Source organism: Medicago sativa, chromosome 8, assembly GCF_051527215.1.
Source record: "Medicago sativa cultivar Bolivia chromosome 8, Bolivia_mono, whole genome shotgun sequence".
Lineage (NCBI taxonomy): Eukaryota > Viridiplantae > Streptophyta > Magnoliopsida > Fabales > Fabaceae > Medicago > Medicago sativa.
The window spans coordinates 90,027,555-90,279,598 of NC_140756.1; the positions used below are offsets into that span (position 1 = coordinate 90,027,555).

Here is a 252,044-nt window from a genome sequence, read left to right on the forward strand (position 1 = left end):
CATATATGTGTCATCTTGCATGTGCATGTCTACAATATATATATGCTAATCATTTTGCTTGTGGGCTAGATGATGATGATGATTATTATAGATAAATAAATAAAATAATTATGGTAGAGGGAGTACAATATTGCTGCAAAGAAGAAAAAAAAACAGATAAGGAATTCAAAGATGACTCGTACCAAAATATAACAAGATGGAGGAAGTACACCAAGAGAAACTAGGAAGGAAAAAAAATTAAGGACAATATATTAGAGGATTCTTGAAAGCTTTGTAGAACCAAATTAGAAGAGTAATTAGTTTCTAACCACATGTAATTCCAATGTTTCAGAATTGTTTGCTTGCGAGATGAATAATGATAGCAACATTTTTATTAGGTGGATTTATATATTCTTTGGTTGGACCCACATGTATTTCGCTCAACAAAAGAGTGAGTACATGTTCAAAAAAATTGTGTGCTAAAATGAATGTTGCTAGCATTGATTACCATGAGATATGATTGAGCTTTTGTGCAAATAAAATTAACCACAATTTTGAAGTTTATTAACTATCAACGAAGGTTTAAAAAAAAAATCAACTAAACACAATTAACCACAATTTTGAACATCATTAATCATACTTTTTGTTGGTCAAAGACCTGGGCTTAACTTCTTAGGCCCAATTACAAACCAAGCCCAAATGCTGCATTTGACAATTTACTCGCAACACACCGCTTCTCCGCAGGGGTGGTGGTGCTCGGAGCAACTGAGACCTGTTCAAACGAACAATAACGTCTATTTTCCCACGTTCCCGCGAATATCTCACCGACGGTTACACTTCTGCTGATTTCGTAACCATCGGACACACGTGTGTCATTACAACGACTCTGCATTCACCCACCTCTATAAATATAGGAGGCTCCTCGCAGCCTCCAAGGTAGAATCTCTTTCATCCTCAAACCCCTCATTCTGAACCTCTACTTACTTGAGCGTCAGAGTGTCTACAGGTACACACCCCATTCGGTCCAACGCTCACCGGAACACTTTCACCACCGTGAACCATCGCATTGAACCAAGCACCTACAGTCACCTTCTGCTCAGGTACGATCACTTTTTTTTAGGTGTTCAAATATGCATATACAGATAAAAATTTGTCCACAAAGGCAAGTGTTTCACCTATTTAACACAGTTAAATAGACGCCCCCATTGTGAAGTGAACAAATTTGAGGTGTTTGTGGCGAATGAGGACTATCAACCCTACACTCTCTCTTTACTATTTTGTGGGTCCAAATAATTTGTATTAAAATAAGAGAGATGTTAATGTGTGTCCTTAAATATACAAGTTAGAAACTAAACATAAAAGGTTTTTTTTTTTAAATGATATATTTAATATCTTAAAAACTTAAATTTTATCTTTTTAATACAATTTTTTTATTTCTTTTTTACCTTTAAAACTTTTGCCCTTAACCCTAAAGACACAGGTTAACATAACCTCTAAAACAAATATTTTTTGTTGAAATGTACTAATTTAAAGTTATTGGTGTGATCTATTTAATAAAATAATTGAGTTATTGGGTTAGAGAAATTAAATGTTTATTGAATATTAACATTAAAAAATTATAAAAAGTTATGTGTACATGGACCCATCTAAACACTCAAAATAGATGCTCAATTGTGGATAGTCTTAAAAACATAGTTAAACTGCATTAACCATTTAAAATTGTTGTGAAATTTTGATATTAAATTTAAGTGTCAAAATGCCATTTCTCGTCTCTAAACTACTAGAGGGATGAGAGGGAGGAGTGGCCGTGGGAGTAGTACTTTTGTGAAAATAAAATATACTTTTCTCCTAGTGAGTTCATAAATTAAATTTTCTTTGTTGTCATGAACATGCTTATCCTTGGTCGTGCATACCAACCACCTCATATTATATTATTGATGGCTGGCTGCCCAAGCAACACTTAACAGATTGTAAACGCATGCAGTTTAGTTTAGATGCTTCACGCAATATATTACTTATACATACTATGTTACTAACAGTACTCTTCAATTTTTAAAGTCCTTTTTAGTACTGTGTCAATAATGTAACCCCAATCATCCTTTAGTCCATAACAATATGACACATACTCTTAATACAAATTATATGACACCAGCCAGACTGTCCATGTAACACACTTTTGTTTTGATTCTCATCAATCAATTATTCTTCAATTAGTGTAACCCTTTTTCATTTCTTATTAATTTTTTAATTACATGTCAACTATACAATATTTTGTTTTATTGCATAAGCTAGCTCAAGTTATAGTGCCATGTTAACTAACTATAAATAACTGAACATATAATAGATGTTGCAAACAACAATTGTAGCAGCAAAACAGAACATTCATTAGCAATGGAAGCTCCAAGCTTTGTCTTCTTGTCATTGCTTCTTCTACTCACAGCTACAACAAGCTCAGCTCAACTCACTCGTGGCTTCTATAACAATGTATGCCCCAATGTTGAACAATTGGTTCGTTCTGCCGTGAATCAGAAGTTTCAACAAACATTTGTTACTGCTCCTGCCACTCTCAGACTGTTCTTCCATGATTGCTTTGTCAGGGTATGTGTGTAACTTACTACTCATTTTCATCCTTTTTCCTTTTAATTAATTAAACTCTAATGAGAAGTTTATGCATGTTTATTTATGTGCTAAACAAAAATTTGCTTTTACAGGGTTGTGATGCTTCGATTTTGCTTGCAACTCCGAAGGCAGAGAGGGAACATCCTGATGATATATCACTAGCCGGGGACGGTTTTGACACTGTGGTTAAGGCCAAGGCAGCCGTTGATAGGGATCCTAAGTGCCGAAACAAAGTCTCTTGTGCTGATATTCTTGCTCTCGCAACAAGAGATGTCGTCAATTTGGTACCATTCATTTCATCACTTTCTTTAATAGATTCTTGCAATATTTGTAATTCACTTACAAGGAAAATTTTGTGCATATTTAATAAGAACATTTGTTTAAAAGAGTCTACCAAAATAGTAATACTAATCTTATTGTGCAATATTGCAGGCAGGGGGGCCATTTTATAATGTTGAATTGGGAAGGCGTGATGGGAGAGTATCTACTATAGCAAGTGTTCAAAGAAATCTACCTGGCCCTCATTTCAATTTGAATCAGCTTAATACCATGTTTAATCTCCATGGCCTCTCTCAAACAGATATGGTTGCATTATCAGGTACTACTAATTAATTTCCCTACCATATAATAGTTTATACTTCTTTTTAATTCTATACATGAAAAGTGATGTGTTATCCTATATAATATGTATGTTTAGGTGCACATACAATTGGATTCTCTCATTGCAACCGCTTCTCAAATAGAATCTACGGATTCAGCCCAAGAAGTAGAATTGACCCATCATTAAATTTACAATATGCTTTCCAACTTAGGCAAATGTGTCCTTTAAGAGTTGATCCTAGAATTGCAATAAACATGGACCCTGTCTCACCTCAAAAGTTTGACAATCAATACTTCAAGAATCTACAACAAGGAAAAGGTCTATTCACTTCTGATCAAGTGTTGTTTACTGATTCAAGGTCAAAGGCTACAGTCAACTTATTTGCATCAAATCCAAAAGCTTTTGAGAGTGCTTTTATTAATGCTATTACTAAGTTGGGAAGGGTTGGTGTTAAAACTGGTAATCAAGGTGAAATTAGGTTTGATTGTACCAGGCCCAACTAGAAAAAGTAGTACTGTTATGGCATCATCGTCGGATTCGGAAGCATGCAGTTATATGGAGTAGTCAATCTCAACCATTGATTTGAGACTGAACGGTTTAAATTACACGTTAATAAAATTTGTTTTCAATGGTCTTCACCATTGATTTTGATATGATGGTCGAGATCGGTAACTGCGTCAAGTGGTTATGCAGGGAATCTATTTCCATCATCATCTTTTCTTTTGGGGGTTTGTGAGTTTGTATATTTGATAATTCATTGTTCTTTTAATAAATGATCAAGTTCTTTGAGGTATATTCCTGGCTTCAAGTTACTACTAGGTCACATTATAAATAATATGCATCAATTTTTAGAGAACGAAGATATAAAATATTTTCTCAGGGGGAATGGAAGCATTGATAATTGATTTGGTCCATATGATTGCTTCAAATGACACCAAAAGCAAAACATAAAACAAGTTAAATTTGGAACCAATTCTATATATAAATATTTATTACATCTTGACGTGTAATAACTTTTAAGAATTGGACAAGTATATATGTGATTATAGTATATTTAAACATTTATTGGTGTAACTTCTATTAATAGTTTTCTTTAAAAAAAAAAATTCTATTAATAGTATCGTATTGGATAGGATATGATTATGACCTGCAAAGGTGTTATAAGTGATGGACATAATCCTCGCATTACAGATTAGTTTCATAAGATTTGAGTTACGCTCAACGCAAATTCTAAAACAAGCCTATCTAAAATCCATTGGACAAACCGCTATCGGATCACACTTCTGATGCCAGTCCTAGACAAGCAAGTTATATTTATACATTTTTAATGTTGAATGATGAAATTATGAAACAGAAATGAGAACACATTGTCATTCGGAGCTTCTGAATAGGCAAAACTGTGAAATTTGCGACAGTTTTGTTTGCAAGAGGAGACTCAATCTGGATAGCAATGCTTAGCCATTTATTGTAATTTAGGAAATAATGTAAGTACTGCAAATCAAGTCAACTATCTAGTAGTGTACAGAAAATGCACTTGGTTGTAGATCTGTGTGTATCAAGTTTTCATTTTATTATTATTAGAATAAAGTAGAAACTAATCTAGGAATGTGAATGCATGAACCATCAAAATTCAGTGGTCCATGTAGAGTTGAAAGGTTACAATTACAAAGAAACAAACAAGTTAATAAACTTCTATTTAAGCTGTAAACCTTGAGTAAATGTCACACTGTTGCTCCTAATGGGGTTGGTTGTGTCACTGCATTCTCCTAATTGAAGTTTCATATTAGAATTCTTAAGTTGGCTACCTCCTATGCTTAGTGTCAAATCTACTTCCAATTCTTCATTAAAATCATCAAAAGTACTTAATTTACAGCTCTGAAATGCAGCAGTGTTGGAACTGGTCCCTACCTCACCTTCATCAATGCCAAGTGATGATCCAATAAAAGTGTTTTCCACAGCTGGCTTTTCAAGATCAAAACCTCTTGAAAATTGTTTTTCTATGTCATTCATTGGATTCCAAAAATTTTGTTGTCTAATTTTATTTTTTAGCTCATTCATCAGCATCTTTTGCACACTGTATACTCTGTGAAGTTCTTTTACCTGCAAATTCCAAAAACATATGATTCCTAACTAGTAGAGATTAAAATTAATGTAGATCATAATGTCCTTTCAAAATCAATAAGGGTTAATATGTTTTAGTCACTATAAAATTACGACTTCTTAAGTTTAGTCTTGCGTAAATTTTGTCTAATTTTAATTTCTATTTTAAAACAAATTACAATTTTTTTTCGTCCTTGTAGTAAACGAAAATTTGTGAATTTTTCGTCCAATTTTAGTAAACTTGAAAATTTGTGAATTTTTTAGAAAATAGAAACATATATAAGCCTACCAATTACTATGGTTTTACTTTTCATGTAATGTAACATTTGTGGCACAGATTAAATGGCAAATTAACTTGAATTATGTATTTGGGAAGATGAGAAGTTCAGTGATATGAAATCTTCAGGATACCTGGTGTTTGAAGATGTCCTCATGCATTTGCATTGTCTTTTTGATGGATTCTATGTTGTTTCTATCCATGATGGGACCTTGCAATTTATTGATTATAGTCCTGTGATGGTTATTGGTCAGCCTCCCTTTGTTCTGATAATAATACTCCCACACATTCACTCCACCCACAGCTAACTTATTGCTCTTTACTAAGGTTGCTACAAGATTTATGGAACATTCAATTTTGGTTCCCATACCTAAATACAAAAATTAAAACCATTGCTAATCAATAATCATGTAAGGGTAAACAACTTAATTAAGCGCGCGCGCACACGTATGTATTTCTAGTCCTAATTTTTTTACTTTTTTTATTTTCATGCTGTTTATAGGTCATCCTGAAAAACTTATGAAAATAAGTTGAAAACAGTCTATAGATAGGTATAGACCTCTCAAGCTACAATGTGAAGATGGGGACAGCATTCAGTTTAAAAAAAGCAATTAAAAGAAACTAGAAACCAAAATTTAGGAACCGTTGAGATCAAACTAGGTAAACATGTATACCTGAGACCACAATCAGTACCATAGCAAGAAACTGAAACAAAAATCCAAATGGACCAGTCATGATAAGCTGACATTATTCTGCAAGATACTGTAACTGCCCTTTTTGGTGAATTGAAACAGGCAACTTTTAGGAAGGTTTCTGGCTTGCTTTGTGAGATAATTTGTCAAAACTCAAAACAATGAACTCCACTTTAATAACCAAAAGTGGAGAGAGATAGAGAGAGGGGGCCAAGAGAATTTGTATTGAATTGTTCAAAAGCAAACATTTACTGAACAAATGTTTTAAAAATCGGTCCAGGAATCGAATCGGCGAGACATTCAGTCTCCAAGTCATGTTTTAATTGGTTCAACCATGGTTGAACCGGATGACAAATAAATAAATACAATATATTAAAAAAAAAATAGAAAAAAAAACTGGTTGAACCATCTGCAGTTGAACCGGTTCAATCAACCTATAGTTCAATCGAGAGTTCTGAATCAAACCAACAACCAACCAGCGAATTGGCTGGTTTTCGGTTCAATTGGTCGAACTGGCTGATTCGGTCTGTTTTAAAACATTGACATGAAAATTGAAGTAGGATGTAACATGAACAATAGATTTAGGTAACAATGAAACCAACATGTTGGTCTGTGATTATATGATGACAGCAGCAGTGGCAGGCAGTACTGACCATAAATCCCTTAACAGTAGTACTTAATTCATCTGCAACTCTGGCCTCAGAAAATCCAACACAAGGTGAGGCCTAAATTTATGTGGGGGAATCATAGTGAAAAATTTTATGAGATGGGTCATATGTACAGATTTTGTTAAATATCAAAATGAATGTAAGTCCATAAAATTATTGAGCTATGTAGAAGGCATCACATAAACTTAGACACTATGAGGAGTTTACAATTACAAGTCAAGGACATGTGCAAGTCAACTTATTTTCACATTATTCTTAAGATTTATTTTTTATGTATCACCATGGACTAAAGAAGCATCAAATTTCAGAACTGCAACATCTTCACACATGCACCATATATGTTTGGAAACTCCACATAAACACCAAAAAATAATTATATCCATTACATTAGGATTGTATAACTAATTCAAGTTAATGGAAAGAAATATGTATCTGTGAAGTGTAGGTCTAGACTCTAGTACATACCTGTAATAAGAAGTAGCAGAATTGCAGCTTTCTCTGGTGAATGTCATTGAACATTTCTTCCTCCCTCATGCCACCATTTTTACACTCAACTCCAATATTATTAATTTACACAGTTGGTCATTTATCTCATAATTCTCCTTGAGAGACAAAAAGGAAAGATCAATCCAACAACATGGGGGATCCTGAGAAAGATATATCATAGAAAACAACAAAACTCTTGTGTTCAACCCTTCACTAAGAAACAACAAAGAAAACAGCTCAAATTTAAAACTATAATCATGGGAGATTAATAATTCATGCTTGACAGGCTGTTGCAAGAAAAAGATGGATGTAGTTTGCAATGTGTCTGTATATGTGAGTGAAACTGTGATATTTAGATTTTAGACAAAGAAAAAGATGTATGTTCCTATATATTACAGTATGAATATTTTGTATTTAACATGTGTTTATAATTTGTATACTATAGTTGATTGTATTTTGTATATATTGTTGCTTAACTGTAATAATGTGGGAGAGATAGAGAGAGAGGGACCACAAAGTTGTATATATTAAAAAGAAAACAACCAATGTAGGACCGGGAACAGGATATTCCAGACAATGTATTCAGACTTGATCAAGATATGAAAGTTACTGCTTCTTTATCTTTACACTATAGCAATAGAGTATCTTTGGTTGTTTTTGGAAATTCAGCAGCAATTGAGATTTGATTGTTTTTTCCGTACATGCAGAACAAAATCCTTTATTTTGTGCTTGAGAATAACAATGTGTTGTGTCATACTGTCATTGGGATTCCAAATAATCAAATTCACTTGGCAGCAGTAAAAATTCCAATGGCTTTTTGTTAGATAGTCACTATATTTCACTCCAAATACACTAGATGCTGATACAAATTATCGCAGTCAATATTTGAACATTAGTCCGCACGTTGTGGGAGTCTAACATTTTTATACATTTATATACTACCTCCGTCCTTTTATTAGAAGCTTGTTTAAATAATTTCACGCGATGTGCTCCGTCTAATTAATAATATGATAAACACACACTTAATATGAGAAAAAGGGAAACACTTTTTGTGTGTGTGTTTATATTGCAAAGTTGAAATAAACGTCAGTTTTGGAAAGGGATAAAAAGGGAGACAAAAAAATAAACAGAAAAGAGGGTATGCATACATAATGCATCATTAAAGAACAAGTCCTAGATTTCAACTTGCATTGTCTGCTTGTTGAGAAAATGCACGCTTTGTAGCCTTACAAAGGCACAAAACCGTAAAGAAAGTAGACCCACTCCCCACCACTTATTCCGTGCAATGCAATGCATTGCATGCCCTTTTAAATTAACTTCATTTCTACTAGTATTTTTTATTAGTATTAGTATTAATCAACAAATTATTATATTCATGATCATCCAAACCCATAAAAGATTCTTTTCTCATGATATAAATCCAAATGACCACATAGTCACTTATCATCCCCTAATTGCAGCTGTTTTATTCGTTTGTTTTTGTCTCTTCATTTACTTCATGATTCTTATAGCTGCTTTAAGTCTTGTCAGTTTCTTAAGTTAATACTTAACTAAAGGGGATCATTATCATATCCAATCCAAAGTATGTCCCTGTCTGCCCTGTACTCTTCCACACCCATCAATACTTAACTCAAATCTAATTAGTAGAACATGGTTTATAAAAATAAAAATAAAATGAACACCACCCACTAACCAAAAGGTGCACAAGATTGCACACTAATTTGATCAATTGATATAATGTTTGATAAACAAACTTCTCTCATAGTTTATAATTTTTCTTGAAATAATATTTTGGACTCATTTATTATTTAACTTTTATATACTATTATTGAGTACCAATCTTTATTTTTTCTGTCATTAATTACTATCACAAAATCTATAATTCAATTTCTATGTTGGACACAACTTTTGCATCACACACTGATTAAGGTATAAAATGTGATGTTTGTGTTTTCTTTCGAGGAGATTGATGAACCAATTATATATTTTTTATTATGAATGTATCTCTATATCTTGGGTTTTTTTTTTTTATAAAGAGGAAATTAAATTGACGAACAAAGACCAGGACAATACTGCTCTTGAGGTCATCTCCTAAAAAGACATCAAAAGGAAAAGATGGGGAAAAAAATGCAAGTATAATAAATCAACACAGTCATTGGAATCGTGATTCACTTGATTAATGGAAGCTTGTCTCAAAGTCCCAAGCCGAAAACATCACGCATATTAATAGTGTTTATAAGGTGCAGGTGAGACTCTTGGAGTGTATCTCAAGGAGTGCCTAGTTTTGTAAACAGAGAATGCACTCAAAGAAAAAGCCACACATATGCGCCCCCGTTTGATAGTGTCAAAACGCTCCCACATTACTTTGTAAATCTGCTTGACGCAATTTTGATTGAGACATTTCTTTCTCTTTCTTTTTGTCCTCTTTTTTTATTGCGAATGGTCAAGTACCTAGAGACGGACGTTGTGTGTGCGTTGTAGAATTTTGGGCAGATCGTGAAACGTCTTAGATAAGCGTTTTTTCTTCAAGAACAGTAAAATCTTCCCTGAAATCATTTCTTTTTCAATAACAGTTTACGAAATAAAAATAAAATTAAAAAATTGTATCCCGCTCTCAAAAGTGTGGACAAAATGAGAAATATATGAAGTGAGATTAGGGCCTATATATGAGGTATGACGTCTGACTCAAGCATAAATGACTCATCTTTCTAGAGAGACCAAACAAAAACACCAAAGAAAATTGACATATACTGCTCCCAGAAGACTTTAACATCCTCCCAATCTCTCAGACTATGCATCAAAGTTTTAGGAATACTGACATATTGGACAAGTAGGATCTTAGTCATTCCTCTTTTATCTCAGTTTTAATTTGTATTTTTTTTTAAACTTAATAGCAGTTTTCGCCCCCTAATTTTCACGAAGTTGCGATTTTGGCCCCCTAAGAACAAAAACTACAAAACCGCCCCATAAGTTTTGCAACTATAGCAGTTTTGGCCCCCAAGGCCAAAAAAAAATAACATGTGGTACCTCACTTAGGGTGCCACGTCAGCGTAGACCGAGTCAAAATTGGTCTTGGGGCCAAAACTGTCACAGGTGCAAAACTTATGGTTTTGTAGTTTTTTTCTTAGGGGGCCAAAATCGCAACTTTGGAAAAGTTAGGGGGTTAAAACTGCTATTAAATCTATATTTTACAACATCAAACTTGTCAAATACTTTAACTTTAATTGGCTAGCTTTTGATATAAGTTATCAAATATCATATAACATGAGTTTAAATCAGATGACAATTTGAAGACTTAGGGATAATCTATCAACATCTATGCCTATAATTTTTAGTCTAAATATCTATCTTTAAGTATGATGAGCCAGTGACACTTTTTTTTACTCAAGAGCCAATGACACCTAACTCATCAAAACTCAATTTATAAAAAAATTAAGAATTGTATTTGATTGACCTAACTAAAGACATCATCCTCTGCAATTTTTTCTATTGTAATTTTTATTCTTTTGTAAAATTTATTCGATATAAATTAAAATTAACTAGTTTTTTTTATATACTAATTTTAATTAACTGATTTGATTCAGTTTAATTTAAAGTGATTTATGTAGAGCTCATTTTCCATTTTATTTTTTGTTCATACTAATTAAAAATATATAATAAACATAAGTTTATGGCATGACAGTTTTCCATTTTATTTTTTGTTCATACTAATTAAAAATATATAATAAACATAAGTTTATGGCATGACAGTCAATTTGTCAACAAAAAGAAAGACATGGCTATAAAAAATTGAAGCAGCAAGTTTCATCGAAAAAGAAATTGAAGGAGCAAAGAAAATATTGCATCCAATTCAGCTCCCACATTCACACTAGATTAGTATACTCGTGTTGTTGAATACCCTTCCCAATCGCAACCAATAATAAGATAGTACAAAAAATAAGACAAAAGGAATCTCCCCAATCCCAATTTAATTTGTGACGAAGGCTTATCTCTTCTCTTGATCCAATGCACTCTCTTCATAAACAATATCCTCATCCATCCACACATTTTACTATAGCGTTCAACAATTTATGCAAATATTTTCTAGTACTTCTTTTATGGAAAATTGACTTAGTGCCCGTTTGGTTCAGCTTTGAATATAATTGATTCTGAGAGAATTGATTCTGATAGAATTGATTCTGGCAGAATTGATTCTGAGAGAATTGATTTATGTTTGGATACAATTATGTAGAATTGATTAAACAAAATGATTTATGTTTGGATGCAATTATGTAGAATTGCTTTTGAATGTATAATTACTAAAATAGACATAGCTAAAGGAGAATTGATAAAGAATGAGAATTGATAAAGGGCAATAAAGTAAAATAACGTGTTGTAATAGTAAAATATTCAAACCTATACACGTTGTTCAAGGAGAATTGATTCTAGAAAAGCTAGAAGCTAGGATTTATAGCTTCATGGAGAATTGCTTTTGGAGGACAAAAGCAATTCTGAAAAGCTGAACCAAACACGTTGTTTTTGGCTAGAATTGCTTTTGGCACTGTAGAGAATTGATTTTGGGCTAGAATTGCTTCTCAGAAGCCAAACCAAACAGGCCCTTATAGTGTGTTTTGTGTCTTCTTATTAGACTCGAGTTGGTCGGCTTAAATATTTTGGATGTTCTGTTCTAATCTTAAAATATGAATCCTCAAAATTTAGGCATGAATTTGAGCCCTCAAAATTATTACTAAAATTTGATGTTCCCAAAAGAGTTACTAATTGTTAGTCATAATCTACTTATTCTTAGAAAATTTTGAATTTGTTATAAGTCTGTTGTAACAAAAAATTGGATTTAGATACAAGTCACTCACTTTACTTGGAAAATTGTTGTGGCAAACCTAGTGTTGTAGGGAATGAAAGAGTGTTGAATGAATAGGCTGCATGGAAAAGTGGCCTTGCAACTTAAGTGCTCCAAATAGTCCTTGTAACACCACTCAGGTGACCTCTACTTCATATAATATTTTTTTTTGTTACTCTTCATATAATATTTGAATGAAGGTTTCTTTAAAAAAATGAAGTGTGATTTAATTGTTATATGAACATCATTCATGTTATTTTAAAAAATATATATGAAATATATACCAAATTATAGACTTTGTCTTCCAAAACTCTTAATTCAAACATACTCTTAGTTATTTTAGAGTTAGTTAATTTTTATTAAATTTAGATGGACACCGTATTTGACATTGACACCAATGTTTTTTTTTGTACAATTGACACCAATATTTTGATGTCCAAACATAATTTCTCTTGGTCTTAAGTGAACTAATCAACTAGATGAGGGTATTTTTATTGCATACATTTAAGGGTTAATTATGTTTCTAGTCCCTATAAAATAGCGACCTTGTAAGTTTAGTCCCTACTTAATTTTAATAGCATTTTTAGTCCCTAATTTTGTTTTTCTGCACTGAGTATTAGTCCCTACTCAATTCAAATTTGTTTAATTTATGCTTAAACTCTTAAATTTTTGAACAATTTTTTGCAGACATGTTTAGAACATTACTAAAAGTTCGTCCGCAAAAAATTATCGCAAAATTTGATTTCTACATCCAGATTTTATTACTTTTTATCTTTAACTTTTGTCGTTTTAAAAAATTCATATTTAATTCATTTCATGTCAGAAAATTCTAAATTTTGGTAAACGAACATTTCATAGTGTTCTAATCTTGTCTCAAAAAAATCGTTCAAAAATTTAAGAGTTTAAGGATAATTAATCAAACTTTGTTTTAGCAGGGACTAAAATTATAAGTAAATTTTTTTTTTATAGGGACTAAAAATGCTATTAAAATTAAGTAGGGACTAAACTTACAAGGTCGCTATTTTATAGGGAATAGAAACATAATTAACCCTACATTTAATGTTAACTCATATAGGTCGAGGGAAAGAATTGAAGGAGGTTGAGACGAATGTTACAAACATAACAGTTACAACGGGACATGGTAGTTTGTAAGAATTTTTAGTTATCAATAGAAAACCATTACATGAATATAGTTAATCAACACAAAATTCTTCTTTTGCAAAAAAAAAAAAAAAATACAATTCTTTTTTGATTTCTTTACTATTTCTCTTGTTGTATAAGAAAAAATTGCACATGTCTTTTTTTTTTTTGAGGGAAAAAATTGCACATGTCTAGAAGTACACTTCCGAACATAAGAATTTACATCATTTTATCTGAATTTGCTTATCCAAAAGATAAAAGAACTCTGTATTTTCCTCGCCCAAACATACACTTCCGGACAGGTGCAGTTTTTACTTATATCAGTCTTCAGGGGAATCAGAACCTTATATTTTAGTCTTCAGGGGAATGGACCCAAGAAATGTTTAAAACTTGAGACATAAGATTCTCTCGGAACAAAATTGTTTTTTGGAACACAAACATCCTCTGTTATTTTAGGACCAAAGGTATATGCATTCTGAAAATTTAATTATGGAATGCAAATATGTGTTCCAACAACTAAATTTTGATTTTTCTCAATTAGACGTAAATATGCATCAGAGGGACTATGCTTATGCTCTTAAAGCACCCTGAGACACCATTAGAAAAATGTATTCACACTCTTTAAGATTGCTTCTCTTGCAAGTATGATATATATATATATATATATATATATCTCAAAAGACCAAATATTGGTCACACATATGTTTGATCTTCCATTCCTTTAAACATCTATATTAAACACAACACTCTCTTCAATTAATCAAGTATAAGTATTGAAAAGCTTTTTGTACTGCTAGCCAACAAGCTAGTAATCATCATCATCATCAACATTTCTTGATCCTCCCAAGAATTTCCTCACAACTGCAGCAGCAGCACCAAAAAACATAAACAGAAGCAGAGTATCAAATCCACCTCCAACGCCTACTGCAACACTCGGACCTGGTGCAAAGAAAGAAAATGGAGACCATCCCCAACCACCACCATAGTATGGCACACCACCGTACCCGTATCCACCACCTAGTGGAGGCGCCACCCGTGGATTTATATAGATGTTGGTCCTGTCGACATACAGATACGAAATTTTCAGAAACAAGATTCCAACAAAATGAGACAGATAGGTGAAACATTGTCTTCTTTTAGTTGTACACAAGTGATCATATAATATATGAAGTTACTGAATTAAATTTCCTTCCAATTATGAAAGAGATTTCATTTCTTTTAATATGATCTCTAATGATATAGGACAATCATATGTTAACTGCACAAAAATAGTCCTTAAGTATATATCTCAGTTGGTGAGATAAGAGACATGGAAGCAGTTTTAAGTAGGTATAGAGTTCAAACTTCAAACTTTGAAAATTAACTAATCACTAACTTTCCAACATTGTCTGTATAAAAATAGAAACAAAAAAAATTGGAAAAGATGCACCTATTTTCAGAATAAGACTAAACATTTTTCTATTTTAGTATGCGTTAGAAATTAAGAGGTCCCACACGTGTGGGAACATGGAAAAGTAATGGAGAATTTTGAGTCCATTGGTTTGAACTATTGGACCTCCTACTCTTGAGAATGCCAACTAACAGATATATTTCTACACTCCATTGGCTCTGGTATCAGAGCCTCATTCACTGGTCCCTAAAAAAAATGAAAGCGCTAAAATTTGAAAGGTGCAGGTAGCCGCACGGCCAGGGACCTCTCACAAGCCTAGAAGAAAAAACCGAATATCTAAGTGACAAACAGGTAAATAAAAAGGAAAAAAAAGAAAGCCTCATTTGGACTTGAGGGGGGAGAGAGTTCGAAATTAAGAAGTCTCACTCGGTGAAAACAAGGAAAACTAAGGAGTTTATAAATGATGGAGAGTTTGAGTCCATTTGTTCGAACTTTTTAACCGCTGGACCTGCTACACTTAAGAACACCAACTACTCACAATGTTACCACACTCTATTGGGTCTTTGGAATAATTCATCCGAAGTATAACCAAATGTACAACCCTCTTTAGTTCAGGCCCAACTAATATCGTAAACATGAGGCCCTCTAATACTCAAGTTCAAACAAAACACAGAAGCCTAAACAACTAACAAAAATGAAGACTTGTGGCTTCTGAGTCTCAGCTTGAGTATGTACAAGCCCAAAGAAGAAAAATACAACTACTAGAGCAAGAAGACCCAGTTACGGTCAGAAGTCTTCACCAAAGCCGACAAGGAGACAAACAACAACTATAGCGACAAAAGGTGTGATACAATTATCAACAAATACAAGGTGAATGCAATATTTTCCAGTTTAATTATGATACCTACGGGCATCAATGTCGGAGGAGATAATTTCATAACAGAAACATAAGCAACTGCAACTACAAACTATGCTTAGGAATTCCAAAATTTGCATCAAGGAGGAGCGTTGGAGATGTGATGCAAATATCTAGAATAATTTAATACTACCTAGAGAAAATAGGTTAGAATGGTCTAGAATGTTGTAATAATACTAAATCAAATAAGCCTATAAGTATATAGTATAATCAAATGCAAAAATGTAATGAAAATCCTAGAAACATTTATTTTTCCTTTTTTGTTAGATACCTGGAATTGTTATTGTTGATTCTTGGTGAGGAAGGGCGAGGAGCGGATGATCTGAAGGACTGACCACCAATTCTACCACCAGTTTTGGCAGCTGATGCATCATGAACTGATCCAAACGTTAACACACCAGCAGCCACTGCAATCATTGCTAACTTTCCTAACTTGTTCTCATTCTTCTTCCTATTTATATATAATATTTAAGCACCATTCAAGTATAACAAAGCAAACAAATACTGTATGAACTAGTGTTTTGATGTAGTTACCTTAATGGAGTTGAAGATTGTTGTTGTGGCTGTGTGCAACTGCAGTAGACAACCACAGTCTTCCTCGTCCTGCTGCTCCTAAAAGTTGGGTTAAGAAGTGTTGGTGAAGAGATGAGGAAGCTTTGCTGTGACAAGGAACACATTTTTGATGTCGGATAGATGCAAAGAAAGATGATTCTTGATTGTTTCCTGTTTTTGCTTATTTGTTTATCTTCCTTCTATCTCCCTCAAATACCAACTCTTTTCCTGGTTCTTGAGTTGCCACGTGCCACAATTACCATTTTGTTTTTATTTTTGCGTCACAGAATCATATATGAGCTAAGTTCAGAATTGTTAATATAATTTTTAAACTATTATCCATGTCACAAATAAGTTTAATTTTTGTGTTGATAAAGCTTGGATTATATAACTCTAAAATGTTTTTCCATCAGTTTTTGGCACAAGAAAAATGTATATGAGATATTTGGATTCTAAAATTCGAAAAAACAAACACTTCGGATTTTATAATATAAACGCTCCTATACATGCTTCAAAGTAGGGTATATAAGGGGTGTCTGGAGGGCACATGAGAAGTTGGTTGAGTTCGAAAAGAAATTCTCAAATTCAAATGGGTTAAAATTGGGCCCTTGCTTACAAAAACTGGAATGGGCTTACCCATGGACTACTTAAAGAAGACTATTACTTTTCTCACCCTATGTCTTTCCTCGCGCGTCCTATTTTTTTCCAAAATTACCCTCGGAGCTTTCCGGATTATATAATCCGAACATGTCCGGATTGTATAATCCGGATTCAACCAGTACACAGAACTGAAACAGATTTGCATGTCATTGTGGTTTTTATCATTGTTTTTCAATAAATCATTATATATGTATGTATAAAAGGCAATTAACTTAATATTATATCAAAAAATGATTTTATATATATATATATATATATATATATATATATATATCATTATACCAAAAAAGAGTTGAATTTATATCATTACACATTTCACCTAATGATATACATTTCAACTAAATTAACGATATATATATCTAATCTATGGCGCCGAAAGATCAATGGAACTATCATCATTTTCAACCTTCACACCATGACCAGGACCAACAGGACCAACCCTCTCATCGGGATCAAGATTTTCAATAATGTACAATTCTTCATCATCTTCTACCACCTCTTGACCCGCCGCCCGACTTAGCTCATTATAATCTACCATCCGGCTGGCATATCTATCAGGCCAACTGTCTGCATCCTCTCGATGGTGTCGTCTCCATAGGTTACAAGTGGGAGGAATCGGACAATCATCCTTCAATTTCAATGCCATAAAATGGCTGTCATTCACATATGCTAGACACATCAACGAAGAGATACTTGGCGGCGGCGGTGGACCACATAGAGGGAAATAGGTTGCCGAGCGCCCTAACCCAATGGACAACACAACAACCGCTTAGTTGAATTTCTGTGCGATGAGGAAATCCATATCCGGCATTGTCATTCATGTATCCCATGGTGCATTGCCAATACAGGCGTAGGATAGAGCGTCTAAGACCTCTTTATACCGTCTATCATCATTAATCATCCTTCGATAGCGGGCATTTTCATTACCGATAAGCTCTTTGTAAAGGTTGTACCAGACTAATGTGTGATCATCAATAGTCAAGTTACGTAGGACCACAACTGCTCGGAACCCACAATGGCCATCATCGGGTACATCTGTAACCTTTTCAATAAAGCCATGCATCCAAATTGGGATTTGGTCTTTGTGTGGTATGTCGACTTTAACGGGTGTTGGCATCTTCGGATTTTTTGGAGTTGGCTTAGGAGGAGTAGGAGACATGTTGCTTTTCCGTGCACTCTTTCTACTCGTCCCTGTTGATCTTGTATGTGAACCCTATGTCTCTTGCTCCTGGGAGTCAACAATCTCCCATAGCGAAGGGGACCGCCTTGTCGATCGAATGCTTTGCTTATCTTTTTTAGGAGCTCCTTTGTTGGTGACCTTATTTGGCGGTGGACGCATAGAGGTGGTCTCTGGTAAAACAAATTGTCGGAATTATCCCTTCAAATGCAACTTCATATTGTTATCGGCGTCCTTGAACCGAGCCTGCAATGTGTAAGAAAACTGTCATTTTGGCGGTTGTTGAAAAATAGGCAGAAACATGCATTCTGGTCTGTGCACTGATACATTCCGGATTTTAAATTCCAGAACTCAATTATCGAATTCGGAATCTAAAATCCGAAACTTCCCGATACACCCTTTGCATGAGCCTTAGATGCGCTTGCATGGGGCGTAAATGCTACCTTTCGGATTTTATAATCCGGAACTCATTACCATGGTCCGGATTATAAAATCCGGATTGCACCAGTACAGGAAATTAAAACAGAAATCCTGGGCAGAACCTAAAGTAACACAGTTTTTTTAAAAAATTACCTGAAGAATATCCCATTCTGGCAATAGAGAGATGTCTTCCTTTTTTTCAGCTTCGGGTCAACCTCGTACTCGAACCTCAACCGCTTCCAGTGGGTGTGAATTTCATCCAAACGGAGGGTGGTTCTGTTCTTGATCTTCAAACCAATCATACACGCACACGGTAATCTGTAAGTGATCAAACTCAAACAACCACATTTTGATTTATCCGTACCAATTTCAAGTGCTTTATTGTACTCCACTACGAGATGATGTAAAGCTTCCCTTGAAATGTTCCGGATCAAATTAGACCACAACACCTTTCCTTTGAACATATGTTCAAGCATTATTATGATTGTCTGAAATGAAGCATGTATTGCGGTATGTTGCAACTCTAGCATGTTATGAACGGATTGCCAGTTTGTACTCAAATCACCCATACTACTGCTCAGATACTTTTTCAACCGAGCGTGTGCAGATTCAGCTCTGTTTGTTGTAGTATTCCCCATATGAAGGTTTTTGTCAACCCAAAACCTCACAAACTTCTCCTTAACCAGATCCAAAATTGTCGTTTCAACATATTCCAAAAACTTGGGAAATTTTGCGCATAGAACTTTGAACCGGGTCCAATTATCAATATATGCTTCCTCCGTGTCGGAGTCCACAATATCCATCCTTGTAGCCATCACAGTCTTCACCACCGAAGCAGGCTTAATCGCTTGCCCATTATTGCCTTTGAGATCCGTCACTTTGCAATCCAATTTACACTTTGCTCTCACATTTTGTCCAATGTGATATGAGCACAACAAAGTAGTAGCTTTAGGGAAAACCTTTTCCACAGCATTGATCAAAGCATTGTCCCGATCAGTGACAACTACTTTGGGATAGAGATCTTTGGAGTGCAATATCTCACGACACCTCTCAAGAGCCCAATAAACATTGTCTTGCCTCTCAGACATCATATAGGCAAAAGCAATAGAGAATGTTTTCATGGTAGAGGTGTTACCGACAAACTCAAACAATGGAAGACGATACTTGTTTGTCTTGTATGTTGAATACAAACAGCAACAACTGGAGGTGGTACAACAGGAGGAATAGGAGGAGGAGCATCCTCTACTTTCGAACTGCCTAGACAAATTTCAAGTTTTGGTGGTGGTGGTGGGGGATTCTCGGATTTGGCATTTCCGAAATCATGCGCATCTTCAAGTAAAAGAAGCGGCAACATAATAAGAGGTTCATTCTGTGGTGGATCACCATTTGGGGCATCAACAGGAACGACCATGACTGAAAACAGTGCGAAGCAGAGTCAGAAAATGAACACAATTTCTGCACTGGTTGTTTCCAGAATTCGAAATCCGGAACGTATGAATCCAGTTCGGATTTCATATTCCGGAATGGTACAGTACAGATCATATGACGTGATCAAAAGGAAATCGCCTAAAAAACGAATGGGGGAAGGTTTATATACACATTACCTTTGCATTCAGTCGAAAATGATGATGTTAACCTCCGTTGATGGCCAGATTGCTGCTCCAAACCATGTTTTCGCCCTAAATGGTGTGTTTTTGGAGGTGTAGTGAGTGTTTGTGATAAAGGTGGTCTACTTCAGCTAGGTTTTGGAGAACTATATATAACCTAGCTGTCCGGATTTCGTTTTCCAGAGAGAAAAAAACGATTATTTTTCCCGCTCAGTTTAAATGCAGGGTGTGCGGAATTTCTATTTCGGAATGTAACGATGGTGGCCGGATTATGTTTTCCGGATAGCCTTTCACCCTCACCAAGCCCAAGTATCAAAGGCCACATGAATCAGGGTGATTTGCTAATCATTTCGGATAATAGGATCCGAATTCGTTCCGGATTGTATAATCCGGATAAAGGATATTTTGGTCAAAATCACAGGGCGCGCGAGAAGGCATCAGGGTGGAAAAAGTAATAGTCCTTAAAGAAAGAGCATTGCTTGAAGCGTATACCCCTGCTCTTGGTGAAAAAAGAACATTGAAGCAAAATATACCTACTGTACTGTCATTGAATGATACGGTATAAAGAAAAAATTCCTTGGTGATTTTGAGTATTAATATTACCGAAAAAACTGTCCTCCTAATAATCTCTGTTTTGACGGGAAGGAAGGAAATTAAACATAGATGAGAGTACTATAAACAACTATTCCCTCTACTTTCTTTATAGTCTCTTTTTATACTTTTCTGGTTTTTTAACTATAAAGGACAAGGAGAAAGTCTATCATGGTCACAAATATAAATGTACAGTGTTTAGGCACACACACATAAAAATATTTTTTCTAATAATAAAAAAGAACTTGATAATAAAATGATTTAGTCTTTTGAGAAAAAGGTTTTTGATGTGTGTGTGACCAAATACTATGCATTTATATTTGTGTCCATGCAAGAATGCCTCAAGGAGAAGACCAATGATGGCGTCAAAAATATATATGTATGTTTACAGTATTATTATATCTTTTTCTTTATAAAATAAAACTTAATTAGGGGAGGCACATCACTATGGCGAGAACTACCAACCTTATTAAGAATTTACGATATAGGACTATAAAGACTTATATGTGTCTTTATAGTCTTTATAGGTACTTATATATACCTTTTCCCTACTTTATAGTCTTTATAGTCTTTAAATTGAGAATTCTACAAATGCTCTCCATCACCTATGAAGAACAGACACACTCCTTAAGGATCGGGGGATAGTGACCTCTTGTACGACACACGCTGATGTCCAACACTTATATAACATGTGTCTAACAACTATATTGTAAATATCGTTTGTTTCGACACACTTGAACACTCTCTAGACCCAGCTCAAACATGTCAACGAGAGTGTTGTGTTGAAGCAATGATGATCGGTGAGGACATTAAAGACATTAAATTTAATTATATCATTAATAACTTTTCGGCGGTAGGTAGAAGAATGAAGAATGAAGGTGAAACACTATCATATTTTGTTTTAATTTTATGATAGTGAGGACATTAAAGACATTAAATTTGATTATATCATTAATAACTTTTCGGCAGTAGGTGGAAGAATGGAGGTGAAACACTATCATATTTTGTTGTAATTTTTCTAAAAGAAATTATACAATTTAGATGCACATATAGTACCCGTTTGGAATCACGGTGAAAACCCCACCCACCGCCGTTTTGGCTAACGCTCTAAATTGGAGCTTCTACTTTTTTCACATTTTTTAAAGCATTGGGAAGCATGAATAGTGCATTGAGACGCAGTTTCCAGCTTCCAAACGTATTTCCAAACAAATGCATATATTTGAACGATCATTTTAAATATTTTATAATATTGTTTGTATTTTATTTTAATATTGTCTATATGTTTATATCGTGTTATTTCAGGTGTTATGTCGAAGTTTGTGTTTCATTGTTCATCGCAACATATTCCCTCTCCTCCCTCCCTTTATTTTCCTTGATGGGGGATCCAAAGTGATTAAAATAAACTAGAGGATTGAATGCGATAACTTTTTGTGCTAATTAAAAAAATAAGTATAAATTAAAAAGTTAATTTCTGTTAGTTTCTGCAGTTAGTTTAACTGACAAATCTTTGCATGTCTAAAACCAAACAACATTATACTTGATATATTCTCTTTTAAGATAAAATCTCTTCATTGCAGTGGAGATGATTAATGGAATAAATTACTACTTTTCTTTTTCTAGCCACTTCTCCCTCAAACAGGTACAAAAAAAATAAATGCAACAAATTAAAGCAGAAAAATATACTATAGGGTTTGGACAACATATCTTGAATCTACCATAGTTTATAATAGGTTTGTGAAAATGCAAGATTAAGACATAAATCAATCAACATGTCTCTGCTATTAAACATTGAAGAACATTCACCTGCATTTGTAAACATCTTATATAACTTTCTAATTCATTAACAACTTGTTCATCACAAATCTCTTCTCCACCAGGTATCAACCTTATCAAGTTCTTCATCTTCTCCTCATCTTCACTAGCTTCATTCTCAATTATGCTTCTACTGTTTGTAGCTACTTCATTGACATTACATTCCTTTTGAATCTTGAGTTTAAGGCCATCACTCCATGCAAAACCTTGTGCTGACAAAACCATTGCCATGTCCACTTCATACTTAACATTCTTAATATTTTCCTTTGAAGAAATATTATTTTCCTTTATCTTCATCAATGCTGGAACTAAATAACTTAAATAGTTTCTAGCAAATATAGTTTGCACTATTTTGTTTGGTTCCACAGAATAAACACGTCTACGTTTATTTTGTTGTGCCTCCTCCATGTTTAATCAAGATATTGAAAAATAATAGAAAAAATTGTGAGGAAAATGTTGGAGAAGAGAACAAAAGATTTGTGAGAAAAATGTTGGGAGTGGTCAATTTATTTAGATTGGCACATGGAATCACATGGACAATGAATTAATGTTGTTGATTTTTCACAAGTCTTCCATGTGCCACTAGAAAACATAAAACACTAAAACCCCACTCAGACACTATAAATGCTCTCACATGACTTCCCCTCTTTAAGTGGTAATTCTTTCACTTTTCTCTTCATGGGTTCCCTACTTATATATACCTTTTCCCCTCATTTCTAATCAACCAGCTCATCCTATACTCGTACTAGTACTACTCTGCCACTCACACAATGTGTGTCTCTCACCACACATATATGAAAGGTTCAAAAGTTAATGATCCCCCCAAATCCCTGAGCTACTATAGCTTTTCCAATGAACCAATAAGATGATGTATACTATATACTATAAGGAGAAATGGTTAAAGTAGTTCAAATATGTGGTATACGTTGAATGGAATTAATAAATATAACTAGCATTAGAACTCTTATATTCAGTCAATTTAATTTTGAACGTCTCGTAAACTATGATTTTCAAATGCACATTTGAATCTAAATTGTGGTTAATGAATATCATAGATGGTTATAGTATATTTGAACACGATTTAGATGGTTATCGTATATTTAAATACTTGAAAGTAGTGGTTAATGAATTTCCAAATCATGATCCATTAAACTTTGTATTAATCACCTACTTGAAATAATTAACCACATATTTAAATTATGTTAACTTTCTAATTTGTTTCGATATTTGATTTCAAATTATGACACTAATAACTTTCCATAAGATTGATAGTGATAGACACAAAAACTCATAGAGAAATGCTAACCGGTGCCCCCGGGGCACTGGTTAAGGATATGAAAAAAGAAATTATACAGTAGTTAATGCATTGAAATTGTGTAATTAATTTATAATAAAGTCAAAAACAGTTTCCTTTTATAGTAATAATTCCCTTTTCCCGGGCACTGGTTAGCAAGACCCAAACTCATACAAACAATACTATTGAAACTCCAAATTGAAATGCCCCTACTAGATTTAATATGGTGATTACAAAGCAGTTATGATAAAACTTGGAGTGGTGTAGTTAAAGTTAAAAGAAAAAAAGAAAGAAAAAAACGAAAATTGAAAAACGTTGGCACATGGGGTAGCTAAGTACATATACCTAGATAATCTTTGAACTTTTTTTTGACAAGATAATCTTTGACCTTCTTTATTGCTAATTTGTATTATTATTATTTTTTTGAAAGATTCTTTTTAGCTAAATTTGTATATATAAATCTCTTGTCCTATGAGAATATCTTATTCCCATTTATGCATTTATTAATCGAAAGAGGAAACATAAAAGGTGAACATAATGATAAAATTTTGGTTGATTATGCACCCTCATTCAATCATTTTATGTCATTTTATATTTTTGTTTTTATTTATTTTAGAGTTAATATTTCAAATAGACCTTAAAATTTGGGTGAGGTGTGAGAATACCTCCAATAATAAATCACATATTTTACCCCTATAATTTTAGATTCTTTATTTTTTTCTATAAATACTTTTTTAGACGTTGCCCAAATTGTAGAGATTATTTGAGATATTTTTCATTTATTTTAAAATAAATTCAAATGTTAAACAAATTTTGTCTACAATGTACCGGTATCTGACCAAACAACAAGTACTTAGAAATTTACTAACATAAAATGATACTATCAGCTTGAGTAAATCACAACAATAAAGAAAGTTTGTTGTTATTACATTTGTTGACAAAAGATACTATTATTTTTACAAGTTCATGGCTTATTAGTTGAGGTTTATATTAGAGTATTTATTACAGATTACAGAAAAAATGTAAATTAATGAAGGGTGTGTTAATAAAAAATAATTAATTGATGAAGGGTGTGTTAATAAAGAAATAATTTATTTAGTTAAAATTTCAATCTTATGAAAGGGGTTGACAAAAAATTTAAGAGAATATTATATTTAAGGACGGGGTAATACTACCTTCGTCTCAAAATGACTTGCCCGTATGCAAAATAAAATAAAAACATTGTCCATAATTTTTTTATTTTTCAATATAATATTAATTATGTTTTTTCTGATTGTATCCTTATAATTGTATATTATAATAGGAGGTTGGGCAGCTGAACTGATTTGAAGTAAGAGTTAAGAAGTTGGAAATGATAGGTTCAAATCCAAACAAAGAGAAATAAACTAACATGAGGACTCATTACGAGCATCTGTCACTAAAAAAATTGTATACTACTCCCTCCGGTCCTATTTACAAGAAACAATTTACTTTTTAGATATATTAAATAATTTATGTATTTGGTTTAGGTTCTTGACTAGACACATGCATTATAAAACTAAATGCCAACTAACCTTTGAACGTTTTGTGGGACAGGTATGCATGTGAAGGGAAATGCTCGACAAAAAACTAAATGTAAGGGTAATTTTGGAAAATTAATACAGATTGTTGACGAGTTTATTGCTGACAAAGGCTAAGAAAATATTCATGTTTTCTTTTGCAGGGATGCCATTGAAACCATACACAACCACTTTATTCACCCACCTTAAAAAATCCCAATATCGACATTATCAGACTGCCATCTAAATGTGGCATACAATTAAAATGAAGGAGCACCCAAAACCATATGAAAAGAAGCATGGGAAAATCAAGACTGAAACTAGTAGCTTAAAATTAAAAGGAAAATGAAATTGAAACTAGTTTGCTCCTATAATGGAAGCAAAAAGAAGGCAAAGACTATCCATTTAGGCAGAACTTAAAAAGTACACAGGAAAAAGCTAAGCTAATACATTAAAGGGTTCACACTCTCCTCTCCATTCCTGGTAAGCACTGAAGTAGTAGTTAGGCCTTCTCTTTGACTTTTATTGCTTTCATTCATTCACTTATCATGTTGTTGAACTTTGGCCATTCTGGTATCTACAATTTTAGAGAGCTTCTCACACGGTGTAGTGCTGCTGGATAGTATCGATGTCCAAACCTTTCAGCTTCACCACAGATTCAACATGTCCCTTGAGTGTGTGAAGCTCACGAAGCCTGTAAAAAGCATAGATGGAACGGAATTAATCTTTGTATAGATAGTAATGATGATGATTATACATATATTTGTAATCTCAGAAGGGAATGGCAGGCATGGCTGCTTACCTTGCAACTTCAGCTCTTCTCTTCGCTTGCTCAGCAATCTCGGACAGTTCTCTGTAACTGCTCTTCTCATTGAAAATACCAGAACTTTCTGGTGGTTGAAGTCCATGTAGAGTCCTCTGAGCATGTGCCCATTGAGCTTCCCTCTCCTCTTTTCCATAGTCTTTCTTGGTGGTGAACGCAGTCTGTCACGCATTATAAAACAACCGATTCATGAATATCTTCATTCACCATTTTGAGAAAAACAAAAAGAGTTTGGTTAATGAATGAATGAAACAATACCTTGTTGTCTAGGAGATTGTTCCAAGCCTTGCCACTCAATATGTAGCGGATGGCAAACTTCATCACGTCAAGTGGAATATAGAAGACAATGCTGTAGAGCCAGATTACTCCTGCCCAACCCCAACCAACTCCTTGTACCTTTGCGAATCCCCAGTTGGCATATACTGCTATAATGGTAGCAATCTGCAAGACACATTGCTCAAGACATTATTATCCTTTCACCACCTTTTTTACACAAGAAAACATCGAAGCATAACCATTCCTTACCAGCTGAGCAATAAAGAAAGCAATGACTAATAGTGCCCCAGGGCGTTCAAGAAACGACCAGCCACGCGAACGGGTCACGAAAATCAGAGCCTGGCTAACTATACTAACTTGTAGATACAAAGCAGACATCATTTCATCATGATTCAGCTTCCTAACTCCAAATTTGTCCTGCAAGAATAATCAAAAGGAGTATTCATATATTTGATCCAGACCAAGAATTTGAATATAGGCCAGTTTCATTATTTCTTACAGGGAAGAAGTCATTTTCTTTCATTGCCCAAAAGAATACCACAGTCATCAGTGCTAAATAACCTCCAAGAACAATCCCAGTAGCAAATATTTCTTTCAATTTCCAGCTATCAGGCAATGGAGATGGAACCACTCTATCCTTTGAAATTGTCATGATTGTACCTGATAATAGTATAAAAAGTATTTTGTCAGACTATCATTGTCAATCAGCGTAATCATGAAGAGAACTCAAGTCTTAATCAGAGAAATATCTGCAAAGAGTTTTACCATCATTAAGAATGGCAATAATCAAGACCATGAAAGGAGAGAAGTCAAATTTCCAGATCAATGCAATGAACATGAAGCCAAACTGCAATCAAGGGGGAAAAAAGAATGAAAACCCAAACTGATGAGTATTCTTTCATTTCTTGTCATATTGAATTTACATACAAACATAACATTCTTATTCACTTACCACTATACGGATAGTGATGGATACAGCATAGATCTGCAATGAAAATAAAATAATGGAAACGGTGTTACTTTGGAAACGGAAACTACAAGAGCAAAATAAATTGACTATGAAGAAAGCAGACAGAAACTGACCGTGTAGTTTTTCATTCTTTGAAAAATAGCTCTACTAGTTAAGACTGCACTGATGATAACACTCAATCCAGGTTCTGTCAAGACAATATCAGAAGCACCTCTTGCAGCATCTGTAGCATCAGCAACAGCGATTCCAATATCAGCCCTTTTCAAAGCTGGAGCATCGTTGACCCCATCTCCAGTCATCCCACAAATGTGCTTCCTTTCTTGCAACTTCCTTACAATTTCATATTTGTGCTCTGTGGTTATAAAGAGGATATGTATGGTAAGCAGAGAAACAGAAAGTATACCATCTCGTAGAAAGAAAGGAGGAGGATAGGGGTAAAAAAAACATAGATCGTCATGCTGAAATGGTAGATCATGAACCTGGGAATACTCCAGCAAACCCATCAGCCTTCTCAATCAGCTCTTCAACTGGAAGTGCGGCAATATTTGCGTCTTTGTCTTGACCAAGTAAGGTGGCAGATGGATACATATTAGTTCCCATCCCAAGTCTCCGGCCAGTCTCCTTTGCTATGGCAAGTTGATCACCTTAAATACAGAACAAATGTATTAACTCAAGGATACTTGGTAACAAATTACTTTTCCATAATAGAGTCACCTTTGAAAAAATATGGGGGAGATGGGAAGGGAATTAATTATACTTACCAGTAATCATCTTAACATTGACACCAAGATGAAGAGCTCTCCGAATAGTTTCAGCACTGTCATGCCTAGGTGGGTCAAACAGTGACAACAAACCAACAAACTGCCAAGGGGCACCAGGGCTTTCTTTAGTTTTCTCAGGAACTTCCTGCAGATGTAGCACAGGTGACCAAGGGGATCAGTTAAAAGCAATATAAAATTATAAATTTTAAAGACAAACTTAAAACATGAAAGTAGCTATAAAAACCTGTCTAGCAACAGCAAGAGAACGAAGCCCTCTCTCTGCAAACTTGTCAATAATTGCATGGATGTTCCTCTTTGTATCTTCCCTAAGCTTACACAGGTCCATGATCTGTTTGCCACATAAATTTGTTCAGATCGATAGAGTAACTAGGAATATCACAAGTATTGAACAAACAGAATCATAAGCTTACCTGTTCTGGAGCACCTTTGCTAGCCCGGTGCCAATTCCCATTGCCATCAATGTAAGTCAAGGCAGTTCTCTTGTCAACAGGATTGAATGGTAAGAAATGAATCTCTCTTACCCCGGCTCTTGCCTGCACAAAGAAAATATTTGTTCAAGATAATCAGTCATATCAATATTTTCTAACAGCAAACCAAACTACAGCAATTCATGCAATTTATAGAGAAGTTACCTCTTTTGGGTCTGCTAGTGTTCCAACAATGGCGGCATCTATTGCGTCCTGGTTTTCAACCCTGGAAGCCCTTGCAGCAAGAAGCATCACATGTTCCTTGTCCACACCCTTTTCAAAGACCTCAATCAAGTTCTTGTCGACACTCAGCTTGTTAAGTGTGAGGGTACCTGTCTTGTCACTACAAAGTACATCCATACCAGCCATTTCTTCAATAGCAGTCATACGTTTGGTGATAGCACCTTGTTGAGAGAGCCGGTGTGAACCGATGGCCATTGTTACAGACAACACAGTAGGCATAGCAATGGGAATTCCTCCAATCAAAAGGACCAAAAGGTTGTCAATTCCATCTCTGTAATGGCGGTGCTGAATTGGGTACATGACTATGATCTCGGCCAACATACCAACTGCAATCGAACAAATGCAGAAGTTTCCAATTGCGGTAAGCACCTTCTGGAAATGCCCAACTTGGTTGGTACTGTCCACAAGGTGAGCTGCTTTCCCGAAAAATGTGTGGACACCAGTTGCAATGACAACAGCTTCAAGTTCACCTTGTTTACAAGTGGAGCCGGAGTAAACCTCATCTCCAGGATTTCTAGTCACGGGAAGTGATTCTCCAGTCAAAGCAGACTGATCAATCTTTAAAGGATCACCCTCAAGCAGACGAGCATCCGCTGGAACAATATCACCTAGTTTGATGCTAATGATATCTCCAGGGACTAGAATTGCAGCTTCTTGTTCACTCCATTTACCATCCCTAAGAACCTGCAAAGGCGTTGCAATTTTGAGTCAGTCCCTAAAGCATACTTGTTAATCTAAATGACCTGACAGCTCAATAGCATATAACAGTGGAACAAAACAATGAATTCAGAGCTCATAATCGTAGCCATTTAGTTTAATTTTTCAACAAATGACATGTATCAGTATAATATAAGACATGTCACATTTCTGATCGTTTGATAGCAACACTTGCAAACCATTCATTAAAATACACAAATTTTTTTACAAACAGGAAATGTTATAGGCTGCATTGGCTGTACAAATCTTTATCAATTGACTCATATGCATGCTTAATTTGGTGCAGGACACAGACACAACATTCAGTTTATTACCTTTGTCTTGGGAGCAAGACCAGCCATAAGAGCTGCAGCAGCGTTACCGGCATTATTTTCTTCAATGAAACTGATGGTGGAGTTGATCACCAACAAGCAAATAATACCTACAAAATCTTGCCAATCCGGGGGCCTTCCATCACCATTTGCAAGACCAATTGCCATCAAAGCCGCAGCTTCCATGACCCATGACAAAGGATTCCACATGAACCCAAGAAACTTGAGAATTTTGCTGTCCTGTATTATTAATACCAATCAGCAATTGCATTAGTAATTGTGAACATTTTGATATGTTAGCTATTAGTTAATGTATCATAAAGAAAGAAACCTTTTTCTCTTCTAGCTTGTTTGGTCCAAAGATTTGAAGCCGATTGGCTCCTTCCTCCGACGACAATCCTTCTTTGGTACATTTCAGCTGTTCAAAAACTTCTTCAACAGGGATACGTTCCTGCAAAACAACAAATGATATTAGAAAACACCGTTCTATCCAACATTCCAATAAACGACACAGACACTGGCACATCCCACCACGATAAATGTTGTTGCAAATTGAGTCACTTCTTGATTGATTGCTACAATTTAGCAATTATTGGTTCATTTTCTGTTTCAAAGCTTCATGAATGCAATTCTTCCTTCCTTTTGTTCATTTATTAGCATAGTATGTCATCATTTGTTTCGATTTTAGACCGATGCGCGCATATGGAAAAATATTTGTTAGGAAAGACCGAATTTTTTTAAAGAATATTTAAAAACCCGTATGGTTGTTAAAAGTGGTAAATAAGTTTCTACTTTTTTAAAAAAATGTTTATGGAAAACAAATCAAACAGTTTCATTTTTATATGTGGAAAACAAATCAAACATATTCATTTTTATTTATGGAAACAAATCAAACAGATTCATTTCTATATTGTCTAGAGTCAAAAAAAGAAGCAAATATAATACAGTATATTTTGAATAGTAATAATTGGAATTGTGAAGTTCACTCACAACCGTTGAATCAAATCAAAAAGATAAAAAAAAGCAAGTAGTGGATGGCTCAATCACGTAGATGAGACGCCAACCAATCACAAAAAGCGTTGACTGTCACCGCCCAAACCAAACAGTGTCTTATGTCAGAGGAAACATTACAACTAGCAACACATGTGTGACACCTTGCACTAGTTGCTTTCACATCTTAGGAAAATACCAAACAATAGTAACATAACATTACATTACATTATTATTGTTAGGAGAATTATTAATAATATATTATTATAAAAAATTACTAACAATAACATGAACAGCAACAAATTGACCAAACTAGGAACAATCAAATCCATCAAAGGCTAAATTAACGGACCACAAAGAAAATACATACCAAACAATTAATACAATTTATTTAATTGTGAAAACAACATCAATTTTTTTTTTTTTATGACAAAACAGATTCACTTTCCAAAGAGTAGGTTACAAATCTTCAACAAGTGAGGTGGATATAGAAAATTGTACAATTGAGGGTAAAATGGAGAAATAAAAGTGTGCATCGAGAATTGTACAAGTAGTTGAGGTCAAAATGGAGAAATACTAGTAGTAAAATAGGAGTACATGTGAAAAAGTGAAGGACCATGTTGTGTCAGAAATAAGGATCGTTAAATCATAAATGTGAGAGTTACTATGAAAACAGTTTATCAGTTAGGAGCAAAATAAACAGAAAAAATAAAAATAAAAATAAAAATAAAAAGTACCACGGAAGAGTACATAATAAAATTCCTTACTGCCAAACAAGGCGCAGACACAGAAAAAGACAGATTGATTAGACATATAAAAGAAAATAACACATCTAGACAAATAACTAAAAAGTTAAACATAATATTAAAAAACTAAAAATAATTGTACCACAAATAAAATAAATACAATTGAAAAATGAAAATAACCTAACTGTGTCAATCACGTTTAGATCCACTGATTCATTGGACAAGAAAATATAAAAAAATAAAATAAAAATATCTAAAGTCTGTTTGGTATCACAGAAAGAAATTATCTTCTTTTTTTTTTTTTTTTGTATGGTTGTTAAATGCTTTCAGAATCAAACCAGTTTCCCTTTCAGAACATGTATGTATACTTTCATTTCATCTAAATCTATAACCCTTTATTCATAAACTTGTCATCAGTGAAACAATTATAAATAAAAAGTTGCATATACAGTTCAAAAAAAAGCATGGAATAAAAAGTTATGTGTAAACAAAGATAAGATTTTTTTGATGATACCCTTTTGTATAAGAACAATTTCACTTACAAATCAAAGGAAAATTGATAACCCACAAGAATTATTAGTGTAAAATCTTTGACCTTGAAGTCAATCAAAGAGTCATAATATGAAAAAATCAAAACTTTACAAAGATTGAAGCTGATAATCATGTATAATAGAAATGAATTGGAAAATAAAAAGATGGGTGAGTGAAAAATTATACCAGATCAACGGTTTCATTCTTGATTTGCTCAAGAGAGATGGACTTGCTTTCAGCCATGGTGGTGGTTGTTGTTGTTCAGAAATCTGAAAGCAAGCAGAGAGAATTTAGGATTGAAGGGAAATCAGAGGAGAGAGAAAGGGTTCATGAGGCTTGAAGGGAAATGGAGATTAAAAATGTGAAGAAGGGATTGTAAGAGCTGCGCAAGAGCTCTCTTTTTATACTATATTACTCACCCAATAGTACTCTTCTTACCCACAAAGCTAGAGAGAGAAAGAAAGAAAGATTATTTCTATATAATATTGAGTGCCATTTTGCCCCACATTAGTGTGATGTTGACTATCATGATTCATTGGACTACTAAATTTTTTTATTTTATTATATTAATTTACCATACCCCTCCCCTTGTTACGTTTCTTTTTCTACAACTACCCCTTTACTAGTTTTGTTTTTTGACTAGACCCCTAGTTTGTGTGTTTCTTATAGATATAGAAGAGCATTGCTATATATCACGAAGTTGGTTACACGGGACTCGTGTGAAAGCATACGTGTTTGTTTTCGAGAGGTCGGTCAAATTTTTAATTCGTGTTTACTTGAAAACGCGAGAGAGTGGAGGTGGAGTCTGACAAAATTTTATAATTATTTTATTTTACGAAGGTGTTGTTCATGAAAAATAATGGTTTATGGTTTCTTAAGTTGTTTTCACATTGGAATATCGAATTATAAAAAGTTAGTCCTTTAAGTTTCAAATAGGTCATTTTAGTTGATAAACTATTTCATCGTCACCGTTTCAAAAGTTTCAAATAGGACATTTTAGTTTGAAAACTTTTGAAACTTAAAGGACTAATTTGTGAATTCTGTCAAACTAACAGGACTTATTTGAAACTTAAAGAATTAACTTGGAAATTCTGTCAAACTAAAAGGATCTAATTGAAACTTTCGAAACTTAAAGGACTGACATGAGAATTCTGTCAAACTAAAAGGATCAAAAGTGGTATTTAGCCTTTATTTTATATATGTTGACCAATTAAAATTTGATATAAAATCTGGTAATTAATTTATATATGTAGAACAAAAAACAAACTTTTGACTGTGATAAAAATACAATTAAATAATACAAAGTGTAAGTTTATTTTTTGAATTATCATTTATTCAAAAATAAAGTTAAACTTTATATTATTTCATTTCATTTTATTTTATTTTATTTTTGTCAAGAGTAAGAAAAACTATTCGTTTCTTCTAGAAAAGTAAAAAAAAAAAAATTTGCTTACTAGCTTATATAAAATTCTCAACTTTAATCTTTTTAACTTTTAATTAGTAATTTCTTCAACAACAAAAAAAACGTTTAAAAAAAATAAAATTGCTTGCTAACTTTAACTTATATATTTTCAACTTTAATCTCTTTAACTTTTAATTAGTAATTTCTTCAACAACAACAAAAAAAACGTTTAAAAAAAAATAAAATTGCTTACTAACTTATATAAAATTCTCAACTTTAATCTCTTTAACTTTTAATTAGTAATTTCTTCAACAACAACAAAAAAAACGTTTAAAAAAAAATAAAATCGCTTACTAACTTATATAAAATTCTCAACTTTAATCTCTTTAACTTTTAATTAGTAATTTCTTCAACAACAAAAAAAAAAGTTTAAAAAAATAAAATTGCTTACTAACTTATATAAAATTTTCAACTTTAATCTCTTTAACTTTTAACTTTTAATTTCTTTCAACAACAAAAAAAAAAAAGTTTCATCAGTGCAATAGAGTCCTTGTAGTTAGATGGAAATGGGAACACAACATTGGTACATGTTCTTAGGAAACAGAATATGTGTGCATATTTTATGGCGAAGGAAGGATCACATACAAGGTGTTATGGTCACTGGAACTACCCTCCGCCTGCCTTGGAGTCTCTCATCCTGAGAGATAAACTTGAAACTTAATTTTGAATCTTTCTTTTCTTTTCTTTTTTTAAAAAAAAGTCCTTGTAGTTTTTTTTGGTAGAATAGAGTCCTTGTAATTCATATATCTAAAACTAGGTTGGACCACCACGTCACTTGGTCCACAAGAGGCTTTGAAAATACAATAACGTTTTCAGGTCTTTTAAGTTCTGTAAAATTTACAGTCTTGTTTTTGAGGAGAGATCTTGTTCGTATTTTTAAAAGCATACTCCACCGCACTTAATTGCCCTATAGAATACTACTAAATTGGCAAAAATGGGAAGCATGACATAAATTAGTATTGTTAAAGGACTTCAAAACAATATTAATTTTACAAAGCTGTCTCAGACTATGGTGGACAAAATGACACGATGATCCACCCTAGTATTTCCCTCCACCTCTTAATATATCAAAACATTTAGTGACAACTGTTCAAAAGCTACATAATACTGTTAAAATTAAATTTATTTTCTATCCTCGTAAATATCTCAAATTTTCATTTTAGTCTCTCTAAAATTATATTCGATTTTAGTTTTCAAAATAAATATTTTCATCAATATTTTCAGTCAATACTTTTAAGTTAGATCATGTGTACTTTTTAAAGGGATTAAAACAAAAAGTTAAAATATTTATATGGACTAAAAACATATTTAACCCTTAAAATTTTAACAGTGTTTAAACTTTTTTTTTTGTGTATTCGACATTCTCCGCGTGCAAGTATGGAGACTAATCCCTCAAGTCTCGTCGGATTCAAATAAACGGTAAACTCTCTTTAAAAATTTTCAACGAATGCTACGTACAATGTTACATTCGAACCAAGATCTTACTTAATCTATATGAGACATGTGTCACCTCATATAACGTTCTTGGTGAAATTTAAAGTATTTATTTAAAATAAAAGCAACATTCTTTATCAAAAGTAAATCAAATCTATTTTTTCCTTAAATCAATTTTTACTTATATATAAAAATAACAATCTGCAACATATTATTGATACGTTAATATTAGAAAAAAGTTTATTTTCTTTCAATTTAAAATAAGAAAAAGGTTATTTGTAGCAGTGAGCTTTATTTTGTTTCTCATATGAATGGCTTGAGAAATTTCTTCTCTTATCTTTTTTCCTCTTTCCCGTGATAATCATAATTATATGGGCAGAAAAGGTGTTATGTATCCGGGAAAGATGATGGAAACGATTCATAGAACCGTATAAAGAACACAATCTCGCTGTAAATATTTTTACTAGTTTATTCCAGTCAAAAAAGAAAAGAAAAAAAAATTGTCACTCTCATATAATAATCCTTTGAATTAGAACCAAAAACAAAAAAATTCCTTGGAAATTTCAAATTAGATCACACAAATCATTCTACATATTTATATTTTCTATATGCATTTCATCTTTATTTCGAAAAATATTGTTGCCAATAAAAGCGGGTTATGGATGGCTAAAAAAATATGCAAGAATTGGATCAAAGAAAATACTATTTTGTCATTATGCAACTCAAATAATAATTGATCATTACATACTTGATCTAGTAAAAAATTTGAAAAACGAGTTAAGCGAGTCGCTCCGCCCCACACCGCTTTTTCGACTAGTTAAGCGAGGTGAGCCAACTTTAGAAAGCGAGTTTAAAACTTCAACTCAATCCGTCAAAAATAGTAGGTTAAATGGGTCGGTCCGACGGGTTGGGCTCATTTTGCCACCCTTAACATACATATGAAACAACACATGTGATTTTTTTTTTAATAAATCAAATTAACCCATCAAAATCGACACTAAGAAGAATCGAACCTAACCAAGCCAACACCACTGGTCTAACTAAAGTAGCTTATTAGTATATGATATATTGTTTGATTTGTCTTAATGAATATTTTGAAATATTTATTGAAACAAATCGAACAACATTTTATATATTAACTTTTTTTATCTATTAATTAAAAAATCTGATCAAAATTGATTATGTGAATAATGCACGTGTTCAAAATGCGACATGTAGATGAAGTATTTTTTAAGCCATAAACTTTTTTTCATTTCCATAGAATAAATGAAGTGTTAAGTTAATTGTCCCAAGAAAGTCAATAGGGACCCGCACCTTTAACATGGCTCCAAAGTTCTTTTTTTAAATTATTGATAAATATAATATTTACAAAGTGCTCTCAAAGGTATGTTTCAAAATGAAAGGGAAGAAGATTAAATATATATCTAGTATGTTGAGATTTTTTTTTCTTAACGGTAAATGTTAGTGGTTAATTTGTTAGGCCTATTTTTATGCATTCATCTGATTTAAATGGCTAATTTGTTAGGCTAATTTTTATGCGCTCATCTAGTTTAAATTTAAAACATTCTACTCTTTTTTCTTTAACTCAAATTAGTTGAGTTGTTCAACCTCATAGTATGTTGATATTTAATCGTATAAAATTAGTGAAAATTGTCATAGTATGTTAAGATTTAGTTGACTAAATAATCACAATAGTAGTGAAAATTTCCATCATATCATATGTCATTCGTATGCAGAGAGAGAGAGAGAGAGAGAGAGAGAGAGAGAGAGAGAGAGAGAGAGAGAGAGAGAGAGAGAGAGAGAGAGAGAGAGAGAGAGAGAGAGAGAGAGAGAGAGAGAGAGAGAGAGAGAGAGAGAGAGAGAGAGAGAGAGAGAGAGAGAGAGAGAGAGAGAGAGAGAGAGAGAGAGAGAGAGAGGATGTTTTAAATGAGAGGGTGAGAGGAACAAATAGTGGCCAATGGATTAAAATCAAAGGCTGTGATTAAATTTTGTTTAAAAAAAATCATGTACGGCATCACTACCCTTTTGTCCCTGTCCTGCTTCGTTTCTGCAAACTCCCCTTCTTCTCAGTTCATTGCTTTGTATTCCATAACGTTATTCCACTGTTCTTGCCAACAATTATTTTCTTCAACAAGAGGATTTAATCATTTTGGAGAAAAAAAAAACAAAGAAACCTAATATAAAACAACAAGTGAGCCATCGTTTTGTTGTTGACCTTTCCAATTCCTCCTAACCAACAATGGATCTATGAAGGAGAGTTAAATAAATAATCTTAAAATTAACATCTATCATAAATAACTAATCCCAATTTTAAGATTAGTTAATTGTTCTTGTTACGCAACTCATGTAAAAAATGATTAAGGAGTACTATCCAAAAATTTGATCTATCAAATTCATCACTGGAATCGCTCTTCAGCGTAGAACAAGATGGGTACGAGAATGGTCGACATCCTTGATGGAGAGTCACTGTCACAAAATCATTGGGTTAGAGAATTGTCGAGACTGATAAGCAGATGATGAGAGATAAGAGCGCTTCTATGTTGAAGAGTATTTACGATGAGGAAGGAGGAAAGTTTCTCGGTTCAGTGTGTGAATTGATGGAGAGGAACCCAAGAGGGAGCAACACGTTTCAAGAGAAGAGGAAAATAGTAGAAAGGGTAATTGAGGAAATTAGATACCTCAAAACAGGATGAACAAATCTTCATCAATTTCTGTTTTCACAGATGCAACAAATCTTCATTAAAACAATTTTTATGGAATACAAAGCAATGAACTGAGAAGAAGGGGAGTTTGCAGAAACGAAGCAGGACAGGGACAAAAGGGTAATGATGCCGTACATGATCTTTTTTAAACAAAATTAATCACAGCCTTTGATTTTAATCCATTGGCCACTATTTGTTCCTCTCACCCTCTCATTTAAAACCTCCTCTCATTTGAAATGCCCTATATATATATATATATATATATATATATATATATATATATATATATATATATATATATATATATATATATATTTGATATCTATCTAAATATTACTCTTTGAAAATTTCTTAATAATCCCTTTGATTTGCTCATAAGTACCTCAAAATTCCGAAATTGTTTCCGTCGGTTCGTAACTCCCGAACGATTTAGGAATTAACTCTCGGTCGCTCAAGTTTGGAAATTACGGTCGATGCACTATGAATACATACTGAAACAGAAATCACCATTCATGTTTCAAACACATTTCCTTACAATTTTCTTCCCAACTCCAACAAATCAAACCCCATCAAAATTGATCAAACTCAAACAACAAACAAGTATTCAAGACCTCTAAATCTAGACATTCCTTCGCATCTTTTATATTAGGATTTTTAAATTGGTAAATATGATTGTAAATTTGAATCTTTTTTAGTTATTTGGGTAAATATAGATCGAGACTTGGCAACCTGGCCTAACACAACTTTGTATGCAAAGAGTGTTCTACAACTCATACTCCTCCTAAACAGGGTCGTTTAGGAGCGATACGAACGACGACGAAGCCTATGCTTCACAGGCTCCATAGACATCACATGCTACATAGCAATATGATAAGAGTCAATCATACAATGTTTTTGGCATTGCTTACAAGTCAATTTAGAGACATTTTAGCATGTTTTCATTGGCTTTAGTTAAGTTTTTGTAATTAAATCAATGGATAAGCATGGAAGAGTAATTCTAAGCATGATACCTTGAAACATGATGTCAAATCATCCAAACCATACAATTTTGTGGCCGTGTTATGCTTTTTACAAGATTATCAAAGTGATTTCTTGGCGTATGGTCACTACAGATGTTTCATTGAGGGTAGCTATGTCGCGCAACCACAAAGTGAGATCGAGTGTACAACTATTGGTAGATGCACCATGCATGCATGGAGCTACGTGTCACGGAGCTTAAAAAGGATTTGAAGGTGTTCAATCACTACCTCATGTGTGATTAGCATAAAACGGCATGCGTCATGCATAGATTGTTCCATAAATATTAAAAATGCTATAACTATCAGAAATAGAAGAAATTGTGATTTAGGAAAGTTATAAGCGACCGAAAGCATCCCTGAGGCAAGGAATCATAATATAGTACATAGAATGTATAAATACTAACAAAAGGTACATGAAAAATAAGTTTTATCATCAAATAACATTGCAACACACACACACACACACACACACACACACACACACACACACACACATACATATATATGCGAGTAAGTTTTATCACTAAATAAGACTCCAATATAAAATCATAGATTGATGTTTGCCTGCAGAGTTGCAGTAAATGAATTTTACGTTGATAATATAAACATCAAAGCTATTGCATGGATATGACGATCCTTTTCGCGGTCAGCGTTACGAAAGTCAAAGTTTAACCATGTACTCTGGATGATTCATACAGGAAGATATCAAAATAATCATCTTGATACAACGATCCTCTATAAGCATCAAATTGAAGATCATGTTCCAAACTCTAGTTGATCTTTCAAGTGCAATGAAATGATTTTCTCAAAATCCTTCATCATAAACAGATCATGCTCAAACAAATAAAGACAACGATCAAAAAGTAAAATGTTGTATTGTATCTGATTTTGTTTCACTCTTCAACGGTAGTATTCTAGGAGTATAAAAGAGAAACTATTCAAAACGTTGAAGGTGTATGTTAAAGTCTTTTACTAAAAATCCTTCAAGAAGAAGAAAAAGTGTCTGAAGAAATAAAGATTAGTATTATTGTTTTATAACACCACACTTAAAAAGAAAAAGGTTATTTATACATTAGAAAAATATAGAAAAAGCCAAGAACATGATTTATGAATACATTGTAATATCATCTCCTGTTGTAACTAGATCATGATGTAAATCAATCAAGTAGTCATGTTGCTCTTGCTTTAATTGATATATGATTTTATTGTAATGTTCTCTCTTAGAGAGTAACATCATAACAATGACTTTGTATCAATCACATAGAAAATCAATCCTATGTATGTACAACGGCCCAATAATGGCAACTACCTTTACTTGAAAAAGCAGTCTGAATAGACATTAAACACTCAAGAAACTCCTTATTTGGTAAGGAGACATGAAATTTAGGATATTAATTATCTCAGTGGATTAAGTTTGTGTAAGTTTAGAAGGCGAAATCACTCAAACATGGTGGATTGGGCTAGCCAATCAGGTTGATGGTGAATCAATATAAAATATGATGTGTCTTATTCTCTCTTCTTTATTTACATTCTATTTTAACAAGTTCCTGATGGTTTAACTTCACTCTGTTTTAAAATTAGAACACGCTCCAAATTGTTAAGACGACCTAATTAGAGTGTTTGTATGTATATAATCCCTTCTATTGAATATATCATCGCCGTCCTCCCTACCATACGCCATCAAATTCCACGGTCACCTCAGCTCCACTCTGAATCAAGAAGCAATAGAATATAGATAGATAGATGAGCCAAGTATAGCATAGATTCCTATTCTTCACTTTTCTATATAAACAAAATGAAGGATAATTTAGCAGGTAACATAATTAATTTTTCTCAATGATTATGTGATCAATTACCTTTGGACTTTGGTAATGGAATACTCTAATTATTTTTAAACAAAAACGCATATAATTCACTTGCACATGTTTTCCAATACAATTGTCCCTTTAAAGCAGTGGAGGGTCAATGATGAATGACTAATTCCAACATGGCTGAAGCTAATCAAGCACGACATGTTACAGCAAAGACACACCCTTTTCATGGTGACTAAAATGTAATTTATATATATGTCCATATACATGTACACATATACATAATATGCTCCTCTCAAAAAAAAAAAGTACATGATATGCTAAGTAATAATTCTGTCAAACTCAATATTAGTTGTTTTGGTCGGGTATGTATGTATGTGTGTGTTTTCAATTAGGAAAATGATCATGGGCACACGATTCTACTAGTGAAGCAAAGCAATGAATTGCCATCTTAAACAAATTAAAGCCCTTCAGAACGGTGATTTTTCTTTTAATAAGAACACAATTTATTAATTCGTGACGGTCAAGTCAATTGGAACAAATTAAACTGAAAGCATAAATACTTCCAACTTATAACAAAAAATGTACATGTATATAGATTCGCTCACAACTTTTTTATGTAAATCAAAAATCCATGGAACTTGGAAGAGTAGAAACTAGTATCTCAAGACCTTACAGGATCCAAATAGGTTACAATCTTTTCCTAAAAGTTTTGACGCCGAGTTCAGTATTCACAATTTAGGTCATTCATTTTTAAATTTACAATTTTAGACTCAAATTTTTTAAAATGTCTATAATTTTGTTCCAACTATATATGTAAGGCTAGATTTTGATGAAAGGTGAAATGAAATATTTGTGACAACGAGACACTTTATCAAAATTTATAAAAATGAGTTGTTAAATGACAGCACAACAATCTCATTGTTTACCACATCGTCAAAATCAATTCAAAGTACATTCAAAATACGTAGATTAAAATAAGTCTAACAATTTAAGAATCTAAATTTGAGGTTCAGAATAGTATCTAAAAGTAAAATAATCAAAATTGTAAATAAGGCAAAATAAAAAGATAAAATCTGAAATCAAGTCAAAATTAAATTGAGCATTGCTATTTATTTAGAAAAATTTTATCAAAATTTTATCAATAAAATGTCTCCGAAACGAGCAGGTACTCCACAACATAGAAACTTGCAAAATCTTATCTTATCTACTAGAGTATGTACTGTGTACGTTTATGAGACAGATTAAAGTGTGAAACCTCCGAAATGCGCGCATGAAATAACGGTCCAAGTGTAGCAAAAGACGGTTATATAATTAGTTTGATTGCATAACACACTAACATGCAAGCATGTGGGGAGGTATATGCAATTAATTAATGTCCATATGTATCTTACAAGAAAGTTCTTATTTGTTCATAGGCACTCCTGGTTTAGGCAGGGCAGCTATATATATGTATATATTAATTAATCAATTTTTGACAGAAATATATTAATTAATCAATTAATTAATATTATATATCATTGTACATACTTGTGTGCTGTCCCTGCCTCTTAAATAAATTGATCAATTCTGAATATAAGAGCAATTTGATGATGTGAAAGGAGGAATATATATAGGGTTTAGAAATATAAGGTGATGTTAGTTCGTATTCTTCTTCCAATAATATTACTAGTCTATAATAATTAATTTTGCTTTTATATGATGATATTTTGTGACACAACTTGTAGTAAACATTTAATCTCTTAAGTTGTCGGAGAGTGCGTGTCTATGTAGAGAGAGGCAGATCGAGAGTGAGAAACATCTAGTAGAAGATATCAACATTTTAAATTAGTAATCTCGTATAATTACTTTTTTTTGTTGACAAATCTCATATAATTACTGTCGCGTCATTTTTGGAGATCAAGGCTATTTGATTAGCTTATTGACTCACTTTTATTTCACGACTTTGAAAAAATTTATTTAAATTGGGGGTCCGGGGGTTGGTTACATAAAGGGAAGGTGTTAGCACCCTTTATGTCCGTAGTACTCTACGGGAACCTTTTAGTTTTATTTAAATAATGTGCTATAACTTGCTTATTTTGAAAAAAGAATTTTAAGTGATTAAAAAAAGGAGGACCTAATTATCTACATTTTATTGATTTGGAAGGACAAAGTCCTCTGCCTACGTACCCGTGAGGGATCAAAACCTCGTAGTTCGGGGTTAAAAAACTGACGTTTGATTGGTTGAGTGTTTTTTATTGGTTTTTGAAAAAGGTTTTAAAATGGAAAAGCCAAATGGCAAAATGAATTTGTTTGTATTTTTTATATTAAAGAAAATGGACTCAAAATAAAGTTAAGTTGATTGATATTTGATTAAGAAAATAAAATAAAAAAAAGACGTCACTTGATTTAAGATCAAGGTTTGTTTATGAAAATATTTTTGTGATTTTTGAACTATTTGCATGTTTTTGTTGTTTTCAAATGATTGGAATGAAATTAAACTAACGGAGCAGAAAAATAAAAGCGTAGGCACCTTATGGTGGCGTTGGACCACCACGAGGACCTTTAACCTAACCTAGAAGCATAATAAGGAAAGGCATACACACACGCACGCACACATGTTCCTAAACTATTACAAAAAACCTATTAATACATTCTATGGTCTGCGAGAAAATAAATAAATTACATTAAGCCTATATTTACATTCTAATGTCATGTAATGACATAAAAAATAAATTAAAATGCATGATGAGCTAGACTAAAAATGCATGAATTATTTACATTCAAACCTAATGTACAAACTAAATTCTATATGATAAAAATAAATGACATAACAAATAAACAAGCGTGCAATGGATAAATGAACGATGAATATGCAACCTAATCTAATAAGTATGAAAATAATAAGACGCAAGAGACATGATAAAAAAGTTGCAAGAGCGATAAAGATGCATGAATTATTTACATTTGAGCCTAATATTATTCTAAAATCTATAAACGAACAAAAAATAAATAAATGCCGAATGATAGACCTAGACTAAAAAAAAAAATAATGCATGAGAAGTATGATGCTAAAAATTAAAGACGCATGTTAGAAACAAATGAATAAGGCAGGGGTCCAAACGTGAAGGTAGGGGTGTGCAGTAATCAAAATGTGAAAATGGGCTTCAAAAGGTGTTAAACGTATTGGGCTTAGGGGAACCAGTCAGAGGACCGGTTCGGGTAGAGGCCGGGTCGGTTTTGTTACTGAAATGGGTTTGGGTCATGGGTAGCATATAAAGAGGGTTTTGGCAGATTTTTATTCATTTTTTGCAAAGGCCTTCTCTCTCTTCTTCTCTGCTATCCTCTCGTCTCTCTCCCATCTATTCCTTCCTATGTTCTTTACTTACAATTTCTTTTCTTCTCCTTTTTTTGTTTTTTTGTTTTACGATTCAATTGATTCTTCCTACCCCTACTTCAACTATCAAAAGTTTCAAAAGCTGAATCAAACAAACACAAATCTAATTTTATACAAGAAAGAAGCTACCTTTTGATGTGACTGATTGTTCGACGCGTGCTTGCTGGGTTGTACGACGGATCGGACCTTCGCCGTGTTCGCTTCGCTCGGTTCAAACTTTGATTCGCTTTCGACTGAATTTGGAGTTGTCAAACTTCTACCCCTTCTGTACGTGCGTCACTGTCCGTGTGTGTATCAGGTTCGATTCGTTGTTTTGCTGTTGTAGTTGGATTCTGGATCGATTGGTTCAGATAAGGTGGTTTGTTGAATACGTGTTGATTTTGGGTCGTTTGGATCGATCTGTGATGTGTTGATGCGTGCTGAAGGCCGTTGTTGTCGTGTTGGTCTTGCAGGTTCCTTTGTGATGTTTTTGTGCGCCTTGGATGTGTGGGTTTCAATTGTTTTGTGTTGCCGTCAGTGTTGATTGTGTGGGAATTGTGAACGTGTTGTTGCGATCGGTTTAGTGATGGATTTGGTTGTTGACAGGTATTGTTATGCAGATGTGATTTGAGAATGTTGTGTTCGGGATTCGGTTAAGGTTCCGATGTTGACATGTTGATGATGGTTATTGGATTGGTAATGGTGTACGGATCAAAAGTCTTTGCTTGATGCACGTTAATTCAAAAGCTGCTTGATTTGAGTTTGGACGAAATTTTGTTTGCAGGTTCTAATTAGAAGATTGTGTGTTGGTTGTGTTGAAATTTCGGCTCCCCGAATTTGTGCGTTAAAATTGGCCTCCCCGAATGTGTGTTTTGCAGGTTCTATTTATAGTGTTAGGATTTTGGCCAAGGTTTGTTGGAGAAGTGCAGAGAATTGGTGGCTTGGAGAAGGGAACAAGCAAATGTCGTTGCTGCAGATCAGTATGAGCTAAACTGGATTGGAATGGCATGCGTGTGATAGCTGTCGTTGGGAACTTGGACTGTTTTCTAGACTTAATACTCAAAAATATATACAATATATAAAAAAATAGAAATAAGTAAAGGATAAATACATACCTAATTTTGATTTTGTCTCCTAGTTTAGTAAATAAATAAAAAGAAAATCAAATTTGGATTTATAACAAAAGAATTAGAAAATAAAACCTGGATTTATCTAAAAAGAAAAATAACAAAAGAATTAAAAGAAATAATGACCATTTTTTTTTTAAAAACTAAAACTAAAATTAATTAATTAAATAAAAAAAATAAAGAAAACAAATTAAAAGATGGAAATAATAATTAAAAAAAAAAATGGAAGGGAAGTTGGCCCGACTCGGAACAAAAATATGAGGTATTTTAAAATACCTCTCTGCCGAAATTTTCACTGAAATGTCTGGGACTGATCAGGGTCAGGTGACGCGTGTCAGTGGGACCTTAGGTCAAAAATTGGGGTATGACAGATGCCCCTATTTAAGTTTCTTCGTCCGGAGATTTGAAGATGGAATCTTTGAATCGGTCGGAACGAAGAGACTTAAATACAAAGTACACCAATTTTGGACCTAAGATGCTATGAATGCTCGTGAAATGCTTGTATGAATGCAGGACGACAAAGTTGACTTGACTGAGACGACGGGATGCCCAAATTCGTTGAAGAATGGGATCCAACACCGCTGGGGAATGTAGTTTCACTGGGGAAAAATTGTCTACTACCGTATTGGTTTGGGATGATAGCTTAATGAAGACAACACCGTTAGCGACATCTCTTGAACAGCTAACGCTGGGGATGACACTTTTGAAAATAAGATGTGATTCCAAACTGAAACATGACGAAAGGTAAACTCAAGCGGTCCGTTGTTTAGGACCGGCAGCTTGAAACAAGATAAAAACAACTCAAGCTGTCCGTTGTTTAGGACTTGCCACTTGAAACAAGATAAAGGTGGACTCAAGCTGTCCGTTGTTTAGGACTCGCCACTTGAAACAAGATAAAGTGTAGACTCAAGCTGTCCGTTGTTTAGGACTTGCCACTTGAAACAAGATAAAGTGTAGACTCAAGCTGTCCGTTGTTTAGGACTTGCCACTTGAAACAAGATAACGTGTAGACTTAAGCTGTCCGTTGTTTAGGACTTGCCACTTGAAACAAGATAACGTGTAGACTCAAGCTGTCCGTTGTTTAGGACTTGCCACTTGACACAAGATAAAATGTAGACTCAAGTTGTCCGTTGTTTAGGACTCGCCACTTGAAACAAGATAAAGATAGACTCAAGCTGTCCGTTGTTTAGGACTCGCCACTTGAAATTGATTGAATGTAGACTCAAGCTGTCCGTTGTTTAGGACTTGCCACTTGAAACAAGATAAAATGTAGACTCAAGCTGTCCGTTGTTTAGGACTTGCCACTTGAAACATGATAAAAATAGACTCAAGCTGTCCGTTGTTTAGGACTTGCCACTTGACACTGGATAAAAATAGACTCAAGCTGTCCGTTGTTTAGGACTTGCCACTTGAAACATGATAAAAATAGACTCAAGCTGTCCGTTGTTTAGGACTTGCCACTTGACACTGGATAAAAATAGACTCAAGCTGTCCGTTGTTTAGGACTTGCCACTTGAAACAAGGTAAAAATAGACTCAAGCTGTCCGTTGTTTAGGACTTGCCACTTGACACTGGATAAAAATAGACTCAAGCTGTCCGTTGTTTAGGACTTGCCACTTGAAACTGACGAGTGACATCTCTTGACCAGACACACTGGGGATGACACTTTTGATGATGATAAGGTAAATGTCAGATGTTTATGTGTAGAAACTTGCTGATTGACGCAATGATAAGTGAAGATCGAACTGAAGAGACACAACCGAAACAAGATTTTGGTGACTAATGCAATCATGTATGAATTGACGTTGTGTATATGTTGTGTAGGCATGAGTGTATGAATGTGTGAAACTATTACTGTATGAATGTACGATTGTATAAATGGATGTATGAATGTATGGATGTAACTTGTACGACTGTATATGACAGATGACTTGATGAAACAAGACAAGACAGGTATGATGGGAGTTGGACTGACATCGCAATACAAACACTCGGCAAACTTCCTTGGAGATGATGTTATTGTGAACAAATCAAGTCGTTGACGGTGTAAAACCCGGCACAAGGTTGCAATTGATGAATAGCCACCGATGAATCTTGGGGAGAAAGCCCATTGTTTAACCAACAGCCTGGAAGAAGTCGCCATTTGTAAATTGGCGTAGAGTGTCTTTCCACTAGTACACGTCAACAGTCATGTTTTTTTTTTTTTTTTTATATTTTTTGAAATCCCTAACTTTTGCCTGGACTGTCCTCTCAGGTTTTCAGTCCACCGGGAGTATATTCCTTTTTTGTGCCCCTAATTTTTGCCTGGATCGCCCTTTCGGGTTTTCAATCCACCGGGACGCTCTCTATTGCCTAAGCCGCCCTTTCGGGTTTTCAACTTAGCGAGCTTTTATTTTTGTATTTTTTGTTTGTTTTTTTTTTTTTTTTATGACTGTGATGACTGTGAAAGCATCTTGCCCGAAGCAGAGGTCCTCTCCATAGTACTTAGCCATGTTTCTCTTTTCAGAATGTAACCGTTCTCGAGGCGGATGCTGACGTACGCTTCAACTACTCACAAGTTCAAAGAGAGTGTGTTTGTTGTTCAAAAGATGTAAAAAAAAAAGTTTTGTATTTTGAAATTTTTTTTTGCTTCAAGTATTGCCATCAAAAATAGAAGAAATTTTGCAAATAGAATAAATGAGAATTCCAAACAAATGGCACAGGCTCAAATTTGATGAATTGAGTGGTGGCCTACCAATGGCGTGGCCCCACGGATCTTTGAAAAATTTGGAAAATGGTAAATATATGGAAGGTACATTGAACACAATAACCGTTATACTCCCTGACAACTTTGAATGCCCCAGTTCCGAGTCTTTGATCTGCAGATGCTTCAAATCGGAGGTTCTTTTGACGACTGGATGCCCCAAGAGGACTGTGTTGATTGATGCAGTTACTTTGTCTTTTTATCCTTAACTTTTGCATAGATCGCCCTTTTGGGGTTTTCAATCTATCAGGATAATCATTATATATATATTTTTTTTGTCTCTAATTTTTGCCTGGACCGCCCTTTCGGGTTTTCAGTCCACCGAGACGCTCATTTTTGCCTAAGCCGCATTTTCTGGTTTGCGACTTATCGAGCTTCTATTTTTGACAGAGTATTTCTTGACTGCACCGACATTCATAGGACATGTGAGTTTTGTCACCATCCATAGTTGTAAAAGTCATTGCACACGAGCCTTCATAGTTAGGCGCCACTTGCCCCTGGAGTCTGGTTGGAAAGTAGTACCTTTTTAGGCATGAAATCTCCTTCTTGAAATTCATGGGGACGAACCTTTTTGTTAGAAGTTTGTTTCAAACCTCGTTTGATATGTTTGCACAAGGTCGTCATGTGTTTAAATTCGATCAAGCTTGGACTTTAGCAGAACTCCTATTGACGGGACTTCGACCTTCACGGAAAACACGACCTCCATGTTGCATATTGGGGAAGGAGGGGGGGCTGCCCCTGTTGAAATGTGTACTGAAGTACGATATTTGAGCAAAGCGAATGGTAGCACGTCGAGCCAGTCTTTGTAATTGAATGTCATCTTCTGGACAATCTCCTTGATATTTTGTTTGCAGCTTCAATGGCTAAGATGCCCCAATATGTGAGAGATCTCGTCGGGAATCTCTTCATTTTCCTTCTTCAGCTTCGGACACAGGGAACTCAAAGTTGGAAGAGAGTACATGGTTAACATGTTCAACGGGTTTATTAATGCATGATTTGATTATTGATTTTGACAAGTGTAAGTTATGATTATGCAGATATTTGAGAATGATTATATTTTTTGGTTTTTTGTATTACCATTTTTCCAGAACAAAGCACAAAATAAAAACAAAGTCGGGATCAAAACGACCTTTTTATTAATGATGAAAATACTTAAAGCAAAAGCCCTACACAAGTTCACAGTCGTCTCGGGCAGAACGAAAGGATATTTTTTGAAAAACGAAAATCAATAAACACCACATTATTTGAACAAAGGAAATAGCTGAAGGAACAAACACAACGACACTGAAAGCGGCAAATCACTCCATACGTCACTAAAACTATGCACCACCACTTCAGAATGAGGTCCCGTGGTTCAGTATCATATTAGCTTTGCACATTTTGATTCAAGTCTGTGAAGGATAGGACCTTGGCTTCGACTAAATCTTGAACTGCATTCCTCAAGGCATAACAACGCTCAACATCGTGACCCGGTGCCCCTTGATGGAAGTCACATGAGAGATCGGCTCTAAAACCTGCTGGCAATTTTCTAGGCATCGGAGGAGGCGGCCTGGTCTGGACATAATTCCCTTCGAGCAAAGATGGGAGCAACTCAGCATACCTCATGGGAATCGGATCAAATCGTGTCCTTGGAGCATGTTGTCGAGGTTGTTGATGTTGATACGGTTGTTGATCGGCATTGGGAACGGGTGTAATAGCGGCCACATGTTGATAGGCCGAATATTTTTGCTGAGGCCGCCCTTTCACCATACTAACCTCCTGCTCTTTCTTTTTCGAACTACTAGCGGGGACACTTTCATTGATCAATCGTCCTTCTCGGACTCCTTCTTCTAGTCGTACACCCGTAGCAACCATCTCAGCAAAGTCCCTGGGGGTACTTCCGACCATATTCACGTAATAGAACTGACTGAGAGTTTTAAAAAAGAGCTTGGTCATCTCCTTCTCTTCTATGCGCGGGCTGACTTGGGCAGCAGTATCCCTCCACCGCTGGGCATACTCTTTGAACGTTTCTTTGTCTCCCTGAGTCATAGCTTGTAGATCACTTCGATCTGGGGCCATATCCACATTGTAACTGTATTGCTCCACAAAAGCATCACACAGATCTTGAAAAGTTTGGATATTTGTTTTATCTAGATTCATGTACCATTTTGAGGCAGGACTAGCCAAACTTTCATGGAAGAAATAGATAAGGACTGAATCATCCTTGGAATAGGCAGACATTCTTCTCACATACATTGTTAGATGTTCCTCAGGACAGGATTTTCCCTTATACTTCTCGAAGTCTGGTACCTTGAACTTGTGGGGTATTTGAACATTTGGCACCAAACAAAGATCATAAGCAGTCTTCCCAAATACTTTCTTCCTGTGGAGGGCTCTCACATCTCGCTGAATTTCATCATATTTTTGCTGCAAGTCATTCACTCTATCATAGGCTTCCATATCCCCTGAATGGTAGATGGGCTCTTCTTCTTGTGGAATGGTATGCATCACAGGTGCTGAATAGGTCATAGTGACTGGAGGAGCTCTCATAGGAGGTGGAGGAACATGAGCTACATATTGATGGGTAGGCATCTGAGCTTCACAAGCAATGGGACGGAGTATTTCGCCAGCAGTAAGAGGCGGGAACCAGGGCACGGAACGTTGTGGAGCAGAGTACTCCGGAGTATCGGCACAAAACATCCATTCAGGGCCAATAGAAACAGTTTCGGCTTGAGTCCTGATAGGCGGAGCAGGAGGACGTACTTGAGCAACCGTCAGTGTCTTCATCAATTCAGTCATTTCGTCCATCTTGGTCTGCATGGCTGCAATTTCCTCCCGGAGCAATTGATTTTCTTGCTCGAGAAAATCCATCTTCTCTTTATGATTGCTCGAGTGTTGTACATGCGAGTTGGTTTCGGACGAGGACGCCATGACACTTTTGAGGTGGGTTGACCTTTTATGGAAGAGAAAAATTTTGTGAGACTCAGAATTGAGACTATGAAATGCAGAATGATGCATGATGCTTTATGCAAAAATAGACACAATTTTTTTTTGAAGGACTTGTCAAAGTAATTGTAAACATCATAAGGAACATTGTTTCATTTGATAATTGAAGATATTACGAGCAGTTTCCTTTTTAAAAGTAAAAGCAAAGTTAAGGAAAAAGTCCCTCACAAAGCTAAAGTCTAGTTAAGACTTTTGAAAATGTATTTCTTGGTGTTCCTCTTTACAAGGTTACAAGACGACTTATCTAAGTCCTTCGATATTTTGATGCGAAAAAGTTTTTATGAAGATATGCATGTATGCATGAATATGCTAAAGAACATGATAAGGTTCAGGATATACAATGTTGGAGCTTAGGGATAACAACGCCATTTGGTAAGGACTATGGTTTCAAATGTACCTGTATCACGGGTTCTACCAAGTTCCCAAATTACAACTACCCTTATAAATATATCGGTGTATAGGAATGCTCCTAGTCCAATATCATCCACAAGGAAGTCTAGTTTGAGTGTAGTATCGCGTGTCAACTAAAGTCAAGAATGCTCTTGGTTTAGCCACCGCACTACGTCCTAAAAAGGCCAAGATGGGTTAAGGGTTACTAAGGTCCACGGCTTCGACGGACACTCACATTGAAAGTAATAACGTCGACATGAATGCTCATGACAACAAGAGTACTACCTTCCGCGAGGCCTCCACCGAGTAGGGTTATCACATGTGCACATGGTCCAAGAATGCTCTTGGTATGACACTATGATTATACCCTGTCCTATCTTATATTTCTCTCAAGTCCGGGTTAGGACTTATCTCACCACTCACGTTTAAAGAAAGAAGAAAGAAGAAGGAGAGAACATATATACACGTATTTCCATCTTTTATTTTTTGATTTTTTTAAGCAAGTTATAGCACAAAAATTTAGGTAAAACCAAGTTAGGCTCAACCCTCTTAGGGGATATCCCCAGTGAAGTCGCCATTTCTGTCGCGTCATTTTTGGAGATCAAGGCTATTTGATTAGCTTATTGACTCACTTTTATTTCACGACTTTGAAAAAATTTATTTAAATTGGGGGTCCGGGGGTTGGTTACATAAAGGGAAGGTGTTAGCACCCTTTATGTCCGTAGTACTCTACGGGAACCTTTTAGTTTTATTTAAATAATGTGCTATAACTTGCTTATTTTGAAAAAAGAATTTTAAGTGATTAAAAAAAGGAGGACCTAATTATCTACATTTTATTGATTTGGAAGGACAAAGTCCTCTGCCTACGTACCCGTGAGGGATCAAAACCTCGTAGTTCGGGGTTAAAAAACTGACGTTTGATTGGTTGAGTGTTTTTTATTGGTTTTTGAAAAAGGTTTTAAAATGGAAAAGCCAAATGGCAAAATGAATTTGTTTGTATTTTTTATATTAAAGAAAATGGACTCAAAATAAAGTTAAGTTGATTGATATTTGATTAAGAAAATAAAATAAAAAAAAGACGTCACTTGATTTAAGATCAAGGTTTGTTTATGAAAATATTTTTGTGATTTTTGAACTATTTGCATGTTTTTGTTGTTTTCAAATGATTGGAATGAAATTAAACTAACGGAGCAGAAAAATAAAAGCGTAGGCACCTTATGGTGGCGTTGGACCACCACGAGGACCTTTAACCTAACCTAGAAGCATAATAAGAAAAGGCATACACACACGCACGCACACATGTTCCTAAACTATTACAAAAAACCTATTAATACATTCTATGGTCTGCGAGAAAATAAATAAATTACATTAAGCCTATATTTACATTCTAATGTCATGTAATGACATAAAAAATAAATTAAAATGCATGATGAGCTAGACTAAAAATGCATGAATTATTTACATTCAAACCTAATGTACAAACTAAATTCTATATGATAAAAATAAATGACATAACAAATAAACAAGCGTGCAATGGATAAATGAACGATGAATATGCAACCTAATCTAATAAGTATGAAAATAATAAGACGCAAGAGACATGATAAAAAAGTTGCAAGAGCGATAAAGATGCATGAATTATTTACATTTGAGCCTAATATTATTCTAAAATCTATAAACGAACAAAAAATAAATAAATGCCGAATGATAGACCTAGACTAAAAAAAAAAATAATGCATGAGAAGTATGATGCTAAAAATTAAAGACGCATGTTAGAAACAAATGAATAAGGCAGGGGTCCAAACGTGAAGGTAGGGGTGTGCAGTAATCAAAATGTGAAAATGGGCTTCAAAAGGTGTTAAACGTATTGGGCTTAGGGGAACCAGTCAGAGGACCGGTTCGGGTAGAGGCCGGGTCGGTTTTGTTACTGAAATGGGTTTGGGTCATGGGTAGCATATAAAGAGGGTTTTGGCAGATTTTTATTCATTTTTTGCAAAGGCCTTCTCTCTCTTCTTCTCTGCTATCCTCTCGTCTCTCTCCCATCTATTCCTTCCTATGTTCTTTACTTACAATTTCTTTTCTTCTCCTTTTTTTGTTTTTTTGTTTTACGATTCAATTGATTCTTCCTACCCCTACTTCAACTATCAAAAGTTTCAAAAGCTGAATCAAACAAACACAAATCTAATTTTATACAAGAAAGAAGCTACCTTTTGATGTGACTGATTGTTCGACGCGTGCTTGCTGGGTTGTACGACGGATCGGACCTTCGCCGTGTTCGCTTCGCTCGGTTCAAACTTTGATTCGCTTTCGACTGAATTTGGAGTTGTCAAACTTCTACCCCTTCTGTACGTGCGTCACTGTCCGTGTGTGTATCAGGTTCGATTCGTTGTTTTGCTGTTGTAGTTGGATTCTGGATCGATTGGTTCAGATAAGGTGGTTTGTTGAATACGTGTTGATTTTGGGTCGTTTGGATCGATCTGTGATGTGTTGATGCGTGCTGAAGGCCGTTGTTGTCGTGTTGGTCTTGCAGGTTCCTTTGTGATGTTTTTGTGCGCCTTGGATGTGTGGGTTTCAATTGTTTTGTGTTGCCGTCAGTGTTGATTGTGTGGGAATTGTGAACGTGTTGTTGCGATCGGTTTAGTGATGGATTTGGTTGTTGACAGGTATTGTTATGCAGATGTGATTTGAGAATGTTGTGTTCGGGATTCGGTTAAGGTTCCGATGTTGACATGTTGATGATGGTTATTGGATTGGTAATGGTGTACGGATCAAAAGTCTTTGCTTGATGCACGTTAATTCAAAAGCTGCTTGATTTGAGTTTGGACGAAATTTTGTTTGCAGGTTCTAATTAGAAGATTGTGTGTTGGTTGTGTTGAAATTTCGGCTCCCCGAATTTGTGCGTTAAAATTGGCCTCCCCGAATGTGTGTTTTGCAGGTTCTATTTATAGTGTTAGGATTTTGGCCAAGGTTTGTTGGAGAAGTGCAGAGAATTGGTGGCTTGGAGAAGGGAACAAGCAAATGTCGTTGCTGCAGATCAGTATGAGCTAAACTGGATTGGAATGGCATGCGTGTGATAGCTGTCGTTGGGAACTTGGACTGTTTTCTAGACTTAATACTCAAAAATATATACAATATATAAAAAAATAGAAATAAGTAAAGGATAAATACATACCTAATTTTGATTTTGTCTCCTAGTTTAGTAAATAAATAAAAAGAAAATCAAATTTGGATTTATAACAAAAGAATTAGAAAATAAAACCTGGATTTATCTAAAAAGAAAAATAACAAAAGAATTAAAAGAAATAATGACCATTTTTTTTTTAAAAACTAAAACTAAAATTAATTAATTAAATAAAAAAAATAAAGAAAACAAATTAAAAGATGGAAATAATAATTAAAAAAAAAAATGGAAGGGAAGTTGGCCCGACTCGGAACAAAAATATGAGGTATTTTAAAATACCTCTCTGCCGAAATTTTCACTGAAATGTCTGGGACTGATCAGGGTCAGGTGACGCGTGTCAGTGGGACCTTAGGTCAAAAATTGGGGTATGACAATTACTATATAATAATATATGTTCACTCACATTTGCGTGCCATATGTTTGTTAACAAAAATAATACTGAAGTATTCTCTATTGAATAGTTTTCATTGCTAAAATATAATAAATAACTTATGACTTATCACTTATGTGACATTTTTATTATTTTTTTTCCTTTAAAAAGTATATCCATATTATTGGTCTTCTCTTTAAAAGTCCATTACCCGTTCAGGTTCAGCACTACATCACTTCTTTATTTCTCTTAGAATAAGACATGTAATGTTCAAAAAAAAAAAAAAAAGACATGATTATGACATTAATTAATCCTCAAGTCAAGGATAGCTCTGTTTTTTTTTTTTATGAAAATGATATCTATGTAATAATACAATAATAATAATAATAATAATAATAATAATAATAATAATAATAATAATAATAATAATAATAATAATAATAATAATAATAATAATCAGTTCGGGCACCTTGCGGGGTTACCGCGTTCTTCTCACACCTTCCTTAGGATAATCTGGCTAGCTTCTGTTTGGGTTATTTGGAAGGAAATGAATAATAGAGTTTTTAATAACAAGACTTTGGATTCACATATAGCATGGCGGACAAGGTTAAAAGGCTCTCTTTCCTTTGGCTAAAGTCTAATATGCACATATTTGTTTTTAGCTACCATGATTGGTAGCGGCACCCCTTAGCTTGTATGGGTGTTAATTTGTTATTACTTCAGTTATTTTGCGGTGTTTCTTCTTTTGACACCAGTGACTTGACATTGTAAAATTCTTGGTGATGTTACTCTTTGCACGCCTTGTGCGAGTTGCATCACTCGTGGTAATGTTATAATTCTATTTTGGGTTGTTCAAAAAATAATACTAATAAGAGGTTTGCTAATAAGTGCCCCAAAGACATTGTTTAAGGAACCCACAAAAAGAAATTTTGTCTTGAAAATTCAAGTCAAACACATATAAAAGTCATAACTACGCAATTTTCAATGTAAAAGTTATTACTCTTGAATGCTTAAACAATGCCCTAAATACATTGTTTAGCATTTTCCTAATAATAATACCTTTAGTACTGGAAGCAAAGTTCTTTATTTACAACCAATCGATTAATCTCAACTAGTTAATAAGCTCCACAAAGAATGAATTGTTAAAAATTTGATTTTTGGTGAAATAATTTTTTATCCAATCTTTAGTTACCTCTTAACCAAACTTCGAATCGTTTGAGTTCTTTCTCCTAAAAACCGGAGGTAACACAAAAAAAAATCTCTATCTAAAAAAAAGTTTATCCTTGAGTAATATAGTTGTTTGAACTGCACTACATCTATTTCTTATCCATATTAATAAACATCGTTTGTCATTTTCACCTATATATTAAGAAGAATAATGCAATTTATTTATAATATATATATTCATAAACTATTCTTTAGTCAATGTTTTAAGTCAAACAACAATATAAATTATTGTCAAATCAGGAAATACATAAAAAATTATCATTATATTTTGAAAAATAAATGTATCTAGTATTCTTTTTAAAAAAAAAACTTATATTCATAATTAAAATCAAGAGAATAAAAGACATTCTAATCCCTAATAAACTCAAATCCTATGCCAAGGGTTCATCGTTTTCTTTTCAATTAAATCACATTAATAAACGGGAAAAAATGTTTTTCTAATACTAAATAATTACGAAATTTTATTATCAGTAAAAAATCATTCTTAATCAACACGGTGTTGGAAGAATTGTTGACATAACTCTCTAGATAAAGAACTTGATTTTGATTTTTAAAGTCCTACATTTGGAAGGCAATTTACACTGCATGAAAAATGATGGGTTTAAATAAGTTTTCGGTCTCTATAAATATATCATATTTTGTTTTTAATTCATTTAAACAATAATGATTCTTTAAATGTTTTCAATCAACATTTTTTACCTCTGTTTTTAAGTCAATTTATGTGTATCATGCAAAATTTTAAAAAAAATTCTGTTGTCATGTTTAGTGCTACAAATGATGAATTATAGGAATATCTCTTGTAAAAGTTTAGAATCTTTTAACAAATGATGAATTAAATATGAATTTGTAAGTTTTTGACATTTAAAAATTCATATTTTGTTAAAACTATAAATTTTTGTGTGAAAGATTCTTATAATATTTTAAACTTGCCTAAAAACTCATTTAGAAATGATTCTTATAATCTCTTAAACTTGCGTGTTTTTTTTTTTTTTAGGCAAAAGAAAAATATATTAAATAAAAAGCAAAAAGATACAGAGACTGGGGGGACATTAGACCTGACCCAGATAAACCCAAAACGGGAATACATTGTTTGCTTTACAACAGATCAAGTGGATCAATCCTAAACTATCCTAACAAAAATCACAAATCACGGACGCAACCCAGCGAACCCGCGTACGGGTGCGAAACCAAGTTACAAAAAAATGTGAGAAGTGAACATTTGCATAGAACAGTTAGGATTTATATTCAGCGAATGGATTGACCGCCAACACGGTGCAAAATCCAAGTGCCAACAGCTCCCTGGACACAGCAGCAAGCATGAATGCTCTTTCGAGCGTAGACGCGTAAGAACTCAGATCGAGGGATGAGTCCAATACGTTAGTAACAGACCCTTTCGGGTTAATAATCCAACAACCCTTCTGGGTAATAGAACCAGAACACAAGACCCTTTCGGGTTTATGAAACCGAACCACCGTCACATCTGATGACACCCAAAGCCTATGTTCAACAATAACTGAAACACAAAAAATTAAAAACAACACAAAAAAATTTTGATCTTGTTCCGTTAAAATGTGACCATATGTTCCGTTAAAATGTCACATAGACTAAAAAGTGTGATTTTATTTTGTAGGGACTAAAAACAAAACTGTGAATATTTATTGGGACTAAAAACTTAATTAACCCTTAAATATATTAAATATCAAAATTGTACATTGATATGTGTGAAGCACTCAACTAAGTAAATTATTTTGGGATGAAGGGAATAATATTTTTCTTAAATAAAAGTAAGTACACAAAATAGAATCAAGTTGTTGGTATTCGAACTCTGAATTTCTAGTTTATTTATTTTAGAAAAATGTCAACGAGTGTCTCAGGTGCATTGGTTAAGGAAGACAAAAAAAAATTAATTGAAAACGATAATTTTTTGATTTTTGAGGAATTGACAGCATAACTTCCAATGCAATACTTCCTCCGGTCAAGAAAATTTTCAAAACTTTTTTTGGTCCTATTTATAAGAAAATGTCACAACTTTTAAGGTGTAGTTATTGCTTAAAAGACTTTTTTATCCCATTTAATATTTGTCTTTTGAATATTGGTGGGTGTATTTACTGTTTCACAATTATTTATGAGGGTATATTTGTAAATATATTCAAAAAATTACATTAATTAATCAATGCATTGGTTTTGATGTTTTTTTGGTTTTAAGGATCGAATGGAATACTACTACTCCCTCCGTCACATTTATAAACATATATTTATTTTTCACATTTATTGAATAACTGATATATTTGAATTATATTATAGTTCAAATACATTAATTATTCAATGAATATGAAGAAAAAAAACATTGATTATGTGATCGAAGGGAGTATATTTAATTTTTTATCCACTGCTCTAAAAACATTGGTTAACATGACTTTTTATTTTAAAGGGTGATTTTCTAGCAAATAAGAGTATTTTAAAAAAAATCAAAATTTGGGATCCGTTTTGACCTTGATATTTTAAATTTTTGTTTTTTTTTTTTTGTACTTTTACTGTAAGTTTTACGTATTTCTTTTTTTCCTATAACGATTGGTCTAAGGATGATCTTGTTGGTCGACAATCCAATCAAGGGCTGCCCCACCCAAGAATGGATCCGCAAATTGCAATAGGTGGTCCGTGGTTGTCCTTTTGAGTCTCGATTTTTTTTTCAAAAGTCAGAGAGTTCCATGATTTTTATAAACAATTTTCTCCCATTTTTACCACTCACACGAAAAAAAGAAGAAGTGATATTTGAACAATTATTCTGTGACAATTTTTATTACAATTTTCTTTCTCATAGTTACGTTGTATTTTTATTTTCTCTCTCTTTATTATTTTGATTTTTGTGTCTAATACTCAAATTCTTTCACATAAAAATTGGTTGTTCAAATAACACTCTTGAACAGGGGCGGATCTAGACATTTGGTATATGTGGGGATAAAATTTCGGAAAAAACAATAATGCAAACTACTCCCTCCGTTTCAAAATGAGTGTCGCTTTAGGCTTTGACACACAGATTAAGAAATAGAATGAAATAATCATTGGATACAACGCTTTTACTAAACAGTCCTTACTTTATTAGATAAAGACAAACTTAAAGTTGCATTGAAAATTGTGTGAGAAAAAAGTTTGAGAGGGTAAAGTTGGAAAAAAAATTAAAGTTGTATTGGAAATGTAAAGCGACATTCATTTTGAAACAAATTTTTTAGGCTAAAGTGACACTCATTTTGAAACGGATGGAGTATATTAAAAAGGGCAAAACTTACTTACAGTGCCTTATATCCATTTGTTGAAAATGAGCTAAAATGACATCATTACTAATTGTTAAAAGAACATCTCTTTCTATATAAGTTACAAAACGGTCATTTAGCCACCGATCACCCACTTATTTGTTTCCACAAGTTTTGCACAAAGATCTGAAAGTTCTTTCAACTTAGCAAATTTTGGGTCAGATTGAACATTTATACCATAATTCTTAAGTTGATAACGTGACGCCACTTTCGGCACATCTATAAATTATTTGGATAAAACTCAGTCATAATCAATGATTTGTTGACATCAAAAGTTGCAAATGACTTTGCGGGACTCAAACATGAAACACATCGTAAAAGTTCAACATTTTCTTCACCAAACCTAGCATTGAGCTCTTACAACTGCAAATCTAAAACACTAAACAAATAATCATTCTTATAATGTTGCAAGCTAGAAACACTAGAAGTTGAAGAATGTTATCTAGATTTTTTCCTTTGCGCATACGGTGCATCCATATCAGGCAAATCAATATATCATGCTTATTGCTAATTTTAATAACTTTAGATATAAGTTCTTCTCATTCCTCATTTTTTGTAATAGTTTTCTGGTATCATTGACAAGTAACAAAACATTCAAAAGATCTTATTTTTAACATGTATTTTATTTATTTATAAAAAAATAATATGGGAAAATTGCATGTGGGGCTTTAGCCCCACATAGTCCTCAAGTGCATCTGTCCCTGCTCCTGAAAATAAAAAAGGTCATGCTAACAAACATTCAAGTGTCTTGAAAAAGGGTTTAGATCCTTTCCCGTGAAATATCCTTCATTCAAGTTTTAATATTAAATTTTTTTTTTTAATATTACAAGGAGTACAAAGGGAGAGGGTACTCGAACCCTTACAATGATAATCTTAGGAACATTGCATACAATCTATGGGATTAAGTGTTAGGTCATAAGGGGGTCTGAGGGACCATCACATCAGGCCTCGAACAATCATACAAGTGACATAGACACCACACTTAAGGCATTAGGTTTATGAGTTTTCTCACTAATTTCCTCCTCGAGTGTGAGTCCATTCATTCTTAATGGATACGACGCATGTCCCCTCAAATGAAAGCTTTTTCATCCACTTATACATGTACCGTCGTTGCCGCACTCAATGGAAGATGTCACCTGAATACCCTTGCTCAGGAAGACTTTCAACACAAGGAGTTGGTCGAACCTCGACTCTGATACCATTGTTAGGTCACGAGGGGTCATGGGGGATCATCACATCGGGTCTTGACAATAGTACAAGTGAAAGAGACATCACACTTTTACCCAAAACCTTAAGGCATTAGGTTTATGGTCCTCTCACTAATCTCTCCCTCAAGTGTGAGTCCATCTATTCACATGGGTATGTCCCCTCTAACAGAAGTTTTTTCATCAACGTCAATTTGCACTGTCATTGCCGCATTCAACGGGACATGTCGCTTAAAACCCTTAGTCATGAAGACTTTCGACACAAGAGTCGGTCGAACCATTGTCGAACCTATACCATTGTTAGGTCATGAATGAGTTCAGGGAGATCATCACTTCGGGTCTTGAACAATCATATAGGTGACCAAAGTGATGATCTCTAACTTATATAATTTTTGCCATAATTAGTTAGGTTAATGGGTCCTCTAACTTATATAATTTTTGACATTCACCTTTCCATTTGATGTGAGACATATTACTCACCCTATATACCACCGTTAAAATACCAATAAAAAAAATACAATGCTTAAATTTTTCTATTGCTATTTGGTGCCCAACAAATACAAGTCCACGCCTTGCTAACCAAATGTCCTTAAAAAAAAAACCTTGCTAATCGAAGGAAAATTGAAAAACAAAGACTAAATTACACCATAAGTCTTTTAAGTTATTTAATTATAACAAGTTGATACTTTAATTTTTTTCGTGCCACTTATGTCCTTTAAGCTTCTTTCGTATCACTTAACCTCAAATAACTTATCTAGTACTTCCTCCGTCCCTCAATAATTGATCTACTTGACCATTTCACACAGATTAAGAAAAGTGTAAAGATGAAAGAAAGAGAATGTGATTTTTACTGAATTGCCCTTGTTATTATTTTTAAACTTTCACTTTATCTTGTATATTTTTGCGTCATTTCTCTTGTGTTGTTGTCCGTTTTGGGGTGGTTTTTAAAGGGGTTTTTGCTCGAGCCACGATATATACGGCAACCGATTTCCCCTTCTTTGTTTTTTTCTCCTCCCGAGCTTATTAGTGCGCCTTGCATGGGCTCGTTGGTTAATAATATTTTGCCAATTCAAAAAAAAAAGTAATGATTACTTTCTTTGTTCCACTACAAACTTTTACATGGAGACCACAAAAAGTATTTATAAGGGGTAAATTTGTCAAATCCTGCTTAAAAATCTGAGAAGGTCAAGTATTGTGGGACATATATTTTTTCCAAACATGTCAAGTATTGAGGGACGGAGGGAGTACTTTCTAAATTGGTATAGTTAAATAATTCAAAAGACCTAAATGGTATGCAAAAAACTTAAAAAACCTAAATGATAAAAAAAAACTTGAAAACTTAAATGTTACAAAGAAACTTAAAAAGACCAACTTTTTTTTTTTCTGAGAGCTTAAAAAAGACCAACTTGTTCCAACTAAATGGTGTAATTTAAACGATGAGATCATTTAGCCAAAAACAAATGTTCCGAATGCAAAACTTTGTGGATATGTGATGGTGGCCCCCTTCTTGAATAATTCATCTGTTGTTGTCATCAGTTATGTGAATGTCAACCAAAATTAACCACTTTTGATGACACATAATTCAGCAACAGTTACAAATTTACAATTATGATCAAAATCAAACGGTTATAATGATTTGACCATTGTGGTTGATTCCATTATTATAAATGCAAAGTAAAATATATCAAATTAAGAGTGATGAAAATAATATTAATTAGAGTTATGATTAAAAAAAGTAATTAATGTTATATTTCAAAGTGAAATGAGTCCAATTTTTTTTACAAATGACTTGGTTATTTTAGAACGAACATGGTATAATTTCATTCAATCGATCTTACAAATATTTCATTGAGAAGGAGAACATTTTAATTTCTTTTCTCCAAGAGCCAGAAACGCTAAACAGATATCGAACTTTCGGACTCTATTATGTCACGTTCATGTTTCTTTATTTTTTGCTTTGCCTTAGTGGGAATGACCAAACCCTATAGACTATAGTTTTTGCTTTATGGCTCTACTTGGGTTTGTTTCACCTAAATTTTAGGGTTTTTATGTCTCCTATATAGTTTTTGTCACGCCAATTGTTTATTTTAGCTTCATTGTATCTCAATATCATCCCTTTCACCTTATTCTTCTGTCCACCTTTCTCAAACAAATACCTTAACCTAAATTTTCAGTTATTATAAATAATAACATTTGTGACATCCCTCTCAGCCAGATTCAAGTTTCCTTACTTGAATGATAGTGTACCTGCATGATGATCTCAAAAGTAGAAGGCAAATCGGGTCTTGAATGGTGCAAATCAACTGGTCATTCACCGTCGGAATGTAAAATGATGCAATATCTTCTAAAAATTGCTCAAAAGTCAAAATTGAAAGAGAAATAATTTGCAATGGAAAGTTGGAAAAAAAAAAGCAAAATTAAATAATTCATCCATTAACTTAATTTTAAGTGATACTTTTGTTTTATATCTTTTTCTTTTTCCAATTTAATCATTTATGCAATAAAATATCAACATTGTTATCTTTTTTTATAAAAAAAAAATCAAAAACTAAAAAAAACTTATCAAAACTCATCAAACCCAAAACTTCATCATAGAAACATCGAAACCTAGATTTCATTTAAAAAATCCAATAAAAATGATACAATATTGACACTTTATAACATAAATGATAAATCGGAAAAAAGAGATAAATGACGAGAGTGTTATCTAAAATTAAGTTAAGGGACGAGTTGTGTAAATTTGCCAAAAAAATCTCCCTTAAAGTGTGACAAATGATTGAGTTTTGTGAGGTAACATAATTTTAGAGGGAAATTTAAACACTTCAATACAAATTACTCTTGTGGGGATAACAAACTTGGAAAATTTCCAATATGAACGATTTTTATGAGGTATTTTGTACAAGTTTACGAGGTATTTTGTTAGTTTTTTTTTTTTAATAGAAATTGTTAAAGTTAATTTTTGGAAATTTCAAATACCACCTAAAAAAATTCTTAGAAATTATGGTTTCTCAAAACTACTTTAAACAAACAATGTTGTCTCTGGCGTTGGAACTTAACTATAGGCAGTTTTATTAATGAGTTTTGCTAGCAACACTCTCTTTTGGATACTCTCTCTAATACTCACTCTCTTATAGGTTTAAATCATTGTGGGTCTACACTTTGAAAATAGAACCAACAAAAAGTGGTGGGATATGTAATGATTTCATTCAATAAAAGAGTGAGTGGTAGAGAGAGTGTTCAAAAGTGAGTGTTGCTAGCATCCCTCTTTATTAATATTCCCAACAAAAATAAAGAATGAAAGAGAAAGGAAAACCTAAAAGGAATTGTTGCCTCTAAAAAACAAAGCACGTCCAATAGTTAGGAATCTAAGGTGATTGTGTACGCACTAATTTCCTTTTCTACACCTATCCCCCATTGGAGTCATGTCATTGCCCTCTTTGGATTTTAGAAGATTCCAACATTACGGTATGGAACTATAAATGGTTTATAATTTAGGATATAGGAAAAGAAATTGAGGCCAAAGAAAAGTAAGATGTAGTAGTTGAAGATAATCGGTTTTCTATTAATTTGATACTTTGAATATCTACGAATTTGAAAATTTTGCGGAAAGTGAGAAGCAAATAGCATCTACTTTTCCAAGTGGCCATATTCTTCTCTCATATTTTTTTTTTCCAAAGCTCAATAATAACGCCATTTAGATAAACCACTACCCAAATCCATATTCCTTTTCTCCTACTTTCTACTAGACCACTCAATTTGTATGAAGCAATGCCAAAACCCATGATCAACATCCATTGAAGCACAACTAGATACAACTAGCTATCATTGTGGATATAGGGTCCACTTGATTTTCAACCCTAGGAATAATTGTGATAATGTGTCAAATGGTATATATGATTTATTGAATCCAATCATAAATTCAACAGATGTACAATGACATTAAAAGCATAGGAAAAATGCCATCTAATTATAGTCAAAAGAAAAATTAATTAAATCAAGTAAAATTTTACCCTTCCATTATGGCGGCCTAATCATGTTTTCCTTACTTTTTTGCATCTCGCGGAAACTCGTGCGAAAAACTTGAAATGGATTTTTTTTTGTGGTGGCCGGGGTTCGAACCCCGGACCTTGCATATTTTATGCATTATGCATTGTCCATACCAACTGAGCTAAGCTCACGAGGACCTTAAAATGGATTATATGATTAAACAAAAAGATTGAGTGATTTCTTCAAAAGAAAAAAAAAGATTGAGTGATATATAAGACTTGAAGAATGAATATCTTTAAGAGTTTAACGGTTATGCGTTAACTATATAAATTATTTTTAAGTAGTCGTCCAACGGAAATCCATCATCTTGTCATCTACGCTTATTTTATAGTAATTGTTTTATAGAGATAATTATGAAATAATATATTTTTATTAGACTAAAATTAGTTTATACTAAAGATTTATATCATTCTTTTTATTTATTTTTAACTTGTAGTCTTATATAATTTAGTCAAGAAAAAAAGAAAATCTAGCAGTCTTATAAAGTTTAAAATGAATAGAATAAAACGTGGGGGTAGTTTTAAAAAATTATATTTCTTGGTAGTTGGATAAAAAAAAAAAATTACTAGGAGAAATACACAAAATATTAGGTGGGGGAGGTGAGAGAGAAAAATAGGAAAGGTTTAGGGTTATGTGGGGAAGATGACATGGTAGTTTGACAATTGACCGGCCACATGTGCATGATTATGTGGACTTTATTACAAGACATTTCAACCCTTCCACGTTAGTACTTTCGTATCTTTGATGAAGAACTAGAATTTCACATCAAGTTTGCTAATTTTACACAGACCAAAAATATTATATATCGTTGTTATTGTTTCGATCATCATGGTATAATCCAATCATAAATTGAAGAGTATTACTTTTCCCACCCTATAGGTTTCTCGCGCGCCCTGCGTTTTTTCCAAAAATGCCCTTGTGCATTCCAGATTTTAAAATCCGGACAGTTCTTATGTATAATCAACCATCAGACTCTCTCACATTTCAGCAGTTTTGAGTTTTGCTTTTAAAAACAACAAAAAAACTAAGTAAAAATGCTAAAAACCTGTCAAATAAAATCATAAAAATATAAAAATAGCACCAAAAAATTCTAAAAATCAAATAAAATTAATACAAATTTTTTCGGATTTTTCTGAGAATATGAAAAATTAAAAAAATTAAAAATGGGTCTAAACGATGGAATTTTGGATTTTGAGGGGCGGAGTCCCGTAGGAAGTCCCTTCTATGGGAGTCATGGTTCTTGAATTTTTTCTGATTTTCTGAGAAAGTTTCGGAGCAATCCGATCAAGTAGCCCGAAAACTCTATTTTTGACTAAGAACAGGTAACAATGACCCAAAAACAGAAGGATGAGAGTTAGGAAGATTAATATTGTCTCTAAAATGACTATCCATGTTACAAACATGTTTAGAACTTGTGCTGATACAGTTCGGATTATATAATCCGAACTGTTTTACCTTAAAAAAGGGTGTTTAAGGGGTTTCCGGATTATGTAATCCGGAAACATCATGTAACGAGCCCTATTTTTTGAAGTTTCCGGATTACAAAATCCGGAAAAATCCGTAACTCCATTTTTCACCCTATAACAAAGGAAAACACCATTCCGGATTATGAAATCCGGAAACCTCAAGGGCATTTTTGGAAAAAAAACGCAGGGCGCGCGAGAAACATGTAGGGTGGGAAAAGTAATACTCTAAATTGAATCGATGTACAACGACATTATACGGAAAAGAAAGGAGTGGCAGTTGAACCTGTCATGAGCCAAGGCATACATTTTATTCATTGTAGTCAAAAGAAAAAATGTCAATAGATTTTATCATTATATGAACTCATTTTCCATGAGCTTGTCCTATACAAAACTATGGTGATCAAGTTTAACATATACTATTTGACCAAATTTTTGGACTGACGAAGAAACACATGAAGTAACAATGAATCGATATTTTAGGAGTACAAGAGATGAAGACGTCGCATCTCATTATTTAAATTGGACCTTGATTCTTATACGATAGAGTTAACAGATAAATTGATCATTACCATTAAAAACATCGATCAAAATAGCCATTTATTTTAATGAATCGACCAATACATACCCAAAATTTTAAAATATCACTCAAAACGGTTCAAGTTAACAAAAATAAGAAGCTAGTTTTAACTAAGGCTTATAATTTGGAGAATCAATTTGTTAATTTAAGCTAGTTTTAACTAAGGCTTATAATTTGGAGAATCAATTTGTTAATTTATTTGATACAAATTGTTAGCATGGGAATACTTCACCAACCACAAATCAGAATTTTTCATTATTTGACTACAATAAACGGGAGACCGCTGACTGGACCTTATGAGCACCAAGGACAATAGAGTATGCGTAATTATCTTTGTTACTCTTACCATTCAATGATTCAACCATTCCTTACCTTAGTAGTACCTCTCATTCATATTTGCATTTGTAGGTTCCCTAATTGATTCAGAGTTTTCACATCGTGTCAACTTGCTTTAAAGTTATTGACTCAAAAAGTATTGGCCACCTAGTAATTTCTGCCGGAAGAATAATAGTGTGAAACATTCTCTCAATTTTAAAAACTTAAATAGAATGAAATTCATGTATGAAAAGAAATAAAAATCGGTGAATGACCTCATGTCAATTTCAAAAGAACAAACATACCTATAATCATTTGTTTATTTACAAAGAATGACCATTTTGGTCAAGAAAGAATATTAACCCAAGGTACTAAGAACATAAATCGAACCAAAGGCACCCATTAACAATACCAATATTAACATATTCACCTCTTTGAAGAAAGAACCGAAAGTAGCTATTTGAACTAGTCGGTGAGAGGTTGGGTAGTTCAACTTTTTTGAGTTAAGGGAAAAATAGTTGAAGGTCTTGTATTCAAATTTCAAACACGAATGAAGTGTAGTAAATATTAATCTAACAAACTAACCGCTAACACTTGTTGAAAAAAAACTATTTGAACCGGACTTGTGTGCAATATACTAAGTAACTATCCTACTGTCCACTGTTTTAGTCCCAAGAAAACATAAATTGTTCACTGTTTATTTGCTTTTAAAAAAAAAAAATGGTGATCCCAAAATATTTCCATATGATTTGGTTTTCTGATCATCTTGAATTCCTCAAGTTCCTGAAATCAAATGTAGGGAAAATATCAACCTTGCAGGCTCGAAGTAAAAAAAAAAAGGATTCTATATAGTGAAGAAGACCAACACGAGCAACATATCTAAACAATCATTTTTCTTCACCTTAATTTTCAATGAAAAGAAGGTACATCTTGAGGTTTCATAGCAGGGAAGAGAAGAACTTCCTGTAACCCAAAAGGAACCAAGAATGTAAGAATTTACAAACACAAAATTGAACACGAAAGAATGAGAAAGAGCAAGAACCTTGATATTCTGTGAATCAGTCAGTATCATTGTCAACCGATCAATGCCCAAACCCCAACCACCAGTTGGCGGCAAACCATACTCCAGAGCAGTACAAAAACCTTCATCCAAGGCCATTGCTTCATCATCACCTGATTGTCGATCCTGACATGCACGAAAACATAAACCAACCCGTTATTAAAACTGTCGGTGTATACATATTAAATCCTAACTTACATGCATTGTAAGTATACAATTTTTTTACGCATGCATCTAATCACAACGTATAAATATTTTTGGAAATTGTTTTAGAACTAAAATAGCAAAAGTGATATCATATAACGATTTGTTTGGATGCAAATGAAAAAAAAAACATTACATAGTCACTATATCTTAAAAACAATATCAAACAATGAGAGCGCATAATTAATTTAGTACGCGAATCTTTACATCATACCTTGAGTTGTTCAGCAAATCTCTGACGTTGCACTACTGGATCATTCAATTCAGTATATGCATTGCAAAGCTGAAAATTAACAGAAAAACAGTGACAAGAATAAAAACGTTGTTAACTTGCTTTTAATAATAATCACCTGAGTTTCATTAACTTACTTCATGCTTATTCACGAACAATTCAAAACGTTCGGTCAGGCCTGGTTTTAATCTGTGCCACTTTGCCAAAGGACTCATGATCTCGGGATGATTTATGATGAATGTAGGATTGACACATGTTTCTTCCAAAAAGTGGCCTACAAGCTGCAATGTGACCAAACTTAGAATCATTAACCACAGCTTATTAATCAAATGACTAATATTGTGAGTTAAGAATGTTCCATATTTCTATGCAAAGCAGATCAGATCACATTTTCATCCAATTTCTGAACTTTTTTTTATGTTTAATATCTGTTGAGCAACTGCAAGCCATGCCAACAAATTTTTTTGCTAAAATTTGAAAAGAGGTTACAACCTTTTTTTGAATAAGAACAAAAATTTGAAAACAAAGCATATTATAGGCCAACAAAGAAACAGATTGTACATTACTTTATCCAACAACCGAGCAGTGGTTTGAGGGGGAGCGCATTTGATGTCAAACTTCAAGCATGCATTCTTCAGATATTGATTAGCTTCCTCACTGGCCAAGTCCTTGGGAATAGTAAGTCCTGCCATACTCTCTAGTTTCTCAATCATATCAATCCTCCTGTAAAATTAAAAATACAAATGAGTCATGCCAAAATACAACAGATTTTATAATCACAGTTGATGAGTGACAAATTTGCATGCACTGCACCTGAAGGGTGGAGTGAAGTCTATTTCAATAGGATCTTTATCAACCCCATTTGCATGATATTTGATTTTATAGCTTCCCTTTGTGAGTTCGTGAACCATACCTATTTGAAATTTGCCACATAATGAGATTAATAACATGGCCTGAAGAAGATAAAATCAAATATAGCAATCAATAGGCCTTAATAATTCTTACCACTCAACATTTTCTCTGTTATCTTCATTAGGTCATCATAGTCCATGTAAGCCATATAAAACTCACATGTAGTGAACTCAGGATTGTGTGTCATGTCTATACCCTCATTTCTAAATTGTTTACCAATTTCATAAACACGTTCCATCCCACCAACAACCAGCTGCTTGAGATAAAGTTCTGGAGCAATTCTCATGAATAACTTCAAGTCAAGTTCATTGTGGTGAGTTACAAATGGGCGAGCTGCTGCTCCACCGGCAATCGTGTTCATCATAGGTGTTTCAACCTGAAAGTAGTTAAAAGAATAGGTAAAGGGAATGGAAGATAGTATAAGCAACTGGCATCAGAATACTTGGACAGAGAACAAACCTCCATGAAATGAAGGCCAGCAAGGAATCTTCGGATGTAAGAAATGATATTACTTCTAGTTTTGAATATTTCTCGAATCTCTGAATTCAATATCAAATCCAAAAAGCGTAAACGATATCTTGTTTCCTATAAAGATAATTACGTTGCAATAAGAAAAAAGACTACTGTTAATAGATGAGCGATAGGTGATTTAATCTATAGAAAGAAAAAGAACAAAGGATGCATGAAATCCCTATTCCCCAACTTCACATCTCAGATAAGAACACACTATTCTTACAAATAGAATGCTTTCACAGCTTAAGCCATAATGGATGGTGAGACGAAAGGTCCATGCTGTTGATTAATAATCAAGATTTTCTTTGTTCAATTTTGAATAGAAATCAACATGCAAATTTTAGCAAACAGAAATTGAAAAAGGAAAATCCTAATATAATATCAAGCAGGTGTATGGCCTAGTTTGAACTCAAACATCAAATTTTACTTAAATAGATCCATATGTGCATGAATAACAATAACTTCATTTTTGCAACACAATTAGAAAAGTGAATGCTAATCATACTACATAATAGTGAGAGAAATGCAGTACTGAATGCTATTGCACCCTAACATTTTCTCAGTAACATGTGTTTCCATTTAATTACAATCTGCTTGAAAATAAACCCCAGTGAAAGAAAATATCCAAGTACTTTCAAGACTAATAATACCTGATCCTTTAAAATGTATTTTTCAGGGCTTCTGGTACTTCCTGGTACCCATTGATTTCCCTACAGATAAATAATAAAATAAGGATGTAACTATGTATGAATGTCAAGTATCAACTAGTATCAAACACCAAGAGAAATTATGTTCACCATCAAATTTGCATTATTGGCAGCAGCAGCAGACTTTTGGTTGGGCATCAAGTGCAGACAATGAGACAGCACTATAAAAGTCTTGGGGAAAATGCTAAGCTCTCCTGTCTTACTTTTCCCTGGAAAATCGGACAAGGGAATAACAGGCTTAAAACATATACAGAAGCACTTTAGACGATAAAGTACCGTTGATCAGAAAATCAACTGTTTAGATTGTGCTAAAATACAAGCACATATAAAACAAACTATGAAGATCTTAAAATCTAATCATTGATTTTTCAATTCATAGTTTTAAACTTATAATGGCATATTATCACACACACCCCTCACTTAAGAGGAGTCAAATCCAATAAAGACAACTCAAAAAGGGAAATGAAATAAATAAGAGAGAACATATTTGACTATTTAAGAAAACTAAAACTTGGTAACATCTCAAACCTGGAAATCCAGTGACACCAACAATGTCACCTCGCTTCACATTAGAATGGAATTTGCCAAATTCAACCTCATTCAAGTCAGATTTTCTGCATCCCAGAGATATAACTTGTTTTAGTTTTGTGCAATAAAAAAAAAAAGAAGGTAATGTCAAACATCAAAGTAAGAAGGAAAAGGGATACTACACCGTATAGCTCTATCCCTAAAACTTATTTTTCATCTTACACAAAACACATAGTTGAATAGAAACAGAACATTGTGAACAATATGATAATTGTTCTTATCATGATGTCTAGTTGTATGACAGGATTTGTATATCCTTCAATTTGAAATGCATTAATTTGTCTTGTTTTAATCACACATTTCTCAATTATGGTGATGTTTAGTGAGACAGGAGTTTTTCTTCAAATTGTAAAACTTTAGACATGATATTTTGTCTTGCCACGTTTTTACTTCAAGTCGACTAATGAAAACTGAGGTACAACTGCTGCATTTTTGCAAATTGGTACCTGATGTACTTAAACAAAGTGCTTAAATTTGAAATTTCATTTATACCTCGATGTCATAGGCCAGATTTTTATCTAAAGGGAAGGGAGGTTAGCAACCATTGGTTTTCTTTTCCCATCTAATGAACAGAATCATAAAATAATAACCATTGAATGAACAATAGAACACATGAACCACTGGAAATTATTATAAGCAATTCAATCAACTAGGGGTGACAACTTTAATTTTCTTGTACAAGCTGCTTGATCAATAAATTTTTGATATATTGCATCAGCCACTCAAAATAACAATTCAATCAGAAACTGAATCCAGATCATATATAGGGGGCGACAAGCTACACTGTTTATTTAGGTATACAGGCTACACTAAAAAAAAATGACAACATAAGAACGATTATCGTATCGATGACAATAGTCTGTTTCTATTTAAAAACATTTTCAGAATGGACGTTTTGGTATGTTATAGATCAAAATAGCAACGTAACGTACCTAACATCAGCCATAACCTGGACCTTGAAGGCACCACCATGCAAGTCATAAAAGAAAAGCTTTTTACCCGACTTGCGTTTGTGCATAATTCGGCCTAATACGCAGAAAGACAATTAGCATCAACATACAGCAAGAATACAAGAGATCACAAACTAAAAAAAAAATAAAAAATCAAATAGAAATTGGCGACTACTAACCAGCCAAAGAAATAGACACATCTTCAAGGTGCTCCCCATTGCTTAAACCTCCATATCTATCAATGTATTGAACAATAGGCATAGAGACGGAGAATTTGTGTGGATAGGGGTTAATCCCTTCTGTCTTCAGTGCAGCAAGATACTTAAGCCTATTCTCACGGTACTCCTACAGTTAAATTAAAACAGGTAGGAAAAACAAAGTTCAATCAATCAAATAGTATATCATTAGTCGGAGAGAAATCACAATTTGAAATCATTGCAATGACAAAAAGAGGAACCATACATACCTTTGGGTCCATATCTTCATCAGCAGCTGCAGGTCTGTTAGGTCCAGCAGGTTGAATTTCAGCAGCCTAAATATCAAAAACAAAATAAAATAGCATTCATGATACATCGATAATCCTAACAATCTTAATCAGTAACTAATCCTAATCAAAGGAAATGAAGATTGAGAATGGGAAAGAGAGTAACCTGTCTGTCCCGTTCACTCGTCAATGCACTGCTTACGCTCTTGGTGGTTTCCAGAGATGTAGGCTTTGACGAAATAGCTTCTATTATCAACCAATTCAAATGAGACAAAGCAATTAAAACTACAGATTATGATTTTGCAGCGTCCTTCAATTCCCTCCCTCTATGTTGTGCTAAATGTAACTGATTCCTTTTATTGTTGGCTGATAACTTATTCCAAATATATGCATATAAAAAAAGAAACTTGGTATGCACGTTTTAGCTCTTTTTTCAAATATATATGGCTAGGGGTAGGAATAGTAAAGAAACTCAGAATTATTTTAAATGGATATATAGTTAAGAAGACCAACATGAGCAACATATCTAAACAAACATTTTTCTTCACCTTAATTTTCAATTAAAAAAAAAGGTGAACGCATGTACAATACAAACCTTTGATTGAAGGTACATCTTGAGGTTTCATGGCAGGGAAGAGAAGAACTTCCTGTAACCCAAAAGGAACCAAGAATGTAAGAATTTACAAAAACAAAATTAAACATGCAGAGAATGAGAAAGACCAAGAACCTTGATATTCTGCGAATCAGTCAGGATCATTGTCAACCGATCAATACCCAAACCCCAACCAGCAGTTGGCGGCAAACCATACTCCAGAGCAGTAATGTATGTTTCATCTAAGAGCATTGCTTCATCATCACCCAATTGCCGATCCTGATATGCAGAGAAGCATAGACCAATTAGTTATTTTTACTTTGAATCAAAAAAAGATTTAATTCGTGTGCATTGTAGTGTACAATATTTTACACATGCAACCAATCACAGCGTATAGATATTTTTAGAAATATTTTAAGAACTAAATAGCAAAGTAATGTCATATAGTGATTTGATGGGATGCATGTGTAAAAAAAAACATTGTCCACACATCTCTTAAAAAAACAATTAGAGCATATAATTAGTTTAGTAAGCTAATCTTTAGATCATACCTTGAGTTGTTCGGCAAATCTCTGACGTTGCACTACAGGATCATTCAATTCAGTATATGCATTGCAAAGCTGAAAGTTAACAGAAAAACAGTTACAAGAATAAAAAAGTTGTTAACTTGCTTTTACTAATAATAATCACCTGAGTTCATGAACTTACTTTAAGCTTATTAACAATCAACTCAAAACGTTCTGTCAGGCCTGGTTTCAATCTGTGCCACTTTGCCAAAGGGCTCATGATCTCGGGATGATTTATGATGAATGTAGGATTGATACATGTTTCTTCCAAAAAGTGGCCTACAAGCTGCAATGTGACCAAAATAGCATCATAAATAACAGCTTATTGATCAAATGACTAAATATGTGAGCATTTAACGACCTAGCCAACACCCCTGATTAATTTCCATGAGAACAGACGCAGGTAAAAAAGACAACTGAAGAATAGAGTGACCATATCAGCAACCAATAACCACTATTTGAAGCCATATGCCACGAAGATCACAATTCTAACTTTTTTTATAGGAGAAAGACCTCATATCCAGAAAATAGAGTTATATCAGTTGCTGAACGGTTATCTGTTGTATGAGATAGAGTAAAAATGCACGTAATTTTTTAACCCCCCACCACCAAAACGAAAAAAACGAGTGTCCCAGATTTCTATGCTAAGCAGATAAGACCATATTTTAATCCAATATCTGAACCTTTTCTTATTAACAGAATATATGAACTTTTATGTTCATATCTGTTGATCAACTGCAAACCAGGCAAATTAATTTTTTGCTCGATTTCAAGAAGAGAAAAGAGGTTACAACCTGCTTTTGAATAAAAACAAAATTTGAAAATAAAGCATATTACAGGCCAACAAAGAAACAGATCGTGAATTACTTTATCCAACAACCGAGCAGTTGTTTGAGGGGGAGCGCATTTGATGTCATACTTCAAGCATGCATTCCTCAGATATTGATTAGCTTCCTCACTGGCCAAGTCCTTGGGAATACTAAGTCCTGACATACTCTCTAGTTCCTCAATCATATAAATCCTCCTGTAAAATTAAAAATCCAAATGAGTTATGAAAAAATATAATAGATTTTATAATCTCAATTGATGAGTGACAAATTTAGACTGCACCTGAAGGGTGGAGTGAAGTCTATTTCAATAGGATCTTTATCAACCCCATTTGCATGATACTTGATTTTATAGCTTCCATTTGTAAGTTCCTGAACCAAACCTATTGAAATTTGCCACATCATGAGATTAACAACACATGAAGAAGATAAATTCAAATATAGCAACCAATAGACCTTAATAATTCTTACCACTCAACATTTTCTCTGTTATCGCCATTAGGTCGTCGTAGTCATTATAAGCCATATAAAACTCACAGGTAGTGAACTCTGGATTATGTGTAAGGTCTATATCCTCATTTCTAAATTGTTTGCCAATTTCATAAACACGTTCCATCCCACCAACAACCAGCTGCTTGAGATAAAGTTCTGGAGCAATTCTCATGAATAACTTCATGTCAAGATCATTGTGGTGAGTTACAAATGGACGAGCTGCTGCTCCACCGGCAATCTTGTTCATCATAGGTGTTTCAACCTGAAAGTAGTGAAAAGAATAGGTAAAGGGAATGGAAGATAGTATAAGCAACTGGCATCAGAATACTTGGACAGAGAACAAACCTCCATAAAATCAAGGTCATCAAGGTGCCTCTGGATGTAAGAAATGATTTTATTTCTAGTGTGGAATATTTCTTGAATATCTGAATTCAATATCAAATCCAAATGGCGTAAACGATATCTTGTTTCCTATACAAGACAATTACGTTGAAATAAGAAAAGAAACCACTATTAATAGAAAGAAAAAGAACAAAGGATACATCAAATCCCTTCTCCCCAACTTCACATCTCAGATCAGAACACACCATATTCTTATTTTTATAAAGAGAATGCTTGTGCAGCTTAAGTCATAATGGATGGTGAGGCAAAAGATTCATGATTTTGATTAATAATTAAGGTTTTCTTTGTTCAATTTTGAATAGAAATCAATGTGCAAACTTTAGCAAACAGAAAATTGGAAAGGGAAAATCCTAATATAATATCAAGCAGGTGCATGGCCTAGTGTAAGCTTAAACATCAAATTTCACTTAAATATATTCTTATGGTTATGAATAACAGCAGCTTTATCTTTGCAAAGTAATTAGAAAAATGAATGCCAATCATACAACAAAATAGTGATAGAAAATGCCTAATAATTGTCTATATCAATCCATTTCTAACCCCCACCCCTAGCCATAAAAAAAAGGATGGTATACTGCATTTTCTCAGTAAAACATGTTACCATTTTATTGCCATCTGCTTGAAAATAAATCCCAAAAAAATGAGATAGTATACGCTAAAGAATATTTTTATAAACAAACAACAGCAATGAAAGAAATAATCAAAGTACTTTTCATACTAATAATACCTGATCCTTCAAAATGTATGTTTCAGGATTCCTGGTACTTCCTGGTACCCACAGATTTCTCTACAGATAAATAATGAAATAAGGATGTCACTACGTATGAATATCAATGTAGCATTATCAAACACCAAAAGAAATTATGTTCACCGTCAAATTTGCATTATTGGCAGCAGCAGCAGCAGACTTTTGATTGGGTATGAAGTGCAGACAATGAGACAGAACGGTAAAGGTCTTCGGGAAAATACTAAGTTCTCCTTCCTCGCTTTTCCCTGGACAATTGAACAAGGGAATAACAGGCTTAAAATGTATACAGACAGAAAGAAAGAAAGAAAGAAAGAAAGAAAGACGGATTTGGCTCCTATAATGAGGGGGGGTACACTTTAGAGCATTAAGTGCCGTTGATCGTAAAATCAACTGTTACGATTGTGCTAAAATACAAGCACGTATATAACAAACTATGAAGAACTTAAAATCTAACCATTGATTTTCCAATACGTAGTTATTAACTTATAATGTCATACTATCACACTCACACCCCTCACTTTAGAGGAGTCAAATCCAAGAAAGACAGCTCAAAAAGGGAAATGAAATAAGAAGAAAGAACATATTTGATTATTTAAGCAACTAAAACATTGTAACATCTTAAACCTGGAAATCCAATGACACCAACAGTGTCACCTCGTTCCACAGTAGAATGGAATTTGCAAAATTCAACCTCATCCAAGTCGGATATCCTGCATCCCGGGGATAAAACTTGTTTTAGTTGTGGAATAAAAAAAGAAAATGTAGTATAGGTTCTATTTAAGAAGGTAAAAAAATTAGATTTTTGAAAAGGCAATAGAAGCAAGTTGAAAAACCATCCAACTGCTACAAAGTTAGTCAAACATCAAGCTAAGAAGCCAAAGGGATGCCACAGAACGTGGCAACATAATGTACCGTGCATCAGCAATAACCTTGACGCCACCCTTGAGGTCATAAAAGACAAGCTTTGCATCCGAAGAGTCTTTGTTCATAATTCGGCCTAACACGCAGAAAGACAATTACCATCAACATATACAGTAAGTCAGCAACAACACAAGAGACCACAAACAAAAACGTTGAAATAGAAACTGGAGACTACAAACCAGCCAAAGACACAGACACGTCTTCAAGGTGTTCTCCATTACTTAACCCTTGATATGTATCAATGTATTGAAGAATAGTCATAGAAACAGAGAATTTGTGTGGATAGGGGTTATTCCCTTTTGTCTTCTGTGAAGCAAGATAACTAAGCCTGGTCTCAGTGTATTGCTGCAGTTAAAATAATCATGTGGAAGAAAAATAAGTTTAATCAATCAAATAGCATTGTTTTTAAATAGAACCTATTATTCTAAGATACGTTATTTAGTACAAATTGTAGTCAATTGGTGGCTATAGCAGCAGCGCTCTTGTGTAGTGGAATTTGAACAAGTCGCTATTTTCCGCGATTGGTGAGAGAGAAATCTGCAGTGACAAAAATAAGATGCGTGCATACCTTTGGATCGATGATATCTTCATCAGCAGAGGCAGGTCTTCTTTTAGGTCGAGCAGCAGCCTGAAAATAAAAAACAAAATAAAATTGCATTCGAAAATAGCACGATGATGATGATGATGATGATGATCAAACCTTAATGCAAGCAGGTACTTACAGTGTCGGCAGTTGCCGGAGGTTTAGGTTCGGACGAAGTAGCTTCTTCCATGGTTGTGTTACCTGATCAACTGGCTTCTTCTTCTGCTCTATGTAGAAAATATAGGTTTGGTATATATATGTGACGCGCGAGACTTGGGATGCACGGTTTAGTTAACTTTCAATTTCAGAATAAATTGTTTACTTTACAGTCACACACAACCTATACTCTCTATTCCTTGTTATAAGTTTTTCTTACTTTTGTTTTAAAGTTATCTTTGTAGATTTTATTTTTTAAAAGAATCTTCTTAGATTTTTGAAAATATATGTTCCAAATTTATTATATTTTATTTTATTTTTAATTTTTTTAAGGAAAATTTATTAAATTTCCTTACTGAGAAGGGAGAGGACTCTTATATCAACAACAAAAAAAAAGACCAAGCATATATTTTAACTTACTGATTAATCCTCCTCTAAAAAAAAACTTACTAATCTTCCTCTAAAAAACAAAACTGATTAATCTTACCAAAGCAAAGTAAACAATATCAATTCTTTCGGCGATTGCCTTTCCGCAAGACGTTCTTTCATAAATTCTAAAAAACTTGTTATAATTACTAGCGGAAAGATGGGCATGCTCGTCTGTTCGTTTTTCTAATGCACTAACGCAAGTGATTATATTATAATGTTTGTGTGTATAATTTTGATTAAAATTTTTAAATTTTAAAATATTAATGGAAATTATTGATATATTGATCTATAAACAAAATATTGTCAAGGCATATAACAAAATTATTTTTGAACTCAACATATTTTAGTTTGTCGGCATATAAAATAAGATCATTTATTGTTTATTCTAATCAATCAATAGTATATATATAAAGTAAGGTTTTTTATGCCACGTGTCACTTCCACATTCATTCTCAATATTTTTATTATTTTTTATATTTTTAAAAACCAATATTTTATTTAACATAAATATCTCAACAAACTTTTGATCTTATGCACCCAGTATTTTCTTTAAATTTTTATTGAATTTCTAATATTTTATGTAGCAGAAATATCTCAGCAAACTACACATCAATCAATCAATCAATAGTATATATATATATATATATATATATATATATATATATATATATAAAGTAAGGTTTTTTTATGCCACGTGTCACTTCCACGTTTATTCTCAATATTTTTATATTTTTTCTATATTTTATTTGACGTCTTATTTGACATAAAAATCTCAGCAAACTTTTGATCTTATCCACTAAATATTTTATTTAATTTTATATTTAATTCCTAATATTTTGTGTAGCCAAAATATCTCAACAAACTATATATAATACTTTCAATACTATCCATTAAATCTTCCTTTATTTTTTTCTTTCTTTTTTTTAGGAAAAGAAGTTTCAATTAGTTTTTTTCATTGAGGAAAAAAAGGCTTCGATTTGTTTTTTTTTTTTAACTATAAATAAAGGAGAATTTTTTAATCACGTAAACACATATTTTGAGCGGAAACTGAAACTCAAACCTTCTTTTGATCTAAGCTTTTTCTTTCTTCAGGTTTGACAAACACCTATACTATTGTTTCTTTTTCTTATGCTTAGATTTTTATTTTTATATATAATATGAGAGGGAACTAACACCTACGAGTGAATTTACCGATTGTTTTTTTTTCTTTCAAATCCTTGAACTATTGTTGCTGGCATCCATTACAAACACCTACGAGTTTCAGGTCCTTGAACTAACACCTATACTATTGTTTCTGTTTCAAGTCCTTGTACTAACACCTATACTATTTTTTTTTCCTTTTCGTTTCAACAGTAGCGTTTTAATATTATTAATCACCTATACTATTTTTTCAGGTCCTTTTCGTTTTAATATTATTAATCAGTAGCGTTTTGATTTTAATAATAATATTTCAGGCCCTGAAATATTTTTATTTAATTTTATATTTAATTCCTAATATTTTATGTAGCCAAAATGTCTCAACAAACTATATATAATACTTTCAATACTATCCGTTAAATATTTCTTTTTTGTAGGAAAAGAAGTTTCAATTATTTACTATCTCTTTTAGCACCATATTATTCAATTAGTTTTTTTCATTGAGGAAAAAAAGGTTTCGGTTTGTTTTTTTTAAACTATAAATAAAGAAGAATTTTTTGATCACGTAATCACATATTTTGAGTAGAAACTAAAACTCAAACCTTCTTTTGATCTAAGCTTTTTCTTTCTCCAGGTTTGACAAACACCTATACTATTGTTTCTTTTACTTTTAATTATGCTTAGATTTTTATTTTTATATATAATATAAAAGGGAACGAACACCTACGAGTGAGTTTACTGATTGTTTTTTTTTCCCAGGTCCTTGAACTATTGTTTTTGGCATCCATTACAAACACCTACGAGTTTCAGGTGCTTGAACTAACACCTATACTATTGTTTCTGTTTCACGTCCTTGAACTAACACCTATACTATTTTTTTTTCTCTTTTCGATTCAACAATAGCGTTTTAATATTATTAATCACCTATATTATTATCACATATACTATTTTTTCAAGTCCTTCAATTTGTTTATTTGTTTTTAGGAAAAGAAGCTTCAATTAGTTATTACTAATCTTTTAGCACTATATCATTCAATTAGTTTTTATATTTGAGGAAAAAAAAGGTTCGATTAATTTTTTTTTTGATAAAAAAAGGTTCGATTAGTTATTATGTTATCTTTTAGCAGCATATTCTAATGCAAATGCTAACTATAAATAAATTAATTTTCATTAATCACATATTTACATATTTTGAGCACAAGGAGAAACCACAAACCTTCTTTTCATCTAACATTTTTTCTTCTTCAGGTTTGCCAAACACCAATTTTATTATTTCTCATACATATATATATATATATATATATATATATATATATATATATATATATTTCAATCACTTTCTTCCCTTTCAATCGATTTTTCTCTCTCATACGCATGGACCACGAAACAAACCCATGACCACATGTTTAAAGGGACCCAAAACTCTTACCACTTGGACTAATTCATTATTGATTTTGTTACACTTTTTATTCTTGCATTGACATTCATCTCATCATTTATATTTATTTTTATGATATTATTATAATTTTAAATTTAAATAAATTCAATCTAATATACTGACACGTGTATTCGTGCACACAAACTTATAAAACTTATTTAATATCTAACCCGGGCAACGCCGGCCCTCTAAACTAGTAGTAATTACTAACATCATAACATAAATGTATAAATGACATGTTATGTAAAAGAAACGTTGCTATGATTACGATAAAAGAATATCTTTAAAAACTACATTTTTCGTAAAGTCTCCATCTTCTCCTTCTATTCTCCATCTTCTCCTACATTTTTCGTAAACTCCTCTTGATAAATTTACATATAATTTATCATGGCTGAAAACATGCCGTAGAAGATAGATTCCGACATTGGGAATAGTCTGCCCTTGTGACTTATTTATGTTAATAGCAAAACTTAGTCTAACGGAAAAATGTTTTCTACTAAGCACCTGAACTCACATTTATTTTTAATTTAATTTTGGGCAAGAATGCTCTTTTTCCAGCATTACTTCCTGTTAGGATTTCCATATCCACCATATTCTTAAATAAACCACGACATAACAATCGTGTTCCATTACACAAGACATACCTAGGGTCTATGTTTCGCAACAACATCAAAGGCAGTGGCGGAGCCAGACAAAAATGTTTGGGGTGGCCGCTATAAAAAATAAAATAAAATATATAAACCACATTGTATGCATAACTTCTATTAACCTTTGAAGGACGAGGCTCATTTTCTCCAATTCTTGGATTCTCACAAACTTGTTCAGGTTCGGATGAAGACATCATAACTTCTTCATCTCTTTCAATATCAACGGCCTTTCTCTTGTAAAATGAATCGACTTTTTGACTCTTCATCTTGTAATTTCTGTTGCAAAGAAACATAATTATCAACACAAAAAAAAAAGTAAAAAAATACCTTGTAAGTGCAAATTGGATGGTAGCCTTTAGGACATTGTTAATTCTATGTACAACATTACAAATTGGATGGTATCCTTTAGGACATTGCTAATTCTATGTACAACATTAGATACAGGCCAGAGAGAATATTCCACAATTAAGAGGTGCAGTGAAGGTGTTCAAGTTAAAAATAGCCAAATGAATGAGTATTGTACTCAACTTCAAACTTCAAAGTTAGTTTGGGTAGGACACTTCTTCTAACAGTGGCAGCAGTAAAATGTGGATATGACAATGAATATTGAATTGAACATTAATTGTTGCTTCAAATAACTTATAAGACACTATGGAATCTAGCTAGCAACACTACGGGCTCCCAAACAAATTAGAAACTACTAAAAGTGACCAGGATTTGGAATTTTAGTGGTATCAGAAACGTCTATATTCCTAAGCCATAGTATGAATGTTACTACTTTGAGTATCAAACCAAGCTTCATCATTATTCATTAATATGTGAAATGAAAGATACTAAAATTATACAATCTTTAGACTTAATCTATTTTCTAGCAACATTCCCAGGCAATTATATCCTCAATCAATATTTAAGCAGCAAGTATTATTCACAGAACTCAAAAATCAACAATCCCCTTTTGTATTGATTAGGGTTATGAGAAAATTGAATTTGAAAACCAAATAAAAAATCAAATTCATTAAATAACAAAAAGAAATCAAAGAATCAGAGATACATGATACACTTACAGTTTTTTTAACAGTTTAGGGCTTGTAGAAAGATTGAGACAAATGAAGAATCAGAGTAAGAGATCGATGCTGAGAGAGGAGATGGATGCTTTGAGTTCGATGAAGAGTTCGCCGGTCGCAGACAGATTAACGGTGGGTGAGGGTGAGTGATGTTGCCGGCTTGCCGCTGGTGGGTGGGTGGGTGATGGGTGGGGACGTGGGGTGAGTGATGCCTTTCTTATTCTTTCCCGTTCTGTAGAAGAAAATAGGAATGAGAGGGAGAGAGTTGGTGAGTGGCATGGTTGTAATATTAAAATTAAGCCAAGGGTATTATAGTAATTTCACAAAAATAATGGGTAGGCCATGGCCAGTCCCCGTCCTCACGTGGCTCCGCCACTGATCAAAGGTGCACCTTTTTTTACCTTTAAAATATGTGGTGGGATACTTCCTTAAGCAATTGAGTTTAGGAATTCCGGTTGATATAAGTTATGAGTATCCCATTCAACCTCGTCAAATGACAACAAATTATGTTCTTCTCCTGAAAACTAATTGATAATTAATATTTAATATAGTCCTAACAAATCTTTTTCTAAAATATTTTTAGTCCTAATCTTTTTTTAGAGGATTTAAAGTCCAATCTTTAACATTATTTTTTTGCTCACGTTTGTTACTAATCTTTTTTTTAGAGGATTTAAAGTCCAATCTTTAACATTATATTTTTCTCACGTTTGTTACTAATATTTTTTTCAGAAGATTTAAAGTTCAATCTTTAACATTATTTTTTGCTCACGTTTGTTGCTAATTTATTTTTAGAGTATTTAAAGTCCAGTCTTTAATATTATTATTTTTTGCTCACGTTTGTTACTAATATTTTTTTTAGAGGATTTAAAGTCCAATCTTTAACAATATTTTTTGCTCACGTTTGTTACGTACTAATCTTTTTTTAGAGGATTTAAAGTCGAATTTGTAACAATATTTTTTGCTCACATTTGTTACTAACCTTTTTTTTAGAGGATTTAAAGGTCAATCTTTACCATTATTTTTTGCTCACGTTTGTTACAATTGATCAAAGGCTAAGAAAGAGTAACTTATATTAATAAAATAATATGAAAATACTGTTTTTTGTGGAAGTAATAAAATAATGCGGAAATACTGTTTTTTGTGGAAGGGATGTGAAAATACTTGGCAATCTTTGTCGGCTGTATTGAGGGGAACAACACAGATGTACAACATAAAATCGGCTGATAAAAAAGTAATATGAGTTTTTGTTTTCTGCTAGTTTTTTGTGAGTTTGATTTGTGGTTAACGGAGGTAAAAGATGGTTAACAGGGACGATTAGTGGCATGGGTTAGTAATCCACATGTTATTTTATAATTGGCTAACAGTAAGAATAATTCATCAGAAATTGTGTGTAAGTTTTCTCTTTAAATTAAATTTATTATTATCTATTTGTTACATGTGTTATTTGTATTTAAAATTAAAATTAAAAATTAAGGGTATTTTTGGAAAGAAAAGTCCAACCCAAAAATGTGCTGAAAGGGGTAGTTTTCTTTATATATAGTAAGATCTATTTGTTACATGTGTTATTTGTATTTAAAATTAAAATTAAAATTAAGGGTATTTTTGGAAAGAAAAGTCCAACCCAAAAGTGTGCTGAAAGGGATAGTTTTCTTTATATATAGTAAGATATAAACAAAACTACACTTTCATCACTTTTGGGTTGGACTTTTCTTTCCAAAAATACCCTTAAGTTTAAATACAAATAACATGTGTAATAAATAGATAAGAATAAATTTAATTTAAATATTAAAATAAATGTAACAAACGTGAGAAAAAAATAATGTTAAAGATAAGACTTTAAATCTTCTAAAAAAAATTGGTAACAAACGTGAGCAAAAAATAATGTTAACTACAAACATAATATTTTGTTTATAAATCAATATATCAATAATTTTCGTTAATATTTTAAAATTTAAAATTTTTAATCTAAATGATACAAACAAACATAATAAAATAATTACATGCGTTAGCTCAGTAGAAAATGCAGACAGGCACGCTTTCCACTAGTGAATATAACTTTTTTTTCTACAATTATTACTATTCATATAATCTAGATTACGATTCACGACAAGATGGAAGATAAAATTTTAAAATTCACAATAATAAGATGGAAGATAAATCTTAAATAATTGTTGGTTAGTATAAATAGAAAAGAGAATCGTTAAAAGAAATTTTGTGTAGATTCAATTATAGATGGTTTTCCTGAGATATATCACATGTAATCCAAAAGATATCAAACACTCCTCAAATAACATGTGATTTTTCATGGAAATCGATTACATGTACGACATAAATTAATGAGTCATGTAAGAAAAAAACAAAGATAGGGAAATTGCCATCATGTTAAAAAATCAGAGAAAACAAAAAATTATCTTGAATATAAAGTATTTATTATACTTTTTTTAATTTATCTCTTATTAATATTACTAATTAACCTTGAAATATAAAAAGTTAACATTGAAAATTATACACAAATGCTAATCATACACAAATTACATACATTCACACTTAATATTGTATTATAAATAGAGATAAAGATGAGACAAATGTCATGCTTGAAAACCAAGCACAAAGCACCTGAAAAGGAGGAACATACTACTCCTGATCTTAATCCTACTTGGAGTAATTACATAACAAATAGCAGTCATAACTATAATATTGTCCACTACTCAAAAAAGAAAAAGAAAAACTACTAATATTATTATTGTCCACTGTTTATTTGATTCTCAATAAAAGATTTCCAGATCCCAAATTAGCAATTTGGTTTTCTGATCATCTTCTCAAGTTCCTGAAATCAATGTAGGGAAAAATATTAAGCCAAGGAAAAAATTGAATTGTGTATAGTGAAGAAGACCAACATGAGAAACATATATCTAATCTAAATAAACGTAAAAGAAGGTGAATGCATGTACAATACAAACCTTTAGCTGAAGGTACATCTTGAGGTTTCATGGCAGGGAAGAGAATAACTTCCTGTAACCAACCCAAACGGAACCAAAAATGTAAAAACTTACAAAAACAAATTTAACATGCAGAGAATGAGAGAGAGCAAGAACCTTTATGTTCTGTGAATCAGTCAGTAACATCGTCAACCTATCAATACCCAAACCCCAACCGCCAGTTGGTGGCATACCATACTCCAAAGCAGTGCAAAATTCCTCGTCTAAGGCCATCGCTTCATCATCCCCCGATTGCCGGTCCTAATATGCAGGAAAACATAGACCAATTAGTTATTCTTATTATGCATTAAAGAAAATGTAATTTGTATGCATTATAAGGATAAAATAATTCTACGTGTGCACGCAATCACATCTCAGCGTATAGATATTTTTGTAGATATTTTAAGAACTAAAATAGCAAATTGATATCATAGAGTGGTCGGATTGGATGCATATGTAGAAAAGATTTACATTGGCTTTACATCCCTTAAAATAAAATCAGAAGAGAATTAATTTAGTAAGCTAATATTTATATCATACCTTGAGTTGTTGAGCAAATCTCTGACGTTGCACAACAGGATTATTCAGTTCAGTATATGCATTGCAAAGCTGAAAAGTAACAAGAAAACAATGAGAAGAATCAATAAGCTGTTCACTTGCTTTTAATAATAAATGTCACCTGAGTTTCATTAACTTACTTCATGCTTATTGACAAACAATTCAAAACGTTCGGTCAGGCCTGGTTTTTTTCTGTGCGACTTGGCCAAAGGACTCATTATTTCAGGGTGATTCATGATGAATGTAGGATTGACACAAGTTTCTTCCAAAAAGTGGCCTACAAGCTGCAATATGATCAACATAGCATCATAAATCCAAGCTTATTATTCAAATGACTAAAAATATCATTGGAACGGTTATCTTATCTACTGTGTCAGATAGAGTAAAATATCAGATCAGATCACCTTTTAATCCAATATCTTAACTTTTTTACTAATGTTCATATTTGTTAATCAACTGCAAACTATGCCAATGAATTATTTATTTATTTTTCTCAATTTCAACAATGGAAAAGGGGTTACAACTACAACCTGCTTTTGTATAAAAAGGAAAATTGAAAATAAAGCATATTATAGGCCAACAGAGATACATATCGTGAATTACTTTATCCAACAACCGAGCAGTTGTTTGAGGGGGAGCGCATTTGATGTCATACTTCAAGCATGCATTCCTCAGATATTGATTAGCTTCCTCACTGGCCAAGTCCTTGGGAATAGTAAGTCCTGCCATACTCTCTAGTTCCTCAATCATATAAATCCTCCTGTAACGATAAGAAAATTACAAACGAGTCATTCCAAAATATAATAGATTTTATAATCACAATTGATGACTACCAAGTTTACACTGCACCTGAAGGGTGGAGTGAAGTCTATTTCGATAGGATCCTTGTCGACTCCATTTGAATGATATTGGATTTTATAGCTTCCATTTGTAAGTTGGTACACCATACCTGATTGAAATTTGCCACATAATGAGATTAACTACATGACACGAAGAAGATAAAATCAAATCAAATATAACAATCAATAGTCCTTAATTCTTACCGCTCAACATTTCCTCTGTTATCTTTATAAGGTCGTAGTAATCCACAAAAGGCATATAAAACTCACAAGTAGTGAACTCAGGATTGTGGGTCAAGTCCATACCCTCATTTCTATACTGTTTACCAATTTCATAAACAGGACCCAGCCCGCCAATAACCAGCTGCTTGAGATAAAGTTCTGGAGCAATTCTCATGAATAATTTCATGTCAAGTTCATTGTGATGAGTTACAAATGGACGAGCTGCTGCTCCACCGGCAATCTTGTTCATCGTAGGTGTTTCAACCTGAAAGTAGTGAAAAGAAAAGGTAAATGGAAGGAAAGAAATTATAAGCAGATGGCGTCAGAATACTTGGACAGAGAACAAACCTCCAAGAAATCTCGGTCATCAAGGTACTTCCGAATGTATTTAATGATTTTACATCTAGTTCTGAATATTTCTCGAACTTCAGGATGCAACATCAAATCCAAATGGCGTGAACGATATCTTGTTTCCTATAAAAGATAATGAGTTGCAATAAGAAAAAAGACTACAGTTAATAGATGAGTGATGGGTGATATGATATCATTATAGAAAGAAAAAGAAAAAAGGATACATGAAATCCCTTCTCCCCAACCTCACACCTCGCAAATCTTATTCTTATCAAGAGAATGCTTTCACAGCTTCAGTCGTTTTTTAATAGAAATTAATGTGCAAACTTTAGAAAACAGAAAATTGAAAAGGGAAAATCTTAATATAATGTCAAACAAGTACATGGCCTAGTTTAAGCTCAAACATCAAATTTCCCTTAAATATGTTCTATATGCTTATGAATAACAATAACTTTCTTTGTTCAAGGCAATTAGAAAAATAAATGTCAATTATACAACATAATAGTGAGAGAAAATGCCTAGTTCGATCTATCTCAATCTATTTCTTATCCACGCCCCAAACCACCAAAAGAGGAAGATATACTGCATGCTATTGCACACTAATGTTTTCTAAGTTACATGTTTTTCCATTTAATTATCATCTGCTTGAAAACAGTTCCTAGAAAATAAGATAATATAGGGCACAAAAGCAATGAAAGAAAATATCAAGGTACATTTCCTACTAATAATACCTGATCCTTCAAAATATATGTTTCAGGATTCCTGGTACTTCCTGGTACACATTGATTTCCCTACAGATAATTAATGAAATAAAGATGTCACTGTGTATGAATATCATGTATCGACTAGCATCGAACACCAAGAGAAATTATGTTCACCATCAAATTTGCATTATCGGAGGCAGCAGCAGCAGACTCTTGTTTGGGCATCATGTGCAGACAATGAGACAGAACTATAAAAGTCTTGGGGAAAATACTAAGCTCTCCTGTCCTACTTTTCCCTGGACATTTTGACAAGGGAACAACAGGCTTAAAACGTATACAGAAACACTTATTCTCCTTATTCCAAGTACTAATTATTAAAATGATAGGATAGGACACCCCCTTCACTTTAGAGGAGTGAAATCCAAGAAAGACAGCCCAAGAAGGGAAATAAAATAAGAAGAAAGAACGTATTTGACTATTTAAGCAAACTAAAAACATAGTAACATCTCAAACCTGGAAATCCAGTGACACCGACAATGTCAAATCGCTTCACACTAGAATGCAATTTTTAAATTTATCCACATCCAAGTCAGAACTCCTGCATCCCAGAGATATAACTTGTTTTAGTTTTGCAAAATTAAATAAAAAAAAAAATGGAATAGGGTTTACAGAAGAAGGTAAAAAATGAGATTATTAAAAAGACAACAGAAGCAACTTTATCAATTAAAAAATCATCCAACTTCTACAAGTTAGTAAAACACAATTTTAGATACCGTATAGCTTTTTCCATTTTATTCAACATATATGGATTACGAAAAATTTACAAAAACACAAAGGGGCACCATTTTTTTGTAAATTTCGTGTGTCAATTTACTATTTCAGATTTATATCTTCCCTATACCGGCAGGTAAGGTCAGAAAAGCAACGTAATGTACCTTGCATCAGCCATAATCTGGACCTTGAAGTCATCATTGTCATACAAGTCATAAAAGACAAGCTTTGCACCTGAAGTGCGTATGGCCTTAACTCGGCCTAACACACAGAAAGACAAATAGCATTTAGCATCAACACACAAACAAAACAAAATTGTTGAAATAGGAACCGGAGACTACGAACCAGCCAAAGACACAGACACATCTTCAAGGTGCTCTCCATTGCTTATTAACCCTTGATATATATCAATGTATTCAAGAATAGTCATAGAAACAGAGAATTTGTGTGGATAGGGGTCATTCCCATCTGACATATTTGCAACAATATACTTAAGCCTGTTCTCACGGTATTGCTGCAGTTAAAATTAAAACAGGTATTAACTTATGTCGATGAATTTGGCTATTATTTTTGTTCTACGATAATAGTACTATATGATTGGTGAGAGAGAAAAATCACAAGTGCAGTGACAAAAGGAACCATACCTTTGGGTCGATGATATCTTCTTCATCATCAGAGGCATGCCTTCTGTTAGGTTGAGCAGCAGCCTAAGAATGAAGAGTGAAATAAAATTGCATTCATGAAAACGGCACAATCACGATAAACCTTAACGCAAGCAAGCAAGCAACCAGTCCGACGACGAAGTAGTCGTGGCTTCCATTACCAACCAAATCAAATCAAAGGAGGGAGTGTTTATGATTTTGCAAGTAGCGAGCGGTGTTATAAACTCACCTTCCAATCTTCTTCAATTCCCTTCCTCTCTATCTAAGTAGTGCTTTTTATACACAAGTTGATAACTTGGGAGCCAAGTTTTCGCTAGGGAGTGGGAATAATATAGTACAGAAAACAAGGGCTGCTAAACTTGGGGTCTACGTTTTGACTAAAGGGCTATCTTTTGTATTTTTAACGGAGGAAAGAAGAGAAAAATAAGAAAATGGCAAAAAGCTGAGAAAATGAAAGCACTATATTCGATTCCGTTTTATTTTGAGAAGAATATATAAATCATTATCATAAGGTCGATTTAATTTTGTCAAAAGATAGAGGTAATTTTGTATCTTTTTTTTTTTTGGTAGTGAGAGGTAATTTTGTATCTTTTCTTTTTTTTGTAGTTGAAGAGGTGCAACACAAGGACTTCCCAGGAGGTCACCCATCCTAGTACTATTCGCCCAAGCACGCTTACTGCGGAGTTCTGATGGGGTTCAGTGCAGTGCATTAGTTCTGCGGAGTTTGTATCTAAACAAACTAAAATTTTTTTAAAAAAATAATTTTTATTACGATAGACAAACGCAAAATAGATTCTAATTTTTTATAAAATCTGTAAATTATTAAATGTCAAAATTACTTTTATTTTAATTTTTTATGTTAATTAGTAACAAACAAGCCCTAATTTTAACACATAATCGGTGTGAAAAAATCCACACTATCAAACACTCATAAAATCTAACAATTACGGTTAATTAATAGTGTGAATATTTACACTAATATTGTATCCAAATTGAATTATATATACTATATATAAAAAAAAAAAACTACTCTTACAACACTTTTAGGCTGACTTTTTCTTTTCAAAAATACATTCAATTTTCAATACAAATAAAACATGTAAAAAATAGATAAGAATAAATTTAAATATTAAAACAAATGTAACAAACACGATATGAATGTGTGTGTAGGTGTATATATATATATGTATATATATATATGTATATATATATATATATATGTGTGTGTGTGTGTGTGTGTGTGTGTGTGTTTTTTTCATTTATCATTTAAAAAATGTAATAAACTAGATGGGTATATTTATATTTACTTTTTCATTATCTCAATTATACCCACAAACAACTTTTTCTACAATAAAGATTGTTGTTATACCCACAAACAACTTTTTCTACAATAAAGATTGTTGTTGGTGTCGTTAAAAAAAGAATTTAGATTATATTTTTTTTGTTATATTGTTGGTGTCATTGAAATAAATAATCATAGTTAGTTTGGTTTACCATGTCCTCGTGTACTTAACTCAGTTGGTATGGACAATATATATATATATATATATATATATATATATATATAGGGATCAAACCCCGGCCACCAAAAAAAAAAAGTTGGTTTTATAACTTGAAAGCAACAAACATTTATATTTTTAGTTTTAATCAAAATCAAAATTTCATAGAAAAAACACTGATCATAATTTTCAAACATTAGCGCAATAAAAAGAGCGGAAAGACATGCACATGAGTGCATGTGCCCGTCTTTTCGCTAGTATATGTAAATATTCTGACGGAAGACCTCAACCACAACCAGGATAATCATGCGAATACTTGAGATAATTCAATCAACATGTACATTTACACTGTCTACCGAAGCTTATTCATAAACAATTTCTCCAAGTATACAACATGCATGCAGAGGATAATGAAGAGATACAAGACTATTGGAATAAAAGGCACGAATAAGAGTAATAAGAATAAGAATGCTTGAAGCCAGAGTTTTTTTTTATAATAGGCAAAAAAATATATATTTTTTATTATTATTAGAGAAACCACTATAGGCTAAAAACAAAAAAACCATCCTAACAGAAATAACCCTTCATTTACAATTGCAGTTAAACCAATTATAAAATCAAAGCTGGCCGGTGACTATAGCAGCACCCATTTAAGCAAAACCAGTTCTCAAATCAACAATACCGCTGCATTCTCATCTAACTAAAGGTATGAGGAAGTACTCTGCGTAAAATAGCTGCAATGAAAAACAAGATTATTAATACAAGTTCATGTTCCTTTACATGTGAAAAAGACAAGGATTTAGTGCAAACAATTAAAAAATAAACATATAGATAAACTAGCAATAGTAATTCATGTCCCTTTGTGTCCTAAACTTTGAGAAGTATTGAGTTTTTTTACCAGAATATAAAAATGAATGACCAAGTTAATCAGTATAGTCATAGAAATTTATGTTCACAAAAATAACTTCAATGTAGCTATTGTACCCCGTCTTTTGCATTTCAATTGGAATTTTAAGAAATCAAACAACCATTATTTCTCAAAACGTGGAATAGTCAGATTCAGATAGCCGTTTTTTTAATAATAACAATATTGATAATAAAACTCAAATGATAAACAGCAGGTGCTACCAAAAAGAATGATAAACAGTAAGTGATTGATTACCTTCCAGATAAACATGTAGAAGGATGTTATGGAAGCTTTGCTTTTCAAATCTACAGATTTCGCATGATTGAAAAGAATTGTAGCAAGTACAGCATGTCCCAGACTCTAACACATTGGAAAGGAATAAAGTTAAAAATTGCTGGAAAGGTTAGACAAGTTTACACCCACTTAAAACTGATCTGTAAAATAATTCAAGATTATAAATAGTTGGAATATTTTGTGCAACAGAAACAATATTACTAGGGAAATATTTCCATAGTAGGCAGTATAATATCCGTCATATTGCGCTGATAATGTTAAACAAAAGTTGAAGACTAGGGTGAGGGTGGTTCACCATGAGCAATCAATTTTGATTGTTAGGTATATTATTATTTTATTAAACGGTTCGTATAAGAATAATATTTAAAAAAAATGCATATTAGCCCCCTTTTGGAGGACATCTGCTGCTTCTTCCAAATTAATAGATATGGTATGATACTAATTTTGTATCCGGATGGGGACGATAGGGATTTGGGGGTTTGTGACTGACCCCTGCAATCGCACGTAGCAAAGCTGATACCGTAAAAGAAAAGAGAAGTTTTGAGCAATATGTGGTGGATCTCTTCTTTAAGAACATATCAAGCTTGCATGACCAACCCCTCTTTCATCTTCTTTGAACCTTGATAGTCTAGTATTCTGGTGTTTTAGGATGACAAGTGGCTGAAACAGCCCACAATGGTGGAACTCATGCCTTCTTAAAAGAAACCCTTATACCCATTTTGAGTTTTGCATTAAAATTTATAACTTTGATAGAATCAATGAAAATCAAGTGTGCAGTGGAGTTGATTTTGTAGGAGAATTTTCCAGGTCAATTTTGCATTAGACGGGGAATGTTCTGGAGTGAGTATAACCGAATGGGTGGAATCAAACTAGAGGGATCGTGAAAACTGGTGGTGTCAAACTAAAAGGATTGTTAAAATAGTTCAGTACTTTTGGAGACATTTGTGAAAAAAGAATACCAATTTATAGAAACTGCGACATGAGAAGGAAGGAAACTGTGCTAATGATGATATTAACCACCAAATATTCCATAAAAGTGCAGCATGAAAAGGAAGTCGAATCCGTGGATGAACTTGCTAGTCTAGAACTATTTGAAAATTATGGTTTTATTCTTTCAGGTATAAAGAATAAAATTCAAAGTAATACAATTATATTGACTAGCAGATAGACGAGCACTCCGTTTTTCTGTTATACTTAATTGTACATCGAAAGAGAATTAAATATTTTTTACAATAAGATTAAAATAAGGTTTTTACATAATGTTCAATATTGTTTCTATTGTTGTTGACTGTTTCTCCTATTGTTGTGGATTGTTCGTATTTTAATGGAATTTAAATAATTTTTTAATTGAAAATTTAAATAATATTAAAATAGCTTAAATTAAGGGGTAAAATTGGAAAGGTAAAACCCAACCCAAAAGGGTTTATTACCTTTATATAGATAATGATGAGCCACAAAAGATAGAACACTTTTAATGTCATAGTAGACTTCTATTTCTTTCTTCTTTTTTTATGAAAAAAAACAAATCATGATGTATTTTTATATACAATATAAGGAGTAGAAAAATCAATGCCAAGATGTAATCTAAATTACTCTAAAAGATACATCAGACCTGCAAAGTGCAAACACAATATATATGTGTAAGTAACAAGAATATTACCGTAACAATTTTACTCCATAGGCAAGAAGATGTTGCTCCAACTACAAGGGAGACTCCATAAGCCAATTCAAGAAGGATAACACAAATCCAAAATACCTGTCAGAGATTAGTTAGTGACTACCATGATATAAAAAAGGGAACAATGTTGAGAAGTTGCATTTGAAGAACATACCCGCTTCTGACCTAAACGTACTGAAAAAGATTGGATGCCAAATATTTTATCTCCTTCAATGTCAGGTATATCCTATATAAATTCAGTACAAAGGTTTGTATTAGGTACACATATTGAATAAAAAATTTAATGTTGAGAACAATTGCATAAAAAAAGAATCTAGAAGCATTTACCTTGAACAATGCTATAACTACAGAGAAGAAGCTCATGAATGCAGTTGCAAAGATCAATGGTCTTGAAAAGACAACTGGCCTCTTGTACACAAAATTCTGGACATCGTTACATGAATTAGAAACTGAAAATATCAGAATTCAAACATAGATTTGGTGGATGGAAAATTATGCCATACTAGTTAGTCAGACACCATGCTTCCAATAATATCATTGTTAAAATGCATCTGTTCCTTTAAAAATTTTCCCCATTCATCTCTTTCACTTTAATTAATACTGTTGAAAAGGTTACTACTTATCAGAGAATGAAGGCCTTTTGAGGACTAAATGGCGAAAATATATTAATCTATACATGGTGGTTTCAAATAGTTGGTCATGAATTGAAGGAAACCAGTCCTAAAAATTTGGGATAAAGATTTGTTATTGTTGCAAGCATACAAGTTAATGCATGTTCATCTAGAGCTAGAAGCCTCCAAAAAGCACAATAAGCTATTGTATAAAACCTGCATGTGAAGGAAAAATGCTAGTTGAACTATAACTGCACGAACGGAAAGAATGCACATAGCAGCGAGCACTGCAAATCTCTTCCATCTCAACAGGGGCACCTGAAAATTTTCAAAAGACAAAAGGTTATAAAATTCTGCAATGACCATCATCAAATAACTCTTCAAAATGTGGCTTTCTTTGTGAATGTCTGCTTAGAGACGTATTGCAAAACCATGCTTGTCTCCACCTGATCAATTAAGCTTTTGGGATAGTTGGTTTATAGCACGATATAAGAGCCTTTATGACCAGGTGATCTAGAGTATAACCCTTGCCTCCCCTTCTGATAAAAAAGTTGAATTTCAACACAATATAAGTGGGTGTGTGTATTGGCTGTGCAACAAGCCCAGAGGGCATTCACGCATGAAGGAGCATATTAGAGAAGCAATATAAATCATTCTTGTGTCATTGCCTAGTAACTTAAACGTTTGGGATTGTTAGTTCACGACAGACATTAAAAACATGATATTTGTCTGCGTGCAAACTCAAACATGGGTAGAGTAAAATCTTTATCAGATAGAACATGTACTGCAATTAAATTTTTTATTTGAACAAATCTATGTCCTATTCATCAAATAAGAATTTACGATTTGAACTAATAGTGCTATAACTAAAATATGAATAGATGAACATTCTATTGTTACACAATATCAACTCTCGCATCCCACGTTTAATTGAAATAGTTTTTCTCTACAAGGAAAAGTTAAAGAAATGGATGTTATTTGACATTTGTCACCATGATATTTGGCAAAGCAAGCACTGTGTTGAACCCTTAACGAGTATGATACTGTTTATGTAGATTTTAAAAAGTAAGACTTTGTATCATAATCTTTACATAATAATGCATTAAAAATGTGAAAGGAAAAAGGAAATTTAGATGCAGACAAAAGAACTCACGTTGATGGAATAAGCTGTCCCTAGCACAAAACTGATGAAAAGAGCACAAAACAATGGCCATGAACCTACAATCCAGGCAAGCCAAAAACTCTGTAAAAGAGAATAAAATAGCAAGTCATCTTCTACTCTGTCAGTATAGCTCATCTTGTAAAATATCAGTGAAAAATGGGATGAATCTATATGGCACCAGAATTGAAGAAGATACAACAATAATGGCACCAGTTGCAAAGGAATATTCTCCAGATGCCAATGGAAGATATGGTTTGTTTATCTGCAGTAAAAACATGCAGCACAGATCAATAATAACACAAACCATATGATAGTTCCTCCGAATAATTTGTAAGATGTAAAAGGATGTGTGTTTTCTGGACCACATATCAGAGACTACAATAATTCAAGAAGCTTGATAAATCAATATATAAACCAGAGTTTGGTTGTCAAAATCATATAAACTGATCTAATTCTTGCACATAAGCAAATACACTTGCATGCACATATTGTGCATATGTTTGTAAATATCCGACTTTGGATTAACTAGAGAGCATTTCTGACTGCATCATATTTTTTTATACTGGAAAGTTTGAGAAGCCCAAAGGCACAAAATTAATTTATTAGAGGTCCAGGTTGTTTTATTCTAATACTAAGTTTCATACCTTGTCTATTTCAACATCAGACAATTGATTCAAACCAACAATATAAATGTTCATAAACAGGGCAGCTACTACAGCCTGAAACATAAATAAAACAAACAAAAACAATTATGAAGTTAGGGGCAAGCCAAGGGAGCAATAGGATATTTAAACTTGAAAGAGAAATAACGGATTTGGGGTCTCACCTCCAATACACCTGTAAAAAATAGCGGGGATATATCTGATAATTTCTCCACTGCAAGGAGAGACACCGAAATTATGCTTAATGCCTGTCCAAACACAGATATAGTCAGCCCCATAATAAGACAATCATCCAAATAAGTGATTCATACAGATGAATTGTATCAAATATTGACCATAAAATTTGAGGATTAGTTCAGAGTAAATCTGAGGGGAAAAAATGAAACTTAACTGTGCCAATAACCGTGTGTGGCCTGGAAAATCTGTAGAAAGCATCCAGGGAATTTTTAACAGTGTCCAAAATGTTTTTTGGATCAAAAGCAGGATGTTCGGATTCAAAAGATTGTTCAGGGGCTGCTTTCACAACAAATTTTTTATTGCATTCTTGATATGTAGATCGTCCTTCTGCCCCTTCGCAATAATGATTTAAACTTGGCTGCCAGAACCTCAAAATATTATACTCATTTTGAATTTTTTTGTGCCTGGAAGCTTTTGATGCACAAGAACCTAGAAAAAAAATTGAAGTTACATTATTTCAGTATATGTTATAAGATCTTTTCGTAAGCTATCTTGGAAAACTTATGAAAATAAGTTGAAAACAACTTATAAATAATCTCACGGGTGCTTATGTGAGTAAATAAGCTCAAATAGGTCAATCTGAGTCTGAAGAGTCTCACAAGTGTATATGCAAGTAGATAAACTAAAAATAAGTTGTTTTTATAAATTCTCTCGGAAAGTCTCAGGAGTACTTATGTTAGTAAATAAGTTCAATAAAACGAGTGAATCCAAACAATCCCTTAAATGGTCAGCGGCAATGAAATAGTTGAATAATAATAAGCTGGAAAATGTTCCAGGGACATACTTGGAATTGAATAGCAATTGTTGACATAACGTTTACTCCGCCAAAGATTCCCACCTGCAACTTGCAATGGCACAGATATTTTATTATTTTATAATATTTAAGAAAAAATCAACCAAAAAAAAAAGTGAAAAAAAATGAAATCTGGAAGAAGAGGGAGGAAGAAGAAGAGTTGATGTTGATATTGATACCAGTGGTGGTGAATGAATATGAGCATGACTTAGGAAAAGATCCAACAAGTAATGAATCCATGAAAACTGCAATAATTCAAAGAAGAAAGCAATGGCATGCAATTCTTTTCACCTGCGAATTACCAAAAACAGATTTAGTTGTATTTTCAGTAAACATTGTTGTTTTGTTCTATCAATTGAAAAAAAGTACTGAAGCCAAGATGTAGAAACAGGTGTCAATAATTCGGAAATAATAATAGTAGAGTTACTGCTCCACTAACATGTACTATTATTGTTGCTATTCAATTTCAATTTGTTGCTGCTATACCTCGTGATACACAAGAACAATAGTATAGTACATGCATCACTCTCTCTTTTGCCTCTATTACCTCCTCAAATCCCCTCCCTCGTTTATATAACCAACTTTTCTTTTTACCACCGTAATTAACATATTGACTATTTATGCCTTTAAAATGTGTATTTGGTCGAGTCTCAATCAAATCAAAGTTATATAAATTGTCCTTTTAATAGAAGGGAAATATTAACTCGTGCCCTTAAGCACAAGTCAATGACTCAAACATATAAATATTGTACTGAAATGCGTGCATTAAATTTAATCTTTAATGTTTTAATAAATTGAATGTACAAAATTTAAGAGAATATTTCTTTTTTTGGATTTCTTAACATATGTTCTAAGGGCACAAGTTAACACTACCCTTAATAAAATTAAGGCTTAAACGAATTTTGGCTCCCTATGTTTACCATGGTATCAATTTTGGCTTCTTATTAAAAAAAAAAAAAACTATTTTCCTTCCCCCTAACTTCACCCTTTTTGCAACATATAGACCCCTTTGATTTTGACTTAGTCAAAGCCCGCGTGGCTCCTCTCTTAAGTGAGTTGGACGCGTGGTTATTTTTCAATTAAAAAAAAATAGGTCAAATATCACTTTTTGTCCTTTTAGTTTAACAAAATTCTCAAGTTAATCCTTTAAATTTCGAAAGTTTCAATTAGGTCTTTTTAGTTTGACAGAATTCTCAAGTTAGTCTTTTAAGTTTCAAAAGTTTCAAATAGGTCATTTTAGTTGATAAACTATTTCACCGTCACCGTTTCAAAAGTTTCAAATAAGTCCTTTTAGTTTGAAACTTTTGACACTTAAAGTACTAACTTGTGAATTCTGTCAAACTAAACTAAAAGGACCTATTTGATATTTTTGAAATTTAAAAGACTAACTTGAGAATTCTGTCAAACTAAAAGGACTTAATTAAAATTTTCGAAACTTAAAGGACTAACTTGATAATTCTTTCAAACTAAAAGGATCAAAGATGGTATTTGGGCAAAAAAATATAACATCCACATGTGTAAAGAATTAAAAAATAAAAAATAAAATGGAAAGGACGTGATCTCTTCTCTCACTTTCAACCCTCTTTCTCCCATCCATGTTTTCACCACAAACAACACATCATTCCCTCTCATTTCATCGTTCAACCTTCATAAATAATTAAATCAAATTTTGGGAAAACATTAAGGGTGTGTTTGGATGGAGGGTCTAGGAGGGAAGGGGAGGGTTTACATTTCATTTTTAAATCACGGACATGATAAAATGTTTTTTAAAAAGTTAACATATTAACATGTTAAACAATCATATAATACTTCAATCACACTTAATTTATTTTTGAAAAACATGTTATATAGTTCGTAATTTAAAAAAGAAAAACAAACTCTCCCCTCCTAAACCATCAATTCAAACACACCCTAATAGAACATTACGAGACATTAAGAGACAATTTTCACAACCTAACCTTTCACCGTTCTCCAATTTTAGCTAAATCAAACCTTTCACTGATCTCTTGACCACTAAAACCTCGTTTTTCTACCACCAAGGGGAAGAAAAAAAACCAATTTCTTCGCTCCAAACCCGTTCCCCAATCCCTGAAAGTGATACAGTGCGGGTTCAGTAATTGTGTTAATCCTTGAACCAGATTCCCAATTTTGAATTAGTGAGAGTGTGGGTTTTTATTGTGGCAGTTGAGAAAAGAGAATACAGTGTGGTGTGTTGATGATGGTTTTACCGCAAAAGCCACAAACGAAGAGTTTACGACAGGTGGTTTTGCAGTAAGCGACGGAGCATACGGCGTTGAAGGTTATGGGTTTGCAGTAAGCCACGAACGAAGTCTTTCACAAAAAATGATTTTACAATCATAAAAATAAAAATTAATCATAACATTTGTTAGTTTTTTTTAGAGTTTTTTCATTTTCTTTTGAGGGGTTTGGCCCTTGACATCCGATAGTAAACTAAAAAACGTATTTAAATGGGTATTATGCGTCCAAGTTATTTATTTATAATTTTTAAATAAAAATATTCATTAAGGACACAATGACTCTAACGGTACTACTAAATTAAATAAAGTTTTTAAATATGTTCACTAATTTGTACTTTAACATATGCATTTAAAAAATAAATAAAAATAAAATGAAAACAGAAAGAATCACGTAAACTTAAGATGGTGAGATCAATTTTTATCTATTTTATTTCTTATTTTAATCATGGAATATGTTCGTTATTTTATCTATTTTATTTCTTATTTTACTCATAAAATCCATTCGTTATTGAAGACAACAATCTTATATAGTGTTCGATATCTAATAAGTATCCGCTTTTTTTTTTTATCTTCAATTGGATCCTTGATTTGTTGAGGTTCGTTGTTAACTAAAGGATGGTTGGTTGGAGATGCTCTTAGAATTTTGAGTTTGGGTCACTTACGAAGTATGCTGAAAACGATGTGTTTTCTTGATCTTTCTTCTTTCGACAAAAATGGGTTTTCTTGACTGGTTGTGGCTGAAGGAAGTGTTTAGTACGATGCAACCACCATGATGGTGAAGTGACGATTTGATGGTTGGATATACATAAGGCAGTGAATGAATGTTAGATCATGTACAATGGCAAAACTAATTCAACAACCTTCAACACCCACTTTTTCAATTCCCAACACTCCACATCATTTTCTCTCTCTTAATTCAACACCCATTCAATTTTTACCACTCCAATGGTTTTTATTCAACACCCTACCCCACCACTTTTTATTTCTTATTCTTATTTAATTTTTGTTTTTATAATTATATAAAATTATAATTATCGATCATAATTAAATTAAAATAATACAATTACCTTCAAAAAAAATTAAATTAAAATAATACAATTAATTTTTTCAAAAACAATATTTATTTAAATAACTTATTTTTATTTTCTTAAATTAAAATGCAATTCAACAAACTAACCACGCGACACACAAATAGCTTAAAACTTCAAAAGAAAGACTAATAATAAGATTAAGAGAGTGAAAAACTTGATTTTTTTTCTGTGTCCAAATCAAATGATCCAAGTCTCTATTTATAGAGGAAAAAAAATCACGAATTTTGGTAAAAAAATAAAAAATAATTTTTCCAATGAAATAATTGAGTCCAAAATATGAAGATAATTAAAATTTCACCCAGCCAGTCAAAACGCGCCACCTGTCCTAATCCACCCATTTCTCTTTCTCTCTCTGTGTCGTCTGACGCGTGACGCGCCCTGTCGGCGCGTGTAACGCACGCGCCCGTTTTCAAACAATCACAAAGTGCCGCGTGTCTCAGCTTTGCAGGATTCAATATGTTGAATGAATTCATCACCACACTCCTCCATGTCATCTTCAACAAGCAAGCTTCCAATGGTTCAATAGCCTTCAACACCCTTTCAATAACCCCATTGGAGATGGTCTTATAAAGGAAGTGAGATTTGATTTGATTTGATATTATTGTACTAGTGTTTCAATTCAATTATTGGTTACCAAAATTTTGGACAATTTTGCATTTATCTTCATTTCAATAAAAATTAACCACATAATTAGATTTATAATTTTGTTTAACTTAATTTCAGGTAAGAGGTTTCTCCTTTATCTATTTTTCATTTCTACTTTGTCTATTTGCTTATGAATTTTTAAAATTTAAATATAAGATTCGTGTGAAAGCATAGATGAAAGAACATATATTTAAATATTGAGTGGTCATAAGAAATGAAAATCATAGATTTGAAACTTGAAATTTCATATGCATACAAAAACGAAATGAAAAAAGATAAATGACCAAATTATTAATTTGTAATTAAGTTAAATAATTAAAAGTGTAATTTTGTCTCTTTAAAAAAATTATAAATTATTTCCATTTTGTTGTCTTGTTTAGGGAATGAAAAATTTATAAATTTTTCCAGGAATGAAAAATTAATATTTATTACGAACGATAGAAAAACAAGAATAGAGATAAAGAAGAGAAAGAGAACACAAATTGTATTATGTTTTTCAATTGTGTGATTTACTTCCTCCATCCTACATGCAAGTCCCCTTTGCATTTTTCACATTTCTTAAGAAAAGTTGTTAGTGTAATTAATGTGTCTATTTTGTGTGTTAATATTACCAAATTATCCTTTGTTTGTATGTGTATTAAATTTGACTTTTTATATTTCAAGACAAGTTAGTAGTATTAATTAGAGATATGTTTAAGAAAAAAATAATAAATGTATCTAGTAATTTGAAAAGGAGTTTACATTTAAGGACAAAAATAAAGTCAAATGGGTGTTTAGATATAGGGACGGAGGGAGTATGTTACAGTGGAATGGGAGATATATTTATAAGAGAGTACAGTGGACTTATAATGCGTGTATGGAGGACACATTTATATCTTCCCACACAATGACAATTATGAGACGAAGAAAGACAAATAATTTTTTTTGTAAAGTCACCTAAAAGTTTTACTAGGCAACTAGCAACAAACACGTGCTAAGCACGGGGCCATGCTCCGCACGGGCTATTTCGAAGTGGACGGCTATGCATCAAAGCGCATTGCAATAATATATGAGTTGAGAAAGATAAAGCCGACGTTAATGATAAATGCGCAAATTATTTTGATTTCCCTTGAAATTTTCTTAAATAACACAAGCACCCCTTCTAATTTTTCAAACACAACAATCTCCCCTCATTTTATCATTTTCAACAACTTTGTAAATATACAGTTTAATTTCAGTCATTTTTGTTTGTTTGTATATGTTTTCTTTTCTCACAATTGAGTTCAATGATGTTTTTTTTCTTGGTTTGTTTGTATCTTTTTTCTCTTTTCAAAATTAAGTTAAATGCGTTTTTTTCCTTGCAATGGAGAAACGATAACAACATTTGTTTTTACCACCAAATAGAATCAAACATCGGCAATTAAATAAAAGACCAAAAGAGAATATAGAAATGAGAAGAATTTTGGTGGATGGACATTGTGGTTGATCAATGAAAAGGAAAAAATCTTCGATGTATCCGTTTTATTACATAGTTTAAAAATTAAACCACCTTGACTAAGAAACAATAAATTGAGAAAAATTACCAAGTGAAAAATGGAAAGAAAAAATGGTCAAAAATTAAGGGTGTGTTTGGTTATGAGAAGAAAATGGTAAGAGAGAAAAAGGTGAGAGAGATTTTGAGAAGAGAGAAGTTGATGAGAAATATAGTAGATTTGATATATGGTTTGGTTTAAGAGAAAGAAGAGAGAAATAGGAGAGAGAGAAGTTTGTTTATTTTCTAATGGTCAAAAATACCCTTGAGTTAAAGTATTAATAAATAATTGTTTATAATATAATTTAATTAACTTAATTAACCTAAATTAATTTAATTAACTACTTAATTATTATTTTTTGTTACCCACTTAAATATAAATTAGTTTGGACGTTTTGTATTTTATGTTAAAATAAAAAAAATTCTGAAACATCTAATTAGTTTATTGAAATAAATATACTTTTTTTTACCAAATTAAATTAAATACACTTAACTTACTCTTCAACCCACAAAATTCCCAACCTGTTCTTTTTCCAAACCCCCCTAACTAGCGTCATTCTTGGTTCACATAATCACATCCTCGTTTTTTAATTCAATATATGATATGATTTGAGGATGTGCTTTTTGTAATACCCATATCTAGATTCGTTTACAAATTGGTATTTTTGAACTGCTGTGGTATAATAAATGGGAACAATGTCTCTGTTCACTAGTATGATTTCACCAATATATATTATTGTCTAGCTATTGCCATGGCTGTCTTCTGCATCGGTGCTTCATTTCATTATTTCTTGTTTTTGTTGAAAGCTCTTTTCTTTGCAATAAGGGTATAATTGGTAAATAAGACTCTCTCCCCTATTTCTTCCCACCTGAGAGGAGACTAAAAAAAGTGTGGGTCCCACGGGTTTTTACTCTCTCTCCTCTGTTTCTCTTGTCTGCCAAATTAGAGAAGTGGGCAACTTCTCTTCTATCTCTCTCCCTTCAACTTCTCTCTCTCCTAATTCTCTTCAACCAAACACAGTGTAAATGAGTTCATACTCGTATGAAGAAGTTAATTACTCAAAATAAATAAAATTAACAAAGCCTGGACCACCAACATGGAGTCTGTCTCCACCCAAAGAAAGTTCCATTGGTTTTGAGATGCCACTTCTATTGCTCTCACGGCACCACACAATTCAGCCTGATAAGAAGCAAGAGTACCCAAACTTTCAGCAAAGCAATCCATACAGTTTCTGAAAACTCCACCACAAGAAGCTTGGCCAGGGTTACCCAAAGATGCTCCATCAGTATTGCATTTAACCCAATGTAACAAAGGAGACTTCCAGATGACTTCTGTGATTGTAGGAGCCTTTGGATGGTGAATGGTGACATTGAATGATTTTAAAATTGTGAAGTCTCTCATGGAATTATTTGAAGCCTTGTTAGTGGGGTCAGAGACCTTTTTAAAACAAAAATAATTTGACAGGGATGTTTTTAATTTTTGTTTTTTTACAAGGACGAAAATCAAAACGCGTCCAAATTACAGGGACGAATTGCATATTTAAGCCAAAAAAATATTGTGCATTACTTTGACGAAATTTTTCTTTGTGCCTCATTTTAAAACTTTTAATCTTTAAAAAAAAAATCAAATCTTAAATAAATTGCATTAGAAACGGTTAAACAATTTTCCTCATACTTAAATAATTCAAGCAAAGCAAAATTGTACTAGTACACATATCTGACTAAAATTCATTCCAACAATTATGAAGAAGTAATAAATAGATACTGTGACTAAAATTGGAAAGTAATGGTAGAATTTGATTATAGTAATTTATAAATGTGGATTCCTTTACAAAAAGAGAAAAGTAAAAAGCTTTAATAAAAGTCAGTAAATAAAAGAAGTGGAGTTTGGAGAAAGAAAAGAATGGGAAACAACTAAAGTACAACCAACACAAACACAAAAACATAACATTCCAACTACATCTACTACTCAGTACTCACCCCTCTTCACACTTCAACTGTGCTTTGATTGGTTGGTTCTTGTTCTTCTCATTTTCCGACCGAACTTTCTTTGATTCTCCGGCAATGTCTCTCAACAGCGAATCTACACCGCCGCCACCGGTGATAGGCAAAATCGGTCCTTACACTGTTTTCATGACGCCGCCATCAACACCTAAACCCTCTTCTTCTTCTTCTTCTTCTGACCCAGTTGCTCTTCATTCTCCTAAACCCATCAACAATGCTAAGATCGCTCCTCCTCCACCTCAGATTCATACCCGTCTTCCCTCTTCCAAAACCCTTTCCTCTGATGCTTCTGTTTTCGGTTTTTTCAAGAACGCTGTTAACAAGGTTCAAACTGGTAATTGCTTTACTCTTTCTCTTTTTCTTTGTTTTACTTCGTTGAGTGTTTATGAACAACAACGGGTAGTGAAAACAAAATGAAATGAATTATTTTAGTAGTAGTGATTTGGATTATTTGAATTTTGAAATGAGTTGTTGAAAAGTGTGATTGTGAAGACTGAAGAGTGAGTGAGTCATCTTTTTTCTATTTTTAGAATTATTTTTGTTTGATTTGATTTGATTAACTAAATTAAGAATATGTAGCTTAGCAATTATTTTAATTTTTAATGCATGATTTAGTTTGTTGGGAATTTTTTTTATTGATTTTTAATTGGGGTACTTTGATTAATTTTGTTGTTAATTTTGCTAATTAAATGGTTGGTTTTACAGCTCACTCAAGTTTGGATGACCATTTGGCTCGTTGGTTTGGGTTGAATCAGTCAAAGTATCAATGGGCTCTCGATGATTATTATGAGACTAAGGGAACGGTGAGATATTAATTCGATATCTAATTAATACAAGAATAAGAATGGTGTTTAACATGCTTATACAATTGGATTAACTTGTAAATGTGTTGATGTGATTTCCTCTGATTTCTACTGGTATGCTGCTGATATATCTTTTGTTTGACTGTTAAGCTATGTTCAGAATATGCTGATATATCGATGACACATGGTCTTGTTTGGATAAACAGCTTAATTAAGCACTTATCATATGCATGCTTATGTATAAGCTATTTTATAACAAAAGATAAAATAAAGTCGAACTGTTTTCATATGTGCTACACACTCTTTTCATAAGCTATCATGAACCTGTGAAAATAAGCTGAAAATAATTTATAGACATGTCATAAGTTGTTTTCATAAGCTCTCACAAACATGTTTTAAGTCATACTTTGACTTATTGTTTTTCAAAATGGAGTTCCATCGAGCTTAATCTAAAAATTTGACATTGTGGTGTCTGTGTTATGTATAATTTATCATGGGTGGTCATGATGATTTAAATAAGCCTTTTAAGTTAAGTCTTCCCTTAGGCCACATGCTTTATGTGTAAGTTACCCTAAAAGCTATGACTTAAAACTGAATAACTTGTGAATTAAGGGCCTTTCCCTTGGTTGTTTAAAATCAAGTTAGTGATCATTATCATTTTTTTTTGGCTATGAGTTCTGAGTAGTCCAAACTCAGCTTTAACCACCAGAGAGATGATAAGGATTAGTGAAGGACAATTTGGAGTCTGATAAATGTTAGCATATATAAAAAGGAGTGTGAAGGCGACGGTAGGCTCATCTTTTATGGTTACATCTCAGCACTTAGGTCCTTTTTTACACCAATTAATCATGGATTCGGATTCCATTAGTCATTCGGTCTTCCATTGCAATGTATAAAAACTAGTCTTGTGCAATTGACAATGATATGCAAACTTGGTCATTTTAGAAATTTGAATAGTTGTTTTCGTTCTCGGTGTCATATGCACATACATATGATATATATTTTGGCGTGTATTACTTTTATTTATCATATAAATTTTGATTTGATCGTAGGAAAAGGGAGACCAGAAAGTGAAAGAAATGTCAAGCAAAGTACAGAGTGTTTGATTTGCCTAGTGCTGGTGGTAATATTACCTTTGCTTTGCAATACTTATTATCTTTGAAATGTATGAATGGTTCATTTAACATGGCAATTGGTATTGTTATGCAGGATTTAATTAAAAGTGAGATGTGAAGACTCTTGCTTTGAGTATATTATACCTTCGTATTTACATGTGGAGTAGAAAAAATTCTCTGATATGTTCAAGAGTTATTTGATCTACAACCATTGATCTTCCGATTTAATGTTTTGTTCTTGTATTGTATTGTAGTTTCGGTAGTGTTTTAGTTTTCCTTGCCTTGGAGCTGTTTTTGTATTCGTATTTGGTTAAGGAAAAATATTGATAGTTGCATTCTCAATGCGACAACGTTATCTTCAAAACATTTTGTATGGCTTATGAATTACTATAATAACATAGGAGAATATCTAAGGGTCTGATTTGGATCATCATCATCTGATAACAAGAGTATTTCTAGTTTCCCCCCAGTCTACCTATCAAATCTAGCTTCTATTCAATTTTACAGAAAAATAAATAAATTGCTGGCCTCATAATTTTTCAGTACAGCAATGCTAGATTTGGATTGAAACTCATAATAATGAGGGGATAAGTTTGTCTTGGGTTCCACTTGCATTAATTCAGAATTAAAAATTAACGGTGACTGGTAGGTTTAAATTTTGACAGAGCAGACTGGTGGTTAAGTAGTTGTTTCACCACTTCATGGCAAGAGGTAATTGCAACGGAACATAAGATAAGGGTATCGTTGACTGATTGTTGTTAGAACACATCAATTTAGGAACTTATGAGATTTGAATGAAAAAATTTCCAAGGCATTGTAACGATCTTGTTGGTAAATAATTTGTAAATTTCTGTTAGTTTGTCAATTTCTGGCAACGCTCTTTGAGTTTTGAGGCATGCAGCGACTTTGGTTTCACATGATCCGATTCACTTAAACTTTAGTATAAAAAAACGAAAAGAAAACGAGCTTCCTAACATTTAAGGTGAGGAGATGGTGTCGTAGTTCAAGATAGAGAGGGCTTTATGGCTCGGAAAACACTTACAAAATTATTTATGGCTCGGAAAACACTTACAAAATTATTTATATTTATCTCTTTAAGACCGACCACTAGCGGGGTTTGAATCCATAACCTCTTGAATTCTTGGAGTTTTAATTTTTGTATAATTTCATAAGATTTAACAGTAAAGCATATTTGATAGATAAGTAAGCTTTTTAACCATGTGATTATAGATTTTATTCCATGTCAATGTCAAAGTCTATGAAATGAGATGTCTCAACAGTGCCCTAAGTGTTTATTAAAAAGAAGAAAGAGCGCCCAAGTATGACCTAAACCACGTTTTAAAATATTATAAAAATAATTAAATCAATTATAATACTATGTATCTCATTAGCTATTCCTTCAAGAAAAAAAAAAACTATGCATCTCACTAATCTCTCTGGATAAAATGAGATATTGAAATTAAATAATGTGTGGTAATAATAAACGAAGATGCGAAAATAAACAGAGTAAAATGTGAAATTAGAGGAGAATTTTAAATATTAATGCTTAAAAAATTGGACCACAAATCAAATTGACGAAATCTCTAAGTTATTGTTCAATCAATTGAGTTACACTTCGACTGCGTCGAGACATATTCATTGATTTGGTTTTTCTAAATGAGATTTAATCTGACATATTCAATTTCCTTTACGATATTCGATTTTGGAGTCACTTGATGTAGATTGCAAATCTATCATCAAACACACTAGCATCGAGACAAATACATCTGTTTTTTCTCGCTTATTGATAAAAATAGTAGAAATTGTAAAATATTATTCGATTATTTAAAAAATAAAGTTACTTACTTGATTGAATGGAATGTAAAATTGTAAGTAATGTTTTAAAAGGAGGTGTGGGAATGAAATTGTTGAGGTGTGAGTAACATAACATTTGTGTCAAAAAAAAACATTTAGTAAAGAAAAAAGTGAAGTACGAGCCCAAACCCTTATATGCTTCAGTGGTACTACCTCCCTTGGCGCCTCCATTCTTCTTCTTCTCTTTTGCCCTGAAATTCAGAGAGTTTCAGTTCCAAGCTACAAAACGCTGCGTTTCGTTTCACTGAGCACCGAACGATGAAGGGAGGACAAAGCTACGTCTCATGTCCTCCATCTTTCTCCAACTCCGGCGACCGTCTTCTAGTCGGCTCCGGCACCTCCGTCGCTATCTTCTCCACCACCACCGCCTTACAAGTTTCCTCCCTTGACGGTCACACCGATACTGTCACCTCCGTCATCGTCGTCCCCGGTTCAAACATTGTTACCTACTGTTGGACCTCTTCCCTCGACGGCACCATCCGCCATTGGGATTTCTCCCTTCTCAAATGCATCAAAATAATTGACCTAAAACTTCCCATTTTCTCCATGGTACTCTCTCTCTCTCTCTAACGATTTTTTTCTTATCTTTATTTTTTAATTTATTTTATTATTAATTTTTGTTATGAATATTGTAGGTGATACCATCGTTATTGTCACCGGAAGAAGAAATTAGTGAAAAGAAGCATTTTGCGTATGTGTGTATGCAAACTGAAAATGAGAAAGATAATAGACCCAAACTTTGTTCTGCACAGATTAGGAAGTGTAATTTGACTGATTTTCACAAGCTTTCCATAATTACATTGAAAGAGGTATAACTATTTTCTACTTTTTATTCAATTCTTTTTTTTTTTTTTTTTAGGTTTTATTGTTGTTGTGGAGGTTGTGAATGATTGTATAATGTTAGGGTTATGTACTTATATTAATGTTTCTTGTACTTCCAAGTAATTTGAATTAGTGTGTTTGGTTCTGCTGTGACAAAGATTGATTTTGGTTAAAAGTGGTGTATGCTTGGTTACATTTATGTAAAAGTAAGTTAAACAATGAATTCGAGTGTATGTTTGGTTTTGCGGTGACAAAAGGTTGATTTTGAGTGAATTGTTCATGTAAAATTGATTTTGGTTAGTTGACAGTTAATCTATTATGTTTGGATACATCATGTAAAAGTGAGTTTAAAAATCAATTCAAGAATGAGAAGTTCCAAAATTCTAGTGTAAGTTAGAATCAATTTCTACTTGAGATCAACCAAGCATATCAAAATCAATTTTACACCTCTAGAATCAATTTTGGCTAAGCAAAAAGTGGAAGCGAACGTAGTCTTACTTTTGATCCTATTAAGTTGTCAACATTTATGAGAATATGATTTAAATATTATGTATGATTGTTATGAAGTGTATGAATGTTTTTTTCAGACTAAAAAGCCTCACCCTTTGATCGTTAGTCCCTGTGGGAAATTTCTGGGCATAAAGGAAAAACGCACACTTCATATATGGAAAGTTCCTAAAGTGGACTCTAATTCTGCTGTCTCAAAGAAGATTTCCCTGCATCATACAAAAACCTTTTCCGTTCTTGCATTCCATCCAACTGAGAGGATTGTGGCTGCAGGCGATGTAACCGGAAGAATTTTAATTTTTAGAGGATTTGGTGCTAAGAACTTTCAGGAAAATGATGCGCTGTTGAACAGAACATCAATGACTGATGAGGAATGTAAGCCTGGGGTAAGGCAAAATGATGATGCCGAATCATGTTCCACATGGCATTGGCACTCTGATGCAGTGAATCTTTTATCCTTCTCTTCAGATGGAGTCTATTTGTATTCAGGTAAACCATACGCCTCGAATTATTATAAAAAACAATTGAACTGGACAATGATTGTCCGCGGAGCTAGAACTAGGCTGTTTTGCAATTATTCTTCTGTTTGGTTTGAAAACTTTTCCAATTATCTTGTAAGGATTTTGACTTCCTGTGTCACATGTATTAGAGGCGGCTCATATGCAACAATATTTGCTCCAATTAGGATTTCATTAATTATTTACTTAGTAGATGTCTTTATAGTTTCAAATAACCATTCAAACTGTTTTGAATAATGTGTATATCTTAAACTCTTAGCGGTAACCGAGTCTTTCAAAAAGCAGGTGTGCTAAATGAATATAAGAGAAGGTTGATGGTGGTTTAACTGTCTTATCCTTTATTGAGCAGAAAATTATTGGCTTTTCAAATATAAAGTTTGTTTGTGCCATCATTTTATAATAGGTGGGAAGGAAGGAGTTCTCGTGCTTTGGCAGCTAGACACCGGAAAGAAGAAATTTTTACCAAGAATTGGATCTCCGCTTCGGTATTTCATAGATTCTCCAGATCCTTCATTTGCCTCGGTGAGAGTTGCCTTTATGTAGTCGAATATATGATTGTTAGTCTGTGGGCATGTCCCAACAGCAAACTAGCTCTTTATAATGTTTTAAACTAATCAAGGGTCTGCAGATATCTTGTGCAGATAACCAAATTCATATATTAAAGATCTCTTCTATGGAGATAATGAGGTCTATATCAGGGATCAAGGTTAGTTCCTTTATTTGGTCTATTCATAATATTGTTTCTGGTATCGGTCATCAGTGTGTCTTAAAATATATTTGGCATGACACATCATTGTTTAGTCTTACAATTTTAAAGTTTCAAATGTCTATTGACCATCATTATAAATTTTCTACTTAATTAGGCATGCAAACTTGCATCACGTCGGTCAACTTTAATCACCGTATTTGATATGAAGAGTGACTTTGTAATTCACTACCACAACTAACATGCTGAGAATATATAAAAACTGTATGCCACATATCCTTATTTGGTCTTACAATTTTAAGTCTCAAATGTCTATTGACCATCATTATAAATTCTACTTAATTAGGCATGCAAACTTGCATCACGTTGGTCATTTTAAACACTATATTTTGTATATGAAGAGTGTTTTTAATTCACTTCCACAACCAACTTTGCTGAGAATATATAAAGACTGTTATGCTAAATGGACATTTGCCTTTTGAAAATGATCTTGCAAGAACAATGGGAAAACTGATTTTTATTTATCTATACATTACATGTTTGTTTTGATAACATGCATAAGAAATGCATTTGTTGAAGGTTTGATAAGAACCTGACATTCCTTTTTTCCAGCCTCCTTTGTCTTCTCAAGAAATATGTGAAAGTATTTCTAGCCAAGCAGCCTTTGACCGCTCTTCTGGTTTAGTGGCTGTACAAACAGATAATTATGGCATCCAATTCTACAGCTTGTTTGCTAATCGTGGACTTTATGAGGTAATATCTTGATGTTCAAAAGCCCACTTGGGTTGGCCTGGTGGTATTGGCTTGGGTCTTGGGAGTGTGCTCCTCCGCAAGGTCTCAGGTTCGATTCTCTCCGGTGTCAATTTAGGTGGGCTATTTAGCTTCTTCAAAAAAAATATCTTGATGTTCAATTTTCTTTTTGATTATTAATTTGGTGTTTGGTCTGGTATTTCTAGATTAATTTATAATTACTTTTAGGGTCTAGTCAATGATTCAGGGAACTGGTTAAGGAGTATTTATTAAATGTTTCGTAGAAGTACTTAAAAACAGTTGATAAATGATTTGTTTTTTCAATGTAATAAATGTTTTCCTTTTCATTAATTTTCTTTTATTTCCTTCCTTTAAAAACACTCCTTGGGATTTGCCTTGCCTTTAAACTTTGATAACAGCCTTCAAAATTGAACACATGGGTTTTAAAATGTTGAAGTTTGTTGCAGGTTCAAGTATGTGAAAGAAATTATCAACCAGTTGACGAGGTCACGGTATGTGAATTCGCCCATTTTGCTTCTAAATATGATGTGTTGATAGTCTTGCATATAAGTATTTGCACATCTTGTCTCAGCTAATTAATCACTTAATTGATTGTTACATTTATTCATCAAATAACGTGGTTGCAGGTAGTAGTGACCATGGTGGAGTTGTCTACTGACGGCTCTATGATGGGTACCGTAGAAGTCAAGCTACCTGAAGAAGGAATAGGAGGTCTTATTTGTTTGAAATTCTGGGATTTGGATTCAGATACCAAAAGATTTTCAATGTCCACCCTTGTTTATGAACCTCACAGGTGTGTCAACGGATTATTTGAACAAGAATTATAAAAATGTGTGTCATTGTTATATTTTTAGTTTGTCTTTCAGATTCCGTACATATTTGTAGATATATTGTGCCTTCAGATATATTAGAAAGTGGTTTTGACACATTTCTGCTTATTAATAGGGATGCTCATATATCCGCTATTACGTTTCATCCGACCCGTCATATGGCTGTCAGCGCATCTTATGGTGGAGATTTCAAGGTATTTTTAGATACCCTTTTTAGATACTTTTTTTGAATGCTTAGGAATTTTTCTGGTGACACTTTTGTCTTTCTTGCTCTCTTTCAGATATGGGTTTGCAGGGAAGAAACTCAGCAGAAAGACCAGACGCGTCGGAATTTTAGTTGGATGTGCCATGCTGTTGGGTCATATAAGTATAAATCCTACTTTAATTGCTACATTTAATATTTTATTTTGTAGGCTATAGATATTAAATAAAAAATAACCAAAACTTAAAGCTTTGCCTTCAGTATGCAAGTTTCACCAGCCCCAGTCATCTCTTGACTGTTGGGCTGTAATAAAGTGGTTAACGTACTTGAGCATTTTTTTTTCCTGTAATAAAAATGTAGGATTAGCGGTGGTTTGAAAGTTCTCTTTTGAATTTCAAGATTTCCTTCATTTTATATACTTTTATTTACCGTCATTTGGCCCCTTGGTGTATCTTCAGTAAGATCAGTCAATTGCATAATTGAATACTTGATTTTAATTATGACTTACTGATCATGCTGTTACTTCACCCTTTACAGAAATAAAGCAATGAGAGCTGCTGCTTTTTCAGCTGATGGTTCTGTGCTTGCGGTTGCAGCCGACACTGTTATTACATTGTGGGACCCTGACAAGAATGAGCTCATTGCTGTTGTAGGAGAGACTCCATCGGTGATTTTTTGAACTCTAATCATATCTATTTGTATTTGCGTGTTTGTGCGTTTCTTCACACGGGGATATTTCAAACGTGTTCCATTTCAACAAATAAGACATGCATGCTCCTCACTCAGATGCTTGTGAAAGTTCATTCGCCATTACTTGTGTGATTATTTTGTGGAGTCTTCATGAAGATTATGGCTGCTATTGGAGGCAGCAATGCTTACATTTATTGGATCTTTTTCTTGCAGCATACATTAAAGTATCAAACACAGGATTATAAAAACAATAAGAAAGAAAGCATGGCATATAAGAAAAAAATTTCCTTCTGTTATATTTTTAGAATGCATGCCTATAAATGTTGGTTTGGGTTCTGTATTTTAGGGTTCCTTAAGTTGTACCTGTCCTCATCCCTGTTGGTCTAATTTTTTATTCTTTCAGCCAATTGGGAGGCTCATCTTTGTTGGAAATTCAGAGTATCTTCTTTCCGTATCTTATGGTTCTGCACCACAGCTGTCTGTTTGGAGTATGTCAAAGTTAGCTGCATCTTGGTCATATAGGATTCAAATAGAAGGTTAGAAGAAATATCTTTCTCTACAATTTTTTAATGCTTGTTACGTCAATCAAGTTTTACCCTACCATGTTGATATTTTTTCCTCTCCGTCTTTTTATTGATAAGCATTTTTTTTCACTTCCGTTCTTTGTATTTCCCCGTATAGTCCTTGTTTGTAACCTATGACTCATTGAATGGGGTATTATTGATCTGACAAATTTGTTATTCATATCCATGCAGCTGTTTCCTGTGCATTAGATTTATCATATTTTGCTATCATTGCTCTCATTCCCAAATCAAAGGAACGTCTGTTTAAAGGTGATGGAATAATCTTAGTATTCAACGCAACAGATCCTATTCCAGTGGCTTCCTGGTCTGTAACGAAGGTATTGTTTGTTTACAAAACCATTTTTTTCTATTAAATATTATGACATTGACAGTGTTTTTAAATGCAACAATCAAGATTGAGAATGATTTTTTAAATGCACATTGCCAGTGCTTTTGAAAGTTGTTTTTTTGCAAATCTATTTAATGAATTTAGACATTAGGATTTTAGCTTTTCTGTTGCACTTTTATTTCTCCAACGTGTACTATTGTGTTAATTTCTGAGAAGCATGGGCACATTACTTGACACGAGGCACCAAAAATCTTTATAACACAAGCTTTTCTGTGTTGCATCGTGTTTGGTAAAAAGTCACAAGCTTTTCTTTGTGTTGCATCGTGTTTGGTAAAGAGAAGGTTTTTTTTTTTTGTTTAAATCATAGGTTAAATATTACTGACCTCAATTATATTTCATGAGAATTGAGTTGTGTGAGTCGCTTGGAACTGATAATAGTTCATCTGTTGAAATAAGAAAAAACACTTTAAAATAAAAAGGTTTTAAGAAAATAACTGTTGGAATTAAAAAAAAAAACAGTTGTTAATAATAAGCCGCGAAGAAATAAGTGCAAGCTAGTATTGTGCATTGTCTGAGAGATAGAAACTGGGTCTATTTGTTTTCATTAAATGTTTGTTTTTATCATTTTCTATTTTTCACTTTTAATTATAAAACTGCCATCTTGTATTCACTTTGTTTCCTTTTTGTAAGATTATACAAATTTTTGAAAACATGAAATAAAGTAAAAAAAAAAAAAGGTTCAGTTTTGTAATTAAAATTAAAAACAGGAAATGAAAATTGACTAAAACTTAGTTTTGTTCGTTTTTCCTCCACTCTTGTCCATGTTTTGGTATATATGCATACTAGTCTCTAAATGAATAGAAGTTCATTCTAATCAGATTATTTTGGAGCTGGAACTAGACATATCTTCCAGAATTGTCTTTTAATTTAATTTTTAGCCAGTCTAGTGCCGGAATGAATTCTTTAACCATGAATGAAATTTGTGGTGTTCTGTTTCTGCTCTTTGTCTTACTCTCCTTATTCAGGCCAAGGGAGGGAGCATTGCTTTTATTAAAGGAAAAACATCACAAACACTGCTTACATATTTAAATGGAGATCGTGAATATGTTCTCTTTGATCCATATGACAAGGAAGCACGTGAGCTTAATATGACTATGCAGGATGATCTTGTTGGGCTTGAAGAAAATGGTGGGTTTACTTTGCTTCTTTTACTGATTTTTAGATTTGTTTTTAACAATGAGCTAATTGAAAATTAGTCAATAAAAATGTAAAATACTTCCACTTTTTCTCTGTTATTACGGTACTTGTTTAAGATTTAGCTTTTCATTTTTCCTCTTCTCCACAATTTCAGGACAATTTGGATATACATCAATTTATCCAGAGTTGCCCGCGTTTGAATTAAAAAGGAACAAGACATCATCAGTTTTCTCTGGTGTATCAAATAGGCCTTGGGAAACCATATTTAGTGGGTCATCACATATGTTGCCACCCCTCACCAAATTGTGTTCTGAATTTATGGAGTCTCTGATGGAGAAAAGGACATCGATGGTAGAATGACATACTACATGCATGGATCCGTTGTTGTAGGATATTTGTTTCTTTGGTACCTCTTGCACTTAATTCAACAGAGCAGAAGATTCGTAAGGATTGGGCTTGAAGTTGAGATGTTCCCTATGAGACATGTGTAAACCCTACCAACTAGCTGCTGCAGGTTGGCATGACACTTGATGGGAACTGTTTGTATGGTTAGCATATGTAGAAAGAGTTTGGAAAACTAAAGATTTCAGCTTTAGATGGTTAGTTAAGACTGCCTAGTGTACCAGAGAGGTCCCCCCCACTCCAAAAGAATTTTGCTAGTTATTTTTTTTAGTTATATATATTCTTAGTTATCCCCTTCTTGGATGAAATTTTTGATAGTAACAAATGTGGTTGACTTCAGTATGTTTTAAAATGATAAGCTTGCAGTGTAGCAATTTTGTAGGCTCGTGGTACTGTGACTGGGTCTAGACGGTTAGTTGGGAATGCTATGGAAGATACAGTTCGTGTAACAGTATTGTCAATTGTGATTTATATGCCAATTAATTGTTTGTTGCATTCTATACATATGCTTTCTCTGTTTTTACTCTTACCTAATTTCTATGTCTATTTTTGGTTGTAATTGGTCCGGTATGATGCATTTCCAGACCTTGTTTTTTTGGAGGAGTCTGCATCACAAAGTTAGATGCATAGTGAATGAATTTAAACAACACCATATTCTTCTGGTAGCGTACAGGAATTGGTGGATGTGATAAAGATGTAGCTACAGAGAGTTTTAAAGGGAGGAGAGGACCACCTTAGTGCTATGGCTTTAAGACAGCACACCAATGGCCCTCTGTTTGATGTACAAAATACGCAGACCATGGTTATGAACCCTCTTTTTTTTTTACTAATGATTACAAACTTCAACTCACAAATACATTTTTCATCTAGAGTTAGCTACGGTGAAGATAAGCAATAGTACAACCTATACTTACTTCGGTGCACTTCCATTTCACTCAGAGACCTTTTTTTTTTTTTTTTTGTGTGGAAAAACCCTCAAGTTAGTATTGGAAACAGACCTTGGATATTTTGACATTAAGACTTGGCTTGATATTAATTCTCACTACCAGAACAACTTTTTGAGTAGCGTTTTCAACTAACATAAATGCAGATTTTATAATTCACCAAATCAATCAACTTGAAGCAATGAACTTGCCGACGGAAAAGTCTACCACTTCATCAACTGCTTTTGTTTTTTATTTTGAGGGAAACTGTTTTTTTTTTTTTTGAGAGAACTGCTTGTTTTTTTGTTACTACCATTTACTACTATTTCATATTGTTGTTATTATTTTGGTGCATAATTTAACTTCTACTCCATTCGTCATTCTTTATAAAGTACACTAGTATGGACACCCGTGCCAAGCACGGGTTAGAATTTCGTCGTAATTAAAATATTGGATGAAGATGTATTATTCTCATTTATGTGGTTGCTCTATGTCTAATGAGTAGATTAATACCAGTGCTGGTTCTTTCCATAAGGTCCAGTGATGATATTATAACTCGGTTTTGCGAATGAAGCATGGGTGAATCCCAGTGACAAATGTCGGCTGCGGAGAGTCTTATACTTAAGTGAGATATGTTGATGTGTTGACTGTGAGCTAGAGTTTCACATTGGATGTGAGAGTAGATGTTGAGCAACATATAAGTGATATGATCCATATACATAATTTCTTAAGGTTTAGGTTAAGATGTGGTGTCAAACTCACGTGTGTGGATTATCTTTGTATGTTGAGATGATCAAACTCAATGTAGGATTATGCGAAAATCACAATATTGTTATCAACCGGTTTTTTAGTTTTTGGATGTCATTTGTTTATTTTCATCTTAAAGTTTAGTTTTTATATGGCATTCTCTTCCATATGTTTTTTTTTCATTCAACGTCTATTATTTCAATTTATTCACTTTTGGACTTTTGTGGCAGGTGAAAATGGTAAATTGTCGATGTGTTATGTTGAGTTGACAAAAATATATATTTATTAGACAATTTAAAATCATGTAACGTTTTCCTTAAAAAAAATCATGTGACATTTGTTTAATTGAATCTAATTTTTTGGTAAAATAATTACCCAAAAATCTCGGACTTCTTCGACCAACCCATAAAATAACCAGCAACTCACACTATTCTCTATACCCTCACAAAAAAAATGCACAATACTTATTTTCTTTCGTTTATCTTCCCTTGTGTTTTAATTCCTTTTTTGATTTTTTTCTTTTAATTTTCTTTATTTCTTCTCATGGAAGAAAGAAACATAAACCCCTCTCCATGAAACCACCGCCAACCAATTTTTTTGAACATTTTGTGATTTCAATTGACCATATTTAAATACGTAATGTAATTACGGAGGTGGATAGTTGAATGATAATTTATCAAGTGTGTATTAAAGTTCTGTATTGGATGGAATAATAGATTTTGAACATCATATAAGTGAGATGACTCCTGATGCCTAAAGATTTTGGACGAAGATATGATATCAATCTCACTTGTGAGGTTTCTCGTAATCTAAGATGGTAATCAAACTCTATGCATAATCCCCTAGAAGTCCCAAAATCATGATGAACTGTTTTGTTAGTTTTTATATGTCATTTGTTTAACTTTTTTATCTTAAATTTTAGTTATTGAATTTCATTCACATTCATTGTTTTTTTATTCAGCATTCCTTATTTCAAATTCTTTAACTTTGGTCTTTTGTGAATTCTGATAATGAAAAAAGATAAATGTATTATTTTGAGTTTACAAAAATATATACTTATTAGAAATTTTAAAATGATGTGACGTTTTTTAATTGAGTCTATTTTTTTCGTAAAGCAATTACCCCAAAATCTCCTAATCCTTCAACATACCTACAAAATTGCAAGCAACTCAATCCATTTGCTATACTTTAAAGGTTAAAGCACACACCCCTTACTTGTTTTCCTTACCATGTATCTCATGTAAAAAAATTCCTTTTTCATGTTAGGTCTCAGTTTGTCCTTATAATTTGGATATGTCACCATATTACACATGCAAAAAGTCTCACATTTAAGAGAGATGTTAATATGTCATATGTGAGGTATAGTTTCACATTGAATTCAATGGTAGATGGTAAGGAAAATATAAGTGAGATAACTTATGCACATAATGTCTTAAGATTTTAGATGAAGATGTGGTGTGAATCTTACTTTTGTGGTTGATCTTAGCCTAAACTGATTATATAAAAAAAAAAAAAAATAGGCTCCCTCAAAAGACACAATATTATGATGAACTATTTAGTTAGTTTTGGATATCATTTATTAAATTTTTTCATCTTAAAATTTATAGTTTAGGGATGTCATTTGCTTTGATGCTGTTTTTTTATTCTATCTATTATTTCAAACCATTTTACTCTTAGTCTTTGGTGGGATCTAAGAATTGAAAAATGTAGAAGTGTCATGCTGAGTTGAAAAAAATACATGCTCATAAGCTCATTAGATATTTTAAGTCGATATGTGGTGTCAATCTCCATTGTGCGATTGTTCTTTGTATAATATGAGGATCAAACACAATATAGGCTCCCTGTGTCGTCCCAACATTAAGATGAACTATTTTGCTGGTGTTTAGATGTCATTTGTTTATTTATTTTTTTAACTTAAATATAGTTTTTGGATGTCATTCGCTCTCATGCCATTTTTTATTCAACCTTTATCATTTAAAATTACTTTACATTTCGTCTTTAATGGGATGTTACAATGGAAAAATGCAGATGTGTTATGTTAGTTGACAAAGCACATGCTTATTAGACATTTGAAAATGACGTGACACTTTATTAATTAAGTCTAATTTTTTGGTAAAATAATTACCCAAAAATCTTCAACCCCTTCAACAAACCCATATAATTACCGGCAACTCAGTTTATTCCCAATAATTTTTAGGATAAAGCATGCTACATATATTTTTTTCCCTAATCATTTTTATCATGTTCAAATTCTTTTTTCGTATTCTATTTTTTCTTTTTAATTTCCTTTCTCTATTATCATGAAATAAATAAACATAAATTTGCCTTCATGAAATCACTATCAAACTACCTTTTTGAACATGATGTGCCTACGATTGACCTTACTTGACTATGTCACATATTTACGGATGTGGATAGTCACACACTTGATTAACATATGTTAATGTATCAAGTGTGAGTTGACGTTCTACATTGGATAAAATAGTAAATTTTGAACAACATATAAGTGAGACGACACATATGCTTAATGACTTAAGATTTTTTGTGAAGATGTGGTGTGGCAATCTCACTTATATGGTTGCTTTTGACCTAATATGGTGATCTAACTCAATGTAGGCTCATCTGAAAGTCTGAACATTATCCCAAAATTATGATAAACTACTTTGTTAGGTATTGGATGACATTTGTTAATTTTTTATCTTAAATTTTAGTTATTGGTTGTTATTCACTTTCATGCTATATCTTTTATTTAACATCTATTATTTCAAATTCATTCACTTTTAATCTTTGGTTGGATTTGACAATGAAAAATTGCATGTGTTTTGCTTTTTTTTGAAAAAGTATTGCATATGTTTTGCTAATTTGACAAAATAAAGGGTTGTTGTATTTATTATTAAAACAATGTGACATTTTTTATTTAGTTTAATTTTTTGGTAAAATATATACTAAAAAATTTCGAACTCCTTCAACAAACTCGTAAATCACCAGGAATTCACTCTATTCTATATACTCTCATAGACAAAGCACAAACATTTGTTTTTTTCTTATCATCTCTCTCATGTTTGAATTGCTTTTTTGTCTTCTATCTTTTTCTAATTTACTTTCTCTCTTCTCATGAATGAAAAGAATAAAAACATTCATCCATTAAATCACCACCAACCCACTTTTATAGCATGTTATGTTTTCTCTAATCTTATTTGGTTATGTTACCAGATTACAAATGTACAAAGTCTCACACGTAAAGGAGATATGTTAATATGTCATATATGAGTTAAAACTTCATATTGGATGCAAGAGTATGTGGTGAGAAACATATAAATGAGATGACTTATATACCTAGTGCGTTAAAGATTAGGACGGAGATGTGGTGCAATTTCATCTTTGTGGTTACTCTTAGCCTAATGTGATTATCGATGAGAAGACTTTTGGTATTTGCTGGAAAGTAACCATGGAAAAATATTGATGTGTTACTTGAGCTGATAAATTACATATTTATTTAACATTTTAAATGATGTGATATTTTTTTAATTAAGTAAAAAAGAAATGGTAAAAAGAAACGTCATATTAAACATTCCCTTAATTAAGGGGTGTGATCGTAAAAAGAAGTGGTATACTTATTCAGTCATTTAAATTGAAAATAAATCATATTTACATCAAACTGAAGAAAATATCTATATTTACGATGATGTGTATTATTTATTTTTTTATGAACGATGATGTATATATCTTGTTAGTAAGCATTCCATTAAAATTCACCAAAAGAAAAATTTGTTGGTGGACATATTCAAAACTACCAAATACATTTGAAAAAAAATAAAAGAATATATTTTGCATTGCGGATGTTTTTCTCACAAAGAAAACTTGTTATTTTTAATTTATTTATTTTTTATAAGTGAAAGTTTAGTGAGTCAGACTCCAAGGGCTCACCTGAATTAGGATAGATTTTGAGATTTATCGAGCTCTAATTGAGATACTTACGTACCACCCATCAAGAAGTTTTCACGTTAGCAGTAAAAGCTAAACTCACGACAATTGAACCAAATCTTCATTGAGCAAGAATATATGTTTTTGATACTAAATGGGAGAAATCCATAAATTGAAAGTTGAATTAGGAAAACATGTTAGTACCACTTGAAAGACATTTATTTAACAAATTAGTAAACACCCACAATTAACATATATCGGTATAACTTGACCCAAAAAAAACAAATATAGACATAATTGATTTTTTGTGTAAATGCTGATATAAAAACATTTAATTTAGAATGGTACCATAATCATCATGGACAATTTTAAATAGTTATTTGAATATTTTGTTTTATAAAAATGAAATATCATAGCATGAAATGAGGTAGGAAATGAGAGACCGTCATGTGTACTTTATATGTAATGTAAGACAAATGTTTATTATAAAGATAAAGATAAAAATATAAAGATCTGTAGCTTGATTGAGAATGTGCTTATATTGTCGATATATGTTGATTTAGTTGATAATAAATTGACTCCAGCCCCCATTAAAGTATGAGTACAATTCTCAATACCAGCGTTAGGACATCCTCGATGGATAGTACATTGTAATCTCTTTTTGATTCTTGAGGTTTTCTCTTTGGACTCAACTCACCTAAATAAAGAGAGATATTGACCAAAAAAAAATCTCACCTAAATAAAATTATTAAAAAAAAACGAATATGTTTTTTTAGGGGAAAAGATAGTATGTTTATATGAGTAAAAAAAGGAACATACTTGTATGGTGCGCTTTTTTCTTGTGCTATTTTTTATTGTTATAAAAACATTAAAATATATTAATTTCCAACTTTTATTCTGATGATATAATTCAATGCAAGGTTTTTCCTAAATAATTCCTTTCCATTTGGAAAATACGTACACTTGATTTTATCAATGTATATGATTGGCAAAAAAACAGTGAAGACCAAATGTTGATTGCAATTAAATTGAAGAAATCAAATAAGAAAAAGGGGACAATAACCTTTACTGGTTTTCATGGAAAATAATTTCATTTCTTTTGCATAATGAGGAATGCTAGTAACACACATTTTAATATACATTTTTTAACACACTCTTTTGATTGGTTAAAACTCACTTGAGTTCCACCAAATTTATATGGGTCTCACATGATTTGGTAGAACCCGTGCGAATTGCAACCAATCAAAAAGGTATGTTGAAAAGTGTATGTTGCTATCATTTCTCTTCATTTCATTCATTTTTATAGATAGTATAAAAAAAATTTCTTAAATGTCTAGACCTTTCATATTCTATACTACTTTTTTTGGTTCAAACATGCATATTCATTCGTTAGCAGTAACAAAAAACAAAACAAAAATTTCGTTAGCAAAAAAAAACATGCATATTCATTCAATAATAATAAATGGTTTTAGCAAAGAGCATATACATTAATATACACGGTTTTGATTATATATATAACTTTTTTTTGCATTTACTATTATTTTGTTGCATACATTGATATACTATAAAAAAACTTGTAATATTCCAGAAAAAAAAAGAATATTGTAGATAAACGCTAATTTTTTTTTTACATCTTGCTCCTTTTTAAAGTGATTGAATCTGTTTGGCTTGGAAATTATCATTCACATATGTTAACATTTGAATGACTTATAATATAAGTGATGACACATATAAAGTACACCCTCCGGTCACTAATATAAGCAAAGGTTTAATTTTTAGATTCATTCATTAAATGACGTATGTAGTCTATAATAAAGATTACATACGTCATTTAATGAATGAATCTAAAAATCAAACTTTAGCTTATATCAGTGACCGGAGGGTGTACAAATATCTTTTTCAATTATTCATAACACATTCATAATAATATCATTCATTTATTTGGTCAAACAAATAGCTTCCATATTTATCTTGCATGATTGATGCATTTATGTGTATCATTAATCATTTAGTAACAAAAGACATTTATCTTGCATGATTGATACATTTATGTGTATCATTTATCTTGTTATTCATAGACTTGTTTAAAAATATAGTGGAAAAAATCTAATATGTTTTTTTGTTGTTGGGGTTAACCCTCCGGTCCCAGAGGAAAAGGACCCGGGTAATTCGAGCAAAGAGGAAATTTAAGTCTTAACAAAAATTATTTTTCTTAAATAATTCATCTTTTAGTAGTACTCATTAACCACTTTGAGTCCAATTAATTGTTTCAAATTTACAATTGTTTAAAACAATATTGGAGTTTTCTAAAAATGGTTGCTTTTTTGTACTTTTGTAAATAACAAATGATCAAGTTTATCAAAGCCTCATTCTTTAAAAAAAAAAAAAAGTTTATCAAAGCCTCCAAATAGATTGTACTGCCTCTTTAAGATCGAAAATAATGTTGTGATGAAAAAACTAATCCGAACAAAATAAAAGTATTATACATATAAATGACATAATAAGAAACACCAAATCAATATCTGAACTGAAATATCTGAAGGTACACTATTCACTCCGCATAATTTCATTTTTGTGTTAAACTAAAAAATTTGTTTGTAGTCATGTTTCGTTGTTTGATAAGATCCAAGATTTGTAGCGCAACACCAAAGTAGACATTTCCTTCCTTCAAATCCTTCTCAAATTTATAGATCATATTTCTTCATACAATAGCATGAATTTTATTACCCTGAAAATGCAAATAGTTAATTGGAAGAAGAAAAAAAAAAGGAACTGGATAAAAAAAATGAAGGAAAACTAAATACATAATTTTCACACCTACATGCTATAACAAAAAGCACATAAATACAACCACAATGAAAAACAATCATAAAAAGTATACTCGAAACCTAAATTATGGACACCAAATGTCTTTTATTTTATGAGAGGAAGATGGTAGATGAAGATAATGAAAAACAAATTGTCTATATATAGGAAAAAAATCATGTCAAGATCAATTTTGATTGGTTCATAAAAAATAAATGAGTCATGTCTATTTTGATTGGTTAAGAAAAAAAATTATGAGTCATGATCCATTCTAATTGGTTGATAAAAATATTAAATGCAATGGATACATAATACATAATACATAATTAAGTCAACTTTCTTGATCAAAAGGTCTTTTTTTTTAGGGAGATCAAAAGGTCTAATGCATTGCAAAAAATTTGTTTGAGGAGCATTAAATGCTAGAAGCAAAATGAGGCGCCACGTGTACTTATGCTCATAGAAGTATCCTTTTGTATTATATAAAGATTTCACATTTTAACAAATATTAAAAAGCAATTGTCCATAAGTCCTAGATCAAGTTTGTTTGTAAGTTTTAATGGTTATTTGTCATTTCGTCTATCTAAATTTTTTTTAACAAGTAATTACTTATTGTATTAATATTAAATAACAATTGGTAGTGTTGTACCAAAAAACAATTTAGTAATACAATTAAGGAAAATGTTAACGAGTGCCCCCGGGGCACTCTTTAAGGACCATAATTAGTAAGTATATTATGAAAATGCATGTAATCAATGTCTTGGAAATTGAAATGTTTGACTTTTTTAGAGAATAATTGCTAATTTTAGATAGCTTAAAGAGTGCCCCGGGGGCACTCGTTAACAAGACCCTACAATTAATGTTTATATTTTGGGTATACCTATTAAATTGTTTTTATGAATACCGGGACGCAAACACTTGCATCCAATTTGGAGAATTGCCACTAAAATGTTAAATTTTGTAGTAGTCTATTTTTCTATTAAAAAATAAGTATTGTCCCAACCAAAAATATTATGTAATTTGTGAAAACTTAAATGTTCAACTGTGAGAGATAAATTAATGAATGTTTGGTTGATCACATACATAGAAAACAATTATAATTTATAGATATTTCTAATCTCTAAACTTTTATTTAATAACAATGATATCATCATATACTACTAAAATAATAAATTTAAGGACAAATTTTTGTAACGGAAAAATGACATATCTCTCTAACTAATCTTGCTCCCACCCGTTGAAATTTCAAGACCTGTCAATGAGGATATGTATTCAATATTAGTTATTTATTTTCTAAAATAAATTAGCAGTAATAATCAATAATATATTTAAAAAATAATAATAAAAACATGTAATAATTTGAATTAGGACTTTTTTACGAGAGTTTGAACTTATATTTAGGGCAATCTATTTTTTTTTTCCCAAAGGATTCTTATAAAAAGGAATACCAGTGTTCTTCTGATTGTTGTGTACAGTTTGACACTTGGAAGATGAATGGATCATACATTGAATTTGTTTTTGGAACATAACTTATTAACTATGCGGGGTGTATTTTTGTGTTTATATATACTCTTGGCCTCTATGTTGATTCTTGTACAGGGGAAGTTGCCTAATAAAATGTGCTGATAAAAAAAAAAAAAAAAAACACTGTGCGGGGGTAGCTCAAATTTAAGGTCTCAACTCTCATGCGAAGTTATTCAAAACTATTAATAGAAGACGATCACAATAAAATAGTACATTGTCATTACTGAAAATAATATGATCTAGACCAGAATCTATGTTCCTAAGAATGAATTTATTCCTGAATGCATGAACTGTCAATGGACCACTTTTGTTTATTTAAATCTATCCACTTGTAGTTTTTATTGGGACATAGATATAATATTCATATGGCATGGCAAACCTAATTTATTTTAAGTTGATCTGAATTTATCATAGACTATTATTTTATTCTGATTTTTAAATTTTTAAAAGAATAAAATCAACAAAATAAAGATATTACATTAATCCATTAATAGTTTGTTTTTATAATTAAAAAAATCTTTTTTTTTTGAGGGAATAATTAAAAAAATCTTATTTGTTTAATTAAATATATTCTTTACTATTTCATATATTTTAAAGATAATTGATCTTTGTTATTATATAATGTTAATTTTTAGTTTATTATATGTTATATTTTACATTAAACATGTTATTTTACCATGACTTTATAAATATTAATTTTTTTTACCATGATCTTTGTCTTGTATTAACATGTCCTTATATAATTTGACGTCACATTTTAACCTAAAATATTGATATGTTAGGTAAATGAGTAATCTCACTTCTTGACCAACATTCACTTTTTCATATATGAAAATTCTAACTCATACTTATGTGAAAAATCTAACTCATGCATGCTATACCAATACTTTGGTGCATCCCTAACTTATAGGAGTACAAGTATTGTTTTCAAGAGTAGACTTGGAGACATGCACTATTGAAATGAATGCCGTGACTAAAAACAAACGTACTAGAAGGGGTAACCAAAACAAAAGGATTCTTTAAACCTCAACAATATTAGTATATATCAATTATCAAACTTTGCATGTCCTTGGATTTAGTTCTTATTTTAGGAGTATGCATTTAAAAGAGTACATGTGAACCCCCAATTGATATTTACGGTATTGATTAATGTCATATGCTTACAAAAGTACATGACAGCTCTAACGGGCCTTGCAATTTCCAAACGAGGAATTATGATTAACATATCGCATATGGCAACTTGCATGACACCCAACATATGCATAAAACTTGTATCTGCAATATTATTATTTTTGTGATATACTTGAATGCAACAATAGTTGCAGAAGGTCACTAAGCCATATGAGCTAATGGTTATTTCCCACATTATTATAACTGGAATGACATTTGAGATTTGTTTTTAGCTAGATTTCTAAAACACTTGACTTATGATTTTTTTCCCAATATTAGGAGAACTAAAAGCGATTTGAAACACATAAATTTGACTTTGACATGTTATAATGATCTCGATTGCATTTAGATTTGACTTTGTTTGTAAAATAAAATTTGGTGTTTTTTTTTTTTTTACTCAAATAGTGATTTTTACTCTCAAATTTATTGTTTGAATCATTTTTTTGCGAATGTTGTGTATGCATCCAAACATAAATCACCTCAATTCAATTCAATTTTGACTAAAATTAAATTTACATGATCAATTCGTTCAAAATCAATTTTTTTTACCGTGGAACCGAACACACACCATGTGTACATTTTGAACCGAGTTGGTAGTGTATTCTCGTATCCTAGAAGCTTTCGTTGTGATATTTCAAAAGCTCCATATTAGAGATTCCCTTGACCACGCGTTGACAACCCAATCCACCACACAAACAACTATAACATAAGTGTATGTTTGATTTCATTTTTTAAAGAGTAAAAAATGATTTAGAGGTGTAAAATTGATCATGTTTGATTCCACTTTGGGAGGAGGTGAAATTTATTCTAGAGGTAGAAAATTGATTTTCACATGTTTAGATTTTATAGAGTAGAATCGATTCTAACTAAATCTATAATAATTTGGAGGCATTGCTTATTCAATTGATTTTCCGCCTTGAATTAACCCACTTTTACATGAATGAATTTATTAAAAAAGAAATTACTTTGCATTAACTTTATTTTGATGATAATAAATTTTATAGAATAATTTCAATTTAAAGTTAATTTTTATGAACACAGAACAAAACAAAACACACACATGTTTAAATAGTTGGATGTTCTGGAATATAATTAATTTAGCCTAAAAATTGATTCTAAGTTGAAGATACTATTTAAAGTTTTTACCTCTACAATTGATTTCTTAGTTCGAATTTATTTTTCTAACTTATTATTTATGAATGAAACTGAACATAAATTATTTTACCTTCAACTCACTTAAATCAAAATCAATTCATTGATTATTTTTTTGTCACCACATCCAAATTATTATATAACTAGAATTATTGTAAAATTGGCTTGAAAAATGAGACACCATTTCATTATGAACAATTTAAAGAAAACATCTACGAATTTCTTATTATTATTCGCCAAATATGCATAAAGGAGTGTACCTTTTATGTACACAATTTTCTCTGCCTTGTTTGACATAAAGAGTTTATATATATCCCGTGAGCAGAGTAATTTAATTTGCACGCGAAAACAACCACATTTCCCTCTTGTGTTGCCGACATAATATGGATTGGAGTTCAATTATATGATCATAAATTCACATCACATCCACAAGCACACATACACACACTAAAAAACAAAAGCAAAAACAAAAATCAATTATAGAGACTGATTAGATAGGAGTAACATTGTACCACAATAGAATCCTTCAATTGCATCCAATAAACTATCAATTTAGTATTTTCTATTTAAACTATTATTTCCTTTCTAATTTAGTCTATAAACTATTTAATTTTTTTAAAAATAAATTAAACTAGTCCACCTAAATTAGCACCGTGAAAAATCGAAACTTTTTTTTTTTGAACAAGCAAAACTGGTATATAATAACACTGACAAGCAAACCTCTTCAGCACAAGGTGTACCAAAGAGACCACAAAGAATTTACAAAGTCAGGACCTGATTACAGATACAAATCAGCTGATGCCCAAACATACAAGGGGGCTCGACCACCACATATGAGTCACAAATACAAAACAGACTTTTTGTTTAAATAAACTGTTGTTACGCTCATTCCACACAATCCAAGCACACAGTAACCAAATCAACTGAAAGAAAAGACCGCCGCGATTTCAGACCACCTGTGTAATAAATAAATTGCTGAAAATGATCTGCAATCACCTGACAATCCGCACCATCAAAACCAATCCACAACCGCACTAGCTGCCACAAAGTACCAAATTTACTACACATGAAAAATCAAACCTGAAACCTTGAAACTTCCAAGTCAACACCACCGATCAACCCATGTATATATATATAAAAAAATCAATCAATTTAATATTTTGTTTTTACGCTTCAATCAATTTAATCCTTAAAATCTTATTAACAAGAATTACATCGACAGGTTTCAATATATTAATTCTTTCAAAAAAAAAAAGGTTTCATATATTAATGAGTAGTTATTAAATAACAATTAACAAGTGCCCACACTAATGAAGAAAGCCAAAAGTAAAATTGTGTATTCAATCTTTGCCCACACTTTTGAATTTCTAAAAAATTGAATACAACATTTTGCTACACAATTTTTATATTTATTTTATGAATGTTCTAAGGACGTTTATTAACATTTTCTTCTTTATATAATTTAGACACTAATAAATTGAAGATGAGTTGATAGTTTAGAGGCTAAATCCATACTTTTATTCAATTTTTTATCCTCAAAATTAAGACATGTATATACATACATATGTAACTCAATGCGCCTAACTACTTCATCCTAATTAATTACTTTCAATTGAATCAATGAAAGACATTGAAAAGGAACTGTCATATTCATATTCCAGATCCTCAAAACCCCAGAACTCTTCCTCTTGTTCTTCTTCTTCCTCAGGCATTTTCCACTTCTCTTTATCCATCTCTCCCTCCTCCATTATCTCCAATACCTGTCATCAATCAGTTGAACATAAACTAACAATTAAGTAACTGTTATTGTTGCATAGTATTAATTAAAGTGTGACATGAAATCGAATAGAACCTACACATTTAATAAATTAACTTGTCTTCTAGTGTATTTTAAATTATATACACATTTTGTTTGTGTATGTGACTGCCATATATATTAACATGTGTCCTATTATAATAAAAGTCAAGATTAGGTAAGACACAACATCAACTGATTAGTCAATTTGTATAAGAGAAAAATGCCGCTACTGAATGGCATTAAAAAAATTCGAACAAGTCTTAATTCATGCATAAGAAAATTATGAATAAAGAAGTTAGTTACTATAAGCAAAACCATCATATTTTAATAAAAGATAACATACCAAAAATATATTCTGCTATTATATTTTACAAAATTTGATTGTTTGAAGCATTGAAATTGATGTTATTGTGTACAGTTTATTGGTAACTTGGCAAACTGTCTAAATAAAAGGCATTGATTGGACAAGTGAACACGCCATGCCAATTTAGATAATGTGACAAATTGACGAAGTTTACGAAGATATGAAAAAATTATATGTCACGGATGCAAAACAATTTGTTTATTTTTTACAAATACCAACTATATAATTAGAAAGAAAAAAAAAAGAATTATATCCACGAAATCACATAAGCAACGTAAGCTCTTCCTATGAAAGCATTGATCTGTTTCCTTCTGCTTACAAGTATATGTGTTAATGAGTAATGCTAGGAACACTCTCTATTGAACACCCTCTCTAATACTCACTCTCTTATTGGTTTAAAACATTGTTGGTATACGCTTTGAAAATTAAACCAACACAAAGTGGTGGGACATACATCGATTTCATCCAATAAAAGAGTGAGTGATAGAGAGAGTGTTGAAAAATGAATGTTGCTAGCATTTCTACCGCAAATTTCGTAATATATACACTTTCCAATCATTATTACAAATAAAAATCAACATTTTAGATGAATCTAAAATATTAATTTTTGCATATAATATTGGTGTATGAGTTTACTTTTTTGCTTATATAAAAGTATATATACTTTTTTATTTACGTTAGAAGTATAGTATATACCGAAAAATGTATATGTGGGCTCATTGAGAGATAAAGTCTAGATATAATAAAATTTCACCAATCAATGGGATAAATTAAGAAAATGCCAAGTAGAAGAGTCCTAATCTGTTCTACGTATCAATTGACTGGAGACAATTTTCATTTACATCAAATGTAAATGAACATTGTGTACCTCCTTTTCATGTACGTCATCTTATCATGCAAACATTAGACTAGCGTGCACTCTTAAAGATTTACTTGTTAGAAAACTATTCATAATTCAAATAGAGATAGCTCTTTAATTCGAAATAGAATGAGTCTTCCTAATTTTAAGTTTAACTTTAACTAGTTATTATTTTCTTTATGGGTGTTGGGTTTTGCCTCCCTATGTTATTGTGTTCATTAGTTTATATACAAAATTCTGTGATAAATTGAGGTGTCAACCTAGTTGAAATCTTTGCTCTTTTTGTGATACATTTAGATACCTTTTTCTAGTTCTAAAAAAAAGAGTATATATTTCTGGTAAAATTTGTGAAATTCTTTGAAAAAAAAAATGCACAAATTCGATGAAGTGATATAAAAATTTAGGGTCTTGTTAACCAGTGCCCCGCCCGGGGCACTGGTTAAGGAATCTAAAAATAGAAAAATTGTCTTGAAAATATAAAATATTACTTTTGACTAATTAATTATTACACAATTTTTTAATAAAATCTTACTACTTTTAGCTGTTTAACCAATGCCCCGGGGCACTGGTTAACATTCTCCAAAAATTTATTACAAGAGAATACACCTCGCTTTACTTGTCTTGTGCATTACCGTGGTAGTTGTACCAGTTTTTACTATTTGCATGTCCTAAAATGATGACCAAAATGAAGTTGGTGATTAGTTCTTTCTTTCGGAAGAAAGAAATTAATGGATGGGGGAGGAATGGATAACTATATTTCTAGGCACGAAGTTCTTCTGTTACGTAATAAAGGGGGGCAATGAAAAATTGATATTTAACTTTATTGGGAAACCTATAACACTGTATTAATTTATATATTTTTCTTTAATTAACTTAATTAGTAACTTATTATGTTGTATTTAAATTAAGTTGAATTGATTTTTTGAGTATTTCTTTGATTGATTATGTTATAATTTCAATCAATATTATTTTTTATTAATTAAACCATATTAAAGTTAACTAGTTAATCTTAATCATTGTTCAAATTGGGCCAAAAAAAAACACAGCTCACATGTAATGTAGATATTAAATATGTATAAAAAACGAAGTATTTTATCCAAACCCTACACAATGTCTAGATGGGCTCCATGAATGACTTGGTGTTTGTCATAGCATAAGAATAAAATCAAGCCAACCATATTAATAAATGAACATATTATTTGAAGAAGTAATCTTTTTTTGATGGCATTTGAAGAATTATTATTATTAATCTAAGACAAAAAGAAAGTATACCTCAGTCATGGAGGGTCGCCAAGTGGAAGATGCCCGGATGCATAGAGAGGCAGCAAAGGCAAGTCTCTTTAACTGTGTTACATCATAAGCTCCTTCAAGCCTTGCATCTACCAGCTCTTCTATGTCACCTTTGTTCAAAATTGGTTTTGCCTAATCATTAAAAAAAAAAATGAAATTATCAAGGCTCATACAAAATCATTAAACAAATTTATTAAACATCAATGTAAAAAACACCACTTCCCAATCATTCAGATGGGTTTGTTGGATTAACATTTGACGTTCAATAAAAATTTGGACCGTCAAATCTTTTGATCCAACGATTATTGCTGCGAGTCACTTCAAGGAAATGTGACTATACACAACCAAGATGACCAAAAAAACATGAAATAAAGTAATTAAACTAATGAATGTAAAAAACAAGACTACTATGGCCTAGTACTAGAAGAAACCAAAAAAGACATTTACAATGAGAAAAAAACAATGAAAAGTGGGGCAAGTCTACTCCACTCTACTTACCCAGCTATGTAAACTTTGGTGAGACACATCCACAGGTTTCCTACCAGAAATGACTTCTAGCAAGAACACACCAAAAGCAAATACATCCGTTTTCTCATCCACAACTCCATGCAAGTAGTATTCTGGTGCCAAATGTCTACAAAACATAAACCATTCCAATTTTTAATTAAACCATTATTTTTATAAAGAAATAATAAAAAATGAATATTAACATGAAAAGAAAAAAATACCCAAATGTCCCTTCTATTGGAGCAATTGAGTGATGAGTCCACTGTGATGGAAGCCATTTTGCTAGTCCAAAATCAGATATCTAACACAATCAAAACACAAAACTTCCATTAAAAATAACACATAAACAAACTAATATATATAGCATTTGAAACATTGAAGATTATAAGAACCTGTGGTTCAAAATCTTTTGTCAATAAAATGTTTGATGCCTTGATATCTCTATGGATTATTCTCCTCTTGCAACCTTTGTGCAAGTAGTGAAGTCCACGCGCTGTCCCAACAACTATTTTATGTCTTGTTTTCCAATCTAAAGGAGCCAATTTTTCATCTACAATATAACAAGATTTTCATATACTATTAACAACCCTTTTTTTAATTTCATGTTTTGATACCAAAACAACATTTTCTATGATAAATAAGGTAAAAAAGGTTTATGTAGTTACCATGAAGAATAGATGAAACAGAACCAGTTGTAGATAGTTCAAAAACAAAGTAAAGTCCATTGTCAATACAACATCCTAGAAGAGACAAAACATTGGAATGACGAACATGACCAATTGTTCCAATCTCTGTCAAAAACTCTTTCTCCTTTCTTTCATCCTTTGAAGCTCTTGTTAATCTCTTCACAGCAATTTCTTCACCATTTTTCAATGTTCCCTTGTAAACCTCAGCATAACCACCTTTTCCAACCATATTTTCTAAACCAAAAAAAAAAAAAAAAATTAAAGAAAAAAACTTTTATTCACAAAAACTGCATGAATATTATACTATGAACATTTTCAAAAAAAGAAACAAGTCTTAATCACCTGAGTTGAAGCCATTGGTAGCATCAAACAACTCTTCATAAGAGAAACATTTCCATGTTGGTCTTTGACAAAGTTCTTCTTCATATGGAAGAATCTTCAAGCTCTTATCGTTTTCTTCACCTTTGGGACTCAGAACTGGTTCCCCTAAACCACGTTTGCTAAATGAGAAGAGCCTCTTGAAGCTGCCTGTTCTTATATACCTCATCACAATGAATATCTAACAGAGTACTCTGTTTCATGCAAAACAGAACAAAACAGAGGACTATGAAATAGATAACTCTGTGTCTGTGTTTGAGTCTACAAACATAGAGACAAAGCCAGGGCTGTGTTTGGTTTCAAGGTGTAGCTTGAAGAAGAGCCATGTTAATGTTATGTATACTCCTATGTGTATAGTACTATAGGGGTCTGGGGGAGAGAGAGAGGGAGAAATTAAATGCTCTGTCTGTTGAAAATGTACAAGATTTTAGAGTTATTACAAATAGCAATGAAACTTAGACGTGTGTTAGGAGAAAGCAGAAAAATGAATTAAAGTGGCGTGGCTATGGTTAGAATGGGGTGACCCTATTTTTAAATGGGTTTGAATTTGGTTAATTCAATGTGTGTTTAGGTCACGGTAGTTGTGTATGCTTCAAAAAGAAAATCACGATAATTCGTCTATTTTAAGGAAATTTACTGCGTTGTCAAACATGAAGTCACATGAATTGTTAGATTTGTGATAATTATATGTAATCGGGAAAATTTAATTGATTTGAATTAAGAGTTAAAAAAGTTAGAAGTCTCGAGTTTAAGTTTAAAAAAATAATAATTATATGTAATTGTATTTGTTGCAATAGTTGCTATCCATGCCATCTCAATATCTTAGTCCATGGAGAGATGCGTGTTCCGTGACTGCTTCTTCAATTAGTGATGTAACAAAATATTAGTACAATTTAAATTCGTGGTTTTTTTTGTTTCTTTAACTATTTTTTTTTCTTCCTAGTATTAGTATCATTTTGAGGTCAATGGTAAAACAAAAATCCTTGTTTTTAGATGACACAAGGAAAAATACTACTCCGTAGATGGGAGCTTATTATATGAGTTTATGAGGGTGATGCTATCGGTACTTGTGGAGACGTAGTTAGTGATACCCCAATTTTGGTAATGGTTCAGGTAAACTACTTTGCATTTATGAAAGAAAATGAACTTTAGCGAAAAAGTTGCTACTATATCTCTCATCTTTCATATTACAGCTATTCATACGAAAGACTAGAGATCAGATATTTTAATCATTCTGATATCTAGCATTTTCCTTTTAAAGCATGGTGAGGTTAGCCATTGAAGGTTAAAAAGGAAAAACATAGTGAGGTTAGTCCACAACATGGTTAGATAGCTTTTTTTTCTAAAATAAATATGAGCATAGCTGGCTTTTTTTATGTTGAGGATGGAGATCGAATCATTAACCCCTTTAATTAAAAAATGTAAGTAATGATAATCACTTTTTCTGAAACAACATTGTTGATGATTTTTAAGAATAATTTTTGTTAGAAGGGTAACTAGAATCAAAAGATTAAAATAAAATAAAATAAAAGATAATAGACACGATCGATCTTTATTTATGCAGTTCGGTCAATGATGTATCTCTGCAACTATAGAGTAGATATAGCTTTGTTTGTATTACCGTGATAGATTAAAGTTTTAGTATTACAAACAATATATAGTATTACTATTACTATTTAATTTAAATATTATCCCTTAATAGCATTCAACAATTTGTTGATCAATTTGACAGTTTTAAGATATATTTCTAAGTTTTTATAAAAAAAATATTCTCAGTTATGCCCTTATTTTTATTAATTATTTTAAACATTTTTCATAAAGATGGTCAAACTCTTTTTGTAATATTGTACTCCTTTTTTGGGTGGATATATACACAGTGTAGTTAAAAATTGTGATGTGAAGATAAAGTTTCCCAATAAATTAATGAAGTGAAAACGAATCCTATACGTGAAAAATGTGTAGGTACGCCATCGATTTTATATATTTTATTTTTCTAATTTTTTTATAGTTACTACCAAGCACCTGCATAAACTTTCTTAATTCTAGGCAAAAATTTACTACTATGCAATAAGATTAGTTACCTTGTTACCAAAAAAAAAAATAAGATTATTTAATTTACCTTCTTAGGGTAGCCAAAATTTGACTACTTAAAAGTCAAGCCAATAACGCTGAATTGTTGACCATACGGTGGTTGTATATTATACGGCCCTTTGTTATTTTTATGTGTTTATGATAATTTTATGGTCGAGAGATAAGTAAAATATAATCAAACAGATTTGAAGGAGCACGTAAAAATGGTTGATAGGCTTGTGGATGTGGAGGAACAAAAGCATATTTGAAGAAGATTTTCATCGTCCAACAATTCAACTAGTGTTATTTGTAAGACGATAATGGAGATTGGAAAAGTGCAATAGAAGCTCTCTTTTTAATACCCTTTCTAACATTTACTCTCTTATTGGGAGAAATCAATGTGAGTATCATAGGGTGGAAATAGATTTCACATAATGTGGTGAGACCCACGTGAGTTGCACCCAATAAGAGAGTGTGCCTTAAGAGAGTGCTAAAAAAAGAGTGTTCGTAGAATTTCTTATGGAGATTGATAGTTGCGAGCATATGCATGTGACTCGATGGTCTCATCACAAGGATACTCTTTTCATTTGGTGGAAATGGCCCCGTGATGGATGGGTCAAGCTCAAATGTGATGGTGCGCATATAAGCTCAATTAATCTTTTTATATATGGTGGTCTTCTTTGAGATAACAATGACATTTGTTTGATTAGTTATGCTCGTCACGTTGGAGCTTGTGATGGTTCCATGCAGAGATGTGAGCCATGTATTTGGGTATGGAGTTAGCTCAAAGACGATGGATTACACACCTTCAAGTCGAAAGTGATTCCAAAGAGGAGCATTAAAGGAAGTGCTTCTACCTTGATTTGGTGCATACTTGAGTTTAAAAACATGAATTAACAAGTGCAAATTAATCATACTTGACGTGAAGATAATAGAGCATATGAGTGGTTATCTAATTTTAGTTTAACTTTAAATGCTTCTGATTTGCATGTAATGGAACTCCTCCTATGAAACTTCAAAATATCCTTTTTAGTGACATATCCGACGTCAGTGTGCCTTAGAATGTTTGTTTAGATCCGTAGTTCATTCTCTTGCACTTTTGTCCTCTTTTGTAAAATATAAATATTATAATTAAAATTTGAATTCAAGTTATCGCAAATGATTATTGTCATACATCTGCCACATTATAGATCTAATTAAGTGGATTTTTTTTTGTTTAAGGGGAATTAAGCGGAACTTAATTAGTGGACTTGAAATTGATTAATCTGGCCCATTTCTCTTCTCATTTTTTCCAATGCAGAATCCGTATCCTTTGTTGGATATTAAACCATCTTTATATACTGAAGTAGGGAAATTATTTAAATTGAAAAGACGCTAAAAAGAAAGATGCCTATGCAACAGAAAAAAATAGATTTCGTTAATTAAATGTATAATATGAACAGCGAAGGAATAAAGACCTAACCACGAGAAATTCTAATATGGTCACGAGACCAAACAAATAGTGTTTGGTCACACACACATAAACAAATATTTTTTTAATGATGAAAAGAAAATTGATAACAAAATAATTAAATATTTTAAAGATATTATCTTCATGTGAGTGTGTCCAAAGACTATTTATTTGGTCTTGTGACCATGGAAGAATAGCTCCCTAACCACTTTTATATGTCTAGTGTAGCAGTTAAAACCACTTTATATGTGGATATCTTTTGTAAGCATGGATTTGTTGCATAATAATCACACAATATTCATCTCACATCACCGAACACATTCAACAACCAGCTCATAATAACAACACCGAATAGAGATCAACTTAATTAAAATGAACTCGACCAAGCAATAAGAGACACATTGTCATCCGATTAATCATTAATCCAAAGAAAGATGTAGCATTAACAAACAAACAAACAAACAAAAGCTGATTCCATCCACTACATCTAATCTACACTTAGATAATGATTACAACTTGTTATACTCCATGCAGGGGCTGTCTGAGGGTGGGTGCCTGGGCGGAGGGGGCGGTAACACAGTGCATATTTTTTTTTGGGACACAAAAATTATTATTTTTATTTAATAGTTAGTATTACATAAATATATTTCTTTTTTAATTTTGATTAATTTTATTGGAAGTATATTTTTAAAGAACTTTGATTTGAATGAATCTTTTGCAACAAAAAAATGCAATAAGAAAGACATTTGAATAATTAAAATTACTCAACTTTATTGATTCGTTCAAAACATCAAAAATCTTAGGACCAACCCCAACTCCATGCATATAATTACCCTACAAATCTGCCACCGGAGGTTGCGTAAAAAAAATCTTTCTAGACGTAGGTAATCCATAGATCCGTTTCACTAGGGTTATAATTGTCTCTCTATTTCACATGTCATGATCGACGACACGGGGTCTCTACGGTCACAATGAATGCAATCACACAATGAGAAGATTCAAAATCGTCCAATCTCATTTGGATGGTTCATACCTGGAGTTTGGAAATATTTAAATCCTACTTAACATGATAAAGATAGTAGAAACGAAGACAAAATTACACATGTCGTCTTTTAACTTAATCTATATTACAAATATAGGGGATATGAGATTTTGATGGGTAGAAACAAGATACAAATTAATTATAAATTGTTTAAGAAATTCAGAATTATAGGGAATAAAAATTCATAATTAATTTGTCCCTGGTCGAAAAAATTTAATTTTTTGTGCAAAGCTATATTTTAACGTGCTAAACATGTATGGAAAAAATCATGAAAAAATTCAACCTCTATGTCACATTTTTATACTACGCATATATTATAGGGTCAAAAATAAGAAGAAACTCGAATTGCAATGCTAGAATATATGTTTTTAATTTTACAAGGTCATTTTTCAAACATAGCGTATATTACATGGTCAATATGAACAATTAACCCTTCAAAATAAGAGAGATGAACCTGCCAATAGCGTGCTAAATAAAATTAGGAGGTAAATGTCATTTTCAAGACCTCTTTGCATGTGAGAATTTTCAGATTTGCCCAAATTTTTCTTTTTTCAAATGGGTTAATGGGCTATTGGGTTGTACCATATATAAAAAAAGTGTTGATTGAGCCCGGGCAAGTGTCCAGGGTCGTCGGGCGGTGAAACCACCTATGTTCGTAGGGTTTATTACAATTTGAAAATCACAAACATTTATACTTATAATTTTAATCTAAATCAAAATTAGATTTTGTTCTTAGTTTACATGTGTTAGTGCAATAAAATGACTAAAAAGACGAGCTTGTCTTTCTTATAGTTTCATATGTCAATTTTGTTTGTTATCTTTTTCAAATGACATTTTTGTCCCTTTGATCCATTTACACATGGACTTTTTTTTTTGAAGGAAGGAAAACACACACACACATGGACTTTTAAGTATCAAATCTAAGATTCATATAAAAATATGACAGGGGATCATATATTTTAACATTAAGAGATCATATCGAAATAAAATTGTAGAATTGAGTCTTGAAAATATATATAAAAATTGATCAAAATGACGAACATAAAAGGTAAATGACGAAATTCTTATCTTAAATTAAATTAAGGTATTACGAGACTAATTTTGCATAAAAACAAATATCGATTTAAACATGGTAGAAATTAATAATAAATTCTAATAATAAAAAAACATTATATATGTCTCACTTTTTGAATATAATTATTTAGAAATTATTTGTACTAAAATGATCGGTCATATTTAATTTGAAATAAACAGAGTCACGAGCTTCAACTTATCAGCTTTTAGTATGTGTGCACGAAGCACAGTATACTATACTTATAGGACCACTACTACATGCATGCCATGCAGCAGAATCAATGGGGCATGTTACTTAGTTCTTGTTCCACCATAATCTGGGAACTTGGTAGAGACAAAGTCCCTTTCTAGCCAACTACTTATTCAAACATGCGTGTGTGGTCACCTTTAGCCATTAAAGTTGCCCAGCTAAGACCACAAGAACAGTCTCCAATGAAAGTTCAAATTGGATATGCAAGCAAAGCAAATCATGCTCATAACTAGAGATATTGCTATATTAATTTAATTTGCTTTCTCTTCACGAGCTTCACATAACTTCTTGTTACTATGTAGTTTGTGTATGCATTTCATCTATTTTAATCAATCACAAAGGAACAAAAAGTTTAGACGCCCCAAAAATTATAAATTGGAAAATAACTAATCAGTCAAGCTCCTTTATAAAGTGTCCGTTTGGTTCAGCTTTGAATATAATTGATTCTGAGAGAATTGATTCTGATAGAATTGATTATGACAGAATTGATTCTGAGAGAATTGATTTATGTTTGGATACAATTATGTAGAATTGATTAAACAAAATGATTTATGTTTGGATGCAATTATGTAGAATTGCTTTTGAATGTATAATTACTAAAATAGACATAGCTAAAGGAGAATTGATAAAGAATGAGAATTGATAAAGGGCAATAAAGTAAAATAACATGTTGTAATAATAAAATATACAAACCTATACACGTTGTTCAAGGAGAATTGATTCTAGAAAAGCTAGAAGCTAGGATTTGTAGCTTCATGGAGAATTGCTTTTGGAGGACAAAAGCAATTCTGAAAAGCTGAACCAAACACGTTGTTTTTGGCTAGAATTGCTTTTGGCACTGTAGAGAATTGATTTTGGGCTAGAATTGCTTCTCAGAAGCCAAACCAAACAGGCCCTTTGGTTGACGAGGAGTATTTCTTGATCCCATCAAGAACAAAATAAAAAAGCTATTAATTTTCTATTTCAATTTGTTTGACAAGATTTATTTTAAATCCTTTACGTTTGGTTTTAATTTTAGATTTGGTCCTTTATCTTACTTTGAGACAAAAGTTTGTTCATTTTAAAAAGGAGAATGTTAACTAGTGCCCCAAGGGCATTACCAAAACAAGCAAGTTTTCATGAAAAGTTGTGTAATCATTACTTAATCAAAAGTAACATCTTATATTTTCAAGACAAATTTTCTATTTGTAGAATCCTTAACCATTGTTTTGAGGGCACTAGTTAGCAAGACCCTTTTAAAAAGGGTCGGGTCAAGAGGTCAAACAGCTCAAACTAAAACTTTATGCTTCAAAACATTGGGAAAAAAACACCTAAAAAGATTTAATCTAATTATAAATATATAATACACCCTCCGGTCACTAATATAAGCAAAAATTAACATTTTAGATTTATTCATTAAATGTTGTATGTGGTCTATAATAAAGATCATATAAAACATTAATTGAATGAATGTGAAATGTAAACTTTTGCTTATAATAGTGACCGGAGGGTGTATATGACACATTAGTTACAAATATTTGCGTAGGTCGACTAGTTTAAATGAGAATTTCATATATCTTTGATGATTAAAGTTCAAACTTATATATAATTTATGGCTTTAAAAAAGATTTATCATTTTTCATCCATTAGTGTTGGAACATACATGGCCCCCAATGGCAGATACCATTTAAGCATACCATTGTTAATGTTGTCTACTTATCTAAACTAAATAGGAAAATCCATGTCCGTGCATTTTACCATTTTGCCCCTAAGAGGGGCAATTTTGTAAATTAGTAAATAAGCATCTCCCCACTATATATATATGTGAAGCAAAAAAAAAAAGGAAAACAGATCGGGGACAGAGAAGAAGAGAGGTGAGAAGAACGGGAAAACGGGAAAAGAAGGGAGGTCGAGTGAGAGGAGAAGAAGAGGAAACGGGTAACCAAGAGGAAGAAGGAATTCGTCGCCGGTATTTGGACGATTCGGCGATTCCGACGAAATTGCAGCGGAACAGAGCTGAACGAGAGAGAGGGTCGAGGGAGAGGAGAGGGACGAAAGGTAGAAAGGGTCGCCGCCGTCGACCTCATCGTCCAACACTCTGATCTGCACCGATTTGCATCAGAGGTGTCCTCTTTATCTAATCTTTGTTTCTCTCTTCATCTAAACCTTAATTTTGTTTGCATGTTCAAGTATTTTTTTCTGGGTTGAGGAAATTCATGCTTTTAGGAATTTGTTTTTATGATATACAAAGTTTTTTGATGATGCTAATGTTTGTGGTTCTAATTCTGCTTGAATATCTTCAGAAAATTGTATCTTTGATTTTAATTGAGGGTCTGGTGTTTTGATTTTGGGTTGTTGTTTAGTGATTGTAGTTTGTATATCATAAGTGAAAATTGCAACCACAAAGAAGTGAAAAAATTTGAGAGAGAAGAAATAATGGGTTTAGTCTGAGATAGAAATAATGGGTTAGAAGTATCTTTTGATTTTTTTGGTTTAGAATGATTACTGAAAAATATGTATTTTGTACATTGATTAATTTTGAAATCTAATGTTTTGAATCCATTACTTATTTGTTATTTACACACACCCTTTTATTGAAAATTTAGATGGACAATGGATTTGAGGATGGACAAGCAGCTTCTGATACGATGGCAATCAGTCAACAGAGGAAAAAAAAGGGTTAATTTCTACTTTTTCTTGTGTTCTTTTAGTTTTTCTTCATTATAGTTTTTCTACATATAATTCACTGAGACCTCCATCACCACTCTCACTTTCACAGTGATTTAGTTAGGAACTGAAAACTAAATTTGGCATTATACATCAATGTTGATTTGTTTCAGAATTGCTACATGCTTCTGATCCTTTGATTTGGGAGTCCTTGATGAGCCCTCTTTTATTTAGGGTTTTATGGAATTGAGTAATAAGAATAGTGAGAGTAGAATTTGTCATTTCATTTTTTCCTATTTCTGTTCCAGGATTTCTATATGGCAGAATCAAAAGCCAGCTCAAGAAGTGGACCTGTAAGTAAGGGGTTCATATCTGTTGTCCTTAGAATCAAAAAGAAATACTAAGTGTTTGTAAGATTGTCTGAATGAATGTGTAGGAGTTACAATATTTATTGTGTTTTTCCTCTTATTTACAGGTTGTGAAATTATCCATATGGTTGTCAAGTTTGAAGCTTCTCTACTTTTTCAGGTTATAGTGCTAAGCTTTGCATTGAAGATATTCACTTTCTAGCAGTTGTTTAGGTTGTGTTTCATTCTGAGAGTGCATGAAGACTGCAAATGATGCTGTTTTGCTAGCTATTAAGTCCATATCTGTTCTAAAATATGTAAGTTTCATTTCAAAGTATTTCTTTTGCTCTTTGTTCATTATTTTTATAATATTTGCAATGGGATTGAACACTGCAAGTAATATGTTGAAATTTCGCTCTCTTTTTTATCTTATATAGCTGAATTTTGTTCATTGATTTATTCTTAGCTATCCCAGTCTCAATTGATTAGCAATTGACTCACTTGATGAATTGATGGATTGATTTGGCAACATGAATTGATATCTAACTGAAATTTCCTTTTCTATTTCAGTGGTTCACCTATCGCTATCTCTTATTCAAGCCTGGCCGGTAAGCATTTATATCACTTTCTTGATTTCCAGTTTGTTTGATGTTAGCTACATTACAAAATTATTTGAAGACATGTGATTTCATAACTGAAGTGAGGAAAGAAAAAAAAAATTAGTATCAAGGATTAGTGTATAACCATAGCCATAATAATTACAGAAAGGAAACCTATTGCTCGCTTGATTGATTTTGTTAACCCTTTGATTGGTTTGAGAGAGATACAAAAGAGTTAGAGAAGAGATAAAGAGAAAGGTATTAAACTTCTTCTCATTGTCCTCCCTTATAGTTGCCAAGTTTTAGTCATAGTTATTTTGCTATGTTTTTCATCTTTTGTTGGACTTTAATTGGTTAGCTAGATATATTGTGTCTTGAACCCATAAGTCATAACAATTTTTGAATTGACATGATCTGCAATCTCAGTGCATGTTTAGTTTATATTATGTAGATAGAGCATGTTTCATTTTCAAGTTACAGTTTCTGTATTTTCTCTCAAATTCTCTGAATCTATTAATATAAAAAAAAAACTTACGAGTCAGCATAAGCCTTTTAGTGTAGTAATTTATGCCAATTGATTCGAGTTGGTTAACTTTCGTTTCAAATATCAGCTGAGTAGATATGAGGAGGTGATTCATCAGTGTGACAAGACTGTTAGTTCTGTTGAGAAGAATGCTTGTCCAATTGTTGCTGGTTGCCAAGTGACATATATGGATATTTCAGAACTCTCAAAAGTTGTCTACTTCAGACTATGGAGGTGTTCAATGATGCTTAAGGCCTACTTTCACCTAGGAAAGCTTGAAGAGGGTCTTTCGTTACTGGAACAACAAGAAGAAAAGGTGTCTGCCATAAACAAGTAATCATTACTATCCTATAATCATTCACACTCCTTTTCCCAAATCACAGGCAAGCTGATAATGCAATAAAAATGAACATTTGACAATGATGATCTTTTTTATCATCAGCTTTGATATTGTCCTTGCAGGAGTGGAAGCAAGGTTTTGGTTTCACTTATACCACTAGCTGCCACTGTACGCGAACTCTTGCATCATAAGGTTCTGCTGTTAAAGTATGTGGACTTTTTATGCCTAATAATGCATAGGACACTTCTGTACATTTCTGTTGTTAAAAGTAGTTGTACTTTTTTCCCTTTCTCATATGCATTTTTGCAGCAGATATTGAGGTTTTAATAGACTTTAAAAATGGGTTTTGGAAGAGAGACTTCGACTTTAGCATTGTACATCTGTTCATTTGCAATCGAGTTATTTCTACTGGTTCTACTGGTTTTTATGGTGACAGCCACAGGTAATGTGTATTTTGGTGAGTTGTGTTTGCAGGTTTCAGTTCGTGGGAGTGTTGAATATTTTGGTATTTGAAACATTATTATTTGGACCACTGGTAGTTGTGAGAACGTGTGAAATTTAGAATTTGGGTTGATGCAAACTTATTTTTTGATTAAGGTTATATCACATCTAGCTAATATGGAATATGTGATTTTTTTAAGGTTATATCACATCTACATAATTTCTGAATATATATTTATTCGATTTGATAGGAAAGGAGCTTGAAGAAGCTGGAGTTCTCAGTGAATCGGATTTTTGGGGATCGCATATGCTGCTGGTTTGTCCAGATGGTGTCGTTGTTGCCTATGCTTGGAAACGACAACTCGCCGGTCAAGCTGGAGCTTCTGTCTCTAAGGATAGTTTATTCGCAGTTTTGCATTCCGTATCTACGACACTGACTGGATTTTTATATGGTTTTAGGTATCCCGCTTGCACCTCTGATAACATGGATATCTGCCTTAGAAATTTCTGAGGAAGAATTAAGGGCATGCTTGAGGGATGGATCCGTATCATGTACCATTTTAGACAAACTGGTTCCTGGTTCGCTGGAGGTAGTAGGAATATCTTTTATTGTGTTATATGCTCAAGCTAATATACTATGCTTTTTCTTTTCCCCTATCAGTTATGTATACATTATCATCCATTGTTTATTAATTGAGCTGAAATCAAGTTAGAACTGTTTTCATTATATTTTTTATGTCCTCTTTCTTCTAAAGAATGCATTTTTAACTTCAGGGAAGTGGTTCTTCGAATGAGCTGATGAGTGTCGAAAGGTTTCTGGTGGCCTTGGATGAACTGGGATTATTGGTATTTGAATTGTCAGACCTGGAGCAGGTATAAGTTCCTTATGCACGATGCAATTTGAAAAAAAAAATGCTGAGTTATGACTTTTGCTATTTTTGGTAATTGAATACCAAAATTAGCTTTGAACAATCAGTTGAGATCGAAAACTGCGTGCAGTTTCTGTACCAAATCCACTGATCCTTTTTGTGTCATCCTTTTCTTTACCTTACTGGCCTTTCTTTCAAAATTCATTAGAATATTGCAGTATACTTACTTTTTGATTCCTAATGTACACTAAAATTCAATCATAAGCCATCTTTTAATATCGAAGAAAATATGCGTTTTTCCCTTTCATAATTTCTGAAGATTAACCATGCTTTACTGTCTCTAATTTGTATTTAAGTTTAATGTGGTTTTAGGTTTGTTTATGAAGAAAATCAAAATATTTATTATGTGTCTCAGGATCCTTCTTCTACTAAAGGGACCACATCCAATGCAGATACATCTAAAAAGAGAGCTGTATGAGTGCTTGAACAAGATAATGTGGTAAGTTTAGTATCATTTGAATTTATAACATGCTTATCAAGAAGGCAGAGGTCCATGGTTATGTATCTGCAATTATCAATTTGTCATCATTTTCATATTGAGAAAAGTATACAAACACATTTTCAACAAAGAAACCTCCATTGAGTCTAATATTAGTCGAGACATGAGAAAATGTTGTTGATGTAAGTTATTAAGGACTTAATTGGTTTGAGAGAATCTTTCTTGATTTTACTGACAGGTTATTGGAGCTGTAAAATTTATGAACCATCAGCTAGAATTTCCGGAAGATATTGATCCACAGTGAGCTTCTATAATCGAGAGTTTTTTTTAGCTTACAATTTGTTGATTTCTCCCATCTTTATGTTTTCATCAGAAATTATTGTATGAAGTCTGTTTTACGCCACTGATTTTGAATGCTCATATTGTCATTGACAGCGAGGGTTGAGTGGGGATAAAAAATTGCATGTATTTTGGTTAAGTTTTAGTTGTTACGTGTGTAAGAGTTCGGCTGATAGAAATAATCTGCAGAGGGTTTATTGATACGTGTCTGCATTGGCTTCCATGAATATAATTTGCCTGCAGCAATTGTTACATTAGTTGTGCCATGGATCATTTCAGGATTTAGAATTTGGAGTTGTTTAGGATGAAGTTAAGAAATTTGAAGGCGGTTGAACCCAACACTCTATTTTGAAGATTGAGAAAGTGTGATGAAGAGACTACCATTGGTTTAAGAGATATCCTATTGAAAGCATTTGAATTGTGTCACCATTTGCTATTTGAGAATCAAAATCCGTAATTGGTTACCTTTAAAATCTTTATTGTAATTGTTTCATGAATAAGCAACTCATGTATTTGATTTGGAGTATGCTTCATGAATAAGCAACTCATGTATTTGATTTGGAGTATTATTGTGCGGTCTTGCTCTTCATTGAGGTTGTTTTGTTGTGGCTGATAAAGGAAGACTAACAAAGGATCTGCGGTATATTTAGCCTTGAAACTGAATGATTGATGTTAAAGGAGTTTAATTTCCCCATTATTTCACCCATGTTTAATTTGGAAAGTTATTAAAGCATATGCATTTTCCATTCCATATTGGTAAGAAAATTATACTAGCTAAACAGTGTCATGGTTCTCTATAGGCAAAAGTTTTGCAATTGAGAGATTTGTTATTATAATTTAAAATGGTTTAAATTTAAAATATGAGGTATTTTTTCTATCCAACTTTGTTACTGTCCAGTTTGTGGTATATGTGTAACACTGTAATTATATATGAACAAATTATGCTACTTAAGGCGTGCTTCAACTGGGGGTAATCATAATATTGTATATGACATAGGTGATGACTTTATTCAGGTGGTTAACTTGAAGTTTCCAAGGTTTCGTGTGGCAATGACTTTTATTATCAATTGGCTTATGTCAGATGGGCTTGCTACCTACGTTCCCTCTTGGGTAGCCATTGTTTACTACTAATGGTTTATTATTACAAGCAAATGGCAAGCAGGCTTCTCTTATTCACTCTCTTAGCATCATGATTAGTATACCTGCTCCTGGCCATGTACTAGCATCTACTAATGGTTAATTGGACAAAACAGTTTAGTAATAGTCTTCAAGGATTTAAATAAAGGTCAAGGTCGCGGTCGTGTATAGGATTCCGCAATTTCGGCTGTTACAGGTGTTGCGATACGGATAAATTTCAGCATTTAAATTGAGCACAATGAGGAAGGCATAATAAAGGAAAGATGTAAAAGCAATACAAAGAAGGCAAATCAATATGTGAAGTCTAATTTTGAGCAATTGCAGTATTGATTTATTGATATAAATAGGCGATTTGTTTAGGACACAATATCTTATATTAATAGTTGCCATTAACTTCTAATGGAATGGCCGGATGCTTTGCAAATCAATTTTCCTTTTGAAGGAGAAGATGAAATTATAATTCATTGCAATGTGCAAATTATATATAATGAGATCATTAGATAGGTCCCAAACCGTAGTTTTAAAGTAAATTATAATTCATTTTGACCTATCTAAGCTCTCTATACTCATTAGATAGGTCAAAATGAATTATAATTTGCACATTATATATAAGGAGAAGAAAGCAATTTTTACTCAAAATGAAGTAAAAATGAGCTAACATCCTAATCAACCTCAATCCAAAGTAAATATGCAAAATTGAATACCTTTGATTAATTGAATCAAAGGGTTTAGACTCTTCCATCTGAATCACTTGATCTTCTTCCATTTTTCTTCTTTCAATCCAAGAGTATAGAGAGCTTAATTTGAGTAAAAATTGCTTGCTTGAGCATTTCAAAAGTTGTGTACCGTAACTAACATCACACGATATAAGTGATTGCAATTTTTTGGATAAGTTGTTCATTTAAAAATATCATAGACTTAACTTGGGTTGGGTGATTTAGAAATATCATTATTTATAATGAGATCAGATACTTACATTTCCTTTTTTGAGTAAATTAACTATTGCAACTTTGGGAGGTAGAATAAAGAATGGATTTGTTATAATTAGCTGCAAAGAACAGAATTTTGTTAGTCTACATTGATTACTCATACTTCCATTTCATCATGCCTATATTTTTTCCATTACTGTTGTGCCACTCTTTCCTCCATTATATGTTGTGAATGAGATGTAACTTATAACTTATATGATTATATATTCACGGGCTGCTGTAAGATACGTCATTATAAATGATGCATCGAAAAAAAACTAGAGATTTCGAATCAGTTTACTTTTAAGCGTATTAACAAATATCTGTTTGCCAACAAAATTATCCGAAAAAAAGCAATCCACCCCGTGCGAAGCACGGGTTTGTAGCTAGTATATATAAGAAAGGAAATGCCCCTTGAAATTACCAATTTGCCCCTATGAGGGGCATTTTGGTAATTCAATTATTAGAAGTGGTTTTTTTTTTTTAAGGTTTGGCCTATGAATTTCCATTTTTGCCCCTAACCAATTTTTTTAATTATTTTCTTATTTTTATATTTTTAATAACATTTAATTATTTTCCAATTTTTATATTTTTAACTATTTTTCAATTTTTCCTCCCAAATTCAATTGCTTCTACATTGCCGTTGTGGGAGATTAAGGTATCGTTTGACCCTACTTTTTTGAAACTTCTCTACATTTTTAAGGAGAAGTTAGGCCGAATACAATATCAATTAAGTACTTACTAAAAAAAGTACTTTTTTTGAACGCATAAAATTGAATGGAATGAGCTTTGACCAGAAGCTGTTGAATGTTACTTTAAAAAACTAATTCTCGACAAGTTTTTTTTTTTTTTAAGGTTTGGCCTATGAATTTCCATTTTTGCCCCTAACCAATTTTTTTAATTATTTTCTTATTTTTATATTTTTAATAACATTTAATTATTTTCCAATTTTTATATTTTTAACTATTTTTCAATTTTTTCTCCCAAATTCAATTGCTTCTACATTGCCTTTGTGGGAGATTAAGGTATCGTTTGACCCGACTTTTTTCAAACTTCTCTACATTTTTAAGGAGAAGTTAGGCCGAATACAATATCAATTAATTACTTACTAAAAAAAGTACTTTTTTTGAACGCATAAAATTGAATGGAATGAGCTTTGACCAGAAGTTGTTGAATGTTACTTTAAAAAACTACTTCTCGACAATTTATTTCACAAGCACCTCTTTTCAACTCACGCCGGGAACTTTTTCTTTATTTTTTAATATTATATTTCATTATGTTTTTTTCTTCCATTTAACTTTTTTTTAACCGTTCCATTAATTTTTTAAGGAGATTCCATTTAATTTTATTACCTTTTTTTCAAAGGAATTTTATTATCTTTTTATCACTTATATATTTAATTTCAATATCGTTTAATCATCACAATCTCACAAATATTTTTATTCACGATGTCATTTAATGATCCCAAATATTTTTATCTCCTTTTTTCAACCTCGCGAATATATACACACATTAACGTTTAGAGTAATATTTTATGTCCGTCTGTCTGTTTTTTTGTTACGCTAATGCATGTAATTTTTTTAGTGTTGCTTGGTTGAGTGCTACCTCACCAATTTTTTTAACTATATTCCAATTTTTATATTTTTAAAAACTTTTAACTATTTTACAATTTTTTATTTTTAACTATTTAAAACTAAGTTGATGGTTCATGGTTTTTAAGGTTTATATTTTGACATATTATAATGATTCACAATTATCCGTCATTTTACCATCTATCCTTTCAATGTAATCTTTCAGACTGAATATTACTAAGCATATGTGAAGAGACTGAATATTGCTCAGTTGATATTACTTTTTTGATGTCAAAGAGATTTTTTATTTTTTAACGGTCAAAATATTAATAACCAAGTTCCTACACAAGACGCTAAAGAGTTTAATGTGTTTCTTTCGTTCATTTTGTGTCATGTAAATATTGGTGTTAATCCCTTTTTGGTAACTCTATGACAGTAGCGCTCACTTTTATAATTTTAACTATTATGTAATTTATGTTGTTTTCCTGCTCTTGATAAAGCTTTCATAAATATTTTGATAAAGTTTTTTAATTTTTGTGCAATATTCATTAATTTGTTCATTTTTCCTTCGGAACAATTTTTTTACAAAATACGTTACTGAACCCCATGCCTTAAACCATGCATCACAAATATTTGGATTATGCGAACTTCATTCTCAAATTTACTAAGAATGGTAATATTCCGTAATTTGAACATCTCTCCTTTAAAACAAGTTTTTAAAAGTGCGTATAATTCACATGAAAGGACTCGATACTAAATTGCAGTTAATATCTGCCTTTGCTGTAGATCATGTGAAATGATTTATATACGTTGAAACTGAAAGGCAAAATGATATAAATCAAGTAGAGAGACATTCAACTATCTGTCTGATTCAGAAGTTTGTTCACCTGAAAGGAATGGATACTAAATTGCAGTTACTATCTACCTTTGTTGTAGATCATGTGAAAGGATTTATATACGTGGTACTAAATTGCAGTTAATATATGCCTTTGCTCGGGGTGGCAAAAATACCCATGCCCATGGGTACCCGTGGGTAAAATCCGTCACGGGTATGGAACGGGTAGCTAAACTGGTATCCACGGGTATAATAAACAGGTATTTGACTACCCATTATTATATGGACATAGACACGGATTGGATTGTATCCATACCTATGGGTACCCATACCCGATAATAAATTAAGTAAATTACTAATATATCTTTATATATCATATCTTATTACTTAAAGTTGGTACCTTATTGAAGAAAATTTTACTCCCCACCTAAAAATCCTCAATAATAACCTATTTTTATTTTAAATTTTTTTAATTCATCTTATTAAGTTCGCCATTTCTACTTCATTCACATCATAAAACATATAGATTATATAAGAATCATGAATTTTCTATGAATTATGTATGATTAATGAAATTTGAGTGGATTATGTATGGATGTTTAAAAGTTGAAGTTTTTTGGTAATTAAAAAAAGTTATTATTTGTACCAAAAAATAAATAAATTCAAAACTCCATGGGTACCCATGGATACCTCAATACCCACGGCTACCGGTATAGTGAGTACCCACGAGGATACGGGGCGGGCACGGGTATCATACTTATCCAACGGGGCGGGGACGGGTATCATATTATCCGTACCCATGGGTATCCATTGACATCCCTAGCCTTTGCTGTAGATAATGTGAAAAGATTTATATACGTTGAAGCTAAAACACAAACTGATATAAATTAGGTAGAGAGGCTTTCAGCTATCTATCTGATGCAGAAGTTTGTTCGCCTGAAAGAACTGGATACTAAATTGCAGTTACTGTCTTTGCTGTAGATCATGTGAAATGATTTATATATGTTGAAGCTGAAAGTCAAAATGATATAAATCAGACAGCTTTGGTAATAGGGTTTTCATTGGTTTATAGATAGATATCAATTATTACTGGAAAAGTGTTTCTACCGCTGACAAAATATGTTTTCATTTGTTACTTGTGATCAAACCATTTTAAAGATTTAATTTTGTAATCCGTAATGCAAGAGTACTCTAAATATTGTATTATGGTTTATAATTATCTGTCATTTCACAATCTATCCTTCCAATATAATATTTTGTCAAATACGTTACTGAACCCCCGTGCGAAGCACGGGTTTGTAACTAGTTATTAAGTTAAAACATTTGAGCACTTTTATTTATCAGTGTTGGAACTAACTTTGGGACCCAAGTTTGTTCATTTTGAGACCGATTGGGTGTAAGTATCAAGCGGTCTAAATTTGGACTTTATGTCTTCAAATGTTGGAGGAAAAAAGGGTTAAAAAGATTTAATTTAATTATAAATATTTAATATGATATATTAGTTATAGTATGTTCATAAATGACAAAAACCGGGCCTACGAATTGTTTAAGACGCCCTGGTTATAGATGTTTGTCCGATTTAATTAATTAAGACGGGGCCTCGTATGCTTCATGACCAAAGTTCAAACCTTGAGAATATAGATAACTTAAGGCCTTAAAAAAGATTTATCATTTTGCATCCATTCGAGTTAGAACACATGTTTGTTAGAACGAAAATTAAGGAAATCGAGAACCAGCATGTTGATCGTGTATATAAAAAAAAAGCATGGAAGGATATTTATAACATAAAAATGGGAGATGAGGTAAGCCGAGGGAGGTGGTATATTAAAAATGTGTCTAAGAAGATTAGAAATGAGTGTACCACTTTGTGTTTGGTATGAACCTTCGTTGGAGGGGGTTCTTAAGGATCCATCATAGTGAATATTTAAATCAGTGAGTGAGTGACAAAAATGCTTACGTGAACGATATGGTTAGTAGTAATGGAGTATTGGTAGGGGTTATTTTGGAGGAGAGGTTTATTTGCATGGGAGGAGAAGTTAGTGGAGGAGTGTAAGACATTGAAATCTAACAATTTTGATTTAATAACAAATTTTCTTATGTTTAAAGTTACATGGAACAATTTGATTCTATTAAAGGTTTCATTATTCGCTTGAAGATTGTTGAATGATCATCTCCGAACTATTGATAATTTGCTTGTTGTAGGTGTTCAAAATATTGTTTCACCTTTATGTGTGACTTGTTTTGACATGATTAAATTTAAATCGTATAAACATTTTTTTTTAATATGTTGTATGTTGTAAATTGTGGTCTTTGAATATATTGTATGTTGTAAATTGTGGTCGGATGTTTTATCTCGTTTAGAAATTAGGTGTGCTTTGACAAACAATCACTTTTGTCACATGAATCAATTACAACTTTGGGTTCTTATAGAGAAAAAGTAAAGGGATATATCTTTAAGTAACGTGGTAGGCATGTCTATGATCAATATGGAAGCCAACGCAATTATAATATTTTTGACCTACGTGATTGATTGTGCTAATGTCTCTCTATCTTTTTTTATGGTAAAATTTTTCCTTTGGTCTGGGATTAAGAACAAAGGTAACGGTTTCTCACGATTATCAAACTATCATTAATGGAGTCCTAAACCACTCAGATGTTTAGACGCGGCCACATTATGATTAAGATTTGTATTTTATTTTGCTTTGAAACGTTTGTTGTTTTGATGCTCTTTTGTCATCATAATTGTTGAATTGTGAACATTTTCGATTCAAGTCTTAGCACTTTTTATCATTTGATTATCCGTTTAATATATCAATTTTTTTTTTTTTTTGTGAATAATACTATTACCTTTGCTAACTATGACAAACTCTTTTAACATTTTTACTCCCTTTGGGTTTTTTAGAGTAAAAATGTTTATTATAGGGTTTTGCATCAAATTGAATGAGGAACTCTAAACCCTATCTTCCACCATGAGCGACCGTGACCGCCACCGCGACAGAGAAAGAGAGCGAAGACGAGACAAAGACGACCGCGACCGTGACGTCGATCGTGATCGCAACCGTGACCGTGACAGAGATCGTGATCGTGAACGTGACAGAGCACGCAGCAAGAGATCCCGTACACGTTCACCTGACCGTGTACGCTCCCGTCACTCTCGTTCCCGTTCTCCCGTCGACCGCTCTCACCGTCGACGCCACCACCGTACACCTTCTCCAGACCCTCCGAGAAAGCGTCACCGGCGTGACTCCGTCGATGAGGAGCCGAAAGAACACAAAGAGACGAAGAAAGTTGTGTCTGACTTCGTTGATGGAATAGCGAAGGAACAACAGCAGCAAAAGCAGAAAGAGAATGGAGAAGAAGTTGATGTGAACGAAGATGAGATCGAGATGATGAAGATGATGGGAATTCCTGTTGGTTTTGATTCCACTAAGGGAAAACCGGTACCCGGTGCTGACGTCAGCGGTGTTAGAGCCGTTACGAAACGGCAGCCGAGGCAGTATATGAATCGTCGTGGTGGATTCAATCGTCCATTGCCTGCTGAGAAGAATCGCTAGGGTTCGCTTCGTTCTGTTTTTCCTGAGGTTTGTTCGATTTTACCCTAATTTCTCCTAATTTATGATAGATTAAAGTTTATTTTGAATTTGAAGATTTTAACTTGCTATTAGGTTAGGGTTTAGCTTAGATAGGAGTATGATTGAATGTTGAATTATTTTCTTGCAGAATGTGATTAACTGAATGTCTTCAATTGAGTAATGTGGTAACTTATTAATTTGAATTGGAGCTAAAATTGTAGGCGGCTAGGCGCCAAATTTCGAGTGTTTCGTTCTAATAATTACTTAGCATTCCTGAGTAGCTTGCGATTAATTCAATACTGCGGTGGTTAATGGTTATCAGCATTCTGGTAATGCTAGAGTGTTATTAATCTGTCTTATCATACCGATTGATTGGTTAGTGCTTTGATCTGTAAAATGTCCCGGAGAGATGTCTTAATAAACACATAATAGTTGCAGATTCACTCTGGCACTCTTTATTGGTGTTGTTGTAAGGTTGGGGGCTGTCATTGTTCTTCCTCCTCCGTAGTTCACCTCGTCTTCTTCACTAATCATTGTGGGCTGTGGTTGCTGTTTGGACTCCTTTACTTTTCTCATCCTCTCTTTTGGCCTAGTCTGACTATGGTAAGTATTATCCCCAAAAGATATTCAGTAATCTTTTGTGATGAGTTACTTGTTTTCTTCCCTGATATGTTTTAGAAAACCTGTAGAAAAGATTTTAAAGTGTCAAGCTTGAGTGATTGGTGACGTTTTTAGAAGACCTGTAAATGTATTTGTCAGGAAGGTATTAGACCAAATGGGAATAGTGAAATAGTTAGAGGCCGAGAGAGAGTAAACAATCATAGACCAATCATTAAGGGATATTTGGATTCACAAAGTATCATTAGAATAGTTCATGACATGACTTTAGGTCGTCACTTGATTCATACAGTTGATACTGTAAAAGGTATTGAATGGTGGCTGTTGTTGATGTTTTACTTTCTTCTTCCATGTTGCAAGTCATGGTAGTGGTAATCACAAAGCCCGTATTTCCATCTGTTATCACTTTTGGGGAAATGGAAATATCTGTTTTTGTTGTTGAATTTTAGATAAAATAAGAAGAAATTTGATTGTGTTACAATATGGCATGATAAACTTAATATTAGCTTGATGCAGAAGACTAGACATCAGTCCCTATGTATAGGGATACAAGACTCCTTATCCTAAATAAATAGGTAAATTAGGAATATCAAAATAATATGGAAACTAATCCTAGGAGATTATCTAAGATATTCTTAGATGCAATACTGATCCTGTGTGATAAACCATTTGTAACAAATATACCATTTGAAAGAGAAAATGTAACAATGGAAGCAACAACCTGATGTACTTAGTTGCTAGGAGTTTTCGACCTTCAATCTTATTCTAATGTCAGCACGACACTCTCCAAAATAATAAAAAAACTTCAATCTGGGAACATTCCCACAATGCTTCAAGTAGGAGAGCAAAATTCAGTCACCAAGAACAAGCAACTATTCAAGGCTGCTTAACCATTTGGCTTACACTGAACCATTAAACAAAAGCCACAACTCAAGCCTTTACTAATTTAATAGAAGCAAATATGCTTAAACCACATAAGACATTAGCTACCAAAGCTTAACCGTCTAGATAAGAAGCTGAAACACGAAGCTTACTTGTCTACAGAAGAAGCTGACAGCGAACCAAAATCATTGTCGGATAATCCCAACCATGAGCAAAGCCTTGTCAAATATAAACACATGAACAAAGCATAACTGTGTTCTAAACAGCAACTTGCAACCAGAAAAACAAAATCCAAGGGAGATTACAATTGAACAAAAGAAGTGGGCTCCATAACAAGAATTCGAAACCATGACCTAGGGCCTAAGTACATTGAAGCATCCTTTGTTTCACCACTTGAACTGTAGGGACTTTTAGATCAAAGCAAGACAATTCTAATGGTGAAGGTTTTTTCGTGAAACTTGTTCACGGTGGTGATGGTGGCCTGAAGTTATAGCTGCTAGGGTAAAGGGTGAGGGGAGAAAACGTAGCAACCAACAAAAGGAGGAAGCCAAAAGTGCAGTTATGTAACCAGTAACCCTCTGAAAACAAAAAAGGCAAAACAAAAAGGTTCAATTAAATGAATTTTTAATATATCTATTATTACATTCCTATGTCCTAACCTTTCTGAAACTCAGCGGTGGAATAGTGACGGGACAGATCACAAAGGATCAAACCAGGCTCTAGACATCATGTTGAAGTTATGAGTTTTATATAAAATACTTAACACTAACCCCCCTTTATAGAGGTACAAGACTCAGAAATTCTGAAGCACATCAAAATTATAACTATGTGATATAAAAACTAATCCTAGGAGATAATACAAGATATGAACTGATCCTATCGTATGAGATAAACTATAATATTCTGATATAATATCAAGATTTTCTAAGATATTTATTATATTCCAAAATTTGTTCACAGCTTCTATGCTTCTACTAGAAACAAACACTAGGATGCATAAGCTGGTGAAATATTCTTGTCTATGCCATACCTTGACATGTTATCTAATGGACTATTGATCAAAGTTTTGACGTGTGTGTTGGAGGGAATTTCTGTTCGGGGAAAATTAGGGAATTCAAAGTGTCACTATTTGTTATATACAACTCTGTAGAATAAACTTATCTTTCCTGGAAGCTTTGTTTAAAATTGTAGACTGGAGAGCGATTGCTTGCAGTTAGTCTGTGAGAACAGATGTGAATTGTGATGGGTTGTAATGATAATAAATCAATAATAACTATATATTTTGCTGATGCAGTATATTAATTATTAATGATTCATTGGGTACACTGTTGGAATGAATTTATTTTATTTCTGAGGTTTTTTTTTTTCCTCTGGGAAAGATGCAATTTTAGTAAGCAGCTTTAGAAAGGTATGTGTTGTAACTGAGAGATTACATGATTTTCAATAAGCATAATATGTATTGATTATATTACTGCTATGAAATCCCTGTTTAATGCGTGTTCCATTATATTTTTAAGCCCTATGAGATGATATGTTCTGCTATATTCTTCATCTGTATACTCCGTATCCCTAAATTTTCAAAGATGCAATGCTAATTTCCTGGTGTGGATATTTTTACTTGTATATGTTCACGTTGGTCGCATGCCTTTTAGCTATATTCAAGCAGTGAGTTTACACGCGTTGATTTCCAGGAAATTGTTACAAACGTTCAAAATTCAAATAACCAACCACATGATGCTGTTTTATTTTTGACTTGTTTGTGTCTATTTCATAAAATATTTTCTGCACAACATAGACCGTTCTCTTTGCTCAAGTCTATGCTATTTTCACTGCATATAGGTAATATCTTTTGGTGGCGGTTCAGTCTTTGGGAAGCCTGAAGGCAGAAACAGTTGGTGGAAACTGAAGAAGCAAGATTGTAAGAGTTCCTCTTATTTTTTTGACACACTAGTTATTTGTGTTGAATTAAAGATGCCCTTTGCTACCTTCAGCTCAATGTCCAGTGTAATTTTTTTGGAACGACAAACTTTAGTAGGTTATGTTAGTTAGTAGGGTTTGAACCTTCTGATTGGTACTTGTTCAGTGTTCCTCAACCCATCAATCGTGCTGACTGCTTGGGACCAATGTCCCGTGTAATTGATATCAAACATGTTGTAGTTTTTGTTTAACTAATACTTTTTAGGTTCCTTTTTAATTGTGTCATTTCTTACAAAAAAAAAAAAAATATCCACATTTATATGTCGTTTTCAAATTTCAATGTTATATTTACCCCTTTTTCATCAATACTCTGACCTTATCAATTATATCAATTATGAGACTAACGATTCTTGGTTTGTGTAAAACAAACTCCAAAGAGGATCTCCCTCCCTCTAAAGATGCTATTGAAACTGAGATGGAGTAGTTAAATACTAGTGCGCATTCAAAGAATTTGCTAAGTTTTTCTGCATCATTTAAATTTAACCGCACGTCTTAGCTCACTCAGTTCCATTGAGGTGGACTTGCTTTACTTATGAAGTCAAATAATTCTGCATTTCAATATCATGATCAATGGATGTGGGGAGTTTGTTATACTTAAGCTGATACACATTTGATGATAAATAGCACAGTATTGCTCCTATCTGGATTACCAAAGAATTCGGTAATATTTCGACAGCATGCCTTGTACCATGAGATGCTTTGGTTATAGAGGTATATGTACTGCAATATCATGACCAATGGATGTGGAGGTTTATCTATTCCTATGCGACGTGCAGTCCGTGCACTATTACTAACAGTAAGTGCCAGATAACAATTTCACTCGAGTAAATGATGAAAAGAAACCAAGAATTTCAAGCTAGATTGACTTGACATCCGTGGGTTAACTGAAAGGGAGAGTGGCTGTGACCTGTTCAAAACGTTTTATTCTATCATTATTCACATTATTTTTCCCTAAAAAAAAATTCGCATTATTTGCAAGCTTTTATACTAAATAAATTGCTAAGCCGTTGTCCTTTTTTTTTTCTTTCCGGAAAATCATCAATGCAAAATGTTGAATACGTATCCTGCTTCCTATTTATACAAACGCCCATTTACAATGAAAATCCCACTTTGATCGAAGTGACCAGTTTTGGCGACAATAAATATATAATACAAATAATAAATAAGATGAATAATACAAATAATAATAAATTATGAAGAAAATGAATAATAAATAAAAGAGTATTACTTTTCCCACCCTATGACCTTCTCGCAAGCCCTATGCAAATTACCAACATGCCCTCCGGATTATATAATCCGGAATATCTATAAATTTTTCAAAATATAGAATCCGGACAAATGCGAAGTATAAAAGGAACTTCGCCCCCCATTTTTACAGTTTCACTTTCCCCATTCACTCTCTCTCTCTCTCTCTCTACATTATCCCAAATTCCGAACACCACAAATCTTGTCCAAATTTGGAGTTTTCTTGCTCAAAAGCACCGCATTTCAACCCTTGTCAAACATCATGGAAGGTAAGTTTGATTTCTGTACTCATGCAAGTTCAATTAGTTCATTATTTTTTTTGAATTCTGTTCGAATGCAATCCGGAATTTGTTTTCCAGACCAGGTTGTTGCTCATCCGGATTTCGAAATCCGGACAAACCCAGAATGTTGTTTTGCTTCTGTTTTGTGTTGTTTGATTGTGCTGTTTGATTGTGATGTTTGATTACCCTAATTTGAATGTTACAGAAGGTTCAACGTCTAATACTCAGCGCGTAAGGGAGGCAGGGCATGCTTCCCGTAGGAGAGCGCGTAGGCAACAAATGGAGGCTGAAGGTGTTGTTCCTCCGAGGCGTCGGGGTGCTAGAGGACGCCGTGCTGATGTTGAGCCTGATGTAGAGGATCAGCCGGAGCAGCAACAGTATATGCCCATGGAGGAGGAGCAGACTGATGTGGATTTGCAGCAAACGGAGGAGCAAGACCTTGAGGAGGAGCTGCAGGGTATGGACGAGGACATTGAAGATGCGGAGCCACAACAAAGGCGAAAGAAGAAGGAGAAGGTGGTGGACCCTGAGCCACTAGATGACTATCCCGGTGACCCACACCAGACTGACCTGTTGTGGAGGTACCATGTGCACGTGGCCAGGAAGGCGGCTGATGGCGTGGTATGTACTGTTAAACTCACTTTATATCTGAAGCTCACTTTATATCTGAAACTGCTTGGTTATGTACTGTTTATATCTGACTGGTTTATTTATTGTTAAATATGTTTGTGAAGCCATGAGTTTAAACTCACTTTATTAATTTTAAATATTTGCAGTGGCGTGGAAAATTAAAATGCATCAACAACGGAAAGAAGATAGAGGTGATGCATGATGATGACACCAGACCTATCATGGTTGCACAGTGGTGGGAGAGCAGATTGCGTCGCACAGGCCTTGGTTGGCTCCAGGATACGAGCTACACGATTATTGATCATGGGCTAATTTGTGCGTTCGTGGAGAGGTGGCACGAGGAGACTTCCAGCTTCCACCTTCCGTTTGGGGAGATGACAGTCACACTTGATGATGTGGCCTCTTTGCTGCATATCCCCATTGACGGCATGCTCCTGTCCCACGGGTCCATAACACGGGACGAGGCGGTGGAATGGATGGTGGAGTACTTGGGGTCTGATCTGGGTGATGCACTCAAAGAGGTCGAGAAGACCAAAGGTGCACATTGCAGATTTAACTACTTGGAGAGGATATTCAAGGAGCGTTTGAAGGAGCAGAGGGATTTGGCGGACGAGTATGGTGTGACTGAGGAGGTGGAGAGGTTGCGGGACCAGGCTGTGCGCATATATTTGTTGTACTTGGTGGGGATCACGATCTTCAGTGACAAAAACCAGTGGGTTGTGGATGTTGTCTACCTGAAGTACTTCAGAGACCTTGATATTTGTGCTAGTTTTTCATGGGGAGTTGCGGCACTAACTCAGTTGTATAAGGAGCTCAACAATGCTGCACGTTGGAACACCAGTCAGGTGGCAGGATTCCTGAGTTTGTTGCAGGTATAAATTAAGAACTATGTTTTATTTTTTTTAATTTAAGTGTATATGGTTTGTATATTTATATGTGGTTGTCTTTGGTGCAGGCTTGGGTGTTTCATCACTTTATAGGTATCGGAAGCAAGGATGTCTGGGACGGATATGTGGAGAATCAGTATCCACGCGCGATGTTTTTTGTGCCACTGCATGGTTTAGGCAAAGTGGACCACTACAGGAACTATCTAGATGCGCTGGATTTGACGAGGGTTGTCATGGCCCCATATGCTGCACACCGTCAGGCACGTCCGTCTGAGCGGGTCAGCCTTTACTCTGGATGGCTGAGATGCAGAGACCGCATGGTGAGATATCTGCCGGAGAGGGTGCTTTGCCAATTTGGGTGGGTTCAGACCATACCGAGACATCCCGTTCAGAGTGCACCTGTTGATGTTAACTTGGCGGAGATCACGAACCGCTTTCAGCGTGCACTTGATCATACGCTGACACCTCAGGAGTTGGGAGAGATTGCAGTTCATGGTGTGGAGGCAGCACATGGATACATCGAGTGGTTTTACCAGGTGTCTCATCCACGCATGATTCTTCCAGACATGCCGGTACCGGTGCCACAGCCACCAGAGTGTGAGGTCCTTGATGCCCGAGCTGCTCAAGATGATGGAGACCTTGCGTACTTACAGCTTAGCGGAAGGATGACCCGCATCAGAGACCACATCTATGATGTGATGAGAAGCGGTATGGTGCCGAAAGGGACTGAGGAATGACAGCATTTGGAGGATGCGTTGAGAGAGTTGCATGATGCAAAAGTTTACCGTCGTCGGAGAGCTACTGAGGGTGGCAGGGGTGGTGGCAGAGGTGGTGGCAGGGGTGGTGGCAGAGGTGGTGGTGGTACGGGTGTAGTTATTAGGGGCTGATAGTATTGTTTTGTATGTTTATGTTTGTTACATTTTGAATTATGTAACACTTGGATAATTTTTAATGTTATGTAATCTTGGATAATTTTTAATGTTATTTGATTAATGTTTTGTTCGAAAATTATGCTGTGTTGATGATTTTAATGTTATGAGTTCGATTTACTGTTAGAGCATGTCACCGGCATGATATGTCTGTTTGGAAGCAAGCAAAATGCGCCAAAACAGAGGCTCAGCCAAAACAGATGGCTTCTGCCTCTGTACTGATGCATTCCGGATTATATAATCCGGACATGTTTAGCGCATTCCGGATTATATAATCCGGAACTGTCGTTCACCACCCCCTTTTGTTGACTTTCAACGGGCTGATTTACATGTTTCGGATTATATATTCCGGAATATCTCTAACGTTTTCGGATTATATAATCCGGACCAATATTTTTATAACTGGTATCATCATCCATCAGAGTGAATGGAGTGCCAAAATACACGAAAGAATCCGGATTAAATTTTCCGGAATCAGTTCGGATTACATAATCCGGATTAGGGGTATTTTGGGAAAAAAATAGGGCGCGCGAGGAAAGGCATAGGGTGGGAAAAGTAATACAATTCATTCCGGAATATGAAATCCGGACCAGGGGTAAAATTGGAAAAAAAATAGGGCGCGCGAGGAAAGGCATAGAGTGAGAAAAGTAATACTCTAAATAAAAGGGTGTACTACACACTACATACACAGATATCCAACGTTGTCACTTGCAGTTGGCGTTCTTTTATTTGTTAACGACTCAAGGACCACATTGATACCTCAGTTCCTAGGAAAGCAGGGACTGGTTTTCTCTTAACCAATTAACATAAGTGCTTATTCCAAATAATTGTTTATGAACCTTAATCATGCAGATATACTATTCGTATCTCTACCAAATCAAGGGATGCGCACTAAAATCTAAATCTATGGGCTGGTTTTGTTACACGGAATATTTTTTATCAGAGTGATGCTTTTTTTAAGAGTTATGAGGTAGTTTTTAATGTCCTATTGGACATAATTAAAAAAATATTTAAACCATGAGCAGCATTATCTCTATTGAACCGGTGCTTTTACTCAACATTGTGAAGGAACAGAGCGATATCTCTAATCTCCACTAACTCATAAAGAACACCAAACAAGTTATAAAGAATAGAGATTTGAGCCCTGAAAAAATCACTTTAAGAAAAAGTATTTAGCTTTGACGAGGTGATAAGTTCATTCGTATTGGTCACCAAACGCCATCTTTACTTATCAAGCACGGCTAAGTTAAATGCGATTTCTAAACCTCATACCACTCATGTGCTATGAAGCACTCACACAAACATGAACACCGGGCATGATACCAACACACATACACTAATAATAATTTGAGAAAATGAAAGTGATTATACATAACCATGAGTGACAATGTTGTTTTGATAAAAAGAAATAGATTCTTCCAAAAAAAAAAAAAATCCATTAAAATTAAATAATGTTTAATAAAGCGACCAAGATATATTAATACACTAATATGTACAGACATATTTGTATTCTGCTCAAACAAACCGACTTTCCAAATCCATTTTATTCATATGCCACTAAACAAGTACTACGCTACAGAGAGAAGACTGAGAATTTCAACAAAGGATTTGAAGAGAAATAAGAACAAAATGGCTTAATTAATTAAGTAGTTGTTGTGGTAGTAGGTTTGTGAATAATAAAAGCCATGGCTTGCATGTGTCGCTTGTTGTCAAATGCTAAGCATCTTATATATGCATTTGGATATGTCTTTTTGCATTCATTAATCTCATTAAGCACTTGTGAAGAGTCGTTACAACCAAACATTGGTAGCTTCCATAATGTCCAATACCTCCCATCATAGTATCCTGGCATCTGGCTATTTGCTCTATGAATACATCCAAACTTCCATTTCCAAACAATACAAGTTCCATATTATTAATAAGATATACAATACTTAGAAAACAAAAACATCAAAAGGAAAAACAAAAATATCCACTTCATAGAATAAATTAAAGTTATACAAAAGTTTTATTGGATCATGACATAGATATTGTTAAATTATTACAGTTTGTTTATATCAACTTATATGAGTTTATCTAACGACATAAAAACTATAAGATTGTTTGAGAAATCTTATGAAAACAATTTACGACATGTTAATAAACTTTTTTAGATTATTTTCATAAGCTCTCTAGATTAGCTTATGAAAATAACTTTATAGATTCTATGAAAATAATTTGAATTCATTTTAATTTTCGCTATAAGTGCTTAATTAAATTGTTTAGCCAAACATTGCCTTAATCTATATTATATGAATCAATATCAACAAGCTCTAGTATAGTAGTATACCTAATTGTTTTTTCCTTATAATAATAAAAAAACTACCTTATATTATAAACTAGATTTAGGTTGGACTAACCTCATCAAATTCAAGGCAAGGTGTCCATCCCTTCTTGAGCATGTAGTCAATCTCCTTTGCAATTGAGTCATCAGAAAGGGGTGGTAAATAGGAAAGTGTTTCAAATTTCCTATTATTAATGGGATTCCATGTCTGTTTTAAGTTACAAAATTATATCACAAATCAAAGCATATTAGAAAAGAAAAGAAAAAGACCAAGATGGGAGTACTAGTACATATATGTAACCATGCTATCATAATATATGGCTATTGTATAAGATTACTTAACCTTCATGCAGTGAATCTTAGAACCATTGGAGACAGTCTTCTTTTTCCATTCAATGGAATAAGTAGTACTGGGCCAAAGATTTGATGAGTTGGACTTCAAGCCCACAAAGCCAGGCCCAGCAACTGAAGCTGCAAATGTTCCTGCAGACATTTTTAATCAAATAAATGTCTGATCTTTGAAGGAGGCAGAATAGTTGAGATGAAAGGAAGAAAGGAATAGGCTTAGGTGATCATGAAAGATATGTTAAGTAAGTAATTATAAGAAGACAGTGGGCACAATAAAATGGATATTTTAATTAGGACACAATGCATTGTTTTTATCTATTGAACAAAACAGTTCAATAATTACCTTGTTATGTTATTTTAATGTTGTGGCCCATTTACTTTAACTGATACCATGTACGATACCCTCTATTTTTTATTTTTAATGGGTAATTTAAAAAACCAAAAGTAATTAATCTTGAAATCAAATTTTAAGATTGGTATATTGGATTTTCACAACTATGCAAATTTTTGATATTTGTGAAAATCCAAAATACTAATCTTGAAATTTGGACAATCCCACCCGTTGCTGATGTATTTATGGCGTGAAATTATGGAACAGTTTTTGTATCAAGATCCTTAAATGGTTTTATGCTGGCTTAAATATGTTTTTCGTCCCTGCAAATAGGGGTCGCTTAAAATTTCGTCCCTGCAATCGCTAATCTTTTTTTTTGCCCCTGCAAAGTTTAATCACTTAAAATTTCGTCCCTTGACCCAGTTAATTAATGCCACGTCACTAATCTGATGAGGTGGCACTGCTAATTGATTCATATGCACGCGAAAGGACAAAAATACCCCTAGACTCATCAGACAAACGAGAAAAGACCAAAATACCCCTGGACTTCTTCTTCTTCACAGACAGAAGAAAATAAGAGAAGAAAAGGAAGGAAAGGGAGAAGGGGGAAAAGACGAAAGGGAAGGGGCGGCGGCGCCGCTGCAGACAGCTTCGCCGGCGAGATAGAGAGAAGAGAGAGAGAGAGACAGTCTGAAATTCATCTTCAATCCACAAACTCTTTCTTCAATCCACAAACACAAACCAACAATTCATCTTCATTCATCTCCAAAGGATTGTAAAAAGGATTCGAAGGGGTTTTGATTATGAATTTTGGGAAAATTAATAGCTTCTTGAGTTTGTTCCAGGAAGAACAAGCTCCTCCCTTGCAAATCGGAGACGGAATTCGCACCGCCGTTACAAGCTCCGTTCAAGAAGAGGTTTTCCGTTACAAATAGGATCCGTTCAAGCTCCCTCTTAACCTCACCGCCGGCGTTCTTCTCGGTATCGGTCTCTTCCGTCTCGCTAACGGATCCGATTATCAACAAATCGCTAACCAATTCAACATCCTCGTTTCCGTCGCTAAATTCTGCGTCAAACAGCTTTGTAGAGTCCTTTGTACCAATTTCCGCTTTTGAATTTCTCTGCAGAAGAAGAAATGAAGAGGAGGAAGAAAGAGATCGCGACGAAAGGGAAGAGAAGGAGTGGGTTTTGAAGAAGATGAACATAAGGGCATTTTCGTCATTTTTACTTGGTCTCAGATGAAGAGGGGCAATTTTGTCCATTCCCGTGCCCATTTGCTGAGTCACACAAGTGAAAACCAGATTAATAGTGCCACGTCAGTAATCAGATGACATGACATTAATTAACTGGGTCAAGGGACGAAATTTTAAGTGATTAAACTTTGCAGGGGCAAAAAAAAAGGATTAGCGATTGCAGGGACGAAATTTTAAACGACCCCTATTTGCAGGGACGAAAAACATATTTAAGCCTTTTATGCTAGTAGTAACATTTTTTGTAAACCATTAGAATGAAGGTAGTGCCCCACCAATTCCTGGTGCTGCGTGTCCATCCAAGTTGAAGAAGTCATAGTTTGAATAAAATATACAAATGATTCCTTCCAATATTTGTCTATTGGCCTTTCCGGTGAAGACAATTTGGCTAGGTGTACCACACTGTGGATGTTCCAAGTCCCAACAACCTTTTACAATTAACTATAACGTTGTTCATAAATCATTTCTCTTCTACTAATAAGTCCTAAATATCAACAAGCTTTATACCCAAAGCTGTAGCCTTTTGCTGTTCATGATCATATCAACCTCTTCGATTTGCCCACCTCAAGCCAAAAAATATATCAACCATGCATATATTATTATACTGCTCAATGGATGGTGGAAATGGGATCACCTATTATTTTTATTCATACGTTAAAATTAACCATGCTTCATTATATATACGTTATGTATGTATATGCTTCATTTAATTGTTATGTATGTATATGCTTCATTTAATTGTTTTTGTGACCCGCATCTTTATACTAACAATTTAGAGTTTTTAGAAATAGCCTATTCCAAAATCCTCTCCTCTAAAGATGTCCACATCATCATAATCCTATTTGGCATTTGTTCCAAAAATTTCTCCTAATTTTTAATACAAGCTTAATAATTATAATTATTATTAAAAACCGTTTTTTATTTAACATTAGATTGTACATAAAATACATAGTTGGTTACAATCAAATAATTACTAATATAATTATTGCTTCGATTAAAATTTATATGTTACATTAAAAATGTGTACGTTACAATCAAATAATTATTAATATAATTAATATTCGATCAACATTTATACGGTACATTAAAAATTTGGTAGGTTTCAAAATTATAATAAATAACTTGAATAAATTATATTTTGAATTTTGGTCCGTTATACTATGACATTAACCTACTAATTAAAAATTTAATTGTAGCAATTAGTTTTTATGGTTATATAATTAATTTTTATTCGTTACAAAATTATATTACTTAATATTAATAAGATATTATTAAATTTCAAATGTTATGAAGTTAATTTTTTGTAGGTTACATGAAATATAATCTAATCGTTTAATGCACATTTTATAATATTAAAGACGTTGATAATATTAATTTTAAAACGGTCAAATTAATAATTAATTGATATTAACCGTTATGGAACTATTTTTCTATATAAATAGTATCGCTTTTGGGTACGAGTACATAACAATCACAAAATATAGTTCTTCTTTTTCTGTTCTCTGGTTCTCTGATATCTATATTCTAAGTTATTTATGTAATTTTTTCTATTGCAAAGAAAAATGTTTACGAAACACGGCTTCATCTCTGTTGTTTCGTCAAAAAAAACAATCGTGGACATTGGTTGTGAGGGTTGTTCGTGCTTCGTTTGTTCAAGACTACAAAAATAAAAAAACTACCATTTTTCATGGAGTTGGTTCTAATGGATCGAAAGGTACTTTTTTCATATCGTTTTTGTTTTATGTTTTTTGTGTTTTTGTATTTTTTTTTAAAGTATAGTGTTTTAATCTTTGTTATCTAGGGTGATCGAATTGGTGCGTCCATACGAAGAACATTGATCTACAAGTTCAAGGAGCAGCTCCAAGAGGGAATGGTGTTCACGATTTCCTCATTTGATGTTGCTTGCAACAGTGGTTCCTATAGACCATCACACAACGAATACAAACTGAATTTTACAATCAACACAAAAGTCAAAATATCTAAATCTTCTTTGGTCCCTACAAACATGTATTCGTTTACACTGTATTTGATGTTTTCAATGCTTCTTACGACATGAAATGTAATTTGAATCATATTTTTATCATCAAACTAATTTCAAACCCCCATCTTTTTCTAACAACATGAAATATATTATATATTGATGTAGTTGGTGTCTTGACTGGGGTGGATTTAGTTTGTAGGAAGACGTCAAACTAATTATATTAAAAACCCTTCAAGCACAAGATGTGCCCAACAAAGGAAAATACAAAGTTCAAGATGCATAGATACAAAAGAACCAAATCATGAGGTAGAATAACCAAGACAAGTAGAAAGATTATTCCACCAACATTTCAACTCAAAATACGTACATGATTTCTTAGCATTTTGTAACCAATAAACGAGAATTGTAAATTTATCTAACAACACCATAAACTGGTTCTTGTGACAAAAATGTAAGAATTTCTGTCTTTCTAAATAATTGAAATGCAAGTCAACAAAATCAATTGAAAACTAAAACGAACTTTTTTTTGGAATAATCGAGAACCACTGAAATGAAGAGTACCCTCACAATAATTAATGGGAAGAACACAATAATTATCCAACCACTTTAGAATATTATGTAATATTCTACCAAAAAATTCACACTAAAAATAAAAAAGATAATTTTCCTCTTTTTCACATATGCCAGAACATAAAAATGAGTCCATATTTTAAATACTCCAAAATGATAAGTTGTCATTTGTTAGAATTCATATATTCAAGATCCTCCACGAAAAAGAGAGAGACATTTAGAGGAGCTACTTTTTTTCCTAATGAGATTTTTTAGAGCCATAGGTTCATCATGCTCCACTTGCATCATTAGATGATATACCCCTTTGTCAAGGTACCTTTCACCATGATCAACTTTAAAGAAACTTATCAAAAACGCTAGCCTTAAAAATAATGTTGTCCAACAAATAACAACAATATATCCCCAACACCTCCTTCCAAGAAAAATTATATGACATCGTCTCCACCCCATCCAACCCTAACCTACATATCTCCTTAAATGGCATAGAGTTATTTTGATATAACTCAAAAGTTCTTCTAAATATATCACACAAAAGACCATTCTACAACCACGAATCATGGCAAAAAAAGGAGTATTTTTCTCATTACTATCCACTATCATCAAGTTGTCATCAAACCAATTTCTAATCCCCATCTTCGCCCCTATTTTAAAACCATAGAAGTAATTTTACCACACATACGCCTAACTGTCCCCACTCTTCACATGAACACCCACCAACCTATTCTAAGAAGCTAAAACTTTAAAATGCAAACTCATTGATCCGTATTAGCTTCCAAAACCATTCACGTAACAAAGATAAGTTAAAGTTCTGCATTATACGAACCCCCAAGCAACAACTATATCGATCAAGACACACCTTATCTCACTTAACCCAATTGACTTTCCTAACTTCCACATTCCCTCCACACTAAAAATAGTAAGGATTCAATAAAATAAATTTTACTTAAGTAAGCCTTGAAGAATGAAAGAAATTAAACCAATTGTGGTGGATATTGAAGGAGAATACAAAGATACATTACAAGAACATTGAATTGAATTCAAATGGGTGAAATCGATTTGTTTTTATTTTTATTATATAATACATTATGATATTTAATTATTATTTTAATTATTTGTCAATTAATTTTTAAGAGATATCAGTTTGAATGTACTCTTTTTTCTATCTTCCGGTAAATTTAAAAAGGCGAAACTGACAATTTTGTTGGCAAAAGTTAAGTTGTTCCTAGGTAAGTATTTATAACTATCAACTTGATTATTTAAAATCATTGAAACGTACATACTTATTCATTTACTTGAACCATTTTATTTGTTTCTTTAAGGATTGGAAAACGATGTTACAAAATTCTTTTCAATCAACTAAGATCAAATTCAACCGTTAAATTATGGAGACAAAAGTAACTAAAGAAAATGTATGCTTATTTTGATGAATGTGATTTTTTTCCACAATCCTTTTAGTAAATACATTTTCCAACAAATGGTAAAACAATTACCTTTATTTTTAGTTGCCTGATCTATCCCACATTAGCATACCAGAAGAATTTTTTAACCTTACTCTTAGGATCACCATTGAGGAGTTTAAGAACTTGCATGAAATTTAGTGGATTGACATAGATCTCCTACCTTTTTCTTCCCCATGTTTGATGGAGGTTTTAGTTAGTGGGTTTCGGTTAGGAACTTTAAGAAGGAGGAAGTGTTTGCTTGGAAAAAAGGTGAAACGATGAATTCAAAATCATAACTACACTAAAGCATAACGAAATTAGGTTAGAATGTTTTAATTTGTGACCCTTGATCTCAAATTAAAAAAAAAAATGAAGGGAAGAGATTTAAGAAAATTGTTTTCTCAAATTTTTCTCACTAGAGATAATTTGCTTCCGAGAGAAATACTCTCTCCAATATTTTTTTAGGGACTTTCTCCAATCTTAGATATAAAAAATAAATAATTACATTTTTTTTTATCTTAAATTAAAAAAATATATATAACTTACTTTGACTCTATTTAATGTTATTTATCCTAATATACATTTTAGTTCATGTAAGTTTTATTTTTAATATTTTTTTTCTCATTAAACAAATTCCAATAGATTCTTTAAAAAAAAAATCTTTCAAAAAAAAACAAATTCCAATATATGGTACTTTTCATAATTTTATATTTTTTTAGAAACATATGAGAAAACTAATTGCATATAAGTAAATTTTTGAAGTCAGATTTTTTTTTTATAATTGAAATCGGAGAGAGTATTGTGATTAAATAAAAAAAAAAGTAATAGCTTTATTCAAAGTGGTAGATTTTTTATTTTATTTTTATAAGACAAGAGCAAAAAGAATAATCCCAATTAAGTTGGTACCCTACTTTAATCGATTGCCAGTTGCTCATATATATTATTAAAAAAGGGAAAAATTATATAAAACCTGGGAGGACAAAAAACCTGATCCAATCAATCCAAGTGGATCCACCCTAAAAGGTAATACATCAAAAAAAGATCAACAAAGTGGATTCAACCCTAATTAATTCTAACAAACAAATACCATTAACGATAGACGTTTGTGAGGACCAATCGGGTCTATAATTTGGCGAATTGATCGATCTTCAACACAAAATCGGATCACGTACCATCAACTCCCTGCAACAACGACAACAAGCATTAACGACTCTTTCGAGTCCACACAGTCCCATGTCAATCAAGGATTAATGGGATATGAAACACAAACATATTCTTGAGAGTGGGGAGTAGATTCGACCGCCAACACGGTAATTAAACAATCCACACGCACCAACAATTTACTGCTATGATCAACATCAAATTAACAGTCATTTCTGGCCCAAGACAGTACCACAACCACTCCAAAGAAAGGGAGGAGATGACGGATTTGAATGACCCACCATAAACAATCCACACGGCGGCGAAAAAGGTCCAAAACGGTGGCAAAGTAGAGGATAAAGAACTTTTGGGTTTCAACCAAACCAAACGTGGGGTTCTGCCATTGAGAGGCCAACACACAGAACCAAACAAGATCGCCGGTGATATCCAACGATTTACGAATACCAACAATCAACAACCACCACCTATAGCAGATGCGGTACTGGTTGAATCGGAAACCAACGACGCGGATTGTTGTGGGAACCGAAAAAAGGGTTGTGCAGAGGGACGACACCGCTCATCACACCATCGTTGCATGATGGTACATTGTGAGTGATGAAGGTTTGGAAAAAAAAATGGGGTGAGGTGGCGGAAGATTTCTAAAGAGAGGGCAAAGCCATAATGGTAGATTATAACAGAGGTGATCATACCTCTTATTAATTAGATATATTTTTAAGAATATAGTAATTATTTATATTATTTTTATATTTTAAGAATAGTTGTAGTTTTTCTCACTATTTTATCACTCTCACAAAAATAGTTATATCTTTATAAAATTTAACTGTTTTTTTTTTGTCCCGATAAACAATGATTTATTGTCTCAATTTTAAATATGAAGATAAAGTACTACATAATATCAAAATTCTGAAATGAAATCAAATTAAAAAAAATCAAATAATATCTCAAAAACTTATTTATGGGTAAGCCCCGTTAAATTTTTTAAAATAAAATGTATCCCGTGCTTGGCACGGGGCGTTACACTAGTACATGCACATAGAAAAGTCACCACATTTGGTTGGAATCCAATCTCTGTCATTCATACGAAAATTTTAAAGGGCCATCAAAGATTCTTTCATCTGCCACCAAAGGTCCAAAACCCAAAAGATCAGATCTGGATTCTCTTTAACTGCAGTACAACGCTACAACTGTAGGGATTGTTAGATTTAAAGAGAAAAAATCTATCTCTTTAAACGATCACGGTTCGTGTATTAATGGACAAATTCCTTAATATTAAAGGGCATTATTGTACCCAAAAAAAAAAGGGCATTATTGTCTACTTTGACCAAAACCATATATGATTCAGTTTAACATAAACCCTTGAATGTTATCTACTATAAAGTTAACAATTTTAAATAGTAATTGTAAACTTAAGTAAATCTAAAATTCTTACATCATCAATATGAATGACAATGTTGAAATTAAATATTTTTGATAACTGTCTAAATGAAGAATATCATAAATCTAAAGAATTAATTCATCACAACCCATGAGGGCTTCAAGCTTCATGGCTAGTAGCTGGACCGACAAAATAGGGTCAATGCCAAAGCTTCATGCAGAATCCTGCAGGCACCGATGATCTCTTGTTTGATACACATTCTGAGAAGGTGTCCACAAGTTGCTCTGCAAGAGAAGCGGGATCTTCAAGAAATGTATCTACATATATTTTCACAATCCTTATTTCTTGAGGGGTTGCTCTTAAGCTGTACCAAGTCAGAAATTTCTGCCTGAAGTTCTTTTCAATGTGTCCTTCACACTCTAACCTTCTAATCACCTTCACATAATACTCGAAATCCCGATCTGAGAAACTATTAGCCTTGCAGCCCTCGTCTTGCCTCTCACCACTTCTCTTCTTGGATGTGCTTCCATCTCGAAGGACATTCCTTTTCCCGGATCCATTTTCTAGATCTTTGCCACTGAATTTGGATCTACCTTTTCTTCCCCGACCATCTTTAATTATCTCCAACTTGCAGGGAGTATTAGGCAATCCCCCTTTTGAGCTACCTGCTAACGGAACACATTCCCTTCCCGTTGGAACTGACCCATCCTCGGTGCTCATGTCCTCGGCTATTTGTTCCTCTTGTGAATGCTTGTTTTCAAGCTTTAGTACATCAGAACTAGCTATGATGGCAGTTGTTCCTACAGCAGCTTGCTTGTCTGACAAGGAATCTGCATTGTTGGGGATTCCCACTCCACCCAAACCAGAACAGTTATTCGCATCATTAGATAGATTTCCAGGAGCAAGCTGGTCACTGTCCTTGTGATAAGAAGGATAATTATCTGATCGATTATCAGTCTGGTCGCTGTGATTAGTTTCATCTTCTACTGATGAAGGATTGGAAAGGCTGCTACCGTTGGTTACTGGGCTCTGACTTCTTTCCGTTGCTGAGCAATTTGGAACTTCATCTTCACCATGCGCTGTCAAGACTTGAACTTCACACGCACACAACATCCTCGGATCATTGGAAACAAATTTGAATCTGTATTCTGTAGCTGGAAGTAGACCCTCGATGCCAAGTCTTCTATTTGGTAGGAGAATCGTGCAAGTCGGGTCCAATGGATAGTTCACATCATCAGCTTTGCGATGCCACACAGCATAACCAGCACTATTTACTCCAGAAGCATCTTCCGAACACAAAATAACAGTGAGGGATGTTGCAGTGACATCTTCAAACCTCACCATATTTGGTGCTAGTAAACTTGCATCTGATAATGTAGACACAGACTGATCAATAATTACCTTATTCGAGATTGTAAACACAATGACAAAATGTCAATAAGCTAATAATTGTTCTATCCATCACAATATTATAGTTAAGAAATTCAAATCAAATATAATTACATACACAAAAAGTTATCTTGGATGTAAAATATTTCGTGTTTTCCTGTCAATTCCATATGTCATTGTAGGTCCCACAAGTTCATTAACACCGTCAACTGTGATTAAGAGTTTTTCATTTTTGTACCACCACCAATTACCAGAAATTACATGTGAATTAGCCAAAATTACTTATAGGTGAACATTCTAAAATATAAAACCCATTCTTACCAAATTAATTTCTCCTTACACTAAAATAATTCTATACCATTATACCAATTACCATAAATGGAAGAAGTAAATTATTTGATTCCATAAAGGCAAGATCCTTTTTAAAAGAGTTATTGGTCACCTTGAATGGTTGGATTGGGAGACAGAGGCAAGATCCTTTTGGAAAGCATTGAATCAAGTGATTCAAGAGCGACACCACAGAGTTTCTGAACTTCAGGTCCCGAAGAAAGCCTGTTCACAATCCCCCTACCAATCTTCAGTGGTGAGCCAGTCAGTGGACCCACTTCAGGTTCAAGTTTCTTCACTGCTTCATCAACAATTTCATAAAGTTCTCGATACATTTCAGTCCCTTGTAAAAGTTTTTGGCTTAAGGAGACACGGTAACATAGTATGTCCACACGTCTGGCATCCTTTGCTACCATCAGTTGTTTTCTCCAGCATCTATTACATTTAAGAAACAAGATTAGATGAGATTGTACATACCCTACACAATTTCCAAATACATATCAAAGTAACAACTTTACAATCTTTTGATTGAACAACAGCAATATTTTCTCCGCTGTATTGAATAGAGTTCACTGATCACTAGAGCATAGCAATTCAAAAGAACATTCAACAATTTACAAATCTCTCTATTCCACAATGCTGATCATACGTAATATTAATCTTGAAATGGCAGACCTATGTAAGTTTAAAGTAAATTATGTACTAAAAAATGCTACGATTATATTTCCTACCGTATAGAAATTGAAAGCCCCAAACAACAGAGGGAAGGATTAAAAAAGGAGAGATTGATTTTCAACTGGTCCATTAAGAAGGATAAGACTTTAGCAGGAAAAAGGAGAAGACTTTGGCATGGAAAAAATTCTAAGATTCTGTGAACTTATTTCTTTAGTCATTGTCTATTATGAACGTATTTTGATGTATCTTGTAGACGACAAACGACTTGGTTGACTTAACTTGTTTCTTTAGTATGAAGAAAATTCTAAGCCACAGTTGACTTATTTCAATACTTACTATCTATTTTGTATCTTGTAAGCAACATACAAATAGATATAATCATCTTGAATCCTAATAATATCAAGGGTTAATTATGTTTTTGGTCCCTACAAAATTGCGACCTTATAAGTTTAGTCCTTACTTAATTTTAATAGCATTTTTAGTCCCTACAAAAAAAAATTTACTTATAATTTTAGTCCCTGCTAAAATAAATTTTGTTTAATTATCCTTAAACTCTAAAATTTTTTAACGATTCTTTTTATACAAGTTTAGAACACTATGAAAGGTTCATTTACTAAAATCTATAATTTTTTAACATGAAATAAATTAAATATGAATTTTTTAAAATGACAAAAGTTTAAGATATAAGTAACAAAAATATTGACGTAGAAATCAAATTTTTGTGATATTTTTTTCGGAGGACCTTTTAATAACGTTCTTAACACGCCTGTAAAAAAATTGTTGAAAAACTTAAGAGTTTAAGCATAAATTAAACAAATTTGGATTGAGTAAGGACTAATATTGAGTGCAGAATTTTTTTTGTAGGGACTAAAAATGCTATTAAAATTAAGTAAGGACTAAACTTATAAGGTCTCAATTTTGTAGGGACCAAAAACATAATTAACCCTAATATCAATAATTTGCATTTACACAAAGTTTCCAGTGTAGAAAACACTATAAGACCAAGACAAGACAGAAAAATAGGGAAAAAGAATAAAAGAAGAATATAAAATTTACCCGAGTAAATCATTTACTTTCCCACAAGAGACACAGCAGAAGCCTCCATCATGTTTGGGGCGTTCGCCATCTTTGCCAATTCCAGAACCATCATGTTTTAAAGCACACTCAAGGTGGCATGACAAGCCACAAGAAACACCAGGAAATGGAGCTTCAGAGCTGCATATTAACCACAGGCTAGGGTCTTTGTTGTCGTCATATTGATGACAAATACAACATGAACACCTTTTGCAAAATGCATCTCCTTGATTTAGGGTAGCCTTGCATGCTGAGTTTTTGCAGTATGAGGTATTATTATTCACATCGCCACCGTTATTGACAAAAACATTGTTTTCAGGAACAGCTAACCGAGATGGATTCTCAGTTTTTCTCTGCCTTTTAGCAGGTTTCTGACCATTTGCAGGAAAAGAATGTGGTTCAGGGTCGGTGGCAATATCATGGCCACTTGATTTCTTTTCGGAAACAATTTTCAGAAGATTTTCGATAATTTTCACCTTTGTCAGCCCAGTATACTTCCTTTCTTTTCCCATCTCAGCACACAATATTTGCAAAATCTCTTGACGGCTCCATGACTGTAGTATCTCAGATGCACCATCATGAGACGATTTAGATATTTCATATACAAGCTCTCTCTTTTCCTCCATACTCAATTTACTAAATTTAGAAGGATCAAGAGCAACTGCTAAGATCAAGGAAAAAGAAAACAAATATTAGCATATTATTATATAGATGAGAGCATTCCAATTTTAAAACTTCCAAGTGGTGAAGGAAACAAGACTATTTCAACAAAGACTTCTGTTACAACTTGTACAATTGCTAGACATGTCATCATCAAGAAATTATACGCAGAAATAATGGATTTTATAGAAGAAACTATAATGCATTTTTTTTTTATGATCTAACATATTGATTGCATATAATATAACCAAGAAAACAAGAACAAGAAACATAACATATAAAACTGTAACTGGTTGACCTTGCATCACAAGGACATCCCAACCACTTGATGCAGGATGGAATCTAGAAATATTGGATAGCTCAGTGTAAATGTAATGGACTAATCAAGTCAGCCAATTAGGTAATTGGACTTAACTTCCTTTGACTTTTATAGGCACCTCCATGGACCTGCTTATTTAGTTGTTGGCACATCGCATATCAAATTATAAGCCTACTTCAATCAAGACTCCTTTTTTAATCAAAATGCATTAATAAAATATTGAACTGCCTGGCCCCTAAATGCAGTTCACACCAACAGCTCGGCAATAAAAGGCTATGTATAGCATAGATTTTAAACCAAAAAAGGCAGAATCACCAAAAGATAAACAAAATAAATTACAATTAAATCAAATAAAATAGTGAAACACCTCTCTCATTAAAGTTCATTCTTTTTTGCTGAAAAAAAAAAGCTAATCAGAACCCAACATTCAGAAAGGACACGCATGGACAACAAGGTTTTACACCGTTGTCGTGTTGTGATCCTTGTATTGCAGAAAATTGCGGTTAAATACAACTGATGCACCCAGAATTAATGCAATTGTGGACGCGTAGACATAAAAAACCTTGACATGTCATGCCTCGAAAAACCATGAGAAAGATGACACGGCAAATAAATCAATCCACAATTAAATCACGCGAGATATTAAAGCATAACGCAGATAACGAATCCAACCCTTGTCGTGTAGCAGCCACATTTAACGCAATTTCGGACACGCAGATATAAAAAAAACCTTGACATGTCAAGCCTCAGAAAACCTCGAGGAAGATGCCACAACAAATAAATTAATCGACAAAGAAAATCAGTTTCTTGTCATAAAAAATAAATCGGTAAAAAAGCATAATGTTAAATCACACGAAACAGTAAAGCATAATGCGGATAACAAATTCAATCCTTGTCTTGTTGAGATCCTTTTTATTGCGGAAAAGAGCAGTTAAATACATCAACCTCAAGTAACGCAATTGCGGACGCTTAGACATAAAAAATCTTGACACATGGCCACAAAAAACCATGAGGAAGAAGACCATAGGAAATAAATCAATTCCCGGAAAAATCAGATACTTCAAAAATACAATGCTAAAACACCATATCATTGCGATTAATCAACATGTGGATAGTAAGACATAACGCAGATAACAAATCATATCTTCTTTGTAACGGAAAATTGCAGTTAAATACAACTCATGCAAAATTACAGCAGTTTCTTCGACAGCGTTGACATGTAAAACCTTGATGAAGAGACCACATAAAATAAATCAATCCGCATACAAATCAGATATGTCACAAATCACAATGCTAAATCATGATATCATATGGACCATGGCAAATAAATCAATCTACAGAAAAAATGAGGTACATGACCGATGACAATGCTAAAACATGATTAATCAAGAGCTGGATCGTTAAATCACGTGAGATTATAAAGCATAACACAGATTATAACGAATCTAATCAATCCATGAGATAATTGAATCGCCTCAGTATGAACATAACGAAATACATGAAAAATTGGAGAAAATTAAGAAGAATATATTAAGAGAGAGATAAAATAAGCAAGTGATGGAAGCGTGCGTGCGTGCGTGTGTTACCTTGGGAAGACGAATCGGTAGCCATAACTAAGAGCGAACGAGAATGAATGAATCACATCACATTATCAACAAAATTCATCGAACCTAAACAAAAGTTAAATAAATAAATCCAATCCACGTCATGAATCGCCGTATAAGGAAAGAAAATTAAGATGAATGATTGATAGAGAAAGAGTGAAATGACAATTACCTAGAAAAGGATGCTTTCAATTGTTGAAGAAGAAGAAGAATAAGAGAACGGAATCACTCAGTAACTGAAAAAATGGTGACGCGCGCACACACTCTTTCTCTCTCTCTCTCTCTCCCCCCTCTGTATGTGATAGAGGGAGATTCGAGGAGAAAGTTGTTGATGTACTTACTTTCCTTCTAGAGTTCTGGAGAGAGAAAGCGTTTTAGTTTTTAGTTAGAGTGGAGGGAGAGAGAGAGAGAGAGAGCTTTAATATCTCTCAAATTTTTCGGCTCAATTTTTGTGACACTTTCAACATCTACAATGTATACTAAACGATGATGATGAAAATTTCTTCATTGAATAAATCATGATGCGGCAAAATAGATAGCAAAAATGGTTGAAATAGCTTAAATAAGATGCATGTATCATCAAAGTTGAGTTAATAATTATTTCGAACAAAATATGTTTGAGTTGCATAAATATGATGCGACAATTGAAGAACCATTTAAGATTGCTTATGGAATCAAGTTTGAGTTTTTCGCAAACATGTCATTGGTGATGTATTTAGGCAAAGTGACAAATACAACTAAATTGATGACACAATTGTGATGTGTTATGTTTAAACATGAGCGAACGTTTTTTCAATTTGACAATATTAACATTGTCGTCTCCTAAAAAAATGACGTGCCAATTGAACTAAACCTTACAATTTAGGTGAACAAATTAGTCTTGACTCTTTATTATGGATGAATTAATTTTTCTTTGTCTAAGAATATCAAGAATCAATTTTAGGGAAAATTACACTTGTAATCACTTATCTTAATTTTAAACAACAATTTTGTCTTTTGTCTTTTTTTTTTTACAGCATTTTTTTCATTTTAGTCTTTTGTATATGAATTTTTAAACACTGAATTTAAAATTCATATGAAAATATAAAGAACCACAAATTTAAACACCGAGAGTTCAGCTCATATCAAAATCAAATTTTAAATCTTAAAAATTCAAATGTTAATTAATTAAAAAGACAAAAATAATGTGAAAAAAATAAAAAGAAGGAAATATTTACGTAAAATTAAATTATTAAATTATGGAACGTTTAGATCTAAAATAGTGGCGTTATTGCCAATTTATTGTTGGGATGCTCCCTGACTTTCAATTCAACATTTTTTATAGTCGAAGTATTTCGGTAAGAAATTAGAATAGTATAATATGTTAAATTACTAAAATAGGCCTTTATTCTTTTCATTATCTATTGGCCGTCCACATACGCCATATCATATCACGTCCATTCAATAACCTGTATCATCATAAATCCATACATCACGAAAAATCTGAGTTGGTGTGGGTGTGGTAATGTCATTTGCATGATAAGATTTCTTTCAAGTGAATGAAGTCTTTTTCTCATAATTAATAAGTCCATTCATTTCTTTTCTTTTTTTATGAATCACTCATCTTCTAAAATTTTGTTCGTATTCACACTTTTAACAAAAATTTGCAATAGAATATATTTTTTTTTAACAAATTTGCAATAGAATACATGAAGAAAAAAAATTAATAAAGAATTTTTTTGTTTAGGGAAAAACGTATTAATAAAGAATATATGAAATGTTGATAATGTATATTATTAAAACAAAAAATGTCAACCAGTGTCATTAAGACATCGGTTAAGTAACCAAAACAAATAACTTTTTCATTTATAGATTCCTTAATCATTGGCTGGGGCACTGATTAGGAAGTCCCTTAAAAAAATACTTCTTCCGATCTTATTTACAAAAAACAATTGACTTTTTAGATACATTGATCAATTCATGTATCTAGTCAAGAATCTAAACCAAATACATAAATTATTCTGCATATCTAAAAATCAATTGTTTGTTGTAAATAGAGTACTTAATTTCATTTGTCCATTTTATGATAGATTGGTCGCTAACGATATAGAGTCTGTTAGTAAAACTTACATCAAAAGAAAAGGAATGGAGGGAGTAAAACTTTGTTGACATGGCCCTATGGCAGGGACACACGCGTGTAAGATTGGAATCGACTGTGGGGACGACATGGTCAATTTAGATCACAAGGTACAAACTATTGCATGTAAGACATTGAGTTTTTTTTTTTTTTTATCTTTTATTATAGTTTTGACAAAAACAATAAATAATGGTTTTTGCACATACGAATCGATGCTTTATCTCATGCCATGCCACTCACTGATCTCATGCCACTCATTTACATTTGTTGGCTTAGCTTTGTATTGCACACACGACATAGTATAATAATAATAATAATAATAATAATAATAATAATAATAATAATAATAATAATAATAATTTATGCTTTCTTTCTTCAACTCTTAGAAAGGTGAATATATACAAAATCCAATAAAAAAATGTGAATATTTTGATGATCCAACATATTTTATGGTATGCAAGTTTCTCCAACAACAATGATATTTGATAACACTATTTCTCACTCATACAACAATTTGTTTTCTTTATATCACATTTATCAAATCAATTTTTCTCTTTCTTTCTGTGTGTTTATTGCTAGATCATGAGAGGAGTTTGAGGATCATTTATATTAGGGTTAAATATGTTTTTGGTCCCTATAAATATACCAACTTTTCGTTTTAGTCCCTCTAAAATTTTCCTTCAACTTTTAGTCCCTTAAAAATTTTCCATTTTCACTTTTGGTCCCTCTTTTAAAGTAAGATCATATGTAGAATTCATATTTTTGAATAAAAAATTGCAGAAAAATTTATAATATTATAAGAATCTCTCCCAAAAAAAATTAGAATTTTTTAACCTAACATGAATTTAATATGAATTTTTATATTTTTTACGGTTAAAAATTCATATTTAATTCATGTTTTGTTAAAAAATTCTATTTTTTTCTGGGAATATTTTTTACAATATTCTACACATTTATGCATAATTTCATTAAAAAATACAAAAATTAACTTAAAAATAGGGACCAAAAGTTGTGATTGAAAATTTTATAGGGACTAAAAGCTGAAGGAAAATTTTAGAGGGACTAAAACGAAAAGTTGATATATTTATAGGGACCAAAAACATATTTAACCCTTTATATTAAGCCATGAGCAATCATACAATATTAGTTGGACACTATAAATCCTTAACCAAAATTTTAAGGCTTATGAGTGACCAAATTAATAAAATGTTCAACTTTCACTTTTATAAGCATTCACTTTTATAAGCAACGTAGAACTTCTAACTCACGTTTTCTACACAATAATCTTCTCTCAAGTGTGAGCCCATCAATTCATTATATGTTGTGTAGCAAGTGTGAGCCAGAGTCACACCTTGTTTAAAAAGTGGATGTAGAACACTTTACAAACAAAAAGACCTCTAAATCCAATGTCTCAAGATTTTGGGTTAAAGTGTGATGTAACTCATTTGTCTGCTTACTCTTAACCCAATGTGGATAACCGCAGGCTCCTCTCGCGTCCCAACATTCTGCCCCTCTCAAACAAAAGTTTTTTCACCCACACACACTTACACTTGTATCACCGTTGCTATTGCACTACCATGACACACCACCTAAACACCTTGCTATGAAGACTTTTGACACCAGAAGACGATTAAACCTTTGTCGAACCTGATACCATTGTTGGATCACGAGGAGAAGCAAATTATTTGCATTGGACCTATAACAATTATAAAAGCGAGTTTGACATCACATATTTACGCAAAAACTTAAGGTATTATGTTTATGAGTCCTCAAATTAAAAAGTGTTCAACCTCCACTTTTCTAAATAATGTGGGACTTCTATCTCACGTGCTACATAATATTTACTAGGTACATGGATGTAGAGAAATCATTTTCCTTTCTCTCTATTTTTTTTTTATAATCATGTAGGTTGGGCAACGTCTTTTGTGTTTTGAAGTCTAAAACAAATATATATATATATATATATATATATATATATATATATATATATATATATATATATATATATATATATATATATATATTATCCTTTAAGTTAATTTTAGATTTCACTTTGGTCATTTTGATCACATAAGTTTTTTTCAATTCATTTTGGTCTCTTCAATTACAAAGGTTAGAAAATTTGGTCCTTTAATTTTTTTTTTCATTTTTTTTGGTCTCTTAGCTTATAAATATTAGATACTTTGATCATTTGTGTTACAAACTTTGGACATCAGTATCCTTCATATCAAGGACAAAATGTATTAATATTTATAACTTAATGGACTAAAGTGTCCAACATTCATTACCTAAGTGAACAAAAAAACTCAAGGGAGCACATTGTAAGATGTTTGCAACTTAAAAGTCAAAGTGAAACGAAACAAATTTAAGTGACTAAAACGAAACCTAAAAATAACTTAATTAAAGGGTAAAAATGTAATTAAACCTATATCAATTTTTGTGTGCATAGGGTAGAACTTAACCAATTTATTTGAGGGGGAGAAAAAATTACTAATGTACTGTATTTACTTGTTTTTGTGATAAAGGTAATAAATTTGCCATTTAGTCTATACATAGATTGATCAATGTTCATCAAAATGATGTGGTGTTGAAACTTTTTTATTTTTTATCATAATTAACGTCCTGTATCTTGTTGGTTTTGAGAGGACAAGGTCCTGTATCTGAAACTTGAGTGATGCATTTTATTCTTTAATAAAGCGCAAATAAAAATATGCAAAAAACGATCAGATGTTATGTTTGATCCCATGACCTTATAATCATGTGGAACATTTAATATTACCATTTTACCTAACAAATGAGATAGTTTTGGCAAGTTTTTTTTTTTTCCACTAAGTTTTGGCAAGCATTTAAAAGAGATGCATTTTGATTTTTTTTTACAAAATACGTGCACTCCTTGAGAAATTATTTTGATAATTTTTTTTTATATTTCGATCATATTTGATCCCATTTAATATCCAATTTCAAAGTGTTTGATTCACATTGATTTTATCTGATAAATGAGATAGTTTTGGCAAGCTTTTTCTCACAAAGTTTTGGGAAGCATTTAAAAGAGATGCATTTTGATTTTTTTACAAATATGAGTACTCCCTGAGAAATTATTTTGATCTTTTTTTTTTGTTGAGAAATTAATCATTGTTTCGGTTGTTGTGTTGTGTGTGAATAATAGACTACAATTCAATGATTATATGAACATTTCACCAACAAGAAATAAATTGATAACACTGGTAACGTGTACTAGTAATAATAGATTATAATTTTTTTTTGAAAGAACGCGTAGATTATAATTGAATATCACAGTGATTGAGGTTTATATAGTGAAAATTGCTGTTGACACATTAGAGAAGGCTGAGACACACATGTAAAATACGTTTTTGCCCCCTCGGCAGTTAACTGCCGAGGAATTAAAAATCCGGCTGCAGTTAACTGCCGAGGAATTCCTCGGTAGTTAACTGCCGAAGTTTTCTGAACATAAACAGATCGAAACAGAAGCAGTTCCAGTTGCATTCTTTTGCTTCAAACACATCCAAATTCACTCCAAAGCACATTTTCACGAATTGAAAGCCAATCATCATCACATTATCACAAGTAAGTACCCTTAATCATTGCAATGTTAATGTTAGTTTGTTTAGGTTTATTTTTTAAAAAAATTAGAGTAGTTTGCATGTGGTTAGGGTTGATTTTAAAATTGACAATTTAATGATTGCATGTGTAGTTTTTGAATTGATAAACGAATGTAGTTGTTGTCTATGCTGTTTAAATGACAATGTGGCTTTGAATGGTGGCAAATGAACACAATTTGAATATGTTTTATACTTTGCACACATAGTGTTTGATAAAATGCCTCAATGACAATTTTATTGATTATTTAGTTAGTTTATGTTATGAGAATTATATTGAATGATGTTTAGATTATGATGGAAATGTTGCACACAAATTATATTGAAATGATGATTATATTGGATGGTTTTAGGTTTAGTTATGTTTATGTTTATGGAAATGTGAATGATGTTGAAATGATGATAATAATGATTATATTGAAATGATGGTTATATTGAATGGTTTTAGGTTTAGTTATGTTTATATGAATGATATTAGGTTATGGAAATGAATGATATTAAGTGTATATTGATTTTTTAGTGTATGAATGATTTTAGGTTATGGATGATGGACATAATGATGATTGTAATGATGATTTTAGTTTAGGTTATGAATGATGGACATAATGATGATTGTATGACTGATTTTATGATGTGTAGATACGGCCGATCAGGAGCCCATTGATCCATCTAAGATGATTGGTGGTAGGCGTGCGATGACTCAAAGCCATCGGAGGGAGAGGCAAAGGGGGCACATCCCAAAGAGGGGAAGAGGTCGGAGGGCGGATGGTTCAGGGACTTCTCAGGCATCTGAGGTTTCTCAGGCGCATCCTGAACAGTCGCAGGTGGTTGACCCGACCCAGGAGGTGGAGTACCTGAACTATCAGGATCACCATGATGTGACTGATGGTGGGTACGACGAGCAGCATATGCCAGAGCAGCCGCATATACCAGGGGAGCCAAACGAGGATGACATTGCTATGGCGGCTGCCCCGAAGGTGTTGCCTACGGACGCTCCCTTTCCTGGAGGACCGCAGGACATATCTTTGCTTCACTCTTATGCCAATCATGTGGCATTCCCGCTTTGGTATAATAAGGATGACGTAAGTATTGTTTTTTTAAATGTTCTTTCTTTATGTTTAATTATGTGTGTGTTTGTTTAATTATTTTCTTTATTTTTTCTTTCTTGATTTAATATGTTTTCTTAAAATGTTTTCTTTATATGTTTTCTCCATTTTATATGATTAATATGTTTAATTATGTGTGTGTTTGTTTAATTATTTTCTTTATTTTTTCTTTCTTGATTTAATATGTTTTCTTAATATGTTTTCTTTGTATGTTTTCTTAATATGTTTTCTCCATTTTATATGTTTAATATGTTTAATTATGTGTGTGTTTGTTTAATTATTATTAATATGTTTTATTTATATGTTTTATTAATATGTTTTTTTTTATATGTTTTCTTACTATGTTTTTTTTAATTATTATATCAACTTTTATTAATATGTGATTTTCTTTATATGTTTTCTTTATTTTTATTTTAGCATTTATTAAGTTTTAAATGTTTACATTGTTTAAACTATGTTTATTTTTCTATTTTTTCAGTGCCGCAAGAAGCGTGTTGTAAAGCCAATTAATCATGGCCCCAAGATTTTGAGTCTCGGACGTCCAAACCCCAATCAGAGATGGTTTTGGGATCCGCTTAGGGCGAGTGGCTTACATGACTTGGTCTACTTGGGCTACGCCACTGTGCCTCACGCTTTGCTGATGACTCTATGCGAGAGGTGGCATCCCGAGACCAGCACTTTTCACATGCCTATGGGGGAGATGACTGTGACTTTGGATGATGTCGCATGTCTTATGCATGTCCCGATTGAAGGGCGGATGTTGGGCCACCGGAAGAAGATGCTGAGACATGAGGGAGAGGCACTAATGATGACTCACTTGGGTGCGTCGAGGAAGGAGGCAGAGAAAATCTGCAATACAGAGTATGGTGGATACATTAGTTATCCAAAGCTGAGGGATTTCTATACGACGCACCTTGGTAGAGCTAACTTGTTGGCGGATACAGAGGATCCAGAGGAGCTGGAGGAGCTGGAGAGGGTTAGGACTTATTGTGTGAAGTGCTACCTTCTATAATTGGTTGGATGCCTGTTGTTTGGGGATAGAAGCAACAAGCGCATCCAGTTGATTTATTTGACGACTATGGCGGACGGCTACGCGGGGATGCGTGCTTATTCGTGGGGAGGGATGGCACTTGCATACCTTTATGATGAGTTAGCTCATGCCTGCTTGCCCGGAGACAGACAGCTTGGGGGAAGCGTGACACTGCTCACTGTAAGAAAAATTAAATTTAAATTTTATTTTGTTTGTTAACTATTATTATTTTGTTATATTTTGTTATATTTATTTTGTTATATTTTGTTATATTTATTTTGTTTCTTAACTATTATTACTATTATTATTTTGTTAAATTGAAATTTTATTTTTTTAGTTAACTTTAATTTATTTATAACTGTGATTTGTATGGTTTGTGCAGGCATGGTTTTTGTCGCACTTCCCTAAGTTTTACACTGTTGATCCAAACCCGGACTACATTGAAAATTTACCGGTTGCGGCGAGGTGGACTCTTCAGAAGGGTCATGGAGAGGGGGCCACGTATCGGATGGCACTTGATCGGATTACTTTTGATGACGTATGCTGGAGACCATACGAAGGGCACAGGGAGTACCAGCCTTTCGAGGAGGTATTCTGGTATTCTGGCTGGATCATGTGCGGCGATATTAGGGTGTACCGTCACCTCCCGGAGAGGGTATTGAGGCAGTACGGATACGTCCAGTCGGTCCCTAGACTTCCGACGGATGTTGCAGAGCTGACACCGGCTGAGATTGTGCAGGCCTTCATCGACTTCCGCCCTCGCACGCTTAAGGCGGCTGATTGGGGTGAGCAGGCAGGAGAGCAACCATGGCGTATGGCAGAGGGCTATGTACGATGGTACACGGTTGTGTCTCACCCTCAGATTTTGCCACTTCTCCCGGGAGATGTTCCGAGGCCTCCAAACGAGGAGCAGATCGTTGCAGAGCAGTGGGAGCGGTACGAGGCGAGAAGCTCCCCTGACACCTATGACATGGTTAGCGGCGCTGTTGCCCATGCTGATCAGTTTTTGGGTCAGGAGGTGACGAGCATGACCCATCAGGAGCTGTATGCGGCCTTGCAGGATGTTAGGCAGCAGATCGCGCCGATCATTACCAGGAGGAGAGCCCAGAGACCGAGGAGGAGGCACCAGCAGCACCAGCATGACCAGGACCAGCAGTAGGACAACATGTATTTTCAGGACTTATTTTTAGGATTTATTTTTAGGATTTATTTTTAGGACTTGGTGTATTTTCATGACATTTGGCCGTTTTGTTAGTACTTCAAGTACATTTGTTCTTACGTTGTTTCGATGACATTTTTTTATGACACTTGCTCGTTTCCGTATTATATATTCAATTTCAATTATGTTTGTAATTTTATTTGACTAGCTTTATGGTTTGGCATCGAAACAATGTGTTTACAATGTGTAAAAACACATGTAACAGGTTCTGCCTTCAACAGGTTCTGGAAATTCTGGCTTCAGGACGACTCGGCAGTTAACTGCCGAGGAAATGATGAAATCGGCGGCAGTAAACTGCCGAGGTTTTCCTCGGTACTAGACTGCCGAGGTATTCCTCGGCACTTGACTGCCGAGTTTTTTTTTTTTTTTTGTTTAGAATAGAATTGTGTTAGAAAATTATTACGAATTCTTTAAAAATTATTTTATGTTATTTAAAATATTGCGATAGAGTGAATTCGAATAAATTTTGCGATAGCGTGAATTTGAATAAATATTACAATAAATATTGCGATACAGGTTTCGTTACATTACATAAATGGGGCATTCCAACTACAACAACTGTCTCACCTCTGAAATGGGGTAAATTCAAACTTGCCAAACGGCGAGGACTCAAGCATTTCGCTCGCTATTCATGCTTTCCTTTGAAAAGAATAAATTTTTGTCAGGCTTGATTTAGATGAAGGTATTCAAGTGCCACCGAAATGAGGTTCATTCCTTGACACCTAATACCTTCATCTAAACCAGCCTAACAAGAATTTAATCTTTTCAAAGGAAAAACATGAATAGCGAGCGAAATGCTTGAGTCCTCGCTGTTTGGCAAGTTTGAATTACCCCATTTCAGAGGTGAGACAAATGTTGTAGTTTGAATGCACCTTACCCTAACTAATGACGATCTTTTGGCGGAATCAAGCTGTTGATGATATCGATCCACTGGAACTTGGTGTGCTCCCAAAACATGCTCGTCACGTTTTCGTCGTTCTTTAACTCCACCCAAGTGAATGATACGCTCCCCTCGTCGAGCTTTGGACGTTTATACAGAATATTTTGCACCCTCCTTGTGTCTCTAGGGTTGACTCCTTGGTAGAATTCATTCAGTTGATCCTTGAGACCTCTTAACGCTACATCAAGGCACCGAACCTTCAACCTATGAGTTTCTCCGCCGTTGAATGTTGCATGAACGTCGATCCATCCGGCCATTGTTTCAAATCTACACACATAGAAATTTAAAAGAATCAATGAAAAACTCATTCAAACATTGCAAATTATACATAGACTCTAAAAATCATAAAAATAACCCTAAAATGTAATTGTCTAAAAAAAAAAAATTAACGTAAAATATAGCAAAATTATTCAAATTATATTTACTCTTAAAATAAATCATATAGTCTTACTAAAATAAAATTAAAAATATAAAACACCAAATTAAAAAATAACCCTAAAATTTTTAAATTATAACATAATCATCATGCAAACATTTTAACAAAACTAATCAACTAACATCTAATCTAAAAATGATTTATAACATGTAAATCTAATTAAAAACTAAAATAAAAAATTAATTTAAAACACCAAATTAAAATATAACCAATAAACTTTAAACTATAACATAAACATCATACAAACATTTTACTCTAAAAATGAATTATACTATGTAAATCTACTCAAAAACTAAAATAAAATAAATATACTCAAAAACTAAAAAATAAAAACATTTATAACAACTAAAATTTAAGTTAATAGCATTATAATTACTTACTTGTGATTTTGTTGAATAAATTTGGTTGGATTTGGTTGGGTTTTTTAGAGAGATTTGTGAGAGAGATTTGAGAAAAAAAATTTGAAGATGTGATGAATAATGGAGATGAGAGAGCTTCTGCCAGACTTGTAGCAGAAAACTTCGGCAGTTAACTACCGAGGAATTCCTCAGCAGTTAACTGCAACCGGATTTTTAATTCCTCGGAAGTTAACTGCCGAGAGGGCAAAAGCGTATTTTACATGTGTGTCCCAGCCTTCTCTAATGTGTGAACAACAATTTTCTTATATAGTTTAAATACGAAGTGAGAAGTTCAGATTTAAAATTCAACCATCATATAATATTATCATTATAGCAATCAATTGATTTATACTTTACATAACCATGATATTATTGATATATTATATGGGTAAGGAGCTTTGAATGGTCCAAATGAAATCGAAAAGATAAAGTACATTATATTATAGTTGAAATGAAAAGGACATTTGCCTAAATTAAACAATGCTAGAGATAAGGAGGTGCAGAAGAGGCAGCCGACGAAATGAAAAATATGGATATGATGGGATGTAAGAGCTGGAAGGCTTGTTTGCATGTGGTAGTGGGGCTTTTTTTCAATTGAATGAGACTGGTAAAATTTTATTAAGGGTTAGGTTGTCCAACTCTCCCAAATTAATTTCATGCAAAAGCATCAAAGACATAAAATGAGGTTAACATGTTATATATCTGTCCAAGAGAAGTCCTTTATGTTTCCAGATCCGGGTTTTAATATCTATGCTGTGTGGTTATATGCATCTAATGCACAATATAATTAACAAGTACAGTATGCTACTCCCAAGTAACTAAGGTGTCATAAAATAAATGTGCTCCATGTGGTTATATCCACACAAAAAAAAAACCAAAATATAGTAGAAACTAATCTCACGATCGATGCATGTATAACTAAGATCCATTTAAGTTTAATCTACATGAAGAAATATTTTTTCTAACAATCATGATAACAAGTTCTTTAAGGGCACTGATTAAAGATTTAAAAATATAGAAAAAATCACTTGAATAATAATCACTTGAATAAATACTATAGTACTAGTTCTTTTGAAAAAGAAAACTATAGTACTAGTATCCTTTTTTTTTTTTGAAGGATAGTACTAGTATCCTGTTGTGTGATTGTGATTAATCATATTGTTCATCCACAATGAGTTAAGTTTAAGGACTATATATAATACAATGCCTACTACTACATGTGTTTTTCAGGTTGTTTAGCAAAAACTAAGAAATAGTTTTGATTAATGAACAAATTTTAAATATGTGTTTACATTTTATTGGTCCATTCAAGGGTTTGGTAGTTCAACTGATTTGAACTAAGATAAAGAGTTAAAGACCTTGAGTTCGAATCGAAACGAATGATTAATAATATCAACTTCAATAATTTTGGAATGAAGAAGATATATATATATATGTTTCATATGAAGGGAATTACTACTTTGTTTGTTTATAGCTAGTATATTTACAATTGGGAATCATTAGTGATATTGTACTAATTAATTATCTCCATTATTGGGTTGGCTTTTCAACAAAGAATTTTCTATTAGTGGTCATCGTTCACCAACAATTATTATAATCTTGGTGGTCCTTGACCTTGTTTCACTCATATTTTTTGGGTGGTCCTTCTTGTTATCAATTATGACACGAATATAAATTATCATTGCATTCCTAATTGTTTAAAGTAATTAAATGAACTCGTTCAGATTATTATAATAAAACAATTAGACCAAAAGAGGAGTTATCTGCAACAATGTTTGTAAGTTAGGAGCAAATACTGATTTAATAAGATGATTGAGTTTTTTTTTTTGTCAAAAAAAATGATTGAGTTTTTTGTTGAGAAAAATAAGATAATTGAGTTGAATAACTTTTTTCTGAACAGTAATTTAGTTGAATCATAATATCATTTGTTTCTTGTTTCTGGCTTGCTTGTCGAAATTTGTAAGTATACAATTATCAACATATCACATGTTTCCATTGTAACTTAGTACGTGTGACTCACGTCCTTCTCTTATTTTCTATTTAAAATCACATACAGTTGAGTAGCATATGCTGCTAGTAGGTCCAAAGTATATTCTACATTATCACAATTTTGACATGCTTCCTTCTCCTTGATTAACCCTATTTTTTATATCTTTTAAGTTTTTATGAGAAAACTAGACCCTGACCCGTGTGATGCACGGGTTTATTTCGATTTTCATATATAAACATCAGATTGATTATATTATTAGTTTTTTTTAGCAAAGATTATATTATTAATTGTCGACATGTTTATGTTGGAACAAAATGTGTTTAACAATGAACCTCAAAGAGTTTTGATGATAACAAGGTATTAAAAATTGTAAATTGGACTAGCTAATATTTGTTCGAGTGTACAGGACCACAGATAAAAAGTTACATCATTAATTGGTTCTGAATGAGCAAATAAAGGGCAAAAGAAAATGAAGCTTAGACGATTCTGAAGGCAATATGCTCCTGAGAGTGGAAAGCGCTCCTGAAGAAATAGTGTTCCTGAAGAAAAGTGCTCCTGAAGACAAGAAGTCCAGAAGCCACATTATCAGAAGCTACATCATCAGAAGCTGGAGAAGCTGCACCATCGGAAGCTACAGAAACTGCATCATCAGAAGCTGCCTCATCAGAAGTCATTTCACCAGAAGCTAAAAGATCAACTGAATTTGCAAAAGATTCAAAGATTGAAGAATCTACATTGCAAAAGCTGTATATTGGATTCGAAAACACAGCAGAAAATTAATGGAACATTGCAACGGTCATTTCAAAGGTGTTTGAAGGCATGTGCTTGCAATTTGGACGAAAGCGTTGACATTGTACTACTGTACGAACTGTACAACCACCTTCTCTACTACTCTGTTTTGTGTCCACGCTACAAGACAAGAAAACAGCTCCAGAATACGGCTTCGCCTGCATAGATGTTCCTTTGGATAAGGAATGGATTTCAAATTGGTTCTTCATAGGACAACAACCAAATCAGGCAAAATATCATTGGTGAAAGATCAAGCTTCAACAACGACTCTTTGGTGTGCTGGCAATTTCACAACGTCTCTCTCACACCTCTATATAAAGGAGTGAAGACTTAGAGTTTTGGTAATGCAAGAACGCTGAACGAAAGACTCACAACATTTTTACAAGTGTCAAACCTCTGCTGAAATTGTTCTGCATTCACTTAGAATTTCTGTGTCTCAAAGTCATATATTAGAAATTCTTAAGTCCATTGAGTCTGTATCTGATTTATACTGTGAGCACCTCTGATTGTATATCAAGTGTTCAACCTTAAACAATTTTCTGTGTAATTTTGTTTAGTTAGGAAGTCTCTTGCAGTTGTGCTTGAGCAGGAAGTCTCTTGATTGTGTTCTTGAGCAAAGGAAGTCTCTAGCTTGTGTGCTTGAGCAAAGGAAGTCTCTTGCTTGTGTGCTTGAGCAATTATAATCAGATATTACTCTTAGTGAAATCTCCTTGGAAGTGCAAGGGGGACTGGACTACTTCCGGATTGTGGAAGGAACCAGTATAATTGCTTTGTGTCGTTCTTCTTCTCTCTCTCTGTTTTATTCCGCTGCATTTAGATTCTGATCATCACTTCAGAAGCTGTCTCACTTAGCTTCTGATCAGTGTGTTCAGTTTTTAGAAGAAACGAAGAATTTTTTTTTCAAAACACAATTCAACCCCCCTTCTTGTGTTTTTCTCACCTTCAGTTTAAATGTATTATGTATAACATTTCAATAAAGACTACAATGAGCAAATTAAATAGTTCAAAATACACATCAAAGGAAAAAAAGAAACTGTATAAAGGGGAAGAAATGGATGAAACCGCAGACTTTTGGGTTTAGATTGCGAAGGGGAAAAAATGGTTCAAAACCGTTTGCACGGGTTTTTGTAGAGTTTCATATATAAAATATCAAATTGGCTATACTATTAATCGTAGAGGTACATTTAAACTCAGAAACAATCAAACTAAGTGACAATTGAGAGTGATCGACATGCACAATCTCAAAGAAGCAAATTAACAACATTTAGTTTGCATCAACAAAAATGAATATGGAAATCAACAAAAATGAATATAAAATCAAAGTCATTACTTTGCCAAAACAAAGTAATGTTATAGTCTACTGTAGTGATTTTTGCAAATAAAAATTCTGAATAAAAACTTCATGTAATATAATATAGGAAAAAGTGAAGTTTCTAATGAAAAAATTTATCATATGGATCAGTCAAATTATCTACAATTTTAAAGATGCAACTTTAATATCGTAACACGTAGTTAGCGTACACCAAAAAAAATATGAAAAAGAACTACTATCAATAAAGTTACTAAAAAATAACTGCTATGAGAGAGGTAACCATTACGGCGGTTGGGGCTCTAAAAAAATATTTTAGTCATGTATTTCATTTTTGGAAGCAACAATATTTCAACAAAAGGAGAAATGGCATAGTGGCTATAGTTGTAAAGTGTAAGCATATGGTACCTGGTTTGATTCCTTGCAAACTCTTTTTTTTTTATAAAAATTACTCAGACCCACCGAAAAAGGCGGGATCAGAATTAGGGCAAACCTTTCAGAACTGTTTAACATTTATATATATTAAGATTTATAGAACAAGACAAAAGCAATAGGCAGGATCTCTCATCTATTTCTCTTGAGAAATTGAGACTACCTTGACCAGCCATATATGGAGCCAGCCATACATCCAAATGAAAACAAAAAAATCGAAACATTCTTATTTATAGTATTTTGTTTTTGCAAATTGTAATCAACATTCTCAAAATGCACGGTGATAAACTTTGGATATCAAATCTGGCGATTCATTGAATGAAATGTGAAAAATACCATTATGAGCTATATATACAAGATGACAAGATAGCTTGTCCTAACCAAGTCAATGATATATAGCTAAGCAAAAAATATTAACAGTAAAAGAAATGGTATCAACCGATTAAGAAACTCCACGGAAATACGAATTCTTCTAGATATCCCAAATTTAATTTACGGATGAAACAATTTTTTATTAGATTTTAGTTACCTCCTGATCCAACTATGAATTACTAGGTTCCCTTATCTAAAAACCGAATGGTTCACAAAAAAAAAAAAAAAAAAACTAACTAAACAAGGCAACTCAGACTTAGGATACAGTTAGCTCGTAAGTGCTTGTTTCGTTCATGGAAGATGCAAAAATGTCCAATGCACTCATTATCATAGGCTGCTGACCCAAATCTTGAATGAGAAAGAAAATCCATTGAAGTTATCTAGTTGTTTGCCTCGGCAGAAGAGCAAAACATTGTTTGATGTTTCTTGACCTCCACGAAACTAACACTCAATAAAGAAAAAAAGGGTTGAAGTTGAACGTCCAATGTCAATACATCCAACTAAATATGCATCAACATCACTAAAACCAAGTAGGTACAATTCAGAAGAGCAAGGAAAGAAAAGCAACATCCTTAAACAAACAGGGGCATGCATGAATTAGCTTAGTTTTTGTCTATCACGAGTTATTCTCGGCCTAGTCATTGTAAGATACTATATAAATTACAGGTTTGCCAAAGTTATGGTGCGCCACTAAGATTATGCAGAAGCTACACATTATAGCTTTGGTAAATTTACGATGGTTTTTACCATGATTATGACAAATTCGTTGTGACATCAAACGTATAGTAAGTTAAAACAATCTTATAATTTTAAAGACTAAAATATTTTGTACTCAGTCCCGTAAGTGTAGTTCGGTTGGTAGTTACCAGGGATAATTTGTGCGGGATTCGAACTCCAGATTCCCCACATCTCCACATATAATGTGTGTGAATCTAGTCACTAGGCTACTTAACCATATACATATATATATATATATATATATATATATATAGAGGACATATCAAATGAGAGTGTTTTTATTGTGAGAGGTGAGAGGGTTGAATAATAACCCTTGGATCAATCTTTAAGATGATATCTCATCTTAGTAACAACATCTGAATTTTTACACACCTCCATCCATTCCCCTTCTTCTTCTTTCTTCTAGCTGTTACGACTATGATTTCTCTCCGCTTTCTCTCTCTGACTAAGCTAGTTCTTTCACCGATTCACACATATTTTTCTCCAAAATTCATAGTTCATAGACATATTTAGCCTACCAAAAATTTCATACGATTTCCTTGATCATATAAACAAAAGCTTTGATTTCAATGTTCCTGCACGATTACATCTCAGGTTTTGGATATAGAACGTCGAAAAAATCACAATTCACTATCGATAGTTAATTTTTTTTTAAATTAAATTGATTATAATCCATTCATCTTTCCTCTTCTGATTGGCATATTCCATTTAAATTGACCTATTAATTTGGTGATAACATGCAATCGACGACAACCGGCGAGGGCAAAAAGACGGACTGCGACAACAAAGCCATGTGAAGCTGTTACAACGGTGGAGATGGAAAAGTGTAAAATTGTAGACCTGAGACATATGGGAGTATATCAGCAAAGAAGATGAATTGGCTGCGTATTAACATATCCCAAACATGGATGAAAGTCCTTTTTTTTTACATGGTTACTTGAAGGTTGTTTTACAGGATTGTGAATCAATTCCATTAGGTACATTGAATCAATTTCTAATTTTTTTCATCAAAGATTCATGAATGTATTTCTGGTTTATGCCTCAACCTTTGATTATATTTCAATAACTTTTAAGAAAAATCTGCATATTAACCGTAAGGACAAGAAAAATCTGCATATGTAAGCTCAAAGGTTGATTGTAGCATGAGAGATGAAAAAACAAACGCCTTTTAATTAATTTCGAGAAACATGACGCCAACAAAATTAGGAATAAGAGGATAGATATATGAATTGGAGAAGAGATTTAAAAACTTAAAAAAAAAAAAAAAAAAAAAACCCAGCAAGGGAACAAATGGAGTTGATTTACGAAGGAGAAATTAGTGCATCTGAACCGTTCCCAATGGAGAAGGATGAAGGAGAAGGGTAACCAGGGAGACGGGAGTAAAAAGAAGGGGAAAAAATCAGGTGTAATTAATTGTATATGGATCTTTCAAATTTGAACCATACAATTTAATCTAATGGCTATTAATGAGTCCTCTCATCTCTCACAATAAGAACTCCTCTCACTTGATACACCCTCATATATATATATATATAGAAGGGATTCATTGACTCCAAGAGTAATTTTTAGAGTTACTCCAAATCTTGACCCTTCATTTTAATAGTAATTAATGGTTATGATTAATTCGAATAATTGTTACGGTGAGGGTTACTTTTCTCCTTCATTCTCAAGAAGACTGGAAAACACGGCCGTTAATACAAACCGAAATCGGCATTTCAAAGAATTACAATATTTGTATGGAGAATAAGAGAATTAATATCTAACAAAAATTAACATCTAACAAAAGCTACGTATTTTTATGTTTTCAATATAGGAAGGACTAGCTGAAGTCTTTCTTTGCTGAAGTCTTTCTTTTCCCTCATATCTTGTGTTATCCGCCATAACAAAAGCTGCATATAGATTGTGCATCAATTAAACCCTAATTTGAATTTTGGGAAGGAAAAAACCACAGAGAAAAAACAGAAGCATTTTTGGTAACAAAATTGAATTTCAGAAACTAAAAATCAAAAGTGTTGAGAGAGAAAGAACGTATGTAGAAGAATTGGAATACACAAGATTAGAGATGAAGGAACACACTAATAATTATTATAATTAATCATAGCCATTAATTACTATCAAAATGAAGGGATATGATTTGGAGTAACTCTAAAGAGTTACTCTTGGAGTCAATAGATCCCTTCTCACATATATATATATATATATATATATATATATATATATATATATATATATATATTGTACTCAATTTAAATTTTCAAAATATATTTCCAGTTCTTTAATTATTACTCTTTTCATATCAAAATAATTGATCTAGTTGATTGTCACACGTGTCAATACATAATTTTGACTTTCAATATTTTTAATTATTTATGATTTTGATGTGGATTGATTTATTTGTTGTGGTCTCTTCCTCAAGGTTTTCTATGTTTGCGTGTCTACTGTTGCTTTAAATGCGGTTATTTCACTGCAATTTTTCACGATACCAGGGATGCTACATGACAAGGATTTTTAGCAAAAATTATTATTTTTTTATATTTTAAAAAATAACCATCGAGACAAATTTAACAACATTATATATTGTACTATTTTTCTTTATAAAAAATATGGTTAAATATGTTTTTGGTCCCTAAATATGTCAACTTTCATTTTACTCCCTCTAAAAAATTTCTTTCACTTTCAGTCCCCCAAAAGTTTTCCATCTTCACTTATGGTCCCTCCTTTTAAGTAAACTCATATTTAAAATTCATATTTTTGAATAAAAATTTAGAATATTATAAGAATCTTTCCCCAAAAAAGTTAGAATGTTTTAACAAAACATGAATTAAATATGAATTTTTATATTTTTGGCGGTTAAAAATTTATATTTAATGTATTTTTTGTAAAAAAAATCTAATTTATTTTGGGTGAAGTTTTTATAATATTTTGCACATTTTTGGACAATTTCATTAAAAAATACAAAAGTTTACTTAAAAATAGTGATCAAAAGTAGTGATTGGAAATTTTATAGAGACTAAAATAAAAAATTGATATATTTATAAGGACCAAAAACATATTTAACTCTAAAAAATATGGTCAAAATATATTACTATATGGTCAAAACAATAAAACAAAGTCAATTTAAAATGGTGGGGACTTTTCTGCATAGCGTAACTGTCATGCCACTACTTTCGCAATATTAACTAACTTTCGTGCGCCTCAAAACTTTGTATTTCCTTGCATTATCTCTAATGGGAAGTCGTTTTACTTCACAATGACTTCGACCTATTAAAGACTTTTATTATAGGAAGAAAAAAGTGGGTATCCATCGATTATCGGTAGCCATATGTGAACTCTCTCATCAGTAAGTAACGGATCTCACGATTAAAATAAAAAATAAATATTATTGGGAAAAGCAAAATTAAGGAGGAAAATTAGTGACGGAAAAAATAAAATGTCTCACAAATTTTTTTGTTGCAAAATTTAGTGACGGAATTAGAGAGAGATTTTACGTTTTCTCTCTCTAAATTTCCCTCACTAATTTTCTTTTTTTAGTAATGTAAATATATAAAAATTGATCTCACCATCTCAAGTTGATGACATTATTTCTCTTTTTAATTTTTGTTTTATTTTCTAAAGTCACGTATATATTAGTAAACTTATTTAAAAACCTTTTTTAGTTTAGAATCATGGAGTCATTGAATTTATTACTATTGCGGATGCTCAATCGATTGAAAATCTATGTTCTTGACGGCAAAGCAGCCAACAAGAGCCATAAGCTTACCATTAATAATGTACTTGAGTAGGCCAAAATTATTTATTTATTTATTTATTGTTTGTTTGTTTAAGGCTAGGCCTTGGAGTTGGCACCTACATAAAAAGAAAAGAAAAAACAATTGCTCTGCACGAGTACTCTCTTTTGTTGGTGCATTTGTGGTTTAATACAGTTGAATATGTTGCGATAAAATAGTCCAAATACAGAAAATAGTTAGGTGAATTCCAGCTACCCTCTTTTGTCTCCACATACTTTTTCTCCTCTTTCCGTGACTGAGGCAGGGCAAAGACTTCATATGCTGAATAGTCATTTGTTTGCAACCCGGCCAAACAGCAATAGATTGGGATTATAATTCAATCATCGAGTATATGATTGAATCATAGTAGTATTTATTTGTGTCACGAGGGGAGTTTCGATGATAATCTTTGGACTATGAGCAATTATAATTGAGTTGAATGTCACATTTTAACCAAAAACCTTAAGGATATTATATTTATGAATCTTCTCATTTATATATTGTTCAACATTCACACCTTTTTTTTTGAGAGATTTCTAATAAATACCTAAACCCTAAAGTGTGAGTCCATATAAATTCATTATGCATTCCTTCAAGCAAAAACTTTTTCATCTTCACATACTTATATTTGCACCGTTGACTATCGTTGTCGCTTCACTCAACGGGACACGCCGCTTGACCACTGTTGTTAGAAAGAGTTTTGATACAAAGAGTATGTCCCTTGGTTGAACCATCGATTTTGATACCATTGTTGTGTCACGATGAGAACCCGAAGATTGTTTGTATTAGGCTAAGAGTAACTACACAAGTGAATTAGACGCTTCATCTTTTCCCAAAACATTGAGGCATTAAGATTATGAATCTTCTCACTTATATATTGTTCAATCTTTATTTTGTCAAATAATATAAGATTTTTAACTCACACTTACTACATTTCACTACATATAATGCTTGTTTCTTTTGAAAAAGTCAAACTAATCCACCAAAACTGACACGGGAGAAAATCAAACTTGAGACCTTGAGAGGAACACACTCTTAGATCTCAAGTAAACACCACCAAAACAACCCGGGTGAGTTACATATAATGCTTGTTAATTGTTGTAACACTTTATACAAATATAATTAAAAATCACCATCATAGTTCTGTTCCAGTTACATATAATGCTTGTTAATTACTGTAACACTTCCTTAAAAAAAATTACTGTAACACATTATACAAATATAATTAAAAATCATCATCATAGTTTTTTTTATTTTTTATTTTACAGTTGTTGATTGCACTATATTACTCATAATTTCACAATATGTAGATAGGCACAATTAAACACCGCCAATTCCCTATGTAGGAGAACAACGCAAGAAGTTTGTTTGCCATGTTTATGATAACGCACCGAAATCAAGTGGGGTATAGTAACTTATAAGGGACAAGGAGTGCCAATTGCAATCATCCACCTCAACATTCAATCTTTATCAATAAATTGATATTCCACCAATTGGAAGGTGGATTAAGAAGTGATCAGATTTATGCTCGAAAAGATTAGTTGTTGCAACGTGATGAACTATTTATGCTCGAAAAATAAAGTGATCAGATTTGCTATAAGATAGGGTCTTGAATAAGATTAATTAAAGTGAAGAGAATCCATAGGAATAAAAAAAAACTGTAATTTAATTTGATATATCTCACAGCATAAAGGTTTTCTTCCTTAAACTATCATGTAAAATTAAGATTTTAATCACGTTTTTCTTCCTTAAATATTGTATGTAAATAGTTTATCTCTATATTAAGACAATTTTTTAGTTTATTTTAACACTCATATAAATTATGTAATAGTAACCAAAAAAATATAATCATGTAAGAGTACCCAAAAAAACTTTGATAATGTGTCCTCGTGACCATAGCTCAGTTGGCATGTGCATAGCTCAGTTTTGTCAATCAACGGTCAAATTTTATCACAGTAAATGGAATTGATGCATCATGATTTGGTGAGTGTCTTTAAGAAGTGATATGGTTCCATCTTTAAATCTCTGATTTGGTGAACCTTTTTATAACCACTTTTAGGGTTGTAAAATAACAAGTGTTAATTAACAAGACCCTTAAATAAATGATTGTTATAAATATTCTGAATTTTGTTTTTAGTCTCCGTAAAAAAAATACACTTTTTAGTCTCTATAAAAGTTTTCGTCAATATGCTTTTGTTCTTGTAAAATGTTCTATCAGCAATTTTAGTTAGTCTCGGTAAAAAATTCCGTCGGTATTTATCCTTAAAAATACTACAAAGACCAAAAAGTGTGATTTTTTTATGGGGACTAAAATCGAAATTCTTGATATTTATAAGGATCATTTACTGAATCAACCCAAATAATAAATTTTCTTTGTGCAATGAGTTTTTCATATATTGTCTTACTGCGATGTTTATTTGACTCACGTTGAAAGATTAGTAATGATTAAGTGCAGATTCAATCAATAATTTTGACGTTGTCAACGTTACAAATATGAAGGCATGAATATTTCAAACACTAGAATATTATCATATGTGTAGACTAATTTACTTTGTTGTTTCATGTTATAAACATAGATGTTGTGAGTTTGTTCGTAAACTCGTCCTTTTTATTTTCAACGACTTTAAATTTAAATTATATCGAGCTACGTTATCAACTTTAATGAATAGATATCATTTCTTTTTTATAAAAAATAAATTCTCTTAAAAATCTAAAACAAATATTATATACACTAACCAAAATCGAAAACCAATAAAACCAAAACCAAATAGATGGATGTTTATGAGAACTTTTACAATAAAATGCAAAGAAAAAATTTCTATTTCAACAATTTTTTTTGTTTCCTTTCTTTACATATATATAATAAAAATTACATGTGAGTGGAAGGCAAGCGATCAACAAGTTGCGTCGTTAAATCTTTTTTAATGACAAAACTAATCATCATAAACATAACATCCATGGACAAAGGAGACGTAATGTCAAACATTGTACCCTTTAAACTCTACGTAAAAGGGAAACAACATCTTACATGAAGAAGCCAAAATGTCAAACATAATTTTGAGGATTGTATGTCCCGCCATAAAAGCCTCGGACCCCAGTCTCACAAATAGTAAAACCCCAGTCAAATCGACACATGCATGTTTTCCTCATACTCACCTGTACACCATAACATATGTTGGCCTAAATGTCGATCTTCCATCAAATGGGTTAGACAAGAAGTTCATTGGTGCCTCCTTCTTCACAGATTCTCACACCTGTCTGCATATATCAAAAAGGACATCTCTAACAAAGTCATGATTGTATTTGAAATCGGGAAGCTCCTTACAATGAACTGCATGTTCTTCAAAGGTATCCAAGCACGCCATACGACAAACAAGACACAACTTATCAATAGGAAATAATTGAATCACGAGGCGAGATCGAAGGATTATGCAGTACTCTATTGGTGACATATGCTGACCTAACCCATAAATAGGGATAGTTAGAAGAAAATCTTGAACATGTGCGTTGCAAATACTAAAAAACTATTTTCTGTCTTGTCTAAGAAATCATCCCTACCCAATACATTGTCCATAAACCAGTAGTATTACTACTCGAACTCACAAGTGAGGTATTGGTTTTATAGTTGTTCTTTGAGCCGAAACCAATATGTGATGAACTTTGCTTTGAAGGTGCACTCTGAAATCTTGCACAATTGGGTTATTCAATGTACCTTTTCACCAATCAATAATCCCATGAAAACATGGATGATTGTTCAATATACCCCTCAAATTGCTTACATTTTATGAAAAATATGAATGTGAGTTACGACCTGATCGAAGTTTACACTTAAAAAAGTCAATCATGAGTTACGATCAAACCCATTGAGGGCATGTTACAACCTTTATGGCTATAAGTAGAGGGTCATGTTAACTATAATCATGTAGATACTTGTTAATGATTCAAAAAAAAAAAGTTTCTTTATCCTTTTTAAAAAATATTTATTTTGAAAAAAAATTAACTTTTAAAATATTAAATACACAACTTTGAAAAGTTTAGGATCATGTTATCCAGTGTCTCTGAGACACTACTTAAGAAAACAAAAACTAAAAAATTTTACATTAAAAACTAGTGCTCTTTGCATTTTCCAAAAGTTTATTACTCTATTTGATCCCTTAACAAATGTAATTAGTTGCAAGTATTTTTGGTAAGTGTTAGTAATTGGAATAGAGCCAAAAAAAAAATATAGGCTAAATTACACTAAAGGTTTTTTAAGTTATTTAATTTGCAATAAATTGATTCTTTTAAGTCTTTTGTACTACATAGATTTTTAAGTTAATTAAATACAATAGATTTGTCCTTTAAACTTTTTATATATCAATTAGATTCTTTAAGTTATTTAACCGTAATAATTTGAGGGATTTCAGTTCTTAAAAATATAAGTTATTCAAGGTTTAAAAGTTAAAATTAAACAACTTTATATATCTAAGTGATATGAAAAATACTCAAAGACAAACTTTATTACAATTGAATAACTTAGAAACGTAAGTGGTACAGACAAAACTTAAAGATTAACCGATTATAATTTAATAACCTAGATGACTTATTGTATAACTTAGCCAACAGCAACAACACAATTATGTATTCACGTGAAGTTGCCTTAGCTTGATGATATGTAGTCAGTCATTGTTGCTTACTTGCTTGCAGTATTGTCATTATCAATTTATCATTTTCTTATGCTTATTGTCTTTTGTTTTGACAGCCTTGTCCTTCTTGTCTTGTTCACAATAACACGTCACAAAAATATATTTTGAATGAATTCTTTAAAGTAATTTCAATATAAATTGTTTTTATTTTGAGGTATATTTGACCTAAATACGAATTTAATAACAAATCTGTATAACTAAAAATGATGTTTGAAAGGTAATTATAACTTCAAATTACTAAAAAAACATAAAATTCTTTGAGATATAACAACTCAGAGATATAATAATCAATTTTATGTTAAAAATCATGTTTGCGTATAAAAAAATGCATCGTTTAAATGGTTTAGTTAAATTAAAACAAACTGCAATCCGAACTGATCCAATGTATTTTTGTTGGATAGTTTTCTTGTTAAGACACAAAATCCTTCAAACTCAATCATGTTCGATTTGGGCAATAAATTTCAAAATTCTTATCCAATCACGCGAGTGTCCAACCATGCCATATATATATATATATATATATATATATATATATATATATATATATATATATATATATATATATATATATATATATATATATATATATATATATAATCAAACGAGATTAAAAACATGTAAAGTTAGAGGTTTTTTCCTTCTCAAAGACACAGTAAGAAAAATACATAAATGGTCATAGTTTAAGGGCTCGTTTGTTACGGATTAAAATAAAAGTGATTTCTACGTAAAATAATTTAGAGATTTTACGAAAAATCAGAATCTATTTTGTGGCTGTTTACCACGATAAAAATCATCTTTTTTAAACTAATAATTTAATTTGTTTGAATACAAATATATAAAAGAGATTTTTTGTTACAAAATTAGTTCAATATTTTAGACCATATTTTCTTTCTTCTCTAAAAATAATCTATTTTTTGAGAAGCTACTCTTAACAGCTTCTCATTTGAAGCTGTTTTTAGATTTTTTTTTTAAATTATGATTTTTAAAAAGTTGTAACAAACGGATGCAAAACTCTTAAAAGTGGTTTTTTTTTTTTCTAAAAAAAAAAACTATAACCAACGAGCTTCTAAGTGTTTTATTTTGAAAGTTTCAATATTTTGACATCATGTTATGGTATAATTTTTTTGTAAGACCTGATTGCACACTATATATATATATATATATATATATATATATATATATATATATATATATATATATATATATATATATATATATATATATATATATTTTAATTTGATGAGACTTTGACCGTAAACTTCATATGTTAGTCCCTGATACCATTTTTTTTTAAGAAGATATCATATTATTAGTTAAAGCTGATGTCAAATTACAAGCAAATATATAAAAAAATTGAAGCGGATGAAAAGGAGATTATCGTTTTTTTTAAAGTAATCTTGTAGTTAGAAATTCACTTAAATAAGTGAAGAATATAAGATCCAAACTCTGATCTCTATATATCAATGTCTCAGCCAATTGAATTATGTTCACGTGGATAAAGAGATTATGGATCTAATTCCCCCAATAACATATTACAATTTCATTTTTTTTAGGGGAACATATTACAATTTCATTGTTAGTCTACAAAATAATAATACAATTTCATTGATATTGTTAAACAATATATACGAGATTTTTTTTTACAAGAATGCCTTATATCGGGGTATGGAACATTTTAAGATTCAAATTATCAAATAGGTTCTTTCAAAAAAAAAAGAAAAATTATCAAATAGGTATAATGGCATCTAGATTATCAAACGAAGTTTGGTCCATTATTAACTTTGCTCAAATCTTTTAAAAAAATGTCTCAAATATTTTGGACGACAATTATCAGGCAGTGGGAGAACGCAATAACTTGATATATGACATGGTGGAAACTCAATAAAAACGTTCCATCGATCTCCGAAAATATTAGAAAATTGCTCTTTAGGCAGGTTTGTTTGCTCTCATGCACTCCATAAATAAGTATTTTATCTCCGACTGCAGTTAATTATTATTTACTCTTAACGGTAATTACTATTGTTTTAATGGAAATGTTAACAACTGTCCGAGGGCACTTGTTAAGGGAATATAAAAGGAAATATTCTATTCAAAATTGTGAATTTTACTTTTTGAAAGTTGAAAAAGTGTTCCTTTAATTCCAAAATTTTACTTTTCTTTTTACTTTTAGTTTGTTAACTAGTGTCCTGGGCCACCGGTTAACAAGACCCTTGTTTTAAATCCAGACATGCATATACAAAAACCAAAAAAAAAAAAAAAAAACCTCCTACGATAGTTAAGTATCATAGGAGCCGCACCCAAGATTTATCTGTAGCCATACTGAGTGTTATGTAAACCTATTTGAAAACCTTGTTGCAGGGAGAAGGATGGCGCGGTTCCTCAAAATACATGGAAAAGCAATAACCATTCACTGAGATATTGAGCAATAAAGTTGAAGAAAATCCTACTTTTTTCCTTTTACCATTCTCTGTATATGTTTAAATAAGTGTTATGTGTTTTTTTTTGTTGAGACTCCTACAACACTTAACTGTTGTAGGGGCGTGTTTTTTTTGTTCATGTATATACAGGTATAGATCTGGAACGACAGATAACTACAATAAACCTGACAGTTAACTGTCGGAGTGTCTGAAAGTAAATATTGAAGTCTAAAGAGCATTTTTCAACTATTTATAGAATTTCATATCAACATGAGAAAAAAAATATATATGAACGAGTCTTGGGCCCTTTCATTGTCAAAAAAGTCATGGGCCCTTTATTCTTACGTTAGTGTCCCAAAAAATTTAGAGCATTTTTTTTTATCCTATACATCTCTCGCGCGTCCTTCTTAATTTTCATTTTGCATCCGCTCGGTTTATATAATTCGAATCAATTTTAAATATTTCAAGACATAATCTAAAATTGTTTAGGACACATAAAAGAGAAAAATCTGCTATTAAATCACAGCAATTTCAACAACATAATACAACAATGTAAAACAACAACAACAACAACAACAACAATAATAATAATAATAATAATAATAATAATAATAATAATAATTGCAACAAGATAATTGATCGGTCAAACTAAATTATTCATCGGGTATATCCATGCAAGCCAAGATTTATTCGTGGGTCTTGGGCCGAATGAAACTTCTCAAATATCACGAAAATAGATTGGGTTTCCCTTTGTTATAGTACATTGCATCTAACTCGGTGTTCATATCTATTAGATAAGTGTTCATAGTTTTGTAGTGTGGTGTGCAAGTAAACCAAACATACTAGTTTATATAAGGTTCTATGCTTTGTGGACCGCATGAACTATTGATGCAATGTGGACCACAAAAAAAATCTTGTATTTGACTGGTTCTGATTAAATAATAAAAAACATGGCAAAACCACCAATGCACAAGTTCTTGCACGTTCTTGGCATGTTTCAGATCTGAACAACTAAAACATTGTTTTTGGAATATATTATCTGAAACATCCCGAAAACATGGACAACATTGTTGCCACCGAGGTTTGGCTCGTGGGTGGCATGTTCAAGAACCTTTGACTAGTTATTCATGTTTTGCATGTTTTGATTGTAGTTATAGTTTAGGTGGTGGTGTTGCTATAAACAGTCTTTCTTTCGTCCATATTTTTCATTCTATAACTCTACTTCTTTCCTTCTTCCGTTTTGTTTCTTATTTTCCTTTTGGGGGACATTTATGTTGTTATGGTTTCCACAGAGGTCTTTGTATAAGTAGTTGTGAGGTTAGTGTGATTGACAGAGTGGGTTGTTTCATGTCAACTTGTATTTCAGATCAGTTTGAAAATGAGATTGTTTTCACCTTCTAGCTCTCCATCATCATGTATTCCACCTTCTCCTGCTCTATCTTGTATAACATATCTCCTGATCAATTTGGATATGGGGTTGTTCACATCTTCTTCCTCTGTCTTCTTGCACTACTACAAATTTAGCTTTAGTATTCAAACATGTTTGCAAATAAATTCAAATTTTTAAAACAAATCAAACGTCTTTAAACACAATTTGGATTTTAGAACCCAAGCACCCTTTTTACATGCTTTGAACCCTCTTGTGCCTAGCAAATGATGAGAAAAAAAATATGATATTGCATTTAGGTACAATAGAGGTTCAAAACAAGTAAATAGAGCGTTCGAAATTTAAAATCCAGACGTTTAAAAAAGGCTTTTGCTTAGATTCGATAATCCGAACATAACATTTAAAATGACTATCATTAATTTTCTCCATTTTTGAATGGCAGAAAATCTAAAATCCCAAAATGGGGAAGCATTTTCATATATTTTTCGGGTTACATTAGAGACATGGGGTGGGAAGAGAATTTCACTAGGAATATCCTCTTGGACGTTTTATTCGGTCTCCATGTTTTTGTAAATTATCCATTCTGTTAATTTATCTGCACTTTTATTTATGAGCTACTTGCTTGGGCTTGAAGACAAAAAAAATTGTATCAAGAGCATCTTCAATGGAGGTTCCTTACTTAACAAGGACCACTCCCTGTTAAGGACTCCTCGTTGGAGGAAGAAAAAATGAGTCTTTATTAAGCAACAAACAACTATATAAGGACCATATCTCTCCTGGGCAATTAATTGGCCCCACTGTAAAAGAAGTAATAAAATATGTATTGGTTAGTTCCACTTGCAAAAAAAATAATAAATTATTTTTGTATAATGATGTAATGTCAATGAGAGTTATTTAAGTACTTTTCATTGGAGTCCTTATTAGTGTATTGTCATTAGACTCATAGAGTCCTTAATATGTACTTTCATTAAAAAATTATAAATAAGTGATGTATACATGTGGGGTCCACTTCGGTAGGAATAACTCTCTTCGATAGGAAGAGTAGTGGAACACTTTATGTATTGGTTAGTTCCTAATGTTTGCTCTAACTATTCTCTTCGGTAGGAATAATCTACCTTAAATTTTGTATAATTTGTGCATGGAACACTTTGTATTCGCTGCATTGGAATTTGAAATGATTAACTTTTTCTAAAGTTTAAAGATTAATTTTTAAATTTAAGTTCCTTAAACAACATGTTGATGGTACTCGTTAGCAAAACCCTTAAAATAATTAAGATTATAAATATATTGTGTCAAGGTCCAAACATTAGGAGTGCGTTTATTTTGCTTAAGAAAGGTTTGTAATCTATCGATAGTGTGACATAAGTATGTTTTGGTTTCTTGATTATTAAGTGTTCGATTCATGACAATTGACAAGTCTACTCGTAAAAATATTGGATGTCAATTATCTGGAAAGATGAGTTCTTACGGTTGTGCGTGTTGATACTTTGTGTTAGAAAAAAGTTTGTAATCTTTTTAACAATAGAGAAGTTGTAAGCTTGATTCTTCAAATTGAAAAATAAAACACTTTGATTTACTAGTAATACTAATCAATGTCAAAATTAAAACAAAGGTTAAGACAACAAAATTTTAAGTGCACTTGTTAGTATTTTCTTAAATATTAATAACCCAAAGACAATTATTAACATCCATAAATTTTAAAGAAAAATATCGAAATTGTTAGGTTAGATGAAGGTCAAGGTTCAACACCTCCACTTATGTGTATGAATTTATAATCATTTGTCATTTTGTCTATAAAAAAAACACTTATTAACATATGACTATGAACCAGAGAAGAGATAGCAAGAAAGAAAAGATAACACAGATAGAAGAAGACAAGATCTAGGCAATGGAATTCTGAAATTCAACCGCATACTTCGCCGGTCGGGGCACTGTAGTCAGCAAAGCACGTGAGGCTTCATCAAAGCATGATTGTCACAATAATAATTCCGAGTGTTGGATAGATTCATAGATAGATTTTTTTTTTTTTTTTACAAGAGATTCATAGATAGATATAAGCACAATTTGTTAATTAACTTGATCCACGAGTTCTTTGTTTGCATCCTCCAAAAGGCAAAATTACTAGATCCTTTCATCATTTTAATTAACATAAAAAAATAAAACAATCAAACAAACAAATAGTGGGTTTGGTTGCTAGTTAAGACATATAGGTACATCATGCCTTTAGGTCTCAGTCAAAGGTACTCACGAGAGGGAGAGGAAAAAGGAAGATATGTAATGATTAATTAATAAATCAGAAAGTTAAGGTGAGTGTTTGTATACTACTACCTCCGTCCCAATTTAATTGACACAATTTTGTTTTTCACACATATTAAGAAAAATGTATAAATAAAGGAGAAAGTGGAATATATTGTATTGAGAATGATAAAAGTAGTATTATTTAGTGTTATATTGTATTGGGAATGATGAAAGTTGTATTGAAAATTGATATGGATCAGTTATTTTGGGACACATTTTTTTAGAAAATGGGTCAATTATTCCGGGACAGAGGGAGTACTATCCTATGGCCATGGCCGACATAACTTGTTTGTAGGCAAAACATATGGGGAACATAGATCGTGACTTAACTCACCCAAAAGAAAAGTACTTGCAACCAAAAAAAAAAATCACAAAAAGAGGTACCCTACGTCCAAATTTAACAAACCAAAATAGGAAAAGGGGAAGCTTTTTGAAGTTTGGTGTTTGACTATGTAATTGTTTTCGATTCATATTGTCCCTTCTAAAGGTAGGTGACGTTTATGGTGGGAGGGTTGCTCATTTTCCCCATGGTGGGAAAAGCTCAGATCCACCTTTGATATATTGTTAAAAGTATTCAATGGTTTGGATTAAAGAATGGGAGATAATATGCATGCGCCAAATGCACACATATAGAAGAAACACAAGTTTTTTAGAGTTGATTATGAGAGGATTAAAACGCCCTTTTGAAATGATCGTTTTGTTTTACTAAAGAAATGCTTTTTTAGAGGACTAAAGAATTATGATTATTGAGTAAAAAAAGAAAGATATGATTGATGAATCTAAATAATACGGAGAGTTGATTCATTCTTATGGTTATTCCACCTCATGCGAAGACCGGATATTTAAAATATATACTCAAAAAGCTTTATTTAAGTTTTTCTATCATAAGCAAATTTGCATATATTAAGAAGTTTAAAATAGTAATTTTATATTGAAACTTGTATATTTTGTCTTATAAATACAACTTATCTTAGATGGTAACTTCGAACTTCAAAAACATTAGATATATTGAGGAGTGGGTTCGAACCCACAATTCCTCACTTCTCAAAACCCCTAGCGTATAAACCTAGTATATAACCTGTCACTATGCTATTTAAAAAAACTTTACTAAAAATGCACAAATTAATAAGTAGTTCAGTGATGATACAATTTGTAACAGCGTGTATTTGGTTTGAATTTGCATGAGGTATTTTTAATATTTTAGGCAAAAATACAAAAGGAAATGTAAAAATGTTGAGCATAAAAATTGATCAAGTCCTCTTAAGTACCACCAATAGTGCCACTGAACTACTACGAATATAGAATAATAATTCGGTAAAGTTCGATTAGTGAGAAAAGTAGGAGAACATTATCTTCATTATTTAGTAGTTACTCTTTTTTTTCTTACTGATATGTCATGCATTTAGATAATAGGAGAAACACAAAGGGGACATACAATGATAATAAAATAATTCATGAAAAAGATATGAAAAGGGAACAGATACTGCCAATACGTTTAAATGAAGGCTCAGATCCAGAACCCCATCAAAATTGTTCATCCATGAAAAACCTAGGTCCTTTTTATTTTTTGACATAACTCCTATTCGTTTATTTGTCCAAGAAAATGATCATCCTTGCCAAATTTTATTGGGCAACTTTTTTTTTTTGGATGTATGCTTCAAAATGAACCAAAATATAAATGGTGGCATAAACTTAAAAAGAAAAGAAAGAAAAAGGTACAAGTCATTTTTCTTCCAAGCGCCGCAGCACCGACTCAGCAAAGTTTTGTTGCCTACAAACGAGTATATTCAACATAAAACATAAGAATTAACTAAAAAACTAACACGTGACGAAAAACTAACACATGACAGCAGAATGAAATGCAGGGCAGTTGAATATTGTAAAACACTAACACTATATTTTGACATAAACAGAAAGGTTCAAGTTCAGGGTGTACACATGTAGGGTTGAGTAGGTTTAGGCCAACCTCATTAGCTGATCCCATCAAAATTCACAAGTTCGGATTGAGTAAAATAATTTTGTCAAATTCAAACTAATCCAACCCATTGATGAATATACTTGGGTTGGATCGGGTTATAAGACAATATTTTGAAAATTCCAAAAAATGAATATAATTAAATGACATTCTATGTCATGAAATTTCTACTACCTAGACTAATTCTATAATTTTAAATGTTAGCACATGAGTTAAATTGAAAATATTCTAAATTCAACAACATCTTAAACTACATTAACAAAAAAATCTCATTTTTCACGGAATCACAGATTTGAAAAACTCTTTACCCAAACCAAACCACTTCGGGTTTGGCTGAATTGAGTTGATTTGTGCTTGACTCAGACTACAAAAAAAAAAAAAAAAAAAGAACCAAACATTTGTCTTGAGTTGAATTATTAGATTGATCGGGTTGATCCATACCATGAACATCCCTGGTTCAAGTAACACATTTGAAATAACTAACAAATGGTCTTATTCATGCAAACAACTGCCAAAAACATTTAAAGAAACCAAAACAACATAAATATGATAATTTCAATGATAACATTTCTGTTCCAGGCAATATATGACAATACAGTGGACACCCAGAAAAATAGGAACTTGAACTTACTTTCTTTCTCTATGCTTTGGGCTAGGACGGGAATATTTCAGATATCCATCCCAAGGAACCTTCTTAAGGCCAGCACGAGTTGAGATTATGTCTCTAACCCTGAACAATTAAAATTAAATTGATACAATTACAACACTTGGAAGAAAGAAAAACATAGACCTCTATGTATATTTGGGGGTCAAGATTATTTACCTTTCTGCAAACTCGATGGGTGTCTCTCCTGGCTTCAGACTTTGTGGCTCCAAGTACCAAACATCACAAACAACAGCCCAAGATGTCATTAGCTGCAACAGATGTTTAGTGAATGATTGCCTGCAAAGCATGAAATGCAGAATCTCTATTGCATCAATAAACAATTTACGTGGTAGAAGTAATCAACGTTGTCGATTGCAGATGGGAGACCATGGCGGAAAGCCAAAAATCCTCCATAAACTGCAATTGCCAATAGCACTGCCATCCTTCACGAATTGGCCATGGCGGTTGTCAAAAAATCTGCCACCACAGCCAATATTTTACAACACTAGAAGTACCCCCTCTTGGTCCTTTTTAGGCGTTGTTTTGTAGCTTTTTACATGTACCAAGACAACTAATAAATATTGTTACTTTTGATACCATAATTTATATTTTACATATATTACCCTTAATCATTTATTATCGCATTTCATCTATTTCTCTATATGTAATAAATAGCTAAGGGGGTTATTGACAAATCAATAATTAATGTTGCATTGAATTTTAAACAGAACAGTTAAATAGGAAGGAACAAAATATTCCTTGAAATGTGACACTTAAAAGGAACGGAGGGAGTAATTAACATGAGAAACATCTTACTTTCGACTGTTCCAAAAAGCATCGACAAATATTTTGTTGTACTTGATTGCAACTGGGCAAACTGTGCAGCCAAGCTCGAATGCTCCCTAAACACCATTAAAAGTTACAAGACTTCAATAAAGAAAATAGGAAAATGAAAAGAAGAGAGATCAATGAGTGCAAAACAACAAAAGAAAAGCTATTGCCCGAATATGATAACATAAACTGCATTTTACACGACTGTAATTGCAAATGATTCACATACCTTCTTGAACATGACTGTATAGTGATTATTTACACAAGTTCCCTCAGGAAATATGAGAAGAGGATTGTTGTCAGCTCCCTGGACATGTTCCCTCAATCTAGAATAAGCATAATCATGTAAGTAAGGAGGAATTTGAAACAGAGATATATTTTCTAATATTTTTCTTATACTGACTTTCTTGCCACAATTTCTCGATCCTTTGCCTCTGATCGATTGAACCAGATACATCCTACACTCTCCAAAATGGTGCTTTGCAGCAATCCTGCACAGTAATTGAACTTTTAATAAAATTCATCAATAAGTTTAGTCAAGACAAATTATGACAACAATTCAACATTATGAAGCTATTCTTAAATCATGATTGTTCATCATAAACCCTACTCTTCCTGACATCCATTTAGATCACCCAACAGCCTAAGATAGAGCGCTTAAGGGCCGCAAAACGCAGTGAATCCATCCCCCCCAAAATCTTTCACTGAGCGATTCAAATTCTGTTAAAATCTGAGTGTAATCATATAAAAACCTAGTAAGTCATGTGATTTTTTTTATAATGTCTCGATGTTATCTTAAAGCATAATGATTCTCTCTTGGGATTTGTTTTTATAATTTTTAGTTATTATCATGATTTATTTACATGTTTGATTAGAATTAGGAAGGAGACTAATATTAATAATATAAGGGTAAAATCTTTGTCTTTCGGATCATCAATATATGAAACCATAATCATAATTCAAAGTCCTTATTCTTCCTCTCATTACTATCTTAAACTCTTAGTTCAACATAGTACCAAAGCAGTACCGCCCTTTGCAACCTATTTCATCACTATTTCACTACCAAGTTCCCTAAAGTTTGGGACACTTGCAATAATCATGTCAATTCCCCAATATTACTACTTTCCCTGTTTAATTAGAGTTAGGAGCTAGTATTAGTATAAATATGGTTAATGCTTTGCCTTTTTCATAATCAACACATCAAATCATAGTCATAATTAGAAGTACTTATTCCTTTCTCTTGTTATCTAAACCTTTTAACTTCAACAACAACAACAACAAATGCTTAGATCATAAAGCTTCTCATCCGTGATAAAGACACATGTCCTATGCATTTAAATCATACTCTATATGCTCTTGTTGGGTTTTCGTTTGCTTCAGATTTGGGTTTCTCTGCCTGGTAGCTTCATTTTGCTGTTGTCTGGTTGTTTTTGTTCAATACCCCTTTGGTTTGGTTCCTTACCATTTTTGGTGTAGTTCTGCACTGTTTGCTATACCATACCCTTTTGGGATAATTTAACAATTGTGTGGTTTTACTAGGTCAGGTTTATGTCCCCCTAGTCCTTTGCTTTTCTCCTTTTATATAATCTACTCTTTATTTTGCTGAAAAAAAATAAGAAAAAAAAAAAATCATCCTCTATATGCTTACCAACCCATCCAGGATGTTTCTGCATAATAACAGCAAATGCGGTCATCTGTTCTAAGACAATGAAATCAATCATGGAAGTGTGGTTGGCTACAAAAACCTGTTAAAAAAATGAAGGGAAAGATCAATTAGTGATTTATCACATTTTTATCTTACCTGAATGTGGAAATTAGGGAAATACGACAACATTAATAGAGGCTAGGCAAACCTGTTTTGGTCGCCTGCTGGGCCTTGGTCCATGGTATCTAACAACCCCAGTCCAAGATGCAACAAAGAAACTGCATATCATCTCCACCAAAGACCTCTGAAGGAAATAAGCAATTTAAATACATTTAGTTTGATGAACAAAAGGTTAATGTGCTGGAATTAATACCCAGAAAAGGAATAAAAAGAGAGGGCATTTAGAAAATACACTCGATACATTGCCTGACAAACAAGAATATGAAACTAACTTGTACTTAGTACTCCACTACATACAGCATCTATTAATCAGGTAAATCATAACATAGAGGGAAAGTTTAAATCATGCCCACCAAAATTTTGGCCAAACCTTGTTCCATTGAACTTCAAAAATAAAAGGGCACCTTCTAAACAGGTGGTTTTCATTATTTGACATATTTCTACCAACTCCTCTGAAGTCTAATTCACAATTTGATTTTTAAATGCAGCCATTTTAACAATGTTTTCTTTCTGCAACTGATCAATCTATCAATGGAATATTAATATTTTATTGCAAGAGTCCTTCACTTTTTGTAGTAAAAATAAAAACAAAATGTAAGGAAAATGCTATATTTCCCTCAATAGGTGAGGAAAAATGAATTGAGACTAGATAATAGACACTTAAAACCGAATGAAGCTAAAACTTATCGTAATACTCAAATAGAAGTACACAAGCAGATACCAAATTATGGACATAAACCTGAAGTATATATACCTCTTCTTAAGAAACAATATTAGCATATCATTCAGCTTAAATATCAGTATCATCAAGACAACTGAAACCGAGAAATTTATTATGTTTCTAGATGAGGTGAATAAAAGAGAAATCTGAGAGGTTATTTATATTTTATACTGTTAGATTGATCATTAATGGTTGTTTCAGTAGTAAAGTGTAAGAAAAGAGACAGTGAAACTAACAAAAATATAAAATGGAAATGATGGAATGAATCCTGAATAAGTTGAATAATCACCTCAATACTCCTCCTCAACTTGTCATGTCCTTTCAACAAGAAGTGCACTGGAATGAAGGAGGAAAGAAATATTATCCATCCTATTGTTAACACAAGAACCCTGCAAGATAAATTAGGATGACATCATTTTTCCAGAAAAGATGACAATAAAGGAACTCGTTACCATGAAAAGCAGCAAAGTAAGAATAATAGGGCCAAATACGAAAAAAATAAAAGGTCAATTTGATAGTGCAAAAGTCAAAGTTCAAACCATGTCGTAAAAGTTATGTTTTCCTAATTTACTGTCAATCTTGAAGCTTAATTACGCAATCTGAAATCAGCCAAGCAGATCCTATAATAGCCAAACTTAATAGTAACAGTTAAATGCATAGTAAGAGGAATAAGCTAACCTTGTAGGGAATACTATCAAATATCGAAGTAAAACTCCGAAACACCACAAAGGAAACAAATAAATGTTCCAATTCCATGGTTCTGGAGGATTTGACTTGAAACATCTTGTGAACGAGTCCTGGTGCAACACAAAAGTTATAAATGTGTGAAAAAGAGTAACCAATACATAAAAACCTTATAAACAGTAAAACAGTGATGAATAAAAGATGCGGGAATAGTTTACATCTACAATAGCACCGGCAGCCTCGGATAGCGTAGGAGAAATATCGAGCAAGTCGTGCCTGTAAAAAACATACAGAAGAAAGCAGAAAACTGGTAATATTAGAATCACAACCAAAACTCCAAAGTAGAAACAGAATATGGAAGAGAGAAGACATACAGGCGAAGCTTGCCGCGAGGTTCTTGTTGAATGGCGGCCCCTGAAGGGAGGTAATCCTCAATGTTGGGTCGATCGAGATCTAACTCGGAACTTGAAGACTTGAGTACTCCAGAGCTATTCATCAGTCTCAAGCGGTGTAGTTGTTGTTACTGAAAAATGGATTGAATCCTCAATCAAATAACTGAAATATGAATGATGTTTAATTTCAAATGGAATAGTCACCTAGTTAATGATTTGATTTCTAAAACTAACATAAACCAATTAAAGACTCTGACTTTCAGCTCCTTTTCACAAATCATATACTATGTTTTAAAGATAAGATAAAATGTTGAAATCAATATTATTACTTGTCCCAATCATTATCCACAAACGAGATAAGGGAGTATTTAACTAAAAAAATAAAGCATCAATTTAGTCTTGAAACTATTACTCTCTCCAATTTAGTCCTTAAACTATATAAATTCATAAAGTATATGGAATTGGTCAATTTAGTCCCTAAAGTATTTGAAAATCCGTCGAATTTAATGCCTACCAATACCATGTTAACAATAGGGACTAAATTGACGCAGTTACTCTCAAATTGAGAATGAGAAAGTGAAATCATAACACAATAATATTAGGTATTAGAATTGAACAATCACAGTAATAAGAAGTAATGAATCATCATGAAAAAGAAAGAAAGAAAGTAGAAGAAAGACCTATAGATCTGGAATTCTACGGCGGAAGCTCTGCTCTGCGCTTCGCTTCTGACGATGGTGCGTAGAAGAAGAAACACTTTAACTAACCAACTAACTCCAATAGGAGTGAGTGAAGCTTCAATTTCATCGCACCTCTCTCTCTCTCTCTCTCTCTCTCTCTCTCTCTATCAGAATATGCCTTTAGCGTGCGTTTGGTATAGGTGATTTAGGAGAGAATGAAGGTTCAAGAGAAAGTAAGTATTTCTCTAGTAAACTAAACTAACGATTTTCTTGTATGAATTTATCTTATATTTACTATATTATTATTATTGGTATCATTTATATTCTACGATCGAGATCGTTTATGACATAAAGCAATTACATTAGACGATCCAAGTTCGAGTGAAAAATAGATGGAGTTTACGGTATCCTAGGTGGATAACTTTTTTTTTTTTTTTTTTGTGGTGGCGGGGTCCTGACCTTACATATTTTATGCATTGTCCATACCAACTAAGCTAAACTCACGAGGACGAATAACATTTTAAATACATGTATATTTTTTCCACGTCTATTTTATATTTTTATATTTCTATATTGTATCTATCTATATATTTAATGAGAGGAATCCTTTCCTATTTTACTTTTTTTAGAAACAAAAACAAACAAAAAAAATCTTTATTTGGTAGTGGCCGGGGTTTGAACCCCGGACCTTACATATTTTATGCATTGTCCTTACCAACTGAACTATGCTCACGAGGACAAACAAAAAAAATCTAAGAACACCACAAAAATATTTGGTTACACCTAAATCAATTTAAAATTTAATCATAATACCAAAATTACTGGGAAGCACTTGGGTGACATTATGTCACCGTGACATTAAATCTGGGTCACACAACACATACAACACATCTGGCCACACAACACAACACCTTTGTGTGGTCCAGATTTAATGTCACCTAAGTATTTTCCAAAATTACTCTTTTTCTTTTGCCTTCAATTTCCGAAACCACACGCCTTTCAATCCTCGACTCCATTTCGCTCATAAAGTCTGAGTTTTTCATCAACGACTCCACAACTTTCACATCTCTTTAAAAACAAATACACAAACCAAAACTAAAAGTAATTCATTTGCATCCATATTTTTTCAATTGAATCAAATTTCAATTGCTCTTCATATTTCTAGTTTAAATTTTCTCAATCGTTCTACAATTAATTGAGATTATTAATAGATAGTTATAACAAAAATGGGTGCAAATTACGCTCACACAATGACCAACATAGGAATCAAAGTAAATGAGGGTTTGATAATGGAGTTTCTTCCATGTAAAATGTGATAACATTTATTCAAAAGTGGAGATAATATAATGTTGATAGATTCGATAAGGGTTAAATATGTTATTCGTCCATGCAAATAGGGCTCGCTTAAAATTTCGTCCTTGCAATTGCGAATCCTTTTTTTTTGCCCCTGCAAAGTTTAATCAGTTAAAAATTCGTCCCTTGACCCAGTTAATGACTGCCACGTCATCAAATTAACAAAATGGCATGAGAATTGACAAAAATACCCCTGGCTTATTTTTTTTGTTTTTTTTTCCTTCAAAAAAAAATCAGTTTTTTCCCGAATTTTTTTTACGATTTTTTCCCGAAAATTTTTCAGTTTTAATTTTAACAGTTTTTTTCTGAAATTTTTTTTGACTTTTAATTTTTTTTCAGATTTTTTTAAATTAAAAATAAATTTGCCCAGGGGTATTTTGGTCAATTCCCATGCCATTATGGTAATTTTGATGATGTGGCAGTCATTAACTGGATCAAGGGACGAATTTTTAACTGATTAAACTTTGCAGGGGCAAAAAAAAAGGATTAGCGATTGCAGGGACAAAATTTTAAGCGAGCCCTATTTGCAGGGACGAATCACATATTAAACCCATTCGATAATGAAGCAAAGCAATGAGGAAGAAGTGAAGAAGAAGAGAAAATGGATCAATGGTTTGATTTTGTAAATTTAATTTCACAACAAGGGTATTTTAATTATTTTAGGGTGTAACTGGATACTGGGTGTTGCTAGAAAAAATCCAAAAATAAACGACATTCTCAGAGAGATTTCATGTTATGTTGCCACGTGTCATTCTATAAGAAGCCCTAACAATTTGAATTTCAATTTTAATTAACGGTACGAATAAGATTTAACGAATAACCACAAATACTCAAAAACTGGAGTAATGTTCACCGCTTCACCCACATCAGCATAATGTCGTCATCTTCGTCGGCAAAGTGGACCCATCTCCATGATTGTGTCTTCGACCCACTTCTTCAGCCTACGCACACATCTCTTAGTCCCCAGTTTGGGGTTACACTTCAATTCAGGACGGTGTTAAACAATCACATGTCTTTGAAATAGGCTTTGTAATTCACTGGGTTTGCATAGGTTTCGTCATGGCGAAAGTTGCAATCGTTTTCAGCTTACGGAAAAGCCAATTCCTAACAAGCTTCTGAATTTAATATAGCCATCAACATTGTTAGGTTGCTTGAATGAATACTAGATAACTAATGTAAATGAATGGTTTGTGGCTTAGTATTTTGTAGATGTGTTAATGCAAGAGATGATTCACTGGTTGAAAAGTTGAAATAGTCGTTGGTGTTCTTGAGCAGAAGCAAAATACAAGATGAAGGAATCTGTAGTATTTCTTTAATATATTTAATTTTAGTTTTATCTCATTTTCAAACAAAAAAACTAGGAGATGCACGTGCGAGATGCTTTACCAAGCGCATTTGTCAAATTTCGTAAGCAAAATATCGTACTATATAGAATAGTTGTTGAGTAGACCTTCATTTGGGTCCTTGGAAGTGTCACACACTATCAGACCGGTCTCTGAATCAATTTAATGAATCAAATGCATCTGAAACGTTAACTTGGTGTTAACAGTGCTGATTTGTCTGTTACACTTGCCACTTTAGTGCATTGTTGGCCTTTCGCGCTGACAGGGACTAAATTGCACAAGATAACAAACATTGCAACGGTCATTTGTGTCCCTCAATGTTGTCTCTCAATGCACTATCATGTTGCTCAATAAATTGCTTCAATGTTGTCTTTGAGCTTACATACCCATCAAAAAATGAGTTAATACTTTCACTTCTACGTGTGGCTGACATCACGGCCCAAAATGTGTCTCTCACATATACATGAGCCCAACGATGCCGTTTCTAAAGAAATTCCTTTGAACTATTCATTATTCTGTAGTTTGTAATTATTAATCATGTTTCCCCAACTCTTCACGAAATCACTTTTGTTAAAACAATCGTATACAATTTCATGTAGAAGTATTTTGATAGACTCATAATGAGAGCGTGCACCAAACATTTCAGAAACTTTTTTTATTAAATGCCATAAGCACCATATCGGTGACCAACTTTCGGAAAGACAATCTCAATTGCATTTTTTATTGCTTTATCCTGATCAGTATTAATGGCATTTGGAGCACGACCATGCATACATTCTTACCAAGTTGTGAACAACCATGTAAAAGTTTTAGTATCCTCATTCGACAATAAAGCACAATCCAACAACATAGATTAACCATGATGGTTAACTCTAACAAAAGGAGCAAAATGCAACTCTACATCTTGCATCTGCCCAAAACACATTTCGTAACCAGCTTTCATCATCCACATCCATTGCATAATAAAATTGATTGTTTTGCTTTTGCATATATTCTCACAAATTATTTTTGTATTGCTTAGGTATCTCTAGTTCCAAGTCGTAGTTGTCTTACCTTGTTTATATAGTTTCTACAATCTTTTTCTCCAAACGTAAGATTCTCATACCCATTTGCTTCAAAAACTAAATATTGAAAGGTTTTACTTACATTAATAAAAGTTTGATCATTTGAGTTCTAACCTCCTCTTCACTTGAATCCCCACACTCTTGTTGCATCTAAAATATCGTGCTTTGGTTGAACTTAGATCATGATTATGAACAAGAAAAACCCTCGAAACTGCAACTGAGCCATCTAAACTCATACACACATTCAATCTGACCTTACACTCTGTTTCTGCACAAAGATTTGGCTTCAAGAGATTCTTTGACCGTCTCGCATACTTTCTAGCATGACTTCATGCTAAAGTAAAATATCTTTTACCATCATCTCCATTTTTGAAAACAGAACAACGTGAAGAAACAAAGTTTGTGGGAGGTTGAGCATCGAAGAAGAAAAGTTAAAATTTAATTTAATAAGAAAATGATAATACTGCAAAGACGAAACTGGTTATAGGTAAAATGAATTAAAAATAATGGATGACATGGCTTATTATTGGGTGTGTTAAAATAGTGTATCGGTGGATGTGACCCAATGATTTCTAGTATCTGGTTTCTGAGTTTGAATTAGTGGTGCAACTTCTTTGCTTTTGATTAAAAGAAATAACAATGGAGCGATTAAATTAAAACTAAAGGATACGATAGTCAAACAATGGTCAAAGATGATGAGAGCATGCATGGATGGGAAGGATAATAAGCACCGAAAGGTACAAAGGACAATCATCATCCTTCATCGTCCTATGAGGGTTTGATAAGAGACAAGAAAAGACACATTTTTTTGCTACTATCCCTTCTATTCCCTCCTTTTTTTTCCATTCCATTTTATTCTTTGAATTTTTGAACAAGTCTATATACTTACAAACTAATTAAAATCCAGTTGTAACTAGTCTAAAAGAAAGGGACCCATCCCAAAAAGTTCATAACATTAACAATATTTGGTTTTTTCCGTCCTGTGTATCATGATCATCCATCTAGCTATACCTTTCCTTTTTCACTTTAGAATTTTGATAATCCAACTTTGGTCAAAATTTACTACCTCATAATTAGTGGCCCCAAGACTTACCTTTCTAATGTAAAATAGTAATGAAGCATATAGGACCAATTATTGCAGCCCTCATCGTGAGTTTGAGTTAGTATTTTCATCCCTGAATTATGGAGACCGACTATTGGGATAATTAAAACTTAAAATTATGAAAAGATAGATAGTTCATCATAACAAACAGATGTTGGTGATTGGAGAAGAACGGATTTTTACCAGTCACTCTGTGATTTCCTTTAAGTTTTTGTAGGAAATTTATAGGAAAAGTGTGAAATATTGAATGATCAATTCTCATTAATATGTTACATCTCCAGTTATATTTGGTGGTTGATATTTATTTTTCTCTCTATGAAGTGATCCTCGTCTACTTTTTCTGTTTTGCTAAATATAGTTAGATAGATTCATTCTTAAAAGAACATAAAATTTCGTTTGTTATACAGTGTAGATTGTCTCTCCATGTAAATGAACTCGGGTCAATATATAGACATAACTGGTTTCCAATCGATAAATTAATATTCCTGGTTTTAAGAAAAAAATCACAGAGTGAATTATCATGTTTATATAAGCATAATTTCCCACTTTTATATAAAAATCCCACTTTTTATAGTATGTAGACCTTTTTTATATGTTGTATTTTGCTAGATTGGATGGAATTATTTCCAATTATGTATAGACATATTTAAGCATTATTGCTATTACTTATACTGCATTTGTATTTAGTTATTTAAGTTTTGTGACCCACGGAGTAATTTGTACATAAATGTGAAATGTGATGGTTAAATTTGAGAAGGGTATTTGCAAATAAGGTTATAAGGTGTGAGGGTATTGTAATTTGTACGCAAATGTTACTTTTGAAAGAAAAAAAAATCAAGAAATATTACAATTTTTTATTTGAAAAAAATTCAAATACCCCATATGACATGACATGTCCCTTCATAGTACGTGGCAATATCACATAGACAGATAACGATCACATCATTCTGACGAACAAAGGAATCTAAGAGAGGGTTAAACTGACAAACGCTTAACATTTTTTTTTGTGAGGTTTCTCAAATTCCAAGAGGACAACAGCAAAAGTTACCATTTCAGGAGTAATCGATCATTTACTTAAATTAATCTTAAGTAATTTCTTTATTTCAATAAAGTCAAAATTACATATGTGCTCCTTCAACTTAATTTCATATAACGATTTAAACCTTTATCTTTTTTTCATTGCATTTTTGACATTTTCGTTCATTTATATATAAATTTTTAAGCTTTAAATCTATGAATTTTTTTCTTCCTTATGGCCTCCGAATATTCAAATCTATGGTCTTCCACCATGGTATGCATATAAATCTTCAATTTAAAACTCCTAGTCTCTTTGTCACGTGGGTCAAATGATACTCTAAATAGTCCTAAAATACAACGGTTTTTACTTGCTTGTATTTTCACACTACTACTAACTTTTTAGTGCACTGCTATTTTTTTGGTGTATATTTAGTGCACTGCTATTACGCCATCAAAACGAAGTTCGAGATGTACATGTTTATCTTTAACGTTTTTCTTAAGTGAGAAGGATACAATATTTGACTACAATTGTTTGTGATTAAAGTAGAAAACGTGTAATGCTTATTACTTGTGAGTTTGTTTTAAGGATTTCAGAAGTAGCCCAAAATTTGATCAAAACATAACTAAAGTCTGAACAAGCTGTTATTTCAATCTGAATCCGAACTTCTTTTTTTTATTTTATAACGAAATCTACATAATTGGGAAGAGAATCATTTAACTCCTCTTACAATATTTTCCTAGTATAATAAAAGTACTTCACTGTAGTAAAAGGCAATGAATGAGTCTGACTTTATAAAGTACACACAGACGTGTGTGCTTGCATGTGAAACAACTCCAGCTAGCCAAATTAAAGAGATGCCCACTCACAATAAACGCCACCCACACTGATTTAATATAATTTCTACATTTTGTACACCAATAGTTTCTAGTAACATTTTTCCTTATGTTACAAAAGTAAAATAAAATAAAAATTGAATACTAAAAACTAGACAGTACACTATTTTTACTAAAAAACTTCATATTTCTGAACTTAAAAAACTTCATATTTAAAATTCAAGTTAATTTTACTTACAGTAATTTGTTTTGTTGTTAACTTAGTCATCAAGTGAATAATACACAACAATGGTACCAACACAATGAAATGGATTACAAAAGGATTTATTTCCCATTATACTCATAAATCATGTCAGTATATAAACAGAGACAAAATGCAAAATGCCAAAAATTGAAAAACACAAAAAAGGAAAAATTGAAGACTTAAAACAAAGGAACTTTTGAGTTAGTACAGTGTCAGTCAGCAACAGCTATCTCTCATGAACTATTATGACTGTAAATAAAGACTAGTCCTTGTTTCCTTCTGATTCTATTGCTTTGCATGCTAAGACTAACAACACCATCACTACAACACTGTCCTTCCTTCCTTCAACACTTTCATCATCATCATCATTCATTATTATTATATGCACAGATTCTCATTTCTCTAGCTCCATCAGCACCTGATATGCATGAGCTCATTCCATTCCAAATATTGGCGTTTGAAACAGACTTGGCTTTGCATGTGTTTGGAATGTGTGTCCAATCCAGTTATTTCCATTTCCATAACTAGTACCATTCTCATAACTACTACTATTACTATTTAAAGAAAATATTGGTGTTGCGAATGGAATTGAACTCGTTGAAGCTGACGACGAAGATGAAGAATTGGAACCACTGCTTCCGTTCATATTTTGTTGCTGAAAAAATATACCTGATCCACTGAAAAATGCTGCATTGTGGGGATTATCACTGTTGGTATTTGAAGGTGCATGAGCAGAAAAATCCATGTTGAATGGTGTGGTAGTAACAGCACTGCTAGGGTTATTATGGAAGCCGAGAATATTGGACCAATAATCGGTAGAAGGGTCTTGTTTAATAGGTAAGGCGAAGCTTAAAGTTGTTGCCGACGAAGTTGAAGATGGATGATCTATTTCGTCAGATTGAATTGGTTCGTTGATTTTGGTTTCTGATGCAGAATCTGTGGAATTTTTGTTGTTCTTATTTGATAAACCTCCTATGGGAAGAGAACTATTTGCAATACTCTTTACGTCGTAGCGACTCATGTCAAAATTTGTTACTGCATTTAGTCCTCTAAATTTGATTGCTGCAATATCATACGCTTCTGCAGCTTCTTCTTGAGTGCCTAAATTTATAAATTAAATTGAAAAAAAATGATTAGGCTATGAAAACGTCATTTTCTAAATTTTTACCATAAATTACTAGCATGCAGACGAACATTAACGTGCAAGTATATTATTATTATGTCATTAGGACGAAATTATAAATAAAATACTTCCAATATATCAATAATAAATTTTTAAAAAAATGGTTGTGTCAAAAGTAAATACTCTTTCAAATTAAACAGTTTAATAAAAAAACTGGCAAAAATGGAAAATTGATATTCCCTTTATAGTATACTATAAATAAAAAAATATTAGATGGGTCGGCATCTGTAGATTTTATCTTGTTTTTGTGTATAAAAAAATAGTCAATAAAAGCTGTATAGTGATGTCAATATATGGATAATGGATGAGTACATACTGAAAGTGCCAAGGTAGAGGTCTTTGTTTCCGGCAACTCTGCCTATTCTTGCCTGCCATCGGCCATGCTGGTGGTGTCTGCACCAACAAATTAAAGTTGTTTCAAAATCTCAAATATAATAACTTATTTTATTCATTCAGAATCTAATGATATACACTAGGGGCCAAAACGAATATGAATTTATCATGCCACAAAAAATTAAAACTCAAAGGTAGTAGTACCTTGTTACCCCTCTGTAAATTGATGCTCCTCTTGAGAAACCACTACTCTTCCTATAACATGAAGGAAAATAAAAATGTCCATAAAACTATTCATATAATTTAGCTAGTACTCATGATTATTCACAACAACTAGATAATAGTAAAATGTAAATATATTTCATTTCACCTTCGTAGAGAAGCAACAAATTCTTGTCTAGTCATGTTCTTCATGTCATCAATCTCCTTCTCATAGTTGGAAATCTGAGAATTAATTCCAACAAAAAAATGTAAAACATTTATGAAAACCGTTAAAGGAGCGTGAATAGTTGCATTAAACAGTAAAATAAAAGGGATCTATCTTTGATTATTTGTACAAACTTACCGGAAAGTTGGTAGTGGTCGTTGGACCCCAGTACTTGAGAGCAGCAAGATCATAAGCTCTAGCTGCTTTCTCTTCCTTATCATAGCCACCTAAATTATAACAAAAAACAAAAATTCCATTTTATGAGCTAAATGATTAATTAACGCTGTGTAGAATCTGAATCTACATAAACAAACATTCAAATTCATGATCATTAAAATGTACATGAAGCAGGAATATGCGCCAAAACAAAATGATGATTTGGTCAAAGATCAAAAAACAAAACTATTATGAGCTTTTCAAAGTAAAATAAAAGTACTCACCCAAATAAACTGAAGCAAAAGATAACATCCCACGAATCAGCAATCATTCACCAGGTACAAAAGCAAAAAAAAGGCCCGGTCAGAATCTTCAAAGTTCAAACCAACACCCGATCTATTTTGATCATAATAATAATAGTAATAGTAAAATAAAATAAAATAAAATGAAACACATGCAGTGTGACAGTGTGACTGATGCATTGGATCACACTAGAAGCTAGACAAAAATGACATTGCTATAACAAAAATAACAATGATCTAAATGCAGCTGCAATGAATTAATCTGAATCCTTGATTGAGAATGGTTTTGAATTTGAGATTTGAATATCTAAAGCTAGACACATTCTTTAACTCCCATTTATTCCGGTCAGTGGTCACATTCACTGGACCCTTCCCATCACAAACACTAGATCTCGTGGACCCACTTTTGCCCGTGTACCATCCATAGCGCACGTTAGACACAATCCTTATTCAAATTTATATATGTTTATGTTTTCATTGATTAATTTCACTTATTCAAATTTTAAAGCCCTAGTCCCTACATATAAATAATCTTTCACAATTTTAACTAACATAGTACCTTGTCTTCCTTTCCTACTTTGTCCTTCCCTTCTGCAACTATTGTCCCATAGATGTGCTTCATATCTCCCCGTCCATCTATGTCTGAAAATTATCAAATAAATAAATAAATATCATTAAATATGAAAAACTAATTTTTTTTTTACTTTTCTTTTCATAGAAAAAATAATCAAAAGCATGTGTGTGTATAATATTTGTCTATGTCCATATATTTTGGCTAGCTTTTTTAATAATCACATTACACCTCGACTCCGTTAAACTCGCTGTCAATTCAAACATGCACTAAACATACCTGGTGACACCGCGATAGATGGAGGTGCGTTGTCCGAAGGTATCGACGGTTTTTTTAGGAGAAGGCTTTTGAGGTTCGGAGTTTGGTTCGGTGGGGTAGCCACCAGGGAAGCAAGCAGCTATTGTTTTCTTCAGCTCGGAATTATATATATCATTGTCGGTGGAAAACTGCTGAAGCTGTGTGGGTGCACACGTTGCGGCGGCTGTTCTTGTTGGTGCAACGGAGCTTCCTAAGAAGTCCTCGAACTTGTGGCTGCCGGTGAATATGGAGAGGTTTGTGGTTCCTCCATCTGTTGCCTCTGGTGAAGCTTCCACGGCGTTGCTGCTTCCTGGAAATGAAAAAAAAAAGTTACTGTAAGTTGATATTTTTTTTAGAGAGAAACTGAGATATTGGAGAGAGAGAGAGAGAGAGAGAGAGAGAGAGAGAGATGGAGAGAGAAAGACCTGTGAGGGTGAGAGATGGTGGTATTATAGAGGAAGGATAAGGGGTGAAGGAGTGGAAAAGAGAGAGGTGAGAGGAAGATGAGTGGGAAGGATTAGGAAAGTTATTATTGGAAAGAGAGAAAGCGAGGGAGGTGTTGTTAGTGTTTGTAGGGGGTGAAGAAGAGGATTTGTCCATAGTTTGATTTTGTTTTTGGCTGTTTTATATGAACGTGAAATATCGATGGCGTTGAAGCTTAGTTGGTTTCTTTGGAAACTGCGATCTTTTATAGAATCTATTTTTTAGATAGAGAGGGAAGAGAGAGAGAGAAGGGTTGATGAAGAAAGAAGTGTGGGATTATGACACAGATATAGAGGTGGTCAAGAGAGAGAATGTGACTCACCTCACCTCCTGCTCCTGCTTGCTTAGGGTTGCTCGAAAAACGAGGTTTTCTTAAGATATTTTTTAGGTGTAAATATCCTACACAAGAAGGTAGTCATGGAAGAATTGCTGGAAATTTACCTCAACCTATAAAATAGGGTGTCCATGAACTATCTTGAGTTCACCAATAAATTGTTCATTTTTATTACCCACCATTATTCAAAAGTAATCTAGAAAAAACCATCATAAAATAGAGTTAAAAAAGAGAAATACTCCAATTGTGACGTCTTGACCATTTAAAATCTCGTACCTAACAGATACTTTTATTGGGGGAAATTTTTTGGGGGGTTTTATAGGACTCAAAGTCTCACTTAAGCATCTCACTTAAGACTCTAATCTTAAATGAGACCCATATTTTTTTAATATCAAAAAATTGAAATGTAATGATATAAAGTTATTGATAATTGATTAATGTATCACATTTAAGAAATTTGTGTGAGATAATGAGTTTGAGTGATTGAGTACTTATTAGACATTACTATTAAAAAGTTACAAAAGAATGATATATACATTTGAGATTCATTTAAGTGCCTAAAAATAGATGTTACTATTGTATATGCTCTTATGAACACCTATTTTAATCAAGTTATCGATAGGTGAAAGGCGATCGTTTAAAAATCTGCAAACAAAGAGCGTCGCCTTTAATGTGACCAAATTATTCCAGTAAATTTTATACAACAAAGAATTTATTATTATATCGAACCTTAAGATCAACTCATAACTATAAGCTTCAAACATCCCATTGCCAAACATCTTCTGAATCATCCTCCAAAGAAAAATAAGCTAACACAACCATACACTCATCAATTCTCTTACCCAAACGAAGAAACCCCTTCGCTAAATCCAACCCCCTTCCTCCAAAATCACCATATTATTACCAAAACATTTTAATCAATTGAATGATTAAATAAGCTACTAAGTGGTCCTTTAACATCTCCCCATCCAACCAAGGCTTCTTCCAAAACAAAGTGTTATAACCAAAGGTGGGCCCTTAATTACCATTTTCGGTCAATTTTAGTAAAATATTGTATATATTTAATAATATAAGTAAAAAAATATATTCTAATATTTGGTGGTATGAATTAAATATATTTAATTTTAATTATTTAATATAAAGAGTCTCACATCGAATAAGAGATGACATGACAATGTATTTATAAGTGGAGGCAATTTTCACCTCACAAGCCAGTTTTGTGGGGTTATGTTAGCCCAGCCACGATTTCTAAGATAATATTATAGCTTTCATTAAGATCCATTAGACCACCTGTTATCGAATCATCCACCATTTATGTCCACGAACCAAGCCCGATAATGCTGGTCGTGAGGGGTGTGTTAAAGGAGAAAGTCTTGTGTAGACACAAGTTTTAGGTACAATATTTAGACACACCCACATAAATCTAAAAAATTAAAAGATAAATAAAATAGTCACTTCAATCAATATCATTTTATTTTTCTTTTTAATTTTTTTTAGCTTCATGGGTGTGTATCTAAATGTGAGGTGTTGGTCATGTGACCAAGTAAGAGTTTCTCGTGTTAAAGAGTCTCACAGGCCACATCGTATATGTCATCAACGTGTTTATAACCGTATGCAATCATCATCTTAAAAACCGGTTTTGTGGGGTTGTGTTAGACCCTATTATGATTTTTAGGATTTTACTCAATTTAATAACATTTTATTTCAAAAATATACCTCAATCAATATAGGTATACAAATTATTTTTTAATAATCTTTTATTTAAATGGAACAAATTTCTATTTTATAATTCTTTTTATGAGATACAAAAAAAAAACTTAATTTGTACCCCATAAAAAAAGCTTAATAGTATCTAACCATATTTTTTATTAAATATAAAACCAATTATTTTTGTTTAGAATCAGAGATAAATATATTACCAAAAAAAAAAATCAGAGATAAATATGGTGTATAATAGCGGGGAAGCAAGACGTAAGAAGAGGGAACACGATGACCCATAACCAAGCGACTATGTTGACCCATTATTACAGTCCCTAAACAAAAACGAGTATGGTCCATGTATTCATTTATTAGTGCACAATTCTATACACTCTGCATATTTACAATTAGGTCTTGTTAACTTGTACCCTAAGGACACAAGATAAGAAACTAAATAAAGAAATTTAATCTTGGAAATTGTGCATTCATAATCTTAAAAGTTCAAAAACTTATATTTTTAATACAATATTTATTGTTTGTTTCTATTTTAAGTTCCTTATCTTGTGCCCTTAGGGCACAAGTTAACATTTTCCTTACAATTATAAACCGAAATCAAAGCTCAATTATTGAACAAGTGAAGTTATAGTAGGATAGTTTAGTACAAAATTGAAATAGTTGATGTAAAAAAAATGATGTATTTGCAAATGAAATTCAAAAAGTGAGTCTACCGAACATTTTTCATCAAAATGAAAATCACTTTAAGATGATTTTTTTTTTTTTTAAATATAGATCCTACACTCTAAAATTGCTTAATCTTAGTCACATAATCATATATTTGATCTTGTGTGTTGAAGGAATACATTTTAAGAGATTAGTATGTAACTAAGCAGTGGGATAGTTTAAAGTTTGTGTTGCAACTTCTTTTTTTGGATGAGTATGTGTTGCAACTTGAATTTTGCTCTCCACCCAGCACAAATCACTCGCACCCTGCAGCCCTTCCATTTTTACCCCTGCGCAAGTTAAGTCACTTTGCGCAACTTAACTTGCGCAAGTTATATCTTCTACGTGACTTAACATGCGTTGCGTGAGTTAACTTGCGCAGCGTTAGTTAAGTCATTTATCAGCAACACAGAAACACATTTCCCTCATTTCTCCAACTTCCCAACTTCGAAATTTTTCCCCCCATATCCGATTTTCATCATTCTTGCGCCATTCAAAGCCAATGTCTCCCACATTATCAAGTAAGTGATGATTAGCCTACTTAATTGCATTTAACTTGTAGAAATTTTAGTTTTTTTTTAAGAAATATGACATTTTTAGGTTTTTATAAATTTGGTTTGCATGTTAGTTTTGATGATTGTTAGTGACGAATTAACTTAGGAATTGTTGTTTAGAAGTTGTTTAGAGTAGAATGTGGTAGTTTAGGGTCTACAAATTGTTAGATTAAGGTAGTTGTTTGAAAATTGCACACCATGTGTTTGGTAAAATGTCCCAAAGGTCATTTTTTTGTTTTTTTGGATTGTGACTTATCAAATTAGTTAGCATATGGTTTGTTAATTTTGATTATAGTATGTGCGTGTGAAAATGTATATTGAATTTGTGTTTTGTTAAATGTTGTGCAGATATGCCTCGGAGGAATGCGTCTCAGAGACCGCCTGAGCCGTCTGAGCCGCCTCAGGATAGGAGTGACAGATTTAGGGCAGGGAGGATGGCCCCTACTGGTAGTTTACGGAGGGAGAAAGAAGCATTACGCCCTCCTATGGCTAGTCGAGTGAGAGGTGGGGGAACGAGACTTGCTAGAGATGATGCTGCAGGGGGGTCAACGTCGCAGACGGGTCCATCCCAGACTATGGACCCGACGCAGTATCAGCAGCATTATGAGGTCTATCAGCAGCCACATGATGCGTATCAGTTTCAGGAGCCTCAGCCTCACCGGTACCAGTTTGTTATTGAGGAAAAAACATTAATCTGCTTTGGCTACTTGCGCTGCAAGATATGGACGAGTTGGACAGCTGGTCATGGGGGTGGGATGGGACTTGCTTTCCTATATGAGCAGCTATATCTTACCTCCGACTCATCTATGGCCTCCATTGGCGGTTACATGACATTGCTTGTGGTGATAATTGTTTTTCTTCTTTTTTACGCATTGGATCGTAAATGTTTAGTTGTTTGTACAATTCTTGCGGTGATATAAATATTTGTTTCTTTGTGTTTTGCAGGGATGGACTTTGGCGCACTTCTCGAACATCATTCTGAGGATTGATGATGATGCCTACGACCCTACTATTTCCCCGCTTGTGAGTCAATGGAAACCTCCCAGGGGCTTTACTGATCCTCGTCACTACAGAGCTGCCATCGATCCGATGGACCTTTCTCATGTCACCTGGATGCCGTACGAGAGACGACGACACATCACGCCCTTTCAGGATATATGCTGGTACTCAGGATGGATCATGGTCGGCAGAGACAGGATGGTCTGTCACTTGCCAGAGTGGGTTCTTAGGCAGTACGGGTATGTCCAGAGAATTCCCAGGCCTCCTACAGACATAGAGGATCTTGCGGCGGATTCACTGAGTTTGCTCTACATGTCCTCAGCCATCAGCAGAGGGGTCATCCGGTTCCAGATAACCAGCCATGGTTTCATACTAAGGGGTACATGAAATGGTTTGCTAGAGTATCACATCCTATTGTGAACCCCCCTGCGGCCATTCCTGACTACGCAGCTGATGCCCCTCCTCGTCATGTCCCTGCTTACGAGGAGGTTCTTGTTGAGCAGCAGTGGGCCAGACATCCTCCGGACCCATACCAGATCATCAGCAACATCAGGGCTAGAGTGGACAGTGCACTTGGGCATCCAGATGTGTTTGGTAATCCAGAGGTTCTTCGCATCATACAGGGCATACAGTCTGAATGGAGCATGCTGGAGCAGATGCCGACACCGCGGAGGAGGAGTAGGAGTCCACGGGATGGACCAGCATGACTTGGCTTTTATGTTTTATGACTTGTGTAGTTTTATTTTTTGTTTGACATTTTGTTGGATTTCGTTGTACTCCTATTACACTTACGCTTTTTAGCGTTTTTATGACATTATCTGTTATGTTATTCGCTTATTTTATCCCGTTATTTTTCGTAATATAATTATGAGTTGCTGTTGATTGAATGTATTATTGAATGAATGATGAAAATTCTATTCTTGAATGAATGTATGAAAGAATGATTGAAAAAATAGGGAAAAAAGAGGTTTCTGCCTCTTCTGGTTGTATGCACAGAGTGTGCGTGAGTTAACTCACGCATGTGCAATTGGGTGCGTAATGGGTGCGTGAGTTAACTCACGCAGTGCTTAATGAGTGCGCAAGTTAACTTACGCAGTCTTTTAACACTTGCGTTACTTAAGTTGCGCAACGCATGTTAACTAACACATACATTTACACTTGCGTTAGTTAACGTGCGCAAGGGTAAATATGGAAGGGCTGCAGGGTGGGAGCAAAACGTGCTAGGTGGAGAGCAAAATTCTTGCAACTTTGATATACGGTAAAATAAGATAATTAAGAGGGCCCAATACATTCGGCAATTAAAAAGTTTACTTGCATAACCAGGGACGGATCCAGAAATATAGTTAAATGGGGGCAAAATTATATACTAATTTTTTTTCTTCTTAAATCATATACTATAATAATTTACATTAAAAAATCTACTAATACATAAACGATATTACTATCACTAGAAAAGCAGAGACTACAAAAATTATGTCATTTTATATCCACTTTCATATTGTTGCATATTAATTTCTTCACAAGAAAAAGTGTTTAGTAATATTTTGTGGGGGCAAAACTTATTTTTAATGGTAAAAAAGCAAAATTACTTAACAAAATTATGTACAAGTAATAGAGCATGTGGGTCAAGTGCCCCTCAATTACATGCACTTGTATCCGTGCCTATGCATAACAAGTAACTTATCTACTTTTTTTTAGGAGGAACTTAACTACTCAACTAACTATGAACTAAATAACTACTACTAATTTGATTTATATGCATCAACAGTTTCAACAACAAAAAGTAATGCTCGCTAGTGTAATTGTGAGTGCATTCCATTTTCGAATGGATTGAGATTGATTACGGTCATTAATTTGACAGAGTCATATGGTCTATTTACGATTGTCATTGGATGGAGATTGAGACTTATATTTTAAATATAGTATTTTGTATCTTAAACTGTCTGATTTCAATAACGACTACGATGGAGCCATCCATTTGACTCCGTCAATTTTTGGAAATAAAATCCTACGTTCTCTCTTTGGACAGGTAGGTAACTCTTTAACGTTAAATAAGTTGGACTAAACTTAAAAACGACCACGTTTGTCAATAGAAGGTTGTCCAGATGCCATGCAATTTTCGTTTGTTACAGTAGCTTGCTGTGTATGACTTTTTATATACAAGAATAGAAAATAGAGTTCTTAGTTCTTACAAAGAGAACTGTGGTTTTACATACAAATTCAAATTATGGCTTAATATATCAAATGTTTTCGTTACCTTTTACTCAACTATGATGCACTTGCAAGATAATTATAGATGATTTTTGTGACATATAAGAGACACATTTTTGCACTTATTTTTTGGGTGCAAATTACAATAGACATTTTGCACTTTAATAAATTAATAATGTAATCATCGTAAAAAAAACCTAATATGTATACGAGTACACGTATAAAGTATAAACTTGTGGATGGATTTTAATTAAATTTTATAGTTCAGCCCACAATTATTAATCCCAGCTCCTTGCCTCACTCGCAGATCATAAAAATTGTACAAATATAGTATATAATAAGTAAAATTTAATTGCATTGCACGTGTTAAGCCACACTGGTTATACCATTATTGGATAAATTGAGGCGTGCCTTCCATTATTGGAGGTGTGGATTATATCATAGTCAATGACATCGTTGTTAATTCAAAATTAGGTGAAAATCTTATCAATGTCTAGAGATTCCTTTATTGTGTAAACAATACTAATAAAAACACAAATGAACAAGAGGAAAGATAACAAACAAGTAAATAGAATGCAACAGAAAACTCTTATCGACACAAGATCATACACGAACTACATTGACATGCAAAAGTACATGGGAGTCCTAATCTCTCTGTAATTTATTTGTTTTACTCTAGCTAATCACTCTGTGTGGATAGACTAAAAATATGTTCAGCGGTGGTTCGATCTTAATAACTTTTTATATATCTTGCAATCTAGTCACACTATTTTTCTATATTCATTTCATAAATATCAACAATTACTATTTGTCCATAGATAAAAATGATTGAATAATTTCTCTCAATAAAAAAATGATTGAATAAGATCCGTATAGAACTACTTTAAAATGCTGGTGCACAATCATTGAATTTATCGGTGAGAAATTTAAAAAGATTGAGAGAGTATAAAAAATTAAAGCAAGGACTTATTTGACCCAATATAGTGAGGGACTATTTGTATAATTTAAGTAGCTATATTTTGAATTTTTTAGAATAAAAAACAAATTGAGAGGGACTAATTAAACCCAAAAGAATTTCTCAGTCATCAGTTTTTATTACTTTAACTTAACACGTCAACAACGAATCGGTCATAGACAAGACTATTAGATGAGATAATTTTTCACCGTATGAAAATGACGAAATTAATTCAAATACTATTTTTTGTCAAAAACTATATGTTAACTCTTCAATTTTCAGAAAAATGGGCACAAATGATCTAGAGTTTGACCAAAAGTTAAATAAAAATTTAATCAAGATTTATTTTAACCAAAAAACGAACTCATGTCATCTTGTACAACTTGTCTTTCTTGAAATTCATCAAGCATTTAAACTAAATTATTATTTGATTAAGAGAACTGTATTAGTTTATAGTTCACTAACATTAAATTAAATTAAGTATGAATTGATCACGATTATAGAATGGGTGAAGCAGGATTAGGTAAGAAATGTAGTGGCTCGCTCGCAAATAGCCACCTTGACCCAGACCGTGTGGACACTTGTCTCAATATTAGCAGAAATATGTATCTATTTTAGTGACTCAGCCACAGCACCAATCATCAATCCAAATTGCAAGCCAAGCAAAGTTAACAGTCACATTTGCACATGCAAGAGAAGTCGAGAGACAAAAGAGATATAGAAAATTTGATGGAGATTAGGTAGGTGAAAACCAATTTTTTTTTTCTATTAAAAAAAAGCAGCAGACAGTCAAATCCTCAAAACCCGGATTTTATTATAGTTAAAAATGCTTTTACACTAAGCAATCAGAATTAGAAAATAAATTGACTAAAAAAACAAGATGCAAAGGTTGCACACTGACGAAGTTAAATGAAACGAATAAATAAAGAGATTAATGTTCATGCGGTATAGAAAGTTTACACCGTCGCAAATCACACTAGTTTGTAGTATATGTAATTTTAATTAGTCTATTGTTTACAATTATTTGATGCAGAATTTTTCATATTCATCAATTCATGTGAGAGCACATCATTTGATACATTTGTCAAATAATTATACATTAATAGAGTATATTAATAAAAATCAAATAATTATGACTAAAATCAAATATTTTTGTCATAAATGCCAAACCAAAAAAACTCCTTAATCCATTCTTCTCAACCAAATCCACACTTTGCTTCATAGTGGAGAGTGGATAAGTTCAATTTGTTTTGTGTCAAGAAAAACTAACAGCTGTGTTCATACGTTTGTCCAATGTGGACACTTAGCTCCTTTTTCAGTTACTATTGTTGATTATGTTTATACTTAATTAGTTGCAACCTATTGTAATATGTGATGTTGGTGATGTTCCTCCACAACACTTGAGTTAATAAATTTGTCACTTCTATAAAAAAAATCAAATATTTTTAATTAATTGATAAATATAATTGATTGATAATATAAAATGAATTTGATTTATATACACTATCAGTATAATTTTGTTTACACAAATATTCAATAATATGTTGTCAAATAAATAATGAGGTGAGGTGATAAGTCATCTATCTATTTGATAAGATATATAACACGTTATTAAATACATATATAAAACTCTTTTACACATATACAAATTAAACTCAATAAAAATTGTTTACATTGTATATAGATAATAAAGAGTGGTTTTTAAGAGGGAGTATAAAGAGTGATTTTGAACATACATTTCTCATTGTTTTAGATGCTTAACCATTGTCTTTAGGGCACTGGTTAGCATTCTTTTAAAAGATACTACGTTAAAAAATACTATCTCCGTCCCAATTTAATTGACACATTTTTATTTTTCACACATATTAAGAAAAATGTATAAATAAAGGGGAAAATGGAATATATTATATTGGGAATGATAAAAGTAGTATTATTTAGTGTTATATTGTATTGGGAATGATGAAAGTTGTATTGAAAATTGAAATGAGTCAGTTATTTTGGGACACTTTTTTTTAGAAAATGGGTCAGTTATTCCGGGACGGAGGGAGTATACCTTAAGATTATGTTAAGGTAGTCTCCAGTGAAAAAGGAATTCACATTGGCAGAGTTCGGCGGGAGTGTGTTCTCATTTGAGGGTTGATTCCCTTCAAATCTGCAGTGAAAAGAAAAGGACTAGTGTTAAATTAATAATGATTGAAGATTTTCAAAAAAATAAACTTCCACTAACATACAAATTTTGTAACATAAAGTAAGCAATGGGGGCAGATTGTCACTAAAAGCATTTTTCTTTTATTGAAGGCCATATACTTTGCCAAAATGGTCAAACTTTGTTTCAGAAAGCCATTGCATGGTATAGTTTATGGTCAGAGAAACGAATCATTCCCCACGTTCACTGCCCATATCTTAATTTGTTTTTTAATTATTGTTACTTCTTCATGATTAGCCTCATCTCTTTTATTTTACTAGTTCTTTTGTTTAAATTATTATTATTCTTACATTCTACTCCATCCGGTCACTATTATAAGCAAATTTCTACTTTTTAGATTCATTTAATAAATGATGTATGTGGTCTACAATATAGACCACATACATCATTTATTGAATGAACATAAAAAGTCAAAATTTGCTTATAATAATGACCGGAGGGAGTACATGATTTGAGACATGTATGCATAATTGCGGGTCCAACTAAGGATTTACAATACGTGCGGTTGATTGATACGATTATACTAAAAAAAACTAGCATGGACACCCGTGCCAAGCACGGGCTAGAATGTCGTTATATTTGATGGAGGGAATATTGTGATGTATCAAGTGTTACTTAAAATTTTAGATGGAGTTTTGGTTGTATCATTATCACTTGTGTGGTTTCTCTTTATCCAAATTGTCGATCTACATCAACGTAGGCTCCCACAGAAAGCCCAACGGTGGTATCACATCCGGGTTCGACGTTGTGGGGGATCGAGAGTTGTTCTTGGTGGTGGACTACAGACACAAAGATCCGAACACTTAATGGAGAGATGTTAATGTCTCAAGTGTGAGTTAAAATTCCGTATTGTATGCAAGAGTAGATGTGAGAAACATATAAGTGAAATGACTCATATACATAATGCCTTAAGACTTTGAAAGAAGATAGGATGTGAATCTCACTTCTGTGATTGATCTTAGCTTAATGTGATAATACAATCCATTGTAGGATCCTAGCCTAATGTGATGATTTGTTTCGTTATTTTTTGAGTGTCATTTGTTTAACTTTTCATCTTAAATTTTAGTTTTTGAATGTGATTAGCTTTCATGCACAAAAAAAAAAAAAACCTTTGTCATTTCAAATTCCTTCACTTATGGTATTTCATGGGATCTTGCAATGGAAAAATGTATATATATGATGAGTTGACAAAATACATATTCGTTATACATTTTAAATAGATGTACATATTTTCAATAAATCTAATATTTTGGTAGCATAATTGCCCAGTAATATTCAACTTCTTCAACAAATCCATAAAATCACCAGCAATTCATTATGTTTCCTATGCTCTCACGAATAAAACGCACACTCCTTATTTTTTTTTTCTCTTTTCATTTCTATCAAGTTCAAATTCATTTTTAATCTTCTTTTCTTTTATAATTTACTTTATCTCTTCTCATGAAAGAAAGAAACAAACACCCCTCTATGAAACTGCCGCCAACCCACTTTTTTTTACCATGTCATGTCTCTGACCTTATGTGATATCTCACCAGATCACATACATAATAGTCTCACACTTAAGGGAGAGATGTTTATGTTTCATATGTGAGTTAAACTTGTGTGCAATAATATACATTGAGTAACATATAAGCAAGAAGAACAATATACATAATGTCTTAAGATTTTACGCAAAGATGTGATGTCAATCTCACTTGTGGAGTTTCTCATAGTCAAATGTGATGGTCCAACCCATTGTAGACTCCCTCAGAACTCTAAACATTATAGTGATTTAAACTTGTGTGCAATAATATACATTGAGTAACGTATAAGCGAGAAGAACAATATACCTAATGTCTTAAGATTTTACGCGAAGATGTGCTGTCAATATCACTTGTGGAGTTTCTCATAGTCAAATGTGATGGTCCAACCCATTGTAGACTCCCTCAGAACTCTAAACATTAATTTTTTTTTTTTAGTTTTTGAATTTCATTTGTTTAACTTTTTATATCAAGTATAAGTTTTTGGATGTCATTTGCTTTTGTACAATTTTTTTATCCAATCAATATTATATCAAATACCTCCATATTTGGCCTTTCGGTGAACGAACATGCGAATGGAAAAATACAAATGTGTTATGCTGAATTGAAAAAGTACATGATTATTAAACATTTTATAAAGATGTGGCGTTTTTTTAACCGAGTCTATTTTTTGGTGAAATATTTACTCTTAAATTTCCAACACTTTTTAACTGACCCATAAAATTGTCAGTAACTCGCTATATTTCCGATACTTCCATGGACAAAACACACTATTTTTTTCCCTTATCATTTCTTTCATGTTCAAATTTCTTTTCATATTCTAATTTAATTTTATTGTTGCTAAATTTATTTCTCTCGTTTCATGAAAGATGGGAACACAAACTTCCCTCCGCAAAAACACCATTAATCCATTTTTTTAACCATGTTGTGCCTTCGCCTAACCTTATTTGACTATCAACAAATTACAGACGCATTGAGTCTCACACTTTAGAGATATATGTTCATGTGTAAATTGTGACTTAAAGTTCCACATTATTGGATGCCAAAGTAGACGTTGAGAAACATATAAGTAAGATGACCAATACAGCTAATGCCTTAAAGTTTTGGATAATGATGTGATGTCAATCACAAATGTGTGGTTTCAATTAGCCTAATGTGATAGTCCAACCTACTGTAGACACCCTTAGAACTCTCAACATTACGATAAACGATTTCGTTAGTTTTGGGATGCCAATTATTTAATTTTTATATCAAATTTATGTTTTTGGGTGTTGTTCACTTTCATGCAATATTTTTTAATCAATCTCTAAGATATTAAATTCCTTATCCTTTGATCTTTGGTGGAATTTAACCATAGATAAACACTTAAGTGTTATGCTGAGTTAACAAAATATGTGCTTAGTAAATTCTTTATATGTTGTTGCGTTTTTTTACTCGAATCTAACTTTTTGGTAAATTAATTACACAAAAATCTTCAACTCCTTCAACAATTTCATAAAATCACTTGCAACTTACTTCGTTCTTTATAACCTCATGGACAAAATACACAATTCTTATTTTTTTTTTAACCGGTATCAGTTCTCTCAATCTCAAATTTATTTTTCATCTTCTAATTTCTTTGATATCTTCTCATGAAATAAAGGAACAAAAACACACTTTTAGTAAATTACCATTAATCTACCTTTTTGATCATGTTGTACATGGGTTTGACCTTATCTGGCTATGTCACGTAATTACGGACACATAGAATGTCACACTTGAGGGAGATATGTTATCGTGTAAAATAAGAGTTAAAGTTCTACAATGAAAGGAATAGTAGATATTGAATAAGATATAAGTGAGATGACTCACAAACGTGTGCCTAAATAATTTGGGAGAAATTGTGGTGTCGATATCATTTGTCTAGTTTCTTTTAGCCTAATGCAAAGATACAACCCAATGTAGGTTACACTTGCAGTCCCGAAATTATGATGATTTGTTTTGTTAGCTTTTGAATGTCATTTGTTTAATTTTTTTATGTTAAATATTATATTTTGGAAGTCGTTCGCTTTCATGCAATTTTTATTTGTCAAGGCGATAACTTTTTTTTATTTAACCTCTATTATTTTAAGTTCCTTCACTTTTAGTCTTTAGTGGGATATGACGGAAAAACGTTTATGTGTTATGCTGAGTTGAAAAATTCATGTTTATTGTACATTTTAAATTGATGTGACATTTTTAATGAGTCTAATATTTTCGGTAGAATAATTACTCAGTAATATCCAACTCCTTCAACAAACTCATAAAACTACCCACAACTTGTAACGCCCGTCTTAATTATTCGATTATTTAAAAATATATTTATATATATGATTTACGTGATTTTCATGATTGATATGTGTGAATTTTATGATTCATGAAGTTGAGTGGGTTATATGATTTATAACTGAATTATGAGGGATATTTTGTTGTGGTGAAGTTGTTATGTTGTTATGACTTATTTTATTATTAAATAAAATAAGATTTGACAAATAAAATAAAAATATTAAAAGTTGGGTTGTGTGGTGAGATGAGCAATTAGTAGTGATAAGAGTAATTAGGAGAGATAAATAGACAGACATAAGTTAAGAAAAGTAGTACGTACGTTTTTGGAGAAAAAGTCAGAAAGAGAGAAGAACCAAGGAGAACTGCGATTCTGCTATTATCAGGTAAGGGTGAGACTAATTTTCAATATTATTAAGGGTATAATTCTATAGGATGAATTTAGCATGATTAGGTTAAGTTTTGGTGAGAATTGAGAATTAGGTTTAGGATCAATTTTGATGAATGAATCAAGAACAGATGTTAGATTGATGCAAAATTAGTGTACAGACCTTAGATATGACTTAAGATGATAGTTAGATGCTATTTGGATGAAGGAATCATGAATATAGGTGAAAAGTTGTGATTTTTAGGTTTCTGGCCGTACTGACATTCATCGCTCGCACCTGCGAGCAGGAACACTCGCATCTGCGAGCTAGAACCCAGAACTCGCAACTGCGAGCAATGCAACTCGCAACTGCGAGTGACCTGTAAGCTCGCAACTGCGAGCAGAATAACTCGCCACTGCGAGTAAATACGTAGGAACCCAGAATGCACACTTTGCTCGCCATTGCGAGTGAAGTTACTCGCCACTGCGAGTTAGGCTGTTAGTTGCCCAAAATTGTCCCGATGCGATCCTTACGCACGTGTGGTCTTGAGATGACCTTAAAAGTAAGTTAGAGAGCTGTTTAGGATGCTTTCATAAGCTCCAGAAGTCTGTTATGGTGACTGAAATTAGAAGTGTTGCTGCATGAATGCTATAATGATGTTTTATGATATTTATATTGATGTAATTAATTCTTTATGTGAATGCTAACATATTCAAGCGTTGTTAATTGTTGTATATTGCTGCTGTTTTCTGTTGTCGACTGTTAGTGTCTTGAGGTTGCATGAGTCGGTCTATGTTGTTGGAATTTAAGAAGTTGTCCATGATTATGAGTCATATGAGTTGTACACGTCGTTGTCTAAGTTGTTGGGAGTTGAGTTCATTGCATACTCATTAAAGTTGGGGGCTTTAGGCCCGGCAGCCTTTGTGCTCATTAAAGTTGGGGGCTTTAGGCCCGGCAGCCTTTGTGCTCATTAAAGTTGGGGGCTTTAGGCCCGGCAGCCTTTGTGCTCATTAAAGTTGGGGGCTTTAGGCCCGGCAGCCTTGTGCTCACACGTTGAAGAGCCTATTATGCTCATTTGTTGTTGATTGGTACCACATGCATTTGCATATCAAGAAGTTCATGATGTTAAGTTGTCAAGTTGTTGTTGAGTTGATAGAGTTGCATGGTCTAAGATGAGTTGTGTTGTCGAGTTGTTGTTGAGTTGATAGAGTTGCATGGTCAAAGATGAGTTGTGTCGTCAAGCTGAGTGTTAAGTTGATTATGATTTGTGATGAAAATTAGTAATGATATTTGATGATTGTATTTGTTATGAAATGAAAAATATACTGATTGTTAATTGTTGACATGTTATTAATGTTTAAGTTGTTAAATGCATTTTATTGGATTATATGCTTAATGTATTGACTATGAAATCTCACTCCTTCTGCGTATATGTTGCCTCGACCGTGGGTAATGTGCAGGTAATAAAGATTAGAGGCGTTCATGAGTGGACTCTCAGTTGGTGTCTAGGTGCTCTGATACGTAACGGGATGGGGGCTTGCTTTTACTTCTATTCCTTACGTGTCTCTTTTATGAACTAATTTTATGAGATTTTTCAATAAGGCCTGCGTGCCAAGACTTTTAAATGTTGAACTATTTTCCGCTGCAATAGTTTAAGATTTTTCATGATGTTGAATTTGAAGGATAATTATTATTATCCATTTTATGATTTAAATGAAGTATGTGACATTCCGTTGTGATTAAAATACTCTGATTTTAAATGAAATTTTTATGTTGGGAAAACGGGGTGTTACACAACTCACTCGTTTTCCTTGTCATTTCTTTCTAGTTCGAATAATTTTTCTAATTTAATTTCTCTCTTCTCATAAAATAAATGAGAAAAAAAAACACATCTCTATGAAACCACCACCATGCCACCTTTTTTACCATGTTGTGCCTCTGGCCTTATTTGACTATTTCATCATATCATAGACATAGAGAGTCTCACATTTAAGGGAGAAATGCTAATTTGTCATGTGTGAGTAAAAATTCTATATTGCCAGCAAGATTTGATATTTATGAACATATAAATGAGATGAGTAATATACATATTGTCTTAAGGTTTTGGATGAAGATGTGGGGTTTCTCATTTTGAAACACAATACCTTGGTATATGTTCCTCATCAATATTATTGGACATCCAACTTTAAATCTTAATTTGTGGTTTGAAATATGCAATTGTTAATATCATTCAAGAACTCAATTGAATACCATTTGCTTTGTAGCTTTTTATTTTGGTCAGCTTGACAAACCAAATCAAAGCTAATATTTTCCTTCTCGTTTTCTGGAAACAACGATAGAATAATATTGTTAAAGTGCTCAAATGGGTCCAAAGTTTGAGCAAGTATCCCTCGCTCTTGATTTTTTTGGAGATCTATATATTTTCCAAATTATTTGGATAAACAAAGTCAATGAGGGAACACAATGAATAAGTTTGATCTAACCCACTTGTTTTGGCCTGGGACTACTTTTAAGGTCTCGTGTTTGATTCTCTATGCTGCCTTCATATCAATTTTAAGGTCTTTTATTTTCTTTTCAAATCCATGTATCAATGCTTCATTGATTTTCAATGGAATATTGAAGGATGAACCAGTTGTACGAACACCTGGAATTAACATGTAAGCTATGACCCTAGGAAAAAATGGTCAAATTGATAATAGATTAGAGCCTCGTAAGTATGTGGATAGCAGTTCAATTTTTGCCTTATGTGTATGGAAAATATTTGGCTGAGATGAGAGAACTCGTCTTATGTATCCCACAGGTTTTCCAACTAAGATTAGTCACTGCTAAGCGGTGATGTAAGCTTTATACCAATTTCATGATAACTCAAAAAAATATCAAATATAAAATTAGTTACCAAACTTAATTGATACATTTAATTAGTATATCTAATAAACATTAAAAATCAATATTTATTATTATTAATAATATAATAATAATAATAATAATAACAATAATATTTAAAAATTGATAATTTCAGCAAGCATTTATTTTTTATTATTTTCGACCAAAAATTTTCATCAATAAGTTAATCGATTGTTAGAGCATCCACAATGGACCTCTCCTTTTGGTTGCTTAAATGAGTCTCTATGTACATGTCACTTGCTTTTATAATTAATACTTAATAAGATTTAATCTTTCAAACTCTAGGAGTATATATGTTACCAGAATAACTCAAGGACTTTCTCTTAGTTCGTTCCTTTTATTTTTCTTTTGATTTTCTTTACTTTTTTTTTTCTTGTTATTTACTTTTTTCTTGGTTTGGTGTTTGCCCCTCAGCTTTTTGCTTAGCTTTATTGAGAAGGTTTTGGTCCATCCCCCAACTCCTTTTGTTCTTGTTTCCTTTTATTTATGCATTTATAAAGTGATGCAGCTGGTTCATAATTGAACCCCATTTAACTAAAAAAATAAAAAATCTCTCAAATTCAACACTTCAAAAAATATTAAATGGGTCTTAGTAATAAATAATTGTTGTGCATTTTATATTAAATGTGTAGTTTTTTAATAAATAATAGTTGTTTTCAATAAGAAGTTATTACTTTCAGTTGCTTTAACATGTGCAATATTGCATCTAAAAACCCATAGGTCTAGCCACTGTATATGTTCTACACCTAATTTTCTAGTTCTATCTAGTGGAGGTTCGGTTTAAAATTAACATAAAAAAAAAATACACATTTGTTGGCTAGTGCCCCTTTTAAAATAGATATATTTTGATTAATGTGTATATACACTCTTTACAACTTTGTTTGTATGAGAGGTAGTACAATACTTATATTATTGAGTAAACGTGTTTTATTCAAAATATTGATTGTTATAATGATTTTTTTAAATTACCATTTACATGCTCTTCAAAGTCAAATGAGGTTTGGGTTTCATCATTTTTTAAAAGTGAAAACGAACCAAACTTAATCGATGGTGTACGGTTTGGTTCGACCAAAACTGCATTTAAATAAAAGAGGAATTCCCTCAAAAAAAATAAAAGAGGAATTTTTTTTTCTTCAAATGTTTGTATTTATTTAATACTGAAAATAAAATATATGAAATTCCGTGAGAACACATAATTCAGAAATAAAGTTGCAATAAAAATTTAGATTTTTTTTAGCAAAATTCAGAAATAATCATAGTAATAAAATTCAGAAAAACTTTTGCAACGTAAGAATCTAGAATATGTCAAAAAGGAAACTTAAGAATCCAGAAGAGAAGCTGCAACAAAGAAAAATGAAACCCTAATTCAAAATTCTTATAATGTAACAGTAATCCAAACAACACAAAGAAGAAAAATAAACAAAAGCCTTAAAAAGACTAAAATACACACTTATTACATATGATTCGTGGTATAAAATGAGTAAATGACAAATTACCAAAAAAACTAAAGTTTGGCCCTGACAGTTAATATAAGATGCGCGACCTTGAACTGAATATATAGATAGGAAACTACTTTGTTCTCAATATTATAAAGGTCTCTGCAAAATAATGAACACATTGTAAACAAAACCGATAAAAGAAATTTCAATAATGTTGAGTTTCCTCCTAATTAGAAGAAACACAACCAAACTGGAAGGAATTAAAGTCGATTAAACTGAGATATACTTTAGTTAAATCCGATAAGTTCTTTGTAAATTTGAGGAACATTGAGTTGCAATATGGTCATCCGCAAACAAATATATGGGAAAATAAATATGTTACATTAATAGCAAAAGAAATTTAATGAATAAGATCATAACGTTATATGATGAAAATAATGTCTCAAATGAAGCATTTTTCAAAAATGATATATAGTAGACAATTATTTGGAACAAAATATAAATTATCAGAGAATTGGAACAAAATATAAATCATGAGAGAAGATTCAAGATCCCTTTCGTTTATGCCTTTCTTCAGCTTCAAAATCAATTTCTCAACAAATTATTTGATAACTAACATTCTCCCTCTTATTTTCTCTTGTACAGCTAAAAATCCAACTATTAGCAATAAAATCCTAAACCATGGTCACAAACCATGATGAAGGGGAACAATCTGATGCAATCAACAATAAAATTTGATGAAATTGTAGGAACTAAAGGTGTTATTGATCTTCTTACCGTTCTCAAAACCATTTTTGAAAAATAGTAATAGTGATGAGAATAGGATGGGAGATAAAGATTTGAGCTATTTTATTTCCTTTTTGTGACAAAAAGAATCATTACCTTTCACTATTTTATTTTGGTTTTAATTTGATTTTAATAGGTGAGAAACAATTCAACGATAGTCTTGAATTAGACCAATTGTCAACATTCTTTTTTAGGATTGTTATAAGTGTTGAATAATTTGAATTTAATTTCATTAATTGGTAGTTGATAGTTTCTTGTTTGATTTTTTTATGGGCAGTTTCTTGTTTGATTTGATATCAGGCAATTAAATTTCTAGATATCATTTTGATCATAATAATAAATCGAATGATTTCTTAAAATAGAGGCAGTATATGGAAGTATGTGTTGAGACTGAAATACCAGGTGCTAAGCATATACCATGTAATGGAAATTTGAATTTTTCTAGCATTAATTAGCCTGACATTAATTAGAATGAGACTATAACATGCCACATGTACTTTTGAATGAAAATGGTTTCACTTTTTTATATTGTAGATGTAGATGTAGATGTAGATAAGGATACGGATAGAGATATTGATAGTTTAGCCGATATTGTTGTCTTTTTTTTTAATATAATTTTAAAATAAATAAAAAAATATGGGTATGAAATAAAGGCAAATAAATATTATCGATGTTGATGAGTGACTCAAACAACCATAAGTATGTGTTTTATCATGCAATTTGTAAAAAAATTAACAAAGAAGTTTGAGTATGTGTTGATGGCAGAAATAAATAAATATCGGGAGATAAAAATGGAATGCTTGATTAGGTGATAAAGAGTATTTGATGCATGCGAACTAATTTATCAAATGAAATGAATGGATGAGATTTGATGTTAAAATAATTTATGTGAAATAATATATATCAATGCCATGTTTAGTGAAAATGAGTGATTGACAATAGAAAAGAAAAAACTTAATAAATTAAATCAGTTCTTTTGAATATGAGCAAATGAAAATAATAAAGAAAATAGTGAGGTTTAGATAAAATTCATTGAAAAAAAATAACTAAAATAAATTTTCTACATTTTCGTAGGGGTCGGTCTTGTTCTACAACATACATGAATAGTTTGCACCACAAAAATGTAAGATAAAAATATAATATCTTGAGAACTATCAACTAATATGTTACCCAAAAATACTTGAGAATTCTCTGTTTTTTTTAAGGAAGAATTCTCTTTTATATGCACAACTTCAACGTTGGAAGAACAAAACATTGACATGTCTTTCACATATCTCTCATTATTAATAGTGGCAAAAAAAATAATTTTGGAATGAAGAAATCTGATTCAAAACATCTTTCAATTACGTCGCTTCAAATTAATAGAAAAATAATGAAATTCATTAAAACGTGAAGCAAACTTTTTCAAAAGGTGTAAATATATATGGGGATGAAAACCCTAAAATTAACAGAGCCGACAGCTAAACCTATAAAGGGGAATCAAAATTCGGAAGGAAAAAAAAAGGTGCCTAAATCAATTTGATAATAATGAAATCAATAAAATTGAATTGGTCAGGAGGTAGATATATTTGCATTTCAAATAAATGATATTATAAACAATTTGTACGAAAGGAAGATGCATATACAAATGATGAAAGACAAATTGACTATATATAGGAAAAAAAACTCAAGACTGGCTAACTTAATATGATGATGTGTTGATTACAATTTGATTGGATGATAATTAAGAATTATGTACCAACATGTAATTGGTACATATCTTGTCATAAGCCGTTAGAACTCGAGGGTATCATAGGATGAATATGTGAATTTGAACAAAATACATGGATATATACAACATGTAGTGGAGTAATATCATAAATTGAATCAATTTTTGAAATTAGAGTGATGAAAAAAATATGTTAAGAAGAAAAATGTTTCAATAAAATAAAAGAGAGATTTTGAGAATAATTTTAAAATTTTAGTATGAATTCTAAATGATGTGAAGATGTTTGAGACGGACAAACAATATTTATAGGAAAAAAGAAGCAAGTAAGTCACATCAATTATGCCATTAATTTAGTAATAAAATTAGTAACATATTAAATAGCAAAAATAATTTGAATAAAATATTCCATTTATTTTTTTGTCATTATAAGCCTTTTAGTCAACTTGCATAATCATGTTAATTACATAAGTCTTGCACAAATCACATAATGTGTACCAATTACACAAAATATTAAATGCACCTTTCAATATAAGGATGCCATGTGTACTATCAAAATAAAATAGTGCAAATATATATAATAGAGATGATACGATTATCATAATCTATTTTTGTTCTTCTGGAATTTTTCCTATAAAATTACCCATACTAGCAGACTAACAATGTACTGCATAAACTCGATTAATTGCGTATATAAAACATAAAAGTAGTTTCTTATACAATATAAATGTAAACATATATATTTTACACCATCGAATAATTTTTTTGATTGTAAAATTGCTAAAAACATTAAAAAAATTTAGAAAAATACACTACCAGTGTAATATAATTTCATACTATCATCAAATAGAAACCATATATTTCGTCAAATTACTTCATTACATCTCGTTTTAGTGATATGACACAAAGAAATGTTTGATTCTCATTGTTAATGACATAACATATCCATTAAACTCATTTTTATAATTATTGTTAAAATCGTTCATTTTATTAATGGTGAATTGTTGTTATTGTAAAAAATACATTGTAATATATTTTATTCATAATAAAATATAAATAAAAAAGGTAGTAGAAAAATTGTAAGTCTTTCGACTAACATTGTAGTTTATATATTGAATTTTTTAACTAGTATTTTTGCTTATAATTTATCCTACTAGGAAGCTTTTCCCTGTATTTTATTTCGGATGAATTATATAAATTAAACTAAAAAATTGGAAGTTAATAATGAAATTAGAGTTAAAACGGTGCAAGAAGGCTAAACTTTGAAAATCAAATCGCACGTGGCATCTTGATGAATTTACCGGTTGAAAAAGAGACATGCTATTTGTCCCGAGCGGTTTTATCCCGAGCACATCCCGAAAGCTCAATTAACCAATATAATCGCACGTTTGGTTCGTTTTGTTTTGTTTTGTTTCCTTTGGGGGTGTAGGAAGCAATTATGTTGGGGTTTATGCACGGTGCATAAGGATTTCCTTATGCACCATAACCGCTCCCCGTGCGACCGCCATCTTCCACTTGTCGTTTCTAATTTGCAATTTTGCATGAAATTAATAACGCTTACCTCAACTAATTTCTTTATACTTTCTAATTTACTTAATGACAATATATTTCTAGCTTGCTGCCCTTAAAAAAAAAAAATTAACGTAGGATGAAAAATTTGTTTTTTTTTTTGAAAAAGAAGCTACTAAAAAGAAAAGAATAAAAATACGGTTAAAAACTGTCTCTGTCATACATCTCTTGTCAGGTATCAACCTGTCAGCGGAAGCAAACCATCTGGTGGCTTCAAAAAACTCACGCCAAATCTCAGAATTGCAACACCTAGTTTAGTGATGAAATCAGCGGACGAATTCATCTCCTTCACATAATGCTTTAACTGGATACTCCAACTCCTTCCCAATAAATCGTGCACATTACTGATAATTGCCGCATAATGATGCCAAGGATTCACCATGGTTAAAACTAACTAAACAGCCAGAGTCGAGTCAGAGTAGCAAATCACATCCCTATATCCTCTTTCCCAAAAAGCTTCCAAGCCATGATATAAAATTAACAGCTCTACATGTATGATTGTGGAAATACATACATTTCCAGCAAACCCATATAGCCAACTGCCGTCATTCCTACAGAGAACGCCACCAAAACCATATATTCTGGGATTTCCAAAGTTGTTGCCATCAACATTCAAGACAACGACCATACTCTCCTCCAGATGCCAAGACACATGACGACCTCCTATATAAATGGATAAGGGTAGAGAGAAAACAGAACGAAGTAGGGCTACCAAATTGTAAATTTTTACCTTCAGGGAGAAAATAGAGATTATCTCATTCTCCATACAAAAGTGAGTTTCGTGTGCACCAAATCCACCAATGAGCAACAAAGAGCAAATGATTATTTGCGTTAAATGCGCCTTGTCTGAGCCAGGTGACCATAGAATTCTCCAAATAGAAGTGAATATTGTCAAATTCCAGAGCAAGCCAAAAATGCTTAACAAATGGACAATCCCGA

General features: G+C 32.6%; 19 protein-coding genes, 2 long non-coding RNA genes and 1 pseudogene across 53 annotated transcripts; 7 read left to right on the forward strand and 15 right to left on the reverse strand.

Moving 5' to 3' along the window:
• The first annotated feature begins 2,330 nt into the window (after positions 1-2,330).
• LOC146903104 (Peroxidase superfamily protein) lies at positions 2,331-3,992 on the forward strand. The gene is made up of 4 exons (XM_085736210.1): positions 2,331-2,577; positions 2,691-2,882; positions 3,031-3,196; positions 3,296-3,992. Exons 1-4 carry the CDS (start codon positions 2,371-2,373, stop codon positions 3,700-3,702), a joined length of 972 nt encoding a protein of 323 aa, XP_085592336.1. The 5' UTR covers positions 2,331-2,370; the 3' UTR covers positions 3,703-3,992.
• A 754-nt stretch (positions 3,993-4,746) lies between these two features.
• LOC146903105 (uncharacterized) lies at positions 4,747-7,809 on the reverse strand. The gene is made up of 3 exons (XM_085736211.1): positions 7,402-7,809; positions 5,711-5,946; positions 4,747-5,299 (listed from the first exon to the last, which is right to left on the reverse strand). The coding sequence occupies exons 2-3, from the start codon at positions 5,942-5,944 to the stop codon at positions 4,892-4,894; spliced, it is 642 nt and encodes a 213-aa protein (XP_085592337.1). The 5' UTR covers positions 5,945-5,946; positions 7,402-7,809; the 3' UTR covers positions 4,747-4,891.
• Positions 7,810-13,997: 6,188 nt separating this feature from the next.
• On the reverse strand, positions 13,998-16,440 carry LOC146903106 (uncharacterized). The gene is made up of 3 exons (XM_085736212.1): positions 16,240-16,440; positions 15,977-16,156; positions 13,998-14,457 (listed from the first exon to the last, which is right to left on the reverse strand). Exons 1-3 carry the CDS (start codon positions 16,380-16,382, stop codon positions 14,205-14,207), a joined length of 576 nt encoding a protein of 191 aa, XP_085592338.1. The 5' UTR covers positions 16,383-16,440; the 3' UTR covers positions 13,998-14,204.
• Positions 16,441-22,380: 5,940 nt separating this feature from the next.
• On the reverse strand, positions 22,381-23,163 carry LOC146903107 (transcription factor bHLH146-like). The gene has a single exon (XM_085736213.1). The coding sequence runs from the start codon at positions 22,930-22,932 to the stop codon at positions 22,477-22,479; it is 456 nt and encodes a 151-aa protein (XP_085592339.1). The 5' UTR covers positions 22,933-23,163; the 3' UTR covers positions 22,381-22,476.
• A 2,365-nt stretch (positions 23,164-25,528) lies between these two features.
• Positions 25,529-32,586, reverse strand: LOC146903108 (plasma membrane ATPase 4). The gene is made up of 16 exons (XM_085736214.1): positions 32,399-32,586; positions 30,277-30,396; positions 29,949-30,185; positions 28,840-29,601; positions 28,618-28,740; positions 28,431-28,535; positions 28,187-28,331; positions 27,905-28,069; positions 27,539-27,777; positions 27,408-27,440; positions 27,221-27,302; positions 26,955-27,115; positions 26,705-26,872; positions 26,438-26,620; positions 26,159-26,340; positions 25,529-26,050 (listed from the first exon to the last, which is right to left on the reverse strand). The coding sequence occupies exons 1-16, from the start codon at positions 32,453-32,455 to the stop codon at positions 25,954-25,956; spliced, it is 2,859 nt and encodes a 952-aa protein (XP_085592340.1). The 5' UTR covers positions 32,456-32,586; the 3' UTR covers positions 25,529-25,953.
• Positions 32,587-43,923: 11,337 nt separating this feature from the next.
• Positions 43,924-45,378, forward strand: LOC146903109 (uncharacterized). Its single transcript, XR_015023078.1, has 3 exons — positions 43,924-44,371; positions 44,469-44,779; positions 44,874-45,378. It is a non-coding gene; the product is annotated as an uncharacterized LOC146903109 (long non-coding RNA).
• Positions 45,379-48,981: 3,603 nt separating this feature from the next.
• LOC146903110 (uncharacterized) lies at positions 48,982-54,158 on the reverse strand. Its single transcript, XM_085736215.1, has 2 exons — positions 53,448-54,158; positions 48,982-50,797 (listed from the first exon to the last, which is right to left on the reverse strand). The coding sequence occupies exon 2, from the start codon at positions 50,773-50,775 to the stop codon at positions 49,231-49,233; it is 1,545 nt and encodes a 514-aa protein (XP_085592341.1). The 5' UTR covers positions 50,776-50,797; positions 53,448-54,158; the 3' UTR covers positions 48,982-49,230.
• On the forward strand, positions 53,535-54,680 carry LOC146903111 (uncharacterized). The gene is made up of 3 exons (XR_015023077.1): positions 53,535-53,673; positions 53,771-54,081; positions 54,176-54,680. It is a non-coding gene; the product is annotated as an uncharacterized LOC146903111 (long non-coding RNA).
• Positions 54,681-57,250: 2,570 nt separating this feature from the next.
• On the reverse strand, positions 57,251-60,531 carry LOC146903112 (uncharacterized; annotated as a pseudogene).
• Positions 60,532-67,224: 6,693 nt separating this feature from the next.
• On the reverse strand, positions 67,225-82,870 carry LOC146903113 (uncharacterized). 2 transcript variants are annotated; one of them, XM_085736217.1, is made up of 33 exons: positions 82,592-82,870; positions 81,650-81,803; positions 77,860-77,942; positions 77,706-77,765; positions 77,317-77,482; positions 77,129-77,213; positions 76,841-76,926; positions 76,340-76,461; positions 76,196-76,255; positions 75,412-75,537; positions 75,046-75,328; positions 74,858-74,957; positions 74,615-74,771; positions 73,890-74,033; positions 73,733-73,801; positions 73,317-73,460; positions 73,185-73,236; positions 72,756-72,835; positions 72,572-72,637; positions 72,285-72,450; positions 72,088-72,181; positions 71,096-71,181; positions 70,658-70,776; positions 70,511-70,570; positions 69,807-69,932; positions 69,441-69,723; positions 69,249-69,348; positions 69,002-69,158; positions 68,573-68,716; positions 68,418-68,486; positions 67,982-68,125; positions 67,841-67,902; positions 67,225-67,722 (listed from the first exon to the last, which is right to left on the reverse strand). In XM_085736217.1, exons 3-32 carry the CDS (start codon positions 77,908-77,910, stop codon positions 67,849-67,851), a joined length of 3,453 nt encoding a protein of 1,150 aa, XP_085592343.1. In that variant the 5' UTR covers positions 77,911-77,942; positions 81,650-81,803; positions 82,592-82,870; the 3' UTR covers positions 67,225-67,722; positions 67,841-67,848. The 2 variants fall into 2 exon arrangements, with proteins under 2 accessions (XP_085592343.1, XP_085592342.1); XM_085736216.1 differs by lacking the exons at positions 81,650-81,803; positions 82,592-82,870 and having other exon boundaries at positions 77,860-78,912.
• Positions 82,871-85,063: 2,193 nt separating this feature from the next.
• Positions 85,064-89,924, reverse strand: LOC146903114 (lysine--tRNA ligase-like). Of its 2 annotated transcripts, none has more exons than XM_085736220.1 (15): positions 89,659-89,924; positions 89,360-89,528; positions 89,179-89,275; positions 88,757-88,841; positions 88,418-88,539; positions 88,271-88,330; positions 87,537-87,662; positions 87,171-87,453; positions 86,977-87,076; positions 86,731-86,887; positions 86,268-86,411; positions 86,110-86,136; positions 85,687-85,830; positions 85,552-85,603; positions 85,064-85,418 (listed from the first exon to the last, which is right to left on the reverse strand). In XM_085736220.1, the coding sequence occupies exons 5-15, from the start codon at positions 88,469-88,471 to the stop codon at positions 85,411-85,413; spliced, it is 1,155 nt and encodes a 384-aa protein (XP_085592346.1). In that variant the 5' UTR covers positions 88,472-88,539; positions 88,757-88,841; positions 89,179-89,275; positions 89,360-89,528; positions 89,659-89,924; the 3' UTR covers positions 85,064-85,410. The 2 variants fall into 2 exon arrangements, with proteins under 2 accessions (XP_085592346.1, XP_085592345.1); XM_085736219.1 differs by having other exon boundaries at positions 86,110-86,178.
• LOC146903115 (lysine--tRNA ligase, cytoplasmic-like) lies at positions 88,719-90,386 on the reverse strand. Its single transcript, XM_085737201.1, has 5 exons — positions 90,354-90,386; positions 89,659-89,721; positions 89,360-89,528; positions 89,179-89,275; positions 88,719-88,797 (listed from the first exon to the last, which is right to left on the reverse strand). The coding sequence occupies exons 1-5, from the start codon at positions 90,384-90,386 to the stop codon at positions 88,719-88,721; spliced, it is 441 nt and encodes a 146-aa protein (XP_085593327.1).
• Positions 90,387-91,497: 1,111 nt separating this feature from the next.
• On the reverse strand, positions 91,498-98,064 carry HPT1 (homogentisate phytyltransferase 1). 4 transcript variants are annotated; one of them, XM_085736224.1, is made up of 14 exons: positions 98,006-98,064; positions 97,699-97,810; positions 97,511-97,564; positions 96,881-97,155; positions 96,654-96,737; positions 96,472-96,546; positions 96,006-96,089; positions 95,819-95,908; positions 94,882-94,983; positions 94,382-94,477; positions 94,209-94,280; positions 94,037-94,132; positions 92,338-92,442; positions 91,498-91,909 (listed from the first exon to the last, which is right to left on the reverse strand). In XM_085736224.1, exons 2-14 carry the CDS (start codon positions 97,757-97,759, stop codon positions 91,868-91,870), a joined length of 1,236 nt encoding a protein of 411 aa, XP_085592350.1. In that variant the 5' UTR covers positions 97,760-97,810; positions 98,006-98,064; the 3' UTR covers positions 91,498-91,867. The 4 variants fall into 4 exon arrangements, with proteins under 4 accessions (XP_085592350.1, XP_085592348.1, XP_085592349.1 ...); XM_085736222.1 differs by having other exon boundaries at positions 97,511-97,570; XM_085736223.1 differs by having other exon boundaries at positions 97,959-98,064.
• Positions 98,065-104,950: 6,886 nt separating this feature from the next.
• On the forward strand, positions 104,951-107,378 carry LOC146903117 (hydroxyproline-rich glycoprotein family protein). Of its 2 annotated transcripts, none has more exons than XM_085736226.1 (4): positions 104,951-105,361; positions 105,733-105,830; positions 106,883-106,953; positions 107,040-107,378. In XM_085736226.1, exons 1-3 carry the CDS (start codon positions 105,088-105,090, stop codon positions 106,934-106,936), a joined length of 426 nt encoding a protein of 141 aa, XP_085592352.1. In that variant the 5' UTR covers positions 104,951-105,087; the 3' UTR covers positions 106,937-106,953; positions 107,040-107,378. The 2 variants fall into 2 exon arrangements, with proteins under 2 accessions (XP_085592352.1, XP_085592353.1); XM_085736227.1 differs by having other exon boundaries at positions 106,883-106,950.
• Positions 107,379-108,962: 1,584 nt separating this feature from the next.
• Positions 108,963-116,856, forward strand: LOC146903118 (Transducin/WD40 repeat-like superfamily protein). Its single transcript, XM_085736225.1, has 15 exons — positions 108,963-109,348; positions 109,435-109,608; positions 110,209-110,617; positions 111,050-111,168; positions 111,275-111,352; positions 111,965-112,105; positions 112,570-112,614; positions 112,750-112,916; positions 113,069-113,147; positions 113,235-113,320; positions 113,693-113,822; positions 114,249-114,381; positions 114,601-114,746; positions 115,783-115,945; positions 116,109-116,856. Exons 1-15 carry the CDS (start codon positions 109,058-109,060, stop codon positions 116,312-116,314), a joined length of 2,367 nt encoding a protein of 788 aa, XP_085592351.1. The 5' UTR covers positions 108,963-109,057; the 3' UTR covers positions 116,315-116,856.
• A 13,237-nt stretch (positions 116,857-130,093) lies between these two features.
• Positions 130,094-134,985, reverse strand: LOC146903119 (Protein kinase superfamily protein). The gene is made up of 7 exons (XM_085736228.1): positions 134,445-134,985; positions 134,082-134,336; positions 133,809-133,966; positions 133,638-133,717; positions 133,408-133,543; positions 132,892-133,041; positions 130,094-130,358 (listed from the first exon to the last, which is right to left on the reverse strand). The coding sequence occupies exons 1-7, from the start codon at positions 134,647-134,649 to the stop codon at positions 130,197-130,199; spliced, it is 1,146 nt and encodes a 381-aa protein (XP_085592354.1). The 5' UTR covers positions 134,650-134,985; the 3' UTR covers positions 130,094-130,196.
• Positions 134,986-142,061: 7,076 nt separating this feature from the next.
• LOC146903120 (uncharacterized) lies at positions 142,062-147,664 on the forward strand. 18 transcript variants are annotated; one of them, XM_085736230.1, is made up of 12 exons: positions 142,062-142,469; positions 142,952-143,024; positions 143,321-143,365; positions 144,570-144,814; positions 144,944-145,027; positions 145,296-145,418; positions 145,514-145,630; positions 145,722-145,852; positions 146,037-146,135; positions 146,547-146,630; positions 146,869-146,930; positions 147,249-147,562. In XM_085736230.1, exons 2-6 carry the CDS (start codon positions 142,959-142,961, stop codon positions 145,381-145,383), a joined length of 528 nt encoding a protein of 175 aa, XP_085592356.1. In that variant the 5' UTR covers positions 142,062-142,469; positions 142,952-142,958; the 3' UTR covers positions 145,384-145,418; positions 145,514-145,630; positions 145,722-145,852; positions 146,037-146,135; positions 146,547-146,630; positions 146,869-146,930; positions 147,249-147,562. The 18 variants fall into 18 exon arrangements, with proteins under 18 accessions (XP_085592356.1, XP_085592360.1, XP_085592357.1 ...); XM_085736234.1 differs by having other exon boundaries at positions 146,584-146,630; positions 147,249-147,469; XM_085736231.1 differs by lacking the exon at positions 147,249-147,562 and adding an exon at positions 147,066-147,219.
• Positions 147,665-154,425: 6,761 nt separating this feature from the next.
• On the forward strand, positions 154,426-158,746 carry LOC146903121 (U4/U6.U5 small nuclear ribonucleoprotein). 5 transcript variants are annotated; one of them, XR_015023085.1, is made up of 4 exons: positions 154,426-155,061; positions 155,201-155,381; positions 155,491-155,655; positions 158,392-158,746. XR_015023085.1 is itself a non-coding variant. In XM_085736248.1 (2 exons), exon 1 carries the CDS (start codon positions 154,450-154,452, stop codon positions 155,032-155,034), a length of 585 nt encoding a protein of 194 aa, XP_085592374.1. In that variant the 5' UTR covers positions 154,426-154,449; the 3' UTR covers positions 155,035-155,061; positions 158,392-158,746. The 5 variants fall into 5 exon arrangements, 3 of the variants coding, with proteins under 3 accessions (XP_085592374.1, XP_085592376.1, XP_085592375.1); XR_015023084.1 differs by lacking the exon at positions 155,201-155,381; XM_085736248.1 differs by lacking the exons at positions 155,201-155,381; positions 155,491-155,655.
• Positions 158,747-163,925: 5,179 nt separating this feature from the next.
• Positions 163,926-165,394, reverse strand: LOC146903122 (ribulose bisphosphate carboxylase small subunit, chloroplastic-like). The gene is made up of 3 exons (XM_085736251.1): positions 165,168-165,394; positions 164,901-165,032; positions 163,926-164,383 (listed from the first exon to the last, which is right to left on the reverse strand). The coding sequence occupies exons 1-3, from the start codon at positions 165,315-165,317 to the stop codon at positions 164,144-164,146; spliced, it is 522 nt and encodes a 173-aa protein (XP_085592377.1). The 5' UTR covers positions 165,318-165,394; the 3' UTR covers positions 163,926-164,143.
• Positions 165,395-173,220: 7,826 nt separating this feature from the next.
• On the reverse strand, positions 173,221-179,719 carry LOC146903123 (VIN3-like protein 2). 4 transcript variants are annotated; one of them, XM_085736254.1, is made up of 6 exons: positions 179,500-179,719; positions 179,310-179,393; positions 177,703-177,851; positions 176,727-177,405; positions 175,111-175,430; positions 173,221-174,646 (listed from the first exon to the last, which is right to left on the reverse strand). In XM_085736254.1, the coding sequence occupies exons 3-6, from the start codon at positions 177,707-177,709 to the stop codon at positions 173,478-173,480; spliced, it is 2,175 nt and encodes a 724-aa protein (XP_085592380.1). In that variant the 5' UTR covers positions 177,710-177,851; positions 179,310-179,393; positions 179,500-179,719; the 3' UTR covers positions 173,221-173,477. The 4 variants fall into 4 exon arrangements, with proteins under 4 accessions (XP_085592380.1, XP_085592379.1, XP_085592378.1 ...); XM_085736253.1 differs by lacking the exon at positions 177,703-177,851; XM_085736252.1 differs by lacking the exon at positions 177,703-177,851 and having other exon boundaries at positions 176,727-177,408.
• Positions 179,720-211,805: 32,086 nt separating this feature from the next.
• On the reverse strand, positions 211,806-218,387 carry LOC146903124 (glycerol-3-phosphate acyltransferase 9). Of its 2 annotated transcripts, none has more exons than XM_085736256.1 (13): positions 218,128-218,387; positions 217,430-217,578; positions 217,274-217,331; positions 217,050-217,168; positions 216,661-216,760; positions 215,679-215,774; positions 215,474-215,570; positions 214,229-214,316; positions 214,055-214,151; positions 213,811-213,896; positions 213,172-213,291; positions 212,980-213,078; positions 211,806-212,144 (listed from the first exon to the last, which is right to left on the reverse strand). In XM_085736256.1, exons 2-13 carry the CDS (start codon positions 217,549-217,551, stop codon positions 212,096-212,098), a joined length of 1,131 nt encoding a protein of 376 aa, XP_085592382.1. In that variant the 5' UTR covers positions 217,552-217,578; positions 218,128-218,387; the 3' UTR covers positions 211,806-212,095. The 2 variants fall into 2 exon arrangements, with proteins under 2 accessions (XP_085592382.1, XP_085592383.1); XM_085736257.1 differs by having other exon boundaries at positions 217,430-217,610.
• A 6,761-nt stretch (positions 218,388-225,148) lies between these two features.
• AIL5 (AINTEGUMENTA-like 5) lies at positions 225,149-229,094 on the reverse strand. Of its 2 annotated transcripts, XM_085732399.1 has the most exons (9): positions 228,779-229,094; positions 228,336-228,663; positions 228,045-228,127; positions 227,468-227,476; positions 227,166-227,254; positions 226,971-227,044; positions 226,805-226,855; positions 226,584-226,660; positions 225,149-226,185 (listed from the first exon to the last, which is right to left on the reverse strand). In XM_085732399.1, exons 1-9 carry the CDS (start codon positions 228,951-228,953, stop codon positions 225,518-225,520), a joined length of 1,554 nt encoding a protein of 517 aa, XP_085588525.1. In that variant the 5' UTR covers positions 228,954-229,094; the 3' UTR covers positions 225,149-225,517. The 2 variants fall into 2 exon arrangements, with proteins under 2 accessions (XP_085588525.1, XP_085588526.1); XM_085732400.1 differs by lacking the exon at positions 227,468-227,476.
• Positions 229,095-252,044: the final 22,950 nt, after the last annotated feature.

Coding starts and splice junctions, on each gene's coding strand:
- HPT1 (XM_085736222.1), bottom strand. CDS start 97,759: ATGGATTCATTACTTGTTGGATCTTTTCCTAAGTCATGCTCATATTCA. Junction 97,571..97,698: donor ATATTCATTCACCACCACTG/GTATCAATATCA, acceptor TGCCATTGCAAG/TTGCAGGTGGGAATCTTTGG. Junction 96,738..96,880: donor CACACACGGTTATTGGCACA/GTTAAGTTTCAT, acceptor GTGTTTGGACAG/GCATTAAGCATAATTTCGGT.
- LOC146903104 (XM_085736210.1), top strand. CDS start 2,371: ATGGAAGCTCCAAGCTTTGTCTTCTTGTCATTGCTTCTTCTACTCACA. Junction 2,883..3,030: donor CAAGAGATGTCGTCAATTTG/GTACCATTCATT, acceptor GCAATATTGCAG/GCAGGGGGGCCATTTTATAA. Junction 3,197..3,295: donor AGATATGGTTGCATTATCAG/GTACTACTAATT, acceptor ATGTATGTTTAG/GTGCACATACAATTGGATTC.
- AIL5 (XM_085732399.1), bottom strand. CDS start 228,953: ATGGACAAATCCTCTTCTTCACCCCCTACAAACACTAACAACACCTCC. Junction 228,664..228,778: donor ACCATCTCTCACCCTCACAG/GTCTTTCTCTCT, acceptor TTTCATTTCCAG/GAAGCAGCAACGCCGTGGAA. Junction 228,128..228,335: donor ATCTATCGCGGTGTCACCAG/GTATGTTTAGTG, acceptor GATAATTTTCAG/ACATAGATGGACGGGGAGAT.
- LOC146903106 (XM_085736212.1), bottom strand. CDS start 16,382: ATGTGTTCCTTGTCACAGCAAAGCTTCCTCATCTCTTCACCAACACTT. Junction 16,157..16,239: donor CAATCTTCAACTCCATTAAG/GTAACTACATCA, acceptor ATATATAAATAG/GAAGAAGAATGAGAACAAGT. Junction 14,458..15,976: donor ATCAACAATAACAATTCCAG/GTATCTAACAAA, acceptor GTATGTCGACAG/GACCAACATCTATATAAATC.
- LOC146903120 (XM_085736232.1), top strand. CDS start 142,959: ATGGATTTGAGGATGGACAAGCAGCTTCTGATACGATGGCAATCAGTC. Junction 143,025..143,320: donor TCAACAGAGGAAAAAAAAGG/GTTAATTTCTAC, acceptor TTTCTGTTCCAG/GATTTCTATATGGCAGAATC. Junction 144,815..144,943: donor AAGGTGTCTGCCATAAACAA/GTAATCATTACT, acceptor TTGTCCTTGCAG/GAGTGGAAGCAAGGTTTTGG.
- LOC146903110 (XM_085736215.1), bottom strand. CDS start 50,775: ATGGCGTCCTCGTCCGAAACCAACTCGCATGTACAACACTCGAGCAAT.
- LOC146903117 (XM_085736226.1), top strand. CDS start 105,088: ATGTCTCTCAACAGCGAATCTACACCGCCGCCACCGGTGATAGGCAAA. Junction 105,362..105,732: donor TGTTAACAAGGTTCAAACTG/GTAATTGCTTTA, acceptor TTGGTTTTACAG/CTCACTCAAGTTTGGATGAC. Junction 105,831..106,882: donor ATTATGAGACTAAGGGAACG/GTGAGATATTAA, acceptor ATTTGATCGTAG/GAAAAGGGAGACCAGAAAGT.
- LOC146903121 (XM_085736248.1), top strand. CDS start 154,450: ATGAGCGACCGTGACCGCCACCGCGACAGAGAAAGAGAGCGAAGACGA.
- LOC146903107 (XM_085736213.1), bottom strand. CDS start 22,932: ATGGAGGAGGCACAACAAAATAAACGTAGACGTGTTTATTCTGTGGAA.
- LOC146903114 (XM_085736219.1), bottom strand. CDS start 88,471: ATGATGCCCAAACAAGAGTCTGCTGCTGCTGCCTCCGATAATGCAAAT. Junction 87,077..87,170: donor AACAGAGGAAATGTTGAGCG/GTAAGAATTAAG, acceptor AATTTCAATCAG/GTATGGTGTACCAACTTACA. Junction 85,604..85,686: donor CTGATTCACAGAACATAAAG/GTTCTTGCTCTC, acceptor GGTTGGTTACAG/GAAGTTATTCTCTTCCCTGC.
- LOC146903105 (XM_085736211.1), bottom strand. CDS start 5,944: ATGGGAACCAAAATTGAATGTTCCATAAATCTTGTAGCAACCTTAGTA. Junction 5,300..5,710: donor AGGACATCTTCAAACACCAG/GTATCCTGAAGA, acceptor TGGAATTTGCAG/GTAAAAGAACTTCACAGAGT.
- LOC146903113 (XM_085736217.1), bottom strand. CDS start 77,910: ATGGAAGAAGCTACTTCGTCCGAACCTAAACCTCCGGCAACTGCCGAC. Junction 75,538..76,195: donor CATACATTTTGAAGGATCAG/GTATTATTAGTA, acceptor TGTCTTGTATAG/GAAACAAGATATCGTTTACG. Junction 73,237..73,316: donor CTGATTCGCAGAATATCAAG/GTTCTTGGTCTT, acceptor TTTGGGTTACAG/GAAGTTCTTCTCTTCCCTGC.
- LOC146903124 (XM_085736256.1), bottom strand. CDS start 217,551: ATGAATAGCTCTGGAGTACTCAAGTCTTCAAGTTCCGAGTTAGATCTC. Junction 217,332..217,429: donor CCTCGCGGCAAGCTTCGCCT/GTATGTCTTCTC, acceptor TGTTTTTTACAG/GCACGACTTGCTCGATATTT. Junction 213,292..213,810: donor GCTTTTTGGAACAGTCGAAA/GTAAGATGTTTC, acceptor CATGCTTTGCAG/GCAATCATTCACTAAACATC.
- LOC146903123 (XM_085736252.1), bottom strand. CDS start 179,334: ATGGCTACCGATTCGTCTTCCCAAG. Junction 177,409..179,309: donor TACCGATTCGTCTTCCCAAG/GTAACACACGCA, acceptor CCTTGATCTTAG/CAGTTGCTCTTGATCCTTCT. Junction 174,647..175,110: donor TCCCAATCCAACCATTCAAG/GTGACCAATAAC, acceptor CTACATTATCAG/ATGCAAGTTTACTAGCACCA.
- LOC146903115 (XM_085737201.1), bottom strand. CDS start 90,386: ATGCACTGCACTGAACCCCATCAGAACTCCGCA. Junction 89,722..90,353: donor AACCCCATCAGAACTCCGCA/GTAAGCGTGCTT, acceptor CTTCATTCTTAG/GCTGCTGCTCAACCTAACAG. Junction 89,529..89,658: donor AAGATATCATCGACCCAAAG/GTATGGTTCCTT, acceptor TTTTAACTGCAG/CAATACCGTGAGAACAGGCT.
- LOC146903118 (XM_085736225.1), top strand. CDS start 109,058: ATGAAGGGAGGACAAAGCTACGTCTCATGTCCTCCATCTTTCTCCAAC. Junction 109,349..109,434: donor AACTTCCCATTTTCTCCATG/GTACTCTCTCTC, acceptor TGAATATTGTAG/GTGATACCATCGTTATTGTC. Junction 114,382..114,600: donor ATATAGGATTCAAATAGAAG/GTTAGAAGAAAT, acceptor ATATCCATGCAG/CTGTTTCCTGTGCATTAGAT.
- LOC146903119 (XM_085736228.1), bottom strand. CDS start 134,649: ATGAGGTATATAAGAACAGGCAGCTTCAAGAGGCTCTTCTCATTTAGC. Junction 134,337..134,444: donor TACCAATGGCTTCAACTCAG/GTGATTAAGACT, acceptor TTTTTGGTTTAG/AAAATATGGTTGGAAAAGGT. Junction 133,718..133,808: donor CAAAAGATTTTGAACCACAG/GTTCTTATAATC, acceptor TGATTGTGTTAG/ATATCTGATTTTGGACTAGC.
- LOC146903122 (XM_085736251.1), bottom strand. CDS start 165,317: ATGTCTGCAGGAACATTTGCAGCTTCAGTTGCTGGGCCTGGCTTTGTG. Junction 165,033..165,167: donor CTAAGATTCACTGCATGAAG/GTTAAGTAATCT, acceptor AACTTAAAACAG/ACATGGAATCCCATTAATAA. Junction 164,384..164,900: donor CTTGCCTTGAATTTGATGAG/GTTAGTCCAACC, acceptor TGGAAATGGAAG/TTTGGATGTATTCATAGAGC.
- LOC146903108 (XM_085736214.1), bottom strand. CDS start 32,455: ATGGCTGAAAGCAAGTCCATCTCTCTTGAGCAAATCAAGAATGAAACC. Junction 30,186..30,276: donor ACAAGCTAGAAGAGAAAAAG/GTTTCTTTCTTT, acceptor TTAATAATACAG/GACAGCAAAATTCTCAAGTT. Junction 28,332..28,430: donor CTCTTGCTGTTGCTAGACAG/GTTTTTATAGCT, acceptor CTACATCTGCAG/GAAGTTCCTGAGAAAACTAA.